Raw genomic sequence first — 234,933 nt, forward strand, 5'->3', positions numbered from 1 at the left:
GAAATCAGGTGTCTGATCTCCTAGGTCTCCTGAACTCATGCATGCTTGTTGTTGGTTTTTTTGTTTTCCATAGGAAGGACAAGCAAATCAAACAGCAGATGGGAGAATGGCCATCTTCTAACCATATTGAATGATGCTTATTCATGGGTCATAATTCAAAAACAAATTGTTTATCTGGGTTCTTGTTCTGGTCTTGCAGCAATGATTGAGTTCAGCCTGGAATTTAATACACAAAAAAATACAGAAAAGTAAGGCTGACAAAACTCAAGATTAAACAAATAACTAATGCATGACAATAGCAAGTGAGTTTGATCTTTAAAACCAGAAAATTTTCTGTACCAAACTGCCTTTCTTCACTGCAGTCTGCATAAAGGAAGGAGCAGAGGCAGCTGCAACCACCTCAGCTTCAGAGATGGAGCTCCCAGTAGTCAGTCTGTAAGAAAACACCTGGCAGGCCTTAACGAACATTATTTTCTAGAATGTTCCCAGAGCTCTGCTGGCAGGGAAATATATGTGAGTTGTAAGGGAGAACATAAAGAGGCAGTTCTCCAACAGCACATGGTTTGACTTATAAAAGCTTTCCTTACGGGCAGAATTAATTATATATCATAAAGATCTGTTATATATTCTGTTTATACAATTATAAAGCATTATGGTTAATTAGTTGTGGTACAGACTCCCGAAGCAGAATCTGGTTAGAGAATAAACAAAACTCTCAGTCAGCTGTGACGGTGGTTAACAACTCACACTTTCATATCACCTTTCACACTTAACTCTCTTGAAGTGATTTATAAGTTATGCAATCCAGTGGGCTTGAGCTTTGTGTATTTGGTAATTTTTTGGTTTATATAAAATTAGAATATGCTCCTCAGAAATGGTCTGAGATTCTCACACCTTTAAGAAATTAAATTCAAAATATTTGCTAACCAACTTTATTTCAACTGTTTTCTTACCTATTATTTACTTGTGATCCTATTATGTCTGGCATTGTATATACACAGAAAATAAATACTTCTCCATCACCTTATTCTGTCCTGATATAGACAGTTCTGGCTGGCAGCAATGCGAATCCCTATCTACATCACTATCCTAAAAATAGGGGTGAAATCTTGACTGTGAAAAGATATTGAGAGAAGTGTTTGTTTGAAAACACGCAAAGATTTGTTGTCAAGCTACATTTTTACAGTATTTCAATGCTATGAAGTAAGTTGAAAATATTAATGTATCAAACCATCTGACATATTCAAACTTAATTACTTTTTCACCGTCACGTAATTTAGCACTGAGTCTTATTGCTGTGCATGTGCTGCTACAGGTGTCTGGGCAGAGTAAGTGCTTTTTGAAATCTCATCAGTGTCATGTGAGTAGAGCTAAAAAAAATTAAGTTAGTATTATTTGTCATGTCATGGGATATTGTAGTGGTTACTGTGCGTGACCAAAAAGCACTTTTTACAGCAAAAAATCCCCTTCCAATATTTATAAGAGAAACTGAAGGAAAAAACCCACAAGATTGGAGCAAGAGAGGGAGAGTATGTATTTAATGTAGTCTAGATATTTAGGCTGTAAAATGTAGTACACAGTATTTTTTAAAATCTACAAATAAACTTAAACAAGCACTCCCCACTGAAAATACCACAGTTTGGTATCAATTCTGTTTCCTGAATGCATCATGAAAGTAGTGGCATTTGAGATAACTTTGAAGGAAGGCTTCATAGTCTTTTTTAAAGTCTACTTTGGTCATAGTTTTCTAGAAGAAAGCCTGAAATACATACATGAAAGAACTTCTGAGAGACAAAGATGTAAGGGCAACTGAAAATGGCATTGTCAGCCTGGAACAACAAACTGCACAGTAAGATACAAGATAAGATTACAGGTGAGTGCCCAATGGACACTCCTAACTTCTATTCAAAAAGGCACTGAAGGGAAATGAGTGCCAGGAAAGGATACAGAGAGAGGCTGATAAAATCAGAGAGAAAATTCAGGAAGGTTATCTTTACTTCAGTGTTTTAGGCTCAAGGGGAAATCAGGTATGGGTAATGAAATGTGGAGAAGTTGCATTCTAGATATGACAGTTGCATTGACAAAATTGGAAGAAATCACATCGAAAAACACACAAGTAGAATACTAAGAAGTAAAAAGAGAGACTGGTGAGGTATCTGTTGAAATTCAGGATGGACATCTCCCATAGCTGAAAGAAAGGTTAAGGAATTGGCAATAATTTGAAAAAGAAAACAAGAAAAGAATAAAAAAAACCCCTTTCTATCTTTTCAATTGTGAACTAAGAGAGGACAATATATCTGAGTCCCAGTATGAGCAATAACATCACAGGCTGAGCAGGTGGAAGGAGTCCTGAGATTTGGTCACATCACTAATAATGACCTCAAAAGAGCTGAGTGGGGTGCAGCTGGAATTAAAGACAACTTGGGAAAAGGTGAAGTTGTCAGAAAGCCATCTGGGTTCATAATTTCAGGCAATGCATTATTTTATTTTAAAACTTGTAGACAGGAGGAAAATTCAGGAGAAATATGAGCGGAAAATTGGGTCAAATGTAGGACTTATTAAAATATGGAGACAGATATCATTCTATGTATACTGGGATATTTGTGAAGAGTTACAACAAACAAGTGAAGAAACCCTAAAAATAGAAAATTACATGATTACTGGTAAAGAAGGAGGGGTAAAATTAAAATCTGATAAGAATTGCCAGGAAAAGAGATTGGGAATGAGAGAAGAAAGTGGGAGAGTGAGTGAAAGGAGAAAGAAAATGGTTTTGTTAATTAGATCTTCACTTGAAAAAGAAAGAACTGATAACATGGATAAGAAGAGGCAGAGGTGTGTGAAGCTGATTTCAGGATAGCATTAATTAAAATAAATGTTTGTATTTATAAATTAAACATACTTTTAGGTTTAAAACATGGAGAAGCTATTACATCATTTGAATCAATATGACAGATATGTAAAACATTTCTTGTGTAATTTGAATCAATGTGACAGATAGGTAAAAATTTTAAAACTGTTTCCAGTCTTATGTCCAAAGTGTAAATAAGACTCAGATCCTGGTACAGTGACAAAAATCTCAAATATTATCTTGTATTTGTGTAGGAACTGATTATTTTTCAAGCAACTTTCAGAGAGCTAGTTTTTGTCTTCTGCCACTCAGGAAATATGTGTCTGTGTAGATGAAAACAAGATGACATTTTCAAAATTGTTGCTCCCTGTCAATAGTAATAATTGAGTTTACACAAAGACATTTTGAAAATAAAATCAGAAGTCCTATTCCTGTGCCTTATGCCAGTGGATGTCCCCTTTTGCTGTTAGTGTTTTGCCAACTCTCAGGCATTTATTTCCCTGTTCCCTCAATAGTCCTGTGGATAAACAGCCCATAACTGCTGTGTAAATGTCATTATCTGCTTATCATTCTTACATTACTATAAATTAAGCTTCTTGCTGCCTAATTTTAGCAGTGATCAAACACATGGAGTAGGGAGGATTTAGAAGCTCACCTTATCCAATAGTCTGAAAATCTGGAACATATTATCCAGTGGAAGTTTAAGTTCCCAGATAAATCAGCTTTCCTTCTTTCAAGCAGCAAACTTTCCAAGGAAGAATTCTCATTAACAAATTCCCCTCAAACAGTCCATTACATTTCAATTTCTTTATTTTGTTGCTATTTGCCATATATACAAGCTAGCTATGCTAAACAACACTAAAAATATCCCACTTTATTATATGCAAATAAAGATTTTTAATTGGCATCAGTCTCATAGAAACACTCAAGAACTTAAATAGCTGTACAGGAGGGACTTTGCCTCTATGTAAAAATAACCATAAAGTTTATGAGAGCAAAGATCCCAAAGGCTGAGCTTTTGCAATAGTAATGTGTTTAGAAAGAGCAATACATACTTGGATGGGATCACTTTGGTCCTTTGATGCAGGCATTGGATTTGATTCGTGGAATGGACATTGCTGTGACACCTGAGCAACACATTAACACACACCTCTCACTTTTAAATGTTTACGTTAGGCAGGTGGGCTTTTACTATTTGTGTATTGGCTTTGAGTGCGCCCTGGTCCCACACCATCTCTCTGAGGATGGCTTAGTGTTTGGAAAATCCCTGCTTTGCCCAGAGCTAGCACAGCCCTTGGCAGCCCAGCTCTATCCCCCAGCTTGCGTGGGCTCCTGGAGCCTCTGGCACGCAGCTTGGCAGCCACAGAAGTAAAAATAACTTTGCTTCCCTCCCACCGCCTTTCCACCCCAGTGCAGAGGGAAGGAAAGGATATTTAGTGCTGAAACTACAGAGAGTTCAGGTAATAATAGCACTTTAGGAATAAATTATGAAGATATGCATATTTCAGACAGTTCCAACCTGCCCCTAAATTACAGCCTGTAGTGCATCACTCCCCTACACACTTGGTAGAAAAGTACTGGGCTGAGTCTACATATAAACTAAAATTTAACATGTTCAAAAGCAGCATAAATTAAAAGTACTGAAAAAGCTGTTAGAAGACATTTAGGTTTATCTTGAAACCACCATTTTCTTTCAAGATGTGTAGCATACTCACAAGAATGCAGCAGCTCCAAAAAACATCATCCTCCAACATTCCAGTGTTTATAGGTGTGCCTTAATTAAAAATATTTTGCCAAACAAGGAAACCTGACTCTTTAGGAGAAAAATATTGATTATAAAAAGACACTATTACAAATTCATACAGATTCAGGAGAGAAAAGGATTTGCTTATTGTATTTACATGACAGGCTTTAAAAAAAAAACCCCAAAGTTAGTTGATGTGCCAAATTCTGTTATATATGAGCATATATATCTTTGGAAAGAGAAGCCTTGATTTCAATCTACTGCTGTCCTATAAATAAAAATAATGGTACTTCAGAAGTCTGGTGTATTCCATATCTGATTTGAGAAACAAATATCTACAAGAAATTAATTGGATAATGAGAGTCAGAATTATGAGTTAATTTTTGTACCCACATGTCTTACTTTCTTCCTGAGTTACTGAGTGTGTGACATACATAGAGAAAATGTGTAGCTATTCAACCAATGAAACATGTCAATGGACTTTCTATGAGATGCTTTTTCGTGTTTTCCCAAATCAATCCTAAATGGTTCAAACTATATATGATTTCTTAGAAGAGTCTATTTATAGTGGCACTGGTATGTTTACTCTGGCAAGACAAGGAAGTCCCAAGGAAGTCCCACAAGGGCAATTCTATCCTTTTGAAGTGTTTTTTTTTTTGAGTACACTTATTGCTGATAGTACATAGTCTATAGTTGTCCCACTGCCTTTTTTTTTTCTTTTTTCTCTGAACAGGTATTTCCTGTCTCTCAGACAATATATTGAGATTATTTTTCACTTTTTGTACAAGACAAATACTGCTCTACACACAGTGGGCTAGCATGGATTATCAATGGGAACACAGTGTTTGCTGTATGTTAAAGTCATCTCTCTCTTCTTTGGTCTTTTACAATCACACCTAGATCATCAGAGAGAGCTTTATCATGTTCTCTTCCTTGCCTTGGAAAAAATCCTTCAAAGGTCCACCCACCTGGCCTCACTCCTATACTACCTGTGTTGGAACTATGTTTCAGTCTTGAAATAAAACACTTCTAAGCAATTATTTGCTTAAAACATAAATGACATATGTGGGTTGACACACGTGGATCCACAGCTGCAAGACAACGTTAGACCTCACTGCACAGAAACTATCAAGGCTGATTTCAGAGGAGTATTGCAAGAGGCAAAAGTTTGCTTTTACAATGTAGGAAAATCAGAATAAAATTCATCTTTGCAATGGGGCATGCTCCATAAATACTTGTTAATATTGAGATGGCCTTTTTCTAATTATTTTCTTGATGAAGCTTTGTCTCCTTTTTACAATTAACTCTCAAGTTGGATAGATCATAAATACAGAATCTACACATTGTAAGTAAAAAGATTATTTATGGTACTACCTGAATAACACAGTGGAACTGCAGGATTAACCTGCTCCATGGATTCTGGGAAATAAATCACTGGCATGAAATTCAAGCACAGCAGAGCCCTTTGCACAGCATGTCAGCACTGTGCTCCAGCTCACAGCTCCACCATCGCCCAGCATTCCTGGAGGAAGCACAGGGAGCAAGTGCCTGGGCTTCTCTCCCTGCTGGAGGATGGGGTTCCACCTCACCAGCCAAAGAATGGTCTGGGCTGAAATGTAAGGACACGCCACAATGGAAAGAGCAATTTCTGGAAAGAGTAGGGAATCGGAAAGTATTCCTCCAATCAGCCCAGCTCGCCCAGCTGATTCCATTCCTTTTGCAATGGAAATGAATCTAAAAATTCTTTCTTACCTCTCTGGCAGCAGCTTTTACCTTGATAAGAGCAGCTGCATGTCATCTTTTATCAAGAGAGTGGTTGCTAGCCAGAAGACCTGTGTTGCTTCTTTCTGGTTTTAACTTTTAATTTTTACCTGCAGTGGAGAGATAAAATGAATTCCAGTTTAGCTTGACAATCCTGCCTGCACAGGTGTGCTGTAAGAATACCACCGTGGTGTTCAGCTGGGTAAATGTTTTAGATGACTACAGTAATTATCAAAAGTATTGGGTTTAGTTTCCCCCCACTTTAATCTGCATCAGATTTGCCAAATAGTTTCAGCTGGCTTTTCTTACCTAGATAAATAAAGCTGGAGGAGGAAACGAAAGGATTTGTGCCTCCTTTGATGCAATACTTGGCACTTGAATAATGAAGAACATAGGAGATGTATGGCCGAGATCTTCTTCTTCATGAGATTATTTGAATTGAACTTTTAAATTTCCTATCTAAATTAGTCCTTTCATTACCATGTTATATTCCTTCCTAGGATGAGGTCCCCAATCCCTCCTCCTAATACTGGTGTATTTTGTGCATGTGAGTGCACAAAATAAGGGTGGAGCAGCACCACTAAGGCAGGGCACAGGAAAGGGGAGGAGGAGCTCAAAGTCATCATCCTGAAAATGTCCATCTGCATGCTCCTCTGCCCTCCTCAGACTGGGAAGGGAGGCAAGAGCCAGTGACTCTCCTTCTCTGCCATCATTCTTTCCATCCCTTTGATCCTTTGGCAGTGGGAAAAAAAAGTTACAACCTGAAGTAAGGCGTGTGTGTCTTAGGGGATGGGCTCTGACTGACCTAATATTTATTATACATTTTATACTGAGGGAGGATTAGTTATATTAGAGGAAGAGTTATAGCAGGAGAGACTGAGGGAGATTCAGCTCCAAATATCCTGGTCCTTGAGGCTGAAGGATCCCTCCAAATTTAACCCAGTTTCTCACATCTCAGCGAGTAAAGCAGCATAACCATGCAGGTGTTTAGCAGGGGGTACCCCCAGCTCCAAATTTCTGTGAACTGAGTGCCTCTTGTTCTAGTTACTTCCAACTTCTAGTTACTTCTGACTTTTGACAAGTGATTTCTTGTCAAAAGTAACAAATACTTATGTGAATTGGGACTTCTGCAGTTTTTCTGTTCCTCATGAAAAAAATGAAAAAATATTTTGGGTCAGTCTAAACAAAATTTCCCCTCATTAACAGCAGTTAATTTACATTCTAGAGTTAGTACAGATGAACCCTAGGATACTAAAGTATACCCAGATGATTCTCTCTGTATTAGTACCAGCTGTGTCAGTCAAGTTAGGCCACCTGTAACATCCCTATAACCTACAATTTCTAAATTCCCATCCAGGTACACCTATGCCACTCCTTTTTTTCTAGTAGCATTAGAGGGGATTAAGTGAAGAAGGAATTAAGCCTCCAAAGTTAATTAAAGCATTGTTGATGATGACCAGGAAGGCGTACTTGCAGCTGTAGGTGGAGAGATGTAAGTGCTTAACATGGGGCGGTTGTGCCCTGGCTTTAAAGCTGTCAAAGAAAAATGCCTCTGGTTTCTCGTGGCAGTGTGAGCTAAACACAGAGTGAAGTGTGGCTGCTTCAGCTTCTCCGAGAGGCTCTCATCCTCTCTTTCCTCTGGAGGCTCCATCTTCTCAGTCTGGTGCTGTTACATCTTTAATAAGATCAATAATCTTTCTTGACTTCAGGAGCTTCATGAATTCTGATTAAGCTCCAGGACAGCGGCTGTGTATTAAGAAAAATAGGCAAGAAGAAGACTTCAGTGTCTCAGTCCATGAAGCATGATAGTTTCTTCTTTAGGCAAACTGGTATTGATTTGATTTGGGGTTTTCTCTGTAAATAAAGTGCTAGCACACAGTACACTCACTGTTCAACTCCTCTTCCCTGCAGACCAATTCTTTCTGTGGAAGTCTTATGTTAATTGTTCCATGACTACTAATGTGTTTAATTAAGGCTCACGTGGTTAAGTCTTTGGTGAGAAAATTAGACATGCTTACAAGAATTAATATAGTAAGAAATCACAAAGGTGCAATCAGGAACAAAAAATGGGAATGGTCTCTAGCACTGCCTTTCAACAAAGCACCGGAGTGTGAGATTCTGCACATCATTAAAATTCAATTAAGTATTTGGGGGAAAAAAAGCCTGGCACTGACAGGATACATCATCTGACCACAGGAAGCTGTGCTGACAAAAATTCATAAAGTGGAAATTGGAAACCCATACTCTGAAGCTTTCCTGGATTAACAGTTTAATGACCAACTATGTAATATATAATTTATGAGAATTCTCTAATGTGATTTAGCCTTGCATATTTTGCAATTTATTATTCTTGTTTAGGAAGGAGTGGAGACAAAACTAGTCTTTCTGATTTCTGGAGCCATTTTTAATATTTTTTAATATATACATCTTGTGGTAATTTTCGAAAGACCTGACTTTGCAAACCCCAGTTTTTAGTTCTCACTAGTGGGTTCATTTCAGCTTGATTCTTGGCCACTGTTTTCCTTTTGAAGATGGAAATTTTCAGGGAATTAGACATCTGGGGCAGGGAATGATGCAATTATACAGAAACATAGATAGAAGTGTATTGTTGCTTCACTGTTTTTTATGGAAGCATCATTCTGGAATGACTCCTGTTCTCAACTTTTGAGACTTCCTGTAGCCAGAAACAGCCACAAATCCTCTTTCCATATGCTGAATTTCTTGTTTTCTATAGTCTTTTATACATTTGGTGTTCCAAAAGTGGATCTTTTTATTGCTTATGGTACTTTCGTGGCTACAGTAGTACCTAAGCATCTTGGTTTAACAACTTTATGGCTCTTGTGTATTTAAATGCTTTCATTTCTGCTACTTTCTGAAATACATTATGTGGAAGAACATTCTTTGTAAATCCCATTTTTGTTTTTTAATATCTACTCCTAGTTGTAAGTATCCACTCCACTAGGAGCCTTGAGAGATACGACACATGCCAAAAATACCATATTTGGGAGTAAACTTACAGTGGAAAAAGAGTAAAAAAAATCATTAACATGCTTTATTTGGGAAGGAATCTTAAAAGTGCCTTTTAATAAAAAGACAGAGAGTAGAGTGGCCAGAGAGTATTAAAACATTGACTAGGCTAATAGGCAATGTCTTACTGTTTAAAAAAATATGCAGGAATGCAAGGAGAAGGAGCCGTTGGTGAGCCCATGTAAAAGGTGACCATGTCCTTCAGAGCAGTTACCTCTGCAGCTAGATTGGAAAGCAGATATCCACAGCCTTGGGGAATAGCTTGCGGCAGGATAAATATTCCACAAAGATGAGGCTAGGGGAAATTGAATTCAGAAATAGGGAAACTAAAAGTAAATGGAAAAGAACCTGATAAGGAAAAGCCAAAAGAATAATCACAGTGTGGAGACTAATAGAGGTTTTTTCTTCCAAGTTATTTCAATCAAGAGGCAAAAACTTCCTCCACTAATTTCTATTTACATTTCAAAGTAGTTACTCAAGGTATCTAGAAGAGGACTAAGCTGCTTCTAGTTGGTTCAAAGGTGACATAGAAGGGTATTAAAAACAAGTTTGTTAAAAAAGTAAACTTCACCAAAGTTTGCTTTAAAGTTTCCCACACTGTTGCTCCAAGAACTGTCTGAGATTACTGTAACTGAAAAATAGAAGTAGTGGTGTGAGAAAGCTCAGTTTTAGGGTACTTATGTGTAGGTATTTTTGTGCTTTATTTTTTTAATAATAATAATAACAATAACAACAACAACAACAATAACACTCCACTTGGTTGTCTGGGTCTTTCATACAGCAAGAAAAAAAATGTTTAAAAACTTGACTGTACAAGGCTGAGTACTTACCATTAATTTAAAGTGACATTGTAAGAGAGTGACTCTCGAGGTGGTGGTATTCTCACAGATCCCAGTATGACAACAAGTGGAAAGTTCCAGAAAGGTCTATAACAACATGGACAAAGATCAGGATCTAAATCTGACCAGCACACAATTAACTTCAGTGCACTCTCACTTGCAAGAACCTAGTTTATGGTGTTTGAGTCCAGCGTTGCTTTTTTCTCACCAACTCCTCATGTAAAGACAAAACAGCTTTGCCACTTATGCCAATGTGTAAAATAAAGGAAATTACCCTCTTTGTCTTTTGTAATGATTCCCACATTTCCAGCCTTCTCTGGCTCATGTTGCTTTACACATGCAACTGGAGGATTCCAGTCACCATGGAGATTAGGGATCAATAATATAATACTATTTGTTTATAAATTATCCATAGCCCAAATATCTTTTGTAAAAGGGAAATAGGCAAGTGAGATCCAGGCAGTATACTCAGCTTATTGTTACTTTCTAAAATCAAGTGTGATTATACTTCCTGTGGGTGACTACCTTCCCGTTAATAATGTTATTATTTTCAAATTGTTCCATGCAGTATGGATAGGGGAGGTGACTGTTTACAAGAGAAATATAAAGCCCCTCAATATAGAAGGCATATAAATCCAGGAATCATATAAAGCTGCATATATCAACATAGGAGTCCAAAAAGTTACATCTGAAGGCTGAATAGTGATAGAATTGCTTCTTCTTTGGACCAAAACCCTTAGTAGGTACTACCAGGCTGTGTTACATCTCATGGTGTTATTAGGGAAAAAGTTACAAAAGCATGTGTATCACACACAAAACACAATTCACATTCCTAATTATTTTTTCAGTTTAAAAATATCCATCACAAAGCTCCCAAATGGTGGCAGTCATAATTAGAAGGTTATTTCAGAAAGTGGTGGTGAAGAACCTGCAGGAGGTTTTAAAACTTTATAGTTGCTTTGTCTATTGGATAACTAAAATACTTTCCAACTAAATACTGTTTATCTTCCTCCTTGCTTTTAAAGAAGCAACTAATCAGTTTACTGAGAATATTTTCCACTGGAAAGTCAATAATCATCAAAATTTAAACTCTTCACATGCTTTACTATTCTTATAACTTTTAACTTGTAGGGAAAAGAGTAGTTTGTCATTAAAAATAACTTTAAATGTTCTGTTATTATTTCAAAATTACTTTGCCAAAAAATAATATTAAAAGTGGAAAATACATGTCACATTTTTTACAGTTTTAAAAAGTGACCTGTTTTATGTTTCACTCCATGTTGAGTTTGTTTCCTTTCTATTTGGAATAGTAATTTTTAAAAATTGTCAAAAAATGCAACATCTGTCTCTACAAAATTACATTTGTATAAAAGGCAAAGTATGGAGAAAAAAGAGCAAATTCAGAATACTTTGTTATATTGTTTCATTATATCCAGAGAATGAAGTAAGGTAGGAAACTAGAGAATATTCTTGAATATTGTTATCTGATCTGCATCAAGAAGCTAAGAGGATAACTGATTTTATGACAAATCCCACTTTTATAGCAATTATATAATTATTATGTAATTGCCATAATAAATCCCTGGTTTATGATTTCACAAGAACAACTTCAGCATCTCCTGAGCTCGAGTCTGAGCTTGCTGAGCTCTCACAGTGAAGTCCTAAGGTTTAGACAGAAGGGATGAGTACATGTCAGCATTTCAGCTCAGGACTCTGGCTCCAGGAAATTCCAACTTACCATGTTTGCATTTCTATCCCAAAGTCATCTCAGGGCAGGAAAGCTGGTTTCCCTTTGGGTGAAACTAAACCAGGATATGTGATGTGGAATCCAGAGGACATTCAGCCCATAGGGCAAGAGCAGCAGCAGTCTAAACTAGAAATACGTGTGAGAGTGGGTGTTCAGCCTGCAGCCTTGGGTTTTTTACTCTGTAGATCCACTCCCCTTGGGCAGCATTACTTGCTGTAATATGGACAGGGCTAGTGAGAAGCATTAATGCTCTAAATAATAACAAAGTGTGGTACCCTGAGTGTCATCTTAAACTGACTTTTACTTAAGAGGATGGATAGGGCTCCGAATTTTATGAAAACCTCCCGTCCTCCAAAGATGCAACCCTCCTGCACTAATTTCAAAGCCAGCAATTCCATTACTTGCTGTTCCCACTGCATCCTTGCTCTGCTGGTTAAGGAACTGCCATTACACCACGTCCACCCAGAGACAGCTTACAAGTTCCCCTGGTGAGCAGCAGGTTGCTGTCCAAGTGCCCAAAGGCATTGGTCTCGGTGGGATTGGAATGATTGCCAAGCACCTCCAGCCAGGAGCAGCATTTCCACCTCATGTGGAGCTTGCTCTGGGCTGCCTGAGGCACCGAGGGAGCCGCAGGGTTGCTGTGGTGAACCCAAGCGTGTAGAACTTGTTTGCCCATGCCATCAGGCTTACTTCACCCTTCACTCTGAGCAACACCTGGAAACATTTGTTCTCTAATGGTATTTGGCTATAAACAGACTGTACTCAAATAATCTTACTCAGGTTGTTTTTCTTAAAAGCTTCATTTTTTTATAACCAGTCATATGAAGGTTGAATACTATCCTTCTGTTTAAACAGAGGAGGAAGGTGAGGATTTAACCCTGAGGATGAAGAGCCCCTCATTGAAAGCCATCAGACTGCCACTGAGTGTGAACTTTGGGAAGGGATGCTCTGGGATGTAGGAAGCTGTGTCCTAAGGCCTGGACCTCTGATGATTCAGGTGGGGATTTGACAAAATGCGGACCAACTCCTCTAGCTGTACACATTCCTTCCAAATGAAGGCAAAGTAGGGGAAAAAACAGCAGATGGCACGGTCTTATCTTGATGTGCACCCAGGATACAATTTGGGTGTCTGTCTCAGGAAAGAAGTAAGTCTTTCTGACTCCTGAATTAGATGCATAATTACTAGCAATTGTAAGGTAGGAGTCTGTGTCCATCAGAAGCAGAGTTCAGATCCAGCAGGAGCTTGGAAATGGGACACAGTCATGGGAGCAAAATTTTGCCACAGTAATCAAAAAAACTTCCTGGTTCCCAATTGATCTCCTTGCTTCCACTGAGATCAATGATCACTCAGCCTGCAGGATCAGCAGGTGAGCCCAGCAAGGGGCTGCAGGCTCCAGTCTGTGGCAGTGGAGCTGGCAATTAGCACAATGTGCTGCCTGCAAAGTACAGCTCCTGCACTGGCTGCCTTTTAGGAACCCCAGGTTACAGCCACTCTGCTGAGCTTCTGGAAATACTCCACAAGGAGAATATCCCCCCACAAAGCAGCAGAGCTCCCGTGCTATGCTTAGCATTACAGTATTCATGCTCTTTTAGATTGCAATGAAATGGCTTTAATGGTTTAGATTGTAAAAAGAAAGTCAACCTCAGGACAACATGAATCCAGCTCTTGCCCCAAAATCCATCCCACTGGCTCCAAGTGCCACCCCTCCTGGGCACTGGGGTTCAGCACTGGGGTTCAGCTGCCCCAGCAGCCTGAGAGTTGAAACCACTATGAAAAAGGCAGAGATGACTGTACTGATGAAATTCTCAGATATGTCCTGAGAGCAGAGAAAAGGTGAGATGGAGTTGCCCGAAAATGGAGATGAGATGCAACTGAAGGGCGTGCACTGTTGACTGGAACACACAAGATGCAGACAGACTCCTTGGCAGGCAGTGTACACACAAACAGCACATTTTTAAAAAGCATGGAAGGCAGCCACGTTTTAATAGACTTTCTCCCTGTCCTTTTCTTAATCTTACTTCAAAGAAGAGGTCAGCACAATTCCTTTTCCCCAAGCCTTGTACTTGGAAATATCTAAGTCATTTAGACTAAAAAAAATGAAAATGTAGACTACAAAAAAAAGAGTTGGACTTGATCCTCTACCAAGAGGGATAACCGTTCTTGACCAGATTCTGCCAGCAATTTCATTATGAGAATTTTCTCCACATATAATACTTAAAGTCAGCTGGGAAGAAAGGGATAGAGAAGGGGAATGAAGAATCAAAATAATACATTATTTGGTGTCTGCTGGAGAATGAGTCTGTCTTTAAATGACAAGAAAAAGATAGTAATGTGTTTTCACATTAAGTCAGTGTTGACATTTTAAAAAAGCCTTAAAACATACAACCAGGTTTTGTAGTTAGGATGGGAAAATATTTTAAATTGGAAATGTGAATTTAATGCCCTCAATTAAATAAAAAATATTTAAATACTTTACCTGATTGCTGCCAACTGCAATTTCCTATAATAAGGAATTATGCAGATAGAGAGCAGTTCTTAAAGGCACATGGTTCACATGGAATGAGCAAAGATTCAGGTCTGGAGACTGCAGCTTTATCTGTGTAAACAGTCCCTTTGCCCCATCACACAAATTACAGCTGGGAAAATTTCAAGTATTATTTTGTACGTGGCATTGAAAAAAAAAAAAACAAAACAAAAAGAGTCTGGCATTTTTTTCTTGTGGACTGTCTGGCAACTGTTATTAACAGAAGATGTGGCAAAACAACTCAGGTTTCCAGCCAGTAGAGCCATATGAGGCCTCTAACAACTGAATTAAAGTACATACAAAATTTTTCTGAAGATACTTAGGACCAGTCTCACTCCATATGGCATTCACTCTTTGTGAACCATCACCTTGTATATCCATACCTACATATACAGAAACATATGTAACATATATCCACATTCTCTGTGCATATATGTACCCTTTACATCAATTTTGCTCTGATCTTTAGGGCAAACCCTGTTCTTACTGAAATACAAGTTCATATAAAAATCTTTTCCCTTCTAGAACTTCTTTTTTTTGTCTGTGCATAAAATATCACAGTGCTGAGGGCAAGATGTAGGCACCAACTGGCAACTGAGCAGTTATGTGAACCCACAAGGCTGTTTTTTCGCACATTTGGAGGAGGCAGCAGATTGAAAAACTCTGATTGCTGGCCTACAACTAAGCAGTATGTTCTGAAATCCACCTCACTCCATTTTAGGATGTGTGTGGTCATCATAAATTAACTTCCTCTACATCCCCCTTCTCTGAACTGCAGTTCAATTCATGAGTAAAACTGTATCTACAGAATTTTTATTTTTATCTGACTTTTTCCTTAAATGCTGCATATTCTAATTTCCTCCTTCTCCCTCCTCCATGGCTGGCAACAGACCAGTTCTTTCATTATATTTGGAGCAGAGAAACAGCCCACTGAATCTTCCCCAGACCACATCATCAGGTCTTAAACACTGTGAACAAATGAAAATACTTATTCAAAAGTAAATTAATTCCCATTTATAACACAGCCTTCCACTGCTAGTGACAGTTCTGATCTCTGCAGATATAATCCACAGGGAGACAAGAAGGACAAAAAAGCTGAAATAGATGACTTTATCCTGTTCCAGGCATGCTGCTGGAGCTGTCTCTGGCAGCAGCTGGCTCCCTGCATAGACAGCCAAAGAAGAGAGGACAAGCCAGAGGGTTATTCTCATCTTAATTGTGGACAAAGAGCTCCTCTTTCCCATCCCTCCTCCCAGCAGATGGAAACTAGGATGACTGGGATTGTAATTAGGCACATCAGCATGGAGGAGGCAGAGAGAGAAGATTTGTGTCTGAGAAATTCCCTGCTCAGACTTTCTGGCCTGGCCGAGCCAGCACACCAGTAGGCACTTGGGAAAGGCACTACAAGGCCAGGTAGGATGGATCTGGGACAAAAGGCTCAAGGGAGGAAACCCTCAGATAAGAATCATTCCCCTTGTTTACCTCAAATTTCATCATCTTAATAATGCAATAAACATGGTGAAAGGGGCTTTCGCTATGCCAGAGGAGTTTATGATCAACAGATGCATACAAGGGGAAAAGGTAAACAGAGCAAGCAAAGCATTGCTTTGTTACTGTGTAGTCAAAAACATTTCTGTCAGCTATTGCAAAGTAGACCCTCAATACTTTTAAATATAAGAGCAGACTGCCAAAATGTTACCTTTTTCCCCCTCCCTGATCAAAAGCTTAGGATATTCTAATTTCCAATGCCACAAGTGCTCTATACTAAATCTCACTGTGGGGATGCCTTCTCTCCTCTTGTATTGCTCAGGCAATGCCTACACTGATCCAGTTTGCTGAGACTGCTCTGCACACATTACCTGTTTTGATACCAATTTCAGTGTAAATCCTTAAAAGAGACAAATTACTGGGTCATGATCTCCAGACAACAGTGATATTATCAGAAGTGATCTCCAGGCTACAGTGATATATCACAAATGGATGATGCTTCAAAGGAGAACTTTTCCAGCGTTATCTTCATCGTTTCTTTGGGGAAGCAGAATATGAGTTTGTGCACAAGCCAGAAGAACTCTTTGAAGCAAGATGAGGCAGAAGGTGCCAGAAAGGCCATGTTCAGTTAATTTATCTAAAAACAGAATAACCTATTTGTAAATTTCCAAGTAAGATTTTATCCTTCAGTTGAATTATCTCATCTGTTTAAGAAGAGTGTAGTAGGTGATTTTTATTCTTCCTAACAATATAGGAGAAAATAATCTTCGTACAGCTATATTGCTGTTGCCAAGGTCACACTGGGAACACTTTTCTTGCTCTGTGCCATTAAGACTATAAAACCCAATTTAATACCAAAAGTAATGTTTGGAGACACTGTGCATGTAGACTTATAAACAGCCAGAGACTTCCATTGCTACAGGAGATCCTTGCAGAGCAAATCTTATCATCTGACTTCTTTTTGATATCTGTGGTGAACAGACCAGTCTTGGAGTGACTTCCTGTTCTAGCAGACAGCCTTTAGCATCACATTGAAATCTCTCCTTCTGGTTTAGGCAGGGTGAAATGGCACAGGCAAACTGCTAACATTGGCAGATCACCAGAAGATGAATTTGGTCAGTGTAAAAAAAGGCAAATTGTTTTCCAAGAAGACAAGAGTTTGACTTGAGCAGCACCTCTCATGCTTAGAGGAGCTGTGTCAGGTATTTGTGATCATGTGGCTGCTCATGCAGGAGACAGGAGTGGAAGTTGGTCAGGTCTGCACTGCTTTTACCCACAGGGTATCTATGTACAGCATCCTTTTATTTAAGGACTACCACCCTGGAGATGCCTGTCTACCAGGATATGTCCCATGCTGGAAGTCATCTGTCTGTCCCATCTGGATGGAGCAGAGTATCTCCCAGATAATGATGTTTCTAAAATAGGGTACAGCTTTCTTCAGAAAAAGAGACAGCCATCAGAGGTGGTGGTGAAGTCTCTGAGCTTGAGAAGACTCAGAAGTCTTAAATATGAAGGTGAACAGTTTTGGACAAAACCTGGAAAATGGCATTATATAGTTTCTCTCAGATTTGTACAAATCAACAGCTATAACAACAGTGTTACACAAAATTTCTGATGTGAATAACTGCAACATGAAATAATTTAGCCAGCTAGCCTCTAAGTAAACCAAAATATGTCAGCCACCTTTGTTCATTCACTCACTCTATTTCTTACAGCTGTCCTAGGATTGTATAATTTGTCTTCAATGTATGATATTAAGATTCAAGACGAATCTTAATACTGACCTGTACTGTAAAGTATTTGAGAGATCTACAGCAAAACACTACATTTCCATTTCTCAATCAATGGCCTCTTTATCGATGCCATTTATTAACAGGATGGCAGCTTCTAGTTTTGAAGTTTTTCTATTTTAACTTGATCATTGGGTAGGTGCATAACTACTACATAACTACTGCAAACTACATCTGGTAAAAAGAAAGTTTTAAATTCCTCTATTAAACCAGTATCAATTGCCATTACAACACTTTCCTACTTTGCCCCCAAAACAGAAGTTAAATGACAACATGAATTGAACTACATTAAAAGACAGTGAACATTAACCCCATGTGTCCACTTTTAGCCATAATTATACTATGATTCATATGTAGTACCTGCAAGTACTGTACTATTACTTGAAATAAAATTTGGCAGTCCTTTCTGGGATAAATTTAATGCATATGTTCTATTCCACCCTGAAAAATAGAGGGAGAAGCGTAGGTGTTTTTTATTTGAGAGACAACTGAAGGAGAACTAGCCAAACTGTAGAAGGCATAAAAGTCAAATAATAACAACAAAAAGATCCTTTGAATAAATTGATAATACAAATATTAAGTCTTCTTCATAAGCACTATCTAAACATACCATAGACAAACTCAGAGGAATCTAAAGGAACAAAATGCAGGAGACTAAAAGCATCTTTAAGAGCAGAATAAGCCAAGCAGATGCACCAGTAGTTTTTAAAAAGAGTTGAAAAAGGAAATTACAGCTCACAGTATGTCACACATTGCTTCATTTTCTAAAGGAAAACAGACAAATAGAAGAACTCCTCATAAAAAAGCTGAGACAAGGTCATACTAAAGTTCTACTAGTATCAGTTGATTTAAATAAGTAATTTCCACCTCTGTGATAGGGTATTCCACCTGGGGCTTTGTTTTCTGAGCCCATCTGCTTCTTTTCCAGTGAGATTTAGATGGATGCTCAAAGCTGACCTCCCAGAACACTTACATGAACATTTGGATGTGAGAGGCTACTCTAACCATAATGCTGATAGCCACAAAGAGTTGGATGAAGGATGTTTATAATCAAGGCTCATCTTTTTTTTTGTTTGCTTGTGAGCAGTTTCTTTCATGTTCTGTTATTGAAGTACATGTGTCAACTGACTTGAGAGGACAGCCTTGTAAATTAGATCTTTGATCTCAAGAGTTTATTTTATCTTTGCAGCAAGGAAAAGTGAATTGAATTGGCTAGCAGAACTAAGCCCTCTCTTGTCTCTGGTCTACAGCTGCTGCATCCTTCTGGGGTCACCATAACTTCCACTTCCATCACCAGATTCTCTCTTTTGCTACAGAATTAAAAAAGGCTTCTCCAACATCTCATCATAACCTGCTGAAAGCTTTACAACTTCTGATTTATTTTATGAACCATACAGCCAGACTTTTGCTTCTGTAGAAAGGAGAAAACACTGAGCTGTGATACAACAAAGCTCTTTGAGCTACTCTGATACAGCATCAGAAAGTAAACTTTAAATGAATATTCACTGACTGTTTTTTGGAGTAAAACACAATTTAGAAAGAATACTGCATGGAAGGCTGCAGACTAAAAAGAAGTATCTCTTCCAAAATGTTCAAACAAGTATGTGATCCACTGTTAATCTCCCATTACTAATATACAGAGGCATTAGACACTATTGTGCTGTCTACTACATGTACACAAAAGGACTATGGGACATGATACTGATTTATGTCCTGATTCAGATCACCAGTATGATAGTGTCATCATATTCTTACCATCTGCACTTCATTCAGTTTCCATGGCTGTGATTCAGGCAGGACAGCCAAGGAAGGGTCTGTGGGAACTCATCTCCCAGAAGGACATTGAAAAGAAGAGGTAGTAGTTCTCTAGGAGACTCTAAGTACAAAAATATCTACTGGTAAAGAAAGAACACAGTTTCAATGGATACAAGAAGTTAATTTTTTTTCTTAGTTTAAGGAATTTGACATATTGATGGGAAGAAGTCTGGCCTAACACACATGCTTTGTAATTTTGTGAGCTTGTTACAGAAAGTTAGGCTTAATGTTGATGAAAAGTTGCAGCACAGCAGGGTAGGCTGAATGAACTCAGCTTGGCTTACTAAACTTTTGTCTTCCTACAGCACCAAACAGGAGTCTACCTTTGGAATTTGAGGAGGATATTCTGCTTCTTTGTTGTTGTACAGTCTCTGGCTTCAAAAAGAAATCCGGTTAATCTGGAATGGCCCTGTCATCAGTAGAAGAGTTGCAGTTACTCAGGAAGGGAAGGAGTTACCCCTAGGAGTTGCACTTCTGGTTCCTCTCCCTAGTCACTAGGCTGAGCAGAGAAAACCCAAAGCAAGATGAATTATCATGTCATAATAGAAGGATGGTTGTGGGCAGGAGGGCAGTTTCTCAAGCTCCAGTTTTATGCTATTGTTCAGAACAACCCGCTCATCTTGCCCAGGAGGCTGCTTTAGTGCTTTTGTGAAAATAACAGGTTCTCCAGCTAAAAAAGCTATAAACTGTGTTATTTTGAGATACTGTAATTGCTGTGGTGAATATACTCTTTGTATTTCTCCTGTAGGTGCTCTAGGGTGAAACCCTCTGTGACCACACAAGTGTGTATTTGCTGATGTCATATCAGGGTTTGGATCACACTTTACAGCAGAAACTGGATCTGTAACCACTGCCTCGACTGACCTGCTGGACACAGTGTCAGGTTCCATCTCTGACTTTGTCACCAGGGGGGAGTTGTCTGTAGGGACCATCTCCCAGTCAGCCTTCTGTCAGGCTGCTTTGGATGCAGTTGTTCCTTGATTTACCTTTGAACACGTGTCAAAAGGCATCAATCCAATTTTAGGGATGTTCTCAAGCAAGGGAGAGGTTTGAGCCCCAGGTTCTGCTAAAGGGAGGGCAGTCAGGAGACACATTTCCAGTACCCTTCCTCATTAGTGGTACTTTGCTGGGTGTAAATTTTACACTTTACAGGAGACAATTAAGGATGAAGACCAAATGTTTAAACCTACTGTCCATGTTTCTCATCATGGTGAATACAATCTCCCCCGGTGAATACAATCTCCCCCCTTTCCTTTTGAAAGGACACCTGTGAGTGCAACAGAGCTCAAATCTGACAAGATGTAATTATTTTAGATAAATTGTCTAACTTTAGGCAAAAAATTATAGCAAAAAATTACATACCAAGTCAGCTAGCAAATAAAGAACCAGTATTGTGAGTTTGTTTGGTCTTCAACAGTGCTTTACAGCTCTGCTTCGAGACCAGCTGAGCTGCAGAAACATTTCAGATTCAAAATGGACAGCTTGAATGGAAACATGCTATTTGTAGAATGATTAATTTTTTAACTGCTGGATATAAAATAATAATTAAAATTATTATTTTATTGTATAGTATTAGTGCTTTGGTTATGTGTTAACTAAAAAACTCGGAAAACAAAACAGTTCTGAACAACCTAATAAAATTAATTCTTCCTTCTATGAGGCCTGAGTACCTGGGTACTCCCCAGCTCCCAGCCACACTATTCTCCAAGCACTGTCATGGATGCCACCTAAACCACTGCAAGTCACCAACACAGCACACAGAATCCATCAGATGAGAGTGTGATATATTTTATTAGAAGGACACTAATTTTTAAATGACACTGAAAAGATTTTCAAATTGAATTTCCAAGTTCAAGTTCCCATGAAAGCTGAATGGTCAGAGCTGTAGTAAACAATATAAGTGAAACCACATAATAACTCTCACATATAAAAAATAACTCATTATTACTTGGCTTTTTTATTTGAGTGCAGCAAAGATACTCCCCTTGAAACAATACCTTCAAAACATTTAAGAACATAGCTGTCAAAAATATAAAATATGCACATTTAAAAAAATCTAAACCATGAATATTTAACAATCTAAGATATATTCACAATGTAATTTCTTCATCATTTCACAGTATTTATCTCAAATACTGTAAGAAGATCCAAGTCTGAAAATATTTGTACTTTAAGCTACCACAAGAGTGTAAGAGCATAAAAAATACAGGAAAATATCCACCAACATTTAGCACAATCTATATATTGTACCGCAAGACAGAAAAAAAGTGTGTGCCACAGGTCACACATTCATCACAAATTGTGATGTGACATCAGAGGGCTGTTGCTGGTGGAGCAGCAGCTCTGGTCTTAGCTGGTAAAAACATGCTCAAAGCTTGTGAGTGGGGACACAGTGGTCTGTGAGAATGTGTGCTCAGGCATTTAGCAGTTTAATTTAGTTGGATAAGAAACAATGTAATGTTTTCCTGTTGTTAAACATTGCCATCTGTACCTCTGGCACACAAATTAAAAAAAGAAGGGTGTGACCATTAAAAGTACGTGTCCTGAGATTTCCTTCTTCAGGGGGCAAAGAGGTTAAAATGGAAAAGCTGATCTGTATATAAATCAGGAACACATGTGGTAATGAGAACAAACAGCAGCCAACAGGCAGGCGGGGACAACTTCTCCAGGCAGGCACAAAATGAGACAGACAAAATACCATCTACTGGAAAAGGGAAGGAAGCAACTGGTTTTCACTTTGAAATTGGTAAGTTTAACCAATTCTATTAAGTCTAATGATTACTTAAGGGCTTGTCATTAACTCTGAGTTTTAAAACTTGGTTTCACTGAAAAGCTCTCTGTCCAGTAGTGCAGAGCAGCATTGCATTAGCATTAATATTGGTTTCCATCTGTACAAAATCAAGAGGTGATCTTAATATGTGTAACAGGATCTATGTGTTTTGTAACTAATTGAAATAACAAAACAGTTAAGACATAGACTTCCTCTTAAAGTCATGAAATGTTTGTGTCTGCAGCCTACCTACTGGAAGTAGATACCAGCAGCCCGTCTCCTACTGAGGCTTGATTTCTTTGGAAATAAATGCAATATTTAATGTACTAAGTTGTAGTTCACTTAAAGCTAAGAAATATATCACAGTTGTGAATAATAATCCCTTTGATATACCAGCGGCAGGCCCCCAAAATATTAAGTCAATTGAAGTAAGTCTTTATCTTCAATTTAAGACTTATTCCTTGACAGAGGCAGAAAAGATAGAGAGAACATTATGGATCACAAAGCACTGAATTTTCAAGTGTGAAGTCATACCAAAATCTTGATAAATTCTCATTGATGTCGTAGGTGAGCAGTCGGTCAGGAACGTCGCTGTGGGTGCCCTGCACTGCTAGCACATGTGGTGCGAGGGCAAAGGGGACATCGCTCAGGAGGTCTGACATGAAAGGGCTGCTTTCCAAAGTCTGACTCCTTTGATTTCCCATCTCTGTGCTTGATACAGTCAACTGTGACCGCTGCCCTGTATTTATCTAAAGAGAACAGAAGAACAGAAATTTACACACTACAAATCAGGCAGCTCTGGCTTTTTACTTAGAACCACAAGGAACTACTAAGTGAAACAAAAAAAACCCAAATAAATAAATAAAAGGAGTTTCAGAGTTCAGTTTAGGTAGATCTAAAATAGCACTTCTTAATGTTCAAATACATGTTGATATAATTATTTGGTTCAGCACCATCAGAATTAAGGCTAAAACAAAAATAAGACTCTGTAATGATTACTGAAATCACACAAACACAGAATATGCTGAGTTGGAAGGGAAATTAGGATCTTGTAATGATTTACTGAGATCACACAAACACAGAATATGCTGAGTTGGAAGAGAAATTAGGATCATTGAGTCCAACTCCTGACCCTGCACAGAACACCCCAAGAGTCACACCATGTGCCTGAGAATGTTGTCCAAACATTTATTGAACTCAGTCAGGCTACCCAACATTACTGTGCTCACGGGATTTTATGCCATTATGTTCAGTCTTGTTTAGGGGAAATTACTTCATACAATTCCTTCCATAAACTGATGAAGCTCCATCTTTTGTTCCCCCTGTGCCTTTCCAGAAGTTGTCCAAGAAAAGCATGACTTTTATGATTAAGAACTGTCCTATCCCAGTTATTTCAAAGGATTAATGATGTTGCTTTCCAGTGTGAAATAGAATTGCATGACTAGCTGGTAGTTCTATTGTATAAGGAAATATATGCAGTACCAAATATGTTCTTTATAGAAAAACAAAGTTAAAACTTTAAAAAAACACCACCAACAACCCAAATACCAAAACCAAAAAGGAAATATAAAAACTTACCATACAGAAGTAGTTAACAAAATTTAGAGAATAATGTTGGACACAATAGACTTGCAAGCTTTGATCCTGACCTACCAATATGATCTTACTAAGTGTTTATCCTGATACTTTTGCCATTTTAAGAACAAAGAAAATACTATTTACTTTGCCTCTAGAAATCAAATGTAATTTTTTTTACTGTTTATAGCAAAAAAATCCTATACAAGCTGATACCTCTCATTAGGCACCCGTAATGATGTTCCTGGTAACAGGCTTTGAGCAACCTGGTCTAGTGGAAGGTGTCCCTGGCAGGGGAGTTGGGTGTTGGAAAGATCTTTAAGGTTCCTTCCAAACCAAACTACTCAATGATTCTGTGATCTCTAGGAGCAAGATATTTGTTACAAGGATTTCTATCAGCACACATACAGAAATATTCAGTAACGTGTTCGAAAGTGCTTAACAAGTCATGTCAAAACCGTGAAAACAGACAGGAATTTCTGACTTTGATGAAGTCCACACTTCAGCTAGAAAACTCCGAAGTTTACACAGCTATTAGGGCAGGAATAGCACTGAAAGCTTGAAACACTAATTTGGTATTCACTTGATCCTAAGAGTGAAATGGGTCCAGTCATGTGGAGGTTGCTTGCATCCATGATTTTTAGGGGTGTTGTGCTGCTCAAGGATCTGCCTGTGCTAAAGTTGAATACCACACATCATGGCTTTTCCAGAGAACCTGAGGGCATTGTTGTCTGACAGAACAACAGTTTGGAGGGTGGGGTGGTGGTGGGTGCTTTGTTTTCTTGCCCAGAGCATTTAGCCCAGGGAAAAGATACTCCATCTTCTTCCCAAAGAAAGGACTGGCTTTGCCTTGAACACAACCTGAGCACTAGTCATTCCTTACACAACCCAACATTTCATCTGGTAGGACTGATAATCCAATGTTAAACCTTGTATCAAGCTGCCAAGAACGAGTCAACAGTGACACACGTAACCTCGCCAGTCTGTGCCACAGCCAGCCCTCTCTTGGGTGGCAGAGGACACGTGCTCCTCCACAGCCTGCTGGGACACAGGGTTAGTGAGTGGTGCTGCACTGAAAGGGGCCCTCACCTCGAAGCTTCTGTTCATACTCACAATGATTTTAAACCTAAGGCTTAAGATAAACTTCCCAAGATCTCTTACTATCATGTCACAGGATAATAATGTAAAATTTCTGAAGGTTAAGAAGTTTATTAAAAGGAGTGACTGCTACATACAGCTACTAACCTTACTGGTTATGATCCAATACACAAGAGGAGCAACATTCTCCATGCAATTGTAATACTGGTATGGCTGTTACTACAGAATTCCCACAGCTACAATTTACTGATATGTCTTTAATTCCCTGGCTTTCCTTTTCTCAGTTCTACATTTTTAGATGTAGTTAACAGCTCTTCAGAAAGCTACATGCAACAGCAGAGACAACAGCTGATAGAAAAGATTTCTTTTAGCTTTCCTTACTGATTCTGGTACCTTTAGAGAGCAGGGAAAATAGGACAGCCAGCAGAGAAGTCAGGAAGGTAGCCTGTATAGTTCTATTCCAGCTTTCCAAGCTGTGAGCAAAAAAACATGGGCAATAATACTGGAAGTCTGTAAGTTCAGGAAAAACACTAAAACCTCTTGTACTTTTCTAATCGGCACAGTTATCTCCAATCAGCTCTCCCTTTAAGAGCAGCTTCTATGGCTGCTCATTGCTAACATTTTGAGAGAAGTCTTCCTTCTTGCCAGGGCCCAAGGTATGCATTAGAACAGAAGTCATACACATCTTCTGGTACAGATATATTATCTTGCTAAGAACACTGCCAAACAGATGTAACATTTATTTACGTTAATATATATCTGAAATAATGACCCACAACACCTCAGGTGAGTCCTTTAATTTGTTGCTGCTGTAAACTTAAAAACTTCTTTTAATTTCTGCTCTGCATGAATTTATTATATTCCCTCTTGAAAGAAAGAACTTGTGGATCATTTATTGAGGTCCTGGTATTTGCTTGTCTTTCATCATTGCCATATTCTGAAGGGAAGCCAGAAAGCCCCAGCTAAAAACTAGGTTATATTTAGGAATCAATTAAACTAGATCTTCAAAGACCTTTCTGCCTCCCTCCCCTTCCACATTTCAGGGGAAAATGATCCCTTACTCACTGTCCTATTCCCATCATTCAGATGATAATCAGAAATCCCTAGAATCTAATGTTCATTTTGATTGGCAAGTTATACTTTTATGAACACCTGTTTATATCATAATTGTCCTCCAAGCTGGGTGAACACAATTTACAATGCAAATTAGACCATCACGTGGCAAAATTAACTTCAAAGAGGGGTAAAAAAGTCAGAGCAAGAACAAAACATCTTGGATCTTTTTTCCTCCATAAACCTTACATTTGTTAGAATGGTGCTAAATGGGCAGACCCAGAAATTAAAACCCTTTCTGTACATAGCAGATACAATATACTGACAGTGATGGAGCAAGGACAGCTTTGCTAACTCCCAAGTCCCACTCCATAGTTGAAAGCAAGACTGAAGTGAGGAAGGATGAATTATGTTAGAATCATTTTACTGTGAAAGCATCATTTTACCAAACTCAATCTCTGCATACTGTCAGTGAGGTTCTTAACAGTCTTAAGAGGTTATGCTACTATCTGAATAGTCAAAACAGTATCAGAAAGAAAGCCCGAAATGGTTGACATAAACATAGTACTGGTAAGCCAGAAACAAAGGAAAGTGTCAGGTCAGTTTAACAAATGCCATGATCTTATCTTAATTCCAGTGATCTTTGGGTTTTAGTTGACTAAACCCCTCATGAGAAGGTCTTGGGCCTAATATGACAAGATCAGTTCACCACATAAATGAAAATGGAGTCTAGATTTTCTCTTTCAGTTTCACATTTAATCCATTATTGTCTCTCCCATGAAAACAGTTATTTTTAATGATCTTTAAAAGTTTGCATTCACTTTTTCTTTCATAAGAAATCACATTTTATATTATTTTATATTACTTTATTACTTTTATATGAAGAAAAAAGTTCCCATCTTGAAGAATTCAGGTAACAAGAAGTAATTTTTCAGTTCTGCCTAGAGCCATCATCACAGGCAGTTGTTGCCCTCTGCTATGCAGAGCTGTTTCTGAGCATTCCTGTAGTGATATTTAGATGTTGGCCTCCTGTGCAAGACCCGATCAAACAAGACATGTTTCTGTACTTCCAAAACATGAAGATATCCTTTAAATGGGCTAAGATGTATTTCATCCATATGCTGGAGAGCCCACATGAGTGAAAAGGCCTTGCTGAAGCCGACCTCCCCTGCAGGCTTTCAGGTAATGTGTGAAGAACTGGAGACTCTGCTGGAGAACATCAGTGACCCATGGGTGCTGAGGTCACTTCCAGCACAAACACCAGCACAGAACGCTGTGATGCAGCCGAGGTCAAGGTTATGAAATGGCTCATGCTTTATGCATGCATTCTTCCAGCATATATAGAACTGCAAGTCCTAGAGAATTTGATATTGCACATTAGTCACACTGGTTTCTACTGAAATGCCTAACTTACTTAGCCAGAGTACAATGCATTCAGAGCATATTATCTGGACATTAGCTAAACTAAGCACTGCCAAATGCTATGACACACAATCCCATTATGAGAAACATTAATTGAATGGACCGAGAAGATCACTGATTTACATTTCACCATACACCAAGGAGTCAAAAAATTAGTAACAATTACATAAGGTATGAAAATAAAATTTAATTCAAACAAGCAAGGTGGCTTCTGTATTCTTGGTTTGCAATCCAAAAGGAACAGGGAGAAAATAAACACTATGTAAATATATATAGTAGCTGGCCACCAGATAGTAACTGTGCTCTGAAAAAAACATGTTATTTTGAAACTAACAAAGTATAAAACTACCCTCTAAAGTAAATTATTCATTTTTTCTCTTTGTTAAAAGATGTTTCTCAGCTGTTTTTAAAAACATCTAATTTGCTGCATGTTTTTGTATTAACCACAGTTTGCCAAGAGTCTCATAAGGAAGAAAAACTGCACATTTTACAATGTACTGAGAAGCTGGATTTACAGTGCTCTGAAGGAGAATCAAAGATTAGTGCCAGCATTATCATCCAAACCATTGAACAAGGTTTTCTATCAAAAGTGATTAAGAAAAAATTACGCTTTCTGTAAAAAAGAGGGGGTTTTTTTATGGAAACAGATCTATTTTTCTTTTAAAAACAGCCTCAAGAAAGAAACAGTATCTTCAGTCTTCCAGAATATTTAGTAAGTATCCAGCAATATAATACTAATGACAGACACCTGCTATGTGACTGATGGTAAAGAATTATATTTATTTCAGGCAACTTCATGGTATTCCTGGAAATAGTGAATCATAAGGTCTCTAGAATTTATTTAGCACTATGCAGTAGTTACTTACATATCTAGAAATGGAAATTGTCATATGGGATTGTTCTTCCAATGTGTTTTGGTTGATGCTTTAGGGCACTCACTGGACATCCTTAAAAAATTTGTGGGACTTCCGGAATGAGTATCCCCATTGATGACAACAATTCATTTTTCAAATAAATATGGTAATGGCAAAGATGAACAGAGGAGGAAAGAAAAATTACTCACAAGGTTTGCATTCCAAAATTTAACCTGGGAGAACAGAATCACAGAATCAATTAGGTTGGAAAAGACCTCTGGGATCATTGAGTCCAACCTATGGGCAAACACCACCTTGTGAACCAGACCATGGCACTGAGTGCCACATCCAGGCTTTCCTTAAACACCTCCAGGGATCATGACTCCATCACCACTCTGGGCAGTCCATTCCAATTTTAACAATCCCTTCTGTGAAGAAATTATTTCTGATGTCCAAAATTCCTTCTGATGGAAGCAGGATCAGTAAAAACTTGCTGGTGGTAGGGAAAGTGCACAACATGATAATTTCAAAGTACCACAGAACCCCTAACCCAAAACCTGAACACAAAACCACCCCAACACACCAGTATGTGACCTGCATCCTTACAGGACTGTAAGAAAGGAACAAACCCACCTGGACAAACACAATACAGATGCCCTGTGGTTTCAGAAAACCACACGTGAATAATGAGAGCTGCTATTCTTTCAAGATTCACTCAAAATTTTAATCAGCCCTCCCCTCCAGGGACTCAAAAGAAAATCTATTCTTAGCTGGGAGAGCAAAATTAGATGTAAGAAGTGCTGGAGACCTTGCAGTAGCTTGTTGCTATATCCAAATTTCTTCTGGTTGCTTGCTTGCTAGCTTAGCAGAAATGCAGTGTCTGGGACTGTACCAGTGGCCAAGGACTGGTGCTCTCAGGGGCTGCAGGAGGGCAGACCTACAGGCTGGAAGGTTTGGGTTAACACTGAGTCCTTGGAAAGGCTTTTAAAAGCAAGAATGGTTCTCCGTGGAAATCAGCTTTCCCATTTGCTTTGGGCTCTTGCTTCCAAGCTTCTTATGAAACTTATTTTGTAATACAGCAGAAATTTGTCTTTCTTAAAGACCTCCTGCTACCTGTACAAGTTTATCAATACTGCTATTCAGAGTAAAATAGAACAAATTTTTAAAATAAGAGTTTAAGAATATTTAAACTAATTTTTACATGAATTTTAGGTATTTTTCTTTCTCCTCTAGAGCATGCTTTTCAGCTGTTTCCTAACTAGAATGGAATCAAGGTAAGGTTAATGTCACTGAAATCTTAAAGAAAAATATTCCAAAGAAACAATGAAAAGAGGCTCTGACATTCTATAGTTTTTCTTTAGTACAGCAAAGCTCCTCATGTAGTATCTTGGCCTGCAAAGAACAGCAGGGAAATTTTTGCTAAACCACACTTTCAGTATCAATACTGATGTACATTTCTGAATCCTTACTGGCATTAAAGCAATTGGAAAAGTGTAATTACTAGAACAATTCTATAGTGTGAATGCAGAATAAACTTGCTGTAATTAGATGTGATTCTTACCCTCTCAAACAGCCATAAAACTGTTAATCTCTGTACAAGGGGAGAACTGCAATGTTGCCATTTGAACTCTGGATATTCTGAATGTTCCATGGTTAAAGTGTGTTAAGGTAAAAAAATTTACACTTTCTGTAAAAAAATATGTTTTTTCCCAGAAACAGACCTATTTTTCTTAATAATCCTCATAAATACTAGAGATGCCCATGAGTTTTATTTATAAGAACTTATAAAATGTAATTCCACCCTGAAAAGTATTCTAAAGTTCCACAACCAACTACCTTGTTTTGTCATCCTAGAAAAAAAACCCTGATTTTCTTCGTTGCCAATTTTGCAAATTCAAACCAGAACAAGTTGAAGGTTCTGGTTTTACTCAATTCCCTATAACAATACATCACAGGAAATATTTTGAGGGGAGTCAGTGATAAATTTAGTAAATATATTGAATTTAATATAACCAAAATTGTATAATGATATTTTTATTTCTACTTCCTACTTTTATTCCTTTATTCCTAAGTCCTATTATTTATTTCATTCAGTAATTGTTTGAAGACAAAGAACCAAAACATCTCAAAAGTGGGCATCTATAATGGGAAACTACAAAAAAAATTCTAAAGCTTAATTACAAATTATAAGGCTTAATTTCCCACCATTAAGTAAAGTAATTATGCTCTTATCTTTCCTTCTATCCCAGCTAATTTCACCACTGTTGGGTCTGATAATTGAAGACCTGTATCAACACTTATGCCCCTTCAATAGCAGGGTTCCTTTCCTTGCTGCCTCCCCATTTCTCTCTGGAGGCCCCTGACTTTTAGGGCACCATGTTTACAGTGCAGTCCCCTCTGCAACATGATTATTGTAATAAAAATTATCTTAGAAGAGAGACAGGGGTGTGGGTTTAACAAGGAACAGTTTATCTAGATCCTCTGTTCCCTCAAAGTACTATGCAAGCTATTCATAGCAAAGACCTCAACATAATAAGCAACACAAACAATATTTAGTATATTGTGCTTCTGGCACTGCCAGGAAATGTTATTAACAAGGCCAGATTTTTTTTTTCCTTTTTTTCTGTAGCATGTGTGCTGGAAGATTAAAAAGTTAATGAAAATTACTGTAGTAAGTGAAATGCAAGCCAGAAGAACTGTAACTGAAAATGCACACAGCTCTAGACATCCAGCACTGCATTCCACAACCACAAATCAGAAGTGAAGGACAAGTCAATATATTGCAAAATGAACAGGAAAGTCTGATAAATGCTGATAATGGATTTGTTTTGTAACTTCAGTATCATCCAGAAGCACAAAGCATTTACATTTATTTTGCTACCTTCATTCATGATGTAATGCAAAATTCAGATAGCTGACTTTAAACATAGCCAAAGAATATACTAAGACATTAATTTAATATAAAACTTCAACAGCATAATTAAAACAAAAAAAGATTTAAAAAACAGTATTTAAATAATTTGTTTTAATTTAGCAGCTACATTTCGTCGATGTACTTAGTGACAACAAGATGTGGTATTTTCTCTACTGCTTCAAGCAAAAAAAAAAATCCTAAAGACTTTTGGGAAGTTGATCTCCTGAACAGCAGAAGCTTAGACTAACTGGGTCTCTGCATTCCTGTCTCTCTATCTCTTGTTCCCAACCCCTGCTACTGCAGAAGCTCCAGGGGTAACCTGCAATGGTAGGAAAAAGATGACAGCTTCTCTGAGATGGTAGATGCCCATGGAGCAGAACCCCTGAAATGAGGACTAATACTGCAAGGAGTAAAAGAGAGCCGTCCACAAAAAAAAAAAAAAGTGATTTTGACAATTAGTTCTCTCATTACTGTACTAAATGTGTGAAAATCCAAGGATTTGAATGCAAAAGAGAGCCGTCCACAAAAAAAAAAAAGTGATTTTGACAATTAAACAAAAAGAAAAACAGTAAGAAAATACTTAGCAAAGAGTTGCACACAAAAATAAAGCCAATACATTTTTCATCAAATTAGAGCAACTGGGAAAAGCGTAGATGAGAAGGCTGTTTTGTTGTTGGTCTGGGGGTTTTTTTAAAAAAAGGAAATCTCTCCTTGAGTAACTGAGGGAGTCAGCAACATCAATGAAATATCTCCCTAGATTGTCAATATCAATGAGAGAAAAAAGACAGAGGGGTAACAATTTCTATCAGAAGAAAGGAAAAGAAAATTATCTTGGATTTGCTTTTCAGAAAAGAAGATAAGTAGACGGAACAGAAAAGAATTACTAGTGTGAACTCAGGTCAATCTTCCTCCAGCAATACCTAGGAGCATCATCCTCAGTTGCTTCAAGAGTTTTAAGCAACTAAACCCCTGGATCTTACAAGGATTCTTACACAGATGCATGAATAAAAACTGCTGTACCAAATGCTGTGTTCTGAGGTTTTTTTCCTGCTGCTTAAATTCCAAGCACGTGGCAAGACTAGCAGTGTGTCCTGTTTACAAACTTAAAATATTTTCATGCCAAAAAAAATGAATTAAGCAAGTATCTTCTCATACAACTTTCCACCTCCTTTCTCCATAGAGATTTGGGTCAGTAAGAGAAAGGAAGGATGGGTATTTGACTTTAATTTCCTCCATAAACAGTCTGTAACTGGAACACTTGTCAACACCACCTTCAGTAAACAGGTTACCAGGAGCCAGAGTTTGTAAAAGCTCCAGTCTACAAACAGCAGAAGGACTGAGTTGTGCTCAGCACTGACTGAGCAGGCTTTTCAGATTCAGGAATAAAAGTGTCATGACTCTTAAAGCAGTGAAAGGCAAATTAATTAATTAATTAATTAATTAATTTTAAAGGAACTAATACCAGTCCACCTCTTTTACATAAGGTGGCCTCTTTGACTCTCCTTGTTCTCTATGGATGTAAAATAATTGGATCACAATGAAAAGGAAGAAGGGTACTTTTTTTTAAAGATAGATCTGATTTTATCTAGCAGTACCATTAATCACATTAAAAGAGTAGAAACACATTCTTAAAATTTGTATTACTGTGGAAGCAAAGAAAATTGTAAATAAATAACTTACATTTTATTTTGTATTTTTGAAAAATGCTTTAGAACAAAATTTGAATATGTTCTTCCCTATGCACAGTCTCTCACAAGAAGGACAGGAGCTGTGAAGTTCTGGTTTGGTTTTTTCTAAGGCAAAAATTACAGCACAAGTACATTGCAGCAAAAGGATCAAACAACATTGATGGAAAGTAGAGACACATAATCCTGTCTTACCAATATTAGCATTCTGGGCTGAAATGGGAAAATTTCCATGTCATATCCTCTTTCATTAAAATGGACTGCCCACTGCCATTTGTGGTGAGTTTTATGTTTGGTTATTCTTTTCCCTCTGAAAGTGGCAGTGCATCTAAGCTAAAGACATTATTGTTTCCCTTATTTTCTGTTTAGAGTAATTGTTAACGAGCTGCCCTATGCAACAGTCTTTCACCCACTATATTCTGCTAATGCACCACATTGTAAATATCACTGTACCATATTCACACACAGTCTCATCAAGTAATGTACAATCTACATTGCATTTTAGATCAATTTTAATATTGGGAAAGCCCAGAAGGTTTGCTCTGAGAGGCAGGATGACTAACTGATCAATTTGTTGACAGCAGCAAAGTGAACCAGCATTACTGGCTTTTAGTCTAACCACATGTATTTGGGCAAGAGATACAGGATAATCAGTAGTTTTATCTGGGATTAGCTGCTCAGAAGATCCCAAAAATTAGAGAAAAGCTAAAAAATGTGATGGGAACATCTGGGCACCTAGGTTGAGCATCTCTTGCTACAAATAACCAATAAATGTAACTGAATAAGCAAGCAATTAAATCAAACATACAGTGAGTCTCTGCCAAAACTAAATAGGGAATTATGCATAGTGTGCTTCTGCATAGATGTGCTTGATCACCATTTGGTGTATATGTCTGAAAATCAGGCTATACTATACTATTTTATGAACTTTTTACATGTAGGTATATACTTTGCTATCTACAGGCACTGAATTATGAAAATATACCACGCCTGTGTGTCATTCTTTCCCTACAGGATGTCATTTTGTCTTCTGTTGCTCAAACCTCACAAATTGTGCAATCTGACTGCAGCACTGACTCCGGGCTCCACAGGCAGGGCTGTGGGAGAGGAGGCTGCTCCAATCCATTTGTTGTGTTTACATGTATTTGCTGGCCAGACATGTCCCACCTTCTAAGACTGTAAGGCTTCTTCAGTCCTTGTACTGAAATCACAGCTGAAGTGACACAAAGGTTTAACAGTATTTCACACTTGCAAAGTGCTATAGAAAAGTGTAAGACAGCACTGCACTACGTTTTTTAAAATGAGCTGTTTCCTAAGTTCATAGAGGAAGTTGGTGACAACCACGTCAATTCACATCTCTCAATTCCCACTCAAGTTCCCTATATCTAAAAAAATAATGCTTTCCTTAAAAAAAACAAAACCAAACAATGGACATAGTGTTAATGATGCCACTGTGATTACTAAGGATCTGAATAACCCCAGCTGTGTACTGTGTTACACAAACAAGTCCAGCTATTCACCTCAGAAATGAGAAAAACCCTACAAGGTGACAGTCTTGCAAAACACCCTGGGTCTTACTGGTTGACCCGGGGTCAATAGCTTGCCCAAATCACAGTTTATAAAATGTTGTTTGTGAGGCCACTGCAACTAATCCTTTATGACATGAGGAGCAGACTTTCTCATATATGTATATATACCTAATATATTTATCCATAATGTGTATATAAACCCTCCCCTTCTCCCTGAGTTGTCCAATTGTTGTCCAGTAAGGGCAGACAAAAGCCTACTGATCTACGTGTTCTGGAGATCTTCCTAGAATGAAAAGACCTCCTAAATATTTTGGTAAATTATCTAACAGATAGTAATATGAACATTATGATATAATGAAGCTTTACAAAGTAAATATGTTATTGCACAATAATAGTTGTAACATGTAATAGTTGTAAAATGTAATAGCTGTAATATGCAATATTGATTTTTTTTTAGCTGAATTTTTTTACTTTGTTCTCAGTAAGATCACAAGCATATACTGTGCCTTTCTTATCACATGACAGCTTTACTTCATATGCACTTTCCATCTGTGGCTGCACATGGATTCCTCAGTGAAGTCCCAGCTATTTACCATTCACACAAAGGATGAAGGAAGCTAAGAAAGGTGATGTCCATTGCAGCTGCCACGGCTGCACAGGAGTCATTCTTATTTAAAGATAATGTTAAAACTTCACTTCTTACAGCTTATGATCATGCATGATAGTTGAGTAAAATATAAGATCTTTCTTCTGATGGTACCAGCTTCTCTTTTCAGAGAAAAGTATGTGCTTGATGACTTGCTGCAGTCTTATTCCAGTCCCTTCTAAGAGTGGATAATTTAATTAAGTGATTATTGCTTACATACGCAATTAAGAAGAGAGAAAATATGGACCAACATGCTTTACAGGTTATACATATGAAAAAGAACTTAGAGTTAATATGACATATGACAAGCAATTTATATATGAAAAAGAAGAACTTAGAGTTAATATGACATATGACAAGCAATTAGTCTAACCAGGCCATGACTAGAATTCTACCTAATAAGAGCTTCCAAAAAAAAAAAAAAAGCCAAGCTAAGCAACAACATTTTCAATAGATTCTGAATTTTGTCAAAAGAGAGCAAACTAATCACAAATTATATTATCACAATAATTTTGAAATTTCAACCACTTTCGCTAAGGTAAATGTAGGGAATTTAAAAGGATGCAACAAATCTAGCCCAGAACACCCTTCTTGTGATTTTAAAAATATGGGACACTCTGAGCCATAAACCAAGAGTCAGTAGGTGAACAGAGACATGATCAGTAATAACTCCTTTTCCAGTAACTTGTAAAAATAATCTAGACAGACAAACTTAAGGAAAAAACAGCGAATAATAGGTCCGATAGAAGCAATTCATTTTAATTGGAAAAAAAAAAAGAAAACAAGATAACAGTAATATTATTCATGCCCTGGAATTATATCAGCTGATCTGCTCTAAAGGATATTCTAAAAGCCTATCAACTTCAGCAATACCTGTTAATTTCACTAGAAGGGTAAAAAAACCCTAAACTATTATTCTACTACTCTGTGGATTCTCAACTCTCATTTTCTCTTCCTTGATATTTTATATCTCATAGTATTTCTGTCTTTCTGACTCCTACATCCCCTAAGCAGATGTCAGGGAAACTGTTATTTACATCCATGCAGAATCCTTTACACAGCAGCTGTATAAAGGACGACTTTAATGAGTCAATGGCAATTCAGACACAAAAAAAAAATCCTAATTTATTTAGATACTTGTCTAAAATGGTGCATACCTGTTTATATATGCATAAAATCACAAATAATTTAAAATTTACTTCAGGAACTTCTATCTGCTGTGTTCTCAGCTTTTAACAGCAAATTATGAAAAGAAATGGCACAGGAATCATAGCAGAACTATTACAATTCATAAAGAAACTAAGTCCTAAGATGATAAGACTCACAGCAAGGTATATAATTAGAGTGGCTATAACAACAACATATAAATTAGATAATTATGGATTAAGCAAACCCTTGGGGGATTCTCTCTTGCCCTAGAAAACATATAACAAGCTCCTTAGATAGAAGGTAATAACTATTAAGTGTTTGAGAGAGAAGCAGGACTATAAGGAAAAGCAAAAAAAAAAAAAAAGACACAGCAAGATAAAAATCCTAATTTAAAATCTAAAGATGGCTTTCATTTTTGGTGGTTTATTTTAATACACTTACTGGTCCAGTTTTCCCCCATTAAATCTGCTGACATCTGTTGGCTAAAGAGCGCGTGTCAGATTATCCAGAAGTGCAAGATCAAATAAACATGAACTGCTTTTTAAGGTGACAGTAGGGAGATACAAAACACTGCAGCAATTATCAGAAATGGAATTTTTTTTGTTGTTGTTTCTTACATCAATGTAATAATCCCAGGTGTCCTGGACACCAGACATACAATAATCTTCATAAATCCTAATTCAAAACCATACCATCTGTCAAAAATATTTTTATGTCTCCTAATAGATATGCTACATAATTGCTCTCACAGTAGGGCAAAACTACTTTGTTGGACTAATTTGCTTTACCAATTGAATAGCTCATTATCAAAAATAACCCCACCACATTACTGAGATCTCTAGCACTCTTCATATATCAAAGCTAACCTTTCCATTCTGCTATTTTCTATAACCTCAAATTCCTAATGAAAGCAGATAAAGATTGAATTATCTGGAAATTGTACAGTAATAATGGAAAAATCACAAGCATAAAAAAAAAATAAAACCATAGTGTCTCTTTCTATTATGATTGTGTTGCAGTTAAAATTAGCTTTGCATTTCATGGTCACTAATTTACCAATTTAGTCACTAATAAGACTAATCTAAGTTCTTGGCCCTGCAGAGCATTTTGGACCCAATCCAGAAAAGCACTTAAATGTATGTGTGACTTTTAGCTCATGAGCCTGAAGCAACTTCAGAGGGATCAGACATGCTTGATTAGGCCCAGAGCACTCATTACCCTGCTGGACAACGACACATCCCCCTAGACTGACCAGCCCAGGAGATGACCCTCCCAACCCCCTGTCCATACTTGTGCAGATGGAGAGGACACTCCATATGGGACCTTGCTCAAAGCAGGAGCCTCTCTCTGAAGCAGAAGACAAAATGTTTGGGCTTAAGTTGGCCTTTGAGAACACCCTTCCTCCATGCAGTGTCTAACACCCTGCAATTCCCCTAACAGGCATGCAGTATCCAAACAGCTGGAAACAACCCTGACCAAGGTATGGCAGGGCTTGCAAGAGGCTCTGTTACACATTCCTAGTGGCAGCAAGACCATCTTGATGTAAACTTTTATTTGTTTAAATAATTTATACAAGATTATACAAATATACAAACTTGACAATTCAATGATTGTACAGCAAACAAGTCCAATAGTACCTAAGGAAATGGGAAATTCCAAAGATGATGGCCATTATCAAAAAACAGCCCAGAAGATAATTTCTTCAAAAAAATCAAACTCAACCTCATTTGCCCTTTGAAAATCCATGAACAAAGTATTGCTTCGTCCTTCTTTAAATCACATTTCCAAAAACACTTTTCATGTTCCACAAAGTTTATATCTAATAAGTAGTAAAAAGTTTATATTTAAAAATAAAATCAGGTTTCCAGCAACTGAAATGATGAAGCGGTTGATGAACTAAATGTTCTTTTGTTCAGTTCTGCATGATAAATATCAGATGCCACTTTGCAGTAACAACTATATTTTAACATACTGTTCTATGTTTATCAAGAATTTGTGGTTTTATACTAACAAGGTTAGTATTTCAATTGATGTGCTATGTCTCTATGACATATTGAATATGTAATACAATGCTTTTCCAGTTTCTCTAAATTGGTAAATTCTCCCACTAATTTACAAAAATATACTCACCATTGTAAGGAGGAACATTACGTTCCTAATAGCCAGAATTAGCCATTTAATTTCCATGATTCACCATTATTCTACTTAATTTGAGAACTTGAGAATTCCTTTGAGTAAATGTGAAGTCCAAATACTGAAATCTAGACTGGAATGAGTTGCCTAAATAGTGCTGTATTTTAATTTAACTGATTCTGTCACAAGCCAGTTCATAGGAGTATCTTTGAGACATGTCAGTATTTTAATAGAAAGGTGAAAATATATCTTTGTTCCATTTTCACTGTAGTATCTGCTATTTTATTTTGAAAGCTTTGCTTCTTCTCTCTAACTCTTGAAACTTAAAATCAATACAAGTTCCTCTTTTCCTGAAATTCCACAGAACTGAACAAACCACTGAGGCTGCAGTAACTGCCAGTTCACCATCACATTAAGGGAAACTACATTTGTCCAGTAGACAAATACAACATCAATTAATTATACTGCCCAGATCTGCAGGACTTCAGTTGCAAAACACTGTGGCTCAGATGTGGATCAAAAAGTCAGACTAAAACTTTGCAATTGGTTGGAACTAATTCATACTTTAAAATTATCAGAAGGCAAACTACTCATTACTTGAATGAGTAAGTCAGTTGCAAAACACCCTGGCTCAGATGTGGATCTAAAAGTCAGACTAAAACTTTGCAACTGGTTGGAACTAATTCATACTTTAACATTATCAGAAGGCAAACTACTCATTACTTGAATGAGTAATGAATTATGATGAATTAAAGATTTCTGTACAGGACACAGTTTTAGATTTTAAATTAGAAAAGAAGACTACAGGCCACACATACACACAAACTACTCTTAGAGATGGAAAAATTGTCACACACACCTCTACTATACCAAGGGACTTAGCAATAATAATGTAGCAATAATATTGAAACAGCATTGAAAAGAGAGAGAAGACAGACCATGTTAGTACCAAAGTGAGATATGGGAAAAAGAGACAGGGTAGGTTAAGCAAAAAAAAATGAACCACCACAAAAGCACAAAAAGTCCAAGCCAAACATCTTCAGTCACCTTGCGAATGTCTAAAATTATGTGGCAATGGAAAACAGGCCCATACTTGGTACAAAAACATTTTCAGAGTACATGGAGAAGATGTAAATCATATGCAGAAATATTCTGAAAAGTCCTTACCTGTAAACATGCATCAAATATCAAATATAACAAAGAAAAATAAGTTCATATTTAGAGCCACACAGTAGAGAAACAGAAAGGAAACACACAGTAAGGACAGTCTATTACACTAACATGTTTACATCTTACTCATAATGGTAGTTGTGGAAATAGATGGTTTATGTAAATGCGTGACATTTGCCATCACTACTCACCACACTCATGCTTCTATACAATTCATTAACATTCTAGCTACAGTTTCATGCTTGCACAACTCAAGTATAAAAATAAGATATCCAGCAATACCAGACTTCTACTATTTCCTTTTCAAATCCACAGCAGTGGGCTTCATATTACTGCCATCTAATTAATAGCAGTGCTGCTTTTATAATAGATGACAAGGAAAGCTGAGAGTGACTCAGCCAATGGAAGATGTGAATGTGGTGAAATCAACTTCTGCAGGACATTCATGTTTCTTAAATGAGCTGCTATGGAAGTTTCACCATGTGTGCATAAGGAAAAAGTCTCCTACCTGTGAAGGCGGACTGTACATCGGTCTGGTCTCTGGAAATGAAGTTTTATCCTTTGAGTCTCTACTTTGATCATCAGCTGTGTCACCTACCAAAGTTAAAAAAAAAAACCTTTAAAATCACTGAAATCCTTCATATTTTAAGTAAGAAAACCTCTTCAGTCTAAAATCAAATTATACCCTGAGAAAGGGGACTCTCTTGCTACATTTACAATTTTGAACATGAGAAAAAATGAGAGAACTGAGAAACTTTGAACATAAAGACAAAAACATTGACAAGTGATCTGCAAAACCTGGGAACAAATCTGTATCAATTATTTAAAGTAAAAAATTCTTGAGGGAAAAGGGGAGAAAGGATGGCCCCTATTTTTGGGACTATTAGGTTCTAACAATTATCAAAGGGAACACAGCAGTGTGACTGTGTAGTGGAAAGGAGATACCAGGTGCACATCCATCACATCCCAATCCAATGTCAGGCTAGAAGCACTGTTACTCTGTCCCATTCTTAGCCTCATTTCCACACAGTTGATATCTGTGCATGAGTGCAGAGAGAGAGAGACAAAGCATTCTGAGAAATGTCCTGGTTTTGACTGTATGGGGACAAAGACTGCTTGGCAGGCTGGGTACTAATCTCCTCCCATTGCACACACGGGACTACCTCTGCCCAGGATTTTACCAAATCACAACTCAGTCTATCCAAAAGCTGCAGCTGGTACTGGTCTAAAGATGGGCCGATCACAGCAATAAGCTAGAGACAGTTTACTTTCACATTTATTTTTAAGACAGAAGGTACATTATCAATTTTATTAAAAAGGTAGAGGTAGTAAAAAACCAAAACAAAACCAAAACAAAATTTGTTTCTCAGGTGTTGCAAAACAAACATCTACCTATCCTATCTTCTCCAGTTTTCTTTGTCAATGGAGGAGTGTACCAGAAGTTGTAAAGATTTTGCAGATTATCTCCTTCTGCTGTTAGTACTAGTCAGTAATTAGTTATAAGAGCAGACAACTGACAAAGATTAAAGATTTAGTTACATAATTTTGGTTTTATTTTTATTTGAATTCATACTGCTTTCTGTAATGGCGTATTTTGGAAGTCTGTATCTTTAAAAGAGTCCTGCAGCATCAATTCAAAATAAAAGGGTTCAAGTTACTGTAGTTTAACTTCTTTGCTAAAACATTGGTTCTGGGTCCTTTGTTCCATTTTCTCCAGAGGTTTACAATGCACCAGGCAGAAGCCTTTGGAAACAGTAGCCAGCTTCTGCCCGTGCCCAGCTAGGCTGAAAAGCCAATGACACTCAGATCCATGCATGTTTGTACCATACTGTCACGGCCCCCCAGCTCTGACTGGTCAGATCCCTCAAGCACAATGCAATATTTCGTGAAGTTTTTTACGAAAACAAGCACTAATATCTAATTTGTGTATCTTCTTTTAATACCCAAGTATTATTCCTAGCAGTGTATGCAGAGAATCATCATCATCATCGTCTTTGTCACAGGTCTTTGATGCCTATTAATTTCATTAATGTCTACACTTTCCAAGGCCTCTTCTGGAGTTGAAAGATGCTTCTTAGTAAATTAGTAATACTCTACATAAAATCCTCCAAAGAACTTGTATTAAAGAACTCTTGTATTCACAAGAGTGATGAAAAAAAAAAGGGGTGTGGGAGAATGAAGGAGATGGGGATTCCGTTAATCTTCCATTCTACTCCCACTGCCTTGAAAAACACAATTTGTAAGCACCTATAAGATAACGAGGTAAATAACAATCATGAAAATCATGAATGTTAAACAATTAGTTTACGTTTGTAATGAAGTAGAGACCTGCAAACAAAAATTATTATAAGCTTTGTAAATGCACCCTTCCTTAGGGAGGTGTAAAAGTGGTTAACAGATACAGGAAGAGGGCAGTAAGGTGTATTTTTGGTACACTTGATGTGGATGAGACTGCAAACAGATTTAAATTGTACCAAATTTAGGCTAGATCAGTTTCTCCAAGAGTAAGGCTACTTAAGCACTTTGAACAACCTAGCAAAACAGTTTCTCTTAACAGTGGTTAATCTCCAAAGGGCTTCAGAGATGGGTTGAGGAAACATCTGTTGTGAATGGATTCAATCATGCCAAGACAAGGAAGATGAATGACCTTTTTGTGTTCCCTTCTAGTCCTACATTCCATGACCAGTGCAGGAGGAAACGCTCCACAGGACACCCTTTCCCTAGATCAGGGAGCTTAGCTGTGCGATGAAGACTTGTGAAGGTGCTAGGAGACTGCAGTGAGCTGCACAAGGACTCACCAAGCGTGTACGGGCAGAGCTGTGCGGGCAGCCGCTACCAATGGGACGCACTGGGTGAAGTTGGGTGTTTGCATAAACATACTGAAAAAGTTACAGCAGGGGTTCAATAAACACAGGAACCAACATGCTACTCCTTGTCTTTACAAACTATTCCAGAGACAGCATTCCAAAGTTTTTGCATGAAACAACACATTAAGAAAACCCAATGCATATGTGTCAAGGCTATCCAGAATATACTTTTTTCCTGTGATTAGGTTTCCTTAAGATGAAAAGAGTCTTGGTTTGTAATCAGGACCAAAAGGTCATAAATGCTCCTAAGAAAGGAAGAATAAGAACAATTCATTTAGAGATAAATGAAATTTTTTACTTAACTTTGTCATCCAGCTCCCAAAATTCACAAGCTCAATATAGGAACACCTGTATTGTTTCACAATTCAAAGTGCCTTTGTGAAACTACACTTCAATGCAGAAATTTTTTTTTGTTAAAAAAAAAGGGGAAATCCCAACATCTTGCCAAATTTTCAGGCATATGGTCCTGAAAGTATAAGCCATGACTCTTTGTACAGACTTTTATTATTTGAGTTAATGGAGTTAAAGCAGTGATAGGCAGCTGCCAAAGACACCAAACTGTCTAAGACATCCAGCAGGATGGACTATTTTTCCAGATAAATTGGTATTTTCAGTGTACTTTTTTCACTGGTTCCTAGCTCAAATATTCAACCAATTAGTCATCCTTATTTCTAGTGGCCCAAATAATTAATTAACTGTGACATGCCTCTCTAGCTCTATCAATTCCCAGCCCTATCTACCTTGCCATAGCTGACTCATCATGTTTAGCCACCCTCCCCCCCTTTTTTTTTTTTTCTTTTTTGGTTTAGCTTGCCTTGGTTTCCCATTGACTTACAGTCCGATCTCTTTCCTTAAGTGGAAGTCATAGTTTGTCTTCAGGGTCAGCCTTTAAAATGCTTTTCTCTAGTCTGGGTTTTCATCTTCTCCTCTGCAATCCTGCTATCTCCTCTTCCTTCCCAGCTACCACTATGTGAGGAAGGGGGATGGATGATGCCAAACACCAAACAGACAGACATCCATGAGAGCACAGACCTTTGGGTGCAGGAAGTTTGGGTGGGTCCTTTTGTGCACTTCAAACATTTTAGTTGATAGCTTTTGACTGGGGAAAGCCCACAAACAACCAATCAACCCTCCCCTCCAAACAATGGGAGAAACCCACCCCCAAACAAGTTCTCTTACAAAATTTTGATGTAAATAGGTATACCACCATATTTTTGCCAGACTAAGCAACTGAAATCTGGCTCTGAAGAAAGATCACAAATACATGACCTTAGTGGAAAGGCCCCCCATAAAGGGCCCCCCATGACCTTAGTGGAAAGGACCCCCATTTCAGTTCTTTCATCAGAACTGAAATTTATCGAACTGCAAATATGTTCACAGATAAGGGCAGAAGGACCATGGTAATCACCTAGACTAGACTCCTGTAAAAATATAGGCCATAAGATTTCTTGAATTAATTTGTTTGAACTAGAGCAACTTTAAAGCTGTATTTTAATCAGGGGATAAAAGACAATATTACTTAATTTAAAAACCACTTAGATTGTGGCTCATATATTCCTTGGTTTAAGCATTGTGTAAATTTCAGTCATAAAACTCCTCTAGAAAATAAATCAAAGTCATATATCATAAAATTATGTATACTGTTTGAAGTCTATAAGAATTAGAAATGGAGGGCACTTCATGAAATGTAATATGGTTTAAATATCAGCAGCATAATCTGTAATATGCAGTACAGTACTGGGAAAATTTATCAGGAAAAAAACAATCATGCACATTGCTGTAAAACACTCCCTCCCTTACCAGTGGGAAAATATTTAAAGTTTGAAAAGAAAGTAGTAGGTGTATTTATCCTACTGTCCAGATAAGCTTGTATTTCAAATCCTCAGTCTTGGGAGGCTGTTTTTAAGTTATATTAAGCCTCTTCCAGGCCCAAATAATCAGTGTTGCACTGAAAGGTCACAAATACATTTCTCCTTTCACTAAGCTGATGCTGGATTTTTATCAACATTCTCCAAGTTCCACTGGTATCTTTTTCTAAGAACTGCAGCCAGGTGTTCCACAGGAAAGAAATTCCTAGTCCAGTCCTCAGCATATACTATGTATATCCTCCCTCAGAACTCAAGAGTTTTTGGTGTCTTCAGAAATCTGCATTCAGCTATCTGGACCTCAGCGAACTCTCATATAGAAAGGTTCACCCACAAGTTTGGCTTCTACTCAACAAGGAAGTGGTGTTTCTATTTATACTCTTTCCTCTTCCAGCATTTTGTTAGCCTCAAGCTGTGTAGTCTCTTGATCAACAGACAACATTTAAAAGCCTAGCCCACCCTCAGTTTAATAAATGAAAACCAATTGTAAATGTACTTTATAATGTAGACTGCCATTTGTCCTGGCCTGTGTAAAACTCCTGTGAGACACTGAAGCACGTACAACACAGCAAGCAGTAACTAGCTACCAAATACATAGATTTTCAAATGTCACCTTCAGCTTCAAAAGGAAGACAGCTATTTTCCATTATACTTTAGTTAGTTGTTTAACTCTTTGTTGCCTGTCATTATCTTCTATGTCCTGCATAGAGGAAGGAACAAAGAATATTCTGGCTTCAACTTAGCAGCAAAAAGACAAGAAGTTTTAAGAGAGGATTAGTAAGATCTGAAAACAGGAGAGACTGACTTTGTTGAAGAATCAAAGTTTTACTACATTTTCTTTTCCCTCTTTCTTACTCATAAATCTTCCCCTCTCTCCCTGAGATAAGGAAGAAAAGTCAGACACAGCAATTTTAAGTTACCCTGCTCCAGGATAAACTAGGAGAAGTTCAGGCTTTAGTCCATCAATACTGACAGTGCTTTCAATCTCAGGAGGTATTTAAGAAGTATTCAGAGGGAATTACAATGCTAGGAATTATTGTAATTCCCTCTGAACATCTGCATCTCAGAAGTCCCTGTAATGGCACTTCCATGCAAAGGGGACTGAGAGCACCACTTTTTCAAGTCCTGCTCTCCTCTTTCCCTCCAGGTCTTTCAGCAGAGATGAAACGTGTTTCTGCTCAGTCTCTTCCAGCCCTGCTTGGTTCCCCAGCACTCACTTCCAGGGTCACATCTTCCACCTACCAGCCAGTTTCTACCCAGTGAGTGAGCTGGGGACTGCACTGGGGTGGTGCCAGGGAGCCTCGATGGCAGCACCCCAAACACAGAATTGTGCTGATTTTATGGGATCAAGACAACTAACACAAGAGAGGGAAAACAGAGGGAAGACCCTTAGAAATCTTTGCTAATGAGCACAGAAGCACTGAATGGTTTGGGCTGGAAAGGAACATTAAAGATCATCTATTCCACCTGAGCTGAATGGATTGTAGACAACAAACGGTAATTAATTTAACAGTTTGCATTGGTGGCCAACAGATCATTCAGTGATCCATCTGAATCAAATAAGGCACTGGCCACTGCTGTCCTCTTCAATGGCACAGATGGGACATTGATAAATAGTTGGTTTCTCCATTTTCTTAAAAGTGGGACTATCACACTGTCTAGTATTAGTGCTATAAAATTACATACTAATCTTCATTATCATCCACGTGTACATGGCCAAGACATTATAGCCTTATAAGAATATATATGTAGTTGGCAAAACAATGAAGTCATCCTAGTTTCAGGTCACCTCATCCTGGTTTCATATTAAAGCTTTTCATACCAACAGCAGTTTCATTTCAACAAGCTAATAACATCCCCTAAAAAAACCCAATATATCAGCAGAAAGATTCTCCACAGCTGCAACTTCCAGCAAAACAAGAGTTTAAGAGTTTATGCTGCATAAGGGTGAGTGAGAAGGAAGTCTGGCTAAGTCCATGCTAAGGCAGAGGTCTGGGAAGTGTTTGGCAGCCTCACATTGAGTTTCAATAGTGTATTAAGAGGGCCTACAAATAAATCTCTGATAGGGAGTAGAACTTAACCAGCATCTTCTCTAATTCTTCTGATGAACCACGAGCAAAATCTATATAAACCCCACAATGAGAATCCTGAAACTGATTTCCTCAAACTTGTAAAAGGCAGGGGGAAAACTGTAACAAGGTAAACATTACCCTGAATGGTTTTGCATTTGCAGACATGAAGCAACAAGGTTCAATCCTTTCCCAATTAAGAAGAACAGCAAATCCAGCTACAGCACATGCCATTGGAGATTATGGGAGTGGCACTCCACATTGCCACCCAGTCTGATTTTGGTGTCCCATCCTTCTGCAGGCATTCTTAATGTAGAGTCTCCGTTTTTCTAAATAATTCTGTCAGGTGTCCTCAACCTGCTCCCACTGTCAAGATCACACATAGATTAAAAACTTCCCTATGAAAAATATTTTGTTTCTCCCAATCAAAAACTTTCCAGAAGATAGCAATAGAAAAACAATATAAGAGAATTAGAGGCTCCTGTAGTTTCCATATCCCAGATTACATATTTTTAAGTTTGCAAAAAGTGTTTTATTTCTGTGCTTTTCTATATTTCCAACTACTATTTTTCTATATTTCCAACTACTATTTCCAACTACTATTTCCAACTTCTTTCAAAGCTTTCCTGAATCCTGAAACAAAGGACCCTTAGAGTTTAGCTCTAACTCCATCTTCACTGAGGCTAAATCATTCCAACTCCTCCAACACCCATTGAAAAGGCTCTCTTTTAAGAGGCGCCCAACTCTTCCAGAAAGCTGTTGAATCCAAAGCTAAAGTTTTGTAGCAAAATTTTGGTTGGAAGGAATCCTGGAGATCACACCAGTCCAATCTCCAGTTCAGTACAAGGCTAACTTCAAAGTGAAAGAAACTATGTACCTCAGGTTGTTCAGCTGAATTTTGAGCTCCAAAGAAGGAGCTTCCTCAGCATGTCTCAGTTTTATCAGTCCCTCTATTGTTTGTTACATCCAGGTTCACAGTCACATTCAAAGCAAGCTGTAGAACTAATTAGTTCTACATAAGCCACAATCCCCATGATGAAATGTTATTTTTCTTTGGTTGTAGGTTATGAGACTTTCATGTCAAGCATAAAGAAATGCCAGGAATTAATCTCACTCTGATTCTCTGGTGTGATGTGACCATGCAACTACTTTTCATCCCTTATACGTGCATGCCAGCCTTTCTCAGTAGTCCACCAAAACACTGAACTCCCTCACCACAGCATATCTTTCCAGAGATCTTGTTTTTCCATTTTCCTATTTGGAAATGCTATTCTAGACTTCATTACCTTAGATACTGCCACACCTTCCTTATCAAGTTGTGCTATCAGAATGAGCAAGTGATGGGACTTACCAGCTACTCAATACAACCTTAGGACTGAAGCAATCAACAGTCTAGATCCAAGAAAGGGCTTATGACATGTTCAGTCATTTTATAAGGAAAAAGTTGAAAGAAAAAGCTAAACAAGAGAAATGTACATCTTCTAAGTTTTCTGACCCAAGATTTGTGCTTATCTGTGTGTGTGCCACTGCCTCAGGGAAACCTCAAAACTATTCACTGCTCTTCCAATGTTGAACTGATACTGCGTGGATAAGCCCCCAGCATATCTACTGCATGTTGGTATTCATCATTAATATTGGCCCTAAAAAAAAAATCAGTAAATCTGCCTAGAAGGTATAGATCAGATGCCATAGGCCAGTCTTTTCATGCACCAAGTCACAGTTCTTGACATTCCTAGAGAACCTCTAATCTTCCTGCCATTCATTTCAGCTGTCAGTTAAGCCACTCCGTATCAAAACAAATGTAACATTCCAAGGTCAAGTGAATCACACTTTTCTGGGGCAGCAAACCATTTAATCTACTTTTTTGAAAAAATTTATAAACTGATTTGTTCTCTTTTTATTTTAGACATAATCACTCAGTGATACCTGATTGCCATGGTCAGCTAGACCAGGCTCAATCATCTCACAGCACAAGTACATTGTTCTAAGACTAGGAATAAATCAAAAAATTCCTTAAATTTTTAAATATTTAGAACAGTTTAATGTTAATTCATATAATCTCTTTCCACTTCACTCTCAAATCTGCTTCCTGGTAGTGGAAGATGTCTACACGTCACATAATCCAACTCTGCGGTATCAACAGGCTGGTATGCAACAAGTGCAAATGAAGCCTCAGTTTGCAAGCTTAATTTTCTTCCAGGATTACAATCTCCCACTAGATCCTTTTTGCTTTTCCAAGAGACGGAGATAAAGACAACATTGTTTCCCTTTATTTGTTCTGTTTCTCTTGCCTAACTTTCTCTTGTTTACCTTTGAGAGAATATGACAGTCACAATCTTCACAATCCTTCCTGCGTTTTCTTTTTTTGCTTGTGAGGATAATAAAAAGTTTAATCTCAAAACAATAGAAGTCTTTACCTCTTCAGTTCCTGATGAACGGTAAAAGGCTTTGAGGAAACATCAGTAATAACAACAAACTCAGAGGAAGACAATAGTACAGCTCACACAGAGTAGTGCTGGCAAGCAACCTCCCCTTTAACATGCTTTAGCAGCATCATTTCCTTGTCACTAGTTAATCCAACCTATAAAACCTATCTCAGATTACACGCTCAGTTGTTTTTCAAAAGTATGTATATACTGTAACATTCCACTTTGCACTATGAAATTAACATAATTTCAGTATCCTCACTTAAGGATTACACTAGGACTCCCTTCCTCCTGTTTTATTCATGACGTGGTTCTAAAGGCAATCCTGTCCAGAAAGCAAACAGCACACACTGAAACCCACTGATGAGGACAGAGATTTTCACAGCACTTAAAAACCTGCTGCGTGGTCTGCTTGTTCAGTGTCTGGGTTACACTGTGCAACTTGCATTTCAGTAGGTCCAACATGCATTAAATTTATTTGACTGTCAAAAACTGTGGTGCTGATAGCCTGATATTTGCGTATGAAGCTTGTTACATAAATGTAAATTATATTAGAAAACAAACAATGCAAATTTAAGCTGGTTTCTTATGGAATTAGATTTACATGACCAATCTTCTGTCCTTCATAACATAGGAAAATATTGTCAAATGTGGCTGAAACTGGCACAGAGATAGAAGATTTGGAGACATTTAGAATTTATGGACTATAACCATCTGCAGCTGGGTAGTAAAAAGAGACTAGGAGTAATGCCCCAGCTGAAGGAAAAACCCATTGCTCTGTTATTCTTGGCCTGCTTGGTCAATTGGCAAATACCGCTGTGGTTGGTCACTGTGAATGGAGGGAAGGCAAGGGAAGCCACTGTAATAATGCAGGGAAATGCTCAGGGCTGTTCCAGCAGGGTAGAAGGACTAGGAAATCCTCAAGGAGATCCTTAACTATTCCAGGGAATGTTGTGTTTTATTCTCTTGATAGCATTTCAGATATTTGAAACAAAAAATACTCTTTTGATAAAGAGGAAGAGAGGAAAAATCCCACCTAAAAATTTGTAAATCTATCAGTCAACTCATATTAGGGTCACTTATATCTTTGTCCCACGATGCACTGAGATGAACTCATGATCACATACAGCCTCATCCCAACAAACAGCTTTCAAGTGAGCAGCTACCTACAACATTCACATTAGTTATTATGAACTTTTTGTCATGTCTTCTAGAAACTCTGAAAGTACCAGAAGGCCGAGTTAATACTTTGTGGGAGAAAATTGGTAATAGGACAGAAACTCATTTAAAGTAACTTTTATGTAGCATAATTATGAGACATTTCCAAAGTAATAATAATTTCATTCCCAAGTGCTATTATCCTCTCAGAGGCATGGAAACCCCACTAATTTTGAAACAAAGTTAAGCAGAAATCATTTAAAACATAAAGACCATACACAAATTATATAGATACCCTGAAACACACTTAATGTCTGCATGCCATACAGGCACAATACAACTGATGCAGAAAGTTAAATCATAATACCTAAGATTCTATTAGAAAGCTTACAAATACTGTGGTTCAAAAATATTCCCTCCCTACTTTTCTTTTTTTGGAAGTTATTTTTTAGATAGCAGCCTGGAAATCTTATGTCACTGTATAACGACTATATAATGTCAATTCTGAGCAGAAAACCTTATGGTACATCCACTGCTGCTTTTGCATTTCTGAAACATGCTTGCAGACTATTTCTGAACAGGACGGGATTTTTCTCTAAAAAGAATAAATTCTCTGCATTTTTTGTAGTGACAAGCACAACTTTATAAATACCTAAAATTGGTACAGAGAGGCTTTGAGTATTTTTTAAAAGGAAAACCTACATCCAAAAGCAATCTCAACAGATTATTCAACAATAAAGTATCTCTGTTTCCATAACTCCTTGAAAAACTACTTTTGACTTACACTGTTAATTCTGTTGTATTAGTACCATCTTCTGATCTCAGACTTACCATGGTATCTAAAACTAATCAAACAAGTCTCCTCACAAACTAAAACACAAATCCTTTTAACATGTCCTCAGAAAGGACAAAAACCTGGACAGTAGCTGAATTTTGGATCATACCTCTGTCATGAACAACCAGCTTGACACTGATGATTGAAGGACTACCTAATTTTATTTATTTATTTATTTAGAGCACATAGGTCAATAATATGGATTAACTAGGATTAAAGTGTTATTTTCTGATTATTTTTGTGCTTTAAGCTGGTTTAGTATTTCTAGGAACTTTATTCTAAATCCAGCTTTGTAGAAGAAACTATACCACAGAACTTCTGGATTACTCTTGACTAGTGTGTAAACAAAATGGAAATGTTAATTTCAACATATTACTGCTAGATTCCTTGGTTTTAATGGCAACAACATAAATGGTATTAAATATTCACAGAGTTTTAGTATGTTTGGCTTCATTACTTTAATTTTCCAACTATTACATTCATTACTTTTTTCCAACTATTCAATTCCATTTTTGCATTACACAAATATAGTAGTGCAGATCTGTTAGGAAAAAAAAAAGAAATATCAGCAGAAAAAAGAACTAGAATAGTTCTTTAAAAGTATCCAAAGAGCAGGGCAGAAGTTATTTTGAGGAGGAAAAGAATAGATTTATAAAAATTCCTAAACAGAGGGATTTGCTTTAAAAAGTCTAAAAAGGCCTCAGCACATTAAAATATCCATTTACAAAGATACAAGAGCAACAGATGTAAAAGTCCAGCTAATATGTTTTCGGCTGTATCATTCAGTCAAATGCCCAAATGTTTGCATGTACACCAAAAAGTGACATTAACACTGCCCACAAAGCAAAGAGGAAAAAAAAAAAAACATAAATGTGCAGTACTTGAATAATTCATTTTAAAGAAAAATCTGCCAGGACTTTGTACCATATTCTTTTTATATGTGGAGAAAATGAAAAAAGGTCAGAGCAGCTGTTTTATTATCTATTAGCTGTTCATGGTGTGAAACTGAGGGCTACAAATGCTTGTGTTAAGTTATGCCTGCACTGTAAATCAGTGCCTTCCCCAAACTCTGCATTTAAATGGAATTTTCCAGCTGAATATTAAACATTTCAATTTGTAAGAAAAACAAAACCAAAACACCCACATAGGATTCATGCTAGCTTCAAGAGCACAAAGGCAGATGGGCAGTTTTCAAGAAAAGAGCATTTCTTTTTTTCCTGAGATGGCAACCACCCACCCACTTCTGCAGAGGCCCTGGGGAGCTGAAGGGGTGAGCCACGCTGCATTTCAAACTCTGCAGCAAAGGTTTCAATGGAACTCCAGGCTCATGGGCACTTGAGATCCATGGTGATAACTGGTAAATTACATTAACAGGGGCTTCCAGATCTCCTGATAAAAACTTCACAATGTTCAAAGATGAAGGACCACACTCTTGCTCAGGCTTGCAAGCTGGCAACACTCAGTAGACAAGAAGTACAAAGGTTTCTGAGTCCCTCCAAATGCAACAGGCAAATTGTCCCAGAAACCAAAGTACAAAGTTTTCCAGGTTCTGTGGCTCCTTATCCACTTGCTCAACACCAAGTTCCCAGACAGGTCCGCCCTGCACATGTAATTTTTCTGCAGAACTTTTTCATGCAATAACACGATTAGAATAGAATAAGTATCTGTTTCAAAACACAGCACGCTGAAAACAGACACGGCCACCCTACAAAAACAAACTGCGTACAGCTGGTAACTCCCTTCTGGCTACTATTTGAAGAACTGTCAGTCAGCCTGTAGTGTGAACATTATTACCTAAGGGTGAGCTTTCACAACATGGCTGAGTCAGGCTACCAGCTCAGTGCTGCCAAAAGGAGCAGTCCTGCCTCTCCTCTCAGCATGGGTGCTCCAGCTCTTTCCTTTATGGCAGCCCCCAAATTCTCCCAAGTGCTTGTGAGCCACCTGTGCTCACTGAACTGGCTAGCAAAGAGATAAACACATACTCCCTATTTTGCTGGGTTAGTTTTCTGCTAGTTTTGTGAGCTAAATCAGAGATGTCAAATGAGCTGGCAGAGCTGGCACATGGGTGATGGAAAGTAATCCTGCTTCCAGGAGCAAGAAGCAGTGACCCTTTCTTCAGACAGTTAAGCTGCCCTGTGGAAGCACACCCTATTGTAGAATCAGTCTTGCTTTCCACCATGAAAAAGCAGGATATTTCAGATCTAAATGTAGTCTTCACTCCAGACATAAGACAAATCAACGTGGAAAGTTTCAAAGGTGTGCTAGACTTCACAAATCAAAAACATGAAGAAGTTCTTAAACATAGGAAAAAAATCCCAAACAAGTTATTATATTAGGAAATGTTAATTTTTATTATTATCAGTAGGCTGTAGGAAACAAAAGATTAATATATATTCCTAGTTTTCCTCCTTTTCTTCAAGGGTTCAACAGTGCAATTTTCATGAGAAAGCTTTCTTCTCATTAGAAAGTTGCATTCATTTTCACCATCAGCCCCAGGGAATCAAACAAGTGAGCACTTACTACACAATGCTGCACTGCTGTCTTAAAGGAGCCCTCTGTGGATGCAAACAGTACTAGCCTGGATGACAGCTCTTTAGCTACTTCCATAGACTGGCTTGAAAAAATACCATGGATAAAGCAATTTCATGAAAAATCTAAAATCTGGCTTGGTCAATGCAAAGAATCCATCCAAGTATTTTCATTTCTTACAGGTATTAAAAAAGTGGGTGAGGTCATACAATTTTTGTAAATTCTGTTCAAGATGCATTGACCTGAATCCTGAACACGAGGAATTTTGTGAAGATGAGGCCTGAAACAGTCATACTGATATTCTTTCCCATTCCTAGCCATGCTCCTTATCACCCTCTGCTTGAACTCAGTTCTCAGCGAAAAGCACAGACCAACAATGTCACCCTGATGTCTCCCTACAAAACCAATGATCCAACCCATCCTATGCACAAAGGGCTGTGTTATCACATACTGATTCATCTGGCTGCAAACTGGCAGATGAAATTCTGCCAGTCAGAAAAGGTCACAAAGACCTGTACTCCTGTATCTGATAGGCAGCTGCTGTGGTACATTAACGATTTTTCACAAAACAAGAGAGAATTAAGTTTCCATGATGCAGTTACTGCTTTATGTGTGCTCTACTCAGGAACATGTCCTATATTCAGATCACACTGCAATTTGCCCACAATCATCATGCAGCCTGATAGGCAGAAAAAACTAGAAAAAAAAATCCAGGGGCATAAACAACATTGCACCCTTTTCTTCCCCAAAGACACAGCTTCTGTCTGGAAGACAACTGATTTCATATCTTCCTTTGTATCTCCTTCACACCTCCTTTAAGGTGAGGACAACAGATTTCTTGCCTGGAATTTTACACACACAAACACTGCAACAGGGCAGAAAATGTACGTGGTTGCCAAATGCTGTGAAAATGTGTGACCTGTCTTTCCTCTCCACTCTGAGCTCTTTGCTCCTGCCATTCCCCTCATCCATTCTGAGGGTAGTCTGGCTGCTGCTGGCTGAATTTCCTCACACCTTAGCTCTGGTTCCACACCTGGATCCCTATCAGATATCTGAGCAATGAGACACTCAGAGCCAACTGAGGAGCACCAACAACCAAGGATGCATTTCCATTCATACCTCGCACTTCTGTCTTCCCTCTTGCCATACCTGCTCCATCACTCAAGCCCTTCGAACCAATTCACCTTCCTAGAACAACATAACACTAACCCAGAAGAAAGTTCACAAAATTGCAGAAAAATTAAACAGCAGAAGAGTAGAGTCTGAAGCAGGACAAGGGACTGGCCCTCCTTCAGGGTGACAAAAGATCTGCCCAACTACATACAGAGCTAGCCTAAGACAGGGTGATTTTCTCAACAGAGCAACTATTTTTGCATGCAATATGATCAGTCATGTTTAATTGTTGCCTGAATAAAGGTGATGTTGTGTGAGACCACGAGAGCTCATCTAATCACTCACCACTGCTAAGAAAGGGAATTCCTGTTCCCCTCACTCAAAGGCCTTTCCCTTGCACAGACTCTGACAATAAAAAGAACTTTCTGCTTATGAACACATCTTTTTCTGGGAATTGAGCCAATTGACTAAGTCCAGCAAACACCAGAGCTGGAGCAAAGCAAGATTCACTGAAGTGGAGGATAGTAGCACCTTTGCTTTTGGGTAGTGGTGAGCTGATAAAATCTAGATTATCCTCACTTGCAAAACCACTATTGGCCACAAAACTCCTAAATGAGTAAGATCAGAAATAGGAGAAGGCAACATATAGGATTTTGTCTTTGAGATACCCCACACTACCTAACTTTAAAAATCTGTGGCTAGAAAAAACTCCTTCGCGTTATTGTTCTGCCTCAAAGGGATTAAATAGGAACAAAGGCCTGAAAAACAACCAGTCTCAAACTTTCTAAGCAACTTGGAGGTTAAAAGATTGTGCCTGTTGTTTGTCAAAATGCAGATGTAGTGTACAAATGTGGAGAATATTTTGGGGCTAACTTATTGTGACAGGGGTATAGCTGCAACATTGATCTCCAATTTAGGAGATCAGGCTCCCCACACAGGAATTGCTAACAGACTTTCCCAAAAGGTGCCCAGGAGGCACCTATGTTAAACACCTGCTCAGTATGCAAGGAAGCATCTTTCCGTCCAGTGAGTAAATTGGAGGAATTGCTCTCAGATGAAGACATTTGAAGTCAAACACTCCCACAAACAACATAACCCATGATTTCTACACCATCCTCCAACACAAAGGGTATACTGAACCTAGGCAGCTGTTCTGAAAGGTTGCCATCAGAAGAAAAGCTCTGCTACAATACAAAGTTTCAGATATGGGATGTGAGCATGCCTCTAAGATCACCCCAGCAACTGCAGAGATTTGGGAAGCAAGAAAAGGCTCTGGCACCTGTTGAAAGAAGGTCTAAGAGAAGTATTCTGAGTTTGTCTTGCTGGAATTAGTTTCTAAATTAGTAGAAAACACTGTAAAAAGTAACTGGACTACAAGTGTATCCTGAAGGATAATTTCCTTTTCCCTATTTGTTTCTATAATCAATTCACAGTTGCAGTTGTAATCAAAAGTAATGAAAATACAATATATCTTTGAATTAGTGTATCTTTAGTACTGTCCCAGAATCCCAAATTAAAAGCTCACGACAGACCACAGAAACATTACCACTGTATTAATAGTCATCAAACCTTTTCAAAACTTTGTCACAAGAGTTCTAGCATTTAAGAAAGGAGCTCTCAGTTGCACAGACGTGCCTGTAATTACTTTGTTTTACCATCTCACTTCCAGTGCCTGGGTGTCAGGTGCGTATAGCCAAAGCTCAAATCCCCAGCAGCACACCAGAGAATGGAGATCAGAAAGCAACCTGACCACCTTTTGATCTATCACGTGTGAGCTTAAAACATCCCTACCACTGCTCCCAGTGTTCTCAGGGGTCCAGTAGGACAACAGGATTATTTCTGATCTCAGCCCACATGGCATGGATTTATCTACCTGCATTAACCTGAGAGCAGGCTGCTCTCCTCTGAGGTCTGCATTACCTACAATCCTCGTAGCTTGCTTCCCACAGAACTAAGTGTCATTTGTGCTAATCAGTGCTAAGTGAACCAGAAATGAGAGAATGGCAGGGATCCAGCTGACTCATTAATACCAGTGTAACGGATTAACCCTTTTACATTGTCTTCCCACCCCCCCCAATTAGTCAGCATCAAAGAGGTTTGAGACTGCACACACTGGAAACATAAAATGGGACAAAGTGTTTGAAAACAAAGGAGGACATCTAGGAGCAACATCATATTCTGCCACAAGGCCCCTTCCTTTCATATTACTTGGGAATAGAGTTTTTTAAAAGTTAAGCTAAGCTTTATTTTAAAAGCAGCAAGGAAATTAAATAGCCTGTCTGAAGAAAGTGAAGCATTCTGCTATGTATAATAAATCCATAACAAACTTCTCATGTAAATGAAAAGTGCATAGTTCAGCATGAAACATACAACTGCCCAATCCAAGTTAAAAATAGTTATTAACTGTGACTATAAAATTACTACAAAATGTTAAAACTTTTGTTTTTTTAACATATGGACAGCGCTTTTTGATTTGTGATGCGAAACAAGATATTTTTGACTTAGTCAAACTGCTATTTAGAAAAATCCCTTCTAAAATAAACTGTCAAGTCTGAGGTTTTACATTATACAAGATGGAGCACTTATTTTCACAATACTTACCTGCTTGAACAAGTTTTTCTAAATGTGTAGCTGCCACCAAAGATTAATGACTCCTCTCTGTGCCTCCAGTGGCTTCCTATTCCATTCGATAAAATGCAAGCATCTTTATTTCTTATAATAAGCATCTGTATGAATGTGTGACATGCATTTTGACAAACAACACGTCCCAGACAAATTTAAGAAAGAGACCTCAACTACATTTGCAATGAAGTTTTCAGAAATTGTGGCATTTCTCATTATGAAGTTATATACACACTTCACCAAAACTTGGATTACTGTACTGTATAACTTGAATGCTAATGCTGAAGATTTAAACCCCGGTTTATGCAATATATGCAATAACATCACTATACATAAAATGTATCATCATGTAGTAAATTCTTGCCTGTATAAAAGCTTCTCATCCTTTTAAAAATTCAGTTACAGTTTAGTGAATATGCTGCTTTTAAGACATCCATCCAGCATTTATATTTGCTTCACATAGTCTGTCTCAATTATACTACAGCTGTCTCTCAGGGCAGAGCTGGCCATCTCCATCGTGAACAACCATCACAGAATCTGAAGTTCTTGATTAAAAAGCAAATGGTTTTGTGAGCCAAGCTAAAACTACCGCAGCTGCTCCATTTCACAAACCAGGCGCCATTCAGCTGGGAAGAATGGCACCGACTCTGAATTGTTCTTCCTGAGAGTTTCCACAATAAAAACAAACCACACTACTTCCAAATTTTAAAAGACTGGGGGAAAAAAAGAAAAAAAGTCTTCACTATTCTGGAAACAAGTGTTTTCTTTTTACTTAGAGCTTTTGATTTCTACATCAATGTTCCTCTATGAATAAAAAAACAAAACTAAAGCCAACCCCTCCCCCAGGCATGCACACACCACACGGCTTCCTGGAGATGCTTTTAATGACCATCTACAGCAAGTCTGCAGATGTATTAAATAGAAATTGCAATGCTTAACTTTAAAAAAAACCCCAACAACCCAAGTTACTGCTCATTGATTGATCACTACTGATGCTGTTAAATATCATGTTCAGTGACAGGATAAGGAATGTAAATAAAAATAACAACAGTAGCAACAAAAATATTATTTTTGATATACATTAACACAATTATAAAAAATGGCAATTTCTTTCATAAAGACAAAGTATCAATCAACTCCTCATCACTTCCTCTCCAAGAATACATACTTCTCTACAAAATATGCAATAAAACAATCTTATTCCCGTGAAGGTGCAGCAAATGAAGTTGCAATATGTATTTGAATAAAAGCCGGGTTTAGTACAACTTACAATGCACAATCTCTGTATGTGTCAACTCATTTTTTAGGTAACAACAACAACAAAATGTAAGTGCTGATAACAAAGAAACCAAATAAGACACCCCAAACACACTTACAGAAATGCTGAAATAGAATTTTTTTTCTTCTGTACTGAAACCACTCTAATGAAAATATCAGAACCAAAACCATTACATACAATATCGTAATAACACTTTCTTGGTGGTCAGGCCAGGAAACACTTTGCACCTCAGTTAAATTTTATACTTCAGGGATTGTGAATGTTTAATCAGATTTTTGGGGTTTAGTTATTTTTCTACATTAAAGTTATTTGATGTTCTGACCAGAAATAAATTGGATGTAGCTAAAAACAGTTCCTATTTTATTAAAATGAAAATACTTGGTAGTTTTCCTCAAGCTAATGTTGACTGACTGATGCAAAAATGAGAACCAACTCCTTCAAGTTGTTTAAATTCACTCGTTTCCCAGGAATGGAAAAAAATCTGAGCCGCCTTAAGGATTTTTCTTTAAAATATTGTCTATTGGTTTCCTATGACTATTTAATTTATTTTGCCTTTATCCATATTGTATTTGACCCATATTATAACCACCAGGCTATGGATAGACCACACATTACACACTGCCTTACTATATTATAATTTTTAGCTTATAAAAAGAGTAAAACCCCAAAAGTGAACCTATTCATTCTACCTATTCATTCTACTTTTCTTCATAACAAAATATTTGATTTTGTGTTGCAAACAAATGACACCTTTAAGGTTAACGAATGTCTAAGGCTACACATACCACTGCAACATTTTTCGAATTATTACAAGAAAATTTTACACATTTGTTGGATTTTTTTAATGAAGTCTGAAAGCAATAATTCAGAGTAACGACCTAACAAGACTGAACAACTTTTGAGTATATCTTTAAAAATATCTCAGTTTTTTAAGAACTTGATAGATTTGACTTTACAAGTCAAGACAAATATGAAATGGTTAACATATTTGTAAATTACTTTTACAGGATTTTTTAAAAGTTGGTTCTGTAAACAAAAAAGACACCCATAAAGATGAGACCAAGGAAATGTTTATCTGCAAATTATAGTTACTGATTTCAATGGGAACACTACTTTCACTTTCAAAACCTGATATTTCACAGTACAGAACTGATTTGCTTGGGGCTTTTTTTGATTGCGGTTTTGTTTGTTTTCTTTATTTGTTTTTGTTTTGTTTTTCTTTAGACAAGTCCTGGTTCCTGTCACAAAGTTACTGTGTTCCATCCAAGCTGTTTGGCTTTTGGGTTTGTTTTGTTTCTTTTTTTTCAAGTCTTCCAGGGAGTTGAACAACTCTCCAGATTCTTGAAGCAAAACTATTTGTTTCATTTTGTAGGTTACTCTTTAGTACCTACCAGCTTATGTTCACTTTGGTAAGATTGCATATAAGATAGCATAAGTATTGAAAATTCGTATTTCTGAGAGAAAAAGTTAACAGCTTGAATCTACATTTCATTTTTGCCGCGCTTCCAGCTTTGCTACTTGAGAACTGAGAAGTCACAGGCTGCCTAGAAGACCCACAAAATGGCAACAAAAATCTGCAATTTCTTACTGCACCCATCAAATCCAGGTCAAAGGATCTGATGCACCAGTGTTCCCCAGCTCCTCCTCCGACATGAAAATGTTTATGGAATTCAGGTGTTTGTACAATTATGTGCACTTTTTTAAACACTAGCCCAGTTAAGAGATAACGTCCCCCAGTTTCCTGCAATTTTCAAGCCAGATTAAGAACAAGAAAAGTGAACCAAACCAGGTTCAACACACAATAGTCCCTCTTTCAGGCTGGTCTTCTAAGAGCAACCAACATACTTAAACCAAATGACACAAGGATAAAGTCTCAAATATTATTACATCTTCATAGACGTCATGAACAAGGCAATGGGGCAGAAAAAAATTCATGTTCTGACTAAAGAAAAACTTTCAGCCAGATTTTGCAATAAATCATAAGAAAAATCCCTACAAGTCAGGACTACAATAATTCCAGTCCTCTCAGAAACAGCTGCGTAGCTCCTACTCTCAGTAACGTTTTTTTTCTTCATTTTTCAGAACTAACATACAAGGAGCAGGGGGAGAGTAAGGAGGGAATATACTGAGCCTACATTAACTTTTTTTTTTTGCTTTAAAGTTTTTTAATTTCTTATTGCACTATATCTCTTAATAATTCTCTGCTTGGAAAAGTTCTAGGATTCTTGCCTCCTTCAAGTCCTCCAGTAATTTTACAGAGGCAAAGTTACTTATTTGCTGGCTGTTCCCCTGTTTTGAATCCCTTTTTTAAATCATGGAAGGAACCAGACCTTGTATGGGCATGAAAAAGGTTCACATGAATTCATCAGGAAAGAGGGTGTGGGGGAGAAAACCATTATAAATTTTTAATAAAGAAGTATTCAGATGGGAGACTTGCTACTCCAGAAACGTTAGTAAGATAAATCAGGTGACATTCTTTAAGAGCTCAAAACAAAGCTAGTAAGGAGCTAGTAAACTAAAGTCAAAAATCTGAGTGATACCTCAAAACCCTTTTGAAGCAACATTTTCAAATATATTCTTCATAACAGTTGTTCACAAGGAAGCAAACATAGACATTTAGATGTGCAAAATAAAAACTAATCCCAGTCAATATAATTTCAAAAATATCAAAATGCATTTGGCATATACAGCATTCATTGTTAGGCTTTTAGTAGGGTCTGAAAGGTTGTACTGGGCAACACAAGGACATAAATACCTGCACTGCCATCTCAACTATTTAAGATTGACAGGGATTTTGTGACAAAGTGCAAGGCACAACCTGCAAAATCTAAATCAAAAATAAGATCAGAATCAGAAATAAGCAATCCCAGCAGTATTTCAAGAGGCAAACAGAAGTGTTTGGATCCAATTCCCACTTTGACAAAATACCCTAGTATTGATGGAATCAACTGGATACTGTCATAACCTTTGTCAAGAAGTAAATCTAGATAAACACTTTTTAAAAGTTTGTAATTTACTATAAATTGTCATTTACTATGAAAAGCAGTAAAATTCCAAGCATTTTCCTCTCACTTGGTATTACTATATTTTAAGGTCAAGTTCTGACTGAATAATCCAGGATTAAAACCAGTGAAATCACATGAGCCCTTTGTTCTCAATCATCTACTTCCATTAATTTGAAAGTGGCAGTGCTGATACTGATATTTGAAAGAGTATAATACCACCAGATTCAAAGGCTACAACATGGTTTTCCATTACAAACCTCTTACAAAAAAGTCCTTTTCAGTGTGAACAACTGAAAGAAAGAGGTAATTTCAAGAGGCCATAGATAAGCTTCAGTAGTACAACTCTAATATTATCAATAAGTGGATATACATAACAAAGGATCACCAGTTTCTTCTTAGTGCAATGGAACATTTTCCACATTGCTTAATGGTAAGTTGAGAGAGTTGGGTAGGTTTTTTCCACACAGTATTTACACACATTTGTACTGAAAAGGTGAGTAAGTCTAGAAATATGCCCTGCAAGTGGCAAGCTAAAGAGCTGGAAGACAACATCAAGAGGCTGAACTCACTGACATACCAGGGAAGCAGAGAAAAGCAAAAGCACAGTGCCTTTGGAAGACAGCTTGCATGTGAAGACTTTGTCTGTGCTATGTGAGTCACCATCCTGGACAGGTTTCCACTTCCAAATTTCACAGACACTCATCACTTAGTTTGCACAGTGGCCTCCCTTCTCCAGCATTAGATTAGTGGCCAAGTGGCTTCTGCACACTTTCATATATATTTCTCACTAAATCTGCAGCATTTCACAGAACTGGCAAGAGCTGGTCTTACCACACATACGTTTTAGAGATCAGAGAAGTGAAGTAACTAGTACATAAAATCAGCAAAGTACTGCCTGCAAGCTCCCATTTAACTGATAAAACATTTGTTCAGTAATTAATTTATGGTTTAAGTCTCCTCAGTTTAATGAGGCAATGCAAATATGAGGCTGCCATATTTTAAAGGGCTAAATGCTTTTTAAAAATACTTCTATATTCATGGTACAGCAGAAGAATGTACAACATTTCTGCTTGGTTGCATGCAAAAGTTAAGGCCAAAGGGAACCAACATTTGGGAATACTATGTTCCTTTGGACTATGAGACACAGCTTAAACAGGCTTCTCTTGATGGTAATATTTGTCTTTGATAGCTATTGTTAGACTGACAAAAAAGCCACCCTTTCATTCAATGCCTTCTGTCTTCTTTTGCTCTTACTTGATCTCTTCTGTCCATTGTTATCTTCCAGTTACACCACTTCATTTTTACACTCTCCTTAGTTCTTACCATCTTTGCCAAAATATTTGTTCAACAACAGTAGAAAATCTTTGTGTTTTTACTACAACTCAACATACATGACCTCTGAATGGTATCTCCAGCTGGTTTTACAGAGTATTTACCTGAAGGAACATAATTCAGTTTCTTATAAATTATGCACCACACAGTCATTCATAGTCTGTAGTTTTAAGACAGCTATGCCATAGGAACATTTCACCAAGGAGGCTGGTCCTCCAAACTGCCTGTGCTGTTCATCTGACACTTCAGTGAGACAGTTCAGATTATTAAGCAGGCAGGAAACCCCAAAGCATGTGTGTGGGTGTGGGTGGGTGACTTGTTTTTCACCAGCTTAGTGAAATGAATCAAATCACCAAGAAATCAGACAAATGGCTAGACTGAGTCAGGTGCAGGAGAGAAGCAGCCAGCCCCTTGCAGTGGCAGTGATATGTTAAATGAACTTGTCAGTCCTATCTGCACCTGAAGTGGAAGCCTCTTGGGCAAAGCCCCATGAGATTATTCTCCAATTAAACATAAATTATCTGTCCTGTTTTTTTAAACAGAAGAATGTTATAAGAATGGCCCTTGAAGCTAGTCCTAGACTAAGGGGTGTGTGTGAACACTGATGGACATTTATTGCACATCAGCTAAAAATCAGCAATTCACTGAGCTCTAAAATTTCATCATTTATGACACAGACTGCAGTACTGTTTATTGCACTAGGTTTTAATATGTAAACATAGCAATCAAGAAGCACCATGTCTTTGGCAGTTGAAGTAAGCTGTTTTATATGAAATATTTGTGATGGGTACCTCCAGGGGCATATATGAAGTTTTGCTTTAAAAGTTTTCCACTGGTTTTGAAATTATCCACATGTAGAATGTTTCTTTAAAATTCCTGCAGTAGAAGCTTTTGGCATGTTAAAGCTGCCATGGCAGAGTAAAAAGAAAAAAACCCAAACCATTAGAGCTCTGCTCAAAGTGGAGCAGGGGAATTAAAAAAAACAAAAAAAACCAAACTCTTTATTCATGTCCAATAGAATCCAAATTACTTTTTCAAATTGCAGTCTGGGATTTAGTACAAAATGTCACATACCCTAAATTTCATTTGCTTTTGACTCTATAGTGTCTCAAGATACCAGTACTTTTTCAGCCTTTTATTACCAAGCGTTTTGGGGCAATCACAATTTCCAAGATGTTGCCACCACTGCTTCTCTTTATTACATTTAAAGTACTTCTGCAGTGGACAAATGTCTTAAAACACTGCAGAATAAAAATCACACTTGGAAACATGCAAACCAAAGGCAAACCAGTGAAGTTAAACATTAACTGTTGGACAACATCTGCATGCACGTACTGGGCTGCAGCAGCACCACATTAAGCACATTACACAGTGTATGACTGCTGGACTGCACTGCTGTGGCTAATGAACACGGTGCTGTTGTACTGGCCCAGAAGCAAATATAAAAAACATTGAAAACACACCTACTCAGACAGATTTATCTTACTCTTTTTGTGCTCTGAGTAGGATCACTTTATTTATTTTCCAACAAGTCCATATTCCTGTTGCAAACATTCCTCTGTGGGTAAAAGAGGCAAAGCAGAGTCAAGTTGTGTTCCCCCTCTCCCTGCTCCCTCCTTATCCACTGTTTCTGGAATTGATTTACATTAGCCTTCTTCTTTCTGTTTTAAATAAGGCTAAATATTTTCCTTCCTTTCCTCCACCTCCCCCCTTTCTTTTTTTAAACTTTCTGGGTGGGGAGAGAGAAGAGGGAAGGAATTGAGAGTTTTTTCCAAATAACCAGGGGAGTAACACCAGGTTACATATGCTTTGTAATCAGGCATTCACAATACTAAGTAAACAAGAGTAAAAGCAGCACAATCAAAACCCATGGCATCACTAGCCAACTTAGCACAGCTATTAAAAATCTACTGGATATCTATCTGGCATCAGCTTTTCTCAAAATAACCCCAATTCAAAAAATTGCTAAGCAGATCCCTACATGCTCTGGGGAACTAAATGGAAAATTGTACCTTTCTGAACTGCCCTGACACGTGATGTTTGGAAAAGCTTCAGAGAAGCCAAAAATTCCAGATAACAGAACATTTCCAGATAATGTTATTTCTTCCCTTAATTGTGTTACCCTTGAAATATCCTTGTATCCTCTCACGGGGCTTGATTCTGGTCCTAAGAAAAGCAATTACCTTTTGCATGCAAGATCATACTATAGCAGGAGAAAGCTTCTACTGTTTATATACTGAAAACCAGTTTATTACAGACATCCATATGATGCCATACAAGAAATTCAATGAAAGCACCTGAATTGGAGCCTAGTGCATTTACATGGTTGCCAAAGCTTTCTGGGGGTTATTCAAGGTACTTAAGTAGAAATGCTAAATTTTTCAGTATAAGTTTCAACTTTATTACAGGAGTCTGAGCTCTTGATTTGCTTGTAACTACTTTCTCTTTGTATCTAACACAATGCTGCTGTGCCCCTCTGTTTATCCATCTTAGATCACTTCCACTATTCTAGTACTGAGGAAAAGGAAGGGAAGAAACATTAATCATATCCTTACTAGCTAATTTTGAACTGATAATCTGAGTTTTTTACAGTTAGTTCGAGTAATGATGGCTATGCTTCAGTTGTCAAGTCTACAATTACATCCTACATATTATTTACCACAACGTACATCCCCAGCCATGCTTTGTATATGTGCTTGTTTTATATAAAATACCATCATTCAAATACTACATTAAAAATTATGTCTATTAATTATTGCAATATACAGAGATAGATTTCTTTGCAAAGAAATATTAAGTCAGTACCCTCTGGTCGTTTTTAACCGACTAGATCATGACTTCTGATCTATTAATTACCTCACTTTTGTGATTCTTTGTATAGACTTTAGCTGTAGAGAGAGATGATGTTTCTTTGTTAAATGCTTTGCTGTTTCCTGTTGTGAGAACTTAATTGACTGTTACTATTCAAGTCCCAACAAAACAGCATTTCTACTGTCCTTTGCTAATCATGCCTTGCCTGAATTTTCCCTAGCATTTCACACTACATTTGTTTTCCTACTTTATGTTTTAGGGCAGCTTATTTGTAAGAATGTGCATTTATGTTCATATTATCTTGACCTAACAGACCAGATCTGATTGCTTTTTAAATGTACACGAATAATTGGCTTGGAAGCAACACAGAAATACAAGTGCTGCATTTAGTGTGAGTGCAAGAAAAGTTAAATTGGGCTAGCACTTTAAATAAGCTCAACTTGCCAGTGTAAGGGCATGTTTTGTTTTGGGGCCAGTAATACAATGCATCCATCTTTGGGATAATAACAATTATGTCTATTTATCTCACAAAAATAAGGAGCCTAACCTGCTGGAGAACCCAAATAGTAGATTGTGCTAAATATAAAATGGTGGTTAAGAAGGAGTGAACGGGGAAATATCCAGGGTGCCTTCTTGATATTCCCACATATGGTGTGGAACAGCTACCAGAACAGTCTAGTCATGTTTAGTAGGAGATATTACATGTGCCTATAAAAGTTGTTCTGCCTAAAGGCATTTTACCAAACAAGCATACAAAGTACATAAAGCAAGATATATATGAATAAAAAACCAAAAAGACAAACTCTATACCAGTTACTGAGATCAAGTTACCTCAGAGTAACAACTGTTCAACATTACCTTTGAGAAGCAGAGAAGGAATACAGAAGCTTTCAATATAACATGTAAGTATGTCCTCATATACTGTTTAGCAAGAGAAATCTGAACTAAAAATTCAAAGACTAATCTACTTTTGAAACACAAGGCAAATTCAATTAAATTTCTGCAATTTTAAGTTCAAAGACATTAGAGCAAAGAATCCATAGCATAAGGCAAAGATAATTTTTAAGCACAGGAAACAAAGTACAGTCACATCTTAGACATTCCTCTTTTAAAAAAGGCTGTTGTCATTAATTATGGCTTTTGATACGATGTGTACAGATAAACAGTTAACACAGAGTAATCAAGCCTTAACTTCTGTGTTTCCTGAGGTTGCTTCTTGGTTCCATAACTGACACCATCTGGTCAAAACCTCAACTGGAGTCTTGCATACCACTGCAATAAGAGTATGCGACACCAGCAGCCTCCTTCCCCACTGCTGCTGGTCACCAACCCTAAGGAAGAGCCAGCAGAAGAGACCCTAGTGATGTTCATCTCTTTTCAAAGCAAAATGTTAGGCCTATTTGCACTAAAAAATACTGTGACTATGACTTACAGGAAAATTAGTAATAATTAGTTATGGGTAGGAAAAATTACAAAAAACCCCGTTAATAGTTTTCAAGACAATTCCCATAATTCTGCTCTCTGGAACATGTACACCAGATTGCCACTTAGCAACAACCACACAAATTTTATTTTTAGAAAAGGAAAAAAAAACCCTTCAAAATCATTCGTATTTTTCTTGATTTGTGCAATTCTTAACCTGTCAGATGACAAATTTTGGCAGAGGGACACTTTCCATAATAACTGCATTGTAAAGTTGTCTACGTAACAAAACAAAGTTCCCCTCCAAAATCTTTCATATTTTTCTTGATTTGTGCAATTCTTAACCTGTCAGATGACAAATTTTCACTTTCCATAATAACTGCATTGTAAAGTTGTCTACGTAACAAAACAAAGTTATTACCAAACAGGAATTACTACTATGCAATGATATTGTTTAAATCAGAGGTGAAATTTTATTACAAGGACTAAAAGGATGGCATGAAAAAGAAGAATAAGTAACTGTAGCTGCAATTTTCTGAAGGCCATGTACAACTTCTTTTATTTCATTCCTAAAGTGAAAAATGTCTTGCTTTGGCCTTCAACATGTTAATGTCTAAAGGAGGAATTAAGTCAGTTTATTACCTTGTATTTCCCTGTAATGGAATGTTTCTTTTCAAGCTTTAGTCCCTGCACAAACCCTCATCCCCCTCCCACCCAAAAAAAAGCATTTTGCTTCAGCAGGGACTTCAGAACTAGATGCACAGAAAATAATCCAACATCCCTTCCTCTGATGACTAGCCAGGAGTGTTCAGAAACAGCATAATCACTCCTCCACCAAACCCAACAATATTGCATTAAACTGTAATTTAGTTGATCTACTTGGGGGAGTCATTTATTACATTCCAAGTCCTGTGGATAGTGATAGGGCCATAAATGGAGCTATAAAAAACAAACTCTTATCAGCTGGACATCTATTTCTACTACACGAAAGTTTGGTAAATACAAAGATTTATTACTTGAGCGATGCTCTATGAGAACATTGTTTATTCAGTAAAGTGGAGGTGATTTTTCTTTCATTCTGCAGTTTCCTTCATTTGCTACTTGCACACTGCTTGAAAGTGGAACTGCTTACAGACTTTGTAATGTACATGTATTTCTCAAAGTGAGGTTTCATTCTTGACAAACTGATACCATTTTTTAAGGCATGTCTGCACAAGATTAAAACTTCAGTGTCCGTATCTGCATGGCTTTTTTAGGCTGGTGAGCAGTGACAAGTGAGAAATGCTATCTGCCATGCACCTAGTCCCCTGCCCTCTGATCAGAGCTTTGTGAATGCTGACATTTTATATGTAAGGCTAGATCAAAGCCAAATTTTCACATGGTTCAATTAAAACTCTACATTCTATATGTGTCAAATAGCCAGAAAAAAAATCTGCTTTTTCAGGTTTAATAAGGAAATTATTTTTGTTGTGTTTAAAATAACTTTTTGGTAAAAACAGATTTGGAAACAATCTGTCATTTAGCAGGAAGCTGCAATTAACCAACTAGACAAGTGAGACAGTGTTTTTCAGTTTAAAAGAATCCCAAAATATTTATTTTTCATTCTTCAAAACATCCCTACTGTCACTGTAAACAAAAGTATACTACCATGCATATAAAAAGTGTATGAATACGTACATCTTCATTGACATTTAAGAATCTGCTCCATTTTTGTAATACTAAACAAAGAGGCAAAGTACAAAGATATTATTAAGATCTGATTTAAAGAAATGTGCACAAAACTGATTTCATGCAGTAAATTTTATATGCAGAAAATTTTAAAAAGCAATTTAATCACTCCGATCACTCCACAGAGCAGCAGCTCTTATAGATGAGATGGGGATGACCCTCCTGAGTGCAGACATGGGAACGTACATAAATCCTATACCTGCACTACTTTGGGTTACCTTGAAATATGTTGTATATCACTGAAGCATGTGTAAGGAAACAGGTAGTTTTAATTTGGGTTTTCCTACATATAGCTCCCTAATTTTGCAAGACTAACTAGGAAGCAGCATTGTCCCAGTTTTAAACTGTTTACTGTAACTCCTTGAAATAGGAAGAAAAACAATTCTGAAGGATAAGAATGTACCAATCTTTAACCAGTTTGGTGATACCCAACTGCAACACTAAAAAGAACTAAAAAACAAAACAAAACAAAACCCCAAACAAACAAAAAACAAAACAAAACAAACCACCAAAATCCCCCCAAAAACCAAACCAAAAGAAAAAAAGAGCAACAAAAACAAAACACCAAAACAAACAAACAAAAAACCAACAAAAAAAAATCCCCACAAAACCAACAAAAGAAGATACTGCAGGAAAACCATCATTACTTAAGCATGCATAAATTGACAAAGTGAATCATAAATTAATGACTCTGGACATTTCAGTTAGTATGATTTTTTGCAGAATAAAAACCTCTGGTTTCCTACCAAGAATTTTGCAGCTGCTTAAAATATGTTCCTTACTAAGAAACCAGGTCTCACATTTGCCTTAACCCATGCCAGGACAGAATTGTGCACCTACTGAAAATTCTGAGATCCCTACCTCCTCCTCACTGGTTTAACCTGACACATGTAGCTGGGTAACACCAAAACAAAGCAATTCAGTAAGAGCAGCAAGCCACGTAACAGAGCTAAGTACTGACAAACTGTATTACTGGAATCAATACAGTCATTATACACTAACTTAAAACTGATTTTTCATTTCTTTTAAGTACGTTGTCCACTTAATTCTGTAATATGTCACTACTTATTTTTTAAAATGTTTGTTAGAAATGATCACTTTACAAAAAAGGACTACTACTGGAAACAACTCTCCCTCGCATTGTTGCCCACACACATTTTCTGATTCACACTTTTGAAAAAGAGCAACTTGTACTGTGAAAATTCACACAGCTCTAATAATTATTTTATAAGAAGCACTGGATTTTCTTTATTGCATGTTTGTTTACAAAAATGTAGTAAGGACACACATGGTCTATAGGCTCACTTTGAGGGCTGGTTTCACAATCATTTTAACCAACATGACGTGCAAGCTGCAGCTGAAATCCCCTCTGCATCTCATCCCAGCCAGGCTGCATCATCACCTTCAGGCCAGACACTCAAGTGTGTACCTGATTAGTTGATCAGTTCCCAGATCCAACTTGTGTGCAGCCACACCAGCAATGCTGGGACATGAAATGCATGTGGCTGCCACTTTCCAGAGGATACACACAGAGATATCCATGGAACTACGGACTGAAAAAAACTATCTGCCAGCTTATCCCAAAATAGCATGCAAGACAGCAAATGTCATAGAAAATATCAAATGCTATATATAAATTTATATAAATTGTCATACATGCTATTTGGAAAATACTATATTGATTTTCTTTATATAACCTCTCTGTCAGCCTTCCAAGGCTTTTACAGAAAGTTTGACATTGCATGCATAAAAATCTTACTAAAAAACCCCATATATCTTATGACAGCTGTCTCATTTGCTTCATTTGAAATTAAGTAGCTGAAGTCTAGATTCTAGATGTCCTATTTTCATAAAGTACCTAAAGTGTCCCTTATTGTTACACAAATTCCTGTTTAGTCTATTACAGAGCCTGCATTGGGTCACTTAAGCTGTGTTATTGCTAATATAAGTGTTGAAATTCCACTGTAAAAAAATGCACTGTAGCTGACTACTGATATCTTCAGACAACAGACAGATAGTGAGTTTAATATTTTACAGAGATTTGGACATCATTAAATTGCTATGACAGAAATCAGAATTTTCAACATTCAACTACTTGTTTTCAACAGTATACCACATGGATGTATAATTAAAAGCCAAAATAGATCTTAATCATATAGCAACATACTACAATGACTCACTGAATATAAATGTCAACAAACGACCTCAGTAAAGTTAGTTTATTTTTAGTATTTTATTCAGGAGCAGCTGAACACAAAAGTGAAAGAGAAACATCAAGGATGGGGATCTTTGCTAGCTAAACGTACTTATCACAGGACATAAAAACTAGCATGGTTTACCATATGAATTTATAATTAAAGAAACCCACAAACATAAAACTCACTAATTAGGATGTAAGTCTAAGAGAGAAACAAATAGTGGTGAGAGCCTGGACTCCCCTTTACCTTCCAAACTAATAAACGTGGTCCTTGATATCAAATAAATAGTAAAGAATCAAGATATTTAGCAAACCCAAATTTCACAATTACCAATAAACTAGAGCAGATCTGTGCTATTTGTTAAAGAACGTATCTCTTGGGCAAGCTAAGAAAAAAAATTCAAACCCCAAATAAGTATTTCAAAATATTCCACATCTGCAATTTTAGTCAGCAGCTGACCAAAAATGCCACGGCAAAAACCAAATGTAAATACACCTGACAACTATTTACAACAAGCTGTATGCAGCTTTAATATTTTATTTTTAAAGTTGATATTTACAGGACTTTTCAGTTAATGGAAAACTTCTCATAAGTCTTCTTCATCAAGCCCTGCCAACTTTGCTATGCTGTGTTAAACACAATCACATGAAACATGATTTTTTTTCCTGTTAGTTATTAATATGAAACACCTTTAGACCAGAATAAAATGGAAATTACTTAGTCTTAATGTTAACAGCACTAAAATAGATTTTAAAGAACATGACAGCATCTATGGCAAAATATTCCTCTTTTGAACACCATGTCACATCTGTCTAAACTGAGCATAGTTCTACCCCTATTCTATATCAGAATCCTACAGCAGGAGAAGCACAGTCTTTTCCAGTTCTTTCAAATGAGGCAGTTCTCATATCCAGTATATTCAGCTATAAAACCTGTGGGTTTTTTTTTTAAAGGAAATGCTGAACATATCCTCAAAGAAAATCAACAATTTATTTCACTGGCAAGTCTGTACATCATCAGATGTTAATTTCTGTTCTATTCTGGGCAATCTATAGATCTGAAGATTGGGCCAGAACTGTTGACATTGTTAATATAAAACCAGAAGATTCCAGGCAAACAAATAAGAAGAAGGAAAGACACACACAGATACTCTACTGCTCAAGACACTGTGGTGTGCCTGGACAATGTGCAGGATCTGCCATTAAAGCAGAGATCTATAATGAGCTGGAGTCTACATCTAAGTAGTTTTTTTTTCCCATTTCTTCTGTTTACTAATGCATAGGAAAAAATAGCAAATACTAAAAATCAAATTCTGTGTTCTAATCACTTGATTAATTATAAGATGCAAAAATATAATTTAAAAATCACTCAAAAAACCACAACTCTGCTTTCAGATTATAAAGATGGAATACATATCTGAAGAAAGAAAGTTTATCATGATATGTATCACTTAAGAAAGACAAACTCTCAAAATTGTTTGAATGAAATCCTAAACTTTAAGGAAGATTCCCAATTTCAATTTAAGGGGTTGACTAAAAATCTTAGTTTCTGAGAAAATTATACCAGTTAACAAGAGATTTAAGAAAACTTACTAAGCTAACAGGTTTGGAACAAGACCGATGCCCCAAAAAGGCATTTAATAGGACTTTCCTTTCATTAACATGCTCAAAAGACTTAAGATATATGATTTTAGTTGAAATACAGCTTCTCTGTGTTATATTTTACTGGACTGACACTGTAAAGAAAGTTACAGTACAATATCTGTAGCAGACACTAGTCAAAAATAATTTTTTTTCAATTCTATTTGGCTCTTGAACCTAAAGAACCACCTCATCTCAAGAGTCTTTTAAATCAATCAGTTTCCAGACAGGAATGAGTAACACACTTGCCCTTGAGACTGAGGATGTGCCGATATAGCTCCATGCTGACAAACAAACTCCTCTGCCAGCCCTTCTGCGCTGGCAGGAGCCGCGGCAGCCCCAGCCCAGACAATGGAGCTCCATTTACCGTGTCACTCGCGTCAAGGCAACCAAACCTTTCCTCCCAGCTGGCTCAGCAGCTCCGGCACAGCTCAACGCTGTTGCATATTAAAAAATGCAGAAGTCCCATGTCCAGACAGCCTACCAAATTCAGGCAAAATGACCTGGGAATCTGTCTGGACTCATACATACAGACCAGACATACTGAGGATATACCTGAAGTTAAATCAATTGCAAAGTCCAAAGGCCAGCCAGGCAGAAAGGTTTAAGAAAACCCATAGGAGTATCACTACCATTCTCTTTCCTACAAGGTTTTACTAAGGCAATGGTATAGCAGCAAAAAGTTCAAAATACAGTGACGGCCTTGATCTCCACTCAGGAGCACAGGAAGCCACCCACCATGCCAGTCTGGATTCTGACACACAAAGGTGTTGACATGGTATTGTACTCTCAGGTGCAAAAGGCTGGCCTAGGCAAACCTCTGCTGGCACAAATCGCTCCTCTTCCTGCCAGCTCTGGTGTTCATCTCCCTCTGGTGGACTGTGCACACAGAGAGGAAACTGCTCCACCTAGAACAGCTCCACCTAGAACTTCACCCTCTAGGACACCAACACAGCTCCATTTGTCTTCCAGTTATTAGGAAATCCTCACCTGGGATGCACCAGCAGGCACAACCAGCATGACCACTCAGAGTGGGCTCTGAGACACCAGTGTGGCCAGCATGTGGCCAAATAGGCAAGTGCAGCCCCCTTGCTCTGCAACTCACTGAACACTTTAAAAATCCAGTTATTTTAATTTATATTACATAGATGTCTTCTAGTTACCTGCTGTGCAATTGCAAACAGAATGAGAGTTCATTTTGTACTCAGAAAACAAGGCATGAAAGACTATCTGTAATTTTTAGAGACCTATCATGTGCAATCTGGATCAGTAACACATGAGAGCATAGAGGCCCAGAATGCCTAAGAGACTGTCTCACATTCTTGAAAAACACCAAACACCATACTCTCACCACTGTCCAAATGTTAGTATCAACTGAAGTGCAAAAGCAAAGAGAAAGACAAGCCAATCAACCTTTTCTCAGCTGACACTAAAATTAAGCTTCAGTCAGCAGAGCCAACAGAAGCTCTCAATGCCAGACCTACACTCAATCTTCTAGACCTACTCAACACAATCCATCTCATGAATTATTGCAGCTCCCTCATTTTTATACTGAGCATTTCCTTGAATTGCCTTGCCTCCAAATTCTGTACAGAGATTTCAGGAAATGGGCAATTGTTTGGTATCTGCTCTGTCCTTACTCAGCTATTCTATTATGTTCTAGGTCCCCCAAATTTAGCACAGTTTACACAGTAAAAGGAATACAGCAATATAGACAAAGTACATGGATGAACTGTTTCGATATCAAACCAGTTGTACCAACTGCACTGTTTCATTCTCACAAGTCACTGCTATGAACAGAAACCGAAAGGAAGGTCTTCTCCCCAGTCAGTTGGTACAAGCTGAAACTCGCCTCTGTAAACATTCAGGGTGACATCTGCTTTGTTCACTGCTTGGGAATTCTTAAATACTTACATTTTACTAAAAATAAATTGGAAGGTACTGTCTATAGGAAATATTAATCACCTTATCTCAATGTGTCAAGTATACGAAATTGTTACACATTCTAAAAACCAATTAATCATACTGAGACTGCAATTCTTAGTAAAAGCTACCTTGTTCAACAGGGAGGAAGGAGAAAAAAGATGAGTCTGCACACGAAGTAGAAATACAGATGATGACTACTCTTTTTGGAGACTAACAGGGTTTTTTTGCAGACTTACAAAGTGTTTTAACTTCACCTGAGTCTGCTGATAATCAGACATTTTTCATGCTAGCATTGGAGCACGTTTTCCAACCTCCTCCAACCTGAATTTACTGTGGGACACAGTACAAAATTAATTGTGGAAAAATGCATCTGTATATTTAAAAGCATTATGTCAGTATTTTCTCCAACAATGCCCTTAGACTAAGGGATCTATTTTCTTTTGATGACATTTGACTTTAAAATTAGATGGCTCTGAAGGTATCAAGCAATACCTCTGCAGACTTTACTTCCTTCTTCTGTGGATCACACTTCATCCATCTATTCTCAATCACCTTCACTACAATCCTAGGTGGGAACTTCTGTTCTCGGGAACAATGCAGCAGCATACTGCTCATAGCTTATAGGACTTTTAAAAATCATGCTTTTTGGTTTGGTTTTGGGGTTTTTTTAAAGGTTTCTCTTGTATATTTGCCTTTGCTCCTGTTTAAAGGACGCCATTTAAGCTATTACACCATTCAGGTATCTAGCTAGTGTAAATATTTACAAAAGCAAACAACTCAATTTTTTCCCCCTATATTTTGGGTTTTTTTGGTTGGTTGGGTTTGTTTGTTTTTTTTGTTTTTTTGGGGGTTTTTTTTGTTTGTTTTGTTTTTGAGTTTGCTTTGTTTTGTTTTTTGGGGTTTTTTGGTTTTTTTAATGGAAAGATACATCCATGAAACATCATTGGATCATCATACCCTTGGGTCAGCTTCTGGCATATGGTTGCTCTCAGACAGGTTTACTATAGTTTCTACTCATAAGCAAGCTCACTAGTGAGAGGCATTGAACTCACCTAATAACATGATTTTAGAGACAGCAAAGTTCCCAGCTTTATTTCATCAGAAAGTTAACTTGATGAATCTACATTCCAGCATATTTATTTCAGTGCCTACCCTCTTGTTCCATTGTTCTCAATGTCTTGCATGCATTCTCATCTACTTTGAATTTCAGGATTGCAGCAAGTTTCATAACAGGAAGGCACACCCCTTAACATCCAGCTTTTATATGGCTGGATGGCTTGTCATCTTCCCCTGGCACAGGCACAAATGATGGAAAACTTACTTGCCACGTAGAACACTGAGAATCAAGTCCCTGGGAACAATCAGTGCTAATGTTTTCCACAAAATCGGTGCTAAAGTTTTCCACAAAAGTAACCTTTTTGCAGCTCTCCTGAAAGTTACTTTCCTAGTAACACAGAGGCAATTATAGACTTCTCTACTCCTTATAAAACCAAGCAATACACAACTACTACTTCTTTTTTTTTTTTTTAGTTGGATGGCCTACGTGTTTCCATTTGTTATTCATTAATAACTTTTGTGATCATTGGCCTGTGTCAATTAAGCTTCAACCAAGTCCTGAACCGGAGCTGCTAAGCCAGATCAGCTCAGCCAAGGGCTAGAGGGCTGTGAGCAGCCCCTGGAGCCAGCTGCCCCCACCAGAGCCAAGTGCTGCATTAGGTTCAGCTGGGGATGGCACCGTGTGCTGGGCCAGCCAGTCCTGGAAACGCCATTCCCTGCCAAACCATGAAAGGAGACATCTGTGGGACTGAAGGGGGGTAAGGGAGCAGGGCTAAGGCTAGTGAGCAGTGAAGCCATGGGAGAGCAGGCTCTGTGGGGTTTGCTGGTAATGGAATTAGTACTTTGGGAAGGTGCTTTTCCCTTCAGACATGTTATGTACGGTGTGTTATTGTAGCCTGCACTTATCTGACTAATAAAATGCATCATTTTCACACCTAGTTAGAAGACAGCAAAGCACACTAGTTTTGCAAATGATGATACATAGAAAGCATAATCACCCTCCTTAAAGTTTCCACTTTTCAACTAAAAAAAAATGTTAAGTTAGAACTACTGTAAAATAATTTTTATCTAGTTAGCTTCCACTAGAAGGACAAAACTGAGGACTGAAGTCTTTAATTTTTTTCTATTAATGCAGAAATATACCGCTTAGTTCCCAAAATAACTTTTTTATCATTTTAGAACAAAAATTTATTGCATTCTTGCTTTCATCACTATAATCTGCAATTAATAAATTCCTTATCTCCCTAAAAAAAGAGCAAACATGCCCAAAATGTTTTCATAAGGTGGGCTCTATTTTACAGTTCTGTTTCTCAAACACAGATACCACTCTGTGTTTTAACGTTGCATTTTTAAAATAAAAATATAACACTCTACTTTTGGTTACATTATGTGTTACAGTCAGTAAGACATATGACAAAAATAAATGTGGAGAGGAAATGAAGGTATTTTCTAGCACTATTTATAGTAATCCAGTCATGCTGAACTGATTGTATTTCCTCCTATATTGAAAATGCACAGACAGCTGCACATAAAATACATGTCATCAACTTTCAGCCTTCATTCAATGAAAAAAGTAGCAGGTAAACATACTCCTAAGTAGACTATCATTGCTTTCAGTTTACACAGAGAAAGAAAACTTTACTGTGTTCAAATCTTGAAACCAAGAATTTGAACAGATAATCATATATCTCTGTGAAATGCATTCACATAAAAGAACTCCTAAAGATTAAGCTCACTTTCTTAAGAACCAAATTTTCACATTGGTACAGTATTTATTTTCATGAAAACACTTAGGCACAAGTAAATTGTGGTCAACATGAAGTTGTTTCTATTTTGTTTTTTAATTAAAAGAAGCTGTAAAGAATAATTATAACCTGAAGTTTCCCCCACGTGTCTGGAAACTAGCCAAAAGCTATTGGTTTCCATGAGATGTAACTCTTATGAACAACAGAAGTTGAATTTTGAACAAGGATAGCTAATACTTTCTACCACGTCTTGGTAAGATATGCTTTTTCTGTGTGTCTATCTCTTCATTTTAAAATTTGTTACCTTTGGGGCCAAAAGGGCACTCTAATTTGCATGGACAAACATACTAGACTGGCCACCTGAAATCAGTTAGCTCAAAGGTAAATCAAAGACACATTTGGTGCCTCTCCCATTTCCTCTCATGTTCTAAGCCATTAAGAGCAGATTTAGTTGCAATGGTTCCATCATACACAATGTTTAACATCCTGAAATTCCTCTTTGTCAAGAGGGCATCATCATGGAAGATGCTGACAAACCTGACTCTACCCTGGTATCTTCTCACTGAAGAAGAACAGCAGGACACAAGAGTTAAATGGTGCTATGAGACCAAACCAGTTATTCAGTCTTTTTGTCACCTGTGATTTGACTGCTTGAGAGTCTTCCCCTTAGAAGATATCACAGGAGATGGTCAAGAACTGTGGAGCTCCACTACATTTATAACTCCACATTTATCTTTGAATCTTTTCCCCTTTAATGTTACACTGAATTCATTTCCGCTGCACACACTTATTTTAATTGAAGCTATTCTTTCAGTTCACTGTTCAGAAAGCAATTAAGTAGTAATAGAAAAGAATATACATATGGATTGCTAGAAATATTTTGTTCAGAAGCAGGTGGTGTACATGCAGTAAAGTATTAGTAGTGTTCTGTAAGAATCAATACCACTGTCTAGTGTGTATGCTTCATTGTGTAAGCAGGGGAAAAAATCCAACAAGTGACCCTCCCATGCTAAAATACAGATGGAACTTATACGAGGAAAAATGGTAACCAGACATTCAGTTTACAATATGGTAAAATATAACAAAGCCTCCCCATCTGCAATGCTCTTCCTTCAACCTGTATTTATTTGACCTATCTATAAAATTTGCATCCAAAATATCCAAACACTTCCACTCTGACTGTAGCATGAATTATTCTCACCAAGTGAGCCTCAGGTTTACAAAAAAAACTCTGTACATAAATCCACCTTGAAAAAGTAGCACGGCCACAGACACAACTCATGCTAAAGGTTTAATGGGAATCTACAAACTGTTCCTGAGCTGCTTCAATGCATCTCTTAAATGTTATCCTCAGGGTGTGTAGTAATGTGTACAAATAAGATGTTTTTATTAAAGAACTAAAATAACTTTTACTAGAGTATGGGGAGTCTAAGAATATAGAAGGCTCTTGGATACCTCTTTGTCCATCAAGTGTACAAGCTGAAACTCTTCTGTCTGTTGATAATAAATATGTCAGAAGTAAGGAATATCTAAAGGTAGGCAGGATTTTAACAAATGGCCAAAGTAAATACACTTCAGGGTATTTCTGCTTCTGCTTGACTAGCATTTCAATATGTTTGTAAGGCAAGTGAGGTCACATTACTTATCCTGTTTACCTGCACATTGTACTTCATAACTAGGTTTCATGCACATCATTCAATTTATAATTCAGAATATGAGTTCTAGTTGGAAGCTGTTGTTTTGAAGGAAGAAAGGACAAGGACCCTGTAACATTTTGTTCTGGCCTTCAGATGATTTCTGGAGGCAGTTTATATAGCATTTATCTATTTAGTTATCTTAAATAATGTACTCAAAATCCTGACCTCAGAAACCATCAGCTTTTTTCAACGGTTCTGTTCTTTTGGGTGGTTTCATGGTAATAAAAAGCCTACCAGACATAAAGCAAAAGTCAAAGAATATCCTCACAGTACATCAGCTATCACCATCTGCTTGCAGCATGTCAGTGTAGTACATGGTTCAGCTCTCTCAAAAGGGCAGAACAGACTGGACTCCTGAAACACTACATCAACCAGCTGGTCCTTAACTACGCAGGTATCACATCAGAGCACTTATGCCACTTAAAGTCACACAGACAGATAACAAGATTAAGGGTTTGTCACTCTCCAGTTGGCAAAGGTAACAGGGGGGCTACATGAGGAAAGTCATCAGTAGTAGAATGGAAATAGCAGGAATAGAATGGAAATAGAAGGTTTAAAACAAGAGCCTCTTAGAGTTTGTTCATTTGTACCCCGTGTTAAGCCGGATCTCCAGAGTCAAGATCAAAGGTGCCTAGGCATGTTCTCACCAGAAATGTCTTAACTTCATAATTCATTCCCTGCACAAGAAGTTCATTGACTTTAGTTACAGAATGTAAGCAAACAGATGGCTTATGCTGCCAGGAATGTGCTGAAGACTTAAAGAAATATAAACCCAGAGGATTCAGAAATTTCACTGGACCCAAGGGAAAGGGCAAGAAAAAAGAGAGAAAGGAAGTAGTAGACAAGACCACTTAAAGATATAACACCTGCTGAAATAAGAAAACAAAAGAACAACACAGATATCCTTTGGTTTACATCTGATTAATCAAACAGAAAAGAAAACATTTCTTGCTCAAGAGTATCTGTTACAAAGGTCAGTATGCAAGATGTGCAGCTGAAAGATACCTGCTAACGTTAAGCAGGTATGAGCCTGTACTGCTCAACCAGTAAAAGATATAATGAGAAATTGAGGGGGAGGGGAGTCTTTAAAAAAAAAAAAAATATTGCCTTTTTGTGTTAAAACAGAAGACTTCAAAAAAACCCAAACATTGCAAGACAAATTAGCTCAGGACTATAAGGATAAAGACAAGACAAACACTATTGGACTGTGGCCCTGAACAAATCTAAACCAACTTCCATGGCAGTACTGAATGCTACAGGTTTTTAAAAAAGCAATATGCAAGTAAGTAAAATTTTAAGAACATTTAATCTGAAGTTCTTAATGACTTCTTATAATCAAACTTGAAATCAGGATATGTTGGACAGGTTTTACTGTACTATAAAGTTTTACTTTTTTTACTATAAAGTTTTACTTTACCTAGTTGATCAGGGAAGGGAAACCAGTTGATGTAATTTTTTGGATTTCAGAAAAGCTTTCAATACTGTCTCCACAGGATCCTTCTGGAGAAAATGTCCAGCATTAAGCTGGATAAACACATCACACAATGTGTGAGCAGCTGGCTCAGGGGTCAGACACAAAGGGTTACAGTGAACGGGGTGACATCAGACTGGTGACCTGTCACTAGTGGGGTTCTGCAGGAGTCTCTATTGAAGACTTGGACACAAGAGTTGAAAGGATACTAAGCAAGTTTGCAGATGATACAAAACTGGGAGGAGCTGTTGACCTCTCAAAGGCAGAGAGGCCCTGCAGAGAGACCTCAACAAATTACAGAACAGGGCAATCAGCAACTGTATGAAATTTAACAAGGGAAAGTGTCAGATTCTGCACCTGGGATGGTAAAACCCTGGATGTAAAGGGTTGCAACAGACTGGGGAATGAGAGGCTGGAGAGCAGTGCCACAGAAAGGGATCTGGGGGTCTTGGTTGACAGAAAGTTAAATATGATTCAGCAGTGCCCTGGCAGCCAGGAGGGCCACCCGTGTCCTGGGGGGCATCAGGCACAGCATCACCAACCAGACAAGGGAGGGGATTGTCCTGCTCTGCTCTGAGCTGGGGCGGCCTCACCTTGAATAATGTGTGCAGCTTTGGGTACCACAATGTAAAAAAGACGTTAAGCTGCTAGAGACTGCCCAAAGGAGGGCAGCAAAGATGGTGAAGGGCCTTGAAGGGAAGACAGAAGCCGTACCAGACATGGCTGAGGTCACTTGGTCAGCTCAGTCTGGAGAAGAGGAGACTGAGGGGAGACATCATTGCAGTTGCAATGATCTCTTCTCTGGGTGACCAGTGACAGAACCAGAGCAAATGGCCTAAACTTGTGTCAGGGATGGTTTAGGTTGGATATTAGACAAAGGTTCTTCACCCAGAGGGTGGCTGGGCTCTAGAACAGGCTCCCCTGGGAAGTGGTCACAGCACCATGGCTTATAGAGTTCAAGAAGAGTTTGGATAACGCTCTCAGGCACATGATGCAACTCTGTGCAGGACGAGGAGTTGGACTTGATCTTTGTGGCTCTCTTCCAACTCAGCATATCCTGTGATACTATTATTTTACACAGAACAAGATGCCATTTCTTTTACCAGCAAGCACTGTCAGCCCCTCGGGAGGGCCAGGAACCCCTGCCCACTGGATCACAAAGCCAGCAGAAGGAACATGCACAAACAAAATGCACCCTCTTCTGCCAAACAGCTGTGCCTGAAGCACACTGTCCAGCAACAAAGTAGGGCTTTTTAAAATCAAATTTTGACAGCTAATGAATGCATTTATGGCTGTGACAAGTTGCATAGCACCCAAAGCATGATGCTCAATTATTTTGCTCCCTTATTTATTTTAAAAGTTTCTTAATACTCCTAAAAAGGTAGTTTAGTGCAATAGCAAAGACTTGCAAGTATAGAATTTGACTGCTGCTCATGCTACTTTAAATGAGTATTATAACAAAGCACGACTCATTATCTTCACACGGAATGCATATTTTGCTATCAACAAGATTAGAACTGGTAGGAGACCCACAAAGGAATACTTGAAACAATAATCTAAGAAAGCAGCTGTCTTAAAAGCCAAAAAATGCATTAGGAACCTAAATTCATTAGCTGTCACTTCTGCACCAGTGTCCTGGATCCAATCAGGCAGCAGCTTAACTCATGTCTCCCCTCACATTTCCCACTGCATGTTTCAGGCATGATGGGCACATTCCCCTTGTTTTAATTTCCAGGGAAAAGGAGAGCAGATACTGCTTTTACTCTCACCCTCTAAACCAGTCCATTCAAAAAACAATGGATCTGAAATCTGGTCCCTGTAGTCTGATGATATTCAGACTCCTGGCTGCCACAGGGAGCTCTCTCTGTCAGCTACACTTTAATTGGCTTGGGAACCTTTCTCCCCTTCCTTTGGAAGCTGGACCTGGTTCACCCAAATAGAAAAGGTTGCCTGGGACAGAAGTAAAACAAATCAGAACAAGTCTGAGCCTGATGCCTAGAAGTTGGCAACACATTCTGTCTCTTTGTGCTGCAAAATTTTTTCAAAAGCTTTAGTCATTTCATTTTAAGAAATAAAAAAAAGCACAAATCCACCATGCACATGGGCCAGGGAGCAGAGATCAATATTCCCATTTTCTTACTTACAGGCCACTGAAGTTCAGTGACTCATGCAGTATCAGAGAAGCTCCTGTGTCTTGCATTATTGAAGTAGAACCACTGTGCAGCCAGTATAAACACTGGGAGTCCTCTCACTGGACTTTTAGACCTTGATGCTGGAAGATGTGCATCTGACTGCACTCAGCCTATGCAGAACTTGAGCTGAGGTCTCCCACTTCTCAGATGAATGCTTGAATAAGCACAAATACACACCAAACATATTTCAAGAAGTGCATGCTGTAACTTCTGCTTTTGGTTTTGAGTCAAGTGGACAGATCTGCTTGAGGTATGGTGCCTTGATTCAGACACTTCACCTCTGGAGCATACCAAGAATTCAAGCTTATTGCTGGTCTCTGCTTCTTCCAGTAGGTAATTTTAGGCAAATATACCCTAAACAGATTTTGTAAACTAAATTTCAGCGATGCTTAATTCTACTTCTTGGTTCTCTCTTTCCTATTTTTTAAAAACACAATACATGACATGAAAACTACTACTTGTTCTTTGCTGGGTTGCACCTTTGGGTTGCTCAGGAGTAAAGTAGAAGTAAATTTTTGTAAGAGTTGGTATATCCAACTGAAGTTTATATTCAACTGGAGTCACCATTTAGAACTAATTAAAGCTCTTCATGCATCTTTTTATAAGAGTGTTGACATAACTTGTGGGTTAGTAAAAGAAAACAGTTCCAACCAAAAAAAAATCCTCTCCACAACTTTGCCTCCTAATGAAGGGTGCATTGGTATGTGTATTTAATACACATCTTTTAAAGATAGTATTGGATGCTTTCTGCTCCAATAGCTCTTCTAATGTTTTTGTAAAGCAAATCTTCTGTAATCCTGCCCTTCTGCAAGACCTGTGGATGAAATAATTCAGAAGGAATCACGTAGGCAAGTTCCCATTGAAAAATAAAATGGCAAAGACATAGCCATAAAGTTCCATTCCGTCCCTGTCAAAACACCCTTAAGTTTCAAACTAACTGAAATAAGGACAAAAATTAATCTAATGGGTTTTAAATTGTTGCTCTCCCTTGTTCACCTGGTAGTATGAAAACTATGAGCTTAAGTCCTGAACAACTGGAGTATACTGCTGGTCCAGAAAGATCTCAGCAAAAAGAGATTTTAAATGATACAGACTAACCGCAAGAATCTTTTCTGCTTTACTTTGTTTTGTTCCAGGAAAGGTCTGTGACTGTAAGGAAGCTCATTTTAAGGAAGCTTGCCCAATTTAATTGAAATAAAATGTATATTCACATGGCAGTTACATGCTCCAAACCTCATCTTTAATCTGGGGGTAACTGAAAGAGAAAAACAAACAAAAACCACAAAAAACCCCACAACAAACCAAAGCACCTTTGTGCACGACAAATGAGCCTCACCACTGACAATGAGCCTCACCACTGACAGCTCAATACTTCCATCTGGGAGATTTCCCTACAGTTTGTACTTGTATTCTTATAGACAAAATACAAAATCCATATCCACCTAATCCACGTTCCCCTGACTTCACCTAGACATGCTGGCAAAATCAAGAAGGAAATTAAGAGACTGTATTCATCTGCTGAATTAATTTGAAGTCCCACATTTATCTCAACTGCTGGGAAGAAGAAAGAGAGAGCTACACACTGTACCAATATTCTGAGTTACATCAACTTAAGCTTTTGAAGTATTTTCTGTCCATTATAATTTTTGCCCCATACACAGTTTTTATAGCAAACAACCATGTGTAAATCGAGGAAACAACATACAGAATTAAGGCTAGGATTGTATCCTGCAGTGTAGATGGGTAACTACTAACAGCAGGGGGTGTGCTAACAGATAAACAAACTGCACAAATGAAGCAGCCCACTAGTTCTAGGAGGTAGTTGCATTCTTCTTTATTTTTTACTGTCATGTAAAATGGAAATAGCACTATTCTGTACTAATGGAAATAGCTATTCCCATGACAATGGAAATGGCACTAATTGACTAAAATTAGTGGAGATTTCCTAAAATATATAAAAAGCAGAAAGTTAAATGATCATGTCAGAACATAGTGATTACTGCAAAATTTCCCCAGCAAGCCATGGTCAATGCTGTGAGCAAATGTTTCTTTTTGACTGGAGGAAGAGAGTAAATTTCATTGTTGCCCACACAACCCTCATCTGTGGAGGAAAGTACTATGTAAAAGCTGAAGATCATTCAGCTCCATGAGCACACATCAGAAAGGACATTATATTTTTGGCATCCTCCAAAGACGTGTTATGGCAAAACCAGATGAAATAGCACTGAAATGCAAAACAACTGAATGGATAAGTCCCCTATATAGTTTAATTTGTTTTTCCTGACTGAAATGTACTCAACTAGTATACCAAGAAGGAGCAGCTAAAAAACCCCACATCTTTATAGCCAAGGTGACAAGCCACCTTTCCTTTTTAAGGAAAAGCCTTAGACTAATGTTACTATTTCACACTGAGACCTATAACGTGACTGATTTGAAGCACTTGTAAAACACAGGACAAAACTTTGTTGAGTTTCTCTATAATATCTAATTAAAAATAAACAAGACAATATATCTTTGGAAAAGGAATTTTTCTTCTTCCACTGAAAAAAAAAAAAGTACAAAAACATTTATTTGCCAGAGATAGTGAGGGGTGTGTGTAAAATCAGTTCAACATAACATTTCCTTCTGAGAAAATTAACACTGATTAACATCTGTAGAAGTATGAATGACTCCAACCAGACAGGCAGTGATTGCATGAGCTAATGACTAGGGCCCTCTTTGCAAGGCATGATCATCTAACTGTGCTGTAAATTGCTGAAAGAGGGACTTCAACCTGAATTTATCACTTGCCAGAACATCAGCTTGTGCTCCTGCAACACATTTTTAACCTCCTGTTTTTCAGTTAGCTGTAGCTGTGAGTCCACTCAGTGTATAGGCAAATCAGACTTGGCCTAAAGTATGTTCTCATACCCTGAGAACATACCATTTTCTTTGCACCATAAAGCAAAGAAACTTTTAATTCTAAAAGTGATTTAATGATCAGCATGTTCTGGGAAACAAAGTTTACAACCAGCATTTGAAAATCCATACTTTTATAGTATATTTTACTGGGTTTACTCTGTTTTATAATAGACAATAGGTATTTTCCTTTTGTATATTTCAACTTCAAATTGCTTTAAGAATGCTATATAGGCAATAGACTATGGCACTGCTACTAGAGAGTGAACTTCTACATATGGGAGTAAAATGTCAGAAGCCAGGTGTGAAAAGGGATCACCCTACTATAACAAAGGTTAAAAAATACAATCTCATCTATGTAAACACATCACTGTAGACCACTCATGTCCAAAAAAAGTCTTCCTCTTTTCTAAGAAAAAAATTCTAGAAAAAAAAGGATTTTCTTACTTAAGCATATTCTGCTTCCATCAGTATTTGCAAAAATTAAAATCAGTAGGACCAAACCTCTGAGGAGCACTTTGGAGACCTGGATTGTAGAGAGTGACTATTATACATCAAGTCTGAAGGCAGTTAATATGAAAAACAGGAATGCAACCCCAACCAATATTTTCTTAGAGGACTGGCAGCAAACTGCCAGATGCATGTGTGACCTCAAAACAACCTTTTGCCAGATGCCTCTTTAACCTTTTACAATTACATCAACTTCTAAAAAGACAGCTACATTTTACTATTTTCTTCCTTTGGTTATGCAAATTAAGAAGATGTGCTTAATAGACAGAATGGAAGTGTTTGGCTCCATGCATTTTTGTCTCTTAAAGCTCCAAAATAAAGCTGTTTGATACAGCAGATAATTCTTTCTTGCCAGCATTTAAACAAGTTACACAAGAAGTCCTCATCTTCTTTCTTTTCTCCTCCTTGGAGTCCATGGTCAAAACCAGGTAACTTTTTAAGACAGTTGCGAGTTTAGAGGCCAAGACAATATTCAGCCAAAGCAAACAATAAATCACTTTTGATACTTACCATTTTTAAGTAAATAACCTTTTCTTTCATAAAAAGTATGCTAGACATTGTATGTTACAATCAACAGAAGCCAACACAACCATTCACAATACTCAGATTTAAAACTGGCCTGTATGGTAATATTTTGAGAAGGGCATTTGCTGCAAATTTAAAAATAATAAATTCATAGCATGAAAGCATCATGAGTATGTTCCAGGGGCTCAAGCCCTAGAAAGCAAAAGGAAGAAAAATTATGTGGAATGAAAAGTAACTAGGTCATGTATACTAAAGTGCTAAATACACTAACATCTGATTTGTGGCTGAGAGAATTGTTTTTAAAATCTAGAGGTATACAAGTAAATGAAGAAATGCACAGTCATTTGTCAATAAAAATATTCTTTGATGATGCATTAAAGAGAACCAATCCTTATGCTGTATAGAATCTAAGAGGGGAAAAAAAAGCATTTCTTTTAAGAAATATACCTCCTTATACAGCAAAACAATGAATTTCAGTTGTTCTGTAACCCAGATCCTTTAATCTGCATAAGAGATGCTGACTGAGTTCACTCAACCAAATCACTACTGGCTTTCAGAATACAATCAACACATGCTTTTCAACAGTATTAATATAGCATGAAGCTTGTGCTCCTAATTATTCATGTTTTTGCATTCTGTTTTTTCCCCCTGCTGTAAAATATGCAAATTTACTTCTTTGTGTTATTTAGGTCCCACATGGGCCTCAACAGATCTGTTTGGAACGAATTACAAGCCAACATCTAGATACATGCTGTCAACATTTCAAGCTTCATTGTTTTTATTAGGTTGGAATGTCATTATAGATTTGATATTAGGCTTTAAAAAGCTTTTTATAAATCTCTTGAAAACCTACAGTCTAATCAAATGGTGCACTGATAATTACTACTACTGCACTTTTGTGTGTGAAAGGGGGAGAGCAAAGCCCTCCGAGCCCTGAATCCGAGGGCAATCCCCATCTAGCGGCACCACTGAAAACCGCAGGTTGTTTTTGTGCAAAATTAGTCCCAAAGAGGATTAGTTTGACTTCATCACTGAATGAAGTGGAGACATTACCTCCTTATGCAACTAAGGATCGGTAACAGGAGAGGACTGTTTCTTCTGAATTCCTCCTCCTCCTCCTTTTTCAATCAACTCTGGCTGCAAAATTCAATGCCCAGATGAACTACCGTGGTTTTTAAGTATAAAAACCACAAAGCAGCACTTCAGGAAAGAGGTCACTAAATACTGTAACTTCTTAGTGTGCATCAAAAGGGTTCACTTACAGTGGCACAGGCTGACACGTATAAAATATTGTTTAGATAAAAGTATTAACAGATATTCCCCAAATCTCAGATTACTATAAAGTTAGTATTAAATATTTTAACCTCAAAACCCATTAAAAAACAGTAGCTTGGTTATTCAAAAACTATAAGGTAGGGAATAATAACACAAGCACTTCCTGTTATATAAAAAATAGGTAATATTAAGTCCATTGATGCAGAAAATGAAAGGACATTGAGACACTGCTTTTTTCCAACTGGCACAATGCCTTGTACATTTCTTTAATGTAACAGTATATTTTAAAACACTGCAGCCCAACCTTCCTTACTAGCACCACTCAAAAGCTCCTTAAATATTAATGCAAAAGCAAAGCAGATATTTACAAGGACTTTCTACACATTCCTTCTAACTCCTAGAAAACAAACAGTAGCAGTAACACTAAGATTTTACAAATCTCTTGATGCATTTAATCTTTGAGGTGTATATGCAGAGGGAAGAAAGCAGAAAAAGTATTTGATTTGCAGTAATGAACTAGTATGGGGGTACTCCTTTGTTTCAGGAGTATTAATATATTAAATTTCCATTTAATAACAGATTCACTCCAAAAAAAGGTATACATAGATTTTGTATATATGTATTTATCTCAGAGGCAAACATGTAAGGGGTTCTTAAAAAGCATACAGACGTCTCTACTACTAAGATCAATATGGAAACTCTAAGGATCCTACTGTAAGGTCTTTTTCCATGTTGGGCAACATTTGGAGTGTTCCTTAATTCAAATATGCACTTTATCCAAAGTACCCCAAAAAATTACTTGCATACCGAGTAAATTCATGGCAAAACAGAAGCTGCAATTTGGAAAGGAACAAGTATACATAAAATTGTTCTTTGGAAAAACAGTTCAGATTTCCAAAACTAAAAGCTGACTGGGGCTGTTTATTTTACTTTTTGGTATCTTCAGTACAGAAGATTTCCCATTTGTTAAGGATGTTCCTCTGCAATGTAACTGCAGTTTGGCAAAGGGAAGCTTTCATCTGGATGCAAATCATACTTTTCACAGTTTCACAGAGGATGAGAATACTCCTGCCTACAGATGAGGATGATCCTGTAAGAAGGAATTATAATACTGATTTAACACAATAATATAGACACTGAATACATCAGAGGAAGGTTCAAGTACCTCATCTGAAATAAGCCAAAGTTCAAATGCCTTGCTGAGATTAACTGAAAAGATAAAAGATTAAGCCATACCTGACCACCAAAATTTTAAGGTAAGAATACCTGTTATCATCCACCATAATTTATCAAACTCCCTGTGTATTATTTTTGCAGCCCGTTATGTTCCAGACTTTATCATAGCAGGTTGTAATAATGAAAGCAACAACATCCCACTTCTCACAGTAAAGTTCCCAAATTTTCTACCTGTCAGCTGGTATTAGTACCAGTTCTTTTCTGTATTTTTAATAAGAAAGGATGAAAAACAGGATGAAAAACAGTAGTTCCCATCTCCTTTTCTGTGACATTTTAGATGCTGGTGCAAGGCTGAGCACATTTGCTCTGTTGAGTTTCTTCTCTTCAGACATCATCATTGAAACTGAAGGGACACTGGTTAATTGAACAAATCCAAGACTCATTTAAATACCACAGATCCTTCTATTTATTTGGAAGAGATTTCAAAACCCTTAATTTCTTATGTCTGTGACTATTTTCAATTGAGAGGAAACCTGATAGGCAAAAATCATGCTTACTCCAATAGGGATAAACATTAAGAAATCAATGTTAAACCAAAATTTGCTCATAAATTCTAGATGGCTGTAGGAAAGCCCAGTAGGAAGAATGGAGGTTCATAGTGCAGAAGTGTATACTTAGTACAAAATTTCTGCCAAATTTTCTTATCAAGGCCACAGCCTCCCTGTATCTGTGACTCTACTCTGATGTACTTGGTACTCTGATGTACCTTAGGTACTTCCTCATTGAAAAACTTCATTACAAAATTGCTGAATCTCATCCAGTGCAGAAGTGTATACTTAATCCAAAATTTCTGCCACACTTTCTTATCATGGCTACAGCCTCCCTGTATCTGTGACTCTACTCTGATGAGAATCCTGTGCCTGTTAATTTCTCCTTAGGTACTTCCTCATTGAAAAACTTCATTACAAAATTGCTGAATCTCATCAAACAACCTTTAGGTGATACTTTAGTGCTCCCCACAAGTACCCATACTCCTTACCACTTGTTAAGAGGTTTGCTCCTGAAGCTGAGAGCAGAGCTCTGAAATGACAGCCTTCGGCCAGTATTGAAAATCCATGTTAATTTACGTCTTAAAAAACGAAAGTGAAATCTGTCCTAGGTTCAGGGAAGAAACAGAAGTTAAAGATGTTTAAAAATCAGGTTTGTCAGCACCTGTAACTGAGCTGCTTCTCCAAACCTTTTACTCCATTCCAATATCAAATATAAAAGATCCCTGAGAGAAAACCAAACAAAACCCAACAACTCTTAAATCCATGGAACAGGCTTCCCTTTAAATCACAAGTCAAAAGTAAACAAAGCCTTGAACTCAGGCATGGTGAAAGAATCAGATCAAGAGTTCCTCAGAGAACTGTGCTGCCTGCAGACATAGTGAGAGACACCACAACCCTCCTGGCTGTCCAGCTCTGAGCACAGCCTGAGCACAGCACTGGGCTCAGCAGTGCCAGGGCTTTGGCTCTCTGTGCCCATGGCCAGCACAGACACGATCAGCCTGAGCACATCCATCAGGGCCAGGCAAAGAGCTCTGGGAGAAGCCTCCTTCCTTGGTCCCTGCCAAAAGCAGCCTGCAGGGATGTCTGGGAACCTGGGTGACCACAACGCTCTGGCCCGACATCCTGGCCTGGCCTCAGATGTTCCTGATCCCTGCAGATCCTTGCTCTGGCACCCAGGTCTCGGCTGGCCCCCATCACTGTCCCCAGAGCTGTGGTGTCCTTGTCCAGGGAGCATGGCACTGCCCTGCTCCTCAGTGAGGTCTGTGCCCAAGCCCCTGTGCCCTTGGCACCCTGGCTGGGCTACAGGCTCACCTGCCTGCTGGAGGCACCAGCATTTGCTGCTCCCTCCCTCTGGCTCACTGCAATTTTGTGTGGAAAAGTAAACAAGACCCTGCACATCGGGCTCTTAAACCAAACATGAAGACAAAATTAACTTCTCTCAGTCCTTGTGAAAGAGGACATAAAGAACAATATTTTAATTGATTTCAGTTATTTATACGCTTTTTTTAATGATGAGGGTGATGAGACACTGGAATAGGTTGCCCAGAAAAGTCATGTTCAAAGTCAGGCCGCACAGAGCTTTGAACGACCGGGTTTATTGAAAGACGTTCATGCCCATGGAGGCAAGTTTGACTAAATGATCTTTAGAAGTGCCTTCCAACCCAAACCATTCTATGATTCTATGATCTTTCAGTTGTTTCCAGCAAAAACCACCCACTCCAGTTGCACCACCAGGACCACGGGGATTTTGCAGGGTTTCTGAATGTCTTGCCAAACACACATGGGAAGCAGCACTGCTGTCTCAGTTTTTCAATTCCTGATCTTAGTCTGAGATTAGGACTACAAAACATTTGGATCTTTGAGACTGATGGGAGATTTCTAGTTGTGTGCCAAACCAAAATGCTAGCATTAAAACTGTATTTTTCTCTAAGGCTAGCAATGAATGGTAGGTTGGAATTTATTTCATATTATGAAAGCCACAAAACATGAGGAATTCCTAAAGAACTACTACTCTCCAAGATTCACAAGCTAACTGAAAATTATTTGTTTTCTTAATTCTGGTTTTCAGAATGTTAACATTAAAAACAATTTGTGATGATCAGGAAAGCCTCTGAAACATTTTTCCATTTCTGCATTTGATTCACTCATCAAAACCAACTGCATGTGTTATGCCTATTTCATAAGCCTCTTTTCCCTCTTCAGAGTAATAGTTCTGCTTGTTACAGAACAAGCACCATTTCTACAGCTTCATGAAGAGATGAGATGACCAGTACCCAGAAAATTAAAGAACTAGTTGTTAGATATAAAAATGTTTTAGTCAGTCGCTGGTAGGAAATTATATTTTGTATTTATTTTGTAGAGAGACAATTACAAATTATTTTTTCTTGACTCCCACACATGCAATATTTACCCCAAAAGCTAAAATAGATAATTTCTTTCAGCTGCTAGGCTGCAATGTTTGTTTTGTTGATTCTGCTGTTTTTATGAGTCACCTTTCTAGTCAGACATTGAATTCCCAAATGCATTGATATTTTACATGGAAAAGGTAGATTTCAAATATAGCAATTTAGAACAGAAGTTATCTGGAGAAGTTATCAAAACAAAAGAAAAAATCATTCTCAAGATTTGACAGGGCAATAGCTGTGATGGAGCTTTCTCAGTAAAGCATGAATTTTCTTCTCACTTTTCAAATATCAGTTAATACAGAAAGATTCCTCCCATGTCCACAGGATGTTGGTGAACTAGGGTTTTTGTTCTTATATTCACTGAATGAAAGACTGGGTTTAAGAACTAACTTAAAATGTAAGAAATTAAGTTCTCACTCCTCCGAGAGCATTCACTGCCTACAGCATTATTTACACTAATGGTCCTAGAAATCTGCTACTGAGATTTGTGAAAGATATTTACTACTGGATTTCCAGAATATTTTACACCAGTTTTGAAAAGCTTCAGAACATTCTATCTGAGTAACAAAATAATAACTAACAGAATGGCTAAGTTTTGTGGTTTGGGTTTTTTTTGACACTGACACCATTCCTAGACAAGAACACCCCTTCCAGATAAATATCTACTTAAGTCTTGACCCATAATTCTGCAACTACATTTGTCTTGCAAGACAGTGATATGCTTCACTGATAAGGCTGATGGCAGCTCTTCTGCTAGTGCAGTCCATTTCATTGCAGACAGCTAAATTAACTTCTGTCTGAGCAAAAAATAAAACAAAAAAAAGAGAAGACTCAAATAAAATTGATTGTTCTTAAGTTCATATTTAACAGACTAATTTTATGTGAATTTATGTGAACAAAGTTGAAATAGTCACTGACAGCACTTTGGGAAAAAGGAATGAAGCTAAATTGAATGCAGAATCAGGACCAGAAACTGTGGGACATAGCAACATTCGGGTGCAGAATTCTGCCTAATACAGAAACTGAAATGCTAAATGGTCTCCAGACTTTTTGGGGATGATGATGTGTCTCCTTTGACCCTTGCGCAATGTAAATGCTGGAATGACTTGATGTAGCCATCAGAACTGCTGCAGGTGAACAAAATCTAGTGGAAGGCAGCCATTAGACATGACAACACAGTCACAGATGTGAAACAGGTTTGTTTTAATGGAGAACTTTTGCCAAAAATATAAGTTCTCAGAAAGGGTTCCAATAGTCTCTTGTACTGTTAAGACTCATGGGGCTTCTCTGACTTAAAAATGCTCAAGAAGTAACACTTAAACAGAGAAACACTTTAAGATTCCTGATAAGAATGAGTCAGTAAATCAGAGCTGCAGAAGCTGAATATTGATAATGACAGATTCACAAAGAAGAAAACAAATTGTCAAAAGAGAAAAAAGGAAAGGATCAGCTTCAGCATAACAGCAATATTTTTTTTTCTTTTCTGCACACTTAAGCTGACCTGCAAAACTGTAAGAGCTTGATAAAAGCTCCAAATTTAGCCAATTCACAGGTGTGTGTGCTTCAAATTAGTTTTTGAATAACAAGAAGACTGAAAACCCTAAACTGCTTAATTCTTATCTTAATTCTTATTTAATTCTTAAAGAGTCAGGTTCTGAGGCAGAGCATCTACATTCACCATGACCAGAAATCTATAAGCACTTATTGGTTTCTAATATAAAAAGTCAGGGGATAAAATAAAAAGGAAGGAACCTGAATAGAAGCCAGTCCTTTAAAAACTGCAGTAAGATATTCCATTCCCACAATTCTAATCATAAAGCTACAAGCCTAAACTTTGACCTTTACTGTTTTGTAAGGATGTAACTTTTGTAAAGATCTGTACTCAGCATTAAAGGAAAACAAGAAACTACATTTTCAGTGCTCCTGAATATAAGTTCAGACTTATGTAAATAAAACTTCAGCTATTTAGTCCAAATGAGCAGACTAGGAAAATTAACTTTGTCAGGAAAAGTAAGAATACTGAACAATTTTTATCATCAATTTTCTCTTAACATTTCATTCAGTCTAAGCATCTTAAAGAAACTTCAAGATCACAATTTCAAAGATGAAAGAATCACTTTATACAGAAGCACCACTTACCCACAATAACAAATCCATCTGCTTCTCTCTCTGGCACTGTGACCTTTTTTGAATCTTGACTTTTTCGGAAGAAGCTGAACATAGTCTCTTTGGGTTCTTCTTTTCTTCTAAGGTGTTATCTAAAATGAAGACAAAATATGTTAAATAAACATGTGATAACAGAGCTTACAATAAGTTCACATAACAGACACCATAGATAGTTCACGAACAGATACCACAAACAAGACTTTTTTTGTCCTGTTGGGGACCTGTGGCAACTCAGTACTGACTATTCATATAAACTGCCTAAAATTCTGCTGTTACAAATAATCATGCACTCTAGATCATATACTACATGCATATGTATGCAGTAAGGCCACATACCTAATCTTTATTACCCAATTTGAAATATCAGGCATTTTTGTGTCAGACAGATTACCTTGTTGATATAGCAACTTCAAGAGGCAAGAGTAGAGTGAAGCACAAAAGGCTTTTATACAAAATTATGAATGGGGAGGAATCATAAAAACAAACAAATAAAAAAAAACCAAACAAAACTTTAAATTTTCTCAATAAAAACTAAAGACGGAAACTCCTTTCAGCATTTATCTAGCACGTTTTCATATTTTTCTGCTACTTTGTATTGTAAGCTTTCTCTTCAAAGACTGCAGTAACTGTTTTCAGTTTCCCAGTTAGCAATCTTAAAGACAGCCTAACAGTTGAGTACATTTGATTAACAGTAACCAATGATTTCCTTAAAAGAAAAAGCAGCAAAATCATTTGTAGCAAAGTTTTTGCAACAATAATTGATTAAAAGAATCTTACAAGGCAGCCAAGAGCTCCACTGCTAGAAGAAAACAAGGAAACAATTGAGATAAAACCATGGACTGCAGAAGAAAATGCTCAGTATCCCCTCTCTCAGGTCTGGAAGATTACATAGAAGCAATTATGAGTAGCTTAAATAGACCAAAGTCATACTAAAACCCATGAAGGGACCCATGAGGGACCCTCAAAGGCTGAACTTGGACCCCTGGACAACACCAACCTATGGAGCAGTCTGTGGTCTGGCTGAAACACATTATGTGCTGAACACAAAGAGGAAGGCTTAAAGACATGCAAAGATCTTCTCTACTAAAATACCCATATAAAACTGGGGAAAGTGGAATAATGTAATTTCAACTTTGAAGCAGAGTTTGAGCAGCAGAATCACAGTTTATTTTGCAGACATCAACATGTTACAGAGAAGGGACAAATCAACAGCAATATCTAATATACACCTCCAACAGAGGAAAGGACTCCAGGGTAAAGACTTAAAGAGGAATACAGAGTCAAGTTTCAGTAACATTATTTTACACTCAATTTAACAAAGAAGAATCTTTAGAATGTGGGAAAGAGTGAAGAGTGCTACTGTGAAATGTGAAGATTAAAAAAAAAAAAAAAAGAAATATAGGAAACCTAGATTAACTACTTGCTGGAATTCTTCATTCCCCGCCCAAATATTCATGATACAATAAACAAGACTTTTTTTGCCCTGGCCAAGACCTGTGGCAACTCTTTACTGACTATTCATATAAACTACCTAAAATTCTGCTGTTACAAGGGATCACACACTCCAGAAAGTCCTGTATGAAGTGTAAGCACTGGCTTGGAGCAGTGTATAAATAGATCATGGCAAAAGCAGCAACTATTCAAACTGTGGCCTGATACCTGAGACTTGAAGACTGAATACCCCACAGCCTGGCCTGCTTGTTAATGCTGACACAGTGCAACTTCTGGCCACCAAATAAACTACATGAATGTGCACAAAAACAGAACAAACTATTCTGTGATCCAACCCAGGAATACAGATATTTTTAAAAAATGTTATTTTACAACACTTTATTCCTTTTCGCTTATTTTCCTACATTAGCAAGAGAAATACTGATATTTCCAGTTCCATGGAGATTACACAGTAGAAACTCCTAATTATCTCATTTATTCCTTACCTCCCCCCACACCCAGGCTCAACACATGGCGCCAGCAGCATATTCCTTTTTCAGCCCTCAGGGAATAAGTCTTCTCCTGCTACCAATTAGGGTTGTCAGTCCCATAGCTCAAGTGGTAAAAACCTGTGCTGTAATGCTCGAGAGTCAGGTTTCTGCTCCAATGATGTATGAAGGAGAGGCAGTTGTGGAACAGTTTAAAATGCAATTTTACCTTCATCCTAAGTGTGCAACGACAAGAAGCAAAATCAACTTGATGTGCAAAATCTTACAGATAGCTTTGGTAAAGGCTCAGATTCCAGTCAGTCACTCGAGGTGCCAGAGCTGCAGTTGCTCCAATCACATTTTTTTCTCTTTTGAGATCTGTGTTATTGTACAGTTTTCAGCTCTATCACTAAATGTCCCCCTTCTGTCTAGCACAAAGAAAAGCATCTTAATCAGTATATACATGGCACAAAAGACTTGTGTAGGGAACCATGCACTTTTAGTCTTTTAAATCCTCCATACTTAACATACCTAAACGTCACTGCTTGAAAGATAATAGGCATTTAAATTCAGAGTAAATTAATGATCAGGACAATTTGATCTAGCCAAATTAAGGTTACAAGCACTTTCACATACTAGATTTTTTACTTTTGTTGGCACTATCCCATTTTTTTCTAAAACCCACAGAATTCATCTTATCTACATACGTAAGTGTTGACCTTTATTTTGGAATTTTCTGTTTCTGAAGTAGCTTAATTTACTGCCAGCAGTATTTCTCTAACAGAAAACAAAAAAACCAAAACCAAATTACAATCAAAACCCACACATAGGTTTGCCTGAAGCAGAAAACCAAACAAAATTAACAAAAGTAAGTCCTAAGCTCAGGCCTCAAGTCTTATGCTGTTAAAATCACCAGCCCAGCACTAAGAAAACAGTACCTGCTGTATTTTGTGACTGTGAATGTGGGGAGATGGTATAAAAACCACATATTAAGAAGTGTTTCCTTCTCTAGGAGCCTCTTAGAAACAAAAGTTGTGCTTGTAGATCTTCTCTTTGAAAGGTATGTGGAAGCAAGAGTTCACCAACTATTACTTTCACATTTCAGTAACTTTGTTGAACACACCATAAACCAAAAAACAAAGAATGACTAAAAAAAACAGAGGGGGAGCACAGAAACAAAAAATAGAGCTGGCACAGAAACAAAAACTAGAGCTACATACAGTACAGCATGGATAAGGGAAAGAGTGTAGACAGGCACTGCATTTGTGATGCTCTTTTAAGAATCTTATCAACTGTGCTACTTCAAAAGTAAACATAAATCTCCCCAGCAACGGGAAATGCAACCACTAAATTTCTTGAATCACATGTTAAAAACAGAACAAAGCCCCTATCCAACAAAGAAACACAGAGCTGAATGGAAACACTCGTGCTCTTGAAGATAAGGACACAGTTTAAGCACATGCAGAATCAGGCTGCAGTTTTACTGCTTGTAGATAAGATGAGGTTTCAGGTAATGAAAGCTCAGAACAACCAGTTTCATACATGTATCATTTCAGAGTAAAAATTAAATTTGAAGTTTGGAGACCTGGATGCATGGTCACACATACTTGAGAAAAAAAGCACTTCGTTGTGGGGATTTTTTAAAAAAGCTGTCAGCACAAAATCACAGAAAATACACCCACCATTCAGAGATAGTACCACATTCCTGCAGTCATTTCTCCTATATAGCACAGCACTTTTCCCTTCCAGATGGGATTAATTTTATTTCTATAGGAGACCTGAAATTGAATTCACTGCCTAAAGATAAAAATCTCCCTTGGTAGGAATATGCAATTCCCTTCCTCCTCATGTTTCTCTCTCACAAAAAAAAAAGTGAACACAATCGCTGATAGTTAAGAATAATGCTTTTGGCACAGCTTCAGTCATTAGCAAATAATAAGCTCTGAGCTACAGCAATTCTGTGAGGCTGCAAAAAATATTTTGCCTTTCTGTGAGGCTCTGAGAACATACGTGGCACTGGACAAAGATGAGTTACAGAGCTGCACAAAGGGGTTAATTTATTCCTCCTGCATTTTGTCAGTCTCCTTTAACAAGAACTATGGGCGACCTTTGAGCCAAACCAATATGTTAAATCCAATAATATTTTCCTATACAACAAAGATCTTTGTGTATTTACTATTACTTTTCAGCCTTTTCTGAATGTTCACAAAACCAGAGGAGAATCATAATTTAATGTTAAAAGCACCAAAGATGCAGACTAAGATGAAGAGACAATGCCCAGTAATACAGCAAAATAGAATTGTAGTGGCACTGCCAGTAATTGTATAAATGATGAAATGAGGACAGAAGAAAACACAAAACTGACCTCAAAAAAGAACTGGCATAATTTCACATCTAGAAGCTTAAGATATACAATCTATGGAAAAAGAAAACAGCATCAGAGCAATTCTCACTTCCATACTACCATCTGCTATGATTCACCAATAAAGCAGCAATCAGAAAAAGAGCAAGATGTTTACAGCCCTGTACAATCCTTCTTATCATGAAAACAACCAATTTAAGAGTCAAGAATATGCATGTTGAAAATATTTCTCTCTGACACCAAAAGAACAGTTTAAAAGCTTTTGGCCTAGTGTAAGTTACTACAGGAAGAAGGAAAAAAAAAGTCATATAATTTCTTTTCCCTGGCATTAACATTAGTCATGGTTCTTAAGTTTCTATTTCTTGAAAACAGAAGAATGGAAAGTTCCCAAGAACCCCAAATTTTAAAAAAAGGGATATATGTATAATGAAACATTAAAAAAGATTTTTTTTTCTGTATTGCATAAAATGTTAGTATTTCTTTTTGATGTTTTTATAAAATTTAAGGAAAGCAGAAATACAAGAACTACACAACCCAAAGTACCATAATATAAAAACACTTGAAGAGGCTGAATCATAAAAATTCAGCCACAACCAAGTCAGACAATAAAAGCACAGGTGACAAAAAGCCAGGAGTGAAGTAACAGCACTTAAATTGATGTAAACATTCAAACCCCTGAAGACAGGAAATGCAAAAAGAGAAAGCTAGGTGTTAATGAAACACAATACTCGACAGGCTGAAGCCTACTGTTTTCCCTTCAAACAATTTTCTTTACAAAGCAAACCTTCAACAGCTGCTAAGTGTGATACAGACACGAATTTGTAAGAACTTGTACAACATGTTTTGCTAGACACTGACCCTTCAAACCCTTCAGCCCTAGAAGGGCCACTGTGCAGCAGCCTGCTGCACCTTGCTCCAACAGCTACAGTGATGAGATCTCTCCTTTCAAATCTCTGAAGATATACTACGGAGATGAGGATATTCTCTTGCAAATGAAATACTGAACAGGTGAATGTCAGGGTGGCACTGAGGGGATGGCAAGCAGCTAAATCTCACATAAGATTTAAGTCCAGAGCACTCCCTGGTCACATGCTGGCTCTGCACAGCTTCTGGCAGCAGCTTGTTTCCTTGGCAAGCTGACACAAGCTCCTGCCGTATAACAACACTGCCCCAGCCAACTTAGAAAAACCACTTGGTACTGGTTAGCAAGCTGAACTGGCCCGTGGCTGGTTACAAGAGACAGTCGGCACACGGGCGTTTTGTGATTGCCCTTTTAAGCCAGACCAGAGTTAGATTTTCCAAGTACTTCCTGAAACACCAGTCCTGGAAAAGAAAAGGAAATAACAGCCACAGAATGGCTGCAATTGGAAGGGAACTTAAGAGGCCATCTTGTCCAACCCCCTACTTAAAGAGAACCATCTTAGAGCTGGTTGTTCAGGACCATATCCAGGTGGCCTTTGACTACCTCCAAGGATGGAGACCCTATAATCTCTCTGGGCAACCTGTACCAGTGCTTGGTCACTCTTGTAGGGACAAAAGTGTTCCCTGAGAAACCTGCGGTGTTTCAGTTCGTACCTTTTGCCCCTGTTCCTTTCACTGGGCATGACTGAATAAAGCCTGACTGTCCTCTTTGCACCCTTCCTTCAGGTATTCATATTTATTAATAAGAGCCCCATGAGCTTTCTTCTCTCTAGGCTAAAAAGTTGCAGCTCTCTCAGTCTTTACTCAGGTTTAAGATGGTCCAGTCCCTTAATCATTGCTGTGACCCTTCTCTGGCCTCTTGCCAGTACCTCCACATGTGCCCTGGCACCCAGCACTCCGGTGCCCCACCGGTGCATAGCAGAGGGGAAGCAGCAGCTCTCTCCACCTGCTGGCAACACCACGTCAAATGCAGATTGGGATATGGAAGTCGTAAAATGCAGATTGGAATATGCGAGTCGCCTTTGCCATAAGAGCAGTTGGGAGGAACTTCTTCATGCCAGGGATCGATTGGGAAAATACATGGAAAAAGACAAGATGCCTGCAAGTGCCATGTCCAGATGCTATATCTGTCTTACAACCATCAGTTGTTCTAAACTTGGGGATTGAGCCTGAGCTCAATTTCAGTGGTGAAATAAAATGAAATTAATAGAATAGAGTAGCTCAGTTGGAAAGAATCTACTATGATCATCTGGTCCAACTGCCTGGCCACTTCAGGGAGGATGAGAAGCTAAAGCATGTTTTAAAGGGCATTGCCAAACGCCTCTTAAATGCTGACGGGCTTGGGGCATGGACCACCTGTCTAGAAAGCCTGTTCCAGTGTTTGACTACCCTCCCAGCAAAGAAACGCTTCCTAATGTTCAATCTAAACCTCTTCTGGCTCAGCTTTGAATCACTGCGACATGGGCTGGGATACCCACTGGATGCCAGGGAGAAGAGATCAGCATCTCATCGTCTCTGCTTCCCCTCCTCAGGAAACCGTAGAGTGATGAGGACAAGCCTCAGCCTGCTTTTCTCCAAACCAGGCAAACCCGAAGTCCGTAGCTGTTTCTCACAGGCCATTGCCTTCACCAGCTTTGATTCCCTCCTCTGGATGTGGCTGCAGAGCCCAGAACTACCGTGTATTCCCGGTGAGGCCGCACCAGCGCTGCCTACAGCGGGATAACCACCGCTCTTTGCGCTGTGCTTGGTGCACCCAGGGCGCCTCCTGCCCTCTTGGCTGCCAGGGCACGCTGCCAAACTACACCTGAGCGAAACCAGCATCTGAAGGGAGAGGGAAAACGCCGGGGAGGGGAAATATGGGGCGATTTCAAAGGATTAAATGACAGGACAGGGCTGGAAGCTGACGGCCGGCTCCCCCGGCCTCCCCGGGGCTCGGCCCCGCCGCCCTCCCCGCCGCGGCAGCATCGACAGCCGCCCCTCCATCACCCACCCTCCCGCGGCCGCCGCCGCCGCTCTCACCGGCCTCCGCCTCCGCTTCCGGGTCGCCTCGGGCGGAGGGGAAGTCCCGCCCCGACCGCCGCGTTCCCGGGGCCGCGTCCCTCCCTCGGCGGAAGGCGGGAAGCGGCTCCAGCCATGGGTGACATCCACGAGGTGCCGCGGCCGCGCATCGCCACGGGGCAGCTGGCGCAGCACATCGGGCAGCCCGTCTGCTTCGTGGGGCGCGTCGAGAAGGTCCGCGGGGCGCTGGGCGGGCTCCGGGAGCGGGCATGGGCTGCCCCGAGCTCTGGGGAGAGGCTGGCGCCGGCCCTGGGCAGCCCGGCGGCCTGGGAGCGGGGCGGGAGGCGAGCGCGTCTTTGCGGGAAGGAACTGCCTGAGGCGGCCGGTTGGAGCGCACAGGCCTTTTTTCTAGACCTAAATGTTCTTTTGTAGATTCATCCTAGCGGGAAGCTTGTCGTGCTTACGGATGGGCTCGGAAAGCACACGACTGTGGAGCTGAGCGAGCCTGTAAGTTAAGGAATGCTTTGGAAATACTTGATGCCGCCTCTTGTGAATTGCGGAGGTTTTGTCTCTTCTGAAACCCCTACCTGAGGCTTTGAGTTTTTCCACCTGTATTTCATTGCTTCTCTTTCTTGCATCTTTCAGCTAACCTGTAGCTAACCTTTCAGCTAACCTACCCATGAGCTGCCTTGATCAATTTTCAGCTGGTGTTAAGGGACAACTCATTCTTTGTCAGACATATCCCTGTCTGGCTGTTTTGTCTATTAGTTGTTCACAGTGTAATACATTCCACTACGTTTATCAGCTTTATTTTAATTTTATTCTTTCTTCCCATTTTATTATCGCTTCTATAATCAAAAGGAACATGGTGTTTTCAAGAGTTTTTTTGAGTTAACATTGCTGCATCCTCTTAGAACACTTGTCATAGCTTTTCAGTAAACTCCATAGTTAGCATGAAGTGTTCTTTCTTATGAAAAAAACAAAAACCCAAGCAATGAATGCAATGGGAATAAGATATAATTAGAACTACTGAACAAAAGTACTGCCTCCTTTGTCATCACCTACCACTGAAGTAATAATAATTTGGCATTCTCTTCTGATTGTAAGTATGTTTTTTCCACCTAGAAATGTTGTAATTAAAGAATTATTTTAATTGTGATGGCAAATGCTTTAGCTTGACTCAGTGCATGTGTATATTTACATCTTTTTCTCTGAATGAGTTGTTAAATGCTGAGAAACCTTGCCAATTCCATGGGAAATAATTGCATATGGTACTCTCAGTCTTTCAAGACAAAGAGTCTGTCCCTGTTGATGAAAAATGCAGTTTAATCTGGCAGAGTTTTGTCTTATAAATGTGAAAATTGCTGACGTCAAACTGCAACAAAACATCTCTTACCTTTTTCCTGAGTTCGTGAAAACATTTCCTGCCTTTAGTTGTTAAAAATTCAGATGTTAGCATCTGACCAATGATTCTATAATATTTTCTTTAACAGTGTAAGTGGTTGAACTCTGTAAATGCAAAGCTGTAGTGCTGGGCACGTCTGTGTTTCACTGCCTTGGGAGCAACTGGTGTGTGCAAAAAAACAAGGACAAGTTCATCTCTCCAGTTCACCCAGTGTCAGTGGGGAAACTTAAAAGATTTGCTAATCAAAATGCTTTCTAACTATTTTACCCTTTCAATATATTTCGCTCTTTGTGCATGTCTAGTTCCCTCTTTCAACAGAGGACCCCAAAATTATGGGGAGGGAATTTTTCCAGAAGACTTACTAGAAAGTAAAAAATAAGCCTTAGATATTGGATAAGCATTACCAAAACAGTACTGCACTGTTAAAATTTGTATCTTAAAAACAAAAAAAAACATTCAAGCTGGATTATTTTGGTATAAGATATAATTTTTACCCTTTTTTTCCTTTGTTCCACCAAAGGCTGATTAGTGACAGTATCTTTGTATTCCGAACACTTACTGACAGATTACTTAAGAAATAATTTCCGGATATATCTTCTGAATGTGGAACATTGGAACTGCTCTCTGGAATGTGTGATACCTCCTTAACTCTTACAGAGTTCTATAATTGTCACAGGTTTGAATGCAGTGCATTAAAATCAGAATTGTTCTGTGTCCTAGATTAGTTCTCTGTTCAGTGATTAAATGACACAGTTTTATATACTTATGAACCAGTATCTTTCCTCTGATGCATTTTTGTATTTTTTTTAATTGGTATTGAATTGGCTATTACAAAACCTCTAAGTGGATCAAGGTTTTTGTGGGTTTTGGGGGGAGGGTGACTGGGCTGTCCAATAGTACTGTATTGTTTGACATGGAACAGAATCTGTCATGAACAAACCATCAGCTGTGGAGAGTTCCTAGCTGTGCAGTAAAGACAGAAGCTATGTAGTGTCACTAATTTCATCTTTGGTGTGTTTTTCTAGCTGGATGAGGAGATTTCAGGAGTTATTGAAGTGGTGGGAAGAGTAACAAATCAGGCAACCATCATGTGTGCATCATATGTCCAGTTCAGAGAAGATAAAAGTTCATTTGGTAAGTAAATATACATTATGGCAAATTCATTTTGAGTTCTGAACTCATCTTCAGCAAATAAGAAGGGAAAGCCTAGTTACCTTTTTTTACAGATAAGATCTTTCTTCAAGCTGCCAGATAAGGAATAGAGTGTAGAGAAGAGTGTAATGAGGAAAGTTCTGTACCAAATATAGTGGTTTACAGTTAAACTGTAGGAAGTGACTCAATGCTGGAGCCATCTAGATCATTGCTGTGGCCTGATTGTTCTCCCACTCCTGACCACCTGGTTCTCACCTTGCCCTGGACATTGAGTGGTTGTGTAGCTAGCAGGTTTAAAAGTAACCCTCCAGAAAACAAGCAATGAGTGTTCCTGTCATGGGAAAACGGGAGCTTGAGAGAGACTGGGATCACTCAGTAGTACTGCTTTAAAATAAGCAGTGCTTGAATGTTGTCAGTGACTTGTGGGGAATTGAACTTATGCATTATAACCATTTTCTTTGCCCTTTTTCAGATCTGGAACTCTACAATGAAGCACTAAAAATTATTCATGAATTCCCTGAATACTTCCCATTTGGTACTGGGAGGAACACTTGATTTTTATTAGCATATGTTTAGAGCTTCAGAGGAGACAACAGTAGTGTGATTTCTTGCCTGACAGCATGGTAACAGTTGCATTTATTTTCAACAGATGTAGTGAAAAGACACTGTTACATGTGCAAAGTGTTGCCTATGAAGAGTATTTTCTTTGAAAATGTATTTATTCGGCAAGGAGAACAAATGAATGTCTCACTCACTGTATATATTTAACCCTTTTGCATCTATGAGGAGTGTTCTCCTGCAATATCAGACTTGTCAGAAGCTGAAATTTTCTAAGCATCCTTTTCTAGTTGGTAGAGGTTCTAGGGTACGTTACAGGAAATTTGTATGGAAAAAATGTGGTGGATTTCAATATAAAGATTTTTGACTTAATTTGCTTTGATATAAATTTATTGTATTGAAGGGGTATTTTGCATCTTGAAAATGGTATCTTCACCAATAAAGAAGATTCACTGCGTTTAACCATTTGTGTCAGCATTAAATGTTAGAGTGCTATTTTCAGTGATATGTAGCGACTCTTGTTCTATTTGACCTGACACAGTTAAATTTAACAAAGTGGAGTGCAAGGTTCTTGCCTTTGTATGATGCTAAGCACTTGGGAGATGTTGAATTAGGCTTAGGGATTTCAAGTACAGCTGAAATCCCATCAAAGCCTTCATTCTTGGTTGGCATCTAAACAGCAGTACCAGGATTCAGCCAGCTTGTCATGGTGACTAACCCTAGGAACTTCCAACAGTCCCCAATTTTGTTACTATCCAGGCTACTTAGAACACTTAGCAAAATTTCTGCATCGCTTGAGGTAACACATTTAAAGTAAAACTGAACTTTGGAAATATTCTCTGGGAATTAATAAAATATTTCAAAGTATTTGAAGTAAACTGTAGCCATGTTCTTTGAACTTTTGTACAAACAGGTTTCAGGTTTAGTAGTTAGATTTAGTGCCTTAATAAGACTGATAGCTTTGTGCTTATTTATAGACATCTCTTTTTCTAGTCAAAGAATATGTTTCAAAAACTTGCACTTTGAACTCACTATAAACTGGACGGGATGATCAAGTTATCAGAGGATCTATTTTTTCCTCCCTCCCCTCCTAGAACACAGATACTCTGTTCCAGATACACAGTTACTCTGACTGGGAAGGAGGTCTTGGAAGTAGGAAGCGGTTTCCTACAAACAACTCAAGGTCCATGTGGCACAATACCATGCCCTGTCTATCATCACTTTATTTAAGTGCTCAGTAGAATCAAATGTCATTTCATTCTTAATAACTGGATGCATGTTTTCCTAGCATTTAAAACTATTTTGTTCTATTCTGCTTTAGAAAATTGGTGTTTTGTGTGTGTACATATACTCTGTAATGTTATGTACAGTTACTCAGACCACCCCTGCCCAGTGGAGCATTCTGCCACTAGATGGCTTTAGCACTGCAGAGACAGCCTGGGGGATGAGGTCTCGGGAGGGAAAGTTTGAGCACACCAAGTGGGAAATGCTGGTTTCCCTTTGTCAGTCAAGACTCTTCTCATTCATGCAGTCCTGCAGCAGTGAAAGGTGGCTGGGCAAACTGTACACAACTAAGTTTCCCTTAGATGCTTTTCATTTGTCTGCTTCTCTACAGACCATCAGTCTGTGTGAATAAATGGCCTACCCTGGCTTCATGGCTGTACAAATCACACAGCAATGCAAGGAACTGTGAAACATTCTTGGTACTGGAGTAGTGCTCAGATCATATATGCATTTATCAGCATAATTCCCTACACTGCCATGCTGAAAACTGCCAGCTGTTTTAAATACCATGGGAAAGACACAACCATGTCAGCTAGGCCTGATGGTTAGAGGCCCCAGGCACCACACACTGGATGAAAGGTGAGAAACTGCCAGCCCTCACAGAAAACAAAATGGGAAGTAGGGGCTTCATGGCATACTGACCAAAGGGGAGGCACCAGGGCAACTGAATCAGAAACACCAGAGAGGGATTTCACCAAAGCCAGTAATGGACCAGTAATGGAAGGCATGAAGAGGAGCTAGTGGCTTCTTTAGGACAGGAGGCTGATGCATGGTGGGAACCTGGGAGAGGAGAAGGGGCATACTTCCAGAAGTTCATGCTGTTTGGAACAGGACTACTGCCACTATATTTATGACTGACTTCTGAGACTTGATACCTTTCTCCTGAGCTCTTGGCTGACCCTGCTTGCCTGCTCTGCTGTCCTGGCTTGGGCACAGGCATGTGCACAACTCGTGTGGTGCTCACGAGCAAGGAGCCTGTGTGATGATGAAGTGCTTGTGCTTAATGGAAGGGCTGCAAGGCTGGAGCATCTAACAAAATTACAACAGTGGAATGTAATCAGCATGAGCCACAGGATCACAATATTTTAGCATAAAAGGACAACTTCAGAAGAGATGAACTGAGATTTACCAAACAATAAACAAACAAAAAAAAAACCTGCAACTAATAAAATGGGTGTAGCTATATTTTTGTTAGAAAGCAAGAAATCGCCCCAATAGTGACAGATTTGTTAATTTAAAAACAAAAAAATCTGGTAATTAAAAAACGTAGAGCTTTTTGTAAATTTTGCAAACTGTGTAACTACTGACCTGAAAGCCTGATTACTAATTGCAACAACCAAAACCCTTAGTGCCAGAATATACACATTCATAATCCAAAGCACTGCAAAGATATGAGTATTAAAGTGAGCAATTAAAATTAGTGATAGAATTTGACATACACAGTGTTAATCTATAATATTTCCACCTCAACTATAACTGTCAAACAGTTATAGTTGAGGTGGAAATATTATAGATTAATTTTCTTTACATGAGAAAATGAGACAGTGTATGTTGGTAGTTGCATTCACCTCAACATGGAAATTATCTGGGAAATTTACTAAATGTTACTACACAAGAAAAAAAAGCAAACACTTGACACTTACCAATCCTCATTTACATAAACCAAAACCTTTATTGCCTGTATTTATATAAATAGAGTATCATACAGTAAGCCCCAGTTTACATTTATAAATGGAGAACATTTTGAAGAGCTCTTCAACAGCAATGTGAAGTGTGCAAAAATACTGGAATGAGAAATAAATATTCGAAAAGGAAAAAAAAAGCAACTGCTCTCCCATGCCTACAAATATCAAGTACCTCTTAGATTTTTAACTAAAAAAATTATCTTTGCCAATTTTAGATGAAAATAAATGCAGATTTATTACAACATTAATGCTAACTCAGAAAATATAACCCAAAGTCCTGAATGTAATCTTGTACATCCACAGTACATGTACATCTTGTACATTTCCACATTTTATCTTCTTGAAACTACGCTAGAGCACATAGAACTAGTGGTATATTACAATATATTCTCTTTGAAACACCAATTTTCACAGTCCTGGCAAACTGTACCAGTTTATTGCTAGCATTCCATTTAGTATTTCATAGCACACAAGTGTTGAGTAACTCATATACTGTAAATAAACACACACCAAGTAAACTGATGTTATTATCAGATACCTTAAAACAGGTTTGGTTTTTTTCCCTAATTTGTGTGAATGTTGCCTACAAAGTCAAGGACAACAATACCAATTAGCTCCTAGCACAGGATTAGCAAAATATCATTGATGTTCTCTCAAGTTAATAAATAATCTTAATTCCAGCTGGTAACTGGAATTAAGTTCTTACATCTAGAAGTACTCTGATCAGTTACTCAAAATTGGGAGCAGATGGGTGTCCACTAGTGACCAGAAGCACGATTTATACAGGTTGGTTCCACACTTCTCACTATATTTCAGAAGTACAGGGAAATGCTGATTATCTCAAAGTCTTCAAATATTTTTGTAGTCAAAACTCTGCATGTAGTTTCAAACTTACGTATTTACAAGTCTCCAGTCCTTGAGATTTCAAATCTTCACAGTACTCAGTTAAAAATGTATCAGATAGAACCTCCTATAGTTTACCCTGCACTGAAACAGTCACATGACTTCTCAGGGAACTCTTCTCTAGGATACAGTCATTGCTAGGAGAAACCCCTAACTCTTCAGCATTAAAATCTGCATCAGCTAGATATGTAGCCTACTTTAGTAAGAACTTGAATTGTAAAGACATTGCTTTACTATCAACAAAACCTGGGAACAGAAAGAAAAGGATTTTTCTTTAAAATAAAAATGTTTAGAAGGCAGTTAGCAGTGGCACGTTGAATAAACTACAAGGAAACAAACAAATATTTGCATACAAGACAGTGGTCAAACAATGAACAGAGGAATCCACAGCATAACTTTGCCATCCTCTTTTCAAGTGTTTATTTTGAAGGTCTGCTTTCACAGCATATAAACTCAGCTTTGGGACCAATCAGAATTATCCTGAAAACTTTTTTAATAAAGGTTTTCTTTGCATTTTAGCAAATTCAAAGAGTCCACAATTCCAGGAGTGCTCTTCTTCAGTTCTCTGAATAAGGGCCATGCACTGTACCTATAGGCTCACTTCAGAAATACCTGTTTCTACCAAGCACAGTCATACACACATCATTTTAGTACTTTGATAGCAATTTATTTTTTCACAGTAAGTCACAAATTACCTTTGTCTAAAATATCTGCTTGGACTACGATGGACATCCATTAGAGAGCCAAACATTTTCTAACAGTATTTATGCCTGGACAGTCTCTGCTGGAACGAGATTCCCTGTTGTATCCAGCTGCATACACTTACAAGAGCAGGCAGAAACTGGGCACTCAGTATGGTCCCTAAGTAGCAACAGCCAAAAAAAGAAAAAACAGGTAAAATAATTTTACAATTACATATTTAACTATGTGCAGAGGTGTAGCATCTCAGAAAAAACTCAGCATCACAGTTCAGTTTTATTATTTAAACTTTATAATGATAGATTTTATAGATACAGGGAAGGACACATGTTCTACTCAGTGCAGAACACACATGTGAAATTACAAAATTTTAACATCAACTTACCTGAACCAGCTCAGCATATGGCCAGCATGTCCACCATGCCTACAGTTGTGACACCAAGTAAACCAGTTGTTGAACTGGGCTAACTTCTTGTCTTTGCTAAGATCCACTTTTTCATCTGACTTGGATCCTCCTGTCCAGAGGCAAACCCACCCCCACAAATATGGCTGTAAATCATTACACTTCATTTGCATTTCAGTCTCAACAACACCATTAAAATGATTTTGAAATAAGAACATTATGTGGAAAAGCACTGTGATCTTAAAATAGAAGTCAGTAAAAATACTAAGAGCTGGAAGAATGCCGAAAAAGAATTAGAATGCTAAACTGTTGCTTCATATCTTATAGATATGCTAAACTTGCCTACTGAACAAGTTTTATAGACAGAATCTCTTTCAATGGTGTTTTATGTGTTATTGATAGATTTATAGTACAGTGAATTATGGGCTTGTTCTGCTGCACATGAAATCTTCTGTTTTAGAAAAAAAAGTCAAAATCTCAATTATGAACTGGAACAAGTACAATACAGAAGTCATAACAAAGATCAGCAAAAGAATGAGAAGAGGTAAATAAACATGACAAGTGTACAGCTGCTCATGGCCCTGTAATAAGACTGACTTAAAAAATAGTTGAAATCCTTTTCATGTATACATTATATAATGCCAAGCCAAAGGCATTTACAACTAAACAATTCCAGTCATAATACCTCTTAGCTGTGACAGCATGACCCATGCTTTCTTTCATACTTAGTAACAGAAAGTACACCACACCACTGTTCCTCCTCCAGCTAAAATTAATTCATTTACATTCAATGATTTGTGTAGCATGCCTACAATTGATCTCAAGAAAACACATCCTCCATTCCTTTCAGTCATAAAGCTCACGACACTGATCCCCACAATACTTGGATCTTTACAACTATCTAACCATGGAATTTGACTGACAAGCTCATGGAAAACTGTGAGAACCAAGTAACTATGCATACTGTCTGACTATTAAGAATTGAAACAAAGGTTTCATCCCAAAATTAGATGGGATGTAAACAAATTCTCAATTATGGTCCCTCTCCCAAAATGATGACTACGAATATTTACAGTATAAGCACAAATAGAAAACAAAGTGCAACAGAAGATATTTCAATAGAACTGCTAATTTGGCCTCCAACTAGTACTGCAGCTGAATAACTAAAACCCAGTGTGTCATACCTGGACAGCTGGAAACTGGGGTTCCCATATTTATTAGGCAAAGTGCACAGCGGGGAAGGGGCTTTCGGCAGCCAGGACAGCTCGTAACTTTGGACTTGGTTGGAGAACCGCTGACTCCATACTGGCTAAAACCTCGCCCCTGATGAGGAATAGCTGAACAGCTGTAAGAGATTGATTTTCCACAGAAATTGCAACTCACAAACACCTAGAGAGAACAGATGCCCATTAATTTTTTGGTTTGGTTCCACTTTTGCTACACCTGTGAGTGAATCCATTCAAGGTAATTAACATTTATTTACCAAATATTCTAGCAAGTGCCTTGGAAAGCCAAGCCTACTTGTGAAGGAGTTCTTAACAGCCTGGCTTATAGATGAGGCACACAGCCCTGAGAAGTAGGCCTTAATGATGCTTACTAACTTTAAAAGCACTTAAAAACATTTGCTAAAACTTTGAAAGATATTATTTAAAATAATAAAAGCTGTATCTTCAGTAATGGAAGAAATTAGGTTTATTCTCCTTACTATATAAAGTTTGTTCTCTCCCTCCCTATAGTCAGATGACTCACACTACAATCTGCAACATAAGGATTATCCTAATATTATTTATCTACATCCCTTGTGTCACAAGTTGTGACTTGATACCAAGGAGCACATATTTCAAGTTCTTTAGGGCTATTTATCTTAACAACATAAGGAAGGAGCAGTAAACTCAACTCCCTCCCACTTGGAACAACTCTGCTTAAACAGCGATGACTGATAAATGAATTCAAAACCAGCTTTCCTCAGAAACTCTCAGGCCCTAAAGCTCATAATGACCATACTTAGCAGACATGAGAGAGTAAAAGGTGACAAGGTACGACCATGTTGGCTGAAACTGCCACCAGATGTTAAGAAGACAGCATTTGGGTAGGGCGTTAAGTTTTTAGGTCAGTGTATGTTAGGACTGATAATGAAAAGTTGCTGCTGTTCACTTTAGTTTCAGGTTCAAGGGCTTCAAAACAGCTTTGAAGGTTTTTTTCAATTAAAACAAAAGCAATTTGCACTAGTTCCATGGTTTCAGCATCAGTCTCACGCTGACACTGAATTCAGTGATATATCTCTGATTTCATATTTCAGCATGTGAGAGGAAAAAAATCAAATGAGTTTCCAGTTTCCCCAAAAGAAGAGTGTTGATAGGTTACAATTTCGGAAAGATCTGTTATTTGGGAAAAAAAAAAAAAAAAGTGACACCTCCTTTTTTTAGGGCAGGCTAAGTTGAAGTCTTTCTTTTGCACATAAATCCTCATGAAAACCAAGATATGGCTAGCAAGGATTTTTTTACAGAAGTACCATGCCATGTTCCTTTCTGGACTGGTCATATTTCATATAGGATTTATATTTACCTGGGCTAAAGGCTTTGAGCTGGGATCCAGCTTACTTCTATGAATATCAAATTCTGCACGTTTATGCCAAAACCTCCAGGCATCTAAAAGATTCCTGTAGTTCTCAATCCAGTACTGAACCCTTTCATCCTTAAGTACATCTGATGGGGAACCCTAAAGCAGGCAGGAAAAAATGTTAGACATACATTAAAGACACACAATTCATATTACTCACTTTTTCAAAAGCCTTTACAAAGTGTACTACAAGATATAAGAAATAATACAGTGTCATTTATCCCGAAACTGAGTTTCAGATGACCCCACAAAAATAACCAAACAACCAATCATCCCAGTTTAATACAGAAAACACTTTTTAGTTCACAAGATTCAACACTACCCGCATAAAGAAACATTTTGTTTTCCTCCATAAAATTTATTTTGAAGTGAAACACTAACCTGTAGCATGCAATAGCTTGCTGTCTGGACATCTCCAGTTCTATCAACATAACTTTCCATCAAATCAACTCCATCTTTTGTCAGCCCTGTTAACAGTATTCCCTCCAAATTCCCAGCCTCTTTCATTTCATTTGTCAGCTTTTCAATAAACCTGTTGAGCTATAAAAAAACATATATATGAAGAAATACATGTAAAAACAGCATCTGCAGCTGCTGCATTACTTGCTGGATGTTATGCAGAAAAAGTTACATTACTATATCATATGACACTGCATGAAATCAAGTGTTTATAAACAAACTTTAGGCTTCCTGATAGAAAATGCAAGGAGTGAGGTTATGTATTCTTAGAATACTTTGGTGAATTTAAAATAGAACATTTCTGCTGCAAGACCAAACCATAATTTGAGAGAAAATTAACACCTGGAAATAAATACTGAAGAAATACTCTCCAGTAAAACAGGTGTACAGTTAATGCAACTGCATTTGAACTACCATGTAATGAATAATCACAAAAACCTCCAAAACCACAAAACCAATAAAGCCCCCAAACCAACCAACCAAAAACTAAATCAAAAATTAAGCTGGAAGTACAAACTAAAACCCAGACTATACCACACCTTATATATTAGGTGTGGTATAGTATTTTCTTACTGTGGTAAGAAAAACCAAATCACTCATGACTCATTATTTCCACTGTTCACCCTTCTACCCCAGAGTTTCTTCTGCCTCTGAATAAAGCCCAGTTTAAAAGTTTGTTTAAATGTGCAACCACAAACTTACCTGAGCATCATTGAGGAACTTGCAAGCGAATGCCACTCTGTCTCGTACAGCTACATTATTTTCATACTTCAGAGAGAAAAATGGGAATTACTAACATCAGATACATGTTTCTGTTTTTCCAACACATTGTAAAAACCAAAACACTTGCACTACTGTCTAACTAATACAATGCACATGATTGTGTACAAAGACAATGTGACATCTGGAGAAGGCTAACCCTAAATATCAGCTTACTTGTTTGTACTTGTTTGTACAGGTATCAGGGGAAGACTGCAGATATGGGAACAATCTACCTGGAAAGTCTGGTACAACACATCCTACACGGTTAATGAAATTCTACAAAAATAAACTTTGCAAGTCCTGTAGAGGACTTAGTGCTTCCAGCATGTATAGCCAGGTGTCCCACCAAGTCACAGGCAGAAAAAAACAAACCAAGTTCCGCTTACTGTATTTACATAATAACTAGCCTAACTGCTCCATTCCTTCCTTAAATTGCAAACAAAAGTTAACAAAGCAAACAAAACACCCCAAGCAAACAAAAACTAAACATCCAGAATGAATTTCTCAGAAGTATATTAACACTTGAGGTCTAGCAGTGTATCAGTATTTACTTTCTGCTTTTTAACCATTTTACTAGATGTGACACTGCAGAAAAAAAACAAATTCTCTATATCAATTCTCACACTTAGCTATGCCCATATTTTTCCCTCTGATATTCTCAGATTAGAAATTGTAACTGACATTGCCAGAACAAGATGTGTTTGGCAAAATCTTTCATGCAGACTTCAACAGGTCTCACTGAAGGAAAAATTAAAATTAAAACCAAACAAACAGCACTTTATTATGTGTTAGTTGCCAGTTCATCTATAAAAAAATCTGTAAAAGTACTACCCAACATCCAGAGAACAATATTCTCTCTCAAAGACAGACAGAAAGAAAGAAGAAAAAAAAAGAATCAGGTTTCTCTACTCTAGGATTCTAGCCATTTTTATTTTTCATTACCCTAAGAGCATCAAATTATGACAACTTCACTTTCAACAGCTTTGGGCCAATTACTCTGCTGCATTACAGGAGTCCTCTCCTAGGCTAAATAATTCCTACTGAATCAGGTATTTCTACTGTTCTCTAACCAGGAATCAAGTACGCTAACTCCTCCAAAGTGAAAGTTGATGAAAAGTTCTGCAAACTCCCCTGCATTTAGTCTGCGGCTTACAATTCCATTATTAATCTCTCTTCTGTTTCTTTCCAGTGCTTACATTATTTTGATAAAGTGTTTCTAAAAATAAAATTCCTCTAAAATGTGTTAACTATAATCTACATTTTGACTGTTCATGCATGACTTATTCACTAACATAATATTCACTAATATGAGATGTCTCTTCTACAGACAGATATGCTATTTGCCAGCACCAGGATAAAACAATAGGTTTAAATTTAATTAATTATTGGAGTATATAGGACTCCCCCTACATAAATGCATGTATCTACACGCTCCTATTGCATAAAGAAATTTTAACCTAACACAGAAATTTACTCACCAAAACACCATCATATGAACCCGACTCACTCGTCAGGAAAGCAAACATAGCACACAAGTAGGGATTGTTCAACTGCAGTCTTAGAGTACTGCACATTTCTCTCCAAAGTGAGTTCTTCTCATCTGTGTAGCCTGACAGAGCCATTGCTACGACATTAAGGTTCAGATCACCTGATTTATGAAAAGTAAAACAATATTATTCAACCTAAGGACTTAAAGAAAGCTCCAGTTAAAACTGTAAATGAAAGCATCCATATGAAACACAATGTTTTGTCAGGATACAACATAAAATGCAGTAGAATTAACACTACCTAAATTAATGTGCACACACTACCATGTACAATAGCTTCTGCTTTAAATGCCTTTGTTCAGTAAGTTAGCATCTACATGTATGACAACCTCTTTAAACAACATCACGCTACTTGTGGTATTTTGAAATAGCTATCACAAAAGATTGTCATTATCTTAATTCATATCCATAAGAAGTGAAAACACAGGATTGTATATCCAGCCACTGTTTAACAGACCTATCTGGAGGATAACAATTTTATACAATAGTTTCAAGCTAAGAAGTTTCCTAAAGACATGAAAACTATTAAAGCAAAATATTAATTCTGTCAGAAAGTTCAGTTTTATTCTTGAATTAGAAAATAGCATGTCTCCACTCTGACTCCTCCCTGTGGAAAGCACAGACAGACACTGCTTCCCCCAGCAGCTCCATTAAAGTAAAAAGAATCCCACTAGTTCTGAACATAAGTCTTTCTGAGGCTTTTATCAGGAAGAAAATTCTGAAACATATGATCTATTTTAAATAGACAGTATGGTATATGGTAGTCTGATGAGTGAAATACCAGGATTTGTCAAGCTCCAATATAAGTGTTTCAAGCAACAATTTTACAACACAACAGGCATCTCTTCCGTACTTTTTCCACACTATCTTCCATAATTCTGTTAACAGAAAAAAATCTACTAATGTGATACAATGCCAATAAAAAACTAAACACAATACACACCTTTTCCCGAGGAAGCCCCTTTATTCAGAATTTGTATTGCTCGCCGTATGTCCAAGTTGAAAAGTGCTACAGCAGCTGCTCGCTCCCAGTCTCCCTCCTGTTCCAATGAATTTAGGAAAGGTTCCACATCTAAGTCTGTTCCCTTCTTTATCCACCCACAGAGCTGCAAAGCCAAAGATCTCTCCTCACTCAGATATTGAATAATATCTGCCTGTCTATCAGATCCACTCCTGCTGTGCCTGAGGTTCTCTGTTGTTCCTAGAAATGGGAAATAAGTTAAATTATGCTTAAATGACAGTTTCAATTGCAATCACAACACAAGGCACTGATTTCAATCACAAAGCAGGGTACAAAAGCTGAGTATCACATTTTAGTACTTTAACATTGCTTACAACTCCATGCAAGGAGCAGCATGCACAAAATTATTTTGATCTACTAAAAATTATGCACCTAAGCTTGACACATATTTCTGTCTTTTTTCTTTCTTCTACCACTTGTTACATTTGACAGTTCTCAGTATGTTCAAATTGAAAATACATAACACACCATCAAGCAACTGCTCTACCGGCTCTCAGCCAGCATCCATGTGTTAGGAGCTTTCCCACCACTGAAGACTCATTTTCTGCTCCAAGAAGCATAGTTATTAATAAGACATATACTGAAGAGAGAAAGAAGTATCCAAATAATAAATTATACTATGGAAGATTTCAGTGACTCTGAGAGGCAGAATGTGATGAACCAGGGTTGATCACCACTTCAGAAAAGGTCAGCTTATTTAAACATAGTCATACAAATGTACTTAATACAACAGCAGTGACAACAGCAAAGTCACCACACCCTGATGTGGAGCTTTGAAAAATATAATAATCTACAGAGAATATAATATTATGCAAAAAAAGTATAATATGCAGGGAGCAAGAATTCTTAGTCCCATAGTCAAAACCCAAATGTCTGAAACAGTTCAAAGATTTACTTCTGAGGATACTATGCTTCTACAATTACTGACTTTCCAAGAACATTGAAAACTCTGGAAATTATTGTTAACTTACATTACTAAAACACAAACACTTTGTTTTTATATTTTTGAATAGTCTCTTTGAACAACTGCCAAAGACAAACTCATGAGTGCATCATTCTGCAAACACACTACAACAATACTTAGCAAAGTTGGAACATTCTTACCCAAAGATGACTTCACAATTGATTTAATGCCAGTGTAAACTAAGGGACCTTTGTTTCCTGTAAGTTTTTGATCCATATCTTCAGTATACTGCTTCATAAGTATTTTCATGTATAGGAAGTTTAATTTTTCCCAAAAAAATGTTTTAAAAAATTTTAAGTCACATCCTGTTAACAGATATAAAGTATTTACAGGATGTTGCATTGTATTTAAATATTTTAGTGCATTTTATGTAAGTGGTTTACATATAAAGGTGTATTACTTCCTTAGGACAAAAAATAAATAAAATAAAGGATATAATGCAGAGTGTACCAAAGCGATTTCAGCTGAGGATCTTCATTTCCAGCTAGAAGGTGATTTCTCCAAACTTGTTCAGTGTCAAGACCATACCTTGACAGAGCTCTGAGGCGCATTTTGGTTGCTATGTCTTTTTCCAAGGAACTAGCCTTTCCTTCTTCTGTACACTCATACAAATGTCGTCCACAAGCCCACATTAAGGATGTCACTGGGCTCCACGCAAGAGAAATTCTTTCAAAAACCGTGAAGTCGGACATAGTCCTGTTGGGAGTCACTACTACCATTCGATTTTGACTTGTGGGATGCCAGGCAAATGAAGCAATGTAATTTTCACATGGTTGGACACTTCTCTCAATTATTGTTGGCTCAGTTTCATCTCCAATAGGGGTGGGAGTATGCTGCATGTCGTACAGTCTAATGATGTTACTATCCCTTGTTAAAGTAGCAAGCAGTCCAGTCCTTGTTGGACACCATGCAACTTTTGTTAAGGGTTTTGGTTGCTCTGTCAGGGTCAAAACAGGCTTTTCAAACTTTCTTAAATCCCATATGGCAACCTGACCTTCATAGAAGGAAGCAACACGATCGTGGAAATAGGGATCAACAGTCACTCCTTGGACAGCCTTGGTGTTCACAAATATTTTTTGGCTTGTGTTCCTAAGATCAAAGATAGCCAGATTTCGATGCATTCCAGCTAAGAGCAGTTTCTGATCCCGTGGAAGCCAACAGAGAGAGAGACAAGCATCATTCTGTCCTAATTCATACAGTGGCTTTGTGACTACCAGGCCTGCATCCGCATCTCCTGCTGAAAGCCTCACTTTCTCTGCAGCAACTGCAGTCTCTGGGGCGTACTTGCTGCTGATATCCCAGATCAGCACGGAGAAGTCAGCCCGATGTTTATCTAGGCCAGCAGCAAGCCAATTGCTATCCAGGGGGTTCCACGCCAGGGTATTGCATTGCCGAGCGTGCTTGGGAACAAACTCCTTGCCTATCAAATCTTTGGATTTTGAGTTGTGATCTTGCCCGAGGCTGGTAAGCACCACCCGGCCGTTGGCCTGCCCAACAGCAAGGAGACATTCGGGATCGTACTTGGGATACCAAGCCACACATTTCATGTACGGCGTGTCCGAATTTATGGAGAGCAGCGTGGCCGTAGTTTCCTCCGACAGCCGCAAGGACCCTGCCTTGAGCTCTGAACTCACAGCAGAGTCGATGTGATAAAGGCTCAGCTCTGAATCGCACACAACAAATCTGTCCACGTGGTGTGGGGCCCACAGGATATCAGGTTTGGAGCCACTCATGGCTAGGGTAAGCTGACACACAATTTAAGGTCTGCTAAGAAGATTCAGGTGATATCCATGCATACAGAACCTGTTGAGAAAATAATTTGTAGGAACCTTATCAAAACCCAAGCCCTTTATCTGAAATCACCACTAAACAAACAAAACCAAATTCTTTTTAGCCCAAGAGTTTATCTCATAACATATTAGAGGCCAAATCCTTAAGCATTCTCCTCACAGCACCTGCTGTTTTTGCTGGTATGTATGTACCAAGACAGAACCAACACGGCCACCTACAAACCGATGACAACAGGATTTGCTGGGTTTACAAACTGCACAGCAGTATTGAGCAAGAAGACATTACCCGAGATACGTGGGTGTGCCGCTGGGAAAGAGCCACGCCCTCAAACACCTACCAGAGAATTTCCCTGCCTAATTACAAAGCATTAAGTGACAAAAATTAGAGTCTGGCAGTTTTGTCTAAAACCTGCTCCATAGGCTAGAAAGGCTTCCTGCCTTGGAAGATTTCAACAGAAATTCAAATTGGCAATTTATTGCACATCTCCCAGCCCCACCACCTGCCCCAATGCTACCCTGACTCGGTTCGTATCTGGTCCAGCAGCATTCAAATGGGCACATCACTGTCAAAGCTCCCTTCACGCTTCCGGCAGCTACCCGTGACTACAGGCAAACAGACCCCGCAGACCCCGCACACCTCTGCTATGACAGAGGACAAGGGCAGGCAAGACCGGCAGGTATGAAAAATCAGCATTATTTACTACCCTTGGGCCGCCTCTGTGTGCCTGCAGCCCACCCGTCCCCCGGCCGCAGCCCGTTCCCAGGGGGCAGGAGACGCGGAGCGCGGGGGCGGCCGCGAGAGCGGACCGGAGCCGGGAGTCCGCCACCCTCGCACCCACCCTCCTTCCATCCGTCCGTCCGTCCGTCCGTGGGCTCCCGGGCGCGGCAGCCGCTCACCCAGCCCGCCGCTCACCCAGCCCGCGGCAGCCGCTCACCCAGCCCGCCGCGGGAACGGGAAGCGCACCAGCGCTTCCGGCGCGCCGGGGAAGCGGAAGCGCCGCCCGCGCTCGCTTCCGGTCGCGTCCCGCTTCCTCCCTCAGGGGAACCGAGCGGGAATCCCGGGCTGGAGAGGGCCGGGAACCCTTGGGACACATTCCTGGCAATGGGCTCCAGGGTGGCTCTGCTGGAGCAGGGCGGTTGGACCAGAGCGCCCAATGCGGCCCCTTCCAGCCTGAAGCACTCTGTGACCGCAAAGAGCATCTAATCCTGATTCTTTTGGGACTGCCTAAAAACTGAGGCCAGACAAAATTAAGATAATAAAAAGCGGTTATAATTGTTGAGGGGCCTCCAGGTACATTAAGGGCAGACGAAGCTCCCTCAGGGGCTATACCCAGAAAGGGACCACGGGTCGCCAGTTTTCGTACTTTCATAAATTTGATCCGTTTGCATATTGGGGGTTAATCTTCCAATTACAGCTTCAGGTCATTACCCAAGTTTTCTCCCCACCCGTCCCATCCCACTCACTTTTGTTTACGTTTCTTATTGCTCACATTCTGTATGGAGTTGAGTTATACACTAAAGAATTGCAGGGTAACAAATATATGAAATACATAAAAGCTGAAATTTTAAGGTATCAATTCCAAGGCCCCTGCCCAGGACAGCTCCCAGTGCAGCACGTCGCTCAGAGCCCCGTTCCTCCTGGCCTTGAACCCTTCCTGGGATGGGGCATCCCGGCTTCTCTGGGCAACCTGTGCCACTGCCCCGCCACCCTCACAGCAAAGAATTTGTCCCTCATGTCCAGTCTCACTCTGCCCCCTCCTTCTGGGAACCTACAAACAGCCAGAGCTCGGGGGTTGGGAGCTGCATACCATCTCTGGGCAACTTTTCCCGTTGTTTGATGACACAATTCTAAAGTTTTCTTGCATATAAATGTGAAAAACGCCAATCACTTGTTTTTGAAATTTTAAAAGTTTAATAGTAATAAAATGGTTATGAAAATAGTAGTATAATTAGAATAATAAAATGTGAACATTTGAGATTAGGACAATATGAGACAATAAAAACAAAGACATACGGATGTCCGGGTACCTTTTTCTGGGCAACACAAGCCTGAAAAAGAACCCCCGTTAACAGAGGATTAACCCTTAAAAGCAATTGCCTGTTGCATATTCATACATCTCATACATGATGCATAAATTCCATTCAAACACAGGATTCTGTCTGGTTACTGTCAATTTCTTCCTCTTAATCCTCATGCCCTCTTCCTGTCTGAGCGAGGTGGGAAGAAGTTAGTTTTCTGCTGATAAGGGAGCAATACATTCCCTTTCTCTGAAAGATTTAGGTGTCCTGTGGCTTCTATCTGGTGCGAGTCCTTTCTTAAACAAATATCTTGCATAGCATAGTTTCTATTTTAACATTATGTTATAACCTAAAACTATATTTAATACACTACTTAAGAAAATTAATATAGCATAACTTTCTAGCACAATACAACATTCATTTTAATACTTGCAAAAAGCCAATCATAAAATACACTTTTTTCACATAAATTACCTGGGGAAAAAAATACATATTTCCTCACTTCTATGTGATTAGCATTTTACAACCTGTTTTTCTGCAAGCCATGGAGATGCGAACTGTTACTTTTCTCCTTTTGTTTTTAATGCTATTGAAAATTGTCTGTAATAAAAGTTATAAACTGAAGTATTAGTTGGACAACTTCAGATTCTCTCAGAGCAACTTCCTTCATATAGAAACAATGGTATTTGGCCTGGAAATATTTAAGCATCACATTTTAAAAGTTTTCTTCAGCACTGTTAGAGTCAGGACATTAGCTCCTTACTTTAGCTGCTTTTCTTACTTCCTTTTTTAAAAAAAGAAAGGAAATTAATATACTTTGGTTTCCTTATTAAATATTTTCCTATTTTCTTTTTTGAATTACAGCATATAATTTTAATGGCCCTCTCCAATATTTTTATAACTTAGCAAAACATTTTTAAGAAAATGTATGATAAATCACTGTTCATCCATCTTTTCAATGATTTGCATGCATTTAGTGCCTTTAGTTTTAACATGTGTATGGAGTGGCTTTGAACATCATTTGTGTTAATGTCTGCTGTCTTTTTTTCTTGTCTCCAAGCATAGTGGAGAATTTGTATAACAAACTACTTTTTATGTGTTAATTTTTTGCAGAGTTCATTAATTTAAGCCATGAATGTCATTTAGTGCTGCAACAACTAGTTGGTTTAGATTTCGTTGCAATATTCCTTCCATTTAAAAAGCACTTTTCTTCATAAAACCAGCTGGTTTTTTCCTTAATAACAGAAATCTTTAAGAGCTCAGCAGTTATTTTGATAAATAAAATAGACCAAAGGATGTGTAAAAATACAAAAGTAATTCAGATTAAGTAGTCTATCATATACCAAAGGCAAAATTGGCAGACTGGATTTTCATGCTTATCTGTTTCATTTTCATCATTGCATTTCCTCTGCTGCTGTTGAAGTGGATCTTAGTGACTTTTTCACATCTGTTTCCAAGAATCACCAAGATTTCCAAGAATCACTGGTGGTTCCTTTTGTAACAAAGATGAACTTCAGTTTGTGTCTTCATAACACTTTTCCATGGGAAAGTATGGGAATTCAGTTTATAAAAGTAGGTAACACTTGCACTAATCTCATCATCTAACTTTGATTCTAAGGGTAAGTTTTTCAGGTCCTAGGGAATCAGCAGCTTGACTGTCTGACATCCTGCTCGTTTCTTGAGTCCTAATGATGGTCCCAATAAAGTGCTAACAAATGCACAAGCTGCAGAAGAGCTGTTTCCTGTGTCTTTGGCACAAGAGAGATTCAGAGAGGTTAAAAATGAAAGATGGTACTTTGAAGCAATAGATGCTGTTACTACAATGTACAAGGTAAGTTAATAGAAAGGTGAGAGCTCGTTGGTGTTTCAGAATGCAAAAGAATGTTACCACCGAGGCACGACTGTGTCACAGTTACTGGAACTGTTACATGAACTGTTGGGACGTAGATATTTTATATTTGATCATTCTACCACATGCAGAAGTTATGTTTCCTGTGTTGATCTCAAAATATATACTGCAGCAGTATTTCATTAGTGAGGTTGTGAATTCCTCTAATGCTCCTGAACCTTTTTAAACTCTTGGATCTTTCCTTCTGTTTTCCATGCCCTGATTTACCCTTTTAGTTTGCATCTAGCTGCCTCCACATCTGCATGTTTGTCCAATAGTAGCATCTTTATTTGTAAATAATACAGAATATTTTTTTTAGTTTTGAGGTTCTACCTAAGTGATTATTAATCTCTTAATCACCATTGCATAACAAGTGATTTTTATATAGTTTTTTTCTTGTAATTGATATAGTTAAATAAACTTACACATTTAAACCCCCAAATCATTAAGGATCTAATTCATCTTGACTTTCATCAAGTCACATTTTATTCCTACATTTTTTGGCCTCTCAAACATTGCCTGCACTTATGATCAGTCCCTGTTATATTCCTTGTAAGATCTGCTTATTTCTAATGTGAATTTATATGTAACAATTGCTTTCATGCCCTTGTATCTCAAACTATTTTCAGCAATTTCTCTTTGTGGATGATGTACATATATTTTTTTCTTTGCTCTGACTGCAGGGTATTCCAAGTTTGCTCTATGTACAAATCTCTGAGTTCTTTAAGAATTTTTAATCATGTGGAAACTTCATACAGTGAAAGCTCCATTTTGAACTTAACTTCTTCTTTAAAGATATATTAAAATTCATAAGAGACCAAGGTATACCAAGGCTAGTTAATGTTTTTTTAGATATTAACTGGAGGCTATTTTTTCCTACAACTTTGTTATGCATTTCCATATTTGATTCCTGGCAGGCTGGCTTTTTGTTTAGTTTATGTTAATTTTTGAGATTTGTTGTGTTTATGTCCTGTCTGGCCAAAATAACTAAATCATCTCAGAAATACAAAAGCACCTAAGTACTGCTGGAGTTTTCTATATTTCAATGCAATGTTAACACTGTGTTTAAAGACGTCAATTATTAATTTAGTTATCTAAGTCTACTGCTGCTCTTCCCTTTACAAAAAAAACCAAACTATATATTCTGTCATTACTATTTTTATCATTACTACTGGTTTGGGTTATGATTACTTAAACTTTTGCAGAAGCTTGATGGAGCCTAGCAGACTGTTTCAGATATAGTGTTGTACTTCTCCATGCCATGACGCATACCTGGTAGTATTGCTTTATTTGATTTTTGGTAAGAGAAGAATGTATTTGTTACATAGGGAGTTTGAAGCTGGAGTTCAAATCTCTCAGTCTATGTAAAATGTTTGTCTCTTTATAAAGATTCCAAATGATACAGATTCAGCAGCGTGATTGCCAAAGTTGTAGGCACAAGTTGCTAGACTCTTTCCTCCAGGCTTCCTACTGAAAATTCTTTTGTTTGCACAGATCATACTTTTTTTCTTCGTATATGTTGGGGTTTTCACTTTATTTCATATAATTTCATGTTAAAAACATAATGCAAATTCCTGTATTGAAATGCCATATATTTTCAGGGTGAAAAAGGTTCAGAGGATCCAGTAGGTCCAGCTGGCCCACCAGTCTTTCACCTTGGTCATTCATTAATTGAGGCATTCAAAACAAAAAGCCTTTTAAGTGAGGAAGGTGACTGATGGCAGAATGGCCTTTGTCAACTGCACAGGCTTGGATAAGAGTGCAAAAACTCTCAGCTTCACTTACTCCATTAATGTTACTGGTGGTTGCTGTACTTGTTATTCGGTGGGATGCATAGAAATGTGAGCAAGGGAATTGGAATAAATAACAGCAAGAATTTCACAGGTACATTTGTTTTCTTTTGAAGATTAATGCATTTTATTAATTGAAAAACTGATCTGTGGAAGTTTAGAAATTAATGTCCTATCTAATCTTTTTAGGGTATCCAGGCTCCTGAAAGAATACCTGGAGTAAAGGGATCACAAAGTTTGTGTGTTCAAAGTCCAAAGGTAACCTGTGAAAAAAATCCTGATTTTAGAAGGTTAGAGCGGGGGATATATGTGACAGGGGACAAAGCTTTTTATATATGGGAGCTCGTAACCATCTGCTTTGTGTACTCATGAAATAAAATTAACTCTCCTGTTTTGATCACTGTAGGCTGTTAGAGAGAGAACTCAGCTTGAGCTCTATCATATGTTATGATAAGCAAAAACATAGAGGATTTACAAAGGGTTGTTTAAAAAATTTGAAAATGAAATATGCTGGTTTTTAACAATATTCCATGTTGCTGAGCCTGACCAAAGTCCTTATTCAAACCAACAATTTTTTGTAGCCCAAAAATGGCTACACAATGGATGATGCTATGGCAACACATTTGGCCATCTTTGCTTTTAGCTGTTAGTCAAAGAAAACTTTTGCACAGGAACTTTTGCACAGATAATTCTGAATTGGAATTTTGTGTGTTTTTTGCTGTTGGGGTTTTCAGTTTGGTTTGGGGTTTTTTTTTCTTTTGTGGGCACTGGGGGATATGTGTTTGCCTTTTTTTTAAGGAAAACAAAGTGAGCCTGGTCCAAATGGAAACTACGGAATTTCAAAAACACAACTGCCATGAAGTAAAGTGAATCTGTTATAAACAGTTACCATTTTAATCCCTGCTTGGTTTTTTACAAATATAAGTAATAATATACCTTATTACTAATGCAAAACACTTCTCAGGCCAATGCTACGTAACTGACACAACGAGACTCTAATTTCACTTCTTTCTCAACCTAGAACTGTACACTTCAGTAGTTCATCCTGCTATGCCAATACATTCCCTTTTAGCTTTCATTAACTTTGCAGTACTCAGAAGATCCATGTGACGTACTGGTGCTCTTAGTCTGGGTATCTGAAAGAGAGGAATGTGTGAAATGGGTATTTAGAATCTCAGGATGAGGTAGGAACTAAGGAGTAAAACCAGTTTTTCAGGACATATCTTCCCTCCTCAAAGTGTTGTTTCTCGGTCTTTTAATATCTTGGTCTTTAGCTTCCACCTTCTATTGCAAGGGCACATGTGTTTTGCCCAGACAGTAGCCTCCTTTTCTAAGTGTATATAAATGATTAAATGCTGAATGAGGCACTCAGTAATGATAGTGCTATCTACTAGTAATGATAGTATTATCATTACTATCATTATGCATTATCATGTAGATACACCAGAGGGCAGGATTTAAATAGCATAAATATCTTCATAGCTTAAATAGTCAGCAACTAAGTGATCGTTTTGACACACTTATTGCAATCTGGTTTTAAGAAGGCAAGTAATCACAACTTTGCTTGCACAGTGTATGAATAACAAGACACTGAGTCAATATATAGCTAGTACTAGGAACAGTGATTTAAAAAAAACTGTTTAAAAGATTTCTTTCAAATTGCACCTACTAGTGATATCTCCTAGCCAGAGAACAAAATATCTGCTATTCTTTATAGTAATTATTGTCATTCTTCTTGAGTGAAGAGCACAGCAGGGCAAAAAATTTAAATTTAAGGCAGTGAGTTTTGATTGATAGCATCAAACCAACTGACCCATAGTATAAGTCCTGTGACATTTTACATTCATGTACTCTAGAATACTCACCTTCTTTCATACTTGTATAGATTGTATCACACTGGCATTCAGTTGTGGCTTTTCAAGCAACAGAATCATAATTTACTTTCTCTTTATACAGAAGCTCTCTCTTATCTTTGCCAACTGTCTCTTTATTTCTTTTTTACCATTGCTGAGTTTCAGTAATGAGAATAGAAGGAAGTATTCAAGGAGTGGAGGTATGTGCCAGGAACAAAAGCTTTACATCTTTTTTCCCAGTAGAAGAGATGACTTAGCATGTATGCAGCAATCAAAGGTTTTTTAACTTGAAATTCACTAGCAACATAAAATGAGTTGTACAGATAAAATTTTGTATTGCAGACTAGAGTTTAGTATGGTCATGTAATGAGTGCATTTAGACAGATTCAGTAGTCCTGGCAGCTGAATATGCTGAGCATCTGGTTCAGAGCATGTGGTTCAGGGAAGCCGTTGGAACACTGCTGTGCTGACAAGCTTTGCAGGAAATATTAATGTTAAAACTGCTGTAAATCTGGAGGCATTACTTCCATCAAATTTGGTTTCTAAGTGAATTCAAAACTATGAAAATATATACTAAAAAGACTAGTAAAAAAATAAAAGCTCTGAATTATTAATCAACAATCCTGTTGTGAAACTGTCAAGATTCTTACTGTACTTCCAAAACACAGTAAGAAGTGAAGAAGAGCTTGGGCTGCTCCCAGAGACCAGTTACAGACCAACATGTAGCAGATTTACGGATGTTCTAGACAAAGAAATACAACCAAACTTGACCCCATTACTGTCCAAATATAGCATGTGCATCAAAACTACCAGGGTACATGTATATTTGACTAGTCAAATTCTTATGTCTAAAAATCATAAGTGTTAACACTTTCTGATCTCTGCTAGATGAAAGTTATGTTTGCAGGTCAGTCAAATATATATTCAATAAATTCAATAAAAATCATAAGTGTTAACACTTTCTGATCTCTGCTAGATGAAAGTTATGTTTGCAGGTCCACCAAAAAAGTGAGAAATCTTTGAACACGTCTGGAAATCTATCCATTCAATTCTGTTTAGGCACATAGTGCAGATGAAACTTGCCAACTGCTGGAAAATATCATTTTTTTCCATAGCTGTTGATGTGATAGGCTGTTTGCAGTCTTGATCCAAGTATGCGTAAGGGTAAGAATAAATATGTAAATAGTATGAGTGATCTCTGTGACTAATTTGTTGCTAATGAAATGTTTGATCATCACCACTGTCTCTAATACAACAGATGCTTGCTGCTAACAATAATTATAATTTGTAGCACTAACAGATATTTAGTGTAAAATATTGTATTCCATTGAAATTCTTTGTTTTCCCTGTGCAATGAAGGCAACATTTACTTAATGAAGACAATTAGCCTCAATAAAGATGACATATATTTGATATTTGATAGGAGACAAAGTACAGGTTTCTAGAAAGAAAGCACTTTAGGATGAGGCTGCAGCTGCTGGGCCAGCAAATCCTTCCTCACTTGAACTGGGTGAAGAGGGTGAGCAGTGGTGGCAGGTAGGATTTTTTCCTATTAGCAACATGTCCCTTCAGAACATTCCATGTTAACAGAGCATGAACAGACTCACAAATCTGTGTAGGAATGGTACTGTGTACAGTCATAGGGCAAAGGTACAGTTCTCACATACAGCCTGTCATGGCTTAACCCCAGCCAGCAGCTAAGCACTGCACAGCCTCTTGCTTACTCTCTACCCTCACCAGGAGGGGAGGAACACAATTAGAAGGGTAAAAATAAGAAAACACATGGGTTGAGAGAAGAACAGTTTATTAATTTTTTCCAACTAATTAACCTATTAATTTTTTAAAACCAGTAACAATATCATAATGAAAAAGAAAATAGCAAAGAGAAACAAAATGACAAAGTTGGTGCAAATGAAGACAATTGCTCACCACCAGCTGGCGCATGCCCAGCCAATCACTGAGCCTTGGCCCCCCAAGCAACCTTCCTCCAGCTTTATATCCTGAGCATGAGAGCATATAGTCTGGGACATCCCTTGGGTCAGCTGGGTCCTGGCTGTGCCCACTGCCAACTCCTTGTGCATCCACAGCCCACTCCCTGTGAGTGGGTGAGATAAGGAGAAAAGGCTTTGACCCTGTGTAAGCACTACTCAGTGTACCAGACCCTTGAAGCTGCATTAACTCAGCAACAGCTGAAATATCCCTGAATTTTCGGCTCTGTTTCCAGCATGAATCCAAAACAGCCCCATACCAGCTACTGTGGAGAAAATCACCTCTACCCCAGCCAAAACCAGCAACAGAAACAGATTTGTGTTATCTCCATCTTTGCTAAGAGTTAAGATATCTCTGAGTTCCTTCATATTTGTCTCACCCTTTAATTTATTTAAAGTTACGTATGGTATCATACTCATGGCTCACATCACATACAAATAGATAATCATCTTGGCAAAGGTGTATTTCTAGCTGAAGGTCTCTATGAAGGGATATAGCCTTGGAGAAGCAGAAAGTGAGTGCTCAAGGAAGTGTTTAGTCTATCAATAGAAAGACCATGCACCCAGGCTACATGAAGGATGTTTCTACTGACCTTAATGAAGACAGATGCTTTCTTTATGTTCATTGGTCAGTTGTGCTTTATTCTTTTCCTCCCTGTTCTTTCTCTTTCACCCACAGTTTTTAGAATCAGCAGGAAATGTCTTCTGCTTATGTGAAAGCTTAATGTACTTGGCTTACTTACAAGTAAGCTCCTAGTCAATATATCCCAGCCAACCCTGAACTAGTGTGGTATTTACTGCTGCAGCTGGATTCTGCTAAGTGTATAGGGCCTGGTGGGATTCATTCCAGGGTATCCCAGCCAACCTGGTGTGGTATTTACTGCTGCAGCTGGATTCTGCTAAGTGTATAAGGCCTGGTGGGATTCATTCCAGGGTACTCAAAGGGATGATGGGCCTGTGAGACGTCACTCAATGATTTTTCAATGGTCTTGGGAATCTGGAGAGGTTTCAGCTGTCTGGAATCTGGCAAATGTTGGTCAAATTTTCAAGAAGATCTAGACAATGACTCCGGTAACTACAGATCTGTCAGTCTCACATCAGTACCTGGTAAAATTATGGATAACATTATTTTGGGAAGTAGTGAAAAACTCCTGAAGGACAATACAGTCATCATCAGTCACAGCCAGCATGCCTTCATGAGGGAAAGATCCTGCTTGTCAAAGTTAATTTCCTTTTATGACGAGGTAACCCACCTAGCTGATCAAAGGAAGACAGTTGATACAACATTTCTGGACTTCAGTGAAGTTTTTTTATATTGTCTCTTGCAGAATGCTTTTGGACAAAATATCAATCACATAGCTGGATAAACACATCATGTGATGAGTGAGCAACCAACTCAGCAGTCAGGCACAGAGTTATACTGAATGGGGTGACATCAAACTGGTGATCTGTCACTAGTGGGATTCTGCAGGCTCTATCTTCAGCTCTGTGCTCTAAATAATTTTTATAAATGATTGGGACACAGTTCTATAAGGTATACTAAGTAAATTTGCTGATGATACTAAATTTGTAGGATCTATTGACTCCATCAGAGACGCCCTGCAGAGAGACCTTGACAAAGAGAGGGCTCAGCAATCACCATTTGTATAAAGTTTAACATGAAGTCCCAGATTCAGCACCTGAGACAGGATAGCCTTGCATGTAAAGACAGACTGGGGAACAAGAGGCTGGGAAGGGCTCTAGAGGTCCTGGTTGATGGCAAGGTGAGCATGAGTTGACTGTGCATCCTGGCAGCCAGAAACAAGCACTGGAGCAGGCTCCTCAGGAAAGTGGTCACACCCCAAGCCTGTAAGAGTTCAACTGAGCATGAGTTGACTGTGTGTCCTGGCAGCCAGAAACAGGACTGGAACAGGCTCCTCAGGAAAGTGGTCACACCCCAAGCCTGTAAGAGTTCAAGAAACATTTGGACAGCTCCTTTGGCACAAGGTGTGATTTTTGATGTTGGCCTGTGAGGGCTAGGGTTTGGACTACATTCTTGTAGGTCCCTAACAACTCAGGATATTCTGTGATTCTGCCCTGTGACCAGGGTGCTGAGGGATGTCTTGCCTGGTAGGCAATGCCTGTCTAGAGGACTTCTGCTGGGCATTTGCACTTAACTCCCTTGGGGCATGTTGTGATTCCTTGAGACTTATCATTGGCATGCTTTCTCTCACCCCATTTTTTTACTTAACACTATTGATAACCTAATTTTACTCTGAAACCTGCCAGTAGATAGAGCAAATATAATTTCCATGCAACATTCTGAAAGCTGCCTGCATGACCATGTTTTAGATATTCTGTCCGTGTCTGAACCCTCAGAGGATTTAAAAAGCAGGAAAAATTTCTGAGGAAACCAGCTCAAGAATAATTTTTTCTTTCTTTTTTTTTTTTAATTGTCTTTTATTAAGTTAATTGCTAATTTAGTTGCCACCTCTGAATCCTGCAGTCCTGGCAGAGTCTCAAACCATCAGGTCAGACTTCAATTCTAGCCTGCAAGTGATGTACTCCTCTCACATGGCAGAGTGAAGGGTAAAGATGTAGGTTGTCTAAAAGTGGGTTTTTTAAATGTCAAAGTGCAGTTACTTAAAGTGGGAAAACACTCGTGCTTCCAGACTGACATTGTCCCTTTAATGAAATGGCTCAGTCTCTGGCTCAGCACTGGCCAAGTGCCCAACTATCTTCATTTAAATTTTGGCCAACTAAACAGCAGCAATAAAAGATAATTTACAAGTGGATAGGCTATTTATTTGTACATTGCTTTATTTTGGTTAACCAATTATATTTTCCAGTATGACCTACAAGACATATTTTCTACACTGAAAACTTTTTAAATTCACAATCTACTTTCTGGATGCCTTCAAAGGTAAGAGACTTTGTTATTTCCTCTCTAGTTTTAGAGGACTGCACTTATGCTTTCTGTATATATAACTGCTTGATGGGCTTGAAAAGAAGGTTTAGGAAGGATTTTTACATTTAACTTATTGTCTTTGTTATTAATTATATTTAAAATTAATTTCTGTAAACCACAGTATTTTTTGTGTAAATTCATTTTAATTCAGTATTTAATTTAGTTCAGTGTTCTCTAAAAATATGTTGAATCACTCATTGAAATATTTTAATTTTAATTTCATTAGTATATTGTCATTATAATAGAACACAATCCTTATGAAAAATACTGTAACTTCCATGTAATATTAATAATATATTATTGTATTGAATTTCATTATTAAGCCACTGTTTCTTAGAAGAATAAGTTGTTCATACTCATGCTTCAGGCTTTTTGTTAGGAAAGAAAATGCAGTGCAATACCCATATTTCATCTATAATAAACAGATTATGCTATCCATGCGAGCTACAGTTGAAGTATTGCTGGTTACTGTGCTTAAACTGCTACACAATGACTTTTTGTAAGTGTTTTATATATTTTCTCTAGAAGCATGGTTCCTACAAATATGTATTTAAAGTATCTGTATTTATTTATTTGCTTCTATTAATAGGTATTCACAGGTGGCTTTTTACTTTTAACAGGAAAAAAAAAGTTCTCTATTTGGGATGAAAGTCACTATGAGGAAAAAATGTTTTTTCTTTTGCTTTATACTTCTGGCTGTGGTAACAAACCAGATAGTACATGGGCAAAACAGAAAAAGAGGAAAGAATATTTACTCTCCTATGCCAACAGATGAAGGTGACACCATTTTCTTAAAATTTCTGATTGACTGTGTTACATGTATGCATGCCTTTTACCATAATTATTTAGTGTTTGATAACTTCCATGGGAATATGTAAAATGTGATTTGTTTTGATTATGAGGGCTGGAAAATACTTTTTGACTACTTGGACATGGATTCCAGTTTGATCAATGGTTTTCATGGACATGCATATCTCTTAAGAGAAATTATAAGAAACCTGATTTTTTGTTTGAAATTGCATATGGTAGATTTTCTATACAAAATCAACTAAAATACTAAAACAATCCCACCAAGACCCTAACTTGACAGTTTTCATTAGAATTTATTGGATTTTTACAGTGGAATTTATCCTTAGAATTTTTACTGGGAAGACAGAGGAATCTTTGGGAAAATTATTTTTTGCAGAGAATTATCTGAAATCTGTTGCACAGGTGTTCCCTTAATTCACAGATTTGACTTTCTTGTTCCCTTACAGGTGATATGTGTCTCATTGATATAGTCTTTATCATAGACAGTTCAGAAAGTGCCAAAAATCAATTGTTTGATATACAGAAGGATTTTGTTCAAAACATGACTGACAACATTTTCCAGATGAAGCCAGTTAAGTCCCACATGTATAGTGTCAAACTAGCAAGTATGCAGTTCAGCAGCACAGTCATCATTGATCATCCCTTTACAGCCTGGAAAAATATCCAGAATTTTAAGGAGAAAATAAATTCTCTGGGCTTTATTGGCCAAGGCACTTACTCCTATTATGCAGTTTCAAATGCCACTCATCTGTTCAAAACTGAAAGTCGTAAGAGAAGTGTGAAAGTGGCTTTTTTGATGACTGATGGTGTGGATCATCCAAACAGCCCTAATGTCCAGGGTATAGCCACAACAGCTAGAAGTCTTGGGATACATTTTGTTACCATTGGCCTTTCTAAGAAAGCAGTCCAAGAAGACAAATTGCGCATGATATCTGGTGATTCGTCCTCTAAACGTGTCCTGTGCCTGGATGATCAGAATCTGGTAGCTGATGTAACATCGGAACTGGTAAGTTATGCTGATGTTAATCTTGTCATGTGTCTATCCTTGGCAGATTTAATTTAATTTTGATTAGGTAATCCCTGAAGACAGTGCAGAGAGTTTTGTGGTGCCTTCTCTGCTGCAGCAGGGGTCAGGGCAGATGGAGCTTCCTTTTGCCAGCCACTCTCCAAGAAGTTGTGTGCTTGGATAATAGTAGCTCAGCTGATCTGATCACATATCCCAGCACACAGAGTGTGTTTCTGGGTGTATGAAAATACTTTAGAAGGTACCTTGATCTCATGCATAACCACTGAGTCCTTCCCCTACATATTTTGTTTGTAGGGCCTTCCAAAAGAAGGTCTCTGACTAGGAGGTATTTTCATAGTCCCTGTTGTTAGCACTGTGACTTAATGCTCTCTGTTTAGCTATCCCATTAATTCTCATGTCTTGTCTAATCACTGTGTGTCACTTGGAATAACCCTCTCTTCCTACCAAGAACTCTTCTCTGTATGAGTAGTTCCACAGACTGGTTCTCTCCCCTTGGAGGAAGGAATGAAGGATGAAGGTATTCACCATCTCTACCATTCACCTTGGGGAATCTATAAACTATAGAGGAGAAATTAGTGCTCTGTTAAATTAAATCATATCTATATGAAAGTAATATTTTTATTCTATTTTATTTTCAGGAAGCCTTGCTACAGAAGCAGGTAGGGTTTTTGAGCTTTGTGTTTGATTACTCTTATTGACACTAGACTTCCCAAAGTGTGCTTCTTCTATAACACATCAATACTTTAGGATTAATCAACCTTCCCTCTCTGGTTAAATTTTCCGACCATTATTACTTTTGTCTTAATAACTTACCTGCATTTCTTCTGTCCTTTTTGTCCTGAGAAATCTACAATGTTGGCTCATTAGTGAGTAGTATCTACAGTAAGACATAACAAACTCTTCCTACAAGAGTGGAATAAGCTTAATGCAAGATATACTAATTCATTTGTGGTCTCATTAGAAAACAATAGCAATGTTAAAATGGTTTGAAATTTATGTAAGGTTTCACAGTACTGTTTAATATGTATATGCTATCTTAAATATTTGTAATTATTACAGTGATACAATCACTACAGTAAGAGATTAATTTTTGTTGTAAATGAATCAAGTAACGGATTTTGGTTGCTCTATGTGGAAGTTTAATGTTGATTATCTGAGAAATAAATATATTAGAATATAATTCATTTCCTATTATTCCACTATTATATTATTTCATCTATGACTAGGCAAAACCGAAATTTTTTGCTTTAAAATTTTGAAATAATATATTTGAAAACCATTCTCCTTTATCTTCCCATTAACCTTGTAGTGTGTGCGGAAGACCTGTGAGTGTGAAAAGGGAGTAAAAGGAGACAAAGTAAGTATGCATTTATTTGAGTAGGCACAAGAATTTGAATTTTAATCAAGATCAAAACTGCACAGTACTTTAATTGGTTACTACATGAACAAGACATTAGTTGTGCACGTACTGCAAAAAGATTGATTTTTAGCATATTATGTTGGTAGTGAAAGGCCACTGTTAAAATAGGTCAGAAAAAAAATCTATCCATAGGCAGATACTATCTTGAAAATATATTTCTATTATTGGGTAATAAAACACTGTGGATAAATAGGTGATTTGGGAGCCCAAATAAAAAAGTTATTCTTGAGTCTTGCAATAGGGAAGGTCCATTAGACAAAGGTTTTCACCCACACCAACTTCTATTTTTGTAAGGGGTAAAAGTTCAAAAGTCTGAGGAAAGGTCTAAAACCTGGGTGTACCTCCAACACTCTCTTTTCTCTTGGAACACTTCAGCACATATTTCTTGCCTCTAGTAAGGAACAGAAAAGTGTGAGTTCAGACAGTGGGTGACGTCTCTGACCCTTTTTCTGTCTTTAATATTTCCCCCAGAGACAAGCAAGGTACATTCAGAGGTTTTTGTCTTTCTCCCTATTCTCTAATGAGTCAACCATACCATTAGCAGGTTTTGACACCAAGGCCTATCATTCAATCTTTGTGGATAGTGTGCATCTGGATAATGTGCACCAGAACCTCTGTTTGCAATTTAAAATTTTAGATCCAAGAACTTTTAAGTCATTTTATCCAAAATTATTAGATGTAACCTGTTACACAGATGTATATATACCAAACTTTCTAGTCCCAGCCATCACGATCCTCCAAAGAATAACAAAAAATGGGGGAGTTACTTTTTCCTTAGGGCTGCTGAGTATTGACCCTAAACTGTTCTGTACAGTTTTTTTTTCTAAGCAGACAGGATGAAATAGTGGTGGTTAATTGAGAAATGGGAAGGAAGAACTGTTTGTTTTCTGTAGTGCCTTCCTGATTAGATTTTTCAGATGCTCTGTGGATAATTTATCATTGAATATTGTTTAAAAATATATTTGTAGATACCTTATAATACCAAAGTAGGTTTAGCTAAATGAATATTGTGTCACATGTACCATACTTGAATTAGTGGGGGGTTCTACCAAAGCTTATTCCAGTGTAACTTTGGACTAAAATATTGTCTTAGAGAAGCAGGAAAATTTTATCCTTACAATGATAATAACATTTTCCTGCCATGTTTCAGGGCAGTGATGGCAGCAAAGGGGATAAAGGTGACCCAGGACCAAAAGGAAACAAGGTAATGTGAATTTAAAAGAAATAAAGCAAATTTCTATCCAGTTATTCAAACCATAGATGTGAATATAGCAAAGGAAAAGTATGTTAAAATAAGTTCTAAATGTTGAGTTTTGCTAGTTTATAGTTAGCTGCTTTAGAAGTGTGAGATGAAAATTTAAAATTAAACTGTAATCAAGTTAACACTGCCTATCATTCCAGTTTTTCTCTGACAGCAGAGATCTCTAAAAGTAGTTGAAGGCTCTTTAGAGCCTGAGAGCTTTCTAACAGTACACAGATCCCTTGATCAGAGTGGTTCACTCTGATAACTAAGATTTCAGTCATCTCATGGCAATAGTTCAGTTTTCTATGTTAATGATAAGGAAATGTGTATCTTTGATTGTGGAAGGATGAAGTGTGAACGTTACTAAATAGGAAAAAACAGTCTTGCTTGTTTAACAGTGTTCCTAGTTTTAGTGCAATACATATTTCAGTTGTATTCCTTTGTCTCCAATAGGGTGATGCTCAGAAAGGAGATCGTGGAGAGAAAGGGGAAGAGGTGTGTGACTACTACAGTGCTAACTCATATTTTGTCTTTTCACATTTTCTGAACCAATAATGTTATTTCAATTTTTTTATGTGTTTACTTTATTCAATTATTTAAAGCACCTACACTTAGGCCTGGTTTACAGAAGCATGTATACTGAAAGAAACAGTCTAACCATGTGCTTAAATGTAGAGATGAGATGCTACTGGGAGAAGGAACTTCTGAAGCTCTGTGATTTTGAATTGACTTGCATTAGACTTATCCCAAAGACTGGCCTGATAAAAACACTGCATGGTTCTTTGGTGGCTTCTAACACCTGATAATTCTCAGTCTTCTTGTTGATTCACTGGAGAAACATTAACACTATTCCCTGTATAAGAATAACTCAGTTGAAAAGTTCCATTTAAATGGCAGCATGTATCTGCTAGGAGGGGAGAAACTAAGTGGCATATTTACAGCTAATATATGAGTAAAAAGTATACACGAGATTTGCAGAGAATTATATGTTAAAAAAATTCAGAGGGTTATTTTATTGTTGTGAATAGTTAAATTTCTGAAACATAGTTCTTTACTATGGGGGGATATTGGGCTTTTTCTACTTAAATTAGCAGTATGTTAGGCCTTTGCTTTCTCTTTTATGATTTTTTTTCTTTTTTCAATTTTTGAATAGGGAACTGCTGGCTACAAGGGAGACAAGGTAAGTTTTTTGTAGAATAGAAGTAGTCTGAAAATACGTTATCACTTGCTGACAGTGTATGTGAAAGAATGGAAAAAAGAGCTTGTCTTGTCTTTTTGTCATGAAAGCTCCTGATGCAATCCCCAGAAGTAAATTCAAAATTTATGTAAATGCTTACAGAATGGAATGCTGAAAATAAAACAAAAAACCCACAAAATCAGAGACTGTAATCTAAAGATAAAAAAAAAGTGTCAACAACCAGAAAAACAGTTCTTGGAAGGAATAGGAAGTTGTGGGTTGAATAAGAGGTTAAGTGGAAAGAAAGAGAAAATGCTTACTGCAAACACAATGTGACAACCATCAGCTTTTGAAAAAACTTACCACAAGGAAGTTTACTTTTAACCTATTTATAATTTGCAAGGGCTAATGCTCAATCAAGAAAATTTTCAATATATTCTCTCCAAAAAAATAAAAAAACTATGCATTTCAGTGACTTCTAGGATTCTAGAGATGAATTGCAAAGTGGACCACCATAGTGAAAAATGAAACGGAGATTATTTCATTTTGACTTTTCTTGGTTTGACACTTATATCTCCACATTGTTAATAAAAGCAGTGCCTCTATGAATCTTTGTATTCATTAGAAAAATGCTCCAGTCAATTTTGTGATAAGATTTCATGAAGATGGGAACAGTAGAATTATAGGTCTACTTTTCATGTGTCTATAGATATGTTAAATCATCAGTGAAAGACTTAATTGTTTCTTCATTCTTCATTCTTCATATGTGCGATCTCACAACTGTTACTCAGGAAAATCTCCGACATCACAGTAATAAAATCAGAGCATGGAAAGGATCTCTGAAGACAGTGCAGCAAGGTGGAAAACTGCAGCAAAACTTATTAGATATTAAATGTGTTATCCTCTGATATAAGTTGCATGTTTTGCAGGCATTTTCAGGAACAACCTATCTTGTATTGAGTAGCTCTTATCTTCTACAGACCATATATAATGATGCCACTTCCAGGTCCTCAGAGTCAACTTATGCTATTTGCAGAATCTTTAATGCACATAGCATAATCAAATCATCTTGTTTAGCTGTGAACCCTTTGATTTCTTATAAAGGGTGAAAGAGGAGAATGTGGAGCTCCGGGACCAAAAGGAGAAATAGTAAGTATAATTTTTATTTGAACTGTTTCATGTTGATGAAGATACCAGAAAATCATGGAACATATTCATAAGAACAGCTTGAAAAGACTATTGTAAATTTGGAATACCTTATAATTCCCTGGTGGTAGAGATACATTCGTAGCAGGAGAACGATTTATACGAACTGAGCCAACTGTTCACCACATTCTTTTTTTCCATTTTGCCTAAGAAATACAGATCCTTACCTAAAACAGAAGCTGCCCTGACCACTGCCAAGCCTTGCTTACACAGGACTGGGCATCTTGCAAAGAGAAACCAGTTTATTTCTTTAAAAGTTTAATTTCAAATTGAGTTATATTATAATAAAAGCAGGTTTTTACCCGACATGAACAACTTTTAGGTCTACGAGCCCATCTGTGCTGATATGAATTCACACTTCTATCCAGTCTTCCTTTCTTTTTAACCTGGAGTGCAGTAGTGTTGCAAGTGAATACAGATTTTTATCTGGTTTATTTACTTTCTGAAAGATGGAAGGATAATGGACTAAGTGAGATAATCATGTATCTTGAGTTCATACAAGTGGGTTTGTATGAGTCATGCAAACCACTGATTTATAGTTCAAATAGCTAAGAACTACCAATTAGACTGCACTTATCCTTCTATTAAAGCACATTTCTTCAGTTTTACCACCCATATTATGTTTACCTTTACCAAAGATCACTTTGAAAAGTTTTTGATTTCCTGGAAGCTGCTATTTTATTATTAATTTCAAATAGGAGTTAATAAATATTTGTTCCAGAAGTATTTATTGCAAAGAAAAAAAGGCATTATACACTAATGAAAATCTAAAGAATAAGAATATCTTGTGGGATACTGTGGTTCAAAATTGTGGCAAATTTCAGACTTCAGTGAATCAGAAAAGTCTGACATATCAATGGAAAAGGAGAGAGCTGTATCTCTCAGAGAAGTAAAGAAAGATCATACCTTTTATATCCAGGCATGTAAGAAATAGCATGACATTATGTGAAACATCTACTAAGGTAAGAGGAAGCTGTTCAGAAGCTGGAAAAGAACCTAATCAAAGCAGCCAAGAAATCTGGATATAGAAAACATGCCAGGGCTGCCAAAAATCTGCTTGCTTAATTTCTGTTGAGGATAGTGATGAAAGAACTTTGTCCTCTGATGGGGATCAGTCAGTTCCAAAATTCCCACCTTTTAATTCACAAATCCTGAAGACAGAAGAAAGTTATGGCTTTATTTTTAAAGGAAGTATTCTAGGCTAGACAACATCAGACACAGAACACATATAGCCAATTGTATGAGAAGCAAATTCAGTATTCTGAGGTTAATCTTTGACTGCAGTGCTGGATATTGAAGCATGATTGGGAGTCCAATTTGAAAATGTTGCATTTATCCACTTCCACTTTTCAGTCTCACTAATCCGACTGAATCCAGTAGTTTTAGTGCTGCATATCAGAGCTTTTTCAAGTGCTGTTCAGGATTGAAATTCAGACAGTTTCTGTTTGTCTTTGAAATCAGAACTGGGTCAAGTCATACATTTGTATGCTACCCGAAGTAGCCATCACTGTGTCAGCATATTGCTGTTTGTACCATCCATTGCTTGTGTAGTCGGGCTGGAAATGGGCTGGAGCTGAGTGGGCTTATCTCTCTCTCTGGTGGCTGATGCTTGGCCTGGGAGCAAATGCCAGGGAGCAGAGAATTGTTTAAAAATTCTTACTCTGAATCTCTAGGGGGAGCAGTTGATGGAGTGTCTGCATAGGTATCACTGCTAAATTTGTCAAAGCTATTAGAAGTTCAAAATATGACACGTCTTGAAAAATGCAGCAGTCTGCCAGTGCCTCTGCCCCTAGAGATTTTACTAATTAAAAGAAAAGAGAAATTAAAAAACAGTAAATTTGCTCAAAACTATTTTTGCTTTAAAAATAAATTATAACTGAGTATTGATTCAAGTGGAAGTGAAATTCTGTAGAATATACATTATGGTGACTAAAAAACCAGTGAAGCAGAAAGATTTTTGAATAATCTGCAGTGGTGATGACTGTTAAGGACTCATTAAATGGAAAAATCACACCTAGTGAAATGAAAAAATGCATTTTAAATGTATTAAAATGGCATTTAAAACTTTTTTTTTGATGCATTTTTAGTGGATTTTGTGAACTATTAGTGTGATTCTGCCAGGCAAGAATCTATTAATCTGTTTCATCAGCCAGTTGAGTTAGTGAGACAAAGTTACCTGAAGTTATTCTGGTATAGACATTGCAGCATTTTTATTAAGAATTCTGTATCTAATATGCTTCTAGGAGTTAAATTTTTAAAACTGCATCAAATAAAAGCTTCTTAATCAAATAAATAAGATGTTAATTAGACATTCACTATGTTTGTTGTATATGAAACGCGTTTTAACCAAATATTGAGGGTGGAATGTAACAGGCGATTACTGAACACAGTATGAGAGTAGCAGTAGTCTGGTGAGAGGATAAAGTCTCTAGAAAGCCATTACATGGACATGTCAAGTGCTTGGCATTTTAAAGCAGATTTAAATTTCTTTTTAATCTGATAATTGAATCTCTTTTTTCCTCAGGGTTTGCAGGGCTCTGTGGGCCCTACAGGACCTCGGGGACCTCAGGTAAGGGAACTAAAAGCTACCAAATAAAAAGTAAATATTATATTCTGTAAGTTTCTTCTGCATACAACCTGTTAATTCTATGAAAAACAGCCACGTTTTTCTGCTGGCACTGGTTTTAAATATTAACAATATTCAGTGTATTGGGCACTTCACAGGGTATGATGCAGAAAACTCTTGTCCTTTAGAGCTTGGAATTTTGCTATATTATAAGGTACCCCATACAGGGGAAATAAACCCCTAACATTTATACGTGTCTTCAAAAGCAGCTCATTCTTTGCTTTGACTTTTTCGTAGGGTATCAGGGGAGATCCAGGAGAGCAAGGCCTGAAAGGCATTCAAGGAAACAAGGTAAGATGTAGTTGTGTATGTGTTGTTGAATATGTTATTTATATAAGGAGATAGGATGTAGAAATTCTGTAGAATCATTATAGTCTACTGTCCTTTTTTGTCAGTAGCTTTTTTACTAGTGGTGTTATTTGCACAGCAATAATGTCCCCACATGAGTGATGCACCATCATGTGATGAAGGCTTGATGAAGGTGCACATGCACCTGGTTTCTTATCTGGGTCTCCGAGAACATTTTGTAAGAACATTTCTCCAAGAACATCCACAACAGGATGCAATCGAGGACCTCCCTAGAGCCACAGCTCTTATGTCAGAATTTCAATCACCTGAATATGTCTTGATTTTCACCATCACTTCGGAAGCTTTCTTTCTAGAATGTTTTTGCCTGTGTTTAAGGATTTTAAGTATTTCTCGATGAAGGTTAAAACCTTCAGACTGATTATTTATAATAATTTTTAATTGCTGGTGTGCTGTAAAAACTCAGGACAATTTTGAAGTTGGTCAAGGTATGAGATTTTATGATAATTAATGCCTTAGTGATATTTAAAATAGATAATTTAGAGTTAATGACTACACCTTGTCACGCAAAATCAGTTGGATAAAGTGTGTGATTAATTTAGGAAGTTTTCTGGTTTGCAAAACTTTGGGAAATTGCTTTATGTGAATACAGTTGTCTTGCCCATGGGAGAGTTATTAACATCAATGTTCAGTACAAAAAGATCTTCCTTTTATCAGTTTGATACAAAGACTTTCTATGACAGGATCATTGATCACCTGACTAACAATCTAAGTTGCACAAGACAAATTAATTCATACAAAGCAGCTTTGTAAAAGATGTACTATATAAACACTCGTGTTTTGTTTCTTAGGCAACAATTTAATTAGAAAAATCACATAAATAAATTTAGATATGGGAAACATTTATTATAAGAAGTTTGGAATATTGTCATCTATCATGATTTTCCTCCTCCTGACAAATGCTTTTTCATACTTCTCATTTCTTCATCTTCTTAAAAAAAAGTTTGATTGGGAAAGCTGCTGCAGAGTACTTCAGAAGTGGAAAAAGAAGTAGGATGAAGTTTGAAAGAAACTATTCATCCATGTGGTGGAAAAATCATGTCTCTCTCTAACTTCAGCACAGCAAATGACAGTAATATTTTTATCTGTCATTTCACACTGATGAGTCCAAGACAGTAGAACCAGATACTTCTATTATATACAAAACCATATTTGTTGAAACTTGTATGTCCTCCTGTCAGTCCCTTCACATATTTTCATGGCTGTAAAATACATACATCTTTCTGTAGAATCCATCTACATGGATACAATATTTATGGTCTGTTGTTAGGCTTTAGCTGCAGATTTTCAGTAAGAATGAGAAACTTCCCTCTCTTATCAACTTTCCACTCTCCAGCCTGCTGTTTAGTCTGTAGTCAAGATTTTTCTATGCTCAAACATCTATAATAATAAAAATACTGTCAGACAAGTTTAGCTAATACACTTAGATAATTATACTTAAAGAGTATAGAAGAATCATATGTATGTTTAAGGGTTTTCTCTTGTCCATACCTAATGCCAAAGCTAACCTTTGGCATTTTTGAGCTTATTTGAGATTAGTGAAAAAAGTTTTAATGATCAGTACAGATAATCAGTGGTTGTTTTCATATTAATAAACAGCCATTCAGCTAGTAAAGGTCAAGGCCTTTTTTGGTTCAGAGTCTTTCCAATATTTTTTGTCTTCACAGAAGGATTATTAAAATGCTCTTTTAAAATTAGTTCTCATGACACATAGTAAAATACCTCTGAAAAGTGGCAGGTATTTATAATAGCCTTGGATAAAATAAATGAATCTATTCTTAGTGCAGTTCCTTGGCCTTTCCATTCTAACACTTTCTGCTTTTTGAATTGAACTTGTGACTCCCTCTTGGTGGCATTGGTAATGGTGTGCATAACACAGAACACTGCTGCTGAATTTTTATTCTGTGTTACTGGGCTATGTTGAGGTTTGAAAGAATAGATTCAGTTCCTCAAAATACAAACTCCAGATCAAGCTCAGCCTACAGACAGTTTGGGTCTCAGTTGTGGAGTGTACAGTCCACTCATGCAGCTGGCTGGCTCAGTGCATCCCACACGTCTGTAAAACGGATTATGGGCACGAATGAGTCCTCTCACTCAGCAGTGCCAGGAGAAAGTCACAGGTGGGGACAGTGTCATCTAGGTGCTGTCTGGGTGCCACTGGCCCTGGAAGCCACCAGCAGAAGAGGCTTGGTGTCATTGCACCTTCAACTTATTCAATTCCACTTCTCTGAAGCAAGGTAGCATGGTGTCCAGAACTATTATCCAAGAAATTACTTAAAGGAACTTCTCATTCTTTACTTCTATTATTCATATGCATTTTCTTGTTCTTAAGCTGCTGGCTAATCTCTCAGTGTGAAGTTTCACTGACTGCACAATACTTTCCTTCTTATGATACTGCTTTATTGTGTTGTCAGTAGTGAGTTGAAGCTCTCTAAGTCACACTGCCTGCACTGAACAGCTTTCCACTGACAGGAACTCAGCCAACCTGTTTCCATGTTGACATGAAAGTGTAGGAGCTACCATATGGAGCTGAATTACATCCTTAACCTCTTAGTCTTTCTGATGCACTTCGTAGTCAATCCTTACCTTTAATAACTTCTTTAATATACAAGCAAATTTCATAATCTACTTCCACCTTCTTTTCAAACCACGTGTGAATATGTTGAACAACATGAATCCTGCCCAGAAGGCAGCTCAGTGTGGCATTAACCAGAACCAAGTTTTGCCATTACACAAATTTTTTAACATTTTTTCTCTTATTTGCAATTCTGCAAAGTTCTAACATCTCAAAACCACCTAAATAATCTTATTACCATATAAAAACATTATCCATAAAGAGGTTGAGGCATTTAAAATGAGACACTTGAGATCCATTTTTATTTTAAAAACCATAAAAGCATTATCATTATCATTATCATTATTACTAATTTACCTGACTAAATACATTTCCATTTAACCAATATTAAACTGTTCACAGTTCAAAAGTTAACAATAAACTTACAACGCAGTATTTAATGACTTTAAGAGAGAAATATTAGAGGGTTACAGGGCGCTTCACTCAAACAGAGTTAGGAATTGGGAACTGGCAATTTTCATTGTGTAACTCCTGTCTTCTGATCTAGACAACTTGGTCCTGTTTCCAGAGCAAATCCTGAGCAAAGAACAAAGATTCTTCTGCTTGTTTCCTGGTTTACTGACTTTCTATTGCCCATTGAGAAGTTTCATACAAAGATATTAAATTTATCAATGAAAACTATTTTAAAAACCAAATTCTATGCTGTTTTATCTGTCTCACTAAGTCCAAATACCAAAAGAAATACTATTCACACCTGTGCTTTTTTGCTTCACTTTAAGGCACTCTTCAACTTCATCAGCCATCATATATTATCTATATTGTAACATAAAAACTTGGATCAAAGTACTTCCTTCAGCTATAAAACTTACAGAGAATTACAATGAAAACCAATAGGAAAAAAATCACACAGAGATAATGAATTGAATTTGCAGGACACCAATTTATAACCCTGGATCTAAGGTAAAGACACTCAACTCTTGTCATGCTGCAGCTTATACAAGCAAGGAACTCAGATTTGTGTTCCTTGTCTCAATAAGAATTCAAGGGTGGCCCATGATAAAATTTTGCTGGATGATTCAACAGTTTCCAAAACACAGAATACACTATCTCACTTATTAAAATACTAAAAATAGAAAAAACAGGAAGTTGGCAAAGAGAAAAGCCATGCTACACTTGGTTCTGCTCTAATATAGTAATGTAATATAGTCCATCGTAAGCAGTAATGACCATAAACATTATCCAGTGAGAATCCCATCTGTTGTCTGACTTTCCCAGTAGTCTTATTTCTGTAATTTTCCTACTTAGGTTCTACATATCTCTTAACTCAGTTGGTTAATACAATTAAAAAGCATCTGAACTGGTTACTTCATGTCTTTTGCTGGATTTACCAACATATTGTTGTGTTCTTATTAAAAGACAGGTTTGCCCTTCACTAGCAATACAACCCCAGAAAAATCCAACATTCTAAGACAAAAGGACTTAATTCATCATGATTTCCTCTCCAGGAAGGAAACAGAATCACCATGACTTTTATGGAAAACAGAGTTCTAGTAATCAATATGCAAAGCTAAATTGGGGTCCCCTAGTATTCTCAGTGTTGGATAAAAAAATTATTTTAGTCATGCATATATCTATTGATTGACTCAGACAAGTTGACTTTTTTGTCTGTTTTTAATTTATTTTCAGATGCTCAACTAATATTTATTTTTAAAGACCCAAGCCAACAACAATGCATTCTATGCTATAGCACCAGTAAGGTTCCATAAGAGTAAATTCAAGGTAATTTTTGACGATTTTTTTTTAAATTGAGGACAATAATAGTGATTCTTCACAAATTTCAGTGAATAAATTACAAACCAAATTACGTGGTTACAGACTATAAAATTGAGGCATGAAATCCAGTTATGAGCTGTGTTCCACTCATAAAAAAGTGATGAGCAGGGAGTACTTATGGTTATTGTTTCAGAATTGACCTTGGGTTTATTTAAACTCTTGAACCAGCTACTAGATATAAAGTGCATGTTTCTAGAAATCACAACATATTCATGGAAAGGCTGAGAATGATGTTCTGAGAATCCACTGCTGTAGTAAGGAACCTGTCTGGAAAATTTGATTTGCATAGTAAGATTTCCAATTAAAGAACAAAGTTTTATGAACAGACATCTAGTCAAACTTCTAAGGAAAAGGTTAAGTTTGAATGTGGATATTCAAAGCAGTTTTTCCCATAAAATCATCCTGGGACAATTCTGTAAAAAATCCATCGTTGCATATTTTCCTGAATACATTTCCCAGAACAAGCTGCTAAGGGATCTGCTTCTTCTCTGATGACATATGAATTCTTTCCTTACTTATGTGGCAAGTTACAGCTTTCCCAGAAGACTGGGAAAAAGTCCAACTTTCCTATAAACAAGTTTAGTTTCTAGATATCTCAACAAAGAAATATAAAACATCAATAATATCTGTTAAAATATCTAAATCTATTTGCATTGTTTTTGCCAACATTTACTTTAAAGATAAAATCATTAAGTTTGAAAGTTGTTTTTGTTACTGTTGCTTAATCATTATCACATTGTAGACTGAAATACAGTGTATTTGTGTTCCTTACAGTATGTATGGGCTTTCTGAAAAGGAAAGAAATTATTTATATTGGCACTCACTGGAACTCATCCTAACATAATGAACGGTTGGGGGGAGGCAGATGGTGAGTTTTTTGGGTTAAACTGTTAGGTGTGTTCCAGGCTTAAAATAGTACAATTTCAATATGTAGAAATATTAAGCTCAGATCAAGTATAATTTTACTTCCCATTGCTCAGGATGACACTACACGCCACCTAAAGGAAAATCACAATAAGGGGAGAAAAAAGAATGTGAGCAAAGCATTAAACAAAGACAATTATTATCAAAAAGCTTTTTGGAAGAGCAGACTTTTCTTTTTATATGTAGACATAACATGATATTATTGCCAGAACTTCATGGTTTTCATAAATTCCACATTACCTGTTGCACCAAGATCACAGAAGATAAAATCCAGATTTTATTAATAGCCATTTGAAGTTTGAAACATTCAGTCTTTAAAACAGACTGAATCATTTAAGTTTCCAAGTTTTGCATGTTGTTTGCTAGAAGGTTGAGTTTCTTTCTCCATTAATATTCAGGCATCCTCTTCTATCCCTAAGAAAGTGTTTCACAGAACAACATTTTCATACTACCCTACATGACTTTTATCACAAGCACCTACCAGTACCATACCTACCCCAGCACCTACCAGTACCATACCTACAGCAACAGCTCTTGCAAGGCACATGACACCAGTTACTGTTTTTATCATAGTTAATGTTTTTATCATAGTTAAAAAATAGAGCTTTTGGAAAAATATTAACTTCAGCAGGACTCCCATCTGTATTCAAGGCATGGCTCTATCAGGTGGGTGAACTTGCAAGTAAGTGAATTATTTGTGATAGGAAGCATCCCTCAGGGTTACTGTCCTTGGGAAATTCTGTCAGGGACTGTCAACATAGACAGGAAATGCAATGTCCTTTTGGGTGACAGGAAAAAAATTGGAGAGCACTTTCCAAGCACAGTAAAGGGGGTTGGCTTATTGTTTTAGCTGAGAGATGAGCCTGTATTTATCAAATACCATTTTTCAGCATGCAACAAGTTCCTACACCATTTCAGAGATTTTGTTTTATCAGCTGGAGGCAATGTGCTGAGTGGCATTTGCTGTGCATTTTACCTGATGGATATTTTAAAAAATATATTTTCAACTTCACATATTCTTTGGGTTCATTCTGTGGACCATGCTCATACATGCTAGCATGACAGAAATTTCAATCTGCGTTCTCCATTGAAGAAACAAGGATTGTGAACTGGAGCAGCTAATACTTAGCATCCTGCCTTGCCTTACAGCAGCCTGTGCCTGTTCCTTTCTCTCTCTGGCACCTCTTGCAGTGGGTAGATCCATCCCAGTCCATCCTAAACTGGCTTCAGGTCCTGAAGCTGCACGGGGCTGAACCTGTTAATGTGGCTTGGCAAGTGGAAAGGTACTGAAGCCTGAGTTGGTGCTGAGGCAAGGAAGCCTATGGGCTGAAAGGCAAAACTACATAGGCACCAGGCTGTAGGAAGCATAGAAGATGGGTTGTTTGAGGAATTGTTGTTGTTGTTGTTTGATCAGTTTCAAACAAACACACTGGGAAAAACACAGGTATGAGAAAAACTGGTACATTTTCAATTAGCATTATATCAGTAAAAATTACATTATTTATGATAATCTGTATACAGATTAACTGAATTGTGACTCTGGTCCAAAGGTTTAATGAAAATATTATTAAGAAACCCAAACAATAAGTTCTACATAGGAAGACAGTTAACCTTTTAGCTATGTTCTGTATTTTTGCAATAGTTGCATGCACAGAATCCACATTAACACAATAGCAATGTTGTTAATACCCTATCAGTGTCCTATGTAGAGATATGCTATTCCACTGAGTGACAGCAGTTTTGTTTGTGCCTTAAGACATAACTTCTCCTAGTGCTGTACCGATTTATTAGATTATGAATGTGTGCCAGCAAATCTTGGATTTTGAAAAAAAATTAAATTTCCTAGCTGTTTCCAAGCTATTATACTGTTCTGTAGTGGAATGAATGTAAGTCTGGGCATCAATTTCCATGTTATTCTAGATCTAAAGCTGCAGCAGTAGCACTACAAGTGCATAGTTACCAGAAATTAAGCTTCAAGAATAGTCTGTTTATTTACCTCTGCTATATCTTTCCATTTCTGCATCTTAGCTTCATTCTTTGAAGCTGATTGATTTTGTGAGGAAATGTAATTTTTTACACTTCTATTGACTTCTCAAGTGCAAAATTCTCATTGAAAGGTTGCAGAACTCAGCATATAACATTTATAAGTAAATAAAAGTTTCAATCCTAAAAAATTAACACCTTCCCACAAAACATTTTGGCAAAAACCAATTAATAACTATGTGTAAGTGTTGACTTTGTTAGGAACACAGTATACAGAAGAGAGAAGAGAAGAAGGAGCTGCAGTCAAAGATAGCAGTAGGAACAACAGTCATGCTGTGTATGCTTTTGTTGTAATGACAAGAACCTTGAGTGCAATGTTGGAAGCTTAAGCACTGCTTCATTTCCAAATACCCATCTTTCTATCAAGAAAAGTCTGTGGAAACACGAAAATATTGGATGAAGTCAGGACCAAAGATAGGACGAAAAAAGGAGGGTTTTTTTTAATCTTTCATGATGCATATGAAAGAGTGGCTTTATAAAATTATTATATCTTGTATGGCCAGGATATTGGCCCTGCTTCTAATCTGAACATATTTCTTCAAGACAGGTTTATATTGTTTTGTTTTATTTGTTTTTTACTTTAAAAATGTGTTTCTCTATCCCTAAAGGAGGCTTTGTAAAGACACTCTGTCAGAATTTGCTTAAACTTCTATTCATACTAATACTTTCTTTCCAATTTTTCTCTTTAGGGAGAACAAGGCCCTCCAGGTCCCTATGGTCCTGCAGGACTCCCTGGCATTGGAGATCCAGGACCCAAGGTAACTCTCAGAAATATGTTTGTTAAAGTTATGGTAGTAATTTTTTTAAATGAAATTTCCCATCTACAGTTTTATCAAACTTTTGTCTCCTAAATGTAAAACTGAATGACAGGTTTTTGTATTCACACAGGATAGAGATAAAAGACCTGCTTTTCCAGCAACTCTTGAATTTTATGATGATCCTATTGATAGAAGTAATGAACAATGCTATTTAAATGGGGGTTAACTGTGTGAGATAATTTTAAAGCGCCAGCAGATGCTTGCACTAATAAGTAATCCACTCTTCAAGGTATTGAAATGCATCTCAGTCACTCATATATGGCCAAGTGAGAAATTTGCCTTGTCATTCACTAGGGAGCAGATATTCTTACAAGATTCTCTCATGCAGCATTTCATTCCTCCATCTCATTTTATTGCAAAATACTAGAACGTGGAATCCAGTCTTGGAAAAGTCATGTGTGCCTATGCTGACCAGAAAGATCATGTGAAAAACTACAAAAACATCTGCATAGGAAACATGACTCCTTAGTTTACAATAGTTTTGTCAGAGACCTGCATCTCAGAGTCAGACAAGAAATGTAAATTGGGCAGAACTAGACCTCACTCTAGTTCTGGTGTGAAGTCTCTGGTGTAGCTTTCTGCCATCTTTTTTCCTATGTTTTGGATCCAAAAGCCACCATCTAAACACACTTATCCTTTTTTGCTTTTAGTGCTCTAATTTGTACATTTATTGAATTCCTGCATATTTCCTCTACAGTAGGGCAGACCCCAGAACACACAGAGGGTTTATGAGCTCAGAAACCAGTATTTTGCATGTAAAAGGAACAACACTTGGTCCTTCCAGAAAGAAAATAGTTTATGGAGAAGAAATAGCATCCCCTGTCTCTTTACTACTTCGTAGAAATATAAAAATCTTCTGTGCCCTTATCCTTGAAGCACACAGTCCTCAGTAAACTGGAGAAATTGTGAAGATTATGACCCCTTCTAAGTAGAAGGTGCAGAAACTGTTCAGCTCCTGGAGTTCCCATGCAATCCTATATTCCACTGAAGATGGCTTCAATTCAAGAACCTCAATAGAGGCTACAGTGAGCATCCCTCACACCTGAGCATTCCTGCTTTGGTACTGCAGCCAAATTTATTCTGAGTTAACTCCCTCATCCCTGTCATCTCTTAGGCTTTGCAATTTTAAGCAGTTACCCCTATGTCTTGAGTGCTGGAATGCAATCTAATGTTTCAAATATTAATAGAAAGTTACTTTCAAATGTTTATAATGTCCTGTATAGGGTTTTTTTTCCTTTAGGAGAAGTTGCACATTAGATTTCAAGCCTTTGTGGTGATGCCATTAAAGCATCTATATGTAAATGTTGTGCTCTTCAAAAGTTCCAAGCTGAATTAGGACTGAACTTTCTAATTTTCTTTTTCACAAGGGTGCTGAAGGTCGAGAAGGTAGAATTGGATTGCGAGGACCTCCTGGAATTGGTGAGCCAGGATTACCTGTAAGTCAGTCATACATGCATTGGGAATTTAAATGCAACAAAATAGTGAGTGTAATTGATTTTCAGTAGCTGTATTGGCTTCTGATTCCATAACCACCTTGTTCCTAGTGTGGAGCAGCACAAGCTGTTCCAGCCCAATACATCAGTAGTTGCTTGTAGTGGTTTATCCAAGCAGAATAAAACCACATCCAAGACACTTTTGGAAAGAGCTTTTATATATATATGTACTCCTACTTGTTTAAGTTTATGATAATCTTTAAAAATTGTCTAAAAAAGGACCCGAATTACATGCTTTTAATTATGTCTTTATTTTCTGAATTACAGAACTTTGGCAAGCTCTTGATTTAATACTCAGTGGCTGCTTTTTCTTCCTGAAATGTATAAAATGTATGGTTTTCTTGTTCATATGAAGACACAAATGTAGATGGGTGTTAGATTAATTCTAGTATTTTTGAAAGCTACTTTGCATTTGTGAAAGACTATTTTTCTCACAAAAATATATGGAAACTTTTTGTTTAATCAAGATCATCCTTAAAAAATACTTCCTAGCTTTAAAAATTGAAAGTTAGCTGAGTCTTGCAAGAGGACAGAAAGTGTTAGAAAAATACTTATTTCTGTATTTGTTTAAATCAAAATTAACATTCTCTAGTGTTGCCTATATAACTTGTCATTATGTATAAAAAATATGTTCAAATTGATAATTTTTATTGAGAAAATCATGAAATTATGTGAAATTATAGGGAATACATTTCACTGTAATACTAATTATTTTATTAAAAAATCTGCAGATTCATTTGAGTTGTAAGAGTACAGTCTTTAGACATTGATTGTGTAATTCACATGAATTCAGCATTGGCTTATTCTATTCCAAATGACCCAACTAATGGTTGCTACAGTTCATTTTAATTGTTGGGCTCAGTCAGATATTGTGGAAGCATTTTGACTTACCAGTGTTGTCAGTGTTGCAAAATCCTGTACTTGTAAATTACACAAAATTTCTATTAAGAACTGAGTTGCTGGTATAGTTTGAATATAATTTTTTTTCTTTCAGGGACCACCTGGCCCTCCTGGTTCTCCAGGTGAAAAAGGTTCGATAGGACACGGCATTCAAGGAGACAAGGTAGTTTTATGGAAATTACTTTCTTTAACATTGTGGACCAAATTTGAAGTAGTGTCTAAGTTATTTAAGGCCACTGATAGTTCCATTGGCATAAAATTCTGGATGATTGATCTTGGATTTGTGAACCACTGTGCTCCCAGAATATCCCATTGATTTCAGAAATTCTATCCAGGTAATTACAAAAAAAAAATGGTACAGTCCCCTCTACCAGTAGTAAGTTAATGATTCTCTTATTTATGTGTTTAATAAGAGAACTTCTTTTGATAGCGTTAGTGAGATAAATTGTCTTCCAAGAAACCACCAAGCTATTTATGTTCTGTGTTGGAAGAAGATATTCAACAACTGCTTTCATTTTGCCTTACCATTTGGGAAACTAAAAGATGAGTTGTATGAGTCTCTGTGGACAGTTATCTCATTTAGGGCATTTGCTAGGTTAATACATGTCAACTTTTTAAAAAATATGTACAAACAATAAAAAATTTATTAATAAATCATAACTGGGTTTCCCATCAAGATACAGCCCTCTGTTTTAGTGGCTTAAAGATTCTCTAGAGCCTTGAATTACTAAAAAGATTTTTCTTCCTTTTATGGAAAAGGCATCAGTCACATCCTTGCACTCAGTTCTGAACTGATCTCTCTGACTAGGGAGCATACTGTCATGTTTTCAAAATGTAACTTCCTTCCTCCTAGTATTTTATTTTCTCCTTTTGAAGTCCTATGTTCAAAAATACGAATGCAGATGAAGTATGTTATGAATTGTAACCAATTTATTTTCTCTAATTTGGTAATTCCATTGATTATTTTTCTAGTTTGTTTGTAAAGGAATACTTTTTTCCTCATTATCCACATTGTGATGACCACTTTGTCTAAGATGGTGTCCTTTATAAGTTCCTAAATACAAGTTTCAAAACTGTCACCAATTTCTAGGGTGAAAAAGGCTCTCCCGGTGTCCGTGGTCCTTCTGGACCAAAAGGTGAACAAGTCAAAGGTGACAAGGTGAGGCATAGAGTATATTTATAATTGTATCTATAATTAATTATATTTATAGTTAAATTAAGATTAATTTTTTGCAATATCACAACTATACAAAGGTATATTTCACCTGAATATGAGCAGCTATGTTGCACTGTTCCATGCAGCTCCATCCATACAAGTAGCTGAGCCTGTTAATATTAATTTAGAGCACTAAGGACTGTATTCTATGCAGCTGGGAATATGAGGGAAGAAATGTACTTTTTTTTTTCCTTCTAAAATAATTTCAGAAATATTCTAGTTAAAATATTTTCATTTTAAAATAAATATTAAATTGAAAAATCCCTGAGTCATCTAATCTAATGGGCCTGGAACAGGCAAAGAAACATGCTGATATTTTTAGGTTTTTGATATAATCTGCAGCTGCTGTGTTTATATTTGTGAGTTTTTCTTCTGAAAAAGTTGTACAAGAAACTGTCCATATTTCTGCACAAGAAAATCTTTAAAATTAATCTCAGTATGTAAAGATGAGCTATGTATCCTTCTAATAATAAAATTACAGGTGTGATCATCTAATATTATAAACAAGGTAGAGTTTGTAGGGAAGAAGGGACATTATTTTTGTTAGATCAGTTTTCATAGGCAGAGTTCCAGATATTCCAAGCACATTTAATTCAGATAGAAGCAGCAGATTTCAAGATAATACAGCTTGAGAACTGCTACTCTGTGTTTAGTTTAAATATGTTAATCAGATAGCATGGACTATTGCAATTTAGTTCTTGGGAATATCTTTTCTGTAGGGTGACCAAGGCCAGGTAGGACCACAGGGCCCACCAGGACCACCAGGAGCAGGCCTTCAAGGAAGCCAGGTAAGTCTATATTTTGAACATGTAATGAGCATTTGCATGAAGTTTTCATTTTATATTTTAACAGAGTTCTAATTTTAATGTAAAGACATTAAAAATCTCATAGTGATTTGTCATTTTCAAAAATATCAAACTAGTTTTTAAGCAAAGCTTGTAAACACAACTGATTTTGACTGATTTGAATGGTCTTAGAATCAAGCAAATGTAAATTTGGTTTAATCTGCATAATAATTTGCATAGGAGGTAAATCAGATAACATTGTTTTGGTGGTAATATATTATACATAAGAATTTTACAAGGCTAAGTACCTACCAGTTCTGAATGTCAAGCCCTTTGAAACTTGAACATGCCCTTTAGCAGTTGAATAAACTGAAACATTCCAAAAGATCTTCTGGGTTCTGTTAATTTTGGAAGGAAGATTTCTTATAAAGGCAAGATAAAATTGTTATTAACAGAAGATGGACATGTGGTGATTTTCAAATGTGGAAGAGTGTAATGCACTAAAACTCACTAGTTTTGCTTTATAGGGTGTACAGGGTCCCCCAGGAGTCCCTGGGCCAAAAGGCTCTGAAGGTTATGGTTGGCCAGGACCAAAGGTAATGGTTCAGACATTGTTTTTTAAAAGCAGCACTGTCACAAAACAGTAAGTATCTTTTCCAGGCTTTTCAAAAATGTGTTTGATAAGAAGAAAATGTAACTTTATGGGAGATAATAAATCCTTTTGAATCTTAGAGAGAAAGCCATGCATGTTATCAAGGTCTTCCCCAAGTGGAATATATGGTTTCTGCCTGCTTAGCCTTTCTGAATATGAATTTCTGTTTCTAAAGGAACATGTATTTTTAAGCAGAGGATCTTTCAGACATCTTTGTGTCCAATGAGTTTGGTGCTACATATATGCTGTGTTCAAGTAAATCATTTTACCAAACAGTTTAGCTTTAGCTCAGTGATGGTTTTGAGATTTCAGGCTAATCCCACCACACCTTCAGCCTTCGATGGTCATTGTGAGAAAGAACCAAAACCAAAGACAGAAGGCCTGAGACAGAAAAAAGAGCTGAAGTGTACTTAGCTGACCCTCCACCGCAAAAGGAGGGAAAGTAGGAAGAGAACACAAAAGTGAAGAAAACAATTACTGCTGTCAAAGCCCAGGCCTCTAGTGGTACAGTAGCAGGTGAACACTGTCAGATGAGGAAAGGGGAATTGCTGAAATATTACAAGACCAAGTGGAATGAACTGATGAACTGTAAATTAGAAGTGTGCTTAGTAATCACCTTGATTTATGAAAGGAAGATAATAGTCACTGTAGAAAAAGCACGAGAAAACCAGTGATTTTCTTCTGGATATAATGTTGGCATGTAAGCAGCAGTTAAAGGAGCAATATTTAATATTAATGTAGAGAAAAATAGGTACCTGCAAAACATGTTTTGTGGTAGGCCAGTTCTCTTCAGGTGATAAAGCAAAATTGAAAAATGGAATTCCTATCTCTTTAACTGTTTTAGAACTACAGGCAGAAAGAATTATGAGGCTAAAACTTTATTTAAGCAGGACCTCTGATTTTTCTTTATTTGGACTCATTTTTCATTTAGGAACCAAAGAGTTTTTGATATAGTCCTGTAAAGTAAAAAATAAAATGCATTGAAGCATAAGGAATAAAGTTTGAGTGATTCGCTTCAACTTTCTGCCCACTGCAGGGTTAAATAAAATAGATGCAGTCCTACTAGTTACAGGGGATTTTAAAAAACATAATTTCCCAGTTGAAAACTTGACCACTTAGGATCATAGAATTGTGGAATGTCACCACATCCACCTCTATCTGTAAGCAGCTAATTAAAATGTGCAAGTAGTCAATGAAGCTAAACTGTTTCTCTATTAAACTAAAGACTTTTCGTTGCTAGGGTGAACAAGGTGAACGTGGACAAAAAGGAGAACCAGGACCTGCAGGAAATAGCACATCAGGGCTTAAAGTGAGCCTCCTTTTATTTTTAATTGTTCTTTATATGGTCTTTTAATTCTTCCACTAATTGCTGATAAACCAAGTAGATTTTTTGGTATAAATTAACTGTGGTCAAAATAAGAAGGAATTTCAGTGAGTGTTGTAAAAGCATTGCTACTACCATAACTGGAACAAAGTTTTCCCCTAATCTTTTCTACTAGTGAGGTCTTTCCAGGGCCTGTTAGAAAGGTTGCTAACTCTCTCCCCCTATTTTTCCGATGGGAAAAAAAAAGCCAGTCTGTGTGACAACAGCGTTGTCAGTGTTACTGCTTGTGTGTTGGAAGAGATGTAAAAAAGCTTTGGCTTCAGATGCCATTTTGAAGACTATTAACCATATCTTTAATGATTTAAGTAGGGCTTCCAAAATCAGGTAAGGTGGCACAGACATCTTGTTTTTAATTATTTTTTTCTTGGATCATGAAAGAAATGCTTGGCAGGACTGCTTCCTATGAATTTTTTCAACTCTTTCTGATAAATGTTAAAAGTAATGCCTTGGTCAGTTTGTACAAATGATTAGGGTTTAGTGTCCAGTCAATTATTGGACTTTTTTGGTTGACCATACTTTAAGTCCCAAATGTTTGACTTAGCAAGTAAATTACATTCATATAACATTATTATTGTGCACAGAATAACAAACAGCATTCAGTCATGGTTTTATTCACTGAATAAATACAGATTTATTTAATACAAGTCAAAGATTTAAGAAGTAGGTGGGGAACTTGGAGAGAAATTTCAAATACTTACTCTATGGGTATTAAAAATTAGTGTCTCTATAGAGTATTTAACTTACTGGAAATAACAACCTTTATTTGAAGAAAAATATTGTTTATCTTTAATTAATATTTTCACAAACTGTTGGATCCATTTTACAGAATAAATGATTTTTTTAAATAGGCAGACATAACAATTTTTTCTTCTTTAAGGGAGATGCAGGTCTACCGGGAACCCCAGGAGAGAAGGGGGTGAAGGGAGAGAAAGGATCAATAGGGAAAAAGGTAAGGAAATACATTTTACCACATGTAAAAGGTGTACAAAAAGGGTGATGAAGGAAGAACAGATTATTTGCAGGTTTGCAGTGGAGTTCACCCTTGAGGAAAGCATATGCCAATACTCTTCCCAGGGATAAGGGACTGGGTGAGATGTGTCCAACCAACTCTACTAACAGTGGTTACCACCTGACTGAGCAACTGAGCTGCAGGCAAGCAGCCCTGGCTTTTGTGGGCAGTTGACTATTATTACATGTCACGATCTTCTTGGAGAGCAGATAGCTCATGTCTTTAGCCTGTTCCTCGTGGCCTGTTCAGGTCTTTCCTGACACTGAGAAGTAATGCTACATCAGTGGGACTTAAGGCATCTCACAGGGTGCTGAGCTGTGGCTGCAGCTGTCAGCTGTGGTGCAGGAACGCGCACAAACAGCTGAACCCAGGGTTGTTTGTTCTTAAGGGAAACTCTGAGGATCTAGGAGAAACTCCACCACATTTGGAAAAAATAATCTTATATTCAAAATGGTGGACAGTAATTTAGAGGGGTGTAAAGCAGAGTGCCCAAAATAGTAAATCTACAGCAAATTAAATGAAAGCTTTTAATTGTACTCTTTTCAAAATTAATGAGGCGTGAGTAAGCAAAAGTTAGTGCTCTGCATTTTTAACTGCTGCTGAGAATCCAGGTGCCTTCAGACAGCTACTGTGCAGCTCTTACAAGAGGGTAGCAGCTGGCTGACATGTAGAATTGATAAACTAAACATGATTTGGAGTAAGCAAATCAGCGTTTTTGACTGCGGGCTTTAAATCAGAAAATATTTGAATAGTAATAAATATCTATTAAGACTGCAACTTCACATTTTTGTCACCTAAAAGTAGAACTACCAGTCAGATGAGCTCCAGCCTGAAGCAGTAAGCCTTCCACTGTGAGAAGATATGTAGCATTTCTGTTGCTACTTAATTATATTTTTAAAATTTGTATAATCCACTGCTCACAAAGTAAGATTGGAGTGTATCAGAAGTGCATCAGCATTAAGAGTAGATGTTGGATTAAAGTTACAGATGGTCATGCTGGGCTTTTGGTTTTTTTCCTCTTGCATATTGCCTTCCTCTGATGATTAATTCTGTGTTGTCACTTTCCCTGTTGTAAGCCATTGAAGGTGAAAATAGTAGTACTGAGCAGCTGCCCTGGGTATTCAGGGCAGTGCACAGAACAGCTGGATGCCTGCAGTAAGTAGCATGGTGATATTACAGCAGTTGTTTGCAGGTGTGACAATGTCTCACCATAGTGGGATCCAGACTGATGCCTGTCAACAACAGGCGCTGTAGTATCACTTCCATCAACAGTTCGAATCAGAAATTGATTTTAACCTTATTTTAAGCTACCTTTCATTCTCTAAATTACGGCAGGTGTCCCGATACACCAGTCTGGCTTGTATTATGCATAAATATTTTGTAGATAATGTTCCTTAATAGAATGTTTTGTGTGGACTATTTTTGAGTTCTTTAACGTAATGTTCCTGGCAAATATTTTCAGCCTGGAGTGGCCACTGGCTGTAGATTTGTCTAAAATTACTTCTCAGAATCAGTCCATCAAGACATTTTTTGTTAAGTTTGCAAGCATTTCTCTTCCTCTTATATGCATGGAATCCTTCCTGCAAAAGATTGATGCAGTTGCAAATGGCACTATTACAAATGTCTGTGAAAATAAGGAATATGAATGTAGGAGATTGCAAGGCTCTAAGAGACAGAATACTTTATTCTTTGTAGGAAAAAATAACCAGATATTTACTGACATTTTGGGGAAAAGTATTTATGCAAACATTGTTTCTCATAACTCTATCAGTAAAATTAACTACATTGAAAGTAATTAATCATTTATTCTCTGTTAGGGGGAAAAGGGAGATGAAGGTCCAAGAGGCCCAGAAGGACGCCCTGGCAAAGGACTTCTGGGTCAAAAGGTATAACTTGATGTGCATGCTGGGGAAATACTATAGACTTTTGTAAGAGTTTGAATTCTGAGTTACTTTTTCATTCATTGTATCATAAGTATCAACTCTATTTTAGCTGATGATTTAAAAGGATTGAAGAGAGAGAGAGCAATGTTCTGTAGCCTGAACAAATGCTGCAAAATCAGACTCTAAAATGCAGAGCATAAAGTTCATAGGGTGGTAGAGATTTCCTAAAAATTCAGTACAGCATTTTCATTAAAGTTCAGAAGTGACAGATTAGCTTAGTGTGTTGATAGAGAGAGAGAGAAGCTAAGAGAAATTAGGAGAATAGTTAGATATCTTAATATGAAATTAAAAGTCTAGAAAGATGTATTAGTAGAGAGACAACTTTTATCTGCCATTTCATATAATTTAGGACATTTGGGTCACATTCTAGGAATGAGCAGGATTTCAGTTGGAGTGGAACATCTAAATGTCTCTATGGATTAATAATTATTGTTGTGGTTTGGGCTATTTGTGTAGCTGCAGCTGTGAATGAATCTTTGCTGTGATTGAAAAAAAAGTTTGTTTTCTTCAGGGTGACCCTGGAGAAAAAGGATCCAAAGGAATGATTGGTCCTAAAGGACTACAAGGCCAAGCTGGACCAAAAGTAAGCTTGTTCTTCCATGGTAACCCTTCTCTTTGTATTTTTTAAAAAAAAATCTATGAAGCTTATGCAGTGTAAAAATTTCTCAAGCATCCGATGCTTAGAGGCTTAACAGAACAAAGGGAAAGCAGAAATATTTCCATCATCTATCCTAAATGACACAGTAGTCTCAAGGAGAAAAAGAGTAGTGAAAGATATAATTACTTATAGTTATGCATGAGCACTGATAAGCTAAACTGAAGTTGTCCAAGTGATTCTAACCATGAGTATTTTCAAAATTTTTACTTTGAATCATTAACTTTCTGTTATAATATTTTGTAAGTATTGCTGTGAATGAATTATAATGATATTGAAATAATATAAGTGTTCTTATTATTCCATTGGATTGTAAGCCAGACAAAAAAAAATATTAACATTTTAAAAAGTCAAATACACAGTTATTTAACAACCAATAGTCATTTAAAACATTAAACTTAGACCGGCTTTGATAAGAACAATATGTTGATTTAAATATTTTTTTACAGTATTGCTTGTTTTGCAGGTGGATCTATATTGTAGATATTTTTAGTTCAGAAAGTCAAACTGTCTGTTTAAGTCTAATTATTCTATTTTGTAACAGGGTGATCGTGGAGAGACAGGACCCCCTGGTGCACCTGGAGCATCTGTTTGGGGACCTCCTGGACCAAAGGTGACTATCTGATACATATTTCCTAGAGACCAGAGATTGGAAATTTCTAGTGTGCATTTCTGTCAAAATTAAAAGAATCTGATTTAAAGAACTTAAAATTCCTTGTTGTAAGAAGAAAAATAGTGAATTTCAGAAATAAAGTCTAAAAAGTGTTAAAGACTAACAGACAGTGTTGGAGGCCAGGACCTTTAATAGCATGCTGAACTTGGTACATAATTATTTCCTCCTGAAGCCATTTGTTTAAAAGAACCCAAAAACTTATTAAATTTCTGTTTTGGTTTAGTCCTTCCTGTGAAATTAATTTGAAGGATTTTTTTTTCCAAATTTGCTATGCTTTTTGCTTCTTAAAATACGGCATTAAACCCCTGCAAGAAAATGTTTATGTATAGTTCCAGGGTGTTATATGCTGATTTTTTTTGAGATGAGTATTTGCATGTCATTTCCCAGTGAACAGCTGGCCTGTATGTTCTACTTGAAATGAAATGTAATGTACAAGATAGGTAGAGCTACATCCATCTCATTTTCTCTATGGGAAAAATGTACTTGAAATAAGTGGGACTTGTCCTGCTGAATAAAATAGATGGATTCAGCAAAAACCCCTAACTTTGAAGGTTTTGAAAATATTTGAAACTCACTGATATTTAAATAATAAAGTACGCTTGAAATGAAATGTAATGTACAAGATAGCTAGGGCTACATCCATCTCATTTTCCCTATGGGAAAAATGTACTTGAAATAAGTGGGACTTGTCCTGCTGAAAAAAATAGGTGGATTCCGCAAAAAACCCTAACTTTGAAGTTTTGAAAATATTTGAAACTCACTGATATTCAAATAATAAAGTACTTTTGTTACTTAAATTATTCTTATAAAATTCAGTGATATTTAAATAATTAAGTACTCTTGTTACTAAAATTATTCTTGTTATAATATGTTAGGTATTTCAACTTTAGTTGTTACTTTTCTTTTGGTGTTAGTTTTTACAGTGAGGGAATCACTAATGCATATCATACCATTTTAAAGCTATTTAATCCCCATTTTCCTTCTTCCTTAAAAATATATGTGCCCCATCCCACAAGTACAGGAGGGTATGACAGTACAAAAGGGTATAAAGGAATATATACAATATATATGGCATATATATATATGGCATATATATATATGGCATATATATATATGGCATATATATATATGGCATATATATATATGGCATATATATATATGGCATATATATATATGGCATATATATATATGGCATATATATATATGGCATATATATATATGGCATATATATATATGGCATATATATATATGACAGTCTGGCAGTAGGATGTCACAGAGGGCTATGATGTGTTTTGGAGTTGTTTGTGCATGGAGGGGAAAGAAAAACAAAAATGCAAAATGGTCAGGGTATACCTAGAGTAAAAATGGAACCACATAGAAGAAAAAAAGATTGTGAGGTGCTCATATCTCCTATATTGGTTTCAAACCATAATAACATATCAAACTTTATGTGAGGAGAATACAGGTGACATGCTAAAAGGCACAACTTGTATGAGGACAAGTTTTATTAAATCAAATAAATCTTTGTGTTTTTCCAGTTACTGTGACATTTTTAAATAGACAAGTAAGGGAGTCAAGGTTGTTCATTAATAAATTCATGCTGAAAAATAATTTTATTTAGTTCCTTGCCTTTTTCCCCGTGATTTTATTCTCTTCAGTACAGTTCATACAACTTTCGTAGCAGATGGGTCACTATCCAAAATCCAATGAAGTCTGTAGGAGCAGGGCTTATATGGGTAGTAGCTGGTGGAAAACGCCCCCTCCAAGTACTTGGGTAATTACAAAATGCAAGTTGATTTTTAAAAAATATACAAAACTTTGTGTCTTCAGTTCCATCATGACTTCTTTGATTTAAACTAATATCTACTATGTTTTGGACAATTGATCAATAATGTAACAGGCTACACAGGTCTGTTTTATCTTTCAGCTAAGGAAAGTAGAATGATAACTACTAATTTTATTCCTAAAACATCCTGGTGTCTGCAATTGAGAAGACAGACATGATAAATTTCTAATGCAGAGAATGTTTCTTAAAGCTTGCAGTGATTTCTGGGAGTCCGAGGTCTTTTTGGGACATCTTTACGTATGTAAGATGGTGATTAGTGATTGCTAGAGGTCTTAGCAGTGATTGCCTCCTGGGCAGCCATGGTTGTGTCCATTGGGACACATTTATTTCTTTTAAGCTACACCCACATTTGAGGACTGGACTTTTATTTCCCTTAGCAATCATTATGCTGTTACTATTATGGGGACAGTGACATTAGAAAGCTGTTTTTTCTAATATTTCTTTGTCATGGTTACAGCTGCTCAGTGGTTTTGATAGAGCATTTAATTGCATTCCCTAGTGAATGTTTCCTGAAATACTGCATATTCTTCTTACTGAGAAATTGCAAATGTTTCATTACAAATTTAGATTTTCTTAGTAAGTTCCTTAACATAAAGTGAAGCATCTGTTGCCAAACTTTAAACATGAGAAGGAGGCAAATTTTGCTCTATTAAGGGTTAACATAAGGAATGTGAATTCTAAACCTGATTGCTTTCTCAGAAAGCCCCTGACAGAGCTGTTACCAGAGTTGTGCTGTGTAATATTTTTGGAAAACTTGAGTTTCTCCCTGAGACTTCAGACAAGGGAACTTGCAACTTTGAAATGCTGTGCCATTGCATCTATAGGCTTTCTAAACATACTCTGTCTCAGCACTTATCCTTGAATTTCCTTGCTGTTCCTTATGTGCTCTGACAGAAACAAGGTTAAGCAGCCTGCAGGGTAAAAGCAGGCAGGAGCCACAGGTGCATTTGGCCTCTCAAAGTAAATTATGACGTTCAACCTTCATCTGAAAACTAAAGCCATCAAGTTATTTGTCAAGGTAGAACAAACCCTTTTACACAGCTGGGGAGAACCAGAAGTTTGAGAGAGGTCAGAATCCAGGTAGTGAAATCTTCCTCTAGAAATACTGGTTTCATGTTACCTAGCTCAAAAATTGTCACTGTAAGAACCGAACACTTGTTCTTTTCTGTAAAACTTTTGAAGTTAAAACTGAATATAGTTAATATAATTTTGAATTTGTTTCTTTTTGGATAGGGGGAACCAGGATACAAGGGACTACCGGGAGATCCTGGAATTCCTGGAAATTCAATAATGGGACCAATGGTAGGAGTTTTTAGACAAAAGATAGAAAGTAAATAAGCGTGAGACATATGCAAAACTGTGAAACTATAGACACCACTTGAACCTTTTAAGTAAAGGAATTCACTAATTCTTCAACTTTTCCATCATTCCAGGTTATGTCTATTTTTAAAATAAACATATTATGTTTACAAAGAAGAAACACAAAATTGTATAAATAACAGTGTACCTCACCCTGCAAACTTCCCATAGGAAGTCTCCATTAGGAACGCAGTTCTTCAAATTCACTTCTTCCTCTATAACACACTTTATAACATATTGTACTTCTATCACTTGTGATCTGGGCTGCAACTTCCTTTAAGATTTTCTGATAAGGGAATATTACAAGGAAAGTTACCATTCTTATGATCTCCTTTCCAGACTAAAATTGGGAACCTTCTTCAGAAACATCTTTTTTTTCCTTTCTACTTTACCATGTCTGCACATAAAATATTCTGCTCAATTCCATCACTTCACTTTGTGAAAATATAGACAATAGACCCAAATTCAGAAATCAATTACTGTATGTCTACCTAACACAATATAGCTCAAAATAAAGCCACTTAATTCAATAGCTTTTGCATGATAATGTTTTAGGAATACCAGTAGTGGTATTTACTCCTGGCTTGACACAGTTCTACCAGTACTTCTACCAGAGGATGCTGAATAGCACATTGTACCTTTTAGAAACTTTTAGTTCTAATTTTTGAAAACTCTACATTTTCTTTGTCTATAATATAGAAATTACTTCATTCTATTATTCTTATAAAGAGGAGTCATGAACATCACTTAATTGTGCAGTCGTATCCTTAATGAATTAGGTTTTGATTATAATAGCTGGCTTATGTTAATTTTAATCACCATGGATGCAAGATTTATGTTTATATACATTTTTATTGTTGTTATTCTTATAAAGAGGAGTGATGAACATTGTGCAGTCGTATCCTTAATGAATTAGGTTTTGATTATAATAGCTGGCTTATGTTAATTTTAATCACCATGGATGCAAGATTTATGTTTATATACATTTTTATTGTTGTTTTGAAAGGGTGTAGAAGCAACTATCTTTATATTATTACTTTGGAAAACAGCTTTAGTATGGAGGCCTTTGAGCCTATTAGGGAAACTTCTAGGATATTGCCCTGGAAGAATTTGCCTTCGAGATTGCCTCTGTGGTTAGGGTGAGTCGAAAGGGGCTTCTCCCACGATGCTCTGCAGTATTATGTTAATCTGCCCTTTCCCCATAGGTCACTGCCTTTTGCCCTGCCCTTTGTACTACCCATGTGCCCCCAAATGATTGGCTGTGACCCCATACTTAACCCAGGACCCTGCACTGTTTGTTTGCCTTTTGTCCCTGGAATCCTTTGGCGTGACTGTACAATAAACCTCACTGGAGCTCCATACAGAGAACCTTTCCATCTTTCTTTGCTGACCTCTCTGTGATGTGAGTGTGGATTGAGTGACTGTACTTGCCTGAGTGGCTTTCCCAGAAGATGCTTTCAGGAAGGTAGCAGCAAACACCATCCACTTTACCACATTTCTGCATTTTAGAACCTGCCCTGGAAAGGCTTGAAAAGCAGATTAATTCATTTAGCAGACTGTCTGTGGCTTCAGGGGCATTTTCTCCCTTACCAGTGCACTGACTTAGAATGAGTCTTCCAGACACCACAAAACAGTGGGAAGCAGTAATCCCAGAATTGCTCCTAGGCCATCTTTTCTGTGACTGTTTAAATAGCCCCAACAAAATAATCTGGACTGGAGAACTGTTTCTTATATAAGATTTGGCCACAGATTTGACCTAAGTAGATTTATAGTATTTATGGTTATGCTACTAATAGCAAACCCAGACACATGACAAAATCCCAATTCTCACAGAAGACAATGTGTTAATATGTATTTGGTGTTTACAGCAGCCTGCTGGGATTAAATGAAAACATCTGTTTGGCTGTTTTTTACTGTAGTGAGATTAGAAGTAAAAGCAGATATGAACCCATGATTTATGTTTTCCTTTCTTGTTAAATAAAAATGTTATTAAACATTTCTGAAACATTTCTCATTTTATCCACAGTTTAAGGTCTATGGATATTAAGAATCAGGAAGAGGTGAAACTGACTTTCCATTATAAAGCTATTTATGATCTAGAAGAATGCTGGTTGTTTAAATTTTTACAGAGGTGGATCAAAATTCCATAATTTGAAAATTAGGAGACATGAAGAGACATATTTGAGAGCTGACACAGTTTGAATCTGGTGGTCAGGCTCAGTTTAAAGTCTCTCAGTGAAACTCTCCCATTGTATTCAAGAATGGATGTGATTCATACAGGAGTGACCTATTACATAAAATTTACTTAGGCATAAGGCATGCTTGGATTGCTATCCACATTTAATCTAATTTCAGGGTTTCATCTTACCCAGAACATTGAGTCTACCTTGTCTTTCCTCATTTACCTACCTCCTAGCCTAAGCCTATGACATGTAACTTTAGGAGACCCAAAGCATCTCTTCCATTTTTCTGATAGGACTAAATTGGTTAATAAGAATATGTTATTTGTGTCTATGGTAGAGACATTCATGGGGCAAGAGATTTTGGCCAAAAGTTTGTTTTAGTTGTATATCCAACTAAAATACAAGCTGGTTTGTTGTCCAGACATGGACATTGTATTCAGACAGACCAGGTGCTGAGGTCTGAGCTGCTAACGGGACTCTCTCCTTGATTTCTTGAAGTATTATATTATTGTAGAAATTTACAGGTACAATGCACAATGAAACAACAGTTTTCTGTCCCTTGTAGTTTCATTTTCCTTGTTATTTCCTTTTACTGAAGTAGACAGGGAAATATTAATATATTTGTATGTAATTATTCTTGAGGATATATCTATGTACATTAACAATCAAGAAGTTGTTGACAGCACTCTACCACACACTTTCATAGATTGTATTAACATTTCTTGGTTCTGTGGGACGGAGTGAAGGACATGGAGTTCTCTCTGCACAGCCACAATATCCATGCTGTGCTCTGGAGGGCGGTGCATGTGGGACCTGCACGCATCCATGAGGATTTCCCATTGCTGGTGCTCTCACATGAGCATCTACAGTACAGACCAACAGCATACCCTCAGAGATGCTTCAAAGCAACTTTCTGGGTTCTGTGAACAGTCTATTTCAAGCTCAGCTAATTTTCTCATAAAATGTCAAGAAAACTCTCACTGGAGTGAGGAAAGAGGAAAAGTTTGCTATTTGCTTCTTTTCTGGCCATGAAAGGGATCATTGAGCTTTTGCAGATGCACAAATCTTTAGTGGGAGTCAGTGGAAGGGTCATCAGAAGGAGTGATTGTATCTTGATAAGAGAACATTTTAGACTGCTCTTTTTCTTATAACTGTTGTATTTCTTTCTTTTCCTACTTTCCCTTGTAGAATGAAGTTTTGCTTTACTGTATGAGAGAGCCAATGTGATTACTTGGAAGAGCAAAATGTGCACATATGGCTTTAGGCTGTCATATCATGTTTCAGTATTCTGAATTCAGTTCTTATTGCTCAAACTTACCCCTAAACTGACAAAAGTTTTGTTTTGGAAATAAATTTAATTTTGTATGGGCTGAATACAAAGTCAATGCTCTGGAAATTTCTCTCTGCAACAACAAATCCAGAAATTAACAATTTCCTAATAGGAATTCTTATTCTTCTAAAATCTTAATTAATTAAATTGAAACCACAATTAAAAAAAGCATAGCAATTCCTGAACCTTGTGAATGAATTTTAAGAGCTGGTAACTGCTCTTCTATATTTCCAAAAAGATTTTAAATATTCCTTACATGTTTGTTAATATACTTTACCCTGCGATAGTCCAGGTAGTGGCACGATTTCTGACTTCCTATTTTGTGTTTAGGGGAAGCAAGGACCACCTGGACCACCTGGACCCCAAGGAGCAAAAGCTGACAAGGGTGACAAAGGTGAAGCTGTAAGTAGAGTTTTAATTCTGTATTTTGTGTTCAAAACCCCAAACCAACAAACAAAAACAAAACAAAAAAAATTACTATGTGATAACACAATATTGAGTTGCTTAGATTTAGTTACCTAACTAAGGACAGTTAATAGTTCTGTAGCTAGTTTAAATGTATCATGGCTATTTTTAAGCCTTTTACTAGATACAGTACCATTTGTACAAGTAGTTGGAACTGGATATGAATGATTCTTATTTCATTGTCATGAAAAGGATACCATGTAATTCCATAAAAATCTTTATGGCTGCTCATACATGTTTAAATATAATCACTGCTTTGAGTTATTTTTTCTGCCTCCCTTTTCTTTACTCTTCTCTGATCAAGATTTCTAATACCATATGCTTGACCAAATTTTGTAGTTCCAGTTCCTTGGATTTCAGCTGTTTTTCATACTGGACAGTTAAATCGTCTAATTTGAAGATTTTTCACCTCTTGCTTTTCTGATGGTTGGCTTCAGAGGGAATGAATATCTGAATGTTCTAGCTGGCACATTCCATTACAAGGACATATCATCCTAAATTTCAGTCACCCAAAACCACATAGAAATGTTTGACCAGCCTCTATCTTTTCCACTAGAAAGTGGAAATACTGTTGCATCCCTCAACCACCACATGTCAAACTTCCACTAGCACTATTTTCTTTATGTGTCTAATCCAACTTTATTTCAAACTACAACCCTACAAAGCACTCCCAAATGCACTGAAGTGGGACCTGAGTGCTTCCAAATTCCCATTCAGCTCCAATTTCCTATCATTCAAACTGATGCTGAGAAGGTCTTTTGGGATCAGGATTATTACATAAGGCATTCACCCAGCACTGCTGGAGTAATGCCATGTACCTGACATGGTTCATGCTGTGTAATGTGCAAAGGTTCTGTTGTGCTGTCTCATGGTAACATCTTTCTCCTGCCATTCTGTGCCCCATGAGCTGGAAAGCCAACTTAATAAAGCACTGTCAGACATGGACAAGGTTTGTGTGGCTAAGTAAGTAGCAGGATGGGTCAAAGCCATCTGCCCTATGAATGCTGGAAGGGCGCCTGGGAATGCCTCCAGCAGTATGAAAGGCAGCTGAAGGGGCAGATGAATTGAGCAGGGAATTCAGGAGAGCAGGCTACCAAACACAAGTACACACAAATATGCTAGGTTTACCTGACACCTACATTTAGATGGGTTAGCTCTGGGATTTCAGTTGTCTAATGCTTGCAGCATATGAATCACAGAGCAATGTCTGCTTTTTAACTGTTTTCTCTGAGCTGAGAACAATGTTCTTAAGTCAAGAGTTGTACTTTTTTCCACCAATCTGAGTCTTTTTAGGTTTCCAGCCTGAGCTGAGGATGGCTGTTGCTCACAGCACATCAGAAATGTGAAGAAATTCTCTTCTTTGTTGGAAAACACAAGGACCTTAAGACAACTACTGACATGCTTTATTTCTCTGCTGTACCAGGGACCTCCAGGACCAGCAGGCCCTCAGGGACCAGAAGGACAAAAAGGCGAGGGAGATGCTGGACCAAAGGTATTTGTCCAATGTTAGACCAATGCACCTGACTTCTAAACAAGGTAGACAACTTCCAAAAAATGCATTGGATAAGAATGACAAATATATGACAAAATGCTACATTCTCATCTCCCACTTTTCATTTCTGTTAGAAGAAAAGCTTGTTATAGACTTTTCTGATGTGACAGAAACTAGTTCTCACTTTATCCTCAGACTGGATACAAATCTGCAAGTTTTCCATACATCCAAAGCCTAGGATGCTTCTAGATACTGGTGGAAGTCAGGATCCAACACTAGCACAGTATTGCCTAATAATTATGCCCTTCCTTTCTCTGGCAGAAATATGAGGAATGAGGCTAAAAAATGAGTTAAGGGTTACATGGAACTACTGAAATATCTTTTAAGTTGGATTCCTAAGAGAAGAGTACAAACCTTTATCTAAAATAATTTATTTGTTTAGAGGCAAAACTCACAAAAAATCCCAAACAAACAAAAATATTGATAAAGGGATTTGAAGTACAACACTGAAACACTTCCAGGGTTTTCCATAAGACGCAGAATAGCTAAAGTCTTATGAAACTATAAGCAGTATGTAACTCACCTAAAAAGTCACATAGTAATTGTTATGTTACAAAAAGTGGAAAAAAGAGACTTAAGACTAGAATCATACAACAAATTGCTTTAAAATATCCCAGAGTGGTGTTATTAATGATTTTCTCATTGCATATGTGAAGTAAGAAACAGGCAGCCTGCTGGAGAAGGAAGCAAAAGAAATATTGCCCAAACAAGTTTTTTCCCAAACAGAAGGAACTTTCAGCTTCAGTTCTCTGAACAGGAGAATTTACCTTTAAAATAAACTGCAGTAACCTCTCAAAAACATCCACAGTAAAGGAAAAATTGAAGGACATTCATTCTTAGAATGACTTGACTTCAGAATTACCACAGGATGGTCCCAATGCCATTGGGATTTGGGAAACCTGGATTTATGCTTCTCTTTTGTATTAATGCCTTTCAATACAGGGCATTTCGCATCAAGTAATACAAGAACTAAAAGTGATTTCAATTATGTTATTCAATAAAAATTTACAAGAAGTGTATATGGCTAAACTCATTATGTTTTTCTGTATGAGTCTGTATCTTTCCAAACAGAAATATCAGGCTTGCTATAATGTAGTCTTATAATACATGATTCTTGATACTACAGAAGAACATGTCATTAAAATCCTAGAATCTTGTATGAAATTATCAAGGCAGATATTGATAAAGATTTAACTTATGACTTCAGGATGTTCCTTGCTTCCTAAATGCAGAATTCTAGAAAGTAGTGGTTCCTAATGAAAAGGAATTGGAAAGTCACATTATCAAAAAAGATGATCTCCCACTATGATGCCATGGTTGAAGGATTATGAAGTCCAGAAGTGTATATCATAACTTCAGTGGGAATAGAGGGAAGTAATAGAAATAAATTTTTGTTAAATCCAAAATGAAAATAAATAATTTCCTTTTTTAAGTGAAAGGAAACCACTAGAATAATTGCAGTGAAATTTCTCACAACTGGAAGTTTCAAAATCAGTGTTTGTGTCTGTGTTTCTGAAAAGTATCACAAATATACAGCTATGCAGAAATATACTTAGAAAAATCATGGTGTCTGTTTTATATCAGAGATTCAAAAGTGGGTCACAAGTCCATTCTGTTCTTACAACCATAAATTCATGTAATTGCTGGGATAAGAAACTCTTCAGCTGTATAATTATCAGAAAAGTTCCAACCTAGATCATGAATAATGGAAGTACAATATGGAATCATGAAATTCATTGGAGATGAAGGGGTAAAAGGTGTAAAGTAAAAGTAAATATGCCCACTTTTTGCAGTGGTGAACATGACATCTGGTCTTTTTATCACAGTTATTCTTAAATCACTGTAAGTCTTGTGATAAAATAGCATATATATTTAATTAAATCATAGGTTAGCTGTAATATGGCCTTAGGCTGAGACAGCGAGATTCAGATTAGATATTAGAAAAAAGTTTTTCACTGGTAGGGTGGTCAAGTACTGGAATAGCCCGGGGAGGTGATGGAGTCACCGTTCCTAAAGGTGTCTGGATCTGGCAGTGGGTGATGTGGTTTAGGGGTTACTGTGGTACTGCCAGGTTGACATTCAGACTTGATGAACTTGCCTCTAAGTAGCGTTAATCATTGCCAGTTGAGGACATTGTTCATATTTCTTTGTAAAGATATCAAATCCTTATTTGTTGGTCCCTGCTCCAGCCGTGAACAGCATAAAAACTATTACCATTCCTCAAGATGTGTGGAGTGAATTCTATTCATGGGGCTAGTAAAGGGAGTTTATTGGTAGCGTCTTTTTGTGGGGGGATATGATCTGTGTTGTGTTAGTGGAAATTATAAATTAATAATAAATTTGGCAAAAGGTCTGTGGTTCTGTGACCCAGATTTGACTAAGCCAAGGTGAAATAGCTGAGACCAGGATGTGAAGTTCTAATAATTATAAATATTATAATTAATATTACTAAGAACGCAATTGAATATCTAGTAATAGATTCTCTTATCCATATCTTAGGCCAAAGCAAACTGATAAATAGTTCTCATTATTCTTATTATTATAAATAGTTCATTATTCAGGTGTTTCCTGACTATTTCCGGTCAGATCAGGGTTGCCATGTAAATTAAAAGTATATTATTTACATCAAGTCATCTCCATTGGACCAAAAATTGTCAAAATTTGGTAGTTTGAATCTAAGGTCCAAGTTACTGAAAAACATTTCCCTGCAGAGTAGCTGTCTTTGCAAGTAACCCAACACAATTAGGACGAATCATGCTTGCACCAAATTCTGTATGAAAATTTTTCATGGATCTACCTGTTTTATTTGTGTTAAAGTGTGATATTACCCACCAAACCTGCCTGCTCAGAGTAATGCTTATCTAACACTCTGTCAGGATAATAAAAAATTCAAGAGTTAGAAACATCTGGTAAAAGATTTAATTTAAATTTTTTACTTTAAAATAGGTAGGTTTCTTTTTGATGATGCCCTTAGATTGGTGTGTTAGTTATGTTGAATGAAATGTTTGTTGTTCTATGCAGATTGAGCAGCTGTAGTTTTGCAGTGTATGAGTGGTGCACCAAAGCAAGCATTATCCAACAAGATATAATGTCTGATTTACTTCTCTTTATTCACACCAGACATAGTAAAGAGTGAACTGGAAAAAAGAAACTAAGTACATAAAGATCTCTTCTCATTCCCTGATCTTTAGCCCATATTACAGTCTTATGTTTTAATCTTTGCATAACATCTTGGTAGCAAAAGTGCCACAAGGAAAAAGAATTCACTTGAATTGAAAGAATTCCCCTAGAATTTAGTTCAAAAAATGGAAAATATTCCGTTTTTTCAAATGAAATGTAAATGCACTGGCTACCTGTTATACAACCAAAAAAAAAAAGTAATGGTAGCAAAAGTGCCACAAGGAAAATAATTCACTTGAATTGAAAGAATTCCCCAAGAACTTAGTTCATAAAATGGAAAATATTCCATTTTTTCAAATGAAATGTAAATGCACTGGCTACCTGTTATACAACCAAAAAAAAAAAGTAAGAGCAGCAAGAGCAGCAACAATTTTTGCATATAAAAAATGAACATTTATTTGATAAAAGAGGCTCATAAATTTACACACTAGTTAATTTGAAATTCCTTTGAGGATCATTATATAGGAATGTTCCACTCATCTGAATCAAAGCTCTGTTCTCTTTGCTTTCAGAAATGGCTCACATATGTGCACACTGCTAGACAGGAATTTTATGTATCAGAGGTCAAATTCACATGAAAACAAAACTGAAACATGTGGGATGCATTCAGTCTTGGCAGAACCCTATGTTCTGTAGCATTAAAACAGAAGCACCTAATGTCAGGATATAATAAAAATTTGATTTAAAAGCACTGTTGCCAACTAGGAGGTGAGTTACAGACATTGAAGAGCAAGAGCCCAGCACTAGAAATAAAGCACGTTACTGGATAGCAGAAAGATTATTGAAATCCTTAGCAAAGTCCCTCGTGTATGAACATTTGGGGTGGATCCAGTTGCAGTATAAACAACTTTTGCAGCTTGGGGCTTGTGTATTTGAACTAAAATGTGGAAAATAGAGATGTAATACCTTTTTTTAAAAAGCATGTTATTCTTTCAAAGACTGTTATATCCATTAACTCTCACTAAAGAGAGTATTGCAGTGTCTGCTGTATGTTTCAGTATCAAACACACATCCTTCACAGTAAATGAGGTATATATATTGGGAAATCCAAGATTTACTTTTCAGTTGACTATTAGGCCATTTAATGGTTTGTTTTTCTTGAATAGAAGGTACAGAATAGACATTGGAATACTGCACTTTACAGTGTCTTGACTCAGCTCTTTATTTCTTCCTTCAGCGCTGTTTTCCTAGTTCACTGTTTTACTGATGGTGTCAAGCTTGTCTACAAGCACAATACAGGAAATAAATTAGACCTCATCAAAGAACAGTATTAATCGTTTTTGAAATGAATTCCCTGTAGGACAGTTTAGTATGACACCTTAGGAAAAATAACTGCTCCACTCACAACTCATAAAGCAAAATAAATTCTTTTTCTTTAAACCAAGAAATACAGAAACTGTGAGGATTACTATAAAGCTCTACAAAAGAGCTTTTCAATGAGACATCTGGTATTAACTAAGCATGTGAGGCTAAAATTCAATCCTTCACCTGCAACGACCCTGTGGAAGACTGTGATACCCATGGGAGGAAGAGGCAGATGACTTCAGGTCACCCTTAGACTGGTTTTGGTCAGGGCTGGTCTAAGAGCAGGTTTTAGGTGTACTGGGTACTGGGCCATAAGGAATCATTTATGTTTGGTAACCTCCCATTCAGTTTCCACTACAGCAGCTCACAGGCTGTTTCACTGGCCACAGTATTCCAGGATCTCCTAAAAAAGTACCTTTTAATGCAATATCTGTATCTCTGGCAGATTTCAGACAGGGAAAGCTCTGGCTGCTCTGCACAACTTCTGCTCATGAAGAGTTGGCCTACAAGCAGCTTAAAATTGTGTTGGGATTGTGGGGACACTGAGAACAAATAAGTATTCCTCTGATACTAGAAGGTCCTAGATAGGAAAATGGATACATTGCCAATGTCTTAGCTCTTTGCATTGGCAAGGAAGGTCTGATAAAAATGCCTTAGGTCATCTGAGGGAAAAATTTCCTCCCAGCTGAACATGGCACTTAGTTTTACCCAATCACCCTGACACAGCAATTTAAAGCTAAGAGCATCCATATACCATGCCTATGTCCCAACTCAAACTGGCCAGCCTCTAATGCTTTGGATGAAACAGGACAGAAATTCCAAAGCTAAATGTTACATCAGAAAGAGCATTATAAACTTAGTCTGAGCCTTAGCCTTTGTAATCAGTTCCCACCTCTCCAAATCCCTCATACCTGAGCATAGTTTGGGCCCTGGTATGTTTGCATAACTAGACACTGAACCTTGGGAATTGCACCTAAAAGCAGTCACTACAATGACTGCACACATTCTTCCCAGAATGTAAAGAAAATCACTGGAAGATTCTGTTTGTTTTTTCCTTTTTAATCTGTTTGATATGTTGTTTCATTCACCTACCACAACTCAAGTGACATCTGTGATTTGTGATTTATGCTTGCACTTCTGTCCTAGATCGAATGCTCCCTCTGCAGGCACAGCCCTTTCTACAGCTTTTCCAAGGGCAAAAATAAGTATAATTAAGAGTTTGTGTAATGATTTCTTTTTAATTTTGTCAAGAAATACATTTTCTTCTGCTTTGTTTTTAATATATTGGATGATCAGCAGCTTTTCAGTGCATGTCTCTATTCTCTGCTTGCCTGTAGAGGAGTAGGTTTAGGAATATCAAACTAAACAAAAATCAGAATATTTTGCATCTCTGACTTATTAGTTATACATTACTTTTTTTTTTCAAGAAATGGATGGGACTTTTCTAGTAATCATGTGTTGAATGTGTGCCTATTCCCTCATTTGTACAATCACTGCTAAACACAAATCAGAATATTTTGCATCTCTAACTTATTAGTTATAGAGTACTTTTTTTTTCAAGGAATGGATGGAACTTTTCTAGTAATCATGTGTTGAATGTGTGCCTATTCCCTCATTTGTACAATCACTGAGGAAAACAAAGCTGCCTTGTCTGTCCCTGTGCATTCCCTTTATCACTGATGTCCCCTGATTCCCCAGCTCCTGTGCTGGGCTTGTCTGCAGCATGAGGGGCAGCACCAGCCTCTCTGTTACCCTCATTTTCTCCTCAGCAGAGGGCTGCTGCCTTTTCTCTGCCTGATGGTTGAGGGTTGAGTCCCCTCTGGATTTTCTTTTTTTCTTCAGTAAAAGCATGAATTGACAATGTCAAAAGTTGTCTCCATTACCTAGCCTCCAACTATCACCAAAACTGCTGAAAATTAATATGGTGAAGGACTGTACATTTCTGACCAATTTAGCTGAAATCAACTGATGAGGTCAAAATATACTGGACCTAAAAAAAAAGAATGAACACAGACAAGCAGAAGCACAGGCAGAGTATATCACTTAAGCCTTATTTCCTCCAGAAATAAAGCGAAATGTATGTACATTGGGGCTCTCTTAAAAAAAGAAAGGGTGCTGTTCTTTTTATTCATCTATATTGATACTGTTAAAATTCATTTAGTTTACATAAATGCCTAAATTTGGCAGTTCTGGATGATGAATATCTCTAGTGTCAGAGCAAGTACAGTATCAGTTAAGAGCATCATGATCACGGTTCCACTAGTAAGCTCCCTGTCCATCTGGTAAGACCCTGCAAAATGTGATAGGAAAGCAATGGTGATTCCAAATGGGTTCGCTTTTTTTTTTTTTTTGAGCTGTTAAGCCTGCAAAGTAGAGTCCTAACTCAGTTGGTAATTTTGATCACATGGATGTTTGCTAGGGAAATAATGGTTTTGTACAAAGCAACTGTTTGTTTATGTAGCCTTTGTTTGGCTTGTTTTTTAAACTCAGTAGTTTGACTGCTTCATAAGTGGATGGAAGATGTAACATTTGCTAGGTGATGACTGACATTTCTGTGACTGTTTTCAGGGAGAACGTGGATATAAAGGCGATCCTGGGCCACCGGGACCTCCGGGATGGGGACACATGGGTCCCAAGGTTGGTATGATGCCATGTTGAAATTTTTTGTGCTCTTTTGTGATGCTGGCAGCCAGACCCTGATCTCTCAGGCACCAAACAATCTTCATCAGTTATTGATTTACATTGGTGCAGGAGAAATTGAAGAAATCAAGCATGTAAACGTGGTCACTAACCATACACTTCTACCAACTGGATTAGGAAGAATAGTAATGGGATGAAAATTGCATTTGCAGCTAAACTTTATGAGATTACATCTGGAGACTGAACAGAGCTATCAGGCTGGTAAATTAGCTAAATGATGCATTTCTTCTGCTTGTATCTATCCTGTTTCCAAGATATTCTTTTGTGCTGGAAAATACATTAAATGTGAATTTCATGTTTGCACTTTTTGCTCAATCAAATTAAATCAAATAGATTTTGTCATTAAAACCATTAGGAAAGAAATATGAAAACAAAAAGTTAATTCTATAAGCAACCAGCATGCAACATCTGGGCAATTTTTTCTCCCTTCACTAAAGTGATTTATAATTAAAAAAGACATAGTGATAAGAAAAGAAATGCAGTACTTGCCTGGATTTCTTTATTACAGGTTTACCCATCAATTATTTTTACAAAGGCAATGGTGAGAAACATTGTGAATATTTTTTCACTTTCTGATAGTTTAAAGTTACGCCTTTGTTACTTTTTACATAATAGCAGAGAGTAACAGAACCCTCCAGTGCCATTTTGTATAAACTAGTATATGAATGAAGAAACATTTCTATTACCAACACCAGATGTGCAATAAACGACGGGGCATGAATATTTTTCCAGGATGGGTCTGATTTTATCTTGCTTTCTGAAAGCTGCAACAATTTCAGTACTTAAGTAAATCATCCTGACACAGCCTGTTTAAAAAGAGTAAGTGTGGACTGAATGTCAAAATCCTAGTGTGACATTATGTGCTGTTTCCACAAAGCCTGTGAGAAGGAAAGATGTGTTCTCTGTGGGGAAACAATATTTTGTTTTCAAGAGTCAGGAAGTGTATATAGTCCCTCTCCTATGAGGAAAGGCTGAGAGAACTGGGATTGTTCAGCTCGGCAAAGAGAAGGCTTTGTGGTTGAGATTATCCATATATATATATATATATATATATATGTATATGTATGTATGTATATGAAGAGTATTTTTTGCAAGAGATTTTGTGAAAACTTGTGACAAACTTCTTATCTCCAGAGATGATAACAACTTTTCAAACATCACTAACATCTAGAAGTTAAATATTTAGAACTATAAATTGATATTTCATGATGACCACAAGAGATTTTGTGAAAACTTGTGACAAACTTCTTGTCTCCAGAGATGATAACAACTTTTCAAACATCACTAACATCTAGAAGTTAAATATTTAGAACTATAAATTGATATTTCATGATGACCACATTTTCTTGTACTTCTGCCTAAATATTCAACATATACAAAATCTAGGTAATATACATACCACTGAATGATTTCTACTTACTGTACTGGAACACAGTGATTATTTATTATAAGACAGTAATCAAAAGTCAAACCTGAGTTTGACAGAAACTTTTATGAAGCGTGATCAAATTTTGAAAAGTTTTTCAATTAAAAATGAATTTTTTTTAAAAAAGGTAATCAATAATTTAGTTTTGATGTAATCAGAAAGATATACTTCACTTGGACACTTTGAAATGTTAGATTAGGCTGCATGCAAACACAAGGGCTCTACCTGACTTTGACTGTATTGATACAAATCAGCACACGCTGCTTTGGCTTTTCTCTCGTCCCTTCCCAGTTAGGATTTCTGAATGACTGCTGCTCCTAGAGACTGTGGCACCTCAGGAGCTTGGCATATGCCCATAGTGCCAAAGAACTAGCTAAAATACCTGTCAGATATACTTACACTAGGTTTTACAGCTCTGGTCCTTTGTGCCTCTGCTGTTGTGCCTCTCTTTTGTGATTGCATGAAGCTGTTCTGTGAATATGGTTTCTGTTGTCTTCTATGTAGGGAAAAATGAGGAAAATATAACTCTATGCTATGAGTAAATTTTATTTTTTTATTATTTTCAAATTAATTGTTCCTTTGCTTTCCTGAGAATTTGCCAATGGTAATTACTAAGACTCACAGTGAGAAATGATAAACCAAAGAGGAATAAGAGGAATCAGACCTAGAAATCTTTGACCTGGTTTTACTTCTTTTGCTTGCAATGACTTTGGGATTATTTTCTTAGTGTTACCAGGAATTTACCTCCTAATCATTCTTTTTTTTCCCTTTACTGACTCTTACAGGGTATTATGGGACGTAAAGGCTTGCCTGGTCTACCTGGCCCCCCTGGCATCAGCATACAAGGAGACAAGGTAATCCAGGTTAATGTGACATCTGTTCAGCTTCTTCTCAAACTGTTTCTCAGAGAGATTCATTGTCTTTTTTCCATCTTTGCCACAAAATCAGTGAACTCCTGCAAATATTAATTGTACACTTAATTTGTATATTCGTAAAATATGCAATATTTATTTGCTGGATTTTCAGTATTGTTTGCGTCCAATTGCTCTCCTATTGTTCTTGTAATTAAAAATATATTTAACCTGGAGACAAAAGGCTTATTTCTGACACATCTTGTTGATTTGCTTAGATCCATAGTTTTCTCTGGGTTGCACTTGTAAAAGGCAGTAACAGAGACCTACTGTAGCACAGTAAGTTAAACACATGTAGGAATGTTAATGAAATTAGACAGTCAGTCTCCCACATACTCTTAATTGGGTTTTTAGTCACCCAGTTGCAGCCATGAGTTCTCTCCTTAAAAGGAGAAACACAAACATGACAACATATTCTGAACATTCAGTTGTTAAATTGCCTTTCATATATGCATGGAAAAATTTATTAAAACTGGAGGCTTCAGTGGAGAACAACTCAAGTTTCTCCTATTTTCCTTAAATCAGTGTACTTAAAATTGAGCACACTAATCTAAGGAATATAAATATTTCCCTAGATCAAGAGTATTGTGCTCAAATGAAATTAGACAGTCTCCCACATACTCTTAATTGGGTTTTTAGTCACCCAGTTGCAGCTCTGAGTTCTCTCTTTAAAAGGAAAAACACAAACATGACAACATGAGCATTCAGTTGTTAAATTGCCTTTCATATATGCATGGAAAAATTTATGAAAACTGGAGGCTCCACAGGAGAACAACTCAAGTTTCTCCTATTTTCCTTAACATGAGTTCTCTCCTTAAAAGGAGAAACACAAACATGACAACATATTCTGAACATTCAGTTGTTAAATTGCCTTTCATATATGCATGGAAAAATTTATGAAAACTGGAGGCTCCACAGGAGAACAACTCAAGTTTCTCCTATTTTCCTTAAATCAGTGTGCTTAAAATTGAGCACACTAATTTAAGGAATATAAATACTTCCCTAGATCAAGAGTATTGTGCTCAGGTCTCCAACTCTAAGTGATCAGCCACCAGTGATTCACTAAAAGGGGCAATGTTCTGGTTTGGTTAGAAAAGGTGCCTCTTCATACTGTGATTTTGGCTGTAGATACTAAAAACGTCAGAGAATTCACAGGCAGCAGGTCTTCATTGGAAAACAGTGACATTCTGAAACAAACAAACAAATTTATGAAAATGTATATTGTTTGTAAAATGATTCAGAGGAGAATCTTTCTTTGGTCCATTGTGGAATTATTTCATACCAGAAAAGCACAGATTCCTTCAGAATTTATTTTGTTCACAACTTGCTTTGACTACATCTTCAATGTCTTCTATTTTTATATTTGTGTTGTATCATTTCTGGCTTTATTCTGGAGAGGGCTCTTTCTTTTTTTTTTCACTGAGGTATTTCATAGCATAAAAATATACTTTATTATGTTCTTTCTTTTCCCTTATTATATAACTCCCTTTTATCATTTCTGATTTATCCTGTTTGCACACTTTCTTAGACAGATCTCTACATGGTTAAGAGTCATGACTGACTAGACCTTTGTTTCTGATCTGTTTGCAATTTGTGTCTGTATAAATTGTTATCAGTAATCACAAAGCTAATACATATTTTAATGTGAGGACATAAGAAACTCCTTATTTTCTTTTCTTCTTGTTTGCTGAATCTGCATGGGCTCTATGCTCTATTCTTGTGAAAATGAGAAAAATTCTTGCCATCTTTGTATCATTTTGTGGTATAGAAAAACTCTTTCCTGTCTGCCTTTAATAACAATTTCTGCTGTGTTTCCAGAATCTAATACTTGGGATATATCTTTGTTAATTCTGCAGGTATGTGAAGTTAATTATAAAAGCACAATTGCCATTCTGGACAAAAACATTTCAGCAATCAAGTGCATCTGATGATACATTAAAAAAATATGCAGATTATACAATAATTTTCTGTTCCTGTGAGAAGATAAGGGTTACCCAAAATATATTCAGTGTGCACATTTACACCTTTCTCTCTCCCTCCCCACCACCCCCCCCTCTCTCTCTCCCCGTCTCTCTCTATATATGTCTTTGGGTACACACAGATGTTTGTCTGAATGTTGGCATTGCTATGAATAAATACCTAAAGCATGAACTCAGCTTCATTATGGAAGCTTTCCAGTGGAAGAACACAGTTCACCAACACACTGTCAAACAAAGGCACATTTCAATACAAGGCTGTGAAATTTAGGGATGTTGGAAAGTAATGTGTCCTGGTTATGAATTGTGTTTGGGTTTGAAAACAAAACTGTAATGATATGGTGGATCAAACTCAGCTGCTGCTGTTTTTGCAGTATTCCATGGCTTGTGTAGGTACGATCAGTCTTGCCATTTCTATTTTCTTCCCTTAACAATTGCTTTTAAAAATTATAATTATTTTTAATATAATTCTTAGGAACAGCTTATTTCAAGCAACTTTTGCAACTGTCTTGCTCTGGTAGTGCCAGTTTCCTCCATATACTAATGCTTGTTGACTTTTGTCTGTCTATTTTGTCCTTCTATTTCTTCACATGTCAAACTTCATTCTTTTTGGCCACTCTTCATAAGATTAAAGTTACTCTACTCCTGCACTTTAGCTACCAATATCACTCCAAGTATTTTTTTATATAAAGAGAGAGATCTCGGTCTGCATATGGTAAGAATGGAATGCCAAAAATGAGTTGGTTTTCAAGTTACTTTATGTTGATAGTTATATTCAGAGATTTTTTTTTATGCTTGGTTCCCTTTCAAAACCACAGTCTAGACATTCTTAGATCTGCTCTCAGTTAATTTTGGTAATACTGGTGGTCAGGTTTGAATTTATTATGTACATGAATTAAACTGTCAAAGCCATAAATATTTTTAAATTAATACAGCACACATCTTGGGTTTTACTACGTGTACTGTTATGGAATCTATGCTAAACCCTTCTAATGCTGATTGATACTTGTTGCACAAGTAGAGGAAGGAGGATTTGGTTCTGTGGTTGATGTTTTAAAGGATGAAACTCACATGTGTGCTTGTGAGAAACGTCAGCTGTATGAGTATGAATTTACTTAGAACAGTAGGTCCCATTCAGTTTTCATTGCCTGAATACCATCATAACAATGTCAAATGGGCAGTAAAAAATGGCACCATTTTGTTGGATGTGACATTTATTACTAGTGAAGGACCACTGGAATACACAGTATATCCTGATTTTAGTTCATATGTATGTGCTCTGCAGACCTGCAGAGGAGTTAATCAGGAAGCTGTGTGATGACCTGAGTGGAAAGGAGAGACTGTCCCAGTGCTGAACAGCAAGCCTGGAAACAAACTGGCACACTGTTTCACTGTGTTTAAAAGCCATTTGCATTAATACCTAAATGAGGGCCCCAAGAAACACAATCCTGCTAAAAAGTGACTTAAAGGAAATTAGATTAAATAGCTACTGTGAGTTCCTATAACAGTGCAAAATAAATTGCCTTGTGCATCCCATCACCTGAGGAGTATTTCCTATTTACAGGAAATCCCCCTGGTGGATCAGCTATCCACTGTTTTTCAGTCTCCAGCGTCTACCTAATACTGTCTGAACTGCTGCTGCTCTAAGAAACTGGGGCGAGAGAAATTCTGCTTACAGAGGCAAGAGGCTCCTGGTTAGCAGGTCAGGGATAGGTAGCCCTGGTGGCAAGCAGAGAATTTAATTCCCCAGGTTGGGACTAGTTGACCAAGAGGACAAGGCAAGGCTGTGAGAGCAGTGCTCCAATGCAAGCAGAAGCTGTCATCTCAACAGGATCTCTGTCAGATCTGGAATCTGAACAGGGATAACCATCCATGGACATGACTTGTCATGCACTGTGTCTTCGAGGAGTTACATCTCTTTACCTAACTCCTGGTGAATTCCCAGCTCATGGGAGCCTGGAGCCCTCAGTACAAAGAAGAGAAGGTTGGCTTAGGTGTACAGTGTGCAGCTGTTTCTTTGCCTGCAGAAATCCATAAACCCTATCCAGTACAGCAGGAATAGTCAGTGATCAGTCCTCCTGCACTGGTGCACCTTAGGTGAAGGCTGGATAAACTTGGAAACACTTTTGTATTTCTCTGTCCATTATGAGCAATATGACTCCTTTAGACCGATTTGTGAGCACCAATACAAGCATTAAAGCAAGATTGTAGCAAAAAGATCATAGTTAGGTTTGATACGTGTGGTAAATACTCCTGATCTCATTGACATTCTCTGGAACTGCTTTTGGTGTCTTCATCAGGCACTACTGTTATGTGAATTACATATGTAATGTGAATTTTGGTGAAGCATTTATGCACCAGGAAATATAATCACTTCCAGCTATGTTTAAAATGCATACAGCAGTTGATCTGTAAAAAATGTTTGTGTTACCCTATTAAATAAAGTGAGACAGTTTCTGGAAGCCAGAAGCTATGAGAAATTTTCTGTGTATGTATAACAGCTGTGTTTTATAACATTGTGGGCCCACACTGCTAGTATGGACATGCTTTTTAAGTCTAAGTACATGCAGCAGTGTATGTGTGTATGTGTAGCAATCGTTGTAAACAATTTTGAGCTTTGTAACTGGACAGGTACTGTCTTTTGAATTATCAGCAGAAAGGTGTTCTGCTTTCCACTGTGAACAGTAGAGATGTCTTCTCATTTACTTAGGATCAGAAAAAAGAGTCTGCCCTGGAGAGGTCATGAATGTATATTTCTAGAGAAACTTTGGTTTGGACCAGATTTTACTGCTTCTAGACAGGATGAATGACTATCTGAGCCTCTGAAAAGTTAATTTTATCTTTCATCTCTTCCAGTGGAATGACAATTTTTATTCAATTAATCAGGAATAAATTTTTCATTATATGCATTATAAGATTCTCATGTATGTTCTGAATAATACCTAATTGCTTATTTCTCCAACCTTAAACCATTTTTGTCTTGACAATTTTGTGCTTCATTGCATAGTACAAATGTGTAAAAGTGAATAGAAACAGCATAGATTTTACATTAATTTTCAGTTAAACTTAAGTTTCATATTTTGTTCAGGGAGAAAAAGGAAGTAAAGGTCTTCCTGGACCAAAGGGATCAGTAGGAAATGGCCTTCCTGGACAAAAGGTAAATCCTAGGTGTGCAGTAAGGAAAGAGAAGAGGGTTTTCTTCCTTTATTGGTTATTTGGTGTAACAGGTCTTTGAAGAGAAACAGAAGACATTACCTTATAGAGCTAGCATGGCAAGTACCTACTAATTGTCAGCTTTGAAGTCTGTGAAAATCCTAATGGTCATTAAGGATCAGATTACAAAGTAGGATCTAGAATGTGGTCATACCCATTAGCAGGAGAATAATTCTAAGTTATTCTATTCTATTAGAATAATAGAATAATTCTAAGTTATTCTATTATTCATTTATTTTTCATATTTTTCAGGTATTACAAAATGTCCTTTTGTTTGCCAGGCTCTGACAAAAAAAAAAAAAAAAATAATTGCTTTATGATTAATGTTATTTGAGGGTTTTGCTTTACTTGGCTTGTTTTTTTCTACAATGGTGAAGCCCAAGCTTGAATCTTTCCTTACTATCTGACAAAAAAAAAAAAGGAATTGCTTTATGATTAATGTCATTTGAGGGTTTTGCTTTACTTGGCTTGTTTTTTTCTACAATGGTTGAAGCCCAAGCTTGAATCTTTCCTTACTGAATAACTTCCTGCTTGTTATAAAAATTGTGAGAATTTCCTACACTTAGCTGTTCACATCAAACAGCTTGGGAGCTTTCATGTGAATATCAAGAATATCAAGCTCTTTCACACAGATTCAAATTCCTGCCTCCTAGTTCTATTTCACTCACATTCCAAACGCCACGATATTATAATAATAATTGGAATATTTTCACTGATCGTCATATTCATCTTGTATATTGACTAATCTTTGTGACCCAATGTAAATCTCTCCAAACACTCACTTTTCTGTTTGCTATTAATATAGCAGACTTGACACACATGATAAGGAATGGTTTAGTACTGCAGGAATTTTGTATATGTACCAGAAAGATCAGGTTTTAGTATACTTAAGTGTAAGAAAGTAGTAACACTACCACAGCCAGCAAATCATATTTGCTTTTCTATTGTTATTAATGTTGACATTAACTTCAGTGATGTTAGATTCAATTCATGGATTGGTAATGGAAAGTAATATCCTTTGTTGGATATTATAATTTTGTGAAATAGAGTAAGAACTCTCTTCCAAGACCTTATTTAGTTGAAACTGGTTTTCTTAATGCTGTGGGGGAACTATTTACAATTTTCAAATTTACACCAGTTGAATAAGATCAGACTGATAATGTCAAAAAGGTTCTTTGAAACTGGTAACAATCACCACTGAAGGCTGTAACACAGGAGTTATCCATATGATTCCGTTGGTTGGGCAATAATGAGGAATAACATCAAAATGGACAGTAATCTAGGTAAATTTATAAGCTTTAAAATTTCAAGTGAAATATAAGCTGGTTATAATTTCCTGAGAAAAGTCAAAAAATCTGTCCTGCACAATCTTCTTCTTGAAAAAAAATGTCTAATTTAGACCCTGAATCTTATTTATGATGTTTCATACCTGCATTATGTGAAAATTGTCTCATAATGTAGAACTCACTTTTTTTTTTTGGAAGTCAAAAAGATCTAGTCAGTTGAGGGAAAATTTGCAAATTTGCTTCTAAATGTGAAACATTGTATTTTCCAATGGATTTAACAGAACAAGCACACCTCTTCATTTGTCCTTTGGAAGCTCAGAGGTTTTTGTTCGGCTTTTATGCAGAGCTGATGTGAGTTTCAGCACAGTGGCTGATCTGAGGCAGTTATCTCTCCTTAAGTATAAATTAGCATAGGTCCAGTAAAAATATTGTTTCAGAGTTCAAGAAAATTGAACAACAGCAAACATTATATATTCTTGCAATTTGCATACAGATGTCTTTACTCCTCCTCCAGAACAAAGGTAATTTTTCATAGAAATGTCTTAAAGATACTTTTGCTACCTATTTTGCTTTCTCTAGACCCTGCTTTCAGATATTCTCCTTATAATACATACAACAGAAATTATTAATTTAAAAAAAACCAAAAACAAAAGAGCCAGAAAATTTATCTTTAAAGCTCATTGAACCTTACTTCCAGCCCTGACAATCAACAAAACTGGAGCTATGACTGTATTTAATACAGTTGTTTTAAATTAGGGAGACTATGGAGATAAAGGCGATACAGGGAGCAAAGGTGCCAAAGGAGAGATTGGAGACCCAGGACCTCCAGGGCCAAAGGTAAAACACATTTTCATGTTACTTAAATTTACAGAGTAGAAACTGGGCAAATTTGGCTTTTGTTAAGTATATCATTCTACACATTTCCAGGGATCTGGGGGAAGAAAAGGTGAACCTGGTCTTTCGGTAAGTAGATAAATAAATTATTTGAAGCAATAGCAGTTTATCTGGGAAAATTATTTAAAGGTTATGTGATCTTACACAAGGTTGTTTATGAGATATTGCACTGCCTGCATTTTTGTAAATTAATAAATATTTCAGCATTCTTAACACTAGAACATACAACTCTTTTTCAGAGAGAAGATGTTATCAGACTTATCAATGAAATATGTGGTAAGCATTCCAGTATGGAAAAAAAACCTAGTTCTGATAAAACACTGTGAATTTGTATTGACTGAATGGATTTTTCCTCTGCATGTTTGTGTGTACCATATGATATGAAAACAATGTTCACTATGTTGCCAGTACTATACCTGAAGTAATTTGGTCTGTTTCTGTGATCAGTACGAGTAGCTAGAAATTAATTCAGTAATTGAGTTTTAACTGACTAAATCTGATATATTAGTTAAATTCATTTTTTGAAGGTGGTTCCTCATAAAATGTCTGAAATGGTTATTCTAGGTTGTGGTATCAAATGTAGAACCACGCCACTGGAACTAGTATTCGTCATTGACAGCTCAGAAAGTGTTGGACCAGATAATTTCAATATTATCAAAACCTTTGTGAAAACATTCATTGACAAGATTTCGGCCAACCAAGCTACCAGCCGCATTGGCATTATCAACTTCAGCCACAGAGTGGACCTGGTGTCTTCTCTGAAGCAATACACAAACAAAGAGCACCTGAAATCAGCAGTTGACAAGATGCCCTACTTAGGAGAAGGCACGTACACAGCTTCTGCTATCCAAGAAGCCATCCACTTATTCCAGGCAGCGCGCCCGGCGGTAAGGAAGGTGGCTGTTGTAATAACAGATGGACAGGCGGACAGTCGGGATAAAGTACGGCTGGACACTATAGTGAGAGAGGCCCATGCTACAAATATTGAGGTATTTGTCATTGGGATTATACAAAGGACTGATCCTCATTATGATAACTTCCTGAAAGAAATGCAGCTCATTGCAACAGACCCTGATGAGGAGCATGTTTACCAGATAGACGACTTCGTAACACTTTCAGGTAAAATAAACTATTTCAGTGAGAGGAAACTGGGAAGCATGTTTGGCCTCTCCCATGGCCAGGCAAGGCAGCCTGCTGAGTGGCAGCTTTTATTTCTCTTTTAGATAAAGCTCGCTCTTTTTTCGTATCATCGTCAGCCAAATGAAACCTTTGCCAAGTTTTTTAACTCTTGCAGAAGCAATAAACCAAAATTAACATCAGTTTTCTAAGTCCAGATCTTCTTTGGGATTCTCCTCTTTTGTGAGAGATTGCATCAGCCTTGCTTCAGAGTCCTTTTGTTCTTGGCCATAGTTTCATCCTGGAGAGATGCAGGTTTCCTCCCACTTTGATGTAACATCTCAAACTCTCTCTCTCTTTCTTTTGGGTCTTGTGAGTCTTGGAATCCCTCCACTTTCTCTTGCAAGGACTCTTTCTCTTTTTCTTTTTTTTCCCTGAAAGCCATAAGGAAACCTTTGCTTTCACCCTAGTTTCAGGGGGAAAATGGTGAAGCCACAAACAAAGGGAATGGGATATGATAGACATGGTATATTTCAATGTATGTTACTTGAAAAATATCTGCGGCTATGGGTGAAATCAGGAGAAAATTCAGAGGAAATCTATAATGACCCATAAAAAAAAGATACATTGATCTAGACTAACTGTAGACAAGCCTATACTTTTTGTGAGCATAAACTTATTTTGCTATGCTGAATTGTGAATGAAGTTAAGTCTGGATTGAAGGCATTAAGAAAAATCCAAGCTAAGGTCTGGTTCCCACTGCAATTAAATTTAAGGTTTTGACTCAGACTCCAGCATTCAACATAAAAATATTCCCAGTCCCTGGTGGTTTTTGGTTTTATGAATAAGTAGAAAACTGTTTCCCAGTCTTTCTTTTTCTTTCTCATGTGTAAACACATCCTTTCCTTCACCCTCATTTTTGTACTGTTATTCTCTTTTCTGCTATGACTTTTACTTCCTAGAGGGACTTGATATTTTTATCTGATTTTTCTTAAAAGAACAACATGGCACTAAAATAAAATAATTCAGAGACTGTGTTACTTTATTATTTATCATTATGTGTTTTGATATAACTACAGAAGATGTTTTTTCACAAGTCACTATAATTAAAAGTTTAGGGCTAATACTGTACTAAAAGCTTGTTCTGAATCATTGTGACTTCATTACCCTTTAAAAATGTTGTTATTTCATTAATCTTTTCAGTTCTTGAAAATAAACTGATCACTAAAATCTGTGAGAACGAGTCTGCAGTGTACACCAGAGAATACAATATTTTATCTCCTTCTCCAAGTCCGGAATCTGAAATTGCCAGAAAGGATGCTAATAGCCTGCTACCTGAAATGACTACTTCAGAGACCAATATACTTCCTACAGAAGGAACTAGCAACCCAGTGAGTAAACAAGTAAGTGTCGTCAAGTGTTTTTAAAATGTGTCTTTATTTGAATTTGAATATTTTGCCCTCTTTATTTAACCATTTATTCACATTTTAATATGCAAATAACATGTTATTTGACTAGACTAAATGTTTGAAAAAACTTTTCAAGTTAGAGTGAACTTATTTGTTGAGAACAAATGTTTACGAAAGAAATAGGGCAATGCTGGCTCTTGGTTGCAATAAGTGCTACATTTTTTGTAGGTCTTATTCATTTTAGAAGTGAGTTAAAACTCTTACATTTCTATTGTGGCAGGTGTACTGTAGATAAGACATTTATTTATGTGCAAGCTGATTGTTACTTGTCATGGTCATGCGCTTTCCAGGTTGTTCCCAGCTATATTTCCAAGTTATTAAGCCTTTGGTGTTCTTTCACTTTCCACATTGGGCTGTACTTCTAGGACTCCTTATTTGTTACTCTTTGTTCTCCAGATTTAAATTTCTCCTGACCTGCACTGAGGTTCTTCCCTCCAAAACAGTGCTGCTGCACAGACAGGACAGGGAGAGCTTTGATGCAATATGTGATATTTTCTGCAGGTGTGGATCACCTGAGCTTCCTTATTAGTCTCTGGTGTTTTTCAGCCATTGTTGGAGCAACGGATTAAGATATTTGCCAACTCTTTAGGGCATTTTTATTGCTTTACCTAAAATAGTCGATAAAAACTTGGAGCTTTACAAAATGAGCTTTGCTTGCCCTTATAACCAAATGGATAAACTGGTTGAAATATATGATGTACAAACCTCTGTAGCTGCATGGAATGGATATATTAGACCATGATACTAGTATTCAAATATTAACAGAATACAGATTACAGATAATTAAATATTACTGACTTACTGTGGAGTAGCCAATGGATTATCTACTATTAATCCTTGTAGTATTGTTTATATAAGATCATTCATAATTGCATAGTTCACTTTCAAAATCTAGGTTAATTTCCAAGAATAAGAGCTCCTTTGTTAAGTGTGATTAATTTAGGTTTTGAGCTTATAATATATCTAGACAGATCTGTGAGACACTGAGGATCAGTTTTGACATTCTGTATTATTGACATATTATTAAGAAAAATATATGTAAACCTAGATAGATGCTGATTTTATAAAACATGTGATTAGAATCAGAAAGGATTCTTAGGTAGTTTCATAGATATATCAGATAGTATTAGATGTTCACACACTTCGTTCTGGCTGACTGTTGTTATGGATAAATCTTCAAACTGTTGAATTACTATCATAAATAAACACAGTCTTTTTGCAGACCTAGAGAAGAAATGCAAAATTCAAAGGACTGAATGAATTGTCGGCACATTTACATTTCACCTAGACTGAGTTCCAACCACTCTGAAGAGTTTTCTTAAATTGACTTTGTCAGTGGTGGTCTGTAAATGGGAATATATTGAATAGCATCAAATTCCTTTCTGTTCTCAGTCAATATCTGATTAAGGCAGTTGGTTTTCCACATACTTTAAAGTATACTTTACTAAGGACCTTGAAAATCTTCTTGAATATACTAAAATATTAGGCAAATCTTTAGATAATAGTTGCAATTTGAAGAGCAGGGTTGACTGCTTAACACTTAACACTTCTATCAAGGTAAATTCTAAAATTCTGATGATTAGCAACTGGCTGTTAATCAGAAATAGGACAGATTGAAGATGTCAGATCATGCCCAGTGAGTGTACTAGATGTTAAGCAGCAGTGACTTACCCAAAAATTGCTCCCATTTTTTGTTCTATTTGTATTGCAAACTAAGTAGTGACTGGAATTTAGCTTAAATTGAATGAATTCAGGTTAGTGGCTAAATCAGAGGCATTAATTTGCCTTTTCATCATGCTCTCATTGTTGGGAAATTATGGCTCCATACTAAATAATTACAGTAACCAATCTGCTTTTAATAGTGTTTTTTCACACATTGCTTAGCAAAAGTTTCCTGCATAATTCTATCAATTTGTTTTTGTCATAGCATCTATGCCCAGACAGAATTTTAAGACTTTGACTCCTTTTGCAGCATAGTCCAACACAATCCACATACACTGCACCTCTGCCATCTGCTCAGGACCGCAATGTGACCGCCTCTGCTCACAGAGAATCAATACTTGCCCCAGTTTACAACATATCTGAAATCAGACCCCCGAGTCCAGTTGTCAATCCTTTCGTTGGTGGAACTGCTGCTGAACGTCACCAGCCAGCTGCGTGGCAAACAGAGATAGCAAGAAGCCCTAAAAGTGAGTAATAAATACTGTCTGCAGGTTCTGGGTAGCAAGTCTGTACAAAAAAGAAAAAATATAAGCAAGCCCCCACTCCCTCTTCCAAATATAATTTAGATTTCACTTTTTGTATTTCTGGGTGCTCTGTCTACAGACATCACACACAGTCAGAGATGGATTTTTGGACTCAGATGATATCCATGTGTACCAACTGCCTGCTTAGGTATTTAAATAGCAGCTTGATTTTTGCATCAGGATTTAGGCAGTCTTACTTCCAACTAATCCTTTATTTTTTTAGGTCTGTTCAGGTAAGTCATTAATGGAAGTGGAATTTGGCCAGGCACTACAAGAAAGAAAACAAAAGGGGTGCTTTTCTTACTGAAGGAGGTACTTCTAAGATAACATAACTTATTCCCAGAATCCAAGCTAACTTTTACTGATGCACTTTCAGATCCAAGGTGCTTGGAACCTATGAAACCAGGGGATTGTTGGAACTATGTGGTGAAATGGTTTTATGACAACAGTGGAAATTCTTGTGGCCAGTTCTGGTATGGAGGTTGTAATGGTAACAACAATAGATTTGAAACAGAAAAAGAATGTCGAGAAACCTGTGTTGATTGATGAATAAGTAAGTTGTTTCCTTCCAGTCCTCCCTCAACCACCTCTTTTCCTGCTTATGTTTTGTTTTATATTAATCAAAACTCAGTTTTCCTTTTCAACTCATAGCCTATGCAGTGAATATCACAAGGCCCTTCTGCCATTTCTTGCAGTCACTCCTTTTCTTTACTACTTTACTACTGGTACTTAACTACTTTAGAAGAACACAATATTGTCACCAGCTCCAACTTTGTTACCTCCCTGTTTACTCACTTCTCTAGATCACTTGTCTTGAGTAGAACAGACTGTGGCATCCATCTTTCAGTGACATCTCTCCACTGACTCTTTTTTATCCCATTTTTTTTTATTCTTTTCACAACTTACAAGGCTGTCCTTCTCAAATCTCTGACTTTCCTTTGGGGAGGGACCTTACATTTTGGTAATCCAGTCAGACTGTACTGGCTATCTTTGATACCTGTGGTTGGTGAGCAAAGCATGGCCTTCAGAGAGTTTTCTTATCATAGTGCATAATTGCCTTTACAAAAGCCATATAACTTATCCCAAATAACTTGCATTAAATACTCTATTTCAACTTTCAGTATAGGAAAATTTTATTGAGCTACAGAGTGTGTTTTTCAAAACTTTTCAGGAAAATTAAACAATTTCTTATTTGTTCTAGAAAATTACTTCTTGAAGTACTCTTGAAGCTGGAAGTTCATGTGTACTGAGGAAGAACTGACTGAGAAGAATCCAAAATAATGTGTTAGCTTGAAATTATTACTGCTGTGCTTTACTGCTTCACCCACTATTCTCTGCACATTAACCAGATTCCTGCATAATGTATGTTAAGTGCAACACCATAGCAATAACTTGAAGTCACACATGCACACACACAGGGAGATACCTTTTCCCTCCAAATTTACAGTAATTTGATACTACTGCACATGGGACTAATGAGATTTTATTTTTAGGATTGAAATATCAAAATTGTTTATACTTGGTTTTTAATGACCAAGGTTTCTTAGTCTCATGGAAGAATAAAACATGCTTTAGATTTAAACAATATTAAGTAGTTCCTGAAATTAACACTCTTATTGCAACATTACAGACATAAAGATTTCCATTGATTAGAGTTCTTCTTTGGAATGTAAGTAACACAGCTATGGGTAATTAGAGAGGGTTTTTTTCCATTATTAAAGCACACTTGGATTAACATCAGTATAATAGTTTCAGTTATAAAGGTTGGACTTTCATTCAGAATTACATTAAAAACTGGGTTCTTCGTGTCCTTTAGGCTAGTCAGTACATTTCAATTTCTCAGGGCCTCTGGGTTTAAAAAAAAAGAGTTATTTCACTCTAATTCTCTAATATATGCTACTAAAATAAAAAAGGGAAAACCACTGAAAGATATGTATTAATGTTTACTTACATCCTTCCTACTTTTAGCCATAACCCTATATGAGCACATTGTTAAAACTGAAAATTACAAATGTGATTAAATTGGGAAGTAATACCTGATAAAGAGTCAAGCATCATTATTTCTTTGTAAACAAAAGAATAGAATCTACACAGGCAGTACGGACAACTCTTGATATGTTCAAACACTTACTTGCACAATTTGTAAATATATGACAGGGTGTACTTTGCAAAATGAACTTGTTTTGCAACAAATAAGATGCAAACCTAATTCTGTGGAAAGCTGTGCTTGAAGTAGAGTTTAAAGTTTTAAAATCTTCTCCCAAAAATCTGGCCATTTAAATAACTTTCAAGTTAGAAATTAAAAAAACTGAGAGCAGCCCCAGAAAACATCCTATTCTTATACTCAAAACTAAAATGATGATAATATAATAACAAGATAATTCAAAAACCCTCCAAGGGCACAGTTAATTTCTCTCTGACATGGAATAGTAAAACTGAAAGATATTACCTTGTACTATGCATACTATGAAGAACCACTTCTACCAGGAACATTTTACATTTAGCTGCACCTGGAAACTCACAGCAGCAAAGCACACTGGAATTGCAAGAAAAACTAAGAATCTGCAAGATCTTTCAAAACTGTTCTAATCTTGCTTTCTTGGGCAGTTGCTTCAAGGATGGAATTAGCTGTGTGTTCAGCTCCAGATCTCCAGACAAAGACATACATCTGTCTAAGAAATACTGGGGATAATGAGTTTGGGAATAAATATTAAGATGTAGGTTATGGGTTTGCAATATCTTCTATAAAGTTTATTGAAAACCTTTCTGGTAAAGCTGAGAAGCTTTAGTAAGTACAAACAGTGACATCATTTGTTACTTAACAAGGGTATAAAACAAGCAGTTACTCTTTAACATGCATACAAGGACTTGTTTCAATGCAGTTAAACTAGTGTTATACAAAAGACCACTGCTTTATTTTCCACTTTCATGTAGAATTGACTAAACCTTTTGTAGCAAAGAGGGAAAAGTGAAGGCTAGAAGGTTGTCTTGAAAGTTAGTTGTATGCTGTTCAAATCAGATTATCCTGAAATGGACATCCTTTTCTGTTCAGGTCTTTCTGTGTAGCTCTAGACTGCAAACTCTGAATGTATGCTCTGATACTTAGCAAAACATGGAAAAGCACATAAGTCCCTCCTGAAAGGACTCTTCTCTAAATCTGCATCAGCAGTGATTGGCAGCATTGGTTCCCGTGTCTCCTCACCCAGCTCTGTCTTCCCAAGGGTGTCATGGGGCAATAAACCAGGAGAGGGCCCTGCTTGCCAAACATTCACTGTTTTATTCCTGACTAGTGTAAAATCATACCAAATCATTGCTGAGAGAATTACAGTTTTCACAGGCAAACAAACCCTTTCTTTTTGTCACGGGCAAATTTTAAAAGCTAGAATAGTTTAATCCCTAAATCCTTAAATCTTCTGCTAGACCAGGACAAGTGTTATAAACCATAAAAGCTAAGAGTAGTGAATAACAGATTTTCTATAGAACTGATAATTATAAGATAAATTCTTTTTCTGACATCCTTGATTCTAAGAGTTCAGATAAAGACTCAGAAAATTAACAGGAAAATAGTGTTTAATTTGCTCAGCATAGAGCAGTAGCAGCTTTTCACTTTGAGAAGCTTTACCACTCTCTTGTTACAACTGTCAAACAGAATTAATCTTTTGCCTTAACCCAGTTCACTCGCTGTCTGTCCCTAGGACTCACTCAGACATTAATAACACTGCCTCTGCATTGACCGTCCTGCTGTCTGCTGTCTGAAAGTCCTCTGTTCCTTTTACATTTTCAAATTTCCTCTCTGTTACCCTAAATTGACTGAAGATATGGAACATTTCCTGCACTGCAGTTTTGAACATCCTTGGAAAACTGATTTACATGTTTCCTCATTTGGAAGGTGCCATCAAAGACATTCCCTGGAGGGTAAAATGGAAAGAAAAAGAAAATAAAGAAGAAGAAAAAGATTAATTAAAAATTATGCTATTGATAGCATGGCTGAGACCAAAATATACATTTTGTTGTAAAGAAACATTTTATGGACAGTATAGATTTGGTGCCACATTCCCACACTTCTTTTCTTTGGTTGCTTCCTGATCTCCTTTGATACCATCTGTACATAGAGAAAACCCTTCCCAAAGCTTGCAAGGGCATCACAGCACAGGGCTACAAACACATTCTCATAGGTAACCTCATGATGCTTTTCTATTAGCAAAACAAATAACTCTCCTCCTCCACCTCTCAGTGAAAGGGCCAAAATGTTTATGGGCAGTTGTGTGTCCTGGGACACCCCAGCTCTACCAGCAAGTAGAGCAATTTTTTTGGCTGACACATGACAAACTATAGGTTCAACACTGAGATCTTAGACATTACTGTTTTTCCTCCTGCAGCTTCTTATTTATCCATTCTTTAGAATAATTTTTTGTCTTCCTAGGCTGAACTTTTACCTACCCAGTTATAAAACTCTTCCTGGTGCTGCTGAAGCCAATCTGCAGCACATCAAGGTTTTGAAATTCCACAGGAAAATGTAAGCAGACATCTCAGCTACTATACTTGGTAGATAGACAACTAAATATGAATTATAAATTATATTTAGTTACCAGATTTATTTGCTTGAGACTGCCTTAAATAAAAGGGTCTTTACTTCCAGGACTATAATTACATCTTTTCATGAGACAAAATCAGTTCTAAGCTTTAGAGATAAATGAAACTCAAATTTTGAGCCAATGCTACTGAAGTGTGACTTTTTTTCCTAACCAGGAATGTCTAGAAATTCAGTCAAATGCTTTAAAAGGTAATCCATAAAGATTTTCTATTTTGGCATTCTAATGTATGTAAGACCTATTTTGGAGCAATTTGTAAGACAAAAGAAGGAGAGCCCATTGTCCTACAACCCCTGCTTTTAGCAGCTGTAACCTCCCTACACATGGACAGTGAGGGAGAAGGGAGATTTTTTGCATTTTATTGGTTTGGCAAAAGGAATTACCAGCATCTGGCATGGTTAGCCCTGGGACACAAAGAAACCATTTCTTATTATAAAAAGAGTGGTCAATAAGTGCTTTGACAAGAATAAATCTGGCAAGCACAAGCTCAACATGTGAGTAAAACCTCCAAAGAGTTTTGGATTAGCTTTAAAATAACTCAGCTAATCCCAAATTCTGCTGGAATTGTTTTGACTGGTGCTCCTGTCTCAGCAGCTTAAAGCTTTCAGGACACTTAAAAAAACCCTGCCAGAGCAGTAAAAAGCTGATCAACAAATCAGAAAGGCCCCTAGGATGTGCCTTCAGAGGTAGGGGTTGCAAAGAGGGGCTGCAGGGGAGGGAGATGCTGAGCACTGGAAAGCATGAAGGATTTCAGGGATTTTGTGGCCTGGTTGCTGCCTGCTGCCCCTTGGGCTGGCTGAGCACACAGGCATGGGTGTGGGGATTGAGCCTGGGGACAGATTTTTCCATGGAAAGCAAATAGCTAGTAATTCTTCTGAATTACATTCATGACATAATTGGTAATTTCAGCTCCTTCTTACTTCATTCAGGGCAACTCCCTAGTGCATCATGTTTTCTCAAAGGATAGTTTCTATCAGTCTTAACTACATTGTGAATTAATAGGTAAGATATATTTCTGCTGACCAGAGAGGCAGCATTTTCAAATTAATTAACACATAATGAGATTCACATATAAAATCTGGGTTTGAAGATTAATATTTTTATTTCAGGCTCCCTCAGAGGACTATGACTGGATGTTTTTAGTCTGCACACTACGTAACTGAACAGATCATAAGTGACTTGAGGCAAAGGCTGCCAAAATACACAGTATCTGTAATAACTGGAGAGTATACTGATGAGGGCAGTGCTGGAGGCAGCACCATGTTCTTCTTGAAGGGAACAATCATGTTTCCAAGTAGAAATCTTCCATTCTTTTTCCATATGAACCATACAATATAGTCAATCAAAAGTCACAGTACTTGTTGTACATTCTAGAGGACACAAGTGAACGTGTCTGAGTGGAAACCAGACACGTTGAGAGTTGTTGAGAATTTAGCAGTCATATGTCAGGCTTTTTTGAGATTTTTTAACACTCTCAGTGATGAGTCTGATTTGTTTACAGTTCTTAAACTGGTTGAAGCTCTTTCCTTTTTAAGAAGAGAAACTCATCCAACATAGGTCCCACAAGTAAGTTGTAGGTTATCATGCAGTAAGTGTGTGTTGTACGAGTACAACAAGTCAAGCATAACAGAACTTGTTGTGTCAGCAAGAAGATATCCCAGCATCTTAAATGATGCAGCTGCAGTACAGTGCCCCAAGGACCACAGTGTTATCCTGCAGTGCCACCAGGAGGAAAACAACAAAATGCCTCTGTAAAACAATCAGTGAGACATCAACAGGTTTTTAGAAAGAATATCAAAGTAACAACTTCCAAAATTCAGCTCAGCAGCAGAAGCTGCTTAAATTGCCTCTTAATTCATCTCAAAACTTACATTTTCTACAGACCACTGTAGCTGCTCCTTGGTCTCTTTAGCAAATTCATAAGTTGTTTTAAAACTGGCTTAACCTGAACATTGTGTAAACAGGATGTTCCACAAACCAGATTCTGAGCATTGCAGGGCCAAGGTATTTACACTAAGCAGGAACACAGCTGTAAAAAGGGCTTGTATGCACTGTACCATAGTATGAAAGCCAAAGAGCAACACACCCCATAATCCCCTTGTGAATTGTGAATCCCCTTGCAGAACCCCCCTCCATCTATAACCATTGCAATACTGCTAAATCTGGCAAATCAAGAAAAAAATTCTAACAATCAGTCAATAAATAAAAAGTGAAGGGCTCCCGAGCTCATGAGCCAGTGTCCAGGGTGGTGCAGGAAACATAAAGATTTCAGACTCTGCTTTTGCTTTGTGCCTCGATACACCCAGTCTGGCCCCTCCTGGACACAGCCTGGGGCACAGGCTGAGCCCACCCCTCCAGTCAGCTCAAACTAGCCATGGCCCAGCACACTCAATCTCTGCAAAGTTTCCTGAGGTTACAGCCCTGAAAACAAGGCTTCATTCAGAACATCATCTCACTAAACTCCTCTATTTTTTTTCTTTTTAATTGGTACATTTTGCACAGGGAGATATTTTTATTTTTATTTATCTTAGGCCTTTTTCTCTAGCATCTTGTTCTGTAATGGGAGCCCACTCCAGCACTACCTCTTAATCACATAGCTACAATGGTAGAGGGCAGGATTATTATCAGATCTGGAAGTTATTTGTGATATAATACAATCTCCACTCCTCTCAGGCAGTCTACTTGCCAGCTGGTTACCAGAGGCTAGCAAGCATTTATTTGGACATTTCCTCCTGCGGGCCTCAACATACAGATTTTGGATGCTGGCTGTGTTTAACTGTGCTTTCTTTAACTAGCTTGCTTCCTGCTGTAATACTGAGCAGATGTCTTTGTGAAGCAGCAGTGAAATGCTAAATATCAGCGTAATGCTGAATGAACATCAAGAGAAAGTGTTTCCTGCCTTGTTGCATTTGTTTCCTGGTCTTTATGCATATGCTTTTTAAGAATTGCAAATAATTCGTAAGCACTGGGCTTAAGTTATGCACAGGTGCTACAAGCAGAACTGGCTCCACTCTATTACTTAAAAAACATTTTGGATCTTGTTCTCACATTGCCTATAATCATCATTTTCACTAGCAGCTACCTCCTGGCTGTCGGAGATTAGAAGGTCTTGTAACAGAAAAAGGAACTGTGCCAATACCAGGGTTACCAATACCAAGGAAATGCAAGATCATAGTTCAGCAAGCAATAAGCATGGTGATTGTACAGGGACAGAGAAAAGGATTTTAGACCCATAAACCCCAGTGTGCGTTAACCAGGACACAACACTGCAAGGAGGGCAAACTCATCCTGTAGTTAGTCATGCAATCTAACAGAACAATTCCTTTTCCACACCCTTCTATAATACAGGACTATGAAGAGATGCTTAGTGTAGTGCTCCTCAGAATGATAAGCAGAACTTTCACAACACCACTGTTGCTCTGGAAGGAAAGGGAGAACATGAAGACTCAAAGGGTGAGATGGGCATGATCCAGCACTGCTGATGGTCAGGCAGGGGCTCTGTGGGCTGCAGAAGGAGCTGAATGCAAAGCAGCAGAAGGGACCAACAAGACAAGACATGGAGGAGCTGAAGGTAAAACATGGAGGTGCAGAACATGTGCAAACCTAATAAGACATTTTTAGGATTGTAGGAAAATTCAGGTAGGAAAAGACCACAGAAATTATCCAGTCCATTCAGGATTTCTTCTGAAAGGAGAGTAAACTACAAGGTCAGGTTGCATTACTCAAGCTTACTCTTGCACACAGGCAAATATCCTAGGGAAGTGAGTCTCATCCTCAAACCTGACCCTCTTGAACAGTCCAAAGCTCCCAAGGGCAGTCAGGGGGAGAGGTCAGGCAGGTATTGAATACAGAATGTGCTGGCTGGCAGCAGGAATCGAGAAGCTGTGCAGAAAACCCACTGTGAAGGTGTTCCCTTGATAAGGTGCTCCTGCTGGAACATTTTGGAGTTCAGCCATCCAAGCACATTACAAAAGAGTAAAATCCAAAGGGATTGTCCTCTCTTCAGTCATTTTAGAGTTGCTCCACTACTGACTGATAACTAGCATGGGACACGGACATTCTTCATACTAGCATTTTGTTACCTTATGCTCATCTTAGAAACAATACTCCTGCATACACAATTATATTTAAAAGTCAAAGGACTAGCTGGTCCAGCTGAACATGTGTAATTAACCTTTGCCTAACTGCAAAAGCCACAGGAAACCTCCTAATGTTTTTGGTTCATTTATATGCTGCAACAGCTTTCTCAGTCTCTCCTGGGCCCAGACATCTAGCCCACAAATATGTGTGGCTAATAGGACACAGCAAATTTTTTCCAACCATTCTTTCATGGGTTTTTTTCATACTGTTAAACATTTGTAAGAGTTTCCTTATTTTGTCCTGATGTGAGGAATAAAATTCTTAGATGCTATATGTAAGAGAAACTCATGCTTCCTCCAGTTCTTTGAGGCTCACAAGGGCTGAGAGTTCAGGGTGGCAGCTCACCACCAGTACGTATGGATCTTTTAGAAAGTTTTTGCTTTTATAATATGCATAAAATCTACAACTGTGACTCACAAAATTAAACAAACAAAAAATAATTCAGCAACACTGAAACTGTTTGCTGCAAAGACCAGATCAAACCAGAAAGCCACCACACATCTGTAAGGCTCGGTTCTCAGTTGGTATTGCTGACACTTCTTGAAGGAGAAGTGCTGGCCAACACATGGACTGGCAGAACAGGGAATTTTGTGCAATTATAATAGGTTTTTATGAAATAATCAAGGCTCTGTGAATCTAACTTATTCTCCTGGAGAAAGTAGTAGTAGTTGTACCATTACTAATGAGACTCAAATGCTACTTTTATATAGTTTTAAAGCAAGAAGATAGAGCTGATGCATGAGACTTCTCCCACTGGGAACAGTACCAATTTGTGCACATTCAGATCTACATTTGGTAAGACAACTTCTGTGTTTGATAGGACAACTTCTGCATTTAGACATCATGAAGCTTACCCAAAAAGAAGACATGTCCAGTGCCTTTTGGGAAATATTTCCTTGAATGAGTCTGAACAAGATATATGAAATGCAGCTTTGGAAGCTGGCAAAGATGAAGTGCATAGAGCCCAAGCTGGCCCACAGGGAAATAGTTTAAAAGCAGGTTGCTGTTGATTAGACTGACAAATGATGTTTTAATCTGGGTAAACAGACACCGCCTATTCTCTGAAAAAAAAAACCCTGACTAACATTGGGCAGGAATAGGAACAAAGGCTTCATTGTCCCCAGGGAAGTATTGCCAGCTTCTGAACAGCAGTTTGCTTTTCTAAATGATGTTTGAAAATTTGGTTTAGACATGATTACCCTTCCTGTCCTTGAAACATTAACCATATTCCAGCTATGATTCCAACAGATCCTACAGTGGAATATGTGAAACCTGCTGTTTTCAATGGTAAATGGTCAAGTGCTGGTGAAGCACTCTCCTGTGCCGGGAAAATTTCAGACCCTCAGGTGTGATTTTCATTTGATTTAGGATTAATCCCTGCAGAGTGCTAATCTGGATTACAAATCTAGGAAGGATCTAGACTCCACTTTACAGCCACATCCTCCACTTGAGAAATAGTCAGAGAACAAACATTTAACAGTACTCCCACATTTAGAGTGACTAGATTGAATAAAACATCTAACAGCATTAAAAATAATTAATTAGAGACATATGTATTTGTTTTGATTTGTGCCAAGTACTCACTTGGCCCTAAGTTAACATTTATGTTAAATCTTATGCTCTCCATCTCCAGGGGCAGGAAGCAGGAAGCCAGCACTTAATAGCACAACATTTGCATGATTCCCAGTTAAGAACTCTTTCATTGTCCCAAGGGGACAGTGAAAGAAAAAAATACAACAAAAATCATAGTCCAAGTTTTTAAAGGTGCACTGCACTAATGCACATTAATTCCTAAGTCTTTTTTATCAGTTCTTTGACAGAGGAGGAAGAGTCAAAACCTTGACTCCCTGAGACCAGACAGGATCCAGGTCTGTTGGGAAATACTGAAAGCACAGGGTGGAACAGGGAAGCAGCAGCATGAGAAGGTGATGTGGTTCTTTAGGTGACTGAAGCTATTGACAGAGCTCCTTTCCTTGCAGTCACTTAGAATTTTATCCTAGGAGGGGAATGAGAAGGTGCCGAGGAGTTGCTGGAAGCCAGGTTAGAAATTCAAAGAAGCAAAGCAGCCTTTTTGATTTCAAGATGCCAAAGTGGTGGGTTCACAGACATCACAGGTTTGTGTTGTACAACTGAAGAACAGTATTGCAAACTTACACACCTACTCAATAAAGCAGAGTTTACATGAAATAAATAAGCTGCTTACATCAACTTTTGATGTAACAAACACTCCCATGAAATTCCCATCTCTATTCAGGTATGAATTTTAAACTCTCTTGCCATGTACTCATCTTTCAAAGAATGTTCACCTCTGTGTAAAAGTGAAAAAATAAGATAGTGACTTCAGCAATGCTCAGAAGACAGTTGGAAAACTCGTGTTCCTTTCCAGGCAACATTGCTACAAATAATTCCCTCTTCCCAAGGAAAATATTTTTCATGCTTCTTTAGCACAACTAATCTTAGCTGGATTTAGCTGGAATCTCCAGCCCATCTGCCTGCAAACTGAGAAATATTTTAAGCACTAAGTGATAAAACCCGGTTCCAACACTTGCTTTGAAGTGATTTGCTTTAGACTGACTTTAAAACCTGCTGTAGGTCACTAAGTTTACTGCAGACAGGTCTGTCTGTGGGATCATACCTGGCCTTCAGCTCCCATTGGTACCATGTACTCCTCAAACAGCACTTTGCAGATCAGGTGGTGCAACCATTGACAGAAAAAGGAAACCAAAAAGGAGAAAAGATGGGAATGTTTAAAAGACAAATCACACCTCAAAGAAGAGAACACCTAAGCTATGGCAAAAGAATTGACACTTTCTTATCCCCACAGGTGTGTAACACAGAACTGTGATGATGCTTTGGTCAGTACAGTGGAGACTCCAGAACTTGAGGCTTCAGCCTCCCTAAATAAAAGAAAGCTTACAGAAGAGCATTTTTGGGGAGGAAGGAAAAAAGGGACTGTACTAGTCCTGTAGTATCGCAAGAAAGGAGGAACATTATACTCAACAGAACAGGGGGCTGGAAATGTCTGAAAAGAAGAGTTAAAAGGAGAGTGTGTAGGGCACAGCTCAAAACCACATTGGGTCCAAATTCCAGTGTTAACAAACAAACATACACACAGAATTAGCCTCCCTCCAACGTTCTTTTTCTTAATAAGTGAGAAAAACATCTTTACAGTTTATTTTATTGGCATTTTAAGAAGTCTTGAAAGACTATATATTAGAAAGCTGAAAAAAATGAAGACCTCAGGCTACATTTCTGAATTAAATAACAACTTTCCCTTCAAAAATGCCAACTATCACCCTAACCTAGAAGTGAGATCCCACAATCCATCTGTTTTCCCAAGTCTGTCTTAAATTTCTATACTTGTGTAAAAATGAAAATGTTCACTGCAGAGCTCTGATTGTCTCACTTACTCCTCATGTAAGTCAGAAAAAGCTCCTCACCATCAAATTTCAGGAACCCATGGATGGGCTTCATTAAGGTGAAACATTGTCAGAAAGGAAGAAATGCTGCTAAACATTCAAGAGCAAGCACTGGAATGAGCGATTCAGAGGCTTATCTTCCCTGCAGCTTAGAACAAACTTAGCAGTTCCTGGGTGTAAAATGTTTACTTACTTTTTAGTTGGCACTAGTGCACAGGGAAGAGCTCTAGGAAAATTCCCTTGAGCAAGTGAAGCTTTCTGTGAGCTGGCTACAAGAGCTTACCGTCATTTATGGAAATTTCACTGTGCCTACAACTTCTGGTAATCAAATGGGTGAGTCTGTTATATATTAATGTTAAAAAAAACATCCAAAAAGCAAGCAAAGCAAACCCACACTTATGAAACAGTTTTTCTCCAATGTAGCAGCTGTAGCTTTTGCTTTGCTCCAGCACTGGCATTGCCCTGCAATGTGCTGGATGTAGTCTGATCCTGACAATTTGTAAGTTACAGCAGCACCACCACATAAAAGCATAACCTTCACCTGAAATTTGACAGGAGCTTTTATGGTCTGTTCAATTGTTCCCTCAAATATCCCAGCTTTTGAGCTCAGTTAAACTGGCTGTCACCCATTTCCTGCACTTTGAAATGAAACAGTTAATTAATCCAGGTTAATAGTATTAGCAGGGTCTATTACAGTACTTAAGGTAATGACACACAGCTGTACTGTGCTTCTGCCAACACCTCATCCAACAACCAGAGTTCCAGATGTAAAGACAACTCCCAGCTGTCCAAGTGCCAGCACTTCTACTGCTGAATGCTGTTCTGCACAAACATTTATGTTAGAAAGCACAACTTTTAAATTTTAACAGGTCTTTTTTATTCAGAAATAAGAGGTTCACTGAAAGAATAAATCCTTTTTTTTTTAAACAAGGTGGTTAATTTTGGACAGTTTTGCTTTATTTCTGAGGTATCAGTTGTAGTCAGTTCACTCAGGAATCTGTAAGAATACAGAGACACTGAAGAATCAGGACAATGCAGAAACAGCTGCCTGCTTATGTGAATCTGGTACTAGCACTTAATCATTTTATCTTTGTTTTCTGGGTAGCTTGCTATTTTGTTGAGAGCATAAATATAGAATCATAGAATCATAACAAGTGAGAAAAGCTTTTTTAATTTCCTGTACCCACCCTAGAGAAAAAGAACATTTTTATTAGACTAAACTGTGCTGCTATGCAACTAGTATGCAGAAGGCGTAAATGAAGACAGACATGAACTGCATATGAGATAACTTATTTTATTTATTCAATTCTCAACTTAATTTTGATGCTAAAAATTGGTCGTGCGAAAAGCTTTTTTAATTTTCTGTACCCACCCTAGAGAAAAAGAACATTTTTATTAGACTAAACTGTGCTGCTATGCAACACCACTAGCATGCAGAAGGCGTAAATGAAGACAGACATGAACTGCATACGAGATAACTTATTTTATTTATTCAATTCTCAACTTAATTTTGATGCTAAAAATTGGTCAAAGGCACTTCAAAGAAGGTATTTAAGAAACAAATCCTTACAGTGACCATTCCAGACAAATCACCAACTTTTATCTGCCATTAGGAACACAACTACCTATAATTGCAAAGTGAAACATTCACAGGTTTTGAGTGGAGCATACTGTCCAGCAGCAATATTTAATTCTTTTAGACTATTAATAACATTTGTGGAGTATTTTAAATACAATATGGTAAAAGAAAGCAAATTACACTTTTGGAGTTCCACAGACGATTTCTTGACAGAAAAAGAACAAAAACTTCCTTTCCCAGTGGTTCTTATTGAGGGGTCTATTTTTATCTGTGCGTGCACTATCAGCGTCAGTAACAGGTACAGCAGAGAAATAACCCACACTTTTCTGTTATACAAAGACAAAACACCCTGCTCAGATAACAAAGCATTTATAAGAGGTCTATCAGCTACTCAAATACTGACATTTATACTTCTGCAAGCATGACAGATCAAATGGTAACAGCTGAAGAAAAAGTGATTTTTAATATACACCCCACAAAAGCAAAACAAAGAAAGTGTCCTTAAAGACAAAAGTACTGTGAAAAGAACTTCCACAAAATGAGATGGTATAAACATCACCAGCATGTAACCTCTTAAATAACACAGACTGCAAAAATTAATTGGGAGTGAAAGAAGAAATTGGTCTTTTTCTGCAAACAAAGATTAATACTCTCCTCTGTAAACAAACACTAATACTCTCCTCTGATTAAGACCAGTGATCAAAAAATAACTTCTTGCCATTGTCAATCTTTCTGAAGTGAAACCACATTTAACCACAAGGTTAAAATGTTACTCTGTCACGCATGGGGACACTCCCACATCCACTGCCTAGTAATTTCAAGAAAATAGTTCAAAATTTTTAGATGGGTAATTTAAATCACTATGGTGCCAATGAAAGCTTTTAGGTTTTACAAAATTCAGAAACCTCTTTTAGAAACCAAACCACAGAGAAATAATCTGCATGGCTAAGCAAGCCCATGTTGCTGTGCCTCAGGAAGTCTTTCCATCTGAAATACAGTCTCCTTGGGCTGCAAAAAATTCTCAAACTCAATAAATGCTTTCTCAAAGCACAAAGACCTGAGAGTGAAACAGCAGACTACTATTATTAGTGTAATATTGTATGTGAAAATTATACTGTTCACATGCCAACCTTGTCCACTGAGGCTTCTGAAGGCAGTGAGATAGAAACCAATTATTTCAGAGGTATCAGCTCATGGTTATGGCAATACAATTCAACAGAGAACAACAGGTCTCTGTTATAATCACAGAATGTAAAACTTGATACTTTTCTAGCTTGTCTGGAAAGAAGGATAATTCTTCGTAGTGCTGTTATAAAGGCAAAAGAAAGAGATTCAGAGGCCTATGCACAAGGACACTTTAAAACAAAAACTGACGTTTGAAGAAAAGGCTACTTATTTCTCCAGACAGGCCACCATTTATCACAAGGTAGTGTTGTCTTGGTTTTTTTAAGATTTTCTAAGCCTTCTGATGTTTAAATTCTTGTAGCAAACTTTGTCACACACTTTATACAAATAACTTACTGTTTTGCATTCTTTTACGGAGGAGGAGAAATTTGATGGACTGTCAGTTTGTCCAGTGTCATTGGAGAGGTGGCACTTTCACCTGCCAAGCCACTATCACCTTTGGAAATCTATAAATGTTGGAGTCAGAAAATAAACTTCCCCTTTTTACCTTGAGAACAGCAGCGTGTTCGCGTAGCGTTTTTTCATGTCCTACAGGGACAAGGTACTATGTCCTTAGCCTTATTCCCTTCAGAAAGGGAACTTGCTCCTTTACTTTTCCAGTCTCTCTGCAGTCCTGCACTCTTTGTGGAAGGGGATATTCCCACCCTGCTCTGCTAAACCCACAAGCCTCAGCTGGGCAGCAGATAAGAACTAGAACTGCTGCTGAGAAAAGGCTTCACCCTGAGCTCAGCAGTGGCTGGTTTACCTGGTTATCCCAGCAAAAAACCTGTGTGGAGCTCAAATATCCTGCTTCCTCCTGTCCACCTGAGACTATGCTGGATGAAACTGGAAAGCCAGAGACAGGATAGTCAGGACAGTAAGTAACATGAAGTGGAAATGCTTCACAGGACAGCACAGGGCAAACATATGACACAAATCTGCAGAAAATATGCAGGATTAGTTCTGCCTGTTACGGTAGAAAATCTTTAAATCCCCATGGGTGAACTGAAGAAGAAAGCAGAAATAAAGGAACTGTACAGTAGCTCAACAGATCTTTTACATGGGCTGAATTTACAAAGAGATTAGGTTGGGATCTCAATTTCCTTTTGTAACTTCTTTAAGTATTCCTGAATATTTTAACTGCTTGTTTGAACAATGTCATTGGAGTTATCAATTCCATATGGATTTCACAATAAGATTGGTTTGTGCTGCATGTGGGATAAACATTTAGCTCACAGAAGGAAGCACTTTTCAGCATGTTAACATCCACTGCCCTCTGGACAAGCATCCCTCTGAGTACAGCAAACTGGAGACTTTTTCCTTTCTTAAACCAATGTAGTTATAATGTTCTACTTAAGTCAATTGACATAAAATAAAGCTCACGTCCTATCAGTACTTCAGAAGCAGTGCTGCTCATAAAGACCAAGAGATTTAACCCTTCAGAAACTACTTAAGCAATACTTGATAGATGAACTTGGCCTACATTCAGGCAGAGAAGATGAATGCAGCATTTCAACACCATGAGCTGTTTCAGTAATTACCATCATGCTGCAGAGCAATGGTCAGAAAGAAGTAATGACTTTACTGTTGGACAACAGAAAGAACTCCAATCTGTACTAGAACTACCTTTGGGAAAAGAAAAAATTCCAGTACTTTACGGTAACATCATCTTCCAGGAACATCCTGAAGGACCAGCAGTAGTAAATAAGGCTGTCTGCTACCACTATGTGCCCTTTTCAAAACAAATACTGGAGGTAATTATGTTATGTCCAAATTCATCAATATGATGAAAGTGAAAAACAACAAAAAGATGAAGAACCTTCTGTTCACGTGTGGAATAAAACACTACATGTCACACTTAATCCCATTCCTCATACTGCTATTCACTCAGTTTGAAAAGGAGAAAACCAGAAAGTTTTATATTAACTCCATAAAACATACATTTGACCTCTGTAAAAACATCAGTAATTAAAACACCTATTTTGTCCCACACCAAGAAAGTGTTTCCAGTTAAAAGGCAGAGATACTTATGAAGTGGTGGAGGAAATTAATGCACTTTTAAAGATTCCTGCATTCCGGCTTGCTTACCTGAATAACTACACCCTTCAGCTTCAAAAACAGTGAAAAAAGGATCATTTAACACTTTGTGCTGAAAAAGGTAACAAGAACCAGATACAGAAAACATTTTTTTAAGTGGAAGAAAAAATGTTTAGAAAAATGAAATTAAATACTTCAACCAAAAAAACTGGCTTTGGTGTAGTTTTAAAATAGGACATTTCTGTATCTGAGAATTTTAACCTCTAGTGAAAATTAAAATGGAAACAAAGTAATTATAATAGTGGCTGAAACCAAGTTGTTACAATGCAACTTCACTAAGATACTATTCTTCCTGGTTTATGTGGCAGGTGGGATGAAAGAATAGAAGACAGACATCTATTTTCAAAAGCATCTACCTTAGGCTGAGAAATGCTAAGAGGGATTTTTATATCCATTCAACCAAAAGGATAAGTTAATAAAACTGAAAAAAAAAAAAAGCCACAGGCAAATATGTAAGCAGCTTGCATCACCTCAGCAATTTAAACAACAGTAGCTGTGTCTGGTTTCTCTCTAGAAGAGTATTCCTCCCCAAAAACTTCATATTGTTTTGCACAACAGAATTTAAAACATTTTAAGTAATTCATAGCAGTGAATTCTGTTTCTCAAACAATTCATATTAATCTTGTAGGTGAAATTCTGCCACTCTGTTGTTAAGGCAAAGCAGATTGGAGAATCTAATTTTGTCTCTCTGCCTTACTTTTAGGGCAAGGTACACAAAGTAACTTCAAGATGTTGACAATAATTCAGAAAGCCATTGTGATGTGCTTGACTGGGCAGCATCCAATTTCTAATATTAGAACTGACTTAATGGAAAGGAAATCAAGGAGAACAAAAAAAGGAACAGAAAGAGGGTACAATCATCTGTGAACCTGTCCACAATGGTTTTCATACAAATTCTCCCAAATATTATTGTACCAGAGCAACCTCCAGTTTCACAGCTTTAGGGCCCCAAATCTTTGTGGGCAGGGCTGCAAGGTCACACTATCCCAAGCAGTCAGAGCCAGCACCAGACTCTATTGTACACACGGTGACAAGAAGTGCTGCCAACTTGATTTTTGCAATAAGAATCGCCAGGAGTAATTTCAGTCCACAAGCTTCATGCACAAGTTTGAGGAGACTCTTACTCATTGTACTGGCTTCTTTTTGGTTTTTTGCAAGTCCATTTAGCTCTCAGAAGTTTTTTGCTTTAGTTTTTGATTATTCTCCAGTGCTTCATTTTTGCTCTGCTCTTCTGGATTCTTTGATGAATCAGGATTGTACCTATACAAATACCCATACGGACGAAGATGATAAATCAAATATTCCAAATGATACATAGTCACAGAGTCAACATAGTGGAATGAAACTGCTAGATCAGAGCAGCATCCAGGACCCTGAAACACAAAACAAAGACAAATAATCAGCAAGAACTGCAAAGCATGCCCTGGATTAAAGATCTGGGGAGAATTCAAAGAAATACTTGATTTAATGGTAAGAAATTCACTACTATCAGTCATAAGTATACTTCAAAAGTTATTGTTAGGCAAGCAAAATGTACCAGACATATCTGCCAAGGCATCTTTCCAAAATGAAGCTGACAAAGTCTCCTGCTTCTGTGATCAAGCCAGTGAAAAAACTAGCTGCCCTCATTAACGTCAGAGGTTTCTGCTTTTCCATACTTAATTTTTGATGCTGATGTTTAAACAGCACCAAGAAGCAGCAAGCAGGCCTAAATGAGTAACATTTATATATGAAACAATAAATGCCTGTTACTTATGTCAGCATCCAGACAGAATGTATAAGCAAAATGTGTGTGTACCTGCACCAGTTTGTGTTGACGTATTATAGAGTTTGGCAGTATTATCAGTATCTAACTTCCTACTGATAAAAACTTGTAACAAGTAATTGCAAAATTTTGTTTTAAATGTCTTTATTTCATTAACATTATTAAGAGCTATAGGATCATTGTTAACACACTTGTCAGAACTTATATTTTATAGCTCAAGTTTGAGAACGCTTTCCTGGAGCATAGTTTTGGGGTTTCTTTTTTCAGCAGCTTTGGTTGCAGAGTTGCTAATATTTCAAATCCAACTGAAACTAGGATTAAATATTCAAAGACACCAAAGAGAACAATTGCTATGTAACTGTCATTCTTTCAATACTTCTGAAGTTTGATCAATATAGCTTGACTTTTTCACCAGATGAAGTAGTCTCTATCCAAGCACAGGTATGACAGGACAGAACCACACAGGCAATTTCCATTCTGAATCAGTTACAGATGGAACTGTCCACAGCTCAGCCACCCATGCACTGCAGCCTTAGCTAAAGCTGCTGCCTCCTGACACACTAAATACAGCTGGTTTAAGCCACAGAAATGCTTTAGCTGCTGACTACAAGTATAAAAATAGATTGCTGGTTTACATTGAAAAAAATCTACTTAAGAACCAGACTCTTTTTCAGCTTTAATATGTAAAAAATTCCAAGTTCTGTTTTTGAATTCTTTCACCTAATTCTAATTCACACATCACAAGCTCACACATATCAAAAGATGCACTTGGCAAAATGGATACCAGGTTCCTCAGGACTTACCTCTACAGCAGGATAGTAATTGTAATTCCAGTACCAGAAGGTTTTTGGTAGGTATCCTCTGATTAAGTGATGCTCTGGAACGAATGGATGAAAGGTTTCTCTACCCCTTGTATCCCTAGAATCTCCTGCTTCCACATTGATGATCTCCATGCATTTTCCTAGTGCCAGATCTTCAATAGAGGAACTGTGAGTGCATTTGTTCGTTTTAAATGCAGCAACAAATCTCTTCAGAGCTTCTTTGCTCAGAACATATCCTGCTCCTCCACTCATGTAGCCCTGTTTCACATACGGCTTAAACCTTCTTCCAAAGTATATTGGTTGTTCAGGACTGTATTTTGAGAGAAGCCATCTCAAATTGTCCAATATAACATATGTATCATCATCTGCTTTCATAAACCAATCAGCATCATCAAAATAATGGTCATATACATATTGAAAAGCTTTAATAGTCTTCCAGTAAAGTTGGTCCCTGCCTTCTTTGGTTTCTAGGCCCACAGCTGGGAAGTCTTTATTTTCCTCAGAGCTCATAAAAAGTACTTTATTACAGCGTTGGGCCCAAGTGGCCTTAACATGCTTGGCTTTCTTTTCTAGATTTTGAGGTCCAGTCATGACCCAACACAGTATTTTCACCTTGTGATACAGTCCTTCTGCAATATTTTTATCCTCATCTAAAAAAAGAGGAAAGTTGTAAAACCATATTAGATGTGATTGCCAAACAAACTAACAAAAATTCTTAAAGCTATTTTAATTTCACAAGATAAAAGAGAGTGTAAGAGTCATATTAAAATGGGTGTCTGTTCACACCAGGAAGTGTGGCTTTAGCAAACCTTGATTTCTACATAAAAACTGCTCAGAGGCAACCTCTTTATTGCTGCGGTGTGATGTCATGGTTTGCCTCAGTTACTCCGGGTTTTTCTGGGGTAAATTGGTACATTCCAATATTTTATGGTCTTGGGAAACTAATGAAAATTTTAAAACAGAATAATTTTGCCATTCACAATGAATACAACTTAATTATTACAACACAGAAAGGTCAAAAAGCTAATAAGATCTTTTATTTATATATTCATGTTAACTAACAAAACCTAATGAATATTTCTAAACCAGCAAAATATGTTTTAAGAATAAAGCAAATGGTAAACCAGAAATAACTTATGAGATTAAGTAATATAGGATACTATGAAACTATTGTCATTGTTGATAATATGTTTTTATTTGCACCAATCCAGCAGAATAAAGACAGTTATCAGTAGTGTGAAACAATGTTTTTCAAAGTATTCATTGCTCTTAAAGAAACATTTTCACCTGATACATACAGAAAGATTTTAGCTCACATAAAAGAATATTTAATGGACAGTGAAATCTGCATAACTGGTACTAAAATATTCCTGCTTACACTTTATGCAACTATAGATCAGATTTCTCTGTAACAATGTTCTACAATTACATGTGAAACACTCATCTTACAACGTTTGGAGTTTAAATATGTCTAAATAACAAGTTACTTACTAACATCTTCAGCAAATGTATTGCAGTGCAATTTTTCTCATCCAAGCTGTCCCTACTCAAACACTCTCTGAATTTGGGATTTAGAATGAACTCATTTAATGAAATATATAAAGGGTAAAAGTATTCCTGAAGTATTGGAAGGGTCTACCTTCCCTGGAAAAATAAAAATAGCCAGAGTGCAAGAGAATTTCTCTGTCTTTGACTGCAAACAGCAATCTCTGCCTGGACTGCTGTGTAATCAGCTTGGCAAACCACGGTGACTCCCTTTGCCCCCCTGCTCCAATTCTGTGTTTTACTAATCATACCAAAAAGTAATTGTAAAAAAAATATATTTTAGCTTTATCTTAGAGGCTAGATCAAAAGTTAGAAGTTGTCCAAAATTAGCTTCTTAAGGCTAAAAAGCAATCCAGCCACATCTACAATGCTAGCAAAGACATCTGCTTAGCAAAACTGCCATTTGGTATCAATAATTCATTTGAGAAGTTACTGCTCCACAAGTCTGGATACAGAAGTTGGACAAACAGTCGGACTCAAAGGAAAATAAAAATTACTACTGTAATAAAAATGTAAACAAAGAAAACCACCATTTAGGAGACCTCAGGAGAAAAGTTATTTAGATGTAACCTGAACATGAGGAAACTGAATTAAAATGATTCATATAAATTCTTGGCAGTGAAGAAGCAATGTTTTGCAATGCATGAAAAGGGAGGACATTTGCTAACCAGCCAGGTGTAATGAAATACCTTTATGCTGTCCAGCATCTGCATTGAAATTCATTTGTCCTTGCAGCTGATTGTTGTCAGTATCTGCTGAGTGTTGACCATGTGGATCATTGTGAAGAACATGAGGCTGGATCTTAACCTGTTCTTCTAGTATAATGCTAAACAGAAGATAGCAGACAAAAAATCCTATTGCTGAGCCAAAAGTGAAGGTTAGAAGGTTCATCAAAGACTTGGAAGAGGCCATCTCCTGAAGGTGAGACACTGTCAAAACCAAATGAAAAATACATTAGCCTTAACATAGAAATCAAATCTAAAACTATAGGAAGAAATCAAGGACTAAATCTCTGAAAGCAGAGAACTCAGTTCTAGCTCAGTTTCAGCTCCCTTGGGCTTGCACAGAAATTTAAGTACAAGAGCAATGCAAATATCAATATAAAATTGCACATCCATTGATAGTGGCTGTACATAAAAGAACCTATTAATTATATTTATGCAACATTTAAACAAAAATGTATCCGCTGAATTGCAGTAGCTTTATAAAACTGTAACACTTTTTTATACTCTTCAGCCTACAAAACTGCACTTTAAAATGTAATACCCGAGTCTTTTACGAAGCTACGAGATGATGATCAATGGCAATCTACAGGTCAAGATACAAAATGGTCACAAACCATTCTTAAAACTCCAGCCAAATGTATCAGGAATTGTAATAAAACATATGTCCATCACAAGCAAATTTTGAAGAGTTGTAAAAGCAACTCTGCTCCCAAAGTAGGGCAGTTGTCCTTACACTTTTAAGAATTACTGAGGATTGACTTTCAGAAAAAAAGAGTAAGGCAACATTTGAGTTTTCATATAGAAACACTAATCTTTCAAAGGAAGAGAAGAAGCAAGTACATCAGCCTTGAAGCCTCTTCTACACTTCAAAAACTTTGTATTCCAGTAATAAAAACACCCCTTCATATCAGCCACACCCTTGCTCCCCAAAATTACAGGACTTTGCTGACCATTTTTAGTAAACCAAATCAGCAGCTATGCCTGCATAAAGGGAATTCTATGCATCAAAAACGAGTGTGAATTTTAATATATTAACCACTTGAAAACCAATTTCAGGTTGTTGAGGGTTTTTCATCTTTGGAAATAGTTGAGCTATTTTCTAATAACTCATGACTAAACTACAAAAACATTGACTATTAAATACACACTGAATTCAAGCCAGAGCCTTACAAACAAGTCAATGATGTTCCCTACATTAGGATCATTATTAATGACAGTGAGCAGAACCCAATTTAGTTCATGAGGGAGCCCAAAAAAGAAAATTATGGACTGCACAGAGCATCGATGAAAACCATCGATCAGAGAAGAGCTGCAGCCACCAAAACAACTCATTTAGCCTGCACCCCCTCCTCTCACTGCCTGGGCAGTGCATTGGAAACAGTCTGTCCCCAAGCAAGCTGCACAAATCACTCTGCAGCACACACTCCACATTCCAGCTTTCTGTCTGCTCTTCTGCTCTCCTGAACGGAGAGCAAAGGATGGAACACATGCAACCTCACGTGTGTTGTTAGGTTGGCACTTTCAGAAATCCATCAGATTTACTGAACACATGCAGATCAAGAACATTTGAGAGTGAAGCAGCTCTCACACGTGGTAATGCTTTTCTTTCTACACTGCTAGAAAAAGGAAATAAAATTGAAAACACAACTCAGAGCACAAAATAAAAATCAAGAAATGTACAGGGCATGTATATGTGTATATATATATAAAAATTATTATAACTGGGTTGGTAAGGAGCTGTAATTCTTTAATATCAACAAGCACATTATACAATATTTTAATTGCACATTGTCTTCCCTAAATTCAGTACTACATCTTTGTGGAGACAAGTGACTGCCTTTAGACATCACATCACAAAGTAAAAAACTTACTGTATAATCATTTGTGACCCAGGCCTTAAAAAAAATTACTTGGTTCTCAGCTTTATTTCTATTGTCTTTTACACCACTGAATTGAGAAGAAAACATGAGTATTTTGATCAGGTCCCCCCAAAAACCAAAACAAACAAAAAAACCCCACAAAAAACCCCAAAAAAACCCCCATGCATACAAGCAGCCTAAGACAATGCAAAGGATCTGCTGTACTAGGATTATTTTTTTTGTTTTTGCTTTCCCCATCTATCACCACAAAGTCCCCTCAAAATTTGCAATACATACAGGGAGATGGCCAAAATAAAACAATGCCCTCTTTTGGTATATTCAAAGTGGGGAAATATACAAACCCATGCATGGCCACAGGGTACCTACACCACTTTCTAGAAAAGGTTTTCACTATTCTACTTTCCACTATTGGGTGTCTCTCTGCCATACTATTTCAGTTATCTGCTCCAACAGCTGTTCAAATTACTCTTGCTAGGAGAGAAAAAAAAGAGAAAATAACTTGAAAATAATTGCTGTTCATTTAAGTATGAAATTATGTACAACTGAATTCTGTAGAAAAAATTTGATGTGCTGGAAATGCTGAAAAATTTTAAAAGTGCACCCATCACATTGGAAATCAGAAGCTGATTTGGCAGTACTTCACACACAAAGAGGACTTCTCAGGGCAGGTAGTAGCTGTACTTCATATTTGATACAAAATACCTCTAGTTACAGTTTTCAATCTAAATAATCTGCTTATCATTCTATCAGTTTTATACCAACAGAATGGATCACTATAAACATATGTGGGTATATATCCACATGTTTATAAACTCCAACAGTAAACAGGACAGAAATATTCATTTTTCGTGATATCTTGATATTTTACATAAATTGAGTCTCTTAACTTGACAGCAAAAATTACTGAACACTACAGCATTACACGAGAAGAACCAGAAAATGCCTAAAAGGAAGGTCAGTTGTCAGATGATAAACATCCCCATTCCTTGCTGATATTCTCTTCCACACACGGATTTATTAAGGGGGAAGACATGCAAAACAATTAAGGCCAGGCTGGATGAGGCTTTGAGCCACCTGATCTAATGAGAGGTGTCCCTGCTCATGGCAGGGGGTTCACTTTAAAAGGGGTTGGATGATTTTTAAAGGTCCCTTCTTCCTTCCAACTCAAACCATTTTGTGATGTTATGAGTCTATGACATTTATAGAAGGAAATGTCTATTTTTACTTATTGAGTTAAAAAACACACTATGTTAAAAAACAGCTACAATAAAAGGCTAGGTTTGAATTTAATTTATGCTCCACTGCTCTATCATGGAAGCTTAAATTAGCACAGATATTTAGATGTTCATGCAGGTAGCCCTAGTCACATCCATCAAAACAACAAATATTCTCAAATTCTATCACAATGTAATGGCCATTGAAGATTTGGTTCTAAATTTAAGCTTCATGAGTCAACAATTTCTGCATCTTCAAGCTTACAGAAAAACTATTTTTTCCTGTGTTAGGGGCTGCTGAACCTGGCAGCCCACAGCCCACTGACAACAAGGCTGCTGCAACTCCCTGTGCCCAGATCCAGCCAGGCTGAGGATGTATTCCCATAGCTGTGCAGGCAAAGATGCACATACACATGGCTGACCACAGAGATGAGCACAGATAAAAACAAGTGTTCATGCAGACACAAACACGGTCTGGCCTTATGCTGCTCCTCCCCACAGCTGCCCAGGAGAAAGGCCTGCTACTGGGGAATATACACACACACACAACTTGGATCATCCCTCTGTAAGTGGTCCCAGACCCTCAACCTATTCAGCCACCAAGCCTGAATCCTCAGAGCCCTGCTCCTTGTCAAACTGATCGCCCTCTGATCTCACCAGTATCTGTCCTTACACTTACAGCCGCCTCAAAGCCTGGCTCCCAAGCCTCTTAATCCTACTCCCTGTGTGATACTCACAAGCAGCCACACGCTGGCATGCTTGCCAAGCCTGTACCCACGCACTCCACCCTCCCAGTCACGGGCACTGCAGACACACACGCCTCTGTGGCTCACAGTCCCTGCTCCAGCTGCTGGGCATTTAGGGCCTCACTCACCCCAGTCCCTCCAGCTGCTGGCACAGCAGACACAGAGATCCCTACAACTGACTGTGCACCCCCAGCTGCTGGCACTTAGGGCTCAGTATGCACATGAGAATAGGGCACAGAGTCCTCTCGCCCAGCAAAACAGCCAGAAAGGCACCTTAATGAGAAAAGAGGACAGACTGTGGCAATCTGGCCAGGACACAGTCAAACAGACTGACCAGGCCCTTTTATTTTCCCATACTCGTTCCTCCTCAAACCATCTTCCTTTAGTCCCTCCCAGGAGCACCCCATAATTTTGTGCAGTCACAAGATGCTTTCTCCTGCATCCCATATGACCCATATTTTCTAGGCAGCTAACCCCTGGATCTTGTGAGCTGTTCCAGACAGCCCTCCTGGGGACTGCTCTAGCTGCACGTCACACCTGGGCAATGGGCTGGTGGCTCCCCAGTGACAGAGCCAGGGCTGACTCCTCTGATGTGAGCCTTTGAACACGTTCATCTAAATTACTGCTCTCACCCTGCTGTTCCAATAAGGGCTTTAAGGTCACTTCCACAAGCCAATGGAAATTTAAGGGAAACCCATGCAATATGAATATATGCAAGAGCTTGGCCCCACCACCAAAAGAAAACAACCCAATCACTTTTAAAATTAATACTTTTACACAAACTCAGACAAACTTGGACCACGTACAGAAACACATTAAACCAAACACATTAAACAAAATACCAAACAAACAATCAGAAATACCCCAACACCAAAACAAGATAACAATGAAAAAACCCCAAAAAAACTCCACAACCATCATATCTGGGATTTTGAAATTTACAGAATGCAGAACGGAACTCTAATTTTAAACATGTTTATCCCACTATCATTCCATAATCACTTTAAGATTCGATTAAGTTAATCACACATGCAGGGCTAATTCCTTCTTGTATCCCTTACTTAGGAATCAAGGGGGAAGCTCTGAGGCCCCATGATGAAACAATATAAATATCCTTTGAGAGCTGCATAATCTGTAACGAAATTGATCTTTACCACCACGTCCTTACCAGTCAAGCAACACATCAGAATAATTCGACCAAAAAGTAGGAAAAAAATGCCGTTAGCTGTGCAAACACACCTTCTGCTCCTTAAGTCACATTTATTGCTAGTTGCTCTGTACATTCATATGCTTCTGAAATGCAGCTAAATGCACAAGTTGTGCATTCGCTAGTGTTGTCTGCATCTAGGATTTCTGTGAGCCTCTGCAGTTTCCTATCGACTTAGCACACAGATCGTATCTTTCCACTTCAAATATCTAATGCTATAAGCATTTCTTTCAAATTCATTTCTGCTTGTTCTACCAGAAAATACAAACCATCAAAGTAAGGTTCTTCGGCATAGGAGGCCAACAACCACACTGAAACGAGACGTGTAACAATCCACAGCACCGGTGAGCTGGAAGGAAGATTTGGCTCCTCCTTCCTCATTCCAAAAGCTGACGCCGTCCTTCGGCAACAAGTGCCCGTGGCCGAAGCACGGCTTCCCAAAGCTCTGGCCGCGGACGCCCGCCCAGGAAGTGCCCGCTGCGGGGGCGGGAGCAGCGCTCCCGGCTCCCGGCCGCCCTCTCCCTCCGCTGGGCTCCGGGGATGCCCCTGCTCCGCCGCCTCTCCTTCCCGGGCGTGCAGCCGGGCACCTGCTGTCCCTGCAGCCGCAGGTGACGCGCAGCGCCGCGGCCGCCTCCTCCGCCCCGTCCCCGCCGAGAGGGGCCACCCTCGCCGCCTTCTTCCGCGTCCCCCCCACCGCGGGCGGGACGCTGCCCCCCGAGGCCCGACCCCATCGCCGCCCCCGGCCCGGCCCGGCCCGGCCCGGCCCGGTTCCCCCCCCCGGGTGACCGGCGTGCCCGCCGCGCGCGACGGCCCGGCCCGGGCTTCGAGGGGTGCCGGGAAAAACGTCCCGGGGGGAAGGGGAGGGCCCGGGAGGGACTGAGGAGCGCGGAGCGGCAGCTCCCCGGAGCTCCCGGCAGTGGGTGAGCGGCGCGGCGCTCCGGCGGTGCCTCCGCGGGCACGGGCAGCGGCAGAACGGCCCGGGCAGCGCTGTCCGCCCGCCCTTGTTCGCGTTACCTCGCTCTCGCCCGCCTGGAAGCGGCAGGGCCGGGCGCTCAGGCCGGGCTGCGGAGCTCCGCCGCGCTCCAGCCCCTCATTCCCCTCACTTCAGCCGGTCTGGAGCCGCTGCTCTTCCAAAATACCATTAGGCAACTGCAAGGGATGTTGCTAGGATACCGAACCCTCTGCAATCGCTTCTTATCTCCCTGTGCTAACGCTGCCTACCTTTCCAACAGCTCTTGACGTTTATCTGTTGATGAATTTCTTAGGAACAAAATGTATTAAATAAGAGGCGTTTTAGATTTGGAAGGTGTTTTTCATTACAGTGTAACTGAAAAATAGCATTTTGCAAGCACTGGGTAGATATTGGAGCTCTGCAGTTAATAGATAGAAGGTTTGTGTTGCGGTTCGTTTGGGGGGTTTGTGTGTGTGCGTGTGGTTTTTTTAAGTACTGGTACCTGCAGAAGGACTGGTCCATGCTGAGGGACATTAGTGTTTCTGTAAATGGAGGTCACTGTACACACTGTTCTTGGTTTTCCTGCTCTCCTTTCTCCATCCTTCCTCCAGCCTGTCCATGGGTTCAAACCATAAGTTTCCCTCATCATAGCTGTAGATGTGTGTATTTTCCTTCTGTCTCCCCAGAACAATTATGAACTCAGGGGTGTGCCCTTTCATCTCCATTTTCATGTCTATTTTTACTTCTTTTTCTGTGGACGATGGGTCACACTGAATCACAGAACCGTTTAGGCTGGAAAAGACCTCCAAGATCACTGAGTCCGACCTGTGACCAAACACCACCTTGTCAGCTAGACCATGGCACTAAGTGTATCACTCTGTTCTTTTATTAACATTACATTTTTCCCTTCTGCATTACCTTGCAGCATGATGCTGCTCTGGACAATGCTGCTTACTATCCGGACTAGACATGGAATTGAACATGGTAAAGATGTTACACTTGCTAGTGCACACACCACAAAAAAGACCAATTTCTTCCACTATTTACCGTTCCAGGCGAACGAATTGTCCCACCAATCAGATCCTCCAGACAAGGGGTCCATTTTTGTGTTCCAACATAGGTTAGTTTTCTAATATTTTGAATAATGTTTTTAATTACATGACTGTGGTCATCAATCTCCAGCAGCATTCTGAAGTATTAAATTTCCTATAGATCCCTCCTTCCTCTGCAAGGAGGTAATCCGCTGCCAACCAGATCTGAAAGATCGCTGAACGTGTTTGTTTTTGTAGCTGGTTTAAGAGAGCAGTGGTCAGAGTTGTTTGATTGGACATTATTTCAAGTACTGCTTGTAAATGGGTGATTCAACTGAGCATATATACTGGAGTTCTGGACCCTCAGGCTCCATCTTGGCTCCGGCCCAAGGTAGCAGGCCCATAAGTATCATTACTCTTTTGGGGTGCAAATTTCATTGTTCCAATTTTGGGTTCTGCCCAATAAATGCATTTTCTTTCTGGCCAGGTCATCATATACTGGCACTCCAAAGTTTGACTTTGCATCCTTAGGCAGTAAGAATTGTGCAACTCCTGGTCCACCCTCCAGGTAATTTCACATACGCTGTGTTGCCACAGATACAAAATAAATCTTTAGGTGCATTCCAGAAATTAGAATCTTGATTTGTTATATGTTTCCAATATTTGGATAGGGTTTCTATTGCCCAGAATGGGTTGATATAATCTCCTAGGCATTCAAACATTTTTTTCTTTTTCACTGTATACACATCTACTTTCAGTTTCTTCTACTGACCAATACGAATGGGGGGTTTCTGGGATCCACCTTGTATGTGTGCCATTTGCTGCTAGATATCTCTTACATGGCATTTCTCCTACTTCTATAGTATACATTTTCCCTTTTCTTGACAAACACTCTTCTCCTATTATTGTTGGTTTTAGCTTTCACTCTCCTTCCCTTCTTTTGGGTACTACCATGCTTTTTCTTGCTGCACTCCATTTTAAAATGACTAGGGGACCTAAATGGATCCCATGGCCAAATTTCACATAAGTGTGTCCCCCCACACCCCCAAAAATCAGTCAAATGAAAATATTTTGTAATCTTTTCCATAAAAGATTCGACAATACCATATCAATAAAAATATTCTTACCATATATTTGTCCCTCTCTATCCCTTTGTCTTTTCAATTGCACTTCCTTCCCTTTGAATATATCCTCTAAGTCGGTTTCACTTTCTTGTTCAAAACATACCCATCTTTCTTTCATAGGGCACTTTCCTGACATCCTCTGGCTTGGGTTTGCAATATTTTTAGCTAGCCAATATATTATCTTCTTTACAGGTTGTTAACTGGGAATGATCAATACTAAAATATTTTGTAATCTTTTCCGTAAAAGATTTGACAATACCATATCAATAAAAATATATTTGTCCCTCTCTATCCCTTTGTCTTTTCAATTGCACTTCCTTCCCTTTGAATATATCCTCTAAGTCAGTTTCACTTTCTTGTTCAAAACATACCCATCTTTCTTTCATAGGGCACTTTCCTGACATCCTCTGGCTTGGGTTTGCAATATTTTTAGCTAGCCAATATATTATCTTCTTTACAGGTTGTTAACTGGGAATGATCAATACATTTGGGATTCATGTTTGTGTACTCTGATTAATACGCTTACTGTATCTCCTCTGTACAAGGGATAGCAATGCTTCCCACAAGCGTTTTCTCACTTCCTCCGAAGTGGGTGAGTAGTAGTATTGCTACCAGTGGGAGTCTGGTACGGGCTGGCCTCCTCACCTCTTGAACCACAGGGGTTTTCTCGGTGCCCTGAGAGTATTTCCTGGAGGTAGTTCCCAAACCAGTCTTGCCTCCCACCTCTGGTTTTCCCTTCTTCTGGAGACATTCTGCCATGACCCTTATCGTACTGACTCCCTTCCCTCAATTTGGTCCCAATTAGGGCTGCAAGAAGAGTGTTCTATGGAACATTACCAGAAACTGAGATGTTATTTTGATTGTCAATTCTTAGCTGAACAAAACTTAAACTTACACTATAACTATAATAAACATTAACAAACTTTAACGATATAAGGATAACAATATAGATGTTTCCCTTGGGGGGTTGTGTTCAGGGTTGTGCTTCTTTCAGTGTTTTCCTCAGGACCAATTTCAAGTTTTTATCATCTCTGCTGGCTATAGTCCATTCGCTTGCCTCAGCTGGGGCTTGTGCTGGACCCTTCACTCGACTTGCATGAGTCCACCCCTGCTCCTTTGTTCTTACTGCTGTGTTTGTTGTAAGCAGCACCTGGAAGGGGCTTTCAAGGCAAGCAGTTAGTGGAGCATTTTTCCATGATTTAATCAATAACCAGTTTCCCAGGTTAATACCATGTATTTTACAGTTCAGTGGGGAAGTTTGGGGAAGGTAGCCCTTTTCCCTTAGTTCTTATAGGCCTGTTGTTACTTGTTATAAGTAAAAATCAATAAAGCCAAATTAATAATTAATAAAGATACATCTTATTTTGTGACTGATATACAGTCTTGATAGCCACAATCAAAGGGACAGTGTCGACTCTGGGATCGGCGCTGGGTGAACACTGGTCCAATCTCTATTGCATCAGACCCCCTCTTTTCACAAATGTGGGCTGATACAGTCTGTTTTTATACTGTTTTTCTGGCCCGAGGCAGAGTCTCTCTTGGTCTTTTCATAGTCAATCATATTCATGTTGTTTCCTTTCTTCGAGATGGACTGGAGAATGCAGTTCCTGGCCAGCAATGATTGTTGTCCCCTTCCTCTGGGTTGTGTTTGACAACGTAGTTCCTGGCAGGTAGTGATGGCTGGTGGTGAGGTTACAGGAACTTGACATTTGAATGCAATTCTCCGATAGCTCTCACTATCTTGATCTCGAGCAATAATCATTCAGGTGCAGTTGGTCTCCACCCAGGCTAGGTCCTCGATTGTAAATTAGATCCCTTCCTGCTGTCGGCTGCAATGTCGTAATGGTATGCGGTCTTTCCATAGCATTCCTCAGACCCCACATGTGAGTTTAAATCATCCCTACATATTTCTTCTAAACACTATAACATGTATTTATTTTATATTCTAAACAGCATGAATTACATATATAAACATTACTGTTTCTATATATTTTTGCATTGTTGCCCTCCCCTCTAGATGTTCCCCAGTATTGTATGGGGTAAGCAAGAAAGGCAGGCCAAACAACATTTCGTAAGGAGAGACCCCTAGATCGGTTCTGGGTCTTGTTCTTATTCATAATAGGGCTAATGGTAAACATTTGACCCAATTCCATTAGGTTTCTAAGACCACTTTTGTTAAGATATTCTTTAAGGTTTGATTCACCCTCTCGATCCTCCCACTTTATTCCCAGGGCTACTTTAAAATTTTTGTTTGGCCAAAGTTCCACACAATAATAAACCATCCTCACTTGATCTAACTTTTTAGTTGTTTCCCAGTTATTCTAGTCATCCAGTATATCACCAAGGGGGCTTTCAGAAGGAATATTTTTATTCTTTTTCCTTTGTCACCCTCCTCGTGTACTATGGCCCTGACCCATGGTAACTTTCAGTTACTATAAGCTTTCTGGACGGTAAAAAACTGCTTACCATAAACAGCCCCTTTAGAAGTTCTGTTTTATTCCTTTTTTAACTTAAGAGAGATATGTCCTCCTAATCTCTTTTTCTTTGTGCAACAAGTGTCCTTGCAGCTATCGACTTTGGTGTCCTTGGGCACTCTTATCTAAGGAGCACTTACTCTTTGTCACTTGCACACACTGCAGGAGCAACACTCTTATCTCACATTCACTCACACTTTCATTCACACCCTCAGGCCTGTTCATTCATACTTCTCAACTTCTGCTTAACTGAGTTTTTGGTTCTTTGTGCCTTGCCCACCCGGACTATGTAAGGTACCTTTTTTGAACACCCCAGAACCTTAAGTACTGACACACTAAGTTTCCTCACTGACCTAGGTTCACACTCCATAAATTTCCCTTTGCTTTTATTGAACAGAGGAAAGAAACATTGGCAAACCTCTTAGACTTGCACAAAGTAGACCCCTCTTGCCAGAGAATCACTGGTCCACATAGGCCCCTACCCTGACTCCTTCTACCTCCCCCGAGGTTTGGCTATCTCTCTTCCCTAGAGATAGCCTCACAGTCAGGGGTTTGGACCTCCACGCCTTGCCCAAGCTGGACTTCCCACCACCCGTACGCTGAGGAATGGGCCTCCTGACCGCGCCTTGCAGCCACGGTGCTATAAAGGTTCTACGATATTGTGGCCCCCATCGCCTTGGGATCAGCCTCTCCAGGCTCCAGTACTGCTGGGTCTCTGGGAAGGACCCTAAACCTGGTCACCTCTGGTGTCAGTTCACCTGTGAGGCTGTCTGTGTGTCACGCAAACCTTTGCCACAGCTCTCACATGCCCGAGAAGCTGAGGCTGATTTGCGGGTCACTTAGAACTTTTATCCACAACCCCTACCCAGCCGGGAAGCTGAAGCTGATTTGCATGTGACTCACTCTTTCCCCACAGTCCCCACAAGCCCGGGAAACAATGGTTTATCAGGCTTTAATGAGGCCTGTCTGGGTGCCAGAACAAGGAGGGGTAGGGGGCCGCCTCACTCGGTTTTCCCTCTTTTGCTTCCCTCCATTCCCAGCTGGTGTCCTCGCAGAGGGCCAGAACCGTGGTACTAGGTTGTACCTATGTCCTCACTCACTTTGGGGCTCCAAGCTGTAGAAGTTTGATTTGCATAGAGAAAATCAACAATGAACAATAACAAAGACAATGGCAGTTGCAAAGATGTAAAGCAACAACAAAGATGAGTACGTATCTATCTTCTTGTTTCCCTTTTTGTCACCCCCACAAATTTGGATATAATTACTGTCCATCCCATGTCCAGTGCATGCTCTATTCCCAAAATGGATTAAGTGAAGTTTTCAAACTGTTTTATATTACAGATAATGCAGCATGTCTGAGTTGAATACAAGAGTTCCATTTTGCCCAGTGAACTATAAACCCTGGTCTTGCATCACATGAGTTTTTCTATCAAGGACTGTATATCACACACCTATACATTTATGCATGAAGTGCTACACTTTTTTCAAACTGACATGTTCATTGAGCTATTTCACTCTGCTAGGCTAGTTTGAAAAGAAAATTTCAGAAAGAAGGTAGAATGTGCTGTAACTTAACAAAAGCCACATCTTCCTTATTAACAGTGCTACAAAAAGTTTGTTTTAACAAATGTGACTGGTTTGGACATATTGTAATGGCTGTTTAATATTTTATGGAGATATTTACATACCACGTACACAAGCAGGTTTTCTTGGTTGAATTTTTTTCGCTCAGGGAGAGATGAGCTGTCTCTCTTACAGCTCTCTAGCAGCAATCTCTTACAGTTCAGGGTAGGGAAACAGGCCCCTCCAAGGGACTGCCTTGCATGTGTAAAGGTAGCAAACACTTCCACAGCTTCTCTGCAGCACTGCCTTGCTCCACACACTGCCTCTGGGTGGATGGTCAAGGGCAAAGCTGTTCTCTTGCTCTGAGGCAGAAGGGGGAGCAGCCTGGTGCTCTGTCCTGCTTCCACATGCAGATCAACATGACCACAGTCCCTTTCTACACAAATGTAGCACTGCTGTGGGAGATTCTCCTCAGCTGCTGAGAAAGCCAAACAGTGTTGGGGGATACAGTTACATCACAGTAATATAGCAAGGAGATTCATGCCACCTACCTTCCAGCACATGGCTAGGAACAAATGAAAGGAAAATTAAATTTCTAGTATTTTAATTTTAAAAGCAATCAATCCCTTTGATCTTCACATTGGCAAACACAAAGAATGAGACCTTCCCCTACCTAGGAGGGCCAGCCATATTCAACGTAAATATTGTTTCAAGCAGGGTAAAAGCAGAGTAGCAGGCCCTTAATCCCTCTGCTCATCACTAGGGAGGTCTCTGTGAGAAAATTGTCTGGGCATTTCAGTGCTTACACCCTCTGGAGGGCACTCTGGAGTACAGACCTTCCATAACAGCCCACTCAAACACCACCTACTGCTCTCAACTCTCCCCATTTCTGTGCAGTGGAGTCTGGAAGCACAGGTTTTTAGATAGGAAAGCTCACACAAAGTTAAGGCAGAAGTCAAAATGCAACAGCTGCTGTGAGGCTCTGCAATTTGGCAAGTCACTGACTACAGACATATCATCTAAATATGTGTCTCAAGTTTAGTTGGGTGTGTATTCAATTACCATCTGTTAAAAGCAGGGTAGTTATCCTCTGTTAATTGGGCAGTTTATATCTTCCACAACCACTCCTCCTTCCGGGGAGATATCTTCTGTTAATAGGCCATTGAGTGTTACTACATGACTAGTAAAAATTACATCATCCCATTATGAGATGCTCCAGCCCAAAGAGAAGAACCAAGCATTCCTACCTAGATATAATCTAAGATTTTAGAACAATAGAAACAGCCTTTTCCACTGGATTTCCAGAGGAACAGCCTTTCCCCACTAAATTCCAAGGGCAGCTTTCTTCTTGACTGAATTCCCAGAGGAAGACCAGGCCCATCTACACAACCAGACAACCTTAAGTGAAAACTACACCCTTCTACAGGATCACTACTTCAACAGAACCACACCTGTCACTGCAGGACCGCAGCCACCATTCACTGGACTGCTACCACCTCCCCGACCCACTGGGTGTCAAGTTGTATCCTGACTCTGTCAGTGGTTTTGTTGGTACTACTGCATTTTGTGAAAAATGCGTATTTTATGATTGGCTTTTTGCAAATATTAAAATGAATGGTATATATGTTATGTTAGAAATTTATGCTGTATTAACATTTTAACAGTATGGTAAATGTAGTTTCATAATTAAAAGGTAACTTTTGTAGTTAAAATAGGAACTATCTATGTGGAATGTTTTCTTTTTAGAAAGGAATGAGGTGCTCCCAGCAGATGGTGGCTGCAGGACACCTAAATCTTTCAGAGAAAGAGAATTTATTGCTCTTTTATCAGGAGAAACAAACTTCTTCCCGCCTGGTTCAGTAAAAAAGAAGCTGTTATGATTAAGAGGAGAATTTGATGATGAAAAGACAGAATCCTTTATTTGAATAGAATTTATGCATCATGTATGAAGTATATGAATATGCAACAGGCTATCATTTTTAAGGGTTAATCCTTTGTTAACGGGTGTCCTTTTTCAGGCTTGTGTTGCCCAGAAAAAGGTAGCTGGACGTCCATAACTCTTTGTTTTTATTGTCTCATATTGTCCTAATCTCAACCGTTCAAATTTTATTACTCTAATTATATTACTATTACTATTTTATATACTATAAAATGGTATATAAATGGTTATAACCATTTTATTACAATTAAACTTTTAAAAATTTGAAAAACAAGTGATTGGCGTTTTTCACACATTTGTATTTTTAAGTTTTCCTAGTAAAGAACTGTTATTCCCATATCTCTACCTAAGAACCTCTTAATTCCAAAAATTATAATAATTCGGAGGGCGAGGGTTTACATTTTCCATTTCAAGGAAGGCTCCTGCCTTCCTTAGCAAACACCTGTCTTTTCAAACCAAAACAATATATAATTGGCATCTAATAAATATCTGTGGTGAAACTGATTGCTTTTTGTAGATAGCTTTCTACAAGCTAATGGTTGTTAAGGAATGATGTTTTCTTAACATTTTGTTTAATTTTAAATAGTCTTATATTGAATCCATTTATGCCATTGCTTTTACAGGTCATTAGCAAGACCATGAAAATATATATTATATAAATAATTTCCATGTATTTTGAGTGAAAGCTACTTTTGTGTTTTCTTTTCACTCCTATTTGATCAGAGAGCCAGATTAAATTGAATGCCTTACTTGTTTAATATTATTTATAAAAGATCTCACTGACTTGACCATTCAGACTTTGTAAGGCCATTATTTTCTAAAAAACCTATTAATCCATTCTGTGCCCACTTATGAACCCACAAGTTGTAGTTGCAGGCACACTGAACCAGATCACATTTGAGAATTACACATACTAACCCTAAATCTTAGAACAGAACAAAGGCCTTTAGAAAAATGAATGGAGTTTCAATTTACCACCACACCTTTGCCCACTGGACTTGGAGCAGGACACACCATGGACGCAATTTGGTGGGGAGTCTGGAAACAGTCAAACCCATACACGGAGCTGTAAAACTGAATTATTTACTGTGTTGAGATTACTGTGGGTGATAAAGTGTATCTAAATATGATAAAGAAATATGAGTGTATCACCCCACCTTCCTTTTACCAGTAAGAACACCTGCTGGCTGGAAGTCTGAATCCTGTTATGACACGGAACTTTACCCACTGTGTTTCTTGCACAAACAATAGTGGAACTGCCAGGAGTGGAATAATACACATCAGTGAAATTAGAAGTACTGTCTTCATTTAAACAATTGTACAATCTCTGTGCTGCTGTTCCTGCTAACCAGATCTCCCTGCTACAAATAATTGACTTAAAATGAGCCATTGTGAAGTTCCAGATTGGTATTCAGTGTAGATTAGTATTCAGCGTGTGTCAAAAATTCAGGCTGTACATTTCAAGTGGCAGAATAAGGAATTAATCACCAGATCTTGATAAAAATGCGAAATTCAAAAGAACACTTCTAAAAAGTTTGAAGTAAAGGGAATATTTTTTCGTTATTAAAATAAAAGATATTAAATGTCTTTGTATTTTCATTGAAAATACCAGACAAAATGTAATGGGCTCTCATTCTGGAGACTGCAAGAAAAGCACTTGTCACAATGTTTCTGTCCTGCTTATAGACCTGTCCCAAAGCCCACTTCAAAATGCTCTACAGTTGTGTTTCTAAAGATGAAACAGTGCCAGGGACCATTCTTTGACAGAGATATTTCACAATTTTTCAGTTCAAAGTAAATTGAAAGCTGTGTGGTTGCCCATCAGAATGAGATTTTTGTATCATAAAACTGAGAAACTCATTTTCAGTGCTGTGGAACATGATGGGCAGGCATACAGAACCACTGACTGGCTAGGAAGTCTGCTGGGATTCTCCTGGATGGACCCAAACCTCAGCCTTGTCCTGCTCTTTAGAAATAATTCTTGGCAAATGTTACTTTATTACCTTGCCCAGAGATTTTCTCAAGGAAATACTACCTGGCAGGGACATACATCACGCCAATGAGTGTGTTAATAATTAGCCTCCCATACTTTATTTTCTGGCTCTGATTTATTTGTAGAAATAGCTTTGTAAACCTTTAAGCACTTAAGAAAAATGTGTGTCTCTCTTTATTCTTGTTGCTGATATATTTCTGTATAGATAAGTGTTTTCCCATTTGTTTTACGTATGCGCACTACTTAAAAGTTAGGACAAGTGCAGATATTTTTTCTGTCAAATCCTACAGTAGAAATAAAATAATATGTTCTCTCATAATAAAAACTCCAATAAGAGATAAATTTCAGAACAGATTGAGGAGTAGCCAACTCTTGCAGACAGATCCTTTCATTTGCCCATCTGGTACCTGGCAAAAGTAAAGAGATTCTGAGGGTTGCAGTTAACTCCAACAAGATTCAAAGTAATGCTGCTATAAAGTAAACTCCTTATATAATTGTATTTCTATGAGAATTGACAGAAAATTTTAGTTGGCTCAGGTTTCTTTTCTTTGGGAAAAAAGCTTAATAAAAATGTTGGCATTTATACTAGAAAACACATTCTTATCTGGCATCCACAATAAGAGATGAGATATTGTTCAGTAAGAATTAGAATGCAGAACTAACTCTTCTTTGCAGTCATTCACTATTTAGGTATTTTAATCCTTTTGAATGGATACTGCATTTGAGCTCCTTTAGAATTGGTTTTCTTTGCTTTTAAATCAGGAAGACTTCTCTTTCATCTTTTATGTATAAAAGACAAAGCTATTTTTATGAAGTCTGTTGTTAGTTTCTAGCTAAGGAAGTACTGGGAGGAGAGACAGCAGATTTTACTGTTTATATAACAACAGTGACAACAACAGAAATTGTTCTGTACAGAATTCAGAACCAATTCCTAGTAAAAAGTGAGTGCAAGTAGCTATAATAACTATACAACCTTTGAAGACTTCAGTGCTGGTGAATTAATATCATTATTAAGACATACTGTGTCTTAGTAAGCAAACTTAGAGAAGTGAACTCTAATTTAATGTGTGCCTCTGTGAGAAAATGGGGAGAAATTGCTTTCATTATTAATTTCTTTTCTTTTACAGAAATAATTTACTTAGCATGTGTGTGGTAGTGCAGCTGTTTATTTTCCACACTGCAAAGGTTACATCAGCCAATCTAATTATTTCACTGCAGACCTTTGTTGTATTTGTTCTACACCTCTATTTCTGATAACAATAGTCCTAGCAGGGCGATGGCTTCTTATTTTGAAGTAATAGCTCGACCTAGTGATGAGAAAGAGCTCCTACACTCATAGATTTTAGAATAGTTTCTCAATCTTTTATAAACCAAATACCACCTAAAAAAATAATTTTTTTAAAAAAAATTTCATGCAGTGTCCAATAACTGTTATCATTCTTCCTCTGCTGTTCTTAATTGTACTTAGGAGAACATAATTGTGCCTTTTTAGCACATTTTACTGAACTTTTTTTTTTTGTCTTCCAGAAACAAATCACAACATTAAATACACTTTAAAAGACCAAAGCAGCACAATGGAGGGTGCAAAATAACTTTTTATTAAAATTACGGCCATTTATTCCAGCTGAAAAAAATATATATTAGTGTATTTAAAAACTCAGTTATATATCTTCAAGTATGAATTTAGCTGTTACAGTTTTATAACAGCTAACCATCTCTCTACAGCTGAATATTAGCTGTATTCTAGGTGAAAAGAAATCTTGTTTGTATTAAAAAAATATCTATTGAATGCGGCAAATTTTCACAATGGGTGAATTACAATGAAAAAGTGAACTGAAGATTGTAATTTGCAGTTAATCCTGCTGTATTGACTACAAGAGTTAGTTTAAATGCTAATTCAGCTGACACCCAATCTTTACTACTATATGAAAAAGACCCAGAATTTGAATAAGTTCTACCATTGTGGTTCTAAGAACTCTAGAGAGTTATGCTGGTTTATGTTGCATAGTCAATATCAGACAGCTTTTTTTTTTTTTCCTCATTCTGTAAGTGGTTAAAAAGCATATATATATTGCTTTGGTTTTGTAGTTTGTTCCTGTCTCCCCCTCCCCAGGATGAGAATAAATTACACTGGATTCCTTCTCATTAGCCAAGACCACTATTGAGTTAAAGTCAGCAATGTTTCATTCCTCTGTGGTCCTGGCCTGGACAATAGAGCCATTGGTGTGCCATATGCCATGCCTGCCATGTGCACTCTATGGCCCACAGCTCTTTCAACAACCCTTTCTTGTCTGTGCTAAGAAACACGGGGCATGATGGAAGGGCCGGGATGTTAAAAAAAGGATGCAGCAGTGGTGAAAAATGCTTAGTCTTTTGTGTAGGCAATAACAAATCACCTTACTTTGTGTTTCCCCTTGCTGCTGCACTAGCCATGCCTTCCTAGTATTTTACTGAAGCCCTGAATGCCCGGGCTGTAGTGAAGATTTTCTTTCAATACTCAGCAGTGCTGTGACCTCTAAGTCCGAGGTCAGAGCAAGTCTTATTTGTTTTGAAGCTTAACATAATTAAGTAGGAAGAAAAGAAAAAGGATTAAATAAGAGAGACTACAGCAATAGGAACTCCCAGTGGGAGAAACAACTACTTTTATACTATGAGAAAAGAGATTTTGTCTGGAGGACAGACAAGTAGACTGTATGTCCTTTAAATGTCTTTGAAAGGAAAGGAACAGACAAGAAAAAAATGGAAAAATAAATAAATTCAAAATTATAGGAACAAAGAGCTCTGTTAGGTCGATAAGTTATTTAAAAGCTGCAAGCTTGCTGGCATGTGATATAGTCCCTCTGGGTAAAAGCCAGACTAAATAATACAAATGGGAGCCTACCTTACTTCAAGATATGGATCTTCAAACAGGTTTTGAATTTGACAGTTTCTCTTTTCATTTTTTTTCTCTACTTAGGAGTTAAAGTATGGTTCTGCCTGAGATTTTGAGTGCAAGCATTCAGACTTCAAGAGCACATACTGTTACTATCTCTTAGGGAAGGAAAACCAATATAGGCAAAGGCCTTTGCTCTCTGTGTGTGCATATTCTTGACATACAAACATGCATTTCAGATGTGTTACCAGAACACCTCTCACTACAGCTATTGCCAGGTGAATGTAGACATATTCAACAAGCCTCTACATTTAAAAGATAGCCAGGTATGAGATACACTGTTTATGTCAACCCATGTGAGTGGGGAGGAGGAAGTGATTTCCACCTTTCCCTGAGCCCTGCCCACTACTGATCTCTCTCAGTACTATGGGCTGCTGTGCCACCATGGTATATTGACCTTTCTATGCAGCTCCATTAGGAGGAACAACCTTCTGCTTTCAAGCTCAGTCCCTGTCCCAGAAAACATTCAGTCACTGAATGCTGAGAAAAGGATTGTCTGAGGCATCTGGAAACCTGGAATTGCCTATTCCCACACCACCATTATATACAAGTTAGGAGAAGGAAAAGACAAGTCTTGCTATTACAATTTGGAATGTGTTCAAGGCCAGATTGAGAGCAGTTGGTCCAAGCTAAAAATGGATACTGGTTGCAAAGGGAGTCCTAGAAGTGTAAACGACAAGACACACCTTCCCACAGCCAAAATCTTCAGTTTTTCAAAACCTGAAATTGTTTCAGCATTTTCTTTATTATCCTTCAAATTGTTGGTGACGAAGCATTTTAAACAGTCTGTGACCAAGTAGGTGGCCTGGTAGGGTGCAGAATGCCTCTTCTCTAGTAATTTCTATGCAAAGGGCTGGTGTAAGGCTGTGCTGAGACACACAAATAGAATTTCTGGTGTTTTACAGTCCTGCCCATCTTAATGACCTGGTCCATGAATTCACTTGTGGCAACTTTCACCATCAGCAAAGGGTGTTGAATTCCTGCCTGAGAAACTCCAGAGAATGTGCATTGGATGCTGGCAGAAAATGGAAAGTCTTTCTCTAATATTGGGGTCTTGCCATTGTTTTCCACTTCAGATCCTGTTTTCTTGCACAGCTCCAGTGAGAGCAAAGGATGGGACTAGAGAGCTGGGAGAGCCCCTATCACAAAACCAGCTGACGTGTTCTCTTGTGCAAAAAAGCCCTCTCATGAGGGCTATCTTCAGGAGACTATGCCCTGTAAAAACCCCTGTACCACAGGTTGTTAACTCATTAGTCATTGCTGTGAAAGCTAAAAGACCTTCAACCATTTCCCTTTGTTAATCACATCCTCCAGTTCTCCCCTTCCCCTCAGTTGTCTCTACTGTCAAAACACATTTCATTAATCTCACAGAAATTAGATATTTCCAGTCTTCCAAGCATGCTGGTGGCACCACATTCAACAGATGCACCAAAGATACTCATCTTTAAAGGGACAAAATAAGCAACACAGACTTCATTTATGAGCAATGCTCAATTAAGAGCTGAGCTGACAGTGACCAGTTCAGTGTGAGACATGAAGCTGCACCACTTCATTCTACAGTGTATTCACTTACCTGTTAGCTTTGGGTTAACTGTTAACTTTGACATTTCATTTACTCATTTACCTCTTGCCTTCAGAGAAACCTCTTAGCCTTTCATCACAACTGATTAGAAACAAAACTAAGACAAGCACTTCCTAACTCATTAATCAGGACCTTTCTTACAAGGTTTTTCAGCCATTATTAAATGGCTTTATTCTGTGGCCAAGTGGTAATTCTCAGGTATGTACCTGATATGTATCACAAAGCAGAAAGTCTCCTAGCTACTAATGGCACCCAATATTTACATGTACACCTGTTCTTTCAACCCACCTAGAAGCAATGCACATTATTTCTTTCAACAAAAATGTAAGGAAAAATCAACTTTAGCGGAGTAGAGTGGAAAAGACAATGTTTTGGAGAAAGTATTACACATGATGTCTGCAGGAATGAGAAAACTGAGACAGAAGATGTGACTTGAGAAAAACACAGGTAAGAGACTGAGGTGTAATTACATCTAGTGCTGTCTGCAGATATGCTGAAAGAAAAGACTGGATATTGAAGAATGAGACTTAATATAAACAGACTATAATGGGCTACTTGACAATAGTAGAGAAAAGGCCAGGGACATATCAGTTTTTTCTTGCACGTTGAACTACCAAACACTAACGTTGCCAGTAATAAAAGTCAGGTCATGTGTAGTATTTCTGACAATAGCCCCATATATAACACCATCAACTTCATTAAAATTGGGCATTAAACATGCAAGACACAGTTAAATGCAGAAGTTATCCCCAGTTTTTAGAAGCGATAGTTAAGGGTAGGATAAATTACCCAGTGCACCCTAAAGATGCTGGCTTTAATGAGGACTTGAGAGGTTTTGCTCTACCCTGGCTGTACCTGTCCAGCCTTACCAAGCCACTTTCTGCAAGTCACTTCTCAGTCTCCCTGCTTCAGTTTCTCCATTAAAAGATTTTTATTGTACCAAATGGTTTGTGACTATCATAAAGCACTTTATGAGATATAGCTATGAACCAGGAGGGATTCTTTAGTTAGGAACCATCAATGAAAGTGCCCAGACAACAATTTAAGCCTAAGCAGACCCATAAGAAATATCTCTTCTGCATGGAGAAAAGAAGTAAAGAAGAAAGGCTGCTTACAAATGCTTCTGAGAAACAAACCCCCCAAAACAATGTAAATTAGTAGGTTTGTCTACTATTTCTTGTAGCTTTCCAAAGTGCAGAGTGACATTTAGATCTCTGGAAAAAACCTGAAGAGATAACCTGCAGTGACTCCATGTGCCATTGCACACACTTCCAAGCAGTGCACAGCTCTGGGAACTGCACACACGGCATTTGCAGGCTGCCTGCGTTCAGGTGAAGCTCTGCTGGACAGAAACATCCTACACCAACTCCTGATCAGCACTGGAGCCTATTTCTCATGCACAGGATGCTTCAAAACATTTTTCTTTCTTGAAGGTCCTTTTAAAATTCTACACACAGACCATACTTTCTGCTGACAAACTGCATGACCTGAAGAACTTTATGCACAGTACTGCAGTTTTACAGTAACTCCACTAAAGCTGGCTATGAAAGCACACTGCATGCGAATTACTAATTTCTCCCTCGAAGTATTGGTGGAGAATTAGGGTTTATATTTAACACTTCACATCCTACTATTCAGAGTTGAATTTCGTTTACTTTAGCTCTCTCAAAGACAAATAGGCAAAACTGTGCAATAACGAAGTTGAGGTAAGCACCAAAATCCTGTTTTACTCATCGTGTCTATGATTCGGAACTTAGTTTTGCACAGAAAAAATCGTACGTCCTCGGCAAATGCTTCCAAATGTGTGAATTTCGCATGGACCTGCCTCTTCCAAACCAAATACAGCAGTTTAGGGCAGTGCCTTAGCTCTTTTCCACGGACACCACGCAAGGCAGGGCTCAGAGCACACGTGCAGGGACAGGATTTCTGAGAGCTACAAATCACCCGCCGGAGCCCAGGACACCCAGAGCGCCCAGCGGCGCCTGCCGGGGCTCGCTTTCCTCACAGCGGCCCGGGGGACGTGCCGGAGCCGAGCCGCCCGGCCTGCGAGCTCCTGCCCGGCCTGGGAACTCCTACCCGGCCTGCCTGAGAGCTCCTGCCCGGCCTGCGAGCTCCTGCCCGGCCTGGGAGGTCCCGCCCGGCCTGAGAGCTCCCGCCCGGCCTGCGAGCTCCTGCCGGGCCGCGGGGCAGCCCACGCCGGCTGC

At 37.7% G+C, this 234,933-nt stretch overlaps 5 protein-coding genes across 11 annotated transcripts; 2 read left to right on the forward strand and 3 right to left on the reverse strand.

Annotated features, from left to right (window-relative positions):
- Nucleotides 1-21,356: 21,356 nt before the first annotated feature.
- Nucleotides 21,357-101,335, reverse strand: UMAD1 (UBAP1-MVB12-associated (UMA) domain containing 1). 4 transcript variants are annotated; one of them, XM_039711230.1, is made up of 4 exons: nt 101,296-101,335; nt 94,048-94,166; nt 40,091-40,176; nt 21,357-23,103 (listed from the first exon to the last, which is right to left on the reverse strand). In XM_039711230.1, exons 2-4 carry the CDS (start codon nt 94,127-94,129, stop codon nt 22,846-22,848), a joined length of 426 nt encoding a protein of 141 aa, XP_039567164.1. In that variant the 5' UTR covers nt 94,130-94,166; nt 101,296-101,335; the 3' UTR covers nt 21,357-22,845. The 4 variants fall into 4 exon arrangements, with proteins under 4 accessions (XP_039567164.1, XP_039567171.1, XP_039567181.1 ...); XM_039711237.1 differs by having other exon boundaries at nt 101,267-101,304; XM_039711247.1 differs by lacking the exon at nt 101,296-101,335 and adding an exon at nt 100,755-101,105.
- A 6-nt stretch (nt 101,336-101,341) lies between these two features.
- RPA3 (replication protein A3) lies at nt 101,342-105,267 on the forward strand. Its single transcript, XM_039711265.1, has 4 exons — nt 101,342-101,508; nt 101,707-101,781; nt 103,705-103,813; nt 104,304-105,267. The coding sequence occupies exons 1-4, from the start codon at nt 101,410-101,412 to the stop codon at nt 104,384-104,386; spliced, it is 366 nt and encodes a 121-aa protein (XP_039567199.1). The 5' UTR covers nt 101,342-101,409; the 3' UTR covers nt 104,387-105,267.
- A 2,653-nt stretch (nt 105,268-107,920) lies between these two features.
- MIOS (meiosis regulator for oocyte development) lies at nt 107,921-119,472 on the reverse strand. 3 transcript variants are annotated; one of them, XM_039708445.1, is made up of 11 exons: nt 119,439-119,472; nt 117,172-118,538; nt 116,876-116,974; nt 115,694-115,951; nt 114,682-114,851; nt 113,144-113,209; nt 112,364-112,522; nt 111,929-112,081; nt 110,548-110,752; nt 109,346-109,475; nt 107,921-109,122 (listed from the first exon to the last, which is right to left on the reverse strand). In XM_039708445.1, exons 2-11 carry the CDS (start codon nt 118,466-118,468, stop codon nt 109,026-109,028), a joined length of 2,634 nt encoding a protein of 877 aa, XP_039564379.1. In that variant the 5' UTR covers nt 118,469-118,538; nt 119,439-119,472; the 3' UTR covers nt 107,921-109,025. The 3 variants fall into 3 exon arrangements, with proteins under 3 accessions (XP_039564379.1, XP_039564372.1, XP_039564388.1); XM_039708438.1 differs by having other exon boundaries at nt 119,423-119,472; XM_039708454.1 differs by lacking the exon at nt 119,439-119,472 and adding an exon at nt 119,230-119,365.
- A 12,167-nt stretch (nt 119,473-131,639) lies between these two features.
- Nucleotides 131,640-192,279, forward strand: COL28A1 (collagen type XXVIII alpha 1 chain). Its single transcript, XM_039708362.1, has 35 exons — nt 131,640-131,787; nt 132,267-132,826; nt 133,486-133,506; nt 134,157-134,204; nt 135,418-135,471; nt 135,964-136,005; nt 136,664-136,690; nt 137,792-137,836; nt 140,418-140,462; nt 140,757-140,810; nt 148,950-149,018; nt 150,446-150,514; nt 151,566-151,634; nt 152,562-152,630; nt 153,407-153,475; nt 154,000-154,068; nt 155,365-155,433; nt 156,386-156,457; nt 158,335-158,403; nt 158,972-159,043; nt 159,660-159,728; nt 162,868-162,936; nt 166,837-166,908; nt 168,395-168,463; nt 175,577-175,645; nt 177,920-177,988; nt 183,110-183,178; nt 185,277-185,357; nt 185,448-185,483; nt 185,654-185,690; nt 185,979-186,533; nt 187,734-187,933; nt 189,972-190,188; nt 190,622-190,798; nt 191,447-192,279. The coding sequence occupies exons 1-34, from the start codon at nt 131,655-131,657 to the stop codon at nt 190,789-190,791; spliced, it is 3,507 nt and encodes a 1,168-aa protein (XP_039564296.1). The 5' UTR covers nt 131,640-131,654; the 3' UTR covers nt 190,792-190,798; nt 191,447-192,279.
- An 11,581-nt stretch (nt 192,280-203,860) lies between these two features.
- Nucleotides 203,861-218,392, reverse strand: C1GALT1 (core 1 synthase, glycoprotein-N-acetylgalactosamine 3-beta-galactosyltransferase 1). 2 transcript variants are annotated; one of them, XM_039709123.1, is made up of 4 exons: nt 218,154-218,392; nt 212,057-212,296; nt 209,805-210,472; nt 203,861-208,609 (listed from the first exon to the last, which is right to left on the reverse strand). In XM_039709123.1, exons 2-4 carry the CDS (start codon nt 212,277-212,279, stop codon nt 208,400-208,402), a joined length of 1,101 nt encoding a protein of 366 aa, XP_039565057.1. In that variant the 5' UTR covers nt 212,280-212,296; nt 218,154-218,392; the 3' UTR covers nt 203,861-208,399. The 2 variants fall into 2 exon arrangements, with proteins under 2 accessions (XP_039565057.1, XP_039565048.1); XM_039709114.1 differs by lacking the exon at nt 218,154-218,392 and adding an exon at nt 217,409-217,869.
- Between the last annotated feature and the right edge of the window lie 16,541 nt (nt 218,393-234,933).

Source organism: Passer montanus, unplaced genomic scaffold (genome assembly GCF_014805655.1).
Source record: "Passer montanus isolate IOZ18808 unplaced genomic scaffold, ASM1480565v1 scaffold10, whole genome shotgun sequence".
Lineage (NCBI taxonomy): Eukaryota > Metazoa > Chordata > Aves > Passeriformes > Passeridae > Passer > Passer montanus.

Bases quoted from the DNA above. Each gene is read 5' to 3' on its own strand.
- UMAD1 (XM_039711230.1), bottom strand. From the start codon at position 94,129: ATGTTCAGCTTCTTCCGAAAAAGTCAAGATTCAAAAAAGGTCACAGTG. The intron at 40,177-94,047 runs GTAAGTGGTGCT...TAACTTTGGTAG, and splicing joins AGATGGATTTGTTATTGTGG to GTGACACAGCTGATGATCAA. The intron at 23,104-40,090 runs GTAGGAGACTTT...TGTTCTCTTTAG, and splicing joins TGTACAGTCCGCCTTCACAG to ATAAATACAGGGCAGCGGTC.
- RPA3 (XM_039711265.1), top strand. From the start codon at position 101,410: ATGGGTGACATCCACGAGGTGCCGCGGCCGCGCATCGCCACGGGGCAG. The intron at 101,509-101,706 runs GTCCGCGGGGCG...GTTCTTTTGTAG, and splicing joins TCGTGGGGCGCGTCGAGAAG to ATTCATCCTAGCGGGAAGCT. The intron at 103,814-104,303 runs GTAAGTAAATAT...GCCCTTTTTCAG, and splicing joins AGAAGATAAAAGTTCATTTG to ATCTGGAACTCTACAATGAA.
- MIOS (XM_039708445.1), bottom strand. From the start codon at position 118,468: ATGAGTGGCTCCAAACCTGATATCCTGTGGGCCCCACACCACGTGGAC. The intron at 114,852-115,693 runs GTGTGTATTGTG...TTCATAAATCAG, and splicing joins AGGGGCTTCCTCGGGAAAAG to GTGATCTGAACCTTAATGTC. The intron at 110,753-111,928 runs GTAAATATAAAT...TGTTCTCTCTAG, and splicing joins GCTCAAAGCCTTTAGCCCAG to GTGTTTGTGAGTTGCAATTT.
- COL28A1 (XM_039708362.1), top strand. From the start codon at position 131,655: ATGAAAGTCACTATGAGGAAAAAATGTTTTTTCTTTTGCTTTATACTT. The intron at 185,691-185,978 runs GTAAGCATTCCA...TGGTTATTCTAG, and splicing joins ACTTATCAATGAAATATGTG to GTTGTGGTATCAAATGTAGA. The intron at 186,534-187,733 runs GTAAAATAAACT...TAATCTTTTCAG, and splicing joins CGACTTCGTAACACTTTCAG to TTCTTGAAAATAAACTGATC.
- C1GALT1 (XM_039709114.1), bottom strand. From the start codon at position 217,520: ATGAGGAAGGAGGAGCCAAATCTTCCTTCCAGCTCACCGGTGCTGTGG. The intron at 210,473-212,056 runs GTATTTCATTAC...CTCTTTTTTTAG, and splicing joins AGATGCTGGACAGCATAAAG to ATGAGGATAAAAATATTGCA. The intron at 208,610-209,804 runs GTAAGTCCTGAG...TTTGTGTTTCAG, and splicing joins ATTACTATCCTGCTGTAGAG to GGTCCTGGATGCTGCTCTGA.